A 288358-nucleotide genomic window follows, 5' to 3' on the forward strand; every position below is an offset into this window, starting at 1 on the left:
CAATGTTTTCTCGTGACATATTGTACTTCATGTTAGTGGTAAAATTTCATTCAAATAACTTGCGTTTATTTGTGAAAAAATGGAAATTTGGAGAAAATTTTTAAAATTTCGCAATTTTCCAACTTTGAATTTTTATGCCCTTAAATCACAGAGATACGGCACACAAAAAACTTAATAAGTAAAATTTCCCACATGTTTACTTTACATCAGCACAATTTTGGAACCAAATTTTCTTTTGTTAGGAAGTTATAAGGGTTAAAAGTTGACCAGCGCAGCGATTTCTCATTTTTGCAACACCATTTTATTTTTACGGACCACATCACATTTGAAGCCACTTTGAGGGGTCTATATTATAGAAAATACCCAAAAGTGACACCATTCTAAAAACTGCACCCCTTAAGGTGCTCAAAACCACATTCAAGAAGTTTATAAAGGTGTGTCACAGGAATTTTTTGAATATTTAAAAAAAAAATGAACATTTAACTTTTTTCACAAAAAAAATATTTCAGATTCAATTATTTTTATTTTACCAAGGGTAACAGGAGAAACTGAACTGCAAAAGTTATTGTGCAATTTGTCCTGAGTACGCTGATACCTGATATGTGGGGAGGAACCACTGTTTCGGCGCATGGCAGAGCTCAGAAGGGAAGGAGCGCCATATGACTTTTTCAATGCAAAATTGGCTGGAATTCAGATCGGACGCCATGTCACGTTTGGAGAGTCCCTGATGTACCTAAACAGTGGAAACCCCCCACAAGTTACCCCATTTTGGAAACTAGACCCCCCAAGGAACTTGTCTAGATATGTGGTGAGAACTTTGAACCCACAAGGGCTTCACAGAAGTTTATAACGTACAGCCGTACAATTAAAAAATCATATTTTTTCAACAAAAATGTTCTTTTCACCCCCAATTTTTATTTTTCCAAGGGTAACAGGACCCTAAAAGTTATTGTGCAATTTGTCCTGAGTACGCTGATACCCCATATGTGGGTGTAAATGACTATTTGGGTGCATTGCAGAGCTCAGAAGGGAAGCAGCGCCATTTGACTTTTTTGGCTGGAATTGAGATCGGACACCATGTCGCGATTGGAAAACCCCTGATGTACCAAAACAGTGGAAACCCCCCACAAATGACACCATTTTGGAAACTAGACCCCCCAGGAACTTATCTAGATGCGTGGTGAGAACTTTGAACCCCCAAGGGCTTCACAGAAGTTTATAACGTACAGCCGTACAATTAAAAAAATCATATTTTTTCCACAAAAATGATCTTTTCACCCCCAATTTTTATTTTTCCAAGGGTAACAGGACCCTAAAAGTTATTGTGCAATTTGTCCTGAGTACGCTGATACCCGATATGTGGGTGTAAACGACTATTTGGGCGCATGGCAGAGCTCGGAAGGGAAGCAGCGCCATTTGACGTTTTTGGCTGGAATTGAGATCGGACACCATGTCGCGTTTGGAAAGCCCCTGATGTACCAAAACAGTGAAAACCCCCAACAAATGACACCATTTTGGAAACTAGAACCCCAAGGAACGTATCTAGATGTGTGGTGAGCACTTTGAACCCCCCCCCGTGCTTCACAGAAGTTTATAACGCCCGGGCGTGAAAATAAAAAAATCGTATTTTTTCCACAAACATGATCTTTTAGTCACCAATTTTTTTATTTTCCCAAGGGTACCAGGAGAAATTGGACCCCAAAAGTTGTTGTCCAATTTGTCCTGAGTACGCTGATACCCCATATGTGGAAGAAAACTACTGTATGGGCACACGTCTGGGCTCGGAAGGGAAGTAGTGACATTTTGGAATGCAGACTTTGATGGAATGGTCTGCGGGTGTCATGTTGCTTTTGGAGAGCCCCTGATGTACCTAAACAGTGGAAAGCCCCCACAAGTGACCCCATTTTGAAAACTAGACCCCCTAAGGAACTTATCTAGATGTGTGGTGAGCACTTTCAACCCCGCAGTGCTTCACAGAAGTTTATAACGACCGGGTGTGAAAATAAAAAAATCGTATTTTTTCAACAGACATGATCTTTTAGTCCCCATTTTTTTATTTTCCCAAGGGTAACAGGAGAAATTGGACCCAAAAAATGGTTTTCCAATTTGTCCTGAGTACGCTGATACCCCATATGTGGGAGAAAACTACTGCACATGTCGGAGCTCGAAAGGGAAGTAGTGACGTTTTGGAATGCAGACTTTAATGGAGTGCTCTGCGGGTGTCATGTTGCATTTGGAGAGCCCCTAATGTACCTAAACAGTGGAGCCCCCCACAAGTGACCCCATATTGGAAGCTAGACCCCCCACGGACCTTATCTAGATGTGTGGTGAGCACTTTGAATCCCCAAGTGCTTCACAGAAGTTTATAACGCCCGGGCGTGAAAATAAAAAAATCATTTTTTTCCACAAAAATGATATTTTTGCCCTCAATTTTTTATTTTCCTAAGGGTAACAGGAGAAATTGGACCCCAAAAGTTGTTTTGCAATTTGTCCTGAGTAGGCTGATACCCCATATGTGGGGCTAAAACACTGCTTGGGCGCATGGCAGAGCTTGGAAGGGAAGGAGCGCCGTTTCACTTTTTCAACGCAGAATTGACGCCATGTTGCGTTTGGAGAGCACCTGATGTGCCCAAACAGTGGAAACCCCCCAATTATAACTCCAACCCTAACCCCAACACACCCCTAACCCTAATCTCAGCCCTAACCCTAGCTCTAACCCTAGCCCTAACCCTAACCCTAATGGGAAAATGGAAATAAATACATTTTCTTTTAATTTTATTATTTTTCCTAAACTAAGGGGGTGATAACGGGGGGGTTTGATTTACTATTTATAGCGTTTTTTTATTTTTGGCAGCTGTCATATGCTAAAAGACGCTTTTTATTGTAAAAATAGTTTTTGCATCACCACATATTGAGAGCTATAATTTTTCCATATTTTGACCCACCGAGTCATGTGAGGTCTTATTTTTTGCGGGACGAGTTGACATTTTTATTGGTGTCATTTTCGGGCGCGTGACATCTTTTGATCGCTTTTTATTCCGATTTTTGGGACGCAGAATGAACAAAAACCAGCGTTTCATGAATTTCTTTTGGGGGGTGCGCTTATACCGTTCCGCCTGCGGTAAAATTAATAAAGCGGTTTTATTCTTCGGGTAAGTACGGTTACAGTGATACCTCATTTAGGTCTTTTTTTATGCTTTGGCGCTTTTATGCAATGAAAACAATTTTATATAAAAAATAATTATTTTTGCATCGCTTTATTCTGTGAGCTATAACTTTTTTATTTTTTTGCTGATGATGCTGTATGGTGGCTCGTTTTTTGCAGGACAAGATGACGTTTTCAGCGGTACCATGGATATTTATATGCGTCTTTTTGATCGCACGTTATTGCACTTTTTGTTTGGCGGTATGATAATAAATCATTATTTTTTGCTTCGTTTTTTATTTTTATTTTTTAAGGGGTTCGCTAAAGGGGTTAACTAGTGGGACAGTTTTATAGGGCGGGTTGTTACGGATGTGGCGATACCAAATATGTGTACTTTTATTTATTTTTTTTTTTATTTCCAAAAAATGAATTTATTAGGGAATATTTTTCTTTTTTTTAATTTATTTAGCGATTTTTAAAAAATTATTTTTACACTTTTTTTTTCAACTTTATTACATTGTCCCAGGGGGGACATAGCTGTCCTGTTACAGATTGTTGATCTGTCACATCACAGATCACTGTGACAGATCAGCAACACAATTGTGAAGCTGAACGAAATTAACTGGTTATTTTAAAGTTTTGTGGAAATTCAAAAACTGAAAAGTTGGGCGTGCAATATTATTTGGTCCCTTTATCTTAATACTTTGTTGCGCCACCTTTTGCTGCGATTACAGCTGCAAGTCGCTTGGGGTATGTCTCTATCAGTTTTGCACATCAAGAGACTGAAATTCTTGCCCATTCTTCATTGGCAAACAGCTCGAGCTCAGTGAGGTTTGATGGAGATCGTTTGTGAACAGCAGTTTTCAGCTCTTTACACAGATTCTCGATTGGATTCAGGTCTGGACTTTGACTTGGCCATTCTAACACCTGGATACGTTTATTTGTGAACCATTCCATTGTAGATTTTGCTTTATGTTTGGGATCCTTGTCTTGTCAAGGGATAAACCCCACCCAGAGTCTGCATGCCATGTCGGAGTTTGGCTAGAATGGCCAGCTGCCATCAGTGTACCATGCGCATCCATGTCTGTTCTCTGCCAGTCCTGGTCCTCATTCATGGTGAAGGGAGACTGCAGCACTTCCCCCTGTGCTGTGCGCTCCTGCAGCACGGAGTGAGACGCTCTCCTTCTTCGGCTGCCACCTCACTCCCCTTCAGCCCCAGGGCAGTTGCATAGCTGGAGGGGGCGGCGGCCATGTTTGTGCTCCCCTTGCTAGCCAGCGTTCCCAGAAGAAAGTTCTGTATGCCTCTGTTGCTGGATGAGAGGCTCTTAGATCTGCATCTGCTGCAGGATGATCTCCCCTTCCTCCGACAGCTCATGCTCTGAGCAAAACGCCCCAGGGAAGTCACGATCGGCTGATCGTGACTCGGGAAAAGAGAGCTGAGGTGAAGTGTGTCCTCACTCCTCCATAGCCAGGCCACGCCCCCCCGGAAAACAGAATTTTGTTTCTATTTTCCCATAAATTTGTTTTAAATATGAATGAACAATTTAGCTAAAGAATTATCTAACTTATCAAGTTTTTTTTGCAAACAGCTGCCGAATATAACAGAAAACTAATAAAAGAAATAGCATTCACCCATTCTTTCCCCAACAGTTCATCACCGACCCTCCAGTGGTTTTACACCTTTGCATTATTTGTACTGTATTACTGGCTCCATGGCTTCCATAGTCAAGCAGTGATGACAGATGGCTGTTGCATCCGCTGATCAGCTGCAGCGGTCGCACTCCAGACACATGTACACAAAGACAGGGAGCACTGCCTGACGTTCAGTATTGGACCGTCATTGAAAAGAATAGGTGACCACAACTTTTTTTCTTTTGAAACCACCACCATAAATTTCTATAAGCCTGCTGCTGGATTATAAGGAGGTCCTTTTTGTGCCATGCACTTATTTATATGTTCAAATAAGTTATAAATCTGGCTTGCAGTACGCAAATTATCCAGGAGTAGTCCAGTCCCGGATCTTGTAAGGCTATGTGTCCACGTAGATTTAGGTCCTATGGATTTTTCCGCGCGGATTTTGAAAAATCCACAGGTAAAATCTCAGGTCAAAAGTCCTGCGGTTTACCTGTGGATTAGCCTGTGGTTTAGCCCTGCGGTTTCACACCTCTACAACGGAGAAGGTGTGAAACCGCTGCGGAATCCGCACAAAGAATTGACATGCTGCGGATTGAACCCGTGGGAAAATCCTCAGCATGTGCACAGCGTTTTTCAGATTACCATTGAAAACAATGGTACTGTACAACACAGCTAAATCTGCTGCGGACCCGCAGAGCCTGAAACGCTGCAGATCCGCAGCAGAATCCGCACTGTGTGCACATGGCCTCATTACACCTCAGGGGCGGGAGATAACATTCAATGCTAAGGCAATGTCACCATCAGGCTCAGCCATTCTCTTGTATGAAAGTGATGTTCTGCCTTCCTGGTCATGTACATTGATGCCGGGTGTTTTCTCCCTGGCTTCATCAGACACCGCTTGCCCAGGTAAGCATTAGTGACACCTATTCCACTTTGCAGCCACTTTAGAACAATGAGGGTAATATACTAATTATAAATAATAAAATAAAATTCAGCACCCCTCTAGAAATGTGGATGGCAAACCATCCGGTGAAAGAACCAAATACCAATGAGTATGGTGGAAGATGATACTGACAGAGTACCAAGTGGAAATAATATATACAACAACACGTGAAAAATAGATAAAAACACCTTTAATAATATAAATGGGTGTACACTTAGATAAACAATAATGGTAAAAAATAATAATAAAAAGGCATCCCAGATACATGCATAATAATGGATTATAATATCCTATAACATAGGGTAAAATGTATACCTATGAGGCACAGGCTCAAGAAGGAAAAAAGTATTAATGAAACCTTAATCAAGCCCCCAAAGTGAAATGTGTATACAGTACACCATATAATAATAAATAAAAAAAGTGTAAACACAGTGTACAAAAAATAATAAAAAATAATAATAATTACAACAACAATAATACCGACAATAAGTGAAATAGAAAATGTAATGGAAAAAATTGGTGCAGTGACCAAAGAGGAGACACCACAAAAGTGTCATACAATGTGAGAAGGGGAAAAAAATAATGGGAGCTGAAATTAAATAATACCTAAGGAGCCGTAGGATAATGCCTGGGGATGCCTGAGAACGCGCCGGGTGTTTTCTCCCTGGCTTCATCAGACACCGCTTGCCCAGGTAAGCATTAGTGACACCTATTCCACTTTGCAGCCAGCGGAATGTAAGCAGGATCAGTGGCACTAATTCCCCTCGGGGCACGAGCATTGTTTTGATGAAGCCGGGGGGCATACACTCAGCTTCATTGCACATGGCCAAGAAGGCAGAACATCGTGTTTCTATGCCACAGTTGCAGAGCCCTGATGATGACGTTGCCTCTGTAATGGATGGTATCACACCTCCAATGGGTATGATTACTTGTCTGGGAGAATCCACGCTCCGTTGGACTCATTTTGATGGCCAATTTGATAGCAAAACAAGATTTATAACTTGATTTTTTTAAAACATAGAAATAAGTGCATGCCACATAAAGGACCATCATATAATCCCGGAATGGTGGTGGTCTATGGGGGGATGAGGAGCTGACAGGTTCCCTTTAATTACATATGTAAATTTTATAAGCCGCTCAAATTTTTTTTCATTTTTCAATTATCATATGTCGACAACCACAAGTGATCTTTTGATCACTGATATAATATACTGCAATACTGTATTTCAGTGTTTTATACCTATCAAAGTGTAAACTCTATACTGTAAAGGTATAAAAACCCTTTTACAGCCTCATGTGGTTGAATAGACCCTCTTTTGACCTCAGTTGGGTGATTGGATCCTGATGGATATGTTTGAAGTCAATCACACTGAGCTTTATGTGAAACATAGGGCTCTAGCAGATGAACACTGCCTGTCACAGAATCCCATCAGGACCCCACAATCATGTTATGAGGGTGCTTTTTGTCTAATCACTTAGATGTCACAATCACTATTGAATTCATTACAGCAGATGACTGTAGTTGCTGAACATTGCCAAACATCTCTTTACCTGCCCCATCTTAAAGGTAATGTCAAAATGTCAGGTGTTTGCTGTATAATCTGAGTGCAGCATAATGTAGTGTCAGAGACTCAGATTCCAGCATTGTGTCACTTACTGGACTGCATGATGTCATTTTGATAAAATCACTGTTTTCTCTGCTGCAGGTCTCCCAGTTCTCTGAATGCTGAACTATGAATAATCACGCTCCCACCACTGATCAGTAGCTTTCTGATCAAGTACAGTGTACATTCAGGGTTCAGGTACATGGCGGACTACCTGTCATCACGTTTACAAGTCCTCCTATCATAATCTCCTGCTGTTAAACCAGTGATTTTATAAAACCTACACTAAGTAGCCCAGTAAGTGACATATCACTGGAATCAGGGTCTCTCCCTACATTATGCTGCTTTCAGATTAACGTCCGAGGGTGGTTTGCATGTTAATGACCTGGCCAATTTTTACAATTCTGACCACTGTCCTTTTATGAGGGGAAATAACTCTGGAACGCTTCAATGGATCCCGTTGATTCTGAGAATGTTTTCTCGTTACATATTATACTTCATCATAGTGGTAACATTTCTTTGATATGACTTGCGTTTATTTGTGAAAAAAGAAAAATTTGGTGAAAATTTTGAAAATTTCAAAATTTCCAACATTGAATTTTTATACCTTTAACCCTTTATCGACACCTGCCGTACTAGTACTGCTCTGCGGGAGGTGCAATTGTGCCCGAAGCAGTGTTAGCACGGCACCGCGGTCACTGCGGCCTCACGCTGAGCGCCGCAGCGATCAGGTGTGTGTGTCAGCTGTATGTGACAGCTGACACTCCGCAGCAATGCCCATGATCGATACTATCACTGATCGTGAGCATTTAACCCCTCTGATGCCACTGTCAGTAGTGACAGTTTCATAGAGAAGCATCGTGCAGGGAGGGCTTCCTGTGCGATCCCACCAGAACAACACGATACGATCGCATTGTTCTCATGGTCTCTGTGGAGACCACCGGCACCAAGATGGCTGCAGGGTCCTTCCGGGTCCTGGAGGGAAGGTGGCTTGTGAGTGCCGCTCAGAGCAGGCACCGGCATGACTCCTTCCATGCCTGTCAGATCCTGATCTGATACTCTGCTGTGCAGTGTCAGATCAGTGATCTGATGTAATATAGTAATGTCCCATACTGGGACAATGTAATAAAGTTAAAAAAATATATTATAATATGTAAAAACATTTTTTTTTAAAAAACCCCAAATAAATAAAATACCGTATTTTTCGGACTATAAGACACACGAGACCATAATACGCACCCCAAATTTTCAGAAGGAAAATGGGGGAAAAAATGCGTCAAAAGGGGGGGTCCGTCTTACAGTCCTAAATTCAGCTTACCCGGGGGGATCGACAGCGCTTGTGGCAGCAAGAGTCGGGAGATTCTTCCGGTGGTCCAACGCTGCAGGGTGATGATCTTGCTCCCAGCCTGGTGCAGCAAGTTCGACGGTGCTCGGTGGTGTTGGGGGCTCTGGCAACATTTTGTGAAAGCTCGGAACCCCGCACTTCTATTGACTCGATGCTGTGGCCTCCGGGAAAATGGCCACCGGAGGCGGCGCATGCACAGATTGAGATCTCTGCAACGAGATCTCGTCCCAAGATTTCGGAAGATGAGATCTCAGAGCCGAGATCTTAATCTGTGCATGCACCGCCTCCGGTGGCATCCACCTTTTTATGATTGTACAAAAGTGCCGTCGGCCACAGTTTTGTGCACTTTTGAAAAGGACACCGCTGAACAGAGGCCAGACGGAGTCCAGAGTAACTCTGCTGCCTCATTATAGTGAATGGATCCATTGGGGGTTTCATCTGAATCATGTCACGCAGAGATTTAGATGGAAACCCCAAAGTAAGTGGATATCTGTGATACCAAACATTATGTAGAATGTTCCCAATAAAAGCTTCCACTCAATCCACAAAAAAAGCAAGTCCCCACTCAGCTCTGTCATCTGTTAACGGAAATATAGGGGGCTTCCATGTTACTGGTAGCACAAAGACGCTGGAAAAGCGAAATGGCTTCTCACTCTCCAATAGAAATTTAGCAAATTCTTTGCTCCCAAATCCAAATGCCCCCTTCCTTCTGAGCCCCAGTGTGCCTAAACAACATATAGCACCCAGATGTTTGTCATTTCTGTAGTGATGAGAGCCCACCTAATTTACATTTGCGTGTCTCCAGAAGCACGGGCTGGGCATAATTTACTGGTCCCTACAACATACTGGTCACTGCAATGGCAGTTTGTAATTTTCACTCTGCAACATCCACTGCTGTCTGTTTCTGGAAAGCACCCATGGAGTCAAAATCATCGCTACACCTGTAGATAAATTCCCAAAGCGTTATAATTTTCAAAATGGGGTCACTTGAGGGGGAATTCTGCTTTTCTAGCACTTAGGGGCTCTTTAAATGGAATCCGCAAACTATTCTAGGAAAATGTGGCTCCAGGGAGGCAAATAGCGCTCTGTCCCTCCCGAGTCATTCCATATGGCAAAGTAGTACAGTACTGCCACGTATGGGGTATTGCCACATTCAGCAGAAATTGTGGGATAAATAAAAGATTTGCTTGTGAAAAATTTGATATTTTTATTTCCACGGCTCGACGCTATAAACTTCTGTGAAGCACCTGTGGGTTCAAGGTGCTCAATGCACATCTAGATAAGTTCCATAAGGGGTCTAGTTTCCAAAATAGTGTTACTTGTTGGGGTTTTCCACTGTTTAGGCACATTAGGGGCTCTCCAAACATTAGCGTCCACTAATTATTCCAGCATATTTTACATTCAAAAAGTCAAATGGCGCTCTTTCTCTTCCCAACCCTGCCGTGTGCCCAAACAGTGACAAAAAATTATGTCTCCAAAATTGTGCTGATGTAAAGCAGACATATGGTAAATGTTATTTATTAACTATTTTGTGCGATATAACTCTCTGATTTAAGGACATAAAAATTAAAAGTTTGAAAATTGCAACATTTTCAAAATTTTTGCCAAATTTCCATTTTTTTTCACAAATAAATGCAAGTTATATCGAAGAAATTTTTACCACTATTATGAAGTACAATATGTCATGAGAAAACATTCTCAGAATTACCAGGATCCGTTGAAGTGTTCCAGAGTTATGATTGTAAAAATTGGCCTGGTCAGGAAGGTGAAAACAGGTTTAGTCTCAAAGGGGTTCAATCACAAAGATATGTCACACAAAATACTTAATAAGTAACATTTCCCACATGTTTACTTTACATCAGCACAATTTTGGAACCACATTTTTTTGTTAGGAAGTTATAAGTTGACCATCAATTTCTCATTTTTACAACACCCTTTTATTTTAGGGACCACATCACATTTGAAGTCACTTTTAGGGGTCTATATGATAGAAAATACCCAACAGTGACACCATTCTTAAAACTGCACCCCTCAAAGTGCTCAAAACCACATTCAAGAAGTTTATTAACTCTTTAGGTGCTTCACAGGAATTTTTGGAATGTTAAAAAAAGAATATTTAACTTTTTTTCACAAAATATTTACTTCAGATCCAATTTTTTTTATTTTACCAAGTGTAACAGGAGAAATTGGACCCCAAAAGTTGATCCGCAACTTGTCCTGAGTACACTGATAGTCCATATCTGCAGGTAAACCAGTTTTGGCGCATGGCAGAGCTCGTAAAGGAAGGAGCGCCGTTTAACTTTTTCTATGCAAAATTGGCCGGAATTGAGATTGGATGCCATATCGCATTTGAAGAGCCCCTGATGTGCCTAAATAGTGGGAACCTCTACAAGTGACACCATTTTGAAAACTAGACCTGCCAAGGAACTTATCTAGATGTGCGGTGAGCACTTTGAACCCCAAAGTGCTTCACAAAAGTTTATAACGTAGCGCTGTGAAAAAAAAATCATATTTTTTCCACAAAAATGATCTTTTCGACCCCAATTTTTTTATTTTACCAGTGTTAACTGGAGAAATTGGACCCCAAAAGTTGTTGTGTAACTTGTCCTGAGTACGCTGATACCCCTATGAGTTAACCACTGTTTGGCCGCATGGCAGAGCTTGGAAGGGATAGAGCAGTTAGACTTTTTCAACGCAAAATTGGCTGGAGTTGAGATTGGAAGCCATGTCGCGTTTGGAGAGCCCCTGATGTGCCTAAACAGTGGAAACCCCCCACAAGTGACCCCATTTTGGAAATTAGACCCCCAAGGAACTTATCTAGATGTGTCGTGAGCACTTTGAATCTCCATGTGCTTCACAGAAGGTTATAATGTAGAGCCGTAAAAATAAAAAAATCATATTTTTTCTACAAAAGGGAAAAAAGTAAAAAGTACACAAGGGTTTACCCGCATGTGCACAATGCAATGAAGGAAGTAAATACTTACTTGCATTGTGTTCTGGGCACATCCACAGCAATCATTGGAGCCTTCCGTTCGGCACATATTTAAACATTTGAGGCAGGACTCTCCATCCCCACCCCTTTGATAAAGCAGGTACGTGAAATGCACATCAGCAGCCGCAAGGAGTGTTACAGCGGTCCAGACCTACCATGGATAAGCAGATGTGACTTTTTATGGCAGCTTGTACTGCTGGTGTGCATGGTGCATCTTATAAATAGTTGAATCCCTTACCGCTTGGTGCTTCCTCTATACAGAGGGGAAAAAAAGTATTTAGTCAGCCACCAATTGTGCAAGTTCTCCCACTTAAAAAGATGAGAGATGCCTGTAATTCACATCATAGGTAGACCACAACTACGAGTGTCAAAATGAGAAAACAAATCCAGAAAATCACCTTGTCTGATTTGGCAACATTTCTTTTGCAAATTATGGTGGAAAATAAGTATTTGGTCACCTAAAAACATGCAAGATTTCTGGCTTTCACACACCAGTAACTTCTTCTTTAAGAGGCTCCTCTGTCCTCCACTCATTACCTGTAGTAATGGCATGTGTTTGAACTTGTTTTCAGCATAAAAGACACATGTCCACAACCTCAAACAGTCACACTCCAAACCCCACTATGGTGAAGACCAAAGAGCTGTCGAAGGACACCAGAAACAAAATTGTAGCCCGGCACCAGGCTGGGAAGACTGAATCTGCAATAGGCAAGCAGCTTGGTGTGATGAAATAAACTGTGGGCACAATAATAAGAAAATGGAAGACATACAAGACTACTGATAATCTCCCTCGATCTGGGGCTCCACGTAAGATCTCACCCTGTGGGGTCAAAATGATCACAATAACGGTGAGCAAAAGTCTCAGAACCACACAGGGGGACCTAGTGAATGACCTGCATAGAGCTGGGACCACCATAACAGAGCCTACCATCAGTAGCACACTACACCACCAGGGACTCAGATCCTGCAGTGCCACACGTGTCCCCCTGCTTAAGCCAATACATGTCCAGGCCCATCTAAAGAGTTAGAGAGCATTTGGATTATCCTGGTATTGGGAGAATGTCATATGGTCTGAAAAAAACAAAGTAGAACTGTTTGGTAGAAGCAAAACTCATCGTGTTTGGAGGAGACAGAATGCTGAGTTACATCCAAAGAAACACCATACCTACTGTGAAGCATGGGGGTGGCAACATCATGCTTTGGGGCTGTTTCTCTGCAAAGGGACCAGGACGACTGATCCGTGTACATGAAAGAATGAATGGGGCCATGTATCGTGAGATTTTGAGTGCAAACCTCCTTCCATCAGCAAGGGCGAAACGTGGATGGGTCTTTGAGCATAATGATCCCAAGCACACTGCCAGGGCAATGAAGGAGTGGCTTCGTAAGAAGCATTTGAAGGTCCTGGAGTGGCCTAACCAGATTCCAGATCTCAACCCCATAGAAAACCTTAGGCGGGATTTGAAAGTCCATGCTGCCCAGCGACAGGCCCAAAACATCACTGCTCTAGAGGAGATGTTCATTGAGGAATGGGCCAACATACCACCAACAGTGTGTTGCAACCTTGTGAAAACTTACAGAAAATGTTTGACCTCTGTCATTGCCAACAAAGGATATATAACAAAATATTGAGATGAACTTTTGTTAATGACCAAATACTTATTTTCCACCATAATTTAAAAAATAAATGTTGCCAAATCAGACAAGGTGATTTTCTTGATTTGTTTTCTCATTTTAACTTATATATACCTATATACCTCTCATCATACCTATGATGTCAATTTCAGACCTCTCTCATCTTTTTAAGTGGGAGAACTTGCACAATTGGTGGCTGACTAAATACTTTTTCCCTCACTGTACGTCTTAATGAACTTCTTGTCTTTGCTTCCCCCATGTCTTATTGGACATCTACCCTTTCCTTGCCTACTTCCATGTCTCCTCCACAGTTAATTGATTTTTGTCATTTTTTTTAGTATGTTTTTAATGTAATACTCTAATAAAATTCATCTCGTTTATATACTTTTCTGTGTTTTTTTGTCTTGCTCAGTTTCTCCCTCAATATTGTAATGTTTTTGGGAGTGCTCCATTATTGTGATTACACCCTTTCACATGTGGGGAGAGGTGTACTTTAACATACTCTCAGCTCTAGTACAGAAATCGTGCCTTTTGATTATTACTCAAGTCTGACGCCACGTACGAAGCAAAGTCCTTTCAGAATGACCATATTGCAAGTCACCAGCTCAAACTCTGTGTTGACAGTGAATCAGAAATAAAGAGTAGACTTCAGTCCTGAAGCTTGAACAATTGTGAATGCAGTTATGGTCTATAAATCAGACTGGTACTTAGGACCAGCATAAGATAAGTAACGATCTGTATTTACAAGTTCTTGATTTTTGTTATGTAGGCGTATTCGGATTTGCAAAGTGTAAAATCATTCATCAAATGCTTGAAGTTATTAAATAAATGAACTGTTGTCAATTAAAGAGCATGTTACCCCACATTTGTACTTTAGCTGCTATTTTTTCAAAGCGCACAATCTGTAACACTAAGAACGTGAGCAGTTTAAAGAAATATACTTTATTATATTATAAAAGGTGCAAAACTGTTTTTTAAGCATAACATTTCAGAACGTAATATAATATGGTTTATATACTTTTCTATGACTGTTTTTTGCTTGTTTCACATCTTAATTTGAATTTACAACAATAGTGACAAATCCACTTTTACAGCGCAACAAAGTACATCCATTTGTGATAATATAACAAAAAAAGTCTTAAAGTTATAATGCTGAACGTCCTAGCAGTGAAAAATAGATGGCTAAACTAATGCACAGAGCACTTATATAATTTTAAATACTGTACTCATTTTATCGTCAGACATACATTGAAAAGGGAAATACAACTCATATTTCCGTTATAATAAAAGCGCCAGCAATTCCCATTCAGAAAATTTCCAAAATCAAAGTGCTATCAAATAAATAAATATAATGGAAATTGCTAGAATACTGAAAGTTATTTGGTTTGCAAATGTTCATCTCTGGAAAGAGTACAATATATGCCAATTGCTAAACTGAAACAATCATGCCAGGCATTTCTGTGAAAAGTCCTTTATTCTTTTATTAAGAATTTAGAATACAGTAGGCATGCCTTCTGCTTTGGATTTTTTTCTGTCCTCTTCAAAAACGGAACCTGTCACTTAGGAGTGACTAAAGTCACCAGATGCGCTGCCGAGCCGGCTGTCAATCAGAGAGCTGAGGCGTGCTTACAGTTGGCGCTCACACCTTAGCTGCTCCGCAGAGCTTTCGGTAAGGTGGCCGAGCAGCATTATAATGCTGTTTACCTGCAGATAAATATCATTTTACAAGTTGACAGATTCTCTTTAATGTTACTTGAGGTTGGTGTCAACTAGTGTTTTCTGAAAAGTCACTGCAATATGCTGGTGAGACTAATTTCTTCAGATTTCTACCTGATGTGGAATGACGGAAAACACAGATCATGCTGGTTTACGTCTTCAAGTCAAAATGCACCAATACTGATGATGAGCTGCAATAGTTGTTCACCAGACTTTCTCTTCAAATATGCAGACTGGATTTTTATTTGGGGTGGGTGGAACATAAAATGATGGGAAAATTCATTTCAAAGCCTGTTTCTTAAGAATTATGCAAGTGTCTTTTGCATCAATATAGCATCTTTGGCATATCTAGAACTCCAACCAATTACCTTATTGTGTTGAGACATCAAAAATAGCCACAGTGCAAAGGCAAATGGCTTAAATCTAGCACCATCTGAATGCCGAGCTTTGTTGATTAAAAGAAATGAGATTGTTGGCCTCAATTTTCAACAACTAAATTTATGAATGCACACATACATATACACTGTAAAGATTTTTAGGCATTTAAGCACATTTCAGGTTCTGACCTTCTAGTATGACTTTATGAATTGAGAATGTAATATTAAAAATAGTTATATCTTGAATGTGGCTTGAGACACTCAAAAAAAGTGTTGTTCTTCTGAAGCTCATGACCAAAAGTAGAGAGATAAATGACATACCTATTGGCTCAATTCAGGTCAACTAATCTCGAGAATACAAAGGTGCAGTCAGACTTACCAAAAGTGCAAAAAAGTTTTAAATCATAAGGCAAGAAAATGAAAAGAAGATCTAAAAAAAGGTATAGTTTGTTAAAATTTTGATTGTAGGGTTGGTTTCAGATTATTGGATAGTTCATAACTGGTACAACATAAATCAGCAGTGATAAAGACAAATAACTCAATAGGATGTTCATGTCATCGAGGATGGTCTTTCCATTCATCCATCAAGGTCCATAATCACATACAGCCAGTTAGTGACATATACAATATTAATAACACAAAGTTATATTATTAAAGGGATTTTTCAGTTTAATTACTCCAAAATCCTAATTATAATAAAATTGATCTAGACTCGCCTCATGTAGCAGCATCATTCCAGTGTTGTCAATGCCACTGGTTCCCCGAGATTGACCTGACTTATAGTTAACGTGTGCACATACCTTAACTCTCCAGGAACAGCAGCAACAACATCACTGGAACAGTGCTGCTGCGGTAGGCGAGTATGAATAGTTTTTTTCATTTGAATTTGGGTCTTGAAGTAACTGAGCTGCAGCTGATCAGTAGTGGACAACCCTTTTAATCCAGAGTTATGAGACCAAAATATGAAGTCTAGTATACAATCTTATCATTTATAGTGATAGCCACTTTTTGACCCACAAACTTATCCTCTCTGATGAGTATTGACTTCACATTTGTATTAAGGAACAAAAATAATCTTGAGTTTAAAAAGAACCTATCACGTGAAAAAACGCTATTAACCTACAGATATGAGGTTAATTTGTAGGTTAATAGTGTTCTGAACCTGCGCGGTGCCCACACTTAGAGCCCCGCTACCGAGAGGAAATTAACGTTATTCCCCTTGGCATCGTTCAGGTTTCAGCCATGGGGTGGCATGGCTTCAGTAACCCCTTTGTGTATAGAGAATGGTGGCTGTAACCACACCCTGGAAACTGACTGAAGCCAGGCCTAATATTCTGAGCTGCTGCCAGTCAGTACTCGGGGCATTGTTATAGCCGCCGCTCTCTATGCACAGAACAGTGACTAAATCCGTGCCAGCGCTGCCCCTATGACTTTAAATCGCTTCTGGGTGGAAAGTTAATTTCCTCCTGGCGAAGGGCACTGTGCAGGTTCAGAAAGCTATTAACCTGCTATTATCCCCATATCACGTGACAGGTTCCCTTTAAGGCTCCATTTACACTTTTGTTTCACAACATGGTTCTGATGTTCTTGGCAGTACTGTAGACTCAAGAACACCGGAACCTATTGGACCCCATTATAAGTCAATCTGATCTATTAGAATTCAATGGCAATCCATTTGAAAAAAGATCCATCATACCACTCAAGGCTTGGTCAAAAATCAAAGCATCATATTAGTGTGATTCCTTTATTATTTTTGACATAGAATGTATTTGGTCTACTACAGATATGAGACTTAGTACAGGGACTGACATAGGCTATTTCTATTTTTTATTTTCCCAGTAGTTAAGACTAGAGATGAGCGAACATTGTCGGCTCCCTCCTTATTCGGCAAGCTATAGTGCTTTCCGAAGAAGCTGCATCGGAAACCCCGTTACCTGGAGCTCTCCCGATAATCAGCTGTTCGGCGCCACTGCTGTATATGTTGCGGCTGAGGGCAGTCACAACACATGGATGGAGAGCCTGTTTGTTGTGACTGTCACACAACCGCGACACATGCAGCAGCGGCACCGAACAGCTGATCATCACGAGCGCTCCAGGTATCCGGATTCCCGATGCAGCTTCTTTGGTAAGCGCTATAGCTTGCCGAATAAGGAAGGAGCTGACGTTGTTCGCACATCTCTTCAGTAGACTTTTTCCTGTACATTTTTTGTGTGTTGATTCTAAAACATTTTAAAATCTGCAGGTCTGGGTAAAAATCTAAATGATCCGCAAAATCACTTAACTATCCAACCAATTATATAGGAAAGGAACTGGCGAGTGATACAAAATCAAAGTAGTTTGACTACACCTTTTGATAGAGGTTCTTAAAAAGTCGTGCCTGTTTACTTAAATATTCTAAGGCTGGACACAGCAACATAACACATGTGCATTTCATAACCAGTAGAGAATACTCTGGTACAAGGACAACCCATGCAGTTCTACTCTTCTCAGCAGTAATAATAAAAGCCTTGTAATAAATAGAATATCATGCATTCAAGGCTCTTCAAAGTATAGGGATGTAGAAATTATTAATGAAGTGTTAAGCCATTAATATTATCATATATTTTTTCAAAGGGAGGGATAAATTCAGTTCATGCCCATGTTTTATTTTTTGTATTTGGGACACAATTTTCTACTTCCATTGGCTAAAATGGGAAATTTGGCAAGTCCCATCATATGGCACAATAAAGCTTTCCCCGCAGAACTTTTTCATGCAAAAATAAGATCTTATTTTTCTTCTTAAATGTAAAGTTTAAGATTCTAAACAAATGTCATTAACAACTCCCGCAGTCATCAGTAAGTAAAAATCCTGCCCTCACGTCTGTACATATTTTCTAATATCTATACAGATTTCAATATCCGTACTGTTATTGCGCGCTGAGCACCATAACATCGCTGACCCCCAAAAATAGAAAGACACAGTAAATACAAGTGCATTTAGGAAAAATAGTTCTACTACAGAACAGCATCTGTAGGTAAGAAAATCAGAGAATTAAAAAAAATACTAGGAAAATTTCTATTTTTCACATTCTTGGAAAAAAAAGAAAAAAAACTTTTTTTTTTTTTTTTTTTGCTACGTACATATATATTTTAACTGAGCGTCATCTCACCATTATTTATTTGGTGAGCAGATAAAACCAATACGAATATAATGGTGAATAGCACGATGACATTTTTTAGTCCAAACTTTTTTTTTTATATATTAAAGAAATTGTTATAATAAATAGTTTTTTTTTTCACTTTATCTACAGCGGTACAAACAATAAAAGTGCTGAATATTTAAATTCAGAATATTCAGTAGTCTCAGTGTAAACAGAATCTATTCCTTATCTATTTTTAATTTATTGTTTCTTTAAATGCTATATATATAGTTTTTTTTTAAATTATTTTTAATACTAATATAAGTAAAATATTTGCATAGGGAGCATTTAATAGCCCTTTATATCCATTTCTCCTGATTTCTGTACAAAGACAAAAATGTAAAGTATTTATGGTACACATTGTCATGCAAACGAAAATGTAACGCTTCAAGTAAAAATTATCAAACCTGTATGATTTAAGAAAAAAAAAAAAAAATTAAAAAATAAAATAAGAAATAGAGGTAGTAACATGTAGTAAACAATAACGTTTTAAACAATGGAAGGCCCAATCTGCCACTTAGAATTCATGCAATTAATATTTTCTTTTTTTTTCCACCACCGTTTAAAGTAGAAATTGAAACATGGATAATTGTATTATATCCTTGTTTTACTTAATATACTATATTTTACTATATTTAAAAAAGTAAATGACAGTAGTCAAGTGTGTATATGTGTGCATACCTATACGTACAGATACACACACACGCGCACATATACATACAAAGACAGGATTAATAGAAGGTTAAAAAAACTAGTGTCAAAACCAAAATTTAGCTAGTACAAGCAAAAACACTGGTTTGCTGCCCTTTAAATAGGAAAAAAGAATAAAATAAAAATTTGGTTTTCTTGCTGACTTCTACAGCTTCCCTTATTTTCAAGGAGAGGTACAATAAGCGAAGAAGCTGAGAGCTTCACTTTTACGTTTCTGTAACTGTCGAAAAGGTACAGCGACTCCTCTGAGAAACTCTAACCAAGCATTCAAAGCATTTTTGCACACAGTAATATTAATTTAAAAGACAATTCTTTCCATTAAAATGTTTCAAATGCTACATATAGGTAAACATTTTATTTTATTCAAAATATTAAAGTATCAAGCTCTTTTGTTATTTAACGTTTTTTCTCTTTTTTTTTTGCTGAAATACATTGTTAGACAACACCGTTAAAACTGGATACCCAGTTTCATTAAATCATTTTATGTAAATGACGTCTGAAATGTACATAAATACGCTATTTTTTTCCCATATTTTTTTTTTTCATAACAACGATAAAACAATGTCAGCTCAAAGATTTGGTCATCCAGACATATCCTTTATGCGGTTTGTGCTTCTTTGACGTTTGCAAACTCTGTAACAAAACTAAAAAAAAAAAAAGCCACATTTGGCAGTGAATATCTGTGACTAATCCGTCGTCTATCTCCTTTACTTCGTCAAGAGCGTTATATGCGCGCTCAGATATTGGCTTTCCAATATCGCTTATCTTAGACCACTGAAAAAATATCATTTAACATCATCTTAGACTCATCTGTCAAGTATGAACATGAAAACCAAGCCAAGGTCTACTTCCGGAGCTCCACAAAAATAGTGCTAAATACATGTTTAATGTAATTGCCTATATATTGCAACGTGTCTGTGTGGGTTAAGGAGAAGGTCTATTTCTACACATGCAGAATGAGATAAAACAATTTGGATTTTCATAGTCCATGAAATAGATCATTATGTCCTATGCTCAAGTGAACTGTGTAGAAAACAAACGTGGCAATTCCAGTGTTGTTTTTTGTCATCTCAAAATCAAGCATGAAAGACCTTGGAGAAATGGAGACAGAAAGCAGTTTTCTGGTTATTCTTCACAGTAGCCTGAGTAGTGCACAACTGGAGTTCTCCAGGAACTCAGTGTATGATGTTAATAAACTACAGATTTATTCTTTTGAGACAAAACCCCCGTATAGTATGTCTAAGTTTTCAGCTAAGAGTCATTGGTGGAATCTTCTGTACTCTCAAGAACAGTCTTAAATACTTGTGAGTTCAAGAACCGTGGAAATGAGTCTCTGTGCATCAGTGTATAAATCTGAAGTTGGGCATCTTCGTACATGTGAGGTGTCGGGTCTAACAAATTCCTGTTGATCACTTCCCGGACTCTGGAGTCAAGACTCACCTGTGGATACAGACAAGTTATGGGAACTGGGTTTTCTATTGCAATGAAATATATTGTGCAGAAAAATATACATCAGACTGTTAAAAAGTACACAATAAAACATACGGAAGCGCTCTTTTTTGCTAATACAATGTATAGGGCCCAACCCCTTCATGACCGGAGGTATTTTTGGTTTTGCGTTTTCATTTTTTGCTACCCTTCTTCCCAGAGCCATAACTTTTTAATTTTTCCGTCAATATGGCCATGTGAGGATTTGTTTTTTGTGGGACGAGTTGTACTTTTGAACAACACCATTGGTTTTAACATATTGTGTTGTGATCAGATCACCTGCATGTAGCAGGACTGCTGAATTGCTATGAGCTGAGCACCGACCACCGGGTGGCACTCATAGCAATCCGGCAGTGACAACCATAGAGGTCTCCAGGAGGAATTACGGTGCGATTGATAATGACTTTTGGGTTTTCATTGGCTGTAAGCCATAATCATCAACATTAACAGAAATAAACTCTTGAAATAGATCACTCTGTTTGTAATGACACTACATATTTGACATTCACTTTTTGTATTGAAGAACTAAAATAAATTCACTTTTTGATGATATTCTAATTTAGTGAGAATCAATGATCATAGGTTGGTCATCATGGAGACTAAATAATAATCTTAAAACAAAAAAAAAAACTTTTTACAAATATTAAAAAAAATAAAAGACTGACTCACTCCCACATCTTAATATAAAGAAGTAAAAAAAAAGCACATTCATTATCACTGCATTTGCAAAAGTCTGATGTATAAAAAGCAAATCATTTCACAGAGGATCGAGTTTGAGTAAGAGTCCCTGAAATTCACAGGCCCGTTAGTTCAAACGCTCAGATTTAATTTGTGGAGATCGCAAAAAAAAAATGTCTGCCACCATTTCACCCATAATGGCAGGTGCAGCTGTTTGCGCTTATCAATAATGCCCTGCAGCAATCACATCACATCATCCAGGGGGCCTATCATGGCCAGGAAAGAAGATGGGGGCCAGCCAAGGAGCTTAATTTTATAACTGTACAGTGTAGGGATAGGATGTCAGAGCGCACAGCCCTGGGATAGCAAAAGGCCTAATCTGGTTGTGGTGTACTACTGCAGTGCTGAAGCAGACTGAAAATGGAAGTGATAGTTAGAGTGAATAAGAAACCAAAGATTCAAATGATATATAGAAAGGTACTGTATCTGTATGGTCAATCAGTGTGACTGTGAATTGATTGATCTGAGATATTAAGGTGCTGTTATTGCTGTATAACAGCCTTTTTTAACTCTTCACATACTGCAAGCAAGGAGGGCAGTATTCAAGTCCTCAGTGCTATTTTACTTCTGAAAGAAAATCTTGAATCTAAGGCTTGTGTGTCACAGAAAGTGTGCTTACTGCACACTTATTCAAAGCAAATCAATTTTGGGGGGAAATTTATTAAAGGTGGCAAACTTGTATTTCAAAAGATCTGCTCAACTCAAGTTATGAAATTATTTAACTAATCAAGTAAATGTTACAGATGATTGAATGTTCTGAAGCTTGACATCACCAGATTTGACAGTTTTTGTTCATTTCAGTACTGCAAAGCTTCTAATTCCAAGAAGAGGTTTGTATAACTCTATGAGGTTTCCTAGGACTGCAGGTAGTTACTAGTAGTTAGTTAGTAGGCAGTTAGCTGCATTAAATTTTTCTGGACTGTTGGAAATTTTCTTTTATCTTTTAGAAAAAAAAAACAAGGAAAACAATAATAAACCCTTTCTTTCACAGATTAGCCTTGGTTTCTGTATTTTTCTTCAGTAGGAAAATTTGGACCAAGGGGACTTAAACATTATTTGTAGTGCATCAAGAATAGAAAAAAATATGGTGTTATTAACTGCAGTATATCACAGATCAATCAATTCACAGTCACACAGACTCTGCAGGTTCTGCGCCTCTCTATCATCTCAATCAATATAGGATTCACAGATTAAGACTACCACTTACATTTTCTATGTTCTCCAGGGCTGCAGTAGTACATCACACTGTCATTTAAGTCTTTCTTTCCCTATCTCTAATGATGAGTGTTGCGTTCTGTTTTCCTATCCATAGACTGTAAAATCCTAAACTGATTACTACATTCCCTGCATCATCTTTTTTAGTGGCTGTGATATTCCTTCCTGATTGGCCACGCTAGGCAATGTAATGTGTCAAAAAAGCATTAAGGGGAAGCCATTATTGCCATGCATGGTATCATTTGGGCTGCCTGATGCAATCTTCAGCAATGTGTAAAATGGCATTGGGCATTTTTTTTTTTAGAATGAGCAAAAAATTAATTGAAAATTGTTCAAATTTGACTGGGCCTGCGAATTTCATAAAATTTGACTTGAAGTCAATTCACTGTGAATTGATTTTATAATCCCTACTAAAAGTCATAAGAACATCAAAAAGCCAGAGTTGTAGTTTTTTGGCCACTGCACATCCTAAACACAAAAAATGCAAAATTATACAGTTCGACATGGAAAACACGAGCTTTGATATACCTCTACTGATAAAAAAAATTAAAAAGTTATGGGTCTCAGAAAATGGTGACACACAACAAATATTTGTCTTGCAAAGTTCAACACTTTTTAAAGCCACTAATATGATAAAAATACTTATGTAAGTTTAGTATCTCCATAATCGTATTGACCCGAAGAATCACATTTCCAGGTCATTGTGTTTTTATTTGAATTTTATTACAGGAGACGTTGGCTTAGATGTTAGATGAGCATAACTGTGTTTGCTATTTTTAAATAAAAATGGAAAAGTGTGTTTTGCTTGGATTTCAAATAAATGACTTTATTCTGGCTGTGTCTTTATTTACAATACAACTATAGGATTAGTAATGTAAAGGTGTCTTCTAGACACCTCTCCATTACTAACCCGTGGGCTTGATGTCACCAGACAATACAAAGGTGATGTCAACTCCACAAATATTACCCCACTTGCCACCGCCACAGGGCAAGTGGGAGAAGGGCAAAGTGCCAGAATTGGTGCACTTAATAAATGTGCCTTTTCTGGGCGGTTGTGGACTGCTATTTTTAGACTGGGGGGTCAATAGCCATGGCCCCTTACCAGTCTGAGAATACCAGCCCCCAGCTGTCTGCTTTAGCAAGGCTAGATGTCAAAAATAGGGGGGACCTCATGCCATTTTTTTAAACTATTTATTTAAATAATTAAAAAAAACAGCTTGGGGACCCCGCTATTCTCGATAACCAGCCTTGCTGAAGCTGACAGCTGAGGGTTGCAGCAATCAGCTGTGAGTTTTGCCTGGCTGGTTATCAAAAATACAAGGGAACCCACGCCGTTTTATTTATAGCTCAGGCAGTGGCAGGTGAATACTCCCATCAGCCTCCGCCTGCTCTCACTGTTATTAGTGGCAGCAGGTGTAGGCTGAAGGAAGTAGTAGTCCCTTCAGCCGCCACCTGCTCTCGCTGTTATCAGTTGAATATAACTCAACATTCTGATCACTGGCAGAGCAGGGGAGAATAATGGGAGCTGTCTTCAGAACCCGGCACTGGGGAACAGTGCTAACAGTACAGCTTCTTGCCAGGCACCAATACGTGTGGTACTGATGCAGCACACAGTTGCCACACGTGTGCCGCAAGTATTTCATACACAGACACTGATATCTCCGGTACCACAAATATCAGGACGTGTGAAACTGGCCATATGTGTAAGGTAATAAAATGATGCTACAAGAACTGTCACCAAAATTATGGACCTTTAGGGATACGGCAATAGTTTTTTAATTCTTAGATTTTTTTTATTTAAATGATGAAAATAGAGTTTTTAAGGTTTTTATATTTTTTTAAAATTTTGCCTCATTTGGGGCTTTGAACCTGCAATAACTTGATGATTTGTACACTAGACTGCAATAGTCCTGCATTACAAAGTGCTGTAATTTTCCCATTCTTCAATAAAGTCCTGCCTCAGTAAGCATCTTGACTCTCTAACATGACAGCTTCCTTCTTCCTCTCCTTATGGGGCATCCCAGATTCCTCTGAGCAGGACAGCAACAGAGGCCATCTCACTCCAATGACGTAGCCTAAAGCGGCACACCGCAACTTAATCGTGTGCATTTTGCCAACTTATAAGTCAAAGGCTATTCATAATGGGGTGCGCTTACCTTCAGCTCACGTCCTTTATCACTTAACCCGAGTGGAAAGAACCTGGACCTTAAAGCACCACTTCAGTGTTCTTTTTCTTATTTCAGGGCTGGTGTGATGCCGCTAATATACGGTAAGTTCCCTGCCTCCAGTATTATACTTACCAATCGCCGTCTTCAGCTTTCTTGCGCCATTGTGGTCCCGCGATGACATTTTGTGACAACTTGTGACTGACAAGAAGTCAGAAGTAACTATCATAAGCTCTCAATGTAAGTTTATGTGAGCCAAAACAAGGCCAGAACAAGGCTCTCACAATGAGTATTGCCCTTGATTCCCTCAGCAAACACTGGAGCGATGCGGCAGGTCACAACCTCCAGAAGACTGACTGAAGAAGTGGTGATAGAAGATGGTGGCTGGTAAGTATAATAATGGGGGAAGGGAACTTAAATAAGTTGCGTCACTTCAGTGTTGCAATAAAAAGAAATGCTGGAGTGGTGGTTTAGTGACCTGGGCCGCATCTACAGTGCGTAGTTACACTGCATGAAAACAACATAACCCTCTACAACTCATTTTAGCGAGGGTGGCATCCCTTGACTGTTCTTATCAGCCTGCACCAAAGGCCAAATTTTCCTTCAAACACACAACAAACAGGTTAAAAAACCTCATTGTGTTAAATGAACATAAACAGCACTAACCGCTCAACATTATACTATAAAACTGCAATTGTGTAAACATGTAACAGTGGAGCGGCTTCCAAAGGACAAGTCTAAAGGGCTAGTCTTTTGTAAAATTGTTAACACTCACAGTCCAATTTTCAGCCCTCTAGCAGTGTTCTTTTCTCTCTCACCCATGACAGCACCACGGAGAGAGGGGGTCCGCCCATCAAGGACAGGAACCTACAGATAAAAAGGCGGTACAGAGGTGTACCAATATGGCGCTGCCCCGGAAATGGAGGAGACGACTTCCGGGTCCCTGAGGTCGGCGCATGCGCACTGCGTGCTCCCCGGGGCACAGAGCGGTGCAGGCTGGGAGAGGAAGTGACGTCACGGCCGGGAAAATTTAAAAGAGAACGCTGCAATTACTCCTTGCTGGAAGCGTCCTGTAAGTATGGAGGACAGCGACCAGCACGAGGAGCAGCCAATGCAGCAGCATAAGCAGCAGCAGCATAAGCAGCACAGGCAACACCACCATCGCCGACAAAAAGAAAAGGACGGCGAGGACCGGTCCGGTAGCCACTCCATGCAGCGGAGCAAGTCGTCTGCGAGGAGCAAGTCACCTTCCGTGGATCAGCCCGTGAGGGATCCGAATCCACCTCCCGAACAGGTACCTGCATCCGCACACAACGGGGTAAGTGATCTACGTGAATGTCCCCCATTTTAAATAGACTTCTTTCCCTTAGGGAAAGAAGAAAGAAAAAACAAAGAACCGGGAATGCCCCACCTGTAGCATCCAAGAGTACCCAAGCAAGGTGGATAAGGGATGCGATTGCCCTGGCGTATTCATCCAGTGGGAATACCATCCCGGAGGGTCTAAAAGCTCACTCTACAAGAGCAATGGCGACCTCATGGGCAGAAAGATCAGAAGTATCAATAGAGCAGATCTGTAAGGCTACTTTCACACATCAGGTTTTCGGCGTCAGGCGCGATCCGGCGTCGTGCCGGAATGCCGGATCCGGCAAATGTTTTGTAAAACCTGATGTGCCGGATCCGGTTTTCTGCTGGATCCGTCTTGTTCTTGACGTTTTTCGACGGATTACACCGGATCCGGTTTTTAAAATTGAGCCTTGTGGCCTTCCGAACGGGATTGGCTACTGGAAAACTATATATAGCATGTTCCTACAGCCCTTCTTTGACAGGTTGTAGAGAAGAAAGTGCAGGTTGGAGAGAAGAGCAAGTTACTGGCGAAGATGGATGTTGTCATTGGAAATATTACCACTAGAAGTTCTGTGACGGTTTCAGTAATGAGGGACAATTTTGCACTATACTTTATGTCACCTCAAGGCAGAGTACACTGGCAGGATGACAGAGTGTGAAAGATTTGTGCCCTAACCAAACTTGTGTACCTTCTGGACCAACAGTATATACCTTTGCCAACCAAAGTTGGCTATCTTGTCATGGTCTTACTATTTTTAGCTTTAGGCCACAGTGTGTACCTGGTTGTGTTTTATGCAAAGTATTTCACCTTTTAACAAAAGTTGTGTACATTGTTAGGAAATCACCAACAATAAACACAACTTTTTAGGTGAAATACTTTGCTTCAAACACAACCAGGAACACAACTGTGGCAAAAAGCTAAAATTTACCCACAGTTATATACCTGGTTTTGAAGACCTTTTTACCTTTGAAATACCCTGTATTTAACCTTTTTTTTAAACATAGTTCGCCGCAGAAAGAAATGACAGACAACCATTGTGAAACGATAATTTAACTTTTATTTAAAATTTTTTTTTTTTTTTGTAAAATGTTTTTAAAGTGCAAAAAACTTTTTTAATAAAGGTTTTAAACCCAATGGGCATTTTTATTAAAAAACACACATTACAAATCTGTGTAGTGTGGGGTGGAAATACTGCTGGAGGGGCTGCGGGACACTTCGACACTGGGTGTGTGGAGAGAGGACTGGGATCGTGGTGGGGAAGGAACAGTTAGAGGTGAAGGTGTGGAAAAAGCTACAGAATGGGTGGACATGTGGGAGGCAGAAGAGGTGGTGGGCGGTGGAGTGGAGGGTTGGGCAGGGACTGTAGGAGCAGATGATGTTGATGGAAAGTTGTATGGGGAAGGAGTTTGGTACGGGGAAGGAGTTTGGTACGGGGAAGGAGTTTGGTACGGGGCAGGTTGCTGGAAGTGGGGAGATGTCTGGTACTGGGGAGGTTGCTGGTACTGGTGAGGTTGCTGGTATGTAATAGGAGGGGGAGGATGGAAAGTGGCTGGAGGGGGTGCAGATGTAATAGGAGGGGGAGGATGGAAAGTGGCTGGAGGGGGTGCAGATGTAATAGGAGGGGGAGGATGGAAAGTGGCTGGAGGGGGTGCAGGTGGAGGAACTACAGTGGTGGGAGGTGGAGGTTGGGAGGTAACCTGCTGTAGAGCACCGTGGCACGAATGCATTACATGCATCTGCTGGGTAGGAGATAGTGTTGCCATGCGCTCCACAACAGACCTGAAAAAGGTGTGGTTTGGCGAAGATCTTGCTTCTGAATGCATGGTTTGCAGAAGTGTCTTCACCTCCAGAATGCTGGAGTTGATCTGCTGAAAGCCTGCGGAGATTTGCTCTGACAAGACTTTTAGACAGTTCTGGAAAGATGCATTCAGATGCAAGAACTCTTGCGCATAACTCTTTTCCTGACCCCTCTGCCGCTGCCGCCCAGTACCCGCAGGTGTACTAGAGGTGGCAGGGGCAGAAGGGTGGGGTAAAGGGAAAGCGATCTCCTCACCAGCAGCTTCATGTAATGTAGGCGGCCACGATGCTCCTGTGCTGGTGGATGGGACAGATGGGTCGAATGTGTGGGAAGGCTGGGAAGGTGCAGATGTACCGGGGCGGTCGAAGTGTCCCTCGGTGCCGGTCTCCTCAGGGATCGCCTCAGAAGGATCCAATCGTGCAGGCTCCCGAGTGCTGCTCACCGTGCTGTGGAATAAAGAGAAAAAAAAACAATTAAAATACTGACATGGTATGGCCCTGGCTGAAAAAAAAAAGTTACATCTAACATTTTTTTTCACATGTGGTGTGTAATATTTACCTTCTAGTGACCATTGTTTCCCGGAGGAACGACAGGGCTTGTGCGTACTTGTACTTGCTCCTGCGTCCTCCAGATCCACTCGGGGCCCGCATCTCTTTATTGAACTCCTTCTTGAAACGATCCCTCACAGACCGCCACCGATTCACAATTCTGTTCCCTGAAACGAGAAAGGAGTGGTTAGTATACAACATCAGTGTTTCACAAACTCCAGTCCTCATGGTCCCCAGGGGTCATGTTTTCAGGATTTCCATAGTAAATAGAAATCCTGAACACATGATCCGTGGGGACCACGAGGACTGGAGTTCGGGAAACACTGGTTTACATCAAGCAACCGGTACTGTATATACTTACGCTCTTTAATCTGGGCCCGAACATCGAGGTCCTCCCAGCGGCCCACAAGGAGCGAACAGATTTCCTCCCAGAGTCGTCGGGTAACGATAAGGTCAGCGTGGCTGCGGTCAGCCATATTCCAGAGCGGCTCCCTTTCTCTGACGAGATCGATGAGGTGGTCCACATCGAGTCCTCCATCCTCACCATCAGAGTCGGGAGCACGCTGTGAAGGCTGTTAAAGAAAAAGACAAAAATAACATAATTAGCCTCCACAAAAGAAATGAAATAAAAAGTGCAAAAAAACAAAGCAAAAATATTTATACTTACACGCTGGTGACCGCCGCGTTGCTGTCGCCGACGACCCTGGGAGGCACTGCGAGGACCTCTTGGCCGAGCACCAGATTGGGAAGACTAGAGAAGAAAACCAAAAATGTTATGTCTTTGGATGTAGGCATTTGTTTGCTGTGTGTGGTCTGCAGAACATTGTTTTCTATGTGTTGTGTGTAGTGTGATGTTGTGTTTCTGCGTTTGATGCAAAAAACTTACCAATTGTGAGCCCACTCCAGGTGTCTGTCCACCCCTTCCTTCTTCTTCTGGGAGCTCCTCTTCATCTTGTGATTCCTGTTTTGAAATAAAAGGCAATGAATAGACATATATTACAGAGATGATGGATTTTGGAAATAAAAACTTACCGTCAAACGCTGACGATGCGAGGGAGGGCTCCCAGAAGAAGATGTGCTGTCCTGTTGATGGCCAGACTCCATGGCTGTGGGTATTGCTGCTGCTGTTGCTGCTGCCAGTGATGCCATTTCTGCTGCTGCTGCGGCTGCTGCATCTCTTGGGCGGCTGTTGAATAAAGAGAAACAAAGGGCCAATGAATATCTTGATATTCCATGGCCCTAGTTTGGAGGAATGGGGGATTTGATAATTACCGCCTCTCATCTGCTGCTGGACTCCCCTCCTCAGCATGTTCCATTTGCTGCTCCATTTGGGGTGGTGGTGGTGCTGATGGTGCTGCAGTGGTCTCCTGCCTTCTCCTGCTGCGCTTGGTTGCTTTCTTGGGTGGCATGTTGGGTGTGGCTGTGGGTCCCACTGTCTTGCTTTTATATATGTCTTGTGGGCAGAGCTACTGAGCATGCTCAGACCAAAAAAACCGGATCCGGTGGCCGGATCAGGCGCATTGCGGCGCTCATAGGCTTTCATTGTGTGAAAAAGCCGGATGCGCCGGATCCGGCGGGTCCGGCTTTTTCGCCGGAGACAAAAAACGTTACAGTAGCCGTTTTTTCCAGACGCCGGATCGCGACACATTGCCGGATCTGGCGAAAACCGGATGAAACTCATGGCCATCCGGCGCGATCCGGCGCAAATGCAAGTCAATGGGGGGGAAACCGGATCCGGCATTGCATTTCGCCGGATCCGGTTTCTGTCAAAAGCGCCGGATCACGCCTGACGGCGAAAACCTGATGTGTGAAAGAGGCCTAAGGCGGCCACCTGGTCAACACCTTCTACCTTTTTCAGGCACTATCGTTTAGATCTAGCCTCTACGTCTGACCTGACCTTCAGGAGAAGGGTCCTTGAGGCGGTGGTCCCTACCTAAGCTACCAATCTCTGAAATTCTCTCCATGGTGCTGTCATGGGTGAGAGAGAATAGCTTAGTTACTCACCGATAACGGTGTTTCTCGGAACCCATGACAGCACCTGCTTATTCCCCCCCTTTTCATGTGTGCGGTGAGCACGAGTTAATGTGTGTAAAGTGTTTTTGTTAAGACACGGGGCTTCTCCATAATATGCAATATTATAATGTTATGTATATACTTTTGTTGTTAACTAACCGGGAGACCCTCTGATGCTCTGTAACCAACCGGGGGCGGATGAGAGGTGCCGCATTTTTATCTGTAGGTTCCTGTCCTTGATGGGCGGACCCCCTCTCTCCGTGGTGCTGTCATGGGTTCTGAGAAATACCGTTATCAGTGAGAAACTAAGCTATTTCTCTGCAGTGAAGGTAGGTGCTCTTTGGTTAATACAGACTACTGTCCCTTTGTGACAGGCTACTTCTGTATGACAGGGGTCATTTAATAATGGGCGCTTTCTCTTACTACAAAGTAAAATGCTTATTAGTTAATGCATGCTCCTGTCATACAAATATTATTATTATTATTATTATTATTATTATAGTGCCATTTATTCCATGGCGCTTTTCATGTGAGGAGGGGTGTACATAATAAAAAACAAGTACAATAATTTTAAACAACACAGGTCACGACTGGTACAGGAGGAGAGAGGACCCTGCTGCGAGGGCTCACAATCTACAAGGGCTGGGTGAGGATACAATAGCTGAGGGCAGAGCTGGTCGTGCAGCGATTTGGTGGATCAATGGTTACTGCAGGTTGCATGCTTGTCGGAAGAGGTAGGTTTTCAGGTTCCATTTGAAGGTTTCCATGGTAGATGAGAATCTGATATGTTGTGGTAGAGAGTTCCAGAGTAGGGGGGATGCGGGGGAGAAATCTTGTATGCGATTGTGGGAATAGGAGATAAGAGGGGAGTCGAGAAGGAGATCTTCTGAGGATCAGAGGTTGCGTGCAGGTAAGTACCAGGAGACGAGGTCACAGATGTATGGACGGCACAGATTGTGGATGGATTTGTATGTCCTGGTTAGGGTTTTGAACTAGAGTCTTTGGGTAACGGAGAGCCAGTGCAGGGATTGACAGAGGGAGGAGGCAGGGGAATAGCGAGGGGACAGGTGGATTAGTCGGGCAGCGGAGTTTAGAATAGATTGGAGGGGTGCGAGAGTGTTAAAGGAGAGGCCACAGAGCAGAAGCTTGCAGTAGTCAAGGTGGGAGATGATGAGGGCATGGATTAGGGTTTTTGCAGATTCTTCATTGAGGAATGTACGGATCTGGGAAATATTTTTAAGGTGAAGTCGGCAGGATGTGTGGAGGGCTTGGATATGTGGTTTGAAGGAGATATCAGAGTCAAGGATTACCCCAAGGCAGCAAGCTTCTGGGACTGGGGAGAGTGAGCAGCCATTTACTTTAATAGATAGGTCCATTGGGGTGGTCGAATGAGATGGGGGAAAAATGATGAATTCTGTTTTGTCTATATAAAGTTTTAGAAATCTAGAGGTGAAGAAGGATGAAATAGCAGACAGAGATTGTGGGATTCTGGTTAGTAGGGTGTTGATATCTGTTCCAGAGATGTAGATCTGTGTATCGTTGGCAAAGAGATGATACTGAAACTCGTGGGACTCCATGAGCTGTCCCAGGCTAAAGGTGTAAACGAAGAAGAGCAGGGGCCCTAGGACTGATTCTTGCAGAACTCCGACGGATAGGGGGCGAGGTGAGGAGGTGGTGTGCGAGTGGGAGATACTGAATATCTGGTCTGTTATGTATGATGAGATCCAAAATAGGGCCAAGTCTGTGATGCCAAGAGATGAGAAGATCTGTAGTAAGAGGGAATGATCCACTGTGTCAAAGGCAGAGGACAGGTCCAGGAGGAAGAGGACAGAGTAGTGTCGCTTGGCTTTGGCTGTTAGTAGGTAATTGGTGACTTTAGTTAGTGCAGTTTCAGTGGAGTGATGAGGCCGGAAGCCAGATTGTAAGCGGTCAAAGAGGAAACAGGAAGAGGAGTGGGAGGACAGTTCAAGATGGATGTGTTCTTCCAGTAGTTTTGAGGCATAGGGGAGAAGTGATATGGAGCGATAGCTAGATACAGAGGATGAGTCAATAGAGGGATTTTTGAGGATGGGTGTGATTGAGACATGTTTGAAGCATGAGGGGAAACACCAGTTGTTAGTGACAGGTTGAAGAGATGGGTTAGGGTTGGGATGAAGACTGTGGTGAGGTTTGGGATGAAGTGGGATAGAATCAGGTCGAGTGCACAGGTGGTGAGATGTGATCTTGAGTGTAGAGTGGAGAGTTGATCTTCTGTGATGGTGGAGAAGTTGGCTTTGGAGGTGGAGGGCTGAGCAGTTAGGAAGAGAGGTTGTGGGGGTTGTAGGCTTTATCTGATGTTATCAATCTTTTGCTTGAAGAATGAGGCAAAGTCTTCATCTGAGACGAGTGGAGAGGGAGGAGGTGCTGGGGGACAAAGAAAGAATTGAAAGTGTTGAATAGCTGTTTAGGGTTGTGAGATAGGGAGGATATGAGACGAGAAGTAGGTTTGTTTTGCTGCAGTGAATGTGGCCTTGAAAGTAGTGAGGGACTGTTTGAATGCGATGAATTGCTCGTCTCCGCTCTGCAACCCTGGAAGCCCATCTTAGTTCTTTGGGTAGGCTGGTGTGCCAGCGCTGTGTTGAATTTGCGAGCTTTGGTATGTGTGAGAAGGGCAACCGATTCCAGAGCTGCAGCGATTGTGGTGTTATATAAAGTGGCAGCTGTGTCCGCATTGTGTAAAGAACTTATGTCTATAAGAGGAAGGAGGGATTAAAAAAGTGAGTGTGACTCAAGGTATTTAAGATTTCTGTGAGGGTGTGCGAGTTTTTGGTGTGGAGATTGTGGAACTGGAGAGGAGAGGGAAGAAAATGTAAGTGTCATGATCCAGTGTTGGATCTGGCGGTATTAAAAGCACAAAGTGAACTTTTTTTACTTTGGTTGAGTTCAAAGGTGTTTTGACTGTCCCCGGTGGTGGTTAGCGGTATCGCACCATAGGTTTAGGTTAATGTTCACTTAATTAGGGATCAGGTGTGACTCCCTATAAAGGTGTGCTTAGGGGGTTCACTCACCGCTGGTGATATTTCTTTCTGAGTTGTTGGAGAGCCTGGTGGAAGGATGGAGCGGGATAGGAGTCCTGCGCAGTCAGCCAGAGAGGATGAGTGCCAGCTAATGGTGTCTGCAGGAAGGACTGGCATGGTTTGGTGGAGTCGCAGTTTGTGGTGTTGGCGGGAAGTGCGGGCATGGCTTGGAGGAGTGGCGACTTGGAAGAGAGTTGCACTCAGCATGCTCTACTTGGTTGCTGAGAACTGGACTCGAGCATGCTTGGATTCTTGGCAGAGGCTGGACTCATCTTGGGACTCTGTGTACTGGACTGCTGCAAGTGGTGATGGACTCTGCTCCCAGGCTGCACGATGGTGATGGATCCAGTTATGTGATGGATCAGGGTGGAGGAGAAGATGCACACAGGTGGTGGGCTCTGTTGCTAGGAGCGCACGCAACAGAGCAAAGATAAGTGGTGTTTCCCCTGTATTGTCTCTTTCCTCATGTGTGTTATTAGTGCAGTGGTGGGATTAGGTTCCGCACCGACCTATTCCTTAGTGAGGGTTTAGGGTCAGGGCGAGCTAGGGCGTTGAGGTACGCGTGCGGCGCCCGGTGCGAAACCGGCATAGGGAACGTTAGGAGTGCAGGGACACTGGCTCAGGGGAGCTCAGGAGGTCTCCAATTCCCTTTTCCCTATTGCAGGGCCCACCATTGTTAAAGTTACCCAGGTTCCCCCCTTTATTATTTAAATGCGCCTTTCTGGAGGCGGTGTTTCCAGATATTTTATGTATAACGTGTAATTCCCAAATTCGCCAGGTGGAGGCGGCGTATCCACCTGCACGCATTATTATTGAAATGCGCCCCACTGGAGGCGGTGTATCCAGGGTCACGTGTGTTATGGGTTCGCCTTGCGGAAACATCTGCGTCCTGACACACGTGATCATGACATTATCACAGGCCATACAGTTTTTTTTTTTCTGGTGAGCTTTGGCCATGTGGAGACCACTGAGTAATTGCTGCCGGGCCTCACTGATTTGAGTGGGGAGCGGCAAGGTGTTTAGAGCCGCTGCTGCAGCAGTTATCACGGTCTGGGGCCTCTGCTCAGATAACCAGAGGGAAAAAAAAAAATGGCGGCTGCGGTCTGGCAAAAGCCCCTAGAGTCGCTGCTGGGGAGCGGGACTTGCTCTCGCACGGGGAGGTACCCAGGCAGGTGGGAGGAATGGTGCCCCACGGAGCTGCCTGGTATTCCCCGAGGTGAAGGGGTACATCCCTGTGGTGAGCAGACTAGGTGTGTAGTCGCTGCTGGGGAGCGGGACTTGCTCTTACAGGGGACGCACCCAGGCAGGTGGGAGGAATGGTGCCCCACGGAGCTGCCTGGTATTCCCCGAGGTGAAGGGGTACGTCCCTGTAGTGAGCAGATTGGTGTATAGTCCGCGGGGCTCATGCCAAATCTTCAAAGCCGCCCCCTCCTGGTCGTGTGGAGGCGACCAGCGAGTATATATATTTTCCTCCATATTCCTGCGGCTATGGTACTAAAACCCCCTAGAGTCGCTGCTGGGGAGCGGGACTGGTTCATGCATGCGGGCGTACCCAGGCAGGTGGGAGGAATGGTGCCCCACGGAGCTGCTTGGTATTCCCCGAGGTGAAGGGGTACGCCCCTGTGGTGAACTGACTGGTGTGATAGTCCGCGGGGTTTACGCCATATCTTCTATGCCATCGAAGCCGCCCTCCTGGTCGTGTGGAGGCGACCAGCGAGAGTATATTTCCTCCATTTCCCGGTCCCCTTCTCCTCCAGGTGTGCTGCGGGGGAGTAGGGACAAATCTCTACCCTCGCCATTAACCAACCCTAAGAGGCGCAGTCCTCATGGTGAAAGGGTTGGAGGGTGGTGTCCCTTGGTGAATAGTGGGGGTGTGAGTGTGGTGACACAGGGGGACGCCTCTCTTGAGTCCAGAGTGAGTTCACCAAAAAATGACAAATGAATGTGTGCAATAAACGTTCAGGTCCGGACCTGTGTGTGAACGAGCATGTATGGGTGCCACCAAAAAACATCTTGTGGAAATGTGTTATGGAGTCTGATCAGCTCTGAGCAAACCTACACATACATTAACTCGTTCCCCAGGTCGGCGCTGTGGAGATGAGTGGTGCCTCCAAAAGGAACATATATTGCCAATATCAGCGGTGTTTGTCATAAACCTGAAGTGTCAGGGAATGGTGGGGTGAACTCAGGGTCTGGGTGTCCCCGCTGTAGGTGTTTCCCTAATGAGGGGTGGTCTTGAGGGTCCAGAGGCCCCTCATTAAGGAGGGGGTACTGTCATGATCCAGTGTTGGATCTGGCGGTATTAAAAGCACAAAGTGAACTTTTTTTACTTTGGTTGAGTTCAAAGGTGTTTTGACTGTCCCCGGTGGTGGTTAGCGGTATCGCACCATAGGTTTAGGTTAATGTTCACTTAATTAGGGATCAGGTGTGACTCCCTATAAAGGTGTGCTTAGGGGGTTCACTCACCGCTGGTGATATTTCTTTCTGAGTTGTTGGAGAGCCTGGTGGAAGGATGGAGCGGGATAGGAGTCCTGCGCAGTCAGCCAGAGAGGATGAGTGCCAGCTAATGGTGTCTGCAGGAAGGACTGGCATGGTTTGGTGGAGTCGCAGTTTGTGGTGTTGGCGGGAAGTGCGGGCATGGCTTGGAGGAGTGGCGACTTGGAAGAGAGTTGCACTCAGCATGCTCTACTTGGTTGCTGAGAACTGGACTCGAGCATGCTTGGATTCTTGGCAGAGGCTGGACTCATCTTGGGACTCTGTGTACTGGACTGCTGCAAGTGGTGATGGACTCTGCTCCCAGGCTGCACGATGGTGACGGATCCAGTTATGTGATGGATCAGGGTGGAGGAGAAGATGCACACAGGTGGTGGGCTCTGTTGCTAGGAGCGCACGCAACAGAGCAAAGATAAGTGGTGTTTCCCCTGTATTGTCTCTTTCCTCATGTGTCTTATTAGTGCAGTGGTGGGATTAGTTTCCACACCGACCTATTCCCTAGTGAGGGTTTAGGTTCAGGGCGAGCTAGGGCGTTGAGGTACGCGTGCGGCGCCCGGTGAGAAACCGGCATAGGGAATGTCAGGAGTGTAGGGACACTGGCTCAGGGGAGTGCAGGAGGTCTCCTTTTCCCCATTCCCTATCGCAGGGCCCACCATTGTTAATGTGTCCCAGGTTCCCCCCTTTATTATTTAAATGCGCCTTACTGGAGGCGGTGTTTCCAGAAATATATTTATAACGTGTAATACCTAAATTCGCCAGGTGGAGGCGGCGTATCCACCTGCACGTATTATTTAAATGCGCCCCACTGGAGGCGGTGTATCCAGGGTCACGTGTGTCACATGGGTTCGCCTTGCGGAAACATCTGCGTCCTGACACACGTGACCATGACAGTAAGTAGGTTGTGGTCAGAAACAGGGAGAGTTGAGTTAGAGAGGTTAGATAGGGAGCAGAGGAGGGTGAAGATGAGGTCCAGTGTGTGGCCATCTTAGTGAGTGGCTGCAGAAGTCCATCGAGTGAGGCTGAAGGAGGAAGTGAGAGATAAAAGATATGACTTCCTGTAAAGGGGGAACGTTTCGTCTGAAGCAGAAGGTTCCACAAATCCCACACACATCACAGTGCAATGGTTTTTTATTTTGCCCTGCTATGTAAGTGCAAGCACCATCAGCAAGTGTTATGCAGGCTTTTTTATAGTATGACTGAAGCCATTAAATAACTGCAAGCTGATCGGAAGTCAATTACTAGTCTGTTTACAAAGATCGATGAACATCATGTGGAGAAGCCTAAAGACACGACTTCAGAGAATACTGTGTGCACAGAATGATTTTTTTGCCACGTTGACACATTCAGTATTTTGTCAGTATCTCTAAGGTAAACCAGGAGTGGGTGATAAATACAAAAGTGGTGACGTGTTTCTATTATACGTTTCCTCTGATTGTTCCACTCCTGTTTTTGGTTTACAAATACTGAGGTAAAAAACTCACCAAATACTCAACTTGTGAACTTGGCCTACATAAGATTGATTTGCACTCATACAATATCATAGTTATCGACAGCACATCAGCTATTTCCATATTGCAACATGCTGCCAAAAACGATGATTTTTGATCCAGCTTAAAATCATCGCTTCAGATGAACAAGCGAGAAGGTAGCAGATGTGTTGGTGGGGATGATGGTTCTGTGGGGACGAGGTTTCAGTGATTTGTGAAGTAGAACAGAGTGTGTAAGATCAATGTATTGCTATAGGGAGCAGAGAGAGAGGGATATGACATTTTGTTAACAGGGAATGATTGCGCCATGAGGGTGAGCTGTGGTTCTTCTGAAGAAGAGTGACGTTAATTACTCTGCAGGGAAGATGGGGCTTTAAGGGGGAGATTTAGGGAGAAGAGGGAATGGTAAGGTGTAGGGGTGCAAATGGGGAGATCAGTAAGAAGGAGATGTCGTTGCAGGGATGGAGGGGACAGATAGTGCTGTGAGAGGGAAATGTAGTGATGGATAGGAGGATGTGGGTGTCGAAGATGTAGGAAGAGTAAATGAATATTTGGAAAACAAAAAGCGCAACAGGGTCTTATCCGGTATAAAGGGAAAAAATAAAACACAGATTGTGCTCACCTTGTAGGGTTGTGACAGTCACAACTCCTTTTGCTTGATTGTGGAAGGAGAAGTGGAAAAATGGATATAATGGTGCAGTGCCAATGTTCCACAAGTCTACGAGAAGAGAATGAAGTATATCTTAATGCGTTTTTATTTGGCAGCGCATTTCAAAGCATGCATAACTTCTTCAACAGACCAAACCGCAATAATTAAGATTATTGTGGTTTGTCCTGATGAAGTTTTGCATGCTTTGAATTGCATTAACAAATAAAAAACGCATTTAAATATACGTATATACTCGTGTATAAGCCGAGATTTTAAGCCCATTTTTTTGGGTTGAAAGTCCTCCTCTCGGCTTATACGCGAGCCATATACCGGGGGTGGGTGGGTGAGGAGAAGCGGGGGTGTCAGAGATCATACTCACCTCTCCTGGCACTTCTCTGCAGCCCCTGCTTCTTCCATTCAGCGGTCACGTGGTACCGCTCATTAAACTCATGAATATGCGCATATTTATGAGTTTAATGAGCGGTACCACGTGACCAACTGAATGCAGGAAGCAGACGGCAGAGGAGAAGCAGGGGCTGCAGAGAAGTGCCAGGAGAGGTGAGTATGACGGGGGCAGAGTTATATTCACCTGTCCCCGTTCCAAGTTGTGCCCCGCTGTGTCTCCGGGTCCTCCTGCCGTGACGGCAGAGGGCGCGATGACGTAGTCAGTGTGTGCCCTCTGCTGTCACTGCAGAGAGCCAGGAGACAGAGTGGTGGATGGCAATGGAACAGGGACAGGTGAATATCTCCGGTGCCGGGGGCTCAGGACACCAGCACCTGCCCCCAGTGACGGAGAGGTGAGTATGTCATTTTTTTATTGCAGCAGCAGCGGCAGCAGCAAATAAGGGGTATATATGGAGCATCTTATGGGGCAGTATTAACCCTTGTGCAGCAGCATATGAGGGGTATTTATGGGGAAGCATTAACCCTTGTGCAGCAGCATATGAGGGGTATTTATGGGGCAGCATTAACCCTTGTGCAACAGCATATGGGGGGTATTTATGGGGCAGCATTAACCCTTGTGCAGCAGCATATGGGGGGTATTTATGGGGCAGCATTAACCCTTGTGCAGCAGCATATGGGGGTATTTATGGAGCATCTTATGGGGCAGCATTAACACTTGTCCAGCAGCATATTATGGGGGGTATTTATGGAGCATCTTATGGGGCAGCATTAACCCTTGTGCAGCAGCATATGGGGGGTATTTGTGGAGCATCTTATGGAGCAGCATTAACCCTTGTGCAGCAGCATATTATGGGGGTATTTATGGAGCATCTTATGGGGCAGCATTAACCCTTGTGTAGCAGCATATGGGGGGTATTTATGGAGCATCTTCTTGGGCCAGCATTAACCCTTGTGCAGCAGCATATGGGGGTTTTATCTATGGAGCATCTTCTTGGACCACATTTTAACCCTAGGCTTATATGCGGGTCAATTAGTTTTCCCAGTTTTTTGTGGCAAAATTAGGGGGGGGTCGGCTTATACACGGGTCGGCTTATACATGAGTATATACGGTACTTCATTGTCTTCTCATAGCCTGGTGGAACATTGACAGAGTGGCATTACATCCATTTTTCCACTGGTCTACAAAAATGTGGGAAGAAAACATATCCCTGAGGATAAGAGGGCAATGGGAACAATGGTGGAGTTTGTAATTTAACAATGATCATAAATGCCTTGCTGTGGATAACATAGAGAGCACTTGGAGAATGGCAAATGTGGTTATTTGTAGATGAGAATGAATGGACCCAGGTGCCTAATGAACATAATTCTGGCTGTCTGCTACTGGCTCTGAAGACTAGTGAGTGTCATGCTTCCAGTTGGCACATGTGGTTCATGGACCCACTGGGCCAAGGGGCTGGTCTTGCCTGGGATAGCTAAGCATCTACCTGGTGATCATTGGAACTCCTGAAGGTGGAGTCAGGCTTGAGCTGCAGGTAGACGCCAGGTACCACCCTCAAGTAGTCAATGGTACTGCAGCTACAAATCCCAAGGGTTGGATTCGCTGTATGGGGAGATACGACTGGAGTCACTGGTGAGCAGGATTCGGAGACTGACAGGGAGTCCAGATAACTTGGATCTCAGGGATAGGTTCTCACAATTTATCGAGAATCAGTTCAGGTTCCGCCGACGTGGTTTCAGGATTCGGATTCAAGCACTACTGGAGTGGTTTCGGGTTCAGGTACCGCTGAAGCGGTTTTGCGTACAGGTACTGCTGGAGCAGCTTCAGATTCAGGTACAGCTGGAGCGGTTTCAGGTTCAGGTACACACTATAGTAGACTAATGGGACGACTTTTGATTTATGAAATAGAAATTAAAACTATGTTCTCTTTCTTTGGCTATTATTTTTTTTTTACATAAAGGTAATCTAGACAAGCTGGTCGAACAATAATTTTGACACAAAGTATACATATCTATAAGTATTTTTGTATAACACTTAAAATTTTCCATGGTTCATCAAAGGAAAGAACACAACTAACAAGAAGGACCTACCTCTTTTGGTGAAAGTATGGAGATATAATCTTCATATATATTTCTAGCCTTTTCCTCAACTAATTTCTTGTTTTGTTCATTCTTTAGGTCTTCACATGCAAGCCAGAAAAGTAGATTTTCTTCACTGTATTCTGTGCGTAAAAATTCTCGGAAGAGATTTCTTCCCGCAGGACTCTTCATCATCTTGTCAAAATTGTGAGACCAAGTTAGAATTTCCTCCATGGTTGGAATTTGGCTGAAAATTAGGATGTCTTATTAATATACTCTTATATGTATTCGGAACCAATTACAGTGATTATACAGAGTGAATAGTTTTTTGACAAATTAAACCTTAAAAAGATAGTACAAGTACTAGTGGATGAACCAGGCTTGGACTAACACCATTTTATTATTTTTAATTTATCAATAGTACTGTAGACATGAAATAAGCAACTTCACAATATATCTTATCCCAGAAATCTTCTTTTTCTCCTGGATTGAACCTTCATCCTCAATTCAGGAGTAAAATCTGTGTCAGGAGAAGACAGAGGTTACCATTACTGAGACAGGAGATGACAGTTGGTGATTTTAAAATTCTATGGAAGGCAGTAGAGGAGCGAGGAGCTAGAAGCAGACAAAGACATTGTGCTGCAAGTTCTCCTGAAACGTCACTTACAGTTCTCTATTGAACTTTATAAGCACCAACTCTCATCTTCTATCTCAGCAATGGGGCAATCTGTGTTCACGGAGGACTGATTTTACTCAGAAATTGAGAATATTGGGAACTGATCAAGTTCAAGAGCAGAAAGAAGCACATTTCTGTGATAAAATATTTATTGAAAAAAAACGTAAATCAACAATTTTAACTACACTTTAAATGGAGATACAGCATCTGTTATTAAGAGACCACTTTCAAATGTTCAGTTTCTCTGATGTTTCTCTTTATAGGTATGTTTTTGAGTAAAATGTAAATTGTTCTTTTAGTCTATAAACTTCTGACAACATGTCTCCGATTTTCCAAGCAATAAATTTTGTATTTTTTTTCTGACAAAGAAAAATGGTCAAAATTAAAAAAAACAGTGCTTTCAGACCTCAAATAATGCAAAGAAAACAAGTTCATAATAATTTAGAAACAACAATACTAATGTTTTAACTCAGGAAGAGTTCTGAAATCAATATTTTGTGGAATAACCATGATTTTTAATCACAGCTTTCATGCGTCTTGGCATGCTTGCCACCAGTCTTTCACACTGCTTCTGGCGCAAAAATTTAAGCAGTTCTTCTTTGTTTGATGGCTTGTGACTATCCATCTTCCTCTTGATTACATTCCAGAGGTTTTCAATGGGGTTCAGGTCTGGAAAATGGGCTACCCATGACAGGGTTTTGATGTGGTGGTCTCTTAATTTTTTCCAGAGTTGTATAGAGTTATTACAGAGTGATCTATTTCAAGTGTTGATTTTTGTTAATGTTGATGATTATGGCTTACAGCCAATGACAACCCAAAAGTCATTATCTCAGTAAATTAGAATTCCTTATAACACCAGCTTGAAAAAATGATTTTAAAATCCGAAATTTTGGCCTACTGAAATGTATGTTCAGTAAATGCACACAATACTTGGTCGGGGCTCCTTTTCCATCAATTACTGCATCAATGTGGCGTGGCATGGTGGCGATCAGCCTGTGGCACTGCTGAGGTGTTATGGAAGCCCAGGTTGCTTTGATAGCAGCCTTCAGCTCGTCTGCATTGTTGGGTCTGGTGTCTCTCATCTTCCTCTTGACAATACCCCATAGATTCTCTATGGGGTTAAGGTCACACAAGTTTGCTGGCCAATCAAACACAGTGATACTGTTGTTTTAAACCAAGAACTGGTACTTTTGGCAGTATGGACAGGTGCCAAGTCCTGCTGGAGAATTACATTTCCAACTCCAAAAAGATTGTCGGCAGAGGGAAGCATGAAGTGCTCTAAAATTTCTTAGTAGACGGCTGTGCTGGCTTTGGTTTTGATAAAACACAGTGGACCTACACTAGCAGATGACATGGCTCCTGAAACCATCATTGCTTGTGGATACTTTACAGTATACCTTGGAAATCAAGGTTCCAGAGTTTAGAGAAAGAGTTGAGAGACTGACAGTCCAAGCTGCTTGATGTCTAGTGTGAAGTCTCCACAGTCAGTGATGGTTTGGGGAGCTAAGTCATGGAAATTTCATTCTACAGCAGGACTTGGCACCTGTCCACCCTGCCAAAAGTACCAATACCTCATTTAAAAACAGCAGTATCACTGTGTTTGATTGGATAGCAAACTCACCAGACCTTAACCCCATAAAGAATCTATGGGATAATGTCAATAGGAAGATGAGAGACACCAGACCCAACAATGCAGACCAGCTGAAGGCTGCTATCAAAGCAACCTGGGCTTCCATAATACCTCAGCAGTGCCACAGGCTGATTGCCTACATGCCACGCTGCACTGATGCAGTAATTGATGTTAAAGGAGCCCCGACCAAGTATTGAGAGCATTTACTGAATATACACTTCAGTAGGCCAACATTTCGGATTTTGAAATCATTTTTTCAAGCTGGTGTTATAAAGTATTCTAATTTACTGAGATAATGAGTTTTGAGTTTTCACTGGCTGTAAGCCATAATCATCATCATTAACAGAAATAAACACTTGAAATACATCACTCTGTTTGTAATGACTCTATATAATATGAGTTTCACTTTTTGTATTGAAGAACTGAAATACATTTTGATTATATTCTAATTTTGTGAGAAGCACCTGTATATAGAAAAATCTCTAGTGATTCCACATATAGTTACCATAAATTAAGATCTAACAGCATCAAAAAAGAAAAGTACAGCCCAAAGTCTACAAAAGATGTAATATATCACTGTGCTAAGTCAAAAAGCATAGCAGAAAAAAGTAATACCACAGTGTATGCAAGGTACAACAGATATGAAATGTAAACATTTTAAGCAGGGATATTCATCCACCAGACACCGACTCACGTTTCACAGTTGCTTCGTTAGGGGTCCTGTTGCTTTTTATTTTTGTCTTTTTACAGGAGACATTATATGAGTATTTTTGTTGTTTATTATTTTCTATTTTTTACTTGGAACCAGAGCTTCAGTGGAATGGGTGTAAGGTGAGTATAACTTTGTTTATTTTCAAATACATTTGTAAAACAATCTGCATTTTTATTTAAAATAAAGGACTTTATTCTGGGCTGGTTTTTCACTGACCATATGACTGCTGGGCTTGACGTTACCTGAAAAAACAAAGGTGACATCAACTGTACGACTATGAAACCCACTTGCCACCGCCAAAGGGCAAGTTGGAAGTGTCGGGCAGAGCATTAGAATTTGCACATCTAATATATGCGCCTTTTCTGGGGCTGCTATTTTTAGGCTGGGGAGGGCCATATCCATGGCCCTTTACCAGCCTGAGAATACCAGACCCCAGCTGTCTGCTTTAGCTTGCCTGGCTGTCAAAAATGGGGGGCACACACGCTGTTTTTTTTAAATTATTTATTTAAATAAAAAAAAAACGTGGGGACCCCTCTATTCTTGATTACCAGCCATGAGAAAGCTGACAGCTTAGGGTTTCAGCCCGCAACTGTCAGTTTTGCCATGCTGGCTTTCAAAAAAAGAGGGGAACTAGAGCCATTTTTTTAATATTAATTTCTAGTGCAGTCTGATGAATACTACGATCCGCCGCATTTGCTCTCGCTGTTGTTAGTGACAGCAGGCATAGGTTGATGGGATTAGTAATCTCTAATCAGCTGAAAGACTCTGTGACTGGTGGTAAACATTTTACCGCCAGTCACAGCTGCTATCTCTCGCTGCCATCTGACAACGTGGAGCCATAGCTCTCTTACCGGCAGTAATGATCTTACCGCCAATCACAGGCAGTGTTTGCCGCACTGTCATGCAGATACTAAGAATGGGGTCAGGGCTCGGGTACTGTTCTGGTACCCAAACCGAACTTTTTTTAGCTGTCTGGCTGGACCCAAACATCCAGGGGTATGCCTATCACTACACATCAGTATTTCATAGTGCCAGACCCGAACTTAATTCCAAAGTTCAGTTCAGGAACCAGAACTATAGCCGAACTTGAAACAGAGCCCGGACCCCATTGACAAGAATGGGGACCTTAACTCTCTCTCTCTCACTCCTTCTCTCTCCCCCTGAACTCCGAACATTGAATCATATTTCTGGGAGAAGTCCGTGTTCAGCGTTTTGCAGCAGACACTAATTGTCAGGTACGAACTCCGAACTTTTAAATTCGAGTTTGTTCATCTCTAACGTCATCACTGTTTGTATGCCATAACCATGACTGGAACTTAGAGAGAAAACCTATAATTGCAAGATTGACAGCTGTTCTGTGCAGGGCCGCCATCAGGGCATGACAGGCCTTACATGTGTATGGGGCCCGGTGATTATGGGGCCCGACCATGCTGGCAGCCCGATCCGCGCTGGGGCCCCCCTACATTTTATTCAGGCTTCTGCAGCTTTATTTTAAATTCAGACTCAGCGCCTGCCGGGCCCCCCGAGCCCCTCGGGCAGGCCCCCCCCCGCACCATGGTCCAGCCAGCGCCGAAATCCCCCCCCTACACAATGGTCCAGCCAGAACTCCGCCCTCACCTGACGTCACACACTGCTCTGCTCCTCCACTTCCTCATTCAGTCAGTGTGCCACGTGGGACTGGGAGAGGGAGGGAGCCTCGTCGCTGGAGCACAGCCAGATAACAAGGTAAGAAGAATTTTTTTTTTTTTTTTGAGAGCGGCTATCCAGGGGGCCCAGGGCAGAATGCTGGGGGCAGAATGCTGGATGCTGGGGGCAGAATGCTGGACGCTGGGGGCAGAATGCTGGATACTGGGGGAAGAATGCTGGATGCTGGGGGCAGAATGCTGGATGCTGGGGGCAGAATGCTGGATGCTGGGGGCAGAATGCTGGACGCTGGGGGCAGAATGCTGGACGCTGGGGGCAGAATGCTGGGGGCAGAATGCTGGGGGCAGAATGCTGGACATGGGGCAGAATGCTGGGGGCAGAATGGACACGGGGCAGAAAGCTGGACGCTGGGGCAGAATGCTGGACATGGGGCATAATACTGGACACTGGGGGCAGAATGGACATGGGGCAGAATGCTGGACGCTGGGGGCAGAATTCTGGACATGGGGCATAATGCTGGATGCTGGGGGCAGAATGGACATGGGGCACAATGCTGGACGCTGGGGGCAGAATGCTGGATATGAGGGCAGACTGTGAGACGGGGCAGAATGCTGGACATGAGGCAGAAGAATGCTGGACGCTGGGGCAGAATTCTGGACATGGGGCAGAATGCTCGAAGCTGGGGCAGAATGCTGGAGACTGAGGCAGAATGCTGGACGCTGGGGGCAGAATGCTGGACATGGGGGCAGGCTGTGAGCTGGGGCAGAATGCTGGATGCTGCGGGCAGAATGCTGGATGCTGGGGGTAGAATACAAGACACTGGTGCAGAATGCTGGACATGGGGGCAGAATGTGACAGTGAGACACAGGAGGGGGCAGAATGTGACAGTGAGACACAGGAGGGGGCAGAATGTGACAGTGAGACACAGGAGGGGGCAGAATGTGAAACACCGGGCATGATTGGAGACAGATGGGGCAGGGTCATGGGGCAGGATGGATACGATTTAGACAGATTGGTCAGGAGGGGAGAACATATGAGGCAGAATGGATACTGATGAGGGTGGGATGGGAGAACATATGGCTGAAGCCAGGAATGAGACACACGGGGGTTAGGATGGGGGATATTATTACCATAGGGGCTAATTAAGGGATATTATTACTGCAGTGATGTATTTATTTTATTTTCTTGAGGATACTGTTGTAAATGGGGGGGCAGTCCTGTTACTGTGTAAAAATGATACTATATCGCCTTTTTTTCTTCATGTGGTGTAATGTAGAAGTTGGGAAAAAATAAGTAATGTGTTCTGCAAGTGGAGCTCTAGATAACTGTGTTATTTCCTGCAGAGACAAGTCCTGGCTGGAAGACGTGATGGCGATCTGTGCTGGATGAAAGATGAAAACCAAAGATGAAGGACTTCACCTAGAGACATCACTGGTGAGTTAGTGTGTTACCTATACACTGACACTATATACAGAGGTCCTGTGTATAATGTCACTGGTGATCACCGTTACCTGTACATTATATACAGAGCTCCTGTGCATAATGTCATTGATCACTATATTACCTGTACACAGACACTGCATACTAAGTACAGATCTTGTGTGTATAATGTCTCTTATGGTCATAGTATTGTTTTTTTTATTAATGTCAGTATTGTAGTATTCAGTCTCCATGTGGTGGTAATATGTGGTCTGGGCGTGGTGCAGTGGTATTTGTCCTTTGTATATTCTATTATTTGGTCACTTTGTGGTGGTAATTTGCGGTCTGTTCATGGTGCGGTGGTATTTGTTCCTTGTATGTGATATTATTCGGTCACTATGGTAGTAATATGTGGTCTGGTCATGGTATGGCGGTATTTGTTCCTTGTATGTCTTATTATAGGTCACTATGTGGTGGTAATATGTGGTCTGGACATGGTGTAGTGGTATTTGTTCCTTGTATGTGGTGGTAAGTTGTGGTCTGGACATGGTGCGGTGGTATTTGTTCCTTGTATGTGATATTATTGGTCATTTTAAAAAATTGAAAAATAAATAAAAATATACCTAAATTGTATTGCATATTTTAACAAATATTTAATAGGGTACAGTAGAGTAGGGCCTGGCCAAAAGTGTCTACCCTGTTATGGTGGCGGCTTAAAACAATCTTTTGGCCAAAGCAAAAGCTGCTGGCTATATGTGTGACCTGGTGATGGGAACTGTTAATGTGTGATAGGTGAGAAGTGGAGTTTTTCCAAGAGAGAGCGGTGGGACTGTGGACAGTTCGAGGGGTGGAGGCGGGGCTGGATGGAGCCTGGGCGGAGTCTAAAGGGGGCCCCGAAAATGTTGCCAGTATGGGGCCCCGAAATTCCTAGTGGCAGCCCTGGTTCTGTGTTTTCGAGACAATCCTGGTTTTAGCATACAAATACTGATGAGATATTGATCAAGAATACTGATGTATGAATGAGTCCGTACTTAGTAAATGCTACTGTTACTAGTGTGAAAGATGATATAATTTCCAGAATTGTAGCAAGAATGTATATTCTCATGTATTCGTATCCGTGCATGCAGTCAGTTGGTATACTTTGCTCTCTGCTTCAGAAGAATGTTTTCCCACTGATCATATACTTTCAGTGGGCCAATATCTTGATGTCTGGCTTTGTAAACATATATTTGATTCCCAAGAAACAGTTTAAAATAGCTGTTTTCAAACAGTCTGATCTCTGATTTTTGGCTGCTTTTGCATATGAGGTTAAACTGTAATTTGGTTATAGGCCAAAATAAAGATGTGCTCTACCTTCCCAGAGCAAAAGGATTTCCCAGCCTCAGATGCTGTGGGAAATCTGTGGAATTCAGATGCATAACGTGCGCCTCCGTGCATTCCACAGCAATATCCCAGAATGCACAATATTTTACTCCAAAGTGCTAGTTTTCACATGAGAACAGGTAAGATTGTTACTGGGGAAGATGAAAAAAATTTAGAAGCTGTAATTAGCAAAATACTAATCATCAGTGTACAAAGATGAATTGCAATTATAAACAGTAATAAATATAAATTTGAGACTTCCTTAACACATAGGTATCATTTAATCGCTCCATGAAAGAAGTACAAGCAAAAATTGCTTAGTAAATAGGGAATTACCGTAACAACCAATACACAACAGTTTCATTGTTATGTTCTCCAGAAAAATGGTGCACTCCCTTAATGACTGCCGATAGGCATTAAAACGGCAGCCACTAACGGGCTTTATTCCCTCATCGTCATTTTAAAACAGTGATTGGGAATAAGGGTATAGTGCCCCCCAGAATCCGAAAATCTCCAGTCTCTTTGCTACCGGGAGGGGGGGGGGGGTAGCTGAGACCCTTGAGAACATGATCAGATTTTCCGGTCCCCGATCACCTGATGGAAGTTATTCAAAGAATAACGGCGATCAAGTAAAAAAAAAAAAGTGTGCTGGCTATGAAAATGATTTCTTTCTTTTCTGGCATGATAAACATGTCAGATGAGAGAGAAATGATGCTCCGAGCTTATCGATACCTCCGCCATCCCCCAAGCCCTTCTGTTCTGTCCCTCTGCCTCCTCTTCCTGAAAAAAAATCTGCTGGCTGGCACTCAGTAAGAGCGGGGATTTTTCCTATTGGTTCCTTTTGATCACTGTGATATGACAGTGATGAAAAGCCAATAGTTAGTAAATCATCCCCCATGTTTAATTTATAAATTTTTTTTCATTCTTTGCCATTAGGTTTGGGGATAGGTTTGGCTAACGGTTAGGGTTGGGCCAAGGGTTAGGGTTGGGCTAAGAGATAGGGTTGGGCTAAGCGTTATGGTTGGGTTTAAAGTTGAGTTTTTTAAAAAGTTAAAAATAAATGATGACGATATGACGACTAGTGTCGAGCACAAGTGCTTGCTACTAGAGATGAGCGAATTTGTTCGGATTTTGTCCCTGAATCTGTTTTTGACACATTCGGGCCATATTCGAACACTATCCGTGCAGAATGTATGATCGGTTCCGAACATATTTGGTAATTTTTACTCCCATTGACTCTAATGACGTTTGTATACAGTTAGGTCCATATATATTTGCACAGAGACAACATTTTTCTAATTTTGGTTCTAGACATTACCACAATGAATTTTAAACAAAACAATTCAGATGCAGTTGAAGTTCAGACTTTCAGCTTTCATTTGAGGGTATCCACATTAAAATTGGATGAAGGGTTTAGGAGTTTCAGCTCCTTAACATGTGCCACCCTGTATTTAAAGGGACCAAAAGTAATTGGACAGATTAAATAATTGTAAATAAAATGTTCATTTCTAGTACTTGGTTGAAAACCCTTTGTTGGCAATGACTGCCTGAAGTCTTGAACTCATGGACATCACCAGACGCTGTGTTTCCTCCTTTTTGATGCTCTGCCAGGCCTTCACTGCGGTGGTTTTCAGTTGCTGTTTGTTTGTGGGCCTTTCTGTCTGAAGTTTAGTCTTTAACAAGTGAAATGCATGCTCAATTGGGTTAAGATCAGGTGACTGACTTGGCCATTCAAGAATTTTCCACTTCTTTGCTTTAATAAACTCCTGGGTTGCTTTGGCTTTATGATTTGGGTCATTGTCCATCTGTAGTATGAAACGATGACAAATCAGTTTGGCTGCATTTGGCTGGATCTGAGCACACAGTATGGCTCTGAATACCTCAGAATTCATTCGGCTGCTTCTGTCCTATGTCACATCATCAATAAACACTAGAGACCCAGTGCACCTGGCAGCCATGCATGCCCAAGCCATCACACTGCCTCCGCCGTGTTTTACAGATGATGTGGTATGCTTTGGATCATGAGCTGTACCACGCCTTCGCCATACTTTTCTCTTTCCATCATTCTGGTAGAGGTTGATCTTGGTTTCATCTGTCCAAAGAATGTTCTTCCAGAACTGTGCTGGCTTTTTTAGATGTTTTTTAGCAAAGTCCAGTCTAGCCTTTTGATTCTTGATGCTTATGAGTGGCTTGCACCCTGCAGTGAACCCTCTGTATTTACTTTCATGCAGTCTTCTCTTTATGGTAGATTTGGATATTGATATGCCTACCTCCTGGAGAGTGTTGTTCACTTGGTTGGCTGTTGTGAGCTCATTTTCGGGTTTGCCTCTGGCTTCTGGTGAGGGTTATGGAGCTGGCTGTGCTGACAGAGGAGTAGTGAGTTCTCTATCTGGACTTCCTCTGTTGGTGAAGGGAGGTAATGAAGCTGAACTAAATGACAGAGACCGGCCACCTGAGGAAGAGGACTGCGATTGGACATCAGGAGTTTCTGATTGGATTTAAGGCAGCCGACTCCCTAGTTTCTTGCTGGTGATTTTTCCTGACTGTGGCTCCTGGTTTCCAGTTTGGTTCCTGCCTTCCTAAAGCTAAGTTTTCTCTGCTATTGTACATATTAGTTTTTGTCTGGTTTCCTTAGCTTTTGTGTTCAGCCAACCCTGGCTGGGACTGGGCTGAATCCCCATTTTTGTCTCTGATCAGTTGATCTCTTTTGCTCTGTCTTCAGAATATACCTGAGTGCTGATATAGTGATTTGAAGTCTAGCGACTTCAGAGCCTTTTTCTATCAGACGTGTTGGATATTCTTTTTGGCAGGGATTTTTGCGTGATTGCAGACAGCAGCTTTTCTTTCCTGTCCTTTCTAGTTAGCGAGGGCCCCATCGTTTGCTCAGCCTATCTTTCTACCTGTGTCTGTGTTTTCATCTTGTTTCACCGACAATACATGTTGGGGGCTGTCTATTTCTTTGGGGTCTGCTCTGGGGCAGTTTAGATTTTCCCTTTCTTTCTTTAGGCTTATTTAGTTCTCCGGCCGTGACGAGGCGTCTAGGACCACCGTAGGCAAGCTTCACGGCTGCTGCTAGTTGTTGTGGATAGGATCAGGGGTCTGCAAACCGCTAGTTACCAACCTCTCCGGTTTTCTGGGCTTAGCTTGCTTTTTGTTTTTTCCTCCTCGGTGACTCATTCATAACAGTTGGCTGTTGTGAAGGGGTTTCTCTTCACCATGAAGGTTATTCTGCGATCATCCACCACTGTTGTCTTCCGTGGGCGCCCAGGTCTTTTTGCATTGATGAGTTCACCAGTGCTTTCTGTCTTTCTCAGGATGTACCAAACTGTAGATTTTGCCACGCCTAATGTTGTAGCAATTTCTCGGATGTGTTTTTTCTGTTTTTGCAGCTTAAGGATGGCTTGTTTCACCTGCATGGAGAGCTCCTTTGACCGCATGTTTCCTTCACAGCAAAACCTTCCAAATACAAGCACCATACCTCAAATCAACTCCAGGCTTTTTATCTGCTTAATTGAGAATGACATAACGAAGAGATTGCACACACCTGTCCATGAAATAGCCTTGGAGTCAATTGTCCAATTACTTTTGGTCCCTTTAAAAACAGGGTGGCACATGTTAAGGAGCTGAAACTCCTAAACCCTTGGTCCAATTTTAATGTGGATACCCTCAAATGATAGCTGAAAGTCTGAACTTAAACTGCATCTGAATTATTTTGTTTAAAATTCATTGTGGTAATGTCTAGACCCAAAATTAGAAAAATGTCTCTGTCCAAATATATATGGACCTAACTGTATGTTCGATGAATATTGCAAAAACGATATGAGAGTCCGATCATATTCGGAACCAAATCTGAACAAATTTGCTTATTTCTACTTGCTATCGAGTTTGTGTGGGGTGCTCAGGTATGCTCCGAGTATCGCCTGCCATACAGAGCAATCTCCACATGTTTTTTGGCTAATAGCTACAAAACATGCGGGGTGGGAACTTGAACATGTCACTCGAGCACCCGCTATACTCGGTGCATACCTGAGCACCCGATGCAAACTCGAGTAGTGAGCACTTACGCTCAACACTACTGACGAGATATTCCATTTGACAATCTCATGTTATAAAATTCTGTGTAGTACCTGTGGGTTCAAAATCCTCACTATACTCCTGGATAAAATCTTTGAGGGGTGTAGTCACCTGTGGGGGGGGGGGGGGTTCCACTGTTTAGGCACATCAGGAACTTTCCAAAAGCGACATAGCATCCGCTCTCAATTCCAGCCATTTTTGCGTTCAAAAAGTCAACTGGTGCTGCTTCCCTTGCGAGCCCTGCCATGTGCCCAAATAGTAGTATTCCTCCACATATGGGGTATTAGCATACTCAGAAGAAGTTGCACAACAAATTTGGGGTTTCAGTTTTCCTGTTACCTTTGTGAAAGTAAAAAACTTGGGGCTAAAGTAACAATACAGTGAAAAAAAGTAAAATGTTCTTTTTTTCCATCCACATTCCAAAAATTCTTGTAAAGCACCTGAAGGGTTAATAAACTTCTTCAATGTTCTTTTCAAGACTTGGAGGTCTACAGTTTTTATAACAGTGTCACTTTAGGGTTTTTTCTGTCATATAGGCACTTCAAATGTGACGTGGTACTTAAAAGAAATGGGTTTGTAAATTTTGTTGGAAAAATAAAAAATTGCTGATCAACTTTAAACCTCCTAACAAAAAATTGTGTTTCAAAAATGATGCAGATGTAAGGTAGACATGTATGAAATGTTATGTATTAATTATTTTGTGTGGTATAACTACTGCGCAGTGACTCGCCAAAAACTGTGCAGAAGAAGGATGAAGACACTGCCCACAGAAGGGTGGATAAGGTTCGGATAATAGCGCAAGTGCAGGGCACAGGCACAGGACTATGGCACCGCAGCTGCACGTCACAGGGCAATGTGACATGCATGAGGGGGGTGGTATGATAATGAAGAATGGAGGCAGATATTTCTTCCCATAGCCTGGAAGAAATCACTAACATAAAAGATTAAAACTAATTTTCTCAAAAATTAGACCGCAGCTATGAGGCATAAAGCTAAGACTATTTTAACCATTACCTTTCATGCATGCACATAGTAATAGCTTAAAAGCGCCCCAGGCGGTGACAGACTCCCTTTAAGTCTTCAGTGGGTATGGAAAGTATTTAGAACCCTTTAAAATTTTCACTCGTTGTTTTATTGCAGCCATTTGGTAAATTCAAAAAAGTTCATTTTTTTCTTATTAATATACACTTTGCACCCCATCTTGACTGAAAAAAACAGAAATGTAGAAATTTTTGCAAATTTATTAAAAAAGAAAAACTGAAATATCACATGGTCATAAGTATTCAGACCCTTTGCTCAGTATTGAGTAGAAGCACTGTTTTTCAGCTAGTACAGCCATGAGTCTTCTTGGGAATGATGCAACAAGTTTTTCACACCTGGATTTGGGGATCCTCCGCCATTCGTCCCTGCACATCCTCTCCAGTTCTGTCAGGTTGGATGGTGAACGTTGGTGGACAGCCATTTTCAGGTCTCTCCAGAGATGCTCAAATGGGTTTAGGTCAGGGCTCTGGCTGGGCCAGTCAAGAATGGTCACAGAGTTGTACTGAAGCTACTCCTTTGTTATTTTAGCTGTGTGCTTATGGTCATTGTCTTGTTGGAAGGTGAACCTTCGGCCAAGTCTGAGGTCCAGAGCACTCTGGAAGAGGTTTTCATCCAGGATATCTCTGTACTTGGCCTCACTCATGTTTCCTTCAATTGAAACCAGTAGTCCTGTCCCTGCAGCTGAAAATCACCCCCATAGCATGATGCTGCCACTGCCATGTTTCACTGCTGGGATTGTATTGGGCAGGTGATAAGCAGTGCCTGGATTTCTCCACACATTCCGCTTAGAATTATCACCAAAAAGTTCTATTTTCGTCTCATCAGACCAGAGAATCTTATTTCTCATATTCTGGGAGTCCTTCATGTGTTTTTTTTTTTTTTTTTAGCAAACTCTGTGTGCTTTCATATGTCTGGCACTGAGGAGAGGCTTCTGTTGGGCCACTCTGGCATAAAGGCCCGACTGTTGGAGGGCTGCAGTGATAGTTGACTTTGTGGAACTTCCTCCCATCTCCCTACTGCATCTGTGGAGCTCAGCCATAGTGATCTTGGGGTTCTGCTTTACCTCTCTCACCAAGGCTCTTCTCCCACGATTGCTCAGTTTGGTTGGACGGCCAGGTCTAGGAAGACTTCTGGTGGTCGAAAACTTCTCCACTTAATGATTATGGAGGCCACTGTGCTCTTAGGAATCTTGAGTACTGCAGAAATTGAATTGTAACGTTGATAAAGGAAAGATATATATCTTAGTACAGTGTTAGCCAGTAGATAGAAAAATATTTGGAATTGAGAGTCCTCAGTGGTTGATACCTTTTAATGGCTAACTGAAAATATGGTAACAAATTGCAAGCTTTCAAAACTACTCAGGTCTATAGACTAATACAAAATCTGAAGAATCACATATTTATACACAACACAGCACAGAACTGTCATTATGGGACAGAGATAAACAGTTGTGTCGATAAATATTGGAACACTTCGTACATAAGGAGTGAAAGTTTTATTGTCCTCTGATTGGGGTCTGGTTCTGTGTTGTGATGCCCCCACAAGGTCTGAAGAGCAAATTCCTTAATTGATGTAAAAAGACATAAATCCATGCGACACATTCATTCCTGCATTGAGTGTGTCAAAGACAAAGACTCTCCTGTCTCTCTGAGATTTGAAGGTACCTTTCAATACAAGTAAATTCATGTCCATGGTGCTGTGATCAGGGATACAAAAATGTTTGGCCACAGCTAGATCCATTCTTTTTTTCTCTTATTGTGTGGCGATGAGAATTCATCATTGTTCTCAGTTTTTGCCCGGTCTCCCCTACAGACCCCCAGTTGGACACTTAGCACAAATAATTAAGTACACCACATTAGATGTGAAGCAGCTGCAAGTACCTGGGATCTTGTAGTCCTGATGTGAATTGGGGATCTTTATCTTGTCCGTGGTCATTATAAATGTGTAGGGTTGGTGGGCCGGACTGGGGGGTGGTCCCTCTCTTTACCACACAGAGACGAGATGGAGGCAGGTTCTGGGTGCAACAGGTCCAAGTTTATTTCACTCGCCGTCCGCCTGACGGCCTCAGAAGTACACCGCACTTCACTTCACCTCACGGCCCTCCGTTTCTAGGGCCCGTTATGCACACCGCACTTTCACACCAGGGACGTACATGCACTTACCGTCCCTTCTTCACTGCTTGACGCTCCTGACAGGTCCGTCACTGTGGCCGCCTAAGGCCCGTAAACCAACAGCAATTTTACTGGTCAGGCGTTGTGTCAAATACGGTGTCCTACACCCGTTGTCACGTCTCTTCTGCGGTTCTTCCTGTCAGGACCACCCCCCTGACGTTCTCTCTCCTTAGTCACCCGGTACGGTTTTCCTCACAGCGCACAAACTGTCGTAGTCCTCCTCTCACTGGAGCTTCCCCTGGGGACTGGAACTTTCTGTAACCCTCCTTCAAATTTATATCTTTCCCGGTTCCCTGTAACTCCGCCCCCCCATGACCGACGGTTTCCTAAGCGCTAAGCTGATGTCAAGTCCTTTGCTCACACTCCTCCCTGCCCTCTAATGGTCAACCCAAGGTACTGCATGTCCACTACACTTTCCTAGCTGTTTCCCCACTGTAGTAACTGACACCTATCTAAACTGTGCAAACCTTTCCTTCTCTATACTGACAGGTCCGTCCGTCCGTCAGGTCACCTTCCCTACACTCTCCCTTAATTTGTCTATTGTCGTCCTCGACAATCGTAATCCCTGCCTTCGTCGTTCTGAAGCTTCACCTACACTCTGTTGTCGGACCAGTTGTTGGGCCAAACCCACTACCCGCGGGGGGCCGAACCATACTGGGAGCACCATGCTCTGAGTAGCCTACTGCTACTCACCAGCGCGCACGCCACATGACGTCTTTCAAACTGGGCTAGGTACACCCATATTCTCTCTATCGCGTGTACCTTCCCCTACTCTCCCCTTCTGTTACCTTCCACTTTCTGGTACGCCATGATCGAGGCCTCACACCTCCCAGATCATTGCCGGCGTCCATCTTTCTCCTTCAGGGGTGTCCGTGGTGTCGGGGACCTGACCTAGGACGGCTGTCTTTTTCACATCTTCCACCTCTTGTACTTTTCTTTCAATTACATGTCATGGTCGGCGTCTCGGTCTCCCAGACCCTCTTCACACATAGACCCCTCTTCGGATCTCACACTTCCCGTTGGTCCCTCAGACCTTCCCTTAGGCTACTTTCACACATCAGTTTTTTGCCGTCAGGCAGGATCCGGCTATTTTTAGAAAAAACGGATCCGGCATAAATTTTGGAGAACTGTAGAAACGGATCCGTTTTTTTGCTGGATCCGTCTAGCAGGTTATATCTGTTTCCTGGGCCTGGCCAATTGGATCTGAGCATGCGCAGACTTAAAAAAACGGATCCGGTGGCTGGATCCGTCTTTTTCTGGATCCGGCGCATTCCGGCGCCCATAGACTTTCATTGTAGCAAAAAGCTGGAAGCGCCGGATCCGGCGCTTCCGGCTTTTTCGCCGGAGACAAAAAACGTTACAGTAGCCGTTTTTTCCAGACGTCAGAATGAGACAAGTAGCCGGATCCGGCAAAAAACGGATGAAACGCAATGCCATCCGGCGCGATCCGGCGCTAATGCAAGTCAATGGGGAAAAACTGGATCCGGCATTGCATTTTGCCGGATCCGGTTTTACAAAAAAAAGCCGGATCGCGCCTGACGGCAAAAAACTGATGTGTGAAAGAGGCCTTACCCGGACCTGTTGCATTTTACTTTTGCATATTATACATCAAACAACTTTATAATAGCACAAGTACCCCATTTTTTATATATTTTTTTTCATTTTCTTTTGCTTTTAAAACCAACATATAACAGTAAAACATCACATGTTCTACTCCCCCCCCCCCCTTCCTTGGACAAGGACACTCCCTCTTCTTGACATCCCCACTTTGCCAGGCTGAATACAACAAAAAAAAAAAAAGAAACTTCCATATTAAACCCCTTTTTTTTTTTTTCGGACGCAACCAGTCCTTGTGCTTGACAAAACATTTCAACGAAATTTCGAAAGTCCAAACCACTTCCTAGTGGCCGGCAGCAAGGGGTCCCACAGCCGTGGAGCTCCCGGGATGTAAGGAGTGTCCGCAACAGTCCTCTTTACAGGGGTTCGCATTCTTCGGACTCCGTCAGTACTGCCACCGCATAATATCCGCGGGGGACAGTATTCTTTATAATATGATACTACGTCCCCCTCCTTCAGAGCCCGGCCGTGCCGTATGGAGGCCACATTAACATAAACCTTTTGACCAATCTGATCTCGGATGAAACCGTAACCTTTTGTAAAGTTAGTGTAAACCAGCCGTCCATTTGATCTCTTAGCCGCCATACCTGCCTCTCCCTTTTCATGAAGCGGTTTCCATATCGCTTGCTCCCGTGCCTTCTTCCCCTTAATAACCTCCGCAACCCAAACGGAGGGTACAGCGCAGGCTCTAGAGTCCGATGGGTGGGGCTCCGCCGAAGAAGAGGGCAGGCAGAGGCAGCCGATGGTTTCTGCGGCCCAGCAGCCGCTGGAGCCGAATGGCGGATGGGAACAGCCGTGTTCTCGGTAGGCTGTGTCACAGGGTCGGCCAAATAGGATGCAGTCGGTTCCAGTACTGGCATAACCATGGCCGCCGAGTAGGCCGCACTCGACATTTTAGCCGGGGCCGGAGTAGTGACCGATTTGACAAATGAGGTCGCTGGTGGCAGGGGAAGCGCAACAGCGCCCTCTAGGATCAGGCTCCGCTCCGGTGGCACCGTGCATGGCGGGTTGGGTGGTTCAGGACTTGGAATGGAGGCCCCGCTCAGTTCATCATAGAGGGAAGGGCCTCCTGTGACCGGCCTCTTGGGTACACAGGCTGCCGCGTTCTGCAGCCAAATGGTGGGGGCCGCTTGCGGAGCCACTGGCGGGGACGGAGGATCTCTCACCTTCCCCGATGCCGCGGCCTCCGTTACGTCATCACGCGGCTCCTTCCACAGTTTCTGCTCTTCACCCTGCCGTCCGACAGGGCTAGCCTCCAGGCTTAGGGGCTCCGTGGGCAGATTCTCGGCCGGTATTCTGGGTGGCCGCTCCCGCTGATTCCGCACAGGCTCCACTTCCCAGCTCACCATCCTGCTGCCTGCTCGTGGCTCAGAAGATGTCACTTTCAGGTGGAGCTCGATATCCCGCCGCCATTGCCACTCAAGGCGGCCGATGCCTCGACACCCGCAGCGTCTCATACCGTCCGGTGGGCAGCACTCGAATGGCGCCAGACAGCCGCAGCCAAACTTTTGCTCTGTGCCACTCCCTCTGCTGGGTGGGGCATTGGCAGGCATTTCCACCCACTTGTCAGGGTCCAGTATGGGGGCGCATCGGCCTCCCGGGACACAGCGCTGGTCCCCGGGGTACGTAGGAGGGGGCCCCAGTCCATTGGGAACAACAGCAAACACCTGGATCTCTCCTCTGCACTGAAGCATCACCGCCATCTTGCGCCATTCCTGGTACCTCCCCGGATCTTCTGCTGGTGACGCAGATACGCCACAGCACTCCCAAATTGTAATCCACAGGTGGGTAATTTGTAATCCACAGGTATTTGTAATCCAAGCAGCGTTGTCCAAGTCTTTCTCCATCCTTTAGGGCAGGCCTGCCACAGAAGATGACGTATTAGCGGCGTGGATCCTGCCGACTACGCCAAGTGTAGGGTCGGTGGGCCAGACTGGGGGGTGGTCCCTTTCTTTACCACACAGAGACAAAACAGAGACGAGATGGAGGCAGGTCCTCGGTGCAACAGGTCCAAGTTTATTTCACTCGCCGTCCACCTGACGGCCTCAGAAGTACACCGCACTTCACTTCACCTCACGGTCCTCCGTTTCTAGGGCCCATTATGCACACTGCACTTTCACACCAGGGACATACATGCACGTACTGTCCCTTCTTCACTGCTTGACGCTCCTGACAGGTCCGTCACTGTGGCCGCCTTAGTCCCGTAAACCAACAGCAATTTTACTGGTCAGACATCGTGTCAAATACGGTGTCCTACACCCGGTATCTCGTCTCTTCTGCAGTTCTTCCTGTCAGGACCACCCCCCTGATGTTTTCTCTCCTCAGTCCCCCTGGTACAGTTTTCCTCACAGCGCACAAACTGTCGTAGTTCTCCGGTCACTGGAGCTCCCCCTGGGGACTGGAACTTTCTGGAACCCTCCTTCAAATTTATATCTTTCCCAGTTCCCTGTAACTCCGCCCCCCCCATGACCAACGGTTTCCTAAGTCCTAAGCTGATGTGAAGTCCACTACACTTTCTTAGCTGTTTCCCCACTGTAGTAACTGACACCTATCTAAACTGTGCAAACCTTTCCTTCTCCATACTGACAGGTCCGTCCATCCGTCAGGTCACCTTCCCTACAAATGGACAGGTTTTACATTTTTTCTGGTTGCAAGGAAAGGTTCCTGCAGCTGTTGGAGAGGACAGGGAGGTTATGATAATGATGCTTATTAGATTTGGGGGCTGCCAAAAACACAGTAGTGGGGGGTTTGGAAAAATCTTTTCAGTTAGCCATTAAAAGGTATCGACCGCTGAGGACTCTCAAGTCGAAATATTTTTGTAACCTTGGCCAGATGTGTGCCTTGCCACAATTCTGTTTCTGAGCTCCTTGGCCAGTTCCTTTGACCTCATGATTCTCATTTGTCTGACATGCACTGTGAGCTATGAGGTCTTATATAGACAGGTGTGTGCCTTTACAAATCAAGTCCTATCGGTTTAATTAAACACAGCTGAACTCCAATGAAGGGGTAGAACCATCTCAAGGAGGATCACAAGGAAATGGACAGCATGTGACTTAAATATGAGTGTCTGAGCAAAGGGTCTGAATACTTATGACCATATGATATTTCAGTTTTTCTTTTTCAGTCAAGATGGAGTGCAGAGTGTACATTAATGAGAAAAAATGAACTTTTTTGAATTTACCAAATGGCTGCAATGAAACAAAGAGTGAAAAATTTAAAGGGGTCTCAATACTTTCCGTACTCACTGTACACTGTACTATGGAGTAGTTGAGCAATGTTACCTGATGCGCTGTGCTACTCAATCCTTTATTTGAGCAATCAGTAAGGGTTTAAGAACCCAGACCCCCATCGCTCATCAGCGTGTGGAAGAGTGTGGAAGATATATACAAATAAAATGAACTAAAATGTTATGTATACTTTAAGCTCTTTTATTTATTTATTTTTGTTTATGAGTAGAAGACCTGATAGGTTCTCATTAAACACTGTAAAACCCCTCCTGAATCATAGGTTGCTTGTTGCATCAAGCTGGAGAAAGAACACAGAAATGACACAGAATCATGTGATGGCGAAGTTGTGAATGTTTAATAATTATCTGAATTTGGAATACCCTATCAATGTGAAGGATTCTTGGCCACCGATCCTTTAAGTTTATCTATTGCAAACACCTCATCTATGGACATTTGATCCCAACATTTGAGGAGATCTCTATAGTTGGACCAATATCTATCAGACATTTATGGCATTTACTGTAGATATAAAAGTCTGATATGCGAATATCCATTTAAAAGCTGCTATTCATGGAGATTTGTATTTTGTGAATAAACTCCAAACCATGCCAACTAACAACACAGAGCAAGGAACTACTACTGTATTGTGGGGAATCAGAGAGATCAGCATTCAGCAGTAATCTGTGGAGAAAGCAGTAACAAGTGTTCGATTTTCCTGAAACTCAACCACATGGGAATGGATATGCATACACAGTGTCAATAGGAATTATTGGGCTGTCTTATTTAATGCAAGGATGTTGCAGACCTACAGAGTGAAAAGCATTTCTTGTGGCAACTTTCCAGTCTGCCTTCCACATGAGGTCTTGAGAGCCATTGCTCTGTGATTTTCTTTTAAGAAAATGTACAAATAAATTGAAAACCATATGTCAATACAGTGTTTCTCTAAGTTTCTAAGGCTAAGTTCACAAAAACTGCTGAACTTATCGGGTCAGTCATATCTGAAAATTGTGGCTATAACTGGCTCCATGCATAGTTCTCTGGAGATATCTGGAGATGGACTTGGAACTTTAAGTTATATTGCTCAACAACTTTGGCTCTCAAGTCATCAGACAGTTCTCTTCTCTTTCTGTGCTCCACTGTTAGTGTGGAACACACAGAGAGACAATGCAAATATTGAGTCAACTTCTCCCTTTTTTATTTGGTTTCAGGTATAATTTTCATATTGCTCACACCTGTTACTTGCCACAGGTGAGTTTGAACGAGCATCTCATGCGTGAAACAAAGTTGTTTACATACAATTTTAGAAAGGTGTATCCACCTAATGGTCACTGTATTTACAGCACCCAACACACATGAGCATGAAACCAAAAGATAAAGATTATCAAATTTTATTAGTTAACATTTAAAACATTAACATGATTATATGAAACAAGTGCGGAAACAACAAGAAGACAGATCGACTCCATGAGAACTCAATCCTACTGCATGGCATGTGACCTGATGGGGCTGGGTGACAGGACTCTGGGCTCGTCTCTATACACTGCAAGGATCCAGGTAATGTGACCAGGGTGGCTCACTATGAGTGACAATTATTAGTTTGGTACATCTTCCCTCTATTTTAACCACGCACGGTATAATCAGGGTTGGTAACCCAGTTGTGATAGTAGGAGTGCTTATGGAGGGTTTAGAACATTGGTGCTTACTTGTTGGGCAATTCCCAGGTGGTAGCATTGGGTTAGCAAGTTTACACAGCAATGCACACCGATTGTCTGCTTTATATATAGGGGCATGATTTTTGTGATGTTAGATGTACATCAGGTCACATGCCATGTAGTAGGATTGAGTTCTCATGGAGTCGATCTGTCATCTTGTTGTTTCTGCACTTATTTCATATAATCATGTAAATGTTTTACCGTATGTACTCGTGTATAAGTTGAGATTTTCTGCCCATTTTTTGGGGCTGAAAGTCCCCCTCTCGGCTTATACACGAGTCATATACCGGGGGGAATCGGCGGGGGAGGGGGAGCTGGGGTGTCAGATCATACTCACCCTTCTCTGCAGCTCCCCTGCTTGTTCCATGTTTGTCGGCGCTGCTCTCTTCCTGCTTCAGCTGTCAAATGGCACCCGCTCATTAAATATGCGCATATTTAATGAGCGGGTACCACGTGACCGCGGAACCAGGAAGAGAGCAGCGCCGACATACATGGAAAAGCAGAGGAGCTGCAGAGACAAGCGCCAGGACCCGGTGAGTATGAAGGGGGGGTTGGGAGGCATATTCACCTGTCCCTGCGCTCTGCTGTCTTGCATCCTCTGCAGTGACATTCAGGTCAGAGAGCGCTATCGCTCTCTGCCTGCACAGTCACTGCAGAGCGCAACGCTGATGAGCAGGGGGCAGCGACAGAGGTGAGTATGCAGTTTTTTTGTTTTTTTTTGTAAGGGAGTCAGGGGCAGCAGCTGCATAACAGGGGCCACTCACTGTGCAGCATAACAGGGGCCACTCACTGTGCAGCATAACAGGGGCCACACACTGTGCAGCATAACAGGGGCCACACACTGTGCAGCATAACTGGGGCCACTCACTGTGCAGCATAACTGGGGCCACTCACTGTGCAGCATAACAGGGGCCACTCACTGTGCAGCATAACAGGGGCCACTCACTGTGCAGCATAACAGGGGCCACTCACTGTGCAGCATAACAGGGGCCACTCACTGTGCAGCATAACAGGGGCCACTCACTGTGCAGCATAACAGGGGCCACTCACTGTGCAGCATAACTGGGGCCACTCACTGTGCAGCATAACTGGGGCCACTCACTGTGCAGCATAACTGGGGCCACATACTGTGTAGATAACTGAGGCCACTCACTGTGCACCCTCGGCTTATACACGAGTCAATAAGTTTCCCAGTTTTTTGTGGCAAAATTAGGGGGGTCGGCTTATACTCAGGTAGGCTTATACTCGAGTATATACGGTAAATGTTAACTAATAAAATTTGATAATCTTTATCTTTTGGTTTCATGCTCATGTGTGTTGGGTGCTGTAAATGCAGTGACCATTAGGTGGATACATGTTTGTAAATTGTGAGCTTACTTTTGGAGATAATTGGCAGTTATAGGTGTACTTAATTTTAGAAAGGTGTCAACAATTTCGTCTGGCCCATTTTTGGGGTTTTGTGTTATGAATGGGCCACAGAGGAGGATGGCAGGAACAGGCTAAGCCACCAGAAAACCAGAGAGGTTGGTAACTAAGCGGATTGCAGACCCCTGATCCTATCAACACAACTAGCAGTAGCTGTTGAGCGTTCCTACCAAATAAGCCTAAAGCCAGAAAGGTGAAATCGAAACTGCCCCAGAGTAGATCCCCAAAGGAATAGACAGCCCCCAAACATATATTATCGATGAGACAAAATGAGACACAAACACAGGCAGAAAACAGACTGAACAAATGGTGGGGCCCAAGCTGTCTAGACAGGACAGGACAGAAAAGATACTGACTGCAATCACGCACAAAACCCTAAAAAAATCCAACACTTCTGATATACAAAAAACCTGAGGCCACACGACCTCACCCCCGCTAGATCAGCACTCTGGTATAAACTGGAAGAAAAGCAAAAGATACTAACATAACAGGGGACTGAACAAACTGACACAAGCTGTAACATATGGAGCAGGGCCCAGCGCTGCCCCCAGAAGGGAGTACGCTGAACCCTAGCAACAACGCAGAAAGCAAAAAAAAATGGCACAACCAGATCAGATGCAAAGGATTAGCGAAAGAATCACTTAACTGAACCATGCAGATCAGGCAGGAGATAAAAGAACTCCAAATGCACAAGGATGAAATCACCAGCAACTACCAAGAGCAGCCAGCTCAATTATATGCTCCCAGCCAGTAATCCCAGGTTCCCAATTATCGTCGACAGGTGGGGAACTTCCATCAACCTGGCCAGCTCCTCTACTCTCAGTAACCACCAGAGGGAGCTTTGGCTCAGAAATCCGAGCAAGGGAATTTACAACAGTTTTGGGTGACATTATGTTCAATTTGCCCTTTCGCTCTGGTTTTTGAGTTGTTCCAATACACACAAAGGAAATAAACATGTGTATAACAAAACATCTGTAATCGCAATAATTTTCTAAGACAAATACTGCATTTTCTGGAACAATTTCAAGGGTGCCAACACTTTCAACCATGACTGTATAATACGATTCACTACAAAACTTGTATTATTGGTCAATACAGCAGTATTTTTCAAGAACTGTATGCCCAACTGTATTTTTTAACCTGTGTCAACCTTTGTTGTCAGCATGGTCCATGTAGCAGCCACAGGCAACATCCAATATTTAGAGAAATTCTTTAGAAATCCTGTCCCTGTGGGCAATGGATGAAGCATACAAGAGATGCAAGACACTTCCTACATAATTATTAGGCAAATAGCTTTACTATGACATATATATCGCAATAAAAAATTTTTTCCATGAAGTTACTATGCTTTTATCGGCTTGTCATTACCAATACATGTCAAATGAGTAAGGAAGAATTTTGTCACTAGACTCCTGTAACCAAAAGCATGTGATGACTTCAGCAGAGAACATTGCTGAATGTTCGAGCTGAGAACACATTTTAAAGTCTTTCATCTCTCTGTACATGCCTAGAGGTTATCCTAAAAAAAGAACGAGTAAGGGAAAATTCCCCATAAGACTTGAATTATTAGAATTGTTGATACACTGTCGAATTAGCATTGAAATGTATACTCACCATTCTTCTACAGCTTGTATATTCTCCATCTTTGTCGTATGGGGCGTTCTTCCTGAATTTTCACCTCTATCTTCATTCCTAACAGTGAGGCTGCAATGTAGTACAACACTTTATTTTGTCTAGAGAAAGTTAAGCAATTTAAACAAAATCATTAAATGAACATTTGTCAGTATGTACCCAAAGGATATTATCTCAAGTACTATTTAAATAAATTAAAATAAAGTTAAAGAGATTCTATAATATTGTATACTGATTTCTGCTTTCTTCTAGAATTAGCGCCACTGTTGATCATGTGCTTTGTATTCTGCATTACCTTGAAAGGTCTGGCCTATAATATCACACACAGCCCAAGGACAAGAACGGTTTCGTACAACTTGTTCAAAAATTCTCCCATCACCCTGTAATCCTGCATAGCGAGGTCCCACATTTCAGAGGAACATCTGAGGTTTCTCTGGCCTTATTATTCTGGATGATTGCTCTTTCATAGATTTTTTTGCAGTATGGACCACAGAAAGACCATGTCATGATCCAGGTTGAATCATGACAGATAAAATGCACTAGTAACCTTTTTTTTTCCTTAAGCCGTGATGCTTAAAGATAGTTTTGCCCCCGGTGGCCATTAGGGTCATTGCACTGTGGTGGTTTCAGTTCTAGTTTTGCCCCCGGTGGCCATTAGGGTCATTGCACTCTGGTTACTTTAGTTTAGTGCACGTGATTATAAAGCAGATGTGATTGCTCTGGCTCTGCTATAAAAGAGTGTCAGGTGTTGCAATCACTGTTGGTGATATTGCTCATTTCCAACCACGTCTGGTGGAGGAAGGATCTACTGAGAGGAGTTCCTTGCAGCTCAGGCAGAGCTCTGGTGTAGTAGCTTCAGGTGGAAGCTAAATTCTGGTGGTGGACTCTGTTGCTGGGAGCAAGAGCAACAGAGCAAAGCTAAGTGGTGCAACCCCTGTTTGTATTTTTCCCTGGTGTGTTTCAGTGCATTGGTGGGATTAGTTTCTGCACCGTCCATTTCACTAGAAAGGGCTAGGCGCAGGGCGAGCTAGGGTTTTAAGGTTCCTGATCGGCGCCCGATGCGGAACCGGCCTAGGGATCGTTAGGAGTGTAGAGACACTGACTCAGGGGAGTGCAGGAGGTCTCCACGTCCCCGTTCCCTATCGCAGGGCCCTGCATTGTATCAGTTTCCCTGTTGTTTCCCTTTATTATTTAAATTCGCCATGCTGGAGGCGGTGTATCCAGTTATACGTGTAATTCTGAAATTTGCCTGCTGAAGGCAGTGTATCCGGCTGCATGTTATATTATTTAAATTCGCCCTGCTGGAGGCGGTGTATCCAGGGTCACGTGTGCCATAGAAATTCGCCCTGCTGGAGGCGGTGTGTCCAGTCACATGTTGACCATCACAGACCATAAACAGATCCACAGAGAGACAAGAATCCCAAAAGTAGCCTCCTGAGCTACAAACGGAGGAAGAATTACAACATGACACCTTGGGTGGTCACATACAATCCCCAAATGAGTATCCTAAGAAAATTGGTGCTGATCTTCAAAAAATATTCAACAGAGACTACAGACTGAAAGACATATTCCCAGATCTACCATTTCTCTGCCACAAACAGCCCCCTAATCTCCTTGTTCTCTCATCACCAACAGAGTTGGGCACATTTTACAATTAACACAATCTGCATATTCGACACAATTCAGAGCTATAAGATCATTGATTTTTTCACATGTACATCCTCCATTGTGATGTATATACATGATGCAATATACAAGGTGCACTAGAGAAACCTATATTGGGTAAACTAAACAAAAACTACAAACAAGGATGAATCTACACCGACACACTATAGGGATTGAGCCACTCCGGTGGGAAACCATTTCTCTGGACCTTGATATAGTATGAAAGATATAAAAGTCTTAAAATCTGGGAATTCAAGCTAACTAAAATGTTGATGCTGATACGACTTTGAGAATAGGACTCATTCTAACACCTGGATTTATGATACACTACATAGACACATTTCACATATCCATCAGACTAACTCCAGATCACTAAGTCATCAGTCCCTCCACCTCTCTATTTGTTACAAAACTTTAGGTGAGTTTTTCCCCCCTGGTGGCCGCTGGTGTTACTGCATTGTGATTAATTATCTATGCAGGCGGAAACTACTCCCACCTTCCTACATAAGCTCACCAGGTGCACCAACTAACTGTTGGTGATATTGTTTCTCTTTGGAGACCAACCAAGCTGGAGTTCAGGAGCTGACAGAGTTCTGTGGATCTTCAGTTGTCTGCTGTTTTCAAATGGCTAACTCTGCTATCGTGGAGCATTGCCGCAGAGTGAGCTAAGTCATGTCTTTCAGTTTATTTAACCCTGAAGTGTCTGTATTACCCTTTCCCTGGTTTTTGGTGCAGTTTACTTTATTCCCTGTCTCACCCCCTGGGGAGGGGGTTGGGTGTTTAGCTCAGGGCTGAACAGGAGATAGGGACAGGTCGGAGACTTGGACCTCACTACCTTTAAGTGTACCACCAAGTTAAGAAAAGTCAGGGCACCCCCTTAGTCTTAGGCGCAGATCAGGGGCCCTGGTTCCACGTCTCCTGTTTCCCCGCAACTGCCCCGTGACACATACCACATGTTGGCTACATATCGATCAGAATCTCATTGTACATCATATGTTGACACCTGTTTTGACCGGCAAATGACTCCACGATGAAAGATTTTTGCACAACTTCAATGTGTGGGAGACTTGAAATGTGGAAAGCCAAGGCACAGTGAAAAATGTGGCATCTAAAAAAGCGAACCTGTCATGTACAGAAACACTTTTAACCTGCAGATACAGGGTTAATCTGCAGGCTAAAAGCATTCTGAAGATGCCCAAGGCCTGTACTTAAAACCCTGCTGCCAGGAGAAAATTAACATGAATAAATACTATAACTGTCCATGAAAAACAAGAACGTGCTGGGTTCTGCCAAAAGGGGATTCACTCAGAGCAGCCCACTATTCTGACATAGCGTCCTTATGTGCCATTAGGGAATGTTGTGGGGGGAGAAATCCTCTTAGCACTAGTAAAATATCTGGGGCTGTGTAAGTCATTATGGGTTTGTGGATAATAGGGGTGTTTCAATTCATGGAGTTACTAATGGTTTTCCAATATATTCTTATATATTCTTCTAAACCAATCCTATATTTCATAGTATAGAAGAATGTGTTACTGGGGATGGTACTTGTCTTTGCAGATGCCAAGTGTTTGCTATCAATGCTATTGTCAGTACATATGATAGTGGGTATCAGGCTTGATGTGTCAGTATCCATCAACCTAAGGCTCAGAGGGAGGAAGAAGAGAAAAGACAATACATAAGCGATGGGCACACCTAATACTGATAAAAATGTATATGTTTAATAAACACATCTGAAAACATTTAAAAAAAAACACTCATGATTCCAAATAATGACATCCTAGGTAAAAAATGGAGACCCCATGTTAAGAGATTTGCTCAAAATAAACCCCCAGAGGTAGGATAAATTCTGAAGCAAGGCAGAGAGTATGGCAAGACATCATACAGGCACCTGCATAGTTTGGGATAAGATCATGAAAAAGCGCTGTCACAGATGTAAGATGTCAGTAGGAGATGCCCAAGGCCCGCAGTAAGAGCCTCGCTGCTGGGAGGAAATGAACATGGATAAATAACTGTCCATGTAAAACAAGAACGTGCCAGATTCTGCTGTAAAGGTATCCAGTCTTAGGCCTCTTTCACATGTCCGTTTATTTTTGGTACTGGAAAAAACGGTAACGGAGATATCTGTGTTCAGGTGTGTACTACGTGTGGCACACGTGTGACAACCATGTGCCGCATAAGTACCACACGGACGGTCGCCGGGGAAGAAGCGCTACAGTAAGCGCTGTTTCCCATCGGCAGGCGCTGAAGCCAGCTGTCATCATTCTCCCCTGCTCTGCCGGCGAGCAGAGGAGAATGATCAGCGTTATATTAAAGTCTGAACAACAGCAGGTGGGGGCTGTGGAATACCCCGATCATCAGCACCTATTGTCATTGTTATTAACGGCAGCAGGTGTCGGATGATGGGGGTAAGAGTCCCAACAGCCCACCTGCTGTCATTCTAACATTAATATAACGCTTATCATTCTCTGCTCGCCGGCAGAGCAGGGGAGAATGATGACAGCTGGCTTCAGCACTTGCCGCAAGGAATAGCTTTACTGTAGTGCTTCTTCCCCGGGGCCAGTGCTTGTCACACTGAGGACATCAATGTGTGTTCTCCGTGCGCAGGACGTTTTGCCGTCCGTGCTGACGGTAAAAAACAGACATGTCAGCGTATTTTGCCCATGGACACACGGCCCATGGAAACACACTGACATGTGCACAGACCCAAATGAATGGGTCTGCGTGTGTACGTGTCTCCGATGTTAGGCGTCAGGTTCCTGCAGTGGCACAGCAGGAATCCAGAGCTTCACATTCTGCCGTCTCCCATTCCCCATCGACTGCAGAGGAGCTTGCTCAGCAGCCCCGTCGCTCACAACTCTCTGCCCAGACCTGCTCTGTGGGTCTGGTTGTTGCTGCCACCTTTGGGCCAGCAATAGCAATGCAGGCTGTTCAGCAGCAAACCACTCCAGAGGCTAAGTCCTTCTGTCGCTCCACTGAGCATGCTCACGAGACGATCTCCCATTGGAGATCGGGAGTCACATGCCCAGGTCCTTCTCCAGATCTGATTGGTCCATCTCAGGGATCTGGAAGCTTCCGGAAGGTCCCGGCTATAAAAGGTTCGCGTGGCCGCTCGGCCATGCGCTAGTATAGACTCTAGTTGCTACCTGTGTGAATGATGACGGATGCATGAACCTGCAAATGACTCATTAACGTTCCCCTCCCTCTGATATTACGTGTGTGGATAGGGACTTAGTCATAGAGTCAGCACCAGCCAGTGGCACGCTACAGGCCACAGAGCATATCTCCACAGAACTAGCATCCGACAGTGCGCCCCCTACTGGGAATTGTCGTATAGCGGCTGTGTCAGTCGCCACGCTGCAGTCAGCAGCACTAGTCGGCATTCGCGGTAGCAACAACGCAGGCACGGTAGGTCTAGAAGGACACTGACCCTGTGTCTTGGGCCCCAGTCCTGTGACCATATACCGTGCATGCATTCCACTGACACCTGTGAGTCCAACAGGCTCGGTATTTAAGTTTATTGCTTTGGCGCCTCTGTGAATCAACAGAGTACGCCCAGCGCACACCGGGTGACATTCAACCCGCGTGCAATATACCACTCTATTGCGTGTCCGCCATTACCTAGCAGTGTAACACCTTCTGCACGGTGGACACCGGGTGGCGAACGCACTTTCTATTATTTATTATTTAGTGCGTTCCGCCGTCCCTAACATCCGGTACATGTGAAAACTCTCACCACACATACCAGAGACACGGACATGTGAAAGAGGCCTTACAGAGAAGCTCACCGTTCTGGCACAGTGTCCTTATGTGCCATTAAGGAATTTTGTGGGAAGAGAAAGCACTAGTCAAATATCTGGGGTTGTGTATGTCATTATAGGTTTGTGGATAAACAGGGTGTTTCAATTTATACAATACTTTATCCGCATGCATAAGAGACAAATATAGCCTGACAAAAATGCAGCAAAACGCGAAGCAAAAACGCAGCAAACACTCAGCAAAACCTTGCTTTTTTGACGTTGCTTCTTTACTGCCAAGAGAGGAAGTTTTGCTTGCAGAAAAAAAAGGCATCAAAAACGGAACATGTGAACATAGCCTTAGGAAGTTAAAGCAGGCTTTTTTTTTTGGGCCACTAAACTTTATCAATATGCACAAGAGAAAACAAAAACGCAGCAAAACCTACTTTTCATAAGAAGCTTTTTTACTGCCAAGAGAGATTTTGCCTGTAAAAAAAAATGCAGCAAAAACTCAAAGTGTGAACATAGCCTTATATATACTTCTGAACCAAACCTATATTTCAAAGTATTCAAGAGTGTTATTGGGGATGGTACTTGTCTTTGTAACTTCCAACTGTTTGCTATCAATGCCATTGTCAGTTTGTAGAGGGTATGATATATTATGGTAATACCCTTGCCTTTCTATTTCGCCCTGGTATCGTATATTATCAGTGTATGTATATTTGTTAACATATGAAGGTTCTGCTACACGATTTAGTGTATTACCACTCCTATATAATGGTACTGCTACACTGTTACGTGTATTACCGTGTCTTGCTAAATGTATATATGGATAATGTTATACCGTTGTAATGCTGCTATGTACAGTGTATAGGGTAAGTGCAGTTATTGGATTGGCCACTAGATGGGGGCATTATAGTGTACAGAGCTTCCAGCTAGTGAATAATATAGGAAATGGTTAAACAATAGGAGGGGCTACTGTGTGGTAAGCTAGGAACATTCCCTTAGATAGTCAGAAGGCCCTGGGTGCCCGAATAGTTCACATGGGCTCTAGGCCCAGGACACCACAGCAGTCACGTAACGTTAAAGAAGAGAAGCTTAGCCATTTGGAGTCTATAGGACAGAAGTATGGTGTCAAGCAGCAGGATTGCAGCAGTTCATAGCTGGAGAAAGGAAGCAGTCCGGGAAAGTACAGGGCGCAGATTGTTCAACATGTGGCAGATAGTTGCATGGAGCGATGGTCTCAAGACCGGGGTGAAACAGGCCAGAGAATCCCCAAGCACAGGAAGCCTGAACAGGGAGTACGCTGTGGTACTGCCTAAGGCGCTATTACCCTGTAATGTACTGGAGGACATGGAACTGAGTACAGGGAAAGAACAGAATGAGAACTGCATAGAACTTGCTGTTAATGTTGTAACTGACAAGAATGTACTGCCAAGTTATTCAAGTAAACTTTCACTTGTTGCATTTGAACCGGACTGTGTCTCAATTCTTGTGAAACCAATTGCAGAAAGCTTCAGCACCACAGTGGTATCCCTGATGGCGCAGTTAGAGAAGACACAGGTACGCTAGTGAGAGAATGCCGTTTTCATGTAAGAGGAGGGCAGAACAGATGCACCAAAGTGCTCAGCTATGACTACAGTCCTGGACATCCCTTACATGTACATATGATAGTCAGTAGGTATTAGGCTCAGGGTCAGCATCCATCATCTCACTGGGAGACTTTACGTCGCTGCGAGCTTGTGTGCCAGGTCTTCTCAGTGTGTACCTGGATATTATCTTATTATCTGATCTCACATCTGCTTGTGACTTGGCATTAATTCTGTTTGAAGTGATAATAGCTACAGCTGTAACTCCATGCCCTTCACTTTTACTACAAGTATACATGGCAGGCAGCCATGGCTACTATGAGTAAGACTATTATGCCGCACATTATTACATTGTACATTAGTAGAGCAGAGTTTTATTTCACTGCAAAAAATGCAAATTATTGTAATATTAGTAGGATGTTAGGAATGTAAACTCACATATCTAAGTTTGCATTGGCATAAAGTAAAAGGGTTCATCTTCTCTTCTTTCTTCAGTAGCACACTGTCTGCCAGACAGTTGCTGGAGATTTAGGGGAGGAGTGTTGCTGCTTGAGTGAAAATTCGGACCAGCAGCATTGTCGCATCACTGACCTGAACTGTGCACCGCTAATGCTGCTACAGTATACGATGCCTCGCAGTATCAGTTTGCTGCTAATGCAGCTACAGTGTCACGGTCACGCGTGGCTGGACACAGCGCCTCCAGCAGGGCAGATTTAGATGACACACATGACCCTGGATACACCGCCTCCAGTTGGGCAAATTTAAATGATAAAACATGCAGCTGGATACGCCGCCTCCAACAAGCGAATTTCGGATACACGTATGTCTGGAAACCCCGCCTCCAGTAAGGCGAATTTAAACAATAAAAAGGGAAAACCTGGTTAGCAATAACAATGGTGGCCCTGCAATAGGGAACGGGGAAGTGGAGACCTCCTGCACTCCCCTGAGTCACTGCCTCTACACTCCTAACGTTCTCTAGGCCGGTTCCGCACCAGGTGCTGCTCAGGATACCTTTAAACCCTAGCTCGCCATCCACCTACCCCTTTCTAGTGTAATGGCCGGTGCGGAAACTAATCCCACCACTGCACTAAAACACACATAAGGAAAAGAGACAAAACAGGGAAACACCACTTAGTTTTGCTCTGTTGCTTATGCTCCCAGCAACAGAACCCACCACCTGCGTGCATCTTTTCCTCCAACCGGGTCCAACACCATAGTGCAGCCTTGGAGCAAACAGAGTCCACCACCTGCGTGCAGCTGTCCAGAAATAGTGTCCAGCATATGAGTACAGCTTTCCAGCAAAAGAGTCCAGCATCTTGAGTCTAGCTTTCCAGCAACCGAGTCCAGCATCATGAGTGCAGCTCTACACCATAGCTGCCACTCCACCAAGTCATGCCAGCCCTCCTCGCAGACACCATAGCTGCCTGTTGTGAGTTCATTTTCCCCTTCACCATTGAGGTCTGATGAACTCCCTCTTCTGGTGAAGGAAGGTAGTGAGGCTGATTACCAAGCACCTGGGCAGGATGATGATGACTGGGTGACGGGAATTACTGACTGGATATAAGGCAGCCGACACCCTTCTGCCTTGCTGGTGATCTTTCTGAGGGATTCTAGGAGACCAGTCTGATTCCTGCTCCTCAAAAGCTACGTTTTCTGCTCTACTTTTTGCATTTGTGTTTTGGTTTTGTTTTGCATTGTTTTCCTTGATTTCTGCCATTCCCTGCTGGGGTGAGCTGAATTCCTTTTGCTCTGTCTTCAGAAAATACCTGAGTACTGATATAGTCTTTTTGAAGCCTAGCGTCTTCAGGGCTTTTTTCCCTATCAGCTGTTGGCTCTTGTTTTGATAGGGTTTTGGTGGATTACAGACAACAGATTTCTATCGTGTCCTATCTAGTTAGCTTGGGCCCCATCATTTGCTCAGCCTATCTTTCTATCTGTGTGAGTGTTTTTTCATCTTGCTTCACCGTCATTATATGTTGGGGGATGCCTATTGCTTTGGGGTCTGCTCTGGGGCAGTTTAGATTTCCCTTTCTGTCTTTAGGCTATGTAGTTCTCTGGCTGTGATCGAGGGGTCTAGGGCACCGTAGGAACCCCCCACGGCTACTGCTAGTTGTTGTTGATAGGTTCAGGGGTCTGCAATCCGATAGCTGCCAACTTCTCTGGTTTTCTGGACTTAGCTAGTATTTCTGTTTTTGCCTCCTATGGTGACTCATTCATAACAGCTGCCACTCCAGGACTCTCAATGAGCTGCCCGGGACTCTCCTTCAGCTCCATCCTTCACCCAGGCTTGCTTGTAACTGAGGACTATCACCAACACTGACTACCACACCTGACCCTCTTTTATAGAGCAATCACACCTGTTTTAAAATTACGTGCACAAAACTAAAGTAACCAAGTGCAATGACGCTCACCACCACCGGGGGGCAAATTTAGAACAAAAGACACCACAGTGCAATAATCCTAATGGCCACCGGGGGGAAACTAGAACTGAAACAAAACTTTGGCACACAGCCAAAGGAAAAAAAGGTTACTTGTGCTTTATCTCTGTCATATCCTACCTGGATCATGACATACAGTATACACTGATTTACACTTGTTCATTCTCTATAGTAATTTATCGTGCAAAAGAAACAGTAAAACTTTCGGGTCTAGGTCTCCAAATTATGGTACCAGTGCCCCATGGGGCACATGTCATGTTCTCAGACATACTAGCACTCTCCGTGTTATATACAGTGGGTACAGAAAGTATTCAGACCTCGTTCAATTTTTCACTCTTCGTTTCATTGCAGCCATTTGGTAAATTCAAAAAAGTTCATTTTTGTTCTCATTAATGTACACTCTGCACCCCATCTTGACTGAAAAGACAGGTATTTTTGGGAATGATGCAAAACATTTTTCACATCTGGATTCAGGGATCCTCTGCCATTCTTCCTTGCAGACCCTCTCCAGTTCCATCAGGTTGGATGGTGAACATTGGTGGACAGCCATTTTCAGGTCTCTCCAGATATGCTCAATTGGGTTTAGGTCAGGGCTCTGGCTGGGCCAGTCAGGCATGGTCATAGAGTTGTTTTGAAGCCACTCCTTTGTTATTTTAGCTGTGTGCTTAAGGTCATTGTCTTGTTGGAAGGTGATCTTGGAGTTTCTCTTTACCTCTCTTACCAAGCCTCTTCTCCCACAATTGCTCAATTTGGGTGGACGGCCAGGTCTAGGAAGACTTCTGGTGTTCGCAAACTTCTTCCATTTAAGGATTATGGAGGTCACTGTGCTCTAAGTACTGCAGAAATTCTTTTGTAACCTTGGCCAGATCTGTGCCTTGCTACAACTCAGTCTCTGAGCTCCTTGGCCAATTTCTTTGACCTCATGATTCTCATTTGGTCTGACATGCACTGTGAGCTGTGAGGTGTGTGCCTTTACAAGTCAAATCAGTTTAATTAAACACAGGTGGACTCCAATGAAGTAATAGAACCATCTCAAGAAGAATCACAAGGAAATGGACAGCATGTGACTTAAATATAAGTGTCTGAGCAAAGGGTCTGAATACTTATTACCATGTGAAATTTTGATATTTCTGTTTTTCTTTTTTAATAAATTTGCAAAAATTTCTACATTTCCGTTTTTTTCAGTCAAGATGGGGTGCAGAGTGTACGTTAATGAGAAAAAAAAAATAACGTTTTTGAATTTATATATATATATACACACTCCACACGTGGTTAAAATTATTGGCACCCCTCGTTTAATGACAGAAAAACCCACAATGGTCATAGAACTAACTTGAATCTGACAAAAATAATGATAAATCAAAAATCTATGAAAATGAACAAATAAAAGTCAGACATTGGTTTTCAACCATGCTTCCACAGAATTAAAAAAAAAAATAAAACTCATGAAATAGGCCTGGACAGAAATGAAGGTAACCTTACCTTATTATTTTGTTGTACAATCTTTAGAGGCAATCACTGTGATCAAACGATCAGGGCTCATAGAAGGCCACTTCAGAATAGTCCAATGTTTTCCTTTTAGCCATTCTTGGGTGTTTTTAACTGAATGTTTGGGTCATTATCCTGTTGCAAGACTCATGACCTGCGACTGAGACCAAGCTTTCTGCCACTGGTCAGCATATTTCTCTCTAGAATCCCTTGATAGTCTTGAGATTTCATTGTACCCTGCACAGATTCTAGACACCCTGTGCCAGATGCAGCAAAAAAGCCTCAGAACATAACATAGCCTCCTCCATGTTTCACAGTAGGGACAGTGTTCTTTTCTTGATATGCTTCATTTTTCTGTCTGTGAACACAGAGATGATATGCCTTGTCAAAAAGTTCCATTTTTGTCTCATCTGTCCATAGGACATTCTCCCAGAAGGTTTGTGGCTTGTCAATATGTAGTTTGGCAAATTCCAGTCTGGCTTTTTTATGATTTTTTTTCAAAAATGGTGTCCTCCTTGGTCGTCTCCCATGAAGTCCACTTTGACTCATACAACGACGTATGGTGCGATCTGACACTCATGTTCCTTGAGCTTGAAGTTCACCTTTAATTTGTTTAAAAGTTTTTCTGGGCTCTTTTGTTGCCATTCGTATTATCTGTCTCTTTGATTTGTCATTTTCCTCCTGTGGCCACGACCAGGGAGGTTGGTTACAGTCCCATGGAGCTAAAATTTCTAAATAATATGTGCAACTGTAGTCACAGGAACATCAAGCTGCTTGGAGATGGTCTTATAACTTTTACCTTTAACGTGTGTCTATAATTTTCTTTCTTTTTTTGTTACATTAGTTTCAGGGGTACCATCATTTCCGTCCAGGTCTATTTCATGAGTTTTATTTTTTTAAAAATCTGTGGAAGCATGGTTGAATAGCAATGTCTGACTTTCATTTGTTCATTTTCATAGATTTTTTATTTATTATTACTTTTGTCAGATTCAAGTTATTTCTGTCACCATTTTAGGATTTTCTGTCATTAAACAAGGCGTACCAACAATTTTGACCACGTGTGTATATGCGTAAAAAAAAAAAACTACTTCCTTCTCACCCCCCCAATAGGCATGGTTTTCATTGTCCTTTCTCATTCTCAGGTCCTCTGGTACTGGGAGTTTGAGGGTTCTGCACAGGATCTTTGTTCACAGCATTGCGCTTTTCTGGACAGAGAGAGCTCAGATGTTGCTCCTGGGATCTTTTGTAGCCATTCTTCCAACTTAGGGGTCACTGCTCCAAGTGCTCCTATCACCACAGGAATCACTGTTGCCTTCACCTTCCACATCTTCTCCAGTTCTCCTTTGAGGCCCTGGTATTTCTCCAGCTTCTCATATTCCTTCTTTCTGATGTTGCTATAACTTGGCACTGCCACACCTATTATCATTGCTGTCTTCTGATCCTTGTCTATTATGACAATGTCTGGTTGGTTAGCCAACACCTGCTTATCCATCTGGATCTTGAAGTCCCACAGGATTTTAGCCCCTTCATTCTCCACCACTATTTCTGGGGTCTCCCACCTGGACTTAGGGAGACTTAGCCCATATGTTGTGCAGATGTTCCTGTAAACAATTCCCGCTACTTGGTTGTGACGTTCAGTATACGCTGCAACTGCTTGCATTTTGCATCCTGACACTATGTGTTGGACGGTTTCTGAGGTTTCTTTGCATAGTTTGCACCTTGGGTCTTGTCTTGTGTGGTAGATTCCTGCTTCTATGGATCTGGTACTTAGTGCTTGATCTTGTGCTGCTATGATTAGTGCCTCGGTGCTGTCTCAGAGTCCAGCTTTCTCCAACCATTGGTAGAATTTCTCCATGTCAGCCACCTCCATTATCTGTCGATGGTACATCCCATGCAGCGACTTGTCTTGCCATGGTGCTTCATGTTCCTGTTCTTCCTTCCAGATCTGTTGTTGTTGGTGCTTTTTCTCAGCATCTCATCTTTTGGTGCCATTTTCCTGATGTATTCCTGGATACTTCTTGATTCATCCCTGATGGTGGCATGGATGCTTATTAAGCCTCGCCCACCCTCCTTTCTGTTGGTATAAAATCTTTGGGTGCTAAACTTAAGGTGGAGACCTCCATGCATTGTGAGGAGCTTTCGTGTCTTAACAACTGCAGCTTCCATCTCTTATTTTAGCAAGCACACTATGCCAGCAGGGTATCTGATAACTGGCATGGCATATGTATTGATGGTGCAGATTTTATTCTTCCCATTGAGCTGGCTCTTCAGGACCTGTATTACCCTTTGATGGTATTTGGATGGTGCTGCTTTCCTTGCCTCCTCATCATGGTTACCATATCTTTGTGGGATGCCGAGGTACTTGTAGCATGTCTGTATATCTGCTATGTGCCCTGCTGGTAATTCCACTCCATCAGTCTTGACTACCTAGCCTCTCTTTATTACCAACCGGCCACACTTCTCCAGTCCAATGGACATCCCAATGTCTTCACTGTAGATCCTTGTCAGGTGGATCAGTGAATCGATGTCTCATTCGTTTTTCACATTGAGCTTGATGTCATCCATGTAGAGGAGGTGGCTGATGGTGTTTCCACTCTTGAACTTGTATCCATAGCCATACTCTGTAATTATCTTACTGAGGGAGTTCAAGCCTATGCAGAACAGCAATGAGGAGAGTGCATCACCTTGGTATGTGCCGCATTTGATGGTCACTTGTGCTAGTTGTCTTAAGTTGACTTCCAATGTTGTTCTCCATAGCCCCATTGAGTTTCTGAGGAAGGTGTTATGAATGGGTCACCGAGGAGGAAAAAACAACACAAGCCAAGTCTCAGAAAACGAGAGAGGTTGGTAACTATGCAGATTGCAGATCCCTGATCTTACCACACAACTAGCAGAAGTCGTGAAGCGTACTTATGATGATCCTAGACGCCTCGTCACAACCGGAGAGCTACATAAGCCTAAAGCAGGAAAAGAGGAAAACTAACTGCCCCAGAGCAGACCCCAAAGGAAAGACAGCCCCCCACATGTATTGACGGTGAAACAAGATGAAAACACAAACAAAGGCAGAAAAATAGGCTGAGCAAACGATGGGGCCCGACTAACTAGAAAGGACAGGAAAGGAAAGACACTGTCTGCAATTTGCCAAAAACCCTAACAAAATAATGTCCAACACTACTGATAGCAAAATTAACCCTGAAGTCACTAGACTTCTCCCACTATATCAGCACTCTGAAATATTCTGAGACAGAGCAAAAAGAGGCCAATCTAATAAGGGACCAAAAGGCAAATACAGATAAATAGGAGTGGAAATTCAGGACAACTCCAGCAGGGGCTGGCTGACCACAAAAAACTGAATTAACCAACAAGAGCAAGTGTGAACAATAGCAAAAACAAACTTAACTTGAGAAGACTGGAACAGAGCTGAAGTCCAAGACCTGAGAAGCAAACTAAATCACCAGCACCAGGATAGGGCGTCGGCTGTCTTATATCCAGTCTGATACTCCAGAGATCCAATCGTTATCCTCCTCATCAGGTGACACATCACTACCAATTAAACCAACCTCACTAACTCCTGTCACCACCAGAGGGAGAACGAAAGGAGAACTCTCAACTGGTGGAGCAGAAAATGAGTTCACAACAGGAAGGTTCTTAATTTCCTGTTGACATTGTAGAGAGCCAAGCATTCACACATCCATGTAAGTGGCATTAGGCTTTCCGGTAGTCAAGTCAGGCTGTGCTGAGATTGGTCTGTCTGGAACTTGAGTCTTGAGCGACTGCTCTATCTACTAGGAGCTGGTGCTTAGAGCCCCTGTTGTCGGTCCCAATGCCTTTCTGGGCTGGATTCATATACTGGCTCATGTTATGAGTTCATTTTCCCCTTCACCATTGAGGTCTGATGAACTCCCTCTTCTGGTGAAGGAAGGTAGTGAGGCTGATTACCAAGCACCTGAGCTGGGAGAGGATGACTGGGCGACGGGGATCTCTGACTGGATATAAGGCAGCCGACGCCCTTCTGCCTCGCTGGTGATTTCTCTGTGGAATTCTAGGAGACCAGTCTGATTCCTGCTCCTCAAAAGCTAAGTTTCTGCTTTGCCTTTTTGCATTTGTGTTTTGGTTTTAGTTTGCCTTGCTTTTCTGGATTCTGCCATTCCCTGCTGGGGTGAGCTGAATTCCTTTTTTGTCGGTTTGCTCTGTCTTCAGAAAATACCTGAGTACTGACATAGTCTTTTTGAAGCCTAGCGTCTTCAGGGCCTTTTTCCCTGTCAGTCTGTTGGCTCTTATTTTGATAGGGTTTTTCGCGGATTGCAGACAGCAGCTTTCCTATCCTGTCCTATCTAGTTAGCTTGGGCCCCATCATTTGCTCAGTCTATCTTTCTATCTGTGTTAGTGTTTTTTCATCTTGCTTCACCGTCATTATATGTTGGGGGATGCCTATTGCTTTGGGCTCTGCTCTGGGGCAGTTTAGATTTCCCTTTCTGTCTTTAGGCTAGGCAGTTCTCCGGCTGTGATCGAGGGGTCTAGGGCATCGTAGGAACCCCCCACGGCTACTGCTAGTTGTTGTTGATAGGTTCAGGGGTCTGCAATCCGATAGCTGCCAACTTCTCTGGTTTTCTAGACTTAGCTAGCATTTCTGTTTTTGCCTCCTACGGTGACTCATTCATAACAGAATCACCAGCCATACCGCAGATCCTAGGGTACTCAATAGCAGGAAAGAATTGTAAAAAAAAAAAAAAAGTGTGTATATTTTTTCCTCTATATCTCTGAGGCCGTAGGGGGAATTTTTTTCGTCTCTCAATGGAGATAAAGCAATTGTCTGATCGTGTGGAGCAGCTCGCTGCGGAAGTGCGGGGAATTTCCACCTACCTTGCTCATTGACATGCTGCTGAACCAAAGATCCCTACTCCTGATGTGTTTTTTGGGGATCGGTCTAAATTTTTGAATTTCAAAAATAATTGTAAATTATTTTTTGCCTTGAAGCCTAACTCGTTAGGGAGCTCCGCGCAGCAGGTTAAAATTGTCATCTCTTTGTGCGTGGCGATCCCCAGGATTGGGTGTTTTCTTTGAAACCTGATGATCCTAGTCTAACTAATGTGAACGCATTTTTTCAAGCCTTGGGGTTGTTGTATGATGAACCTAATGCTATTGATCAGGCTGAAAAGACCCTGTTGGCATTGAGCCAGGGTCGAGAGTCTGCAGAATTGTACTGTCAAAAATTCCGAAAGTGGGCGGTCCTAACTACCTGGAATGATAATGCCTTGGCAGCTCTCTTTCGGAAGGGTTTGTCAGAAGCCGCAAAATATACTATGGTGGGATTTCCTGTTCCCTCTGGTCTGGACGATTCTATGTCATTAGCCATTCAGGTTGATTGGCGTTTACGTGAACGCAGGACTGCACGAGAGGTGTTGCCACCTGTTGAACAAGTGTCTGAACCTATGCAATGTGATAGAGTTTTGTCCAGGGAGCAACGTCAGGAGTTCAGAAAGCGTAATAAGCTGTGTTTTTTTTTGTGGAGATGCCTCGCATATTATTTCTGTCTGTCCTAAACGAGAGAAACGTTTTGCACACACGTTTTCTGTGGGTGGTGTTCAACCTAAGTTTCTTCTGGTAATTACTCTGATCTGCTCCCTGTCCACATTTTCCGCCAAGGCTTTTGTGGATTCGGGAGCAGCCCTGAACCTAATGGACTTGGATTTTGCTAAACGTTGTGGATTTCCTATGACACCTCTGCGGACGCCTATACCTTTGAGAGGGATTGATGCTACTCCTTTGGCGAAAAATAAACCTCAGTTTTGGACCCAGGTGGTAATGCGGGTCGCCCCAAACCATCAAGATAATTGCAGATTTTTGGTGTTGCATAATTTGCATGATACCATTGTTCTGGGGTTTCCCTGGTTGCAAATTCATAATCCAGTTTTGGACTGGAAATCTGTGTCTGTGGTGAGTTGGGGTTGTCGGTGTGCCCTTAGTGAGGCTCCGTTTTTTTCCACCTCTCCTCAGTCGCATGATGCTCCTGACTATTTGGCGGACTTTTATGATGTATTTAGTGAGAATGAGTCTGCGCCTTTGCCTCCTCATAGGAGTTATGACTGTGCAATTGAACTGAGCCCGGGGTGTAAATTTCCCAAGGGTCGGCTCTTCAATTTATCTGTACCCGAGCCCGAGGCTATGCGATCCTATATTAAGGAGGCGTTGGAGAAGGGTCATATTAGACCATCCTCTTCACCATTAGGTGCTGGTTTATTTTTCGTGGCCAAAAAGGATGGTTCATTAAGGCCTTGTATTGATTATCGTGCCCTCAACAAAATTACTATTAAATATCAGTATCCGTTACCCCTGATTTCGGATCTATTCTCCAGAGTTAAAGGTGCTTGCTGGTTTACCAAGCTTGACCTCAGCGGGGCGTATAATCTTATCCGCATTAAGCATGGGGATGAATGGAAGACGGCGTTTAATACTCCAGAGGGACATTTTGAGTACCTGGTGATGCCTTTTGGGATCACTAATGCCCCTTCTGTCTTCCAGTGCTTCATGAACGACATTTTCCAAGACTTTGTGGATAAATTTTTGATTATCTATCTGGATGATATTTTGATCTTCTCAAAGGATTGGGATTCTCATGTGGAACATGTTCGGACGGTGTTCCGGATCTTGAGGGAGAATTCCCTGTATGTCAAAGGATCGAAATGCCTTTTTGGAGTACAGAGGATTTCATTTTTGGGATTTATTTTGTCTCCGTCAACAATTGAAATGGATCCGGCCAAGGTACAGGCCATTTATGATTGGGTTCAGCCCACTTCTTTGAAGGCCCTCCAGAAGTTTTTGGGTTTTGCTAATTTTTATCGGAAATTTATAGCAAAATTTTCTAGTATTGCCAAGCCATTGACTGATCTGACTAAGAAGGGTGCTGATGTGTTGAATTGGTCTCCGGAGGCTGTTTCTTCCTTTCAGGAGCTGAAGCGAAGATTCACTTCTGCCCCGGTTTTGCGGCAACCTGATGTCTCACTCCCGTTCCAGGTAGAGGTGGACGCTTCTGAGATTGGTGCAGGAGCTGTTTTGTCCCAAAAGGATCCTGTAACATCTAAAATGAATCCCTGTGCTTTCTTTTCCCGAAATTTCTCCCCATCTGAACGTAACTATGATGTGGGGAATCGGGAACTGTTGGCCATGAAATGGGCATTTGAGGAGTGGAGACATTGGTTGGAGGGAGCTAAACATCAAGTCGTGGTCCTCACTGACCACAAGAATTTGATTTACCTGGAGTCGGCCAAACGCTTAAACCCTAGACAGGCTAGATGGGCCTTGTTTTTTACACATTTTGATTTTGTGGTCTCTTTTCTTCCTGGTACTAAGAATGTCAAGGCTGACGCTCTTTCTAGGAGCTTCTTTGCTGATTCTCCTGTGGTGACCAAGCCTGCTACCATCTTAGGCGAAGGGGTAGTTCTTTCTGCCATCTCGCCCGATTTGAGACGTGCTCTGGAAGAGTTCCAGGAGGACAAACCTGAGCGTTGTCCCAGTGGAAAGTTGTATGTTCCTGACCAGTGGAAGAAGAGAGTGATGTCTGAAGTTCATTGCTCTGCATTGGCTGGTCATCCAGGTATTTTTGGTACTAGAGATCTGGTGAGTCGGTCTTTTTGGTGGCCCGCCTTGTCTCGTGATGTCAGGAATTTTGTGCAGTCCTGTGGAACTTGCTTCCGGTCTAAACCTTGTCGCTCTAGTGGGTTGTTGATGCCTTTGCCGGTCCCCAGGAGGCCATGGACCCATATTTCAATGGATTTCATCTCTGATATGCCTGTCTCTCAGAGAATGACTGTTATTTGGGTGATATGTGATAGGTTCTCTAAGATAGTTCATCTTGTACCACTCCCTAAGTTGCCATCTTCTTCTGAGTTGGTGCCCCTGTTTTTGCAACAGGTGGTTCGCTTGCACGGGATTCCTGAGAACATTGTATCTGACAGAGGAGTTCAGTTTGTGTCTAGATTTTGAAGGATGTTCTGTTCCAAGCTGGGAATTCAGTTGTCCTCTGCGTTTCACCCTCAGACCAATGGGCAGACGGAGAGAACAAACCAGAGCTTGGAGTCGTATTTGATATGTTTTATTTCCGCTGATCAGGATGATTGGGTTTCATTTTTGCCCTTGGCCGAATTTGCTTTAAATAATAGAGCTAGTTCTGCCACTTTGATGTCACCTCTTTTTTGTAACTTTGGGTTTCATCCTCGATTTTCTTCAGGGCAGGTGGAGCCTTCTTCCTGCCCAGGTGTTGACACTGTGGTGGAGAGAATGCACCAGATCTGGGACCAAGTGGTGGATAAGTTATCTCTCTCCCAGGAAAAAGCCCAGCGGTTTTCCAACCGACATAGGACCGTTGGTCCCCAGTTTAAGGTGGGTGATATGGTTTGGTTATCATCAAAAAATATCACTATGAAGGTAGCTTCTCCTAAGTTTAAGCCTAGATTTATTGGGCCTTACAAGATTTTGGAGATCATTAATCCGGTCTCTTTTCGGTTGGCTCTTGCTGTCACATTTAAAATCCATAATGTGTTTCATAAGTCCTTGTTGAAGAGGTTTGTTGAACAAGTAGTTCCTGGGGTGGCACCTCTGGACCCTGTATTGGTTGAAGGTAACATGGAATATGAGGTAGAGAAGATACTGGATTCCCGTCTGGCTAGACGGAGACTCCAGTATTTGGTTAAGTGGAAGGGTTATGGTCAGGAGGATAATTCCTGGGTCTCTGCCTCTGATATTCATCCCAAAAGATTGGTGCGTGCCTTTCATCGGGCTCACCCTGATCGCCCTGGTGGCGTGGATGAGGGTTCGGTGACCCCTCCTCAAGGGGGAGGTACTGTTATGAGTTCATTTTCCCCTTCACCATTGAGGTCTGATGAACTCCCTCTTCTGGTGAAGGAAGGTAGTGAGGCTGATTACCAAGCACCTGAGCTGGGAGAGGATGACTGGGCGACGGGGATCTCTGACTGGATATAAGGCAGCCATCGCCCTTCTGCCTCGCTGGTGATTTCTCTGTGGAATTCTAGGAGACCAGTCTGATTCCTGCTCCTCAAAAGCTAGGTTTTCTGCTTTGCCTTTTTGCATTTGTGCTTTGGTTTTAGTTTGCCTTGCTTTTCTGGATTCTGCCATTCCCTGCTGGGGTGAGCTGAATTCCTTTTTTGTCGGTTTGCTCTGTCTTCAGAAAATACCTGAGAAATGACATAGTCTTTTTGAAGCCTAGCGTCTTCAGGGCCTTTTTCCCTGTCAGTCTGTTGGCTCTTATTTTGATAGGGTTTTTCGCGGATTGCAGACAGCAGCTTTCCTATCCTGTCCTATCTAGTTAGCTTGGGCCCCATCATTTGCTCAGTCTATCTTTCTATCTGTGTTGGTGTTTTTTCATCTTGCTTCACCGTCATTATATGTTGGGGGCTGCCTATTGCTTTGGGGTCTGCTCTGGGGCAGTTTAGATTTCTCTTTCTGTCTTTAGGCTAGGCAGTTCTCCGGCTGTGATCGAGGGGTCTAGGGCATCGTAGGAACCCCCCACGGCTACTGCTAGTTGTTGTTGATAGGCTCAGGGGTCTGCAATCCGATAGCTGCCAACTTCTCTGGTTTTCTAGACTTAGCTAGCATTTCTGTTTTTGCCTCCTACGGTGACTCATTCATAACAGGTTCATATGGCTCTGTAGCTTGGTGGCTATGTTGCCTGACAGAAGTTTCCATGTTGTTGTAAGGCAGGTGTGAAGAAACCAGATTATATCTTAATTACCCAGACAACTGTGTTTTTGCAGGCCAAGGGGAGTTGATTTTTCTATCTGTATATTGGCTTGTGGATTTAAGTGTTTATGTCTGGTGGGTCAAAAAGACAGTCTTGCAAGCTGATATACTATTTAACATACTGTGTAAGTCTGAAATAAAGACTGTACATAGTGTGTGTTTATCTTTGTCTATTGATGTGAACTGATATGCTAATTGTGCATTGTATTCTGAAACTAGTTTGTTGACTTGTAAAGTAAAGAGGCAACAGGATGTGAGGGTGTACTGAAGGACACTGGGTAATTCTAAAAATAGCTTACCTGCCTGGGGTATAAAAAGATCCTGAGAAGGAGAGACCAGATCTCGTCTCATCTCATCACACAGAGAGCTACCAGTCTGCACAACACTCAACGGACAAGAGAGAGGACTGCAGCCAATTCATCATGGCACCATCACGAGGGACACGGATCTATGATTCTAAGGGAAATAACCTAGGAGTGATCGGCTCCGGTTGGAAGGACACAGATCTGATCAAGTGACTATCTCTGAACCTTGGATGTGTTTGGAGAAAGCCAGGTGTTGGGGTCCTGTTATGAATGGGTCACCCAGGAGGAGGGCAAGTACAAGCTAATAATAATAATAATGATAATAATAATAATCTTTATTTATATAGTGCCAACATATTCCGCAGCGCTTTACAGTTGAACAGTTTCAAACACAACAGTCATAAGTGATAACGTTAACAATACAATAATTAAAGCGAAATAAGACGACCCTGCTCGTGGGAGCTTACAATCTACAATGAGCTAAGCCACAGAAAACCAGAGAGGTTGGTAACTAAGCGGATTGCAGACCCCTGATCCTATCCACACAACTAGCAGTAGCTATGGAGCGTGCCTACGATGATCCCAGACGCCTCGGCACAGCCAGAGAGCTAACTAAGCCTAAAGCAAGAAAGGGGAAATCTAAACTGCCCCAGAGCAGACCCCAAAGGAATAGATAGCCCCCAAACACATAATGTCATTGAGACAAGATGAAAACACAAACGCAGGTAGGAAAATAGACTGAGCAAACGATGGAGCCCACACTGACTAGACAGGACAGGAAAGGAAAGACACTGTCTGCAATCACGCAAGAAACCCTGCAAAAAGCTCCAACACGTCTGATGCAAAAAATACTGAAGTCGCACGACTTCGCCCACTATATCAGCACTCTGGTATATTCTGAAAGCAGAGCAAAAAGAGGCCAATCTAATAAGGGACAAAAACAAACTGGCACAAGCAGTAACATATGGATGGTGATTCAGCACAGCCCCAGCCGGAGCTGGCTGACCCTCACAAAACTGAAATAGACAAAACCAGATCAAATGTAAACAGAAGAGCAAAGGAACACTTAGCTGAACATGCAGGGACTGAGCTGGAAACTAAGACCTTAGGAGGCAGGAAGAAAATCACCAGCAGGGATAGAGGGAGTTGGCTGTCTTAAATCCCAGTCTGAAACCCCAGATCTCCAATCGTCGTCCTCATTAACAGGTGGCAAGCCTCGGTTAATCAGATCAGCTCCATTACCTCCAGTAACCACCAGAGGGAGCTCAGAAAGATAACTCGCAACCCCTCTGTCAATTTGACCAACTCCACTACCTTCAGTAGTAACCAGAGGTAGGCCAGAAAGCGAATTCACAACAGTACCCCCCCTTGAGGAGGGGTCACCGAACCCTCATCCACGCCACCAGGCCGATCAGGATGGGCCCGGTGAAAAGCACAAACCAATCTATCGGCATGAATGTCAGAAGCAGAAACCCAAGAATTATCCTCCTGGCCATAACCCTTCCATTTGACCAAGTACTGGAGTCTCCGTCTAGCCAAACGAGAATCCAATATTTTCTCTACCTCATATTCCACATTGCCTTTAACCAATACAGGGTCAGGAGGCGCCACCATAGGAACTACTGGCTCCACAAACCTCTTCAACAGAGATTTATGAAGCACTTTATGGATCTTAAACGTAACTGGAAGAGCCAAGAAACAGGACTAAGGATCTCCAAAATCTTATAAGGTCCAATGAATCTTGGCTTGAACCTTGGAGACGCAACCTTCATATGAATATTTTTTGAAGACAACCAAACCATATCACCCACTTTAAACTGGGGACCAATGGTCCTATGCCGGTTGGAAAACCGTTGGGCTTTTTCCTGAGAGAAGGACAACTTATCCACCACTTGGTCCCAAATCTGCTGCCTTCTCTCTACCACAGTGTCCACACTTGGGCAGGTCGAAGATTCCACCTGCCCTGAAGAAAATCGTGGACGAAACCCAAAGTTACAGAAAAAGGTCGACATCAAAGTGACAGAACTAGCTCTTTTGTTAAGCGCGAATTTAGCCAAGGGCAAAAATGAAACCCAGTCATCCTGATCAGCAGATATAAAACATCTCAAATAGGACTCCAAAGTCTGGTTTGTTCTGTCAGTCTGCCCATTGGTCTGAGGATGAAATGCAGAGGAGAAAGACAACTGAATTCCCAGTTTGGAACAAAAAGCTCTCCAAAATCTGGACTCCTCTGTCCGACACAATGTTCTGAGGAATCCCGTGCAACCGAACCACCTGTTGTAAAAACAAGGGCACCAACTCAGAAGAAGATGGGAACTTTGGGAGTGGTACAAGATGGATTATCTATCAAAAAAATCTATCACAAATCACCCAGATAACAGTCATTCTCTGAGAGACAGGAAGATCGGAAATAAAATCCATTGAGATATGGGTCCATGGCCTCCTGGGCACTGACAGGGGCATCAACAACCCACTAGAACGAGGACAGGGTTTGGACCGAGAACAAATCCCACAGGACTGCACAAAATTCCTGATATCACGAGATAAGGCAGGCCACCAAAAAGACCGACTCACCAAATCTCTGGTACCAAAAATACCTGGATGACCAGCCAACGCGGAGCAATGAATTTCAGACATTACTCTCTTCCTTCACTGGTCAGGGACATACAATTTTCCCATAGGGCAACGTTCAGGTTTGTCCTCCTGAAATTCCTCCAGGGCATGTCTCAAATCGGGTGAGATGGCGGAAAGAACCACACCCTCATTTAGAATGGTAGTTCCCTCGGTCACAATAAGAGAATCCGCAAAGAAACTCCTAGAAAGGGCGTCCGCATTAACATTCTTAGTGCCCGAAAAGAGACTACAAAATTAAAACGCGTGAAAAACAAGGCCCACCTAGCCTGTCTAGGATTCAAGCGTTTGGCTGATTCAAGATAAATCAAATTCTTGTGGTCGGTGAGGACCACAACTTGATGTCTAGCTCCCTCCAACCAATGTCTCCACTCTTCAAATGCCCATTTCATGGCCAACAATTCCCGATTCCCATCATAGTTACATTCAGATGGGGAGACTTTTTGAGAAAAGAAGGCACAGGGATTCATTTTAGAAGTCACCGGATCTTTTTGGGACAAAACGGCTCCTGCACCAATCTCAGAAGCATCTACCGCCACCTGAAATGGGAGTCAGACATCAGGTTGCCATAGAACTGGAGCAGAAGTGAATCTCTGCTTAAGCTCCTGAAATGCCAAGACTGCCTCTGGAGACAAATTCACCACATCAGCGCCCTTTTTGGTCAGATCAGTCAGTGGTTTGACAATACCAGAAAAATTACTTCTACATTTACAGTATAAATTAGCAAACCCAAAAACTTCTGGAGAGCCTTCAAATAAGTGGGCTGAACCCAATCATAAATGGCCTGTACCTTGGCCGGGTCCATTTCATTAGCCGACGGGGACAAAATGAATCCCAAAGATGAAATCCTCTGTACACCAAAGAGGCACTTCGATCCCTTAACATACAGGGAATTTTTCCTCAAAATCCCACACAGTCCGGACATGTTCCACATGAGAATCCCAATCACTGGAAAAGATCAAAATATCATCCAGATAAATGATCAAAAACTTACCCACAAAGTCCCGGAAAATATCGTTCATAAAAGATTGGAAGACAGAAGGGGCATTAGTGAGCCCAAAAGGCATCACCAGGTACTCAAAATGTCCCTCCGGAGTATTAAACGCCATCTTCCATTCATCCCCATGCTTGATGCGAATAAGATTATACACCCCCCTGAGGTCAAGCTTGGTAAACCAACGGGAACTTTTAACTCTGGAAAATAAATCAGAAATCAGGAGTAACAGGTACTGATATTTAACCGTGATTTTGTTAAGGAAACGATAGTCAATACAAGACCTTAATGAACCATCTTTCTTGGCCACAAAAAAAACCCCAGCACCTAAAGGTGAAGAGAATGGGTCACCGAGGAGGAGAGCAAGCCCAAGCTAAGCCACTGAAAACCAGAGCGGTTGGTAACTAAGCAGATTGCAGACCCCTGATCCTATCCACACAACTAGCAGTAGCCGTGGAGCGTGCCTACGATGATCCTAGACGCCTCGGCACAGCTGGAGAGCTAACTAAGCCTAAAGCAAGAAAGGGGAAATCTAAACTGCCCCAGAGCAGACCCCAAAGGATAGATAGCCCCCAAACATATTGTCGGTGAGACAAGATGAAAACAGAAACGCAGGTAGGAAAATAGACTGAGCAAACGATGGGGCCCACACTGACAGGAAAGGAAAGACACTGTCTGCAATCACGCAAAAAAACCTGCAAAAAGGTCCAACACGTCTGATGCAAAAAATACTGAAGTCGCATGACTTCGCCCACAATATCAGCACTCTGGTATATTCTGAAAGCAGAGCAAAAAGAGGCCAATCTAATAAGGGACAAAAACAAACTGGCACAAGCAGTAACATATGGATGGTGATTCAGCACAGCCCCAGCCGGAGCTGGCTGACCCTCACAAAACTGAAATAGACAAAACCAGATCAAATGTAAACAGAAAATCAAATGAACACTTAGCTGAACATGCAGGGACTGAGCTGGAAACTAAGACCTCAGGAGGCAGGAAGAAAATCACCAGCAGGGATAGAGGGAGTCGGCTGTCTTAAATCCCAGTCTGAAACCCCAGATCTCCAATCGTCGTCCTCATTATTAGGTGGCAAGCCTCTGTTAATCAGATCAGCTCCATTACCTCCAGTAACCACCAGAGGGAGCTCAGAAAGAGAACTCGCAACCCCTGTCAATTTGACCAGCTCCACTACCTTCAGTAGTAACCAGAGGTAGGCCAGAAAGTGAATTCACAATAGGACCCCCTGGTCGCCTGGTTCCATGGAGATGGTCGGATAAGCCAGGTGGTGACTCTCGTGTCAACTGGCTTTGGACCTTGTATGGACAGTATGGACTGTCACCTCCCTACGCTTGTTGTTATCTCTTCTCTGTGTGTATATCACAGGTGGAATAGCGACCCTGGGAGCTCTGACGTTGTGTCAACTGGCTTTGGACCTTGTTCGGACTCTATGGACTGTTCTCGGTCATCTCCCTACGCTTGTCAATATCTCTTCTCTGTGTGTATATCACAGGTGGAATATCGACCCTGGGAGCTCTGACGTAACATCTACCGTTATCCATGTGAGTCAGCGCAAGGGTTAGGCCCTGTACTGTGCACCATGTTGGGGGTAATTGCTGAGATTGTTCTGTTTGCTATTGGGTGTTGAGGTTCAATAAAGCATTGCCACACTGTTTTACCTTAACCCTGCGTTGTCTGTGTAGTATGTTGCCCACAGGGAGATAGAGCGGGCGTTCAGTGGTATGATCCCTGATCCATGCAGTCTTTCTAAAGGCAGCCAGGCCAGCGGACGAGAGCACCTACTGAACCCGTTTCTCCACAGCAGGTTATTGGGCGGTAGTTGGATGGAACTGTTCCTTTGTGAGGATCCTTCATGATCAGCACTGTTCTACCTTGTGTTACCCAAGCTGGGTGGTAGCCTTCTTCTAGCAGTTGGTTCATCTGCTTTGCCATGCGTTCATGTAATGCTGTTAATTTCTTTAGACAGTAGGTGTGGATCGAGTCTGGGCCAGATGCTGTCCAGCTCTTCATGTTCTTGACCTGCTGTTGGATGTCCGCTTCTGTAATGATGATTGGCTCTTGCTCTAGGTGGTTGCTGTGTTTCATTCTCAGATCTTGCAGCCACATTGGGTTTTGGGTGTTGTGTGGTTTTTCCTTCTCCCATATGTTCCTCTAGTATTGTTCAGTCTCTGCTGTTGGTGGAGTTGCTGCCTTTGTGCTGTTACTCTGTAGTTGAGAGTACACCTTGGATGGTTCTTTGGACAACAGGGCATTTATCGTCTTGGCCTCAGCTTCTCTAGTGTATCTCCCTAGTAGTGCAGCGAGTGCTGTGAGCCTTTGTTTAGTAGTCTCTAGGGCTTCAGTTGGGGTCAAGCCTTTGTACTTGTCCAGCTTGGTCTTATTCTTGATCTTTACACCTTTCTGTATTTCTGTTACTTGGCTGACTTCCCTTCGTGTCGCCTTGATTTTTGTCTCCAGTCTTCTTTTCCAAGGGGGGCATATACTTCTGTTGTTCTTGCTGGTTGTATAGCCAAGCATTTCCATGATGGCTGAGGCAGTAGCATAGATCAGTTTATTAGTTTGAGTTATGATGGTGGTAGGTATTAATGCAAGTACTCTCTTGGCATCTTCTAGCATACTGTCTGGTGGTGTTTCTTTGCTGGGCCTTGGCAGTCGATCTCTGGTAATGATGGTATGTTAGTTTATATAAGATCTTCTGTTTCAGATCAGCTGCAGTACTCTCTAGTTGCAGGGTTGGATCAGGATCTTCAGAGGGTTGCACAAGTTGTTCTTCCAGGTCTTCATATTGGGTGGATCTGCATGTGTGCAGTTGATCCATCTCAAGTTGCAATAATAACTTTCTCTTTATGATATTGAAACGTTGGGTGACTAGTTGTTTCTCAGTCAGTGGACATGCAGGTCTTGTGTCCATCCAGTTTCCTCATATGATTCAGATATCCTCTCTCATTTGGTCTGCTGTTATAGTAGCATTTCATCAGATCCAGGTTCTCTTGCCTTGTCCATTAATGGTTTGCTCCAGTAGCCCATTTATCATCAGATTGTCTTGGTTTCTCGACATCTAACGCTGACATTGTTAATCCAGGCGACGTCTGAGCCGGCATGACTCTTTTTGTTCGTGACACTCTCATGTTTATTGAGGTAGGCACTATAGTGTTAGTAGTCTTGCCCAAGGACTACTACTGGTATATTATTTCCAACAGAGCCAGGATATGAACCCCCTGTTAGGGCTAGCGGACCACACCCAGTAATAAAGAATAAGAACAAGGTGCATTAGCAGCCCGGGGTCCACCGTGCAGAGTTGTTACCTGCTGCTCGGTAATGGAGGAGGCTATACGGCAAATAATAAATGAACACACGCGGGTTAGCGTCACCCGGTGTGTACAGGAGCGAGTTCTGTTGCTTCACAGAACCGCGGTGCCGAAGCCTGTTAAGCTCACAGGGCTCGGCCGGATGAGCGCTAGAATACAGACACAGGACTCTGCCCCAAGGACACGGGGTTAGAGTCCTTCTAGTCCACTAGCGCTCGGCGCCGCTGCAGTGGTGCCAGCAAGAGAGAAACAGCCACCCTGACTGGATAAGGAAAGCGCTAGACCTGCGCATGGCGCCACGTTGGCGGATGCAGCTACTTAGGTGCCTTGTGCTGGATGGCACAATACGGCGCTGAGAGAGGTGCTGTGACTTGGAAGCCCTGTGGCGCTAGGCTTAGCCACTACAATGCGCTGACTGAGACTAAGATAACCCTACAACATGAGTATCAAAGGGAGGGGTTTCATAATGAGTCAATCACCAGTTTCATGCATCCATCATCACACACACAAGTTATAATAACTGTCTACAGTATATTAGCGCATGGCCATGCAGCCATGCAAGTCTTTTATAGCAGCGTCCTTCCGGGACCTTCCCCGTGGTCCAATCGGAGCGGCACTAGGACCTGAGCATGTGACTCCTGAGCTCCAATCGGAGGTTGAACCACTGGTATGCTCAGTAGTCCGAAGAAGGACTTAGTCCCAGGAGCTGTTCGCAGCTGACTAGTGCAGATTGCTGGAGCTGAACCAGAGATGGCAGCAGCAACCAGACCTACATCACTAGTCTGGGCAAGATGCCGGGATCATCATCTTTGCTGAGCAGGCTCCTCTGCGGTCGGGACTGAATGGGAGACTGCAGGAGGCAAGGCTCGGTATTCCTCCTGTGCAAGGGCAGGAACCCGACGCCTAACATTACCCCCCCTCCTAGGGCCCCCTCCCCCCTGAGCCTCGCTACGCTCAAAGGCTGCAATGAGCAGCGGAGCATGGATGTTCTCCACAGGCTCCCAGGTCTTATCCTCTGGGCCATGACCCTTCCAGTCCACCAGATAATACTTTTTGCCACGTACCACCCTGCACCCCACAATGGCATTCACCTCATACTCGTCCGAGGACAAGTCCGATATCCCGGCAGATGACTCGGAGAACAGGGACAAGTGAATGGCTTTAGGAGGGAGAAGTGAAAGGTGTCGGTGATACCCAGGTGTGGAGGAAGGGCCAGCCGATAGACCACAGGGTTGACCTGTTCGAAGACCTTGAAGGAAGCGAACTTAGTGGACTCGACCCGAAGCCTGATGTTACGGGCGGAGAGCCACACTAAGTCGCCAGGGGAGAAGGTTGGAGCAGGACGCTGATGTGCGTCCGCGGAGACCCTTATTTTCTCCTTGGAGGCCCGGATGGCATCCTAGGTGCGGTCCCAAATGTCATGTGTCTAAACCGCCCAGACTGCCATCCTAGAGTCGGTGGATGACACGGGCATGGGCACAGGAACGCGCGGATGCTGGCCATAGTTAAGAAGGAATGGGGTCTGACCGGTGGAGTCAGCCACAGCGTTGTTCAAGGCGAACTCTACCCATGGCAGCAAGGATGCCCAGTCATCCTGCCTGGCCAAGACAAAATGTTGTAGGTATGTGATCAGGGTCTGGTTGGCTCTCTCTACCAACCCGTTTGTCTCGGGATGATGGGCCGAGGAGAGATTCAGCTCAATGCTGAGCAAGCGACAGAACTCTCTCCAGAACCGAGATGCAAACTGGGGACCCGGGTCACTGACAATCTTGTCCGGCATGCCGTGTAAGTGAAAAACGTGCTTGATGAACAACGCTGCCAGGCCCCGTGCAGAAGGTAGCCGGGAGAGAGGCACCAGGTGAACCATTTTAGAGCAATGGTCGGTGTTGAACCAAAAAAACGTGCTGCCACTGGACTTGGGTAGACCCACCACGAAGTCCATGCCAACCATCTCCCAGGGCCTGTCTGCCACCGTCAGAGGGTAAAGTAGCCCAGTGGGCCGTTGCCGGGAAAACCTATTCTTGGCGCATGAGACACACGCCCGAATGCAGTCTCCGACGTCACGGGCCACACGCGGCTACCAGTACGTCCTCGCCAGGAGTTCAGATGTCCATTTTGTCCCAAAGTGTCCACCCACCCTGGATGCGTGAGCCCAAGAGAGGACCTCCGGTCGCAAACGGGCGGGGACAAATGTCTTGCCCGGAGGAACCGACTCAAGGGCGACCGGAGCCACAGTCCTCAGACTCTCAGAAGGGACAATTAGCCGAAGCTCTGCTTCCTCCTCTGACACCACGGAGCGAGAGAGAGCATTGGCCCAGATGTTCTTCTCACCGAAAGGAAATGAAGGGTGAAATGGAATCGGGAGAAGAAGAGGGACCATCTGACCTGGCGAGAATTTAGCCGCTGGGCTGTCTGAAGATACACCAAGCAGCCACGTGATGAAAGAGGAACAGCATCCACTCCAGGTGAAGAAATAAATATCTTTATTCTGCCAGTGGTAGATACACTAAGTTCTTGTGGTCGGTGAACACCTGGAAAGGGTCCTGAGCCCCTTCCAGGAGGTGTCTCCACTCCGAGAAGGCCAATTTCATTGCTAGCAACTCACTGTCCTCGATGGAATAGTTCCTCTCCGCCAGTGAGAAGGTCTTGGAAAAGAAAAAGCAAGGGTGCTTCCGACCCTGAGCGTCCTTCTGAAAGAGGACCGCCCTGGCACCGACGGAGGAGGCATCCACCTCCAGGATGAATGGCTTATCTACATCGGGGCAGTGTAGAATGGGAGCGCTAGCAAAGTGGGACTTGATGGAGGAAAATGTCTTGGAGACCTGCACCGACCACAACTTGGGATTCGCTCCCTTCTTGGTGAGGGCAACCAAGGGAGCTATCAAGGTGGAGAAGTGAGGAATGAACTGGCGATAATAATTAACGAACCCCAGAAAGCGCTGCACCGGTTTAAAGGAGTGGGGTTCCAGTCCATAACCACCTGCAGTTTGGCAGGATCCATAGCCAAACCCCGGGCAGAAATAATATAGCCTAGGAAAGGCAAGGACTAATGCTAAAACAGGCACTTCTGCAACTTGGCGTAGAGGGAATTTGCCTGCAAGCGGTCGAAGACCTTGCAAACTTCTCTCCGGTGGGAGTCAATATCTGGAGAGTAGATGAGAATATCATCCAGATAGACAACCACCGAGGTGGAGAGCATATCTCGAACGATATCATTCACAAAGTGGTGGAAGACGGCAGGGGCATTACAGAGCCCAAAGAGCATGACTAAATACTCGTAATTGCCATCCCTGGTGTTAAAAGCCGTCTTCCATTCGTCCCCTTCACGTATGCGTATCAGGTTATAGGCCCCCCGCAGATCTAGTTTGGAAAAAACCCTCGCTCCTCGTAATCTATAACATAGTTCCGATATCAGGGGCAGAGGATACTTATTCTTAACGATGATGGCGTTAAGACCCCTATAATCAATGCAGGAACATAATTCTCCATTCTTCTTTTGGACAAAGAAGAATCCCGCCCCCGCTCGTGACACCGGATTCCTAATGAATCCTCTTGCCAGATTCTCCCTGATATATTGAGATATGGCCTCTGTCTCCGGGAGAGATAGGGGATAGACTCGACCCCGGGGAGGCTCAGCACCGGGCAAGAGGACAATAGGACAGTCATAGGGGCAGTGCGGCGGAAGACTCTCTTGGAGAAGACATCTGCATACTGTTGATAGCGCTTGGGGAGCGAGGAAAGATCTGCGGGAACCTCTGTGGAAGCGACCTCTACGCAGTCCCTCCGGCATCTATCCTCACAGGACTTACTCCGAGGATTTTCCCCGAGAACCACTCTATATGAGGAGAGTGGAAATGCAACCAGGGGACCCCTAAGAGGACCTGATCGATGCCCTCGGGCATAATAAGGAGAGATAGCATCTTCTGATGGGAAGGAGATAGTGAGAGATTCAGCGGAGCAGTCCGGTGGGTAATCGGTGCGGCTAGTGTCGCACCATTCACCGCACTGATAGTGACTGGTTGAGGTAGCAGAACCAAAGGGATTAGTGCCGTTGGGCAAAGGCTGATGACATAATATTACCCTCCACCCCGGAGTCCACGCAAACCTCCACTACCAGAGTGGAAGAACCAAACTCGTGTCCCCTTGAAGGATAACTTGGAGGAGAATGTCACTGTGTCTAGTAGGTCCCCTCCGACAACCACAAGAAGCGAGCGTTTCCCGACCGCTGTGGGCACCTGTTGGCTAGATGACTTGACTGCCAAGAGTGGAAACAGACCACAGATGCTCGCACGGATCGGGACTTGGAACCCGTGCGAGACACCTCCATGGCCTCTGAGGACTCGGACGCCTGTTCGGGAGGTTCCAGAGGTTTAGCGAAAGTTGGTGCCAACCTAAACCTCTGACTGGATTGGGACCGCTCCAACGTTCGCTCCACCAAACAAAGGTTAAATCGGGTGGTGACAGCAATGAGCTCCTCCAGAGTAGCGGGAACCTCCCTTCTGGCCAGGACGTCTTTAACATGATCGGCCAGACCTCTCCAGAATATTGGTATAAGAACCTTATCTGGCCACTCCAGCTCTGAGATCAGAGTCCGGAAGCTGATGGCATATTGGCTGACCAAGGATGAGTCCTGCATTAATGCCAGCAGCTGGAGTGCGGTGTCATGTGTGACCCGTGGTCCAAAAAGACTTGCTTCAGAGTGACCAAGAACTGTGAGGCACTCTGTAGCATTGGATCACCGTGCTCCAACAGCGGGGTGGCCCATTCCAGAGCCCTGCCCGACAGGACGGAGATGATAAATCCCACCTTAGCCCGCTCAGAGGGGAATCGTGAAGCCAGCAGCTCTAGCTGGATAGCACTCTGGCTCACGAAACCCCTGCAGGAGGCACTTTCGCCCGAGAACTTCACGGGCAGCAGGAGGCGGGACAACGTCGGGGCAGGGATGGCAGAGGAGACTCGGGAGACAGCCTCTGTGGCTGCCTGAACAGCGATCGAGGTAACATCCGCGGCTGAGGTTGAATGCTCAAGAGCTGCCAAACTGCCCTCCAGCTGCTGGATGTACCTATGCAATCGCTGGTCGTTCGCCATTATTAGAGCCAGACCCAGGCGCTAATATACTGTTAGGGCTAGCGGAACGCACCAAGTAATAAAGAATAGGAACAAGGCGCGTTTGCAGCCTGGGGTTCACCATGCAGAGTTGTTACCTGCTGCTCGGTAATGAAAATAAAATAATAAATGAACACACGCGGGTTAGCGTCACCCGGTGTGTACAGGAACGAGTTCTGTTGCTTCACAGAACTGCGGTGACACAAAATGTAAATTCCGAAGCCTGTAAGACTATGTGCCCACGTTGCTTTTTTGATGCAGAATATTACTGAGCAGAAACGCACACCCTCTTGCTGGGAAAATGCATGCGTTTTATGACGCGCTTTTGTAAGCGTTTTTTACGCTTTTGTTAAGCGTTTTAGCATGCGTTTTCCTATGCGTTTTTGCAATACAACTCTATGTATGCGGAAATGCATGCGCTAGGAGCTGCAAGAGAACTCCTAGCAGGGTAACTGCGAGACAAAGTTACCAAGGGGCATAGATAGGGAGGATAATCAGGACGTAGCCAATGAGTCATACACAGAGATAGCTGCAAGGTACAAGAGGGGCGAGCAGAGAGTAGTCAGATCACAGGCAATGATTTATACAGAGAGGATAGCACAGTACAGAATCAACAGGCAAACTCACAATGGGAAACAGAACCGGGTCAGAACTGTTATGATGAGTCACCGAAGGAGGAAAAAACAAAATACTAGCTAAGTCCAGAAAAACCAGAGAGGTTGGCAGCTATCGGATTGCAGAACCCTGAACCTATCCACAACATCTAGCAGTAGCCGTGGGAAGTTCCTACGGTGCCCTAAACCCCTCGATCATAGCCGGAGAACTACATAGCCTAAAGACAGTTCCCGATTCCCCACATCATAGTTACGTTCGGATGGGGAGAACTTTCGGGAAAAGAAAGCACAAGGATTCATTTTAGATGTCACAGGATCTTTTTGGGACAACACCGCTCCTGCACCAATCTCAGAAGTGTCCACCTCCACCTGAAACGGGAGTGAGACATCGGGTTGCCGCAAAACCGGAGCAGAAGTGAATCTTCGCTTCAGCTCCTGAAAGGAAGAAACAGCCTCCGGAGACCAATTCAGCACATCTGCACCCTTCCTAGTCAAATCCGTTAATGGCTTGGCAATACCAGAAAAATTAGCTATAAATTTCCGATAAAAATTAGCAAAACCCAAAAACTTCTGGAGGGCCTTCAAAGAAGTGGGCTGAACGCAATCATAAATGGCCTGTACCTTGGCCGGGTCCATTTCAATAGTTGACGGAGACAAAATAAATCCCAAAAATGAAATCCTCTGTACCCCAAAAAGGCATTTCAATCCCTTGACATACAGGGAATTCTCCCTCAAAATCCGGAACACAGTCCGAACATGTTCGACATGAGAGTCCCAATTCTTGGAGAAGATCAAAATATCATCCAGATAGATAATCAAAAATGTATCCACAAAGTCTCGGAATATATCGTTCATGAAGCACTGGAAGACAGAAGGGGCATTAGTGAGCCCAAAAGGCATCACCAGGTACTCAAAATGTCCCTCCGGAGTATTAAACGCCGTCTTCCATTCATCCCCATGCTTAATGCGAATAAGATTATACGCCCCCCTGAGGTCAAGCTTGGTAAACCAGCAAGCACCTTTAACTCTGGAGAATAGATCAGAAATCAGGGGTAACGGATACTGATATTTATCAGTAATTTTGTTGAGGGCACGATAGTCAATACAAGGCCTTAATGAACCATCCTTTTTAGCCACGAAAAAAAACCCAGCACCTAAGGGTGAAGAGGATGGTCTAATATGACCCTTCTCCAATGACTCCTTAATATAGGATCGCATAGCCTCGTGCTCGGGTACAGATAAATTGAAAAGTCGACCCTTGGGGAATTTACACCCCGGGTTCAGCTCAATTGCACAGTCATAACTCCTATGAGGAGGCAAAGACGCAGACTCATTCTCACTAAATACATCATAAAAGTCCGCCAAATAGTCAGGAACATCATGCGACTGGGGAGAGGTGGAGAAAACAGGAGCATCACTAAGGGCACACCGACAACCCCAACTCACCACAGACAAAGATTTCCAATCCAGAACTGGATTATGGATTTGCAACCAGGGAAACCCCAGAACAATGGTATCATGCAAATTATGCAACACCAAAAATCTGCAATTTTCTTGATGGTCTGGGGTGACCCGCATTACCACCTGGGTCCAAAACTGAGGTTTATTCTTCGCCAAAGGAGTAGCATCAATACCCCTCAAAGGGATAGGCGTCCGCAGAGGTGTCATAGGAAATCCACAACGTTTAGCAAAATCCAAGTCCATCAGGTTCAGAGCTGCTCCCGAATCCACAAAAGCTTTGGCAGAAAATGTGGACAGGGAGCAGATCAGAGTAATTGCCAGAAGAAACTTAGGTTGAACACCACCCACAGAAAACGTGTGTGCACAACGTTTCTCTCATTTAGGGCAGACAGAAATAAAATGCGAGGCATCTCCACAAAAAAAACACAGCTTATTACGCCTTCTGAACTCCTGACATTGCGCCCTAGACAAAACTCTATCACATTGCATAGGTTCAGACATTTGTTCAACAGGTGGCAACATCTCTCGTGTAGTTTTGCGTTCACGTAAACGCCGATCCACCTGAATGGCTAATGACATAGAATCATCAAGACCAGAGGGAACAGGAAATCCCACCATAGTATCTTTTACAGTTTCTGACAAACCCTTCCGAAAGAGGGCTGCCAAGGCACCATCATTCCAGGTAGTAAGGACCGCCCACTTTCGGAATTTTTGACAGTACAACTCTGCCGAATCCCGACCCTGGCTTAATGCCAACAGGGTCTTTTCAGCCTGATCAATAGCATTAGGTTCATCATACAACAACCCCAAGGCTTGAAAAAATGCGTTCACATTATTCAGAATAGGATCATCAGGTTTCAAAGAAAACACCCAATCCTGGGGATCGCCGCGCAGCAAAGAGATGACAATCTTAACCTGCTGCGCAGAGTTCCCCGACGAGTTAGGCTTCAAGACAAAAAATAATCTACAATTATTCTTGAAATTCAAGAATTTAGACCGATCCCCAAAAAACACATCAGGAGTAGGAATCAGCAGCATGTGAATGAGCAAGACAGGCGGAAATTCCCCGCACTTCAGCAGCGAGCTGCTCCACACGATCAGACAATTGCTTCATCTCCATTGAGAGAAAAATTCCCCCTACGGCCTCAGAGATATAGAGGAAAAAATCTGCACAAAGAAAAAATTCTGACACACTTTTTTTTTTTTTACAATTCTATCCTGCTATTGAGTACCCTAGGATCAGCTGTATGGCTGGTGATTCTGTTATGATGAGTCACCGTAGGAGGAAAAAACAAAATACTAGCTAAGTCCAGAAAAACCAGAGAGGTTGGCAGCTATCGGATTGCAGACCCCTGAACCTATCCACAACAACTAGCAGTAGCCGTGGGGGGTTCCCACGGTGCACTAGACCCCTCGTTCACAGCCGGAGAACTACATAGCCTAAAGACAGAAAGGGGAAAAACTAAACTGCCCCAGAGCAGACCCCAAAGCAATAGGCAGCCCCCAACATATAATGACGGTGAAGCAAGATGAAAACACTAACACAGATAGAAAGATAGGTTGAGCAAATGATGGGGCCCAAGCTAACTAAATAGGACAGGATAGGAAAGCTGCTGTCTGCCATCCGCAAAAACCCTATCCAAAATGAGCCAACCGACTGATAGGAAAAAAAGGCCCTGAAGTTGCTAGGCTTCAAAAGACTATATCAGCACTCAGGTATATTCTGAAGACAGAGCAAAAGATCAACAGATCAGAGACAAAAATGGAATTCAGCTCACCCCCGGCCGGGGATGGCAGAACTCCCAAAAAACAAGGCAAAACAAAAACAAAACTGAAGAGTACAAAGCAGAGCAGAAAAACTTAACTTTGAGACGCAGGAATCAGACTGGTCTCCAAGAATCCAGCAGGATCACCAGCAAGGCAGAAGGGCGTCGGCTGCCTTATATCCAGTCCTCAATTCCAGCCACCCAGTCATCATCTAGCTGCCCAGGTGTTTGGTAATCAGCCTCACTACCTTCCTTCACTAGAGGAGGGAGTTCATCAGACCTCAATGGTGAAGGAAAAAATGAACTCACAACACAGAACCATATAAACAAGCTATAACAACGAACAGGCACAGGCACACAGAGGTCAGCACACTCGGCCAAAGGCAAAATTATAACTGGCAGGGATTGGAGCTTCCCAGGGGTTTAAGAAGCTCTCCCAGATTCAGAAAGAGGCCACAATCATTAACCCCAGGTGTGCAGGTCAAAACCTGCACTGAGCTCCAGACACTAACCCCTGACGTGCAGCTCAAAAACCTGCACTGGGATCATGACAGTACCCCCCTCTCAACGGGGGGCCTCTGAACCCCCAGGCTTCCCCGGGTATTTGGCATGGAAAGCCCGAACGAGGCAATCTGCATGTACAGAGAGAGCAGGGACACATGTGCGCTCCTCTGGTCCATATCCCTTCCAGTGGACCAGGTACTGCAAAGAGTGGCTCACCCGCCGAGAGTCCACAATATGTCCGACCTCATACTCCAATTGACCCTCCACCAGCACTGGAGGAACAACAGGCTCGGAGTCCTCTTTGACAGACCCTACGGATTTCAACAGAGATTTATGGAACACATTGGATATTTTTAAGGAGGCGGGGAGACGCAACCTATATGCCACTGGGTTGACTATCTCCATAATCTCGTATGGACTAGAGTTGAGCGACTTTTGTTTTTTTAGGGTCGAGTTTCGTTTCGTGAAACCCGACTTTTCCAAAAGTCGGGTCGAGCAAGATCGGCCGATTATAGGGAAAAGTCGGGGTCGTCCCGAAACACGAAACCCAATGTAAGTCAATGGGGAATAAAAGTCGACAGTGAGAGGAGGACAGGAAACACACCTACAGTGCTCATTTGAATGCCAAAAGCATCAATTCTTCTTACTTAAGTTTGTCAACCTTAATTAACTTCATAATACAAGTTACGCACTGAAAAATGGGGGTTATTTGGCTAAAGTTGTGGGGGGGTAGGGCTGGCTCCAGGTTTTCATGTGCCCTGGGCGAAAGAGCGCCCCTTTAACTCATACCACAACTCATCATGCTCCGATACGGCAGAGAAATAGCGGTATAGTACAATGAAAAATACTTCACTTTTTACATCTCATGACGAGGCCCATCTATTTCTCCATACAGAATCATTGGTCCCATATAATGTTTGAAACAGTATATGATGAGCTCCACATAATGCTACAGTATATGTTGGTCCCCATGGATGAAGCTCCACTGTCTTATGGGCCCAAATAATGCTCCAATCATAATGGGCCCCATTTCTAATGCTCTAGTGTATAATGGGCCCTGTAAATGCTGCTCCAGTGTCTGATGTCCACCTTTGGAATGTTCCAGTGTATGGTGGGCCCCATCTATCATTCTCCAGAGTATAGTGCTCCCCAAAAATTTCTGTCCCAACATTGAAAACAATCAAATAAGTCTCCTCGCTAGGGAATCCCTGTACTAGTCTGGACTCCTCGTCGTCCCCATCTTCCATCTCACTGCACAGTATTTCAACCTTGCAAGTGCTGTGATCCTGAGCAAGCAGGGGGGGCCCACTCGTTGGCGACGGCACTGGCACAGGGCCCCTGATAGTACGGTGGTGTGTCTGATGGCGGGTGGGCCGAACCTGCACTTTCATCTGCAGCTTCCTCTTTGTCACCGTGTAAGATGGAACTGTATATGGGAAGGGTAACCTGAGTTTCATCAGGGTCAGATTCAGGCCGTGTAGCGTGCGAGGGGAATGTAGTGGTCTGGGTCAATGTACCAGCAGATTCATCGAGCAGTGGCTGGGCATCAGTGCACTTGTGTCGCCCCCAGGAGTATGGTCGCCACAGTGGCATTACCTTCCTCCTAGGGAGTATGATGTCATGCTTGGGAGCAACGAAGGATCTCTCTAGCAGGTTAACTGATTGGGCGGCGTTATTCCCACGAGTCATGATGCTCCAAACAGCGTTCATGAAGGCAAAGTGTTTGTTTTACGTGGGCAGTATGGTTGCAAAGCTGAACCTTAAAGGAATGTCCAGAAGGGCACCACCAGGAGTGGAGCCTACGGTTAAATTCGACTCCACCTGGGAAACCTCAACCATGCCAGCTACAGAACAGATACACACATTGCAAGCTTAATTCCGTTAACGAACGAGACTCCGTCATGCCCCGCGGTCCGAGTCCGTCTTACTAGAGGGACACGTGAGGCTCTGGCACATGAGATTGGCCAATAACTGGTGTGTCATGCCCTTACATGTCCGTGGCTGCATGTGCGCTACACTGAAAAGGCCAGCGTTTGTCGCTTACAGGTGCAGATAACCCGCTGAACAACGTTAGTGATGGGGATCACTGATTACAATTATTACCCGCGAATGATGATTTCCCAGTAAGTGCAGGTCAACCGCAGTTCCGGAATTAGGCCTAACCGTCATTCCTGAAAAAATGAAAAACTTACGTGTGCAAACCACAGGTGCTGTAGCTTGCTTAACAGCTCGCCAGCCGTTCTCACGCCCAGTATGGATTACACGTGATTGCACAAAGGTGAGAAAGGGTACCGTATCCCCGGATAACATGTATGGATAGCGTACACATTCAAAATATATGTCTATACATCAGGAGGCAGGCTCAGACGGTGTTAGGCCCAGTATGGCTTGCACGTGATTGCACAAAGTTGAGAAAGGGTACCGTATCCCCGGATAACATGTATGGATAGCGTACACATTCAAAATATATGTCTATACATCAGGAGGCAGGCTCAGACAGTATTAGGCCAAGTATGGATTGCACGTGATTGCACAAAGGTGAGAAAGGGTACCGTATCCCAGGATAACATGTATGGATAGCGTACACATTCAAAATATATGTCTATACATCAGGAGGCAGGCTCAGACGGTGTTAGGCCCAGTATGGCTTGCACGTGATTGCACAAAGGTGAGAAAGGGTACCGTATCCCCGGATAACATGTATGGATAGCGTACACATTCAAAATATATGTCTATACATCAGGAGGCAGGCTCAGACGGTGTTAGGCCCAGTATGGATTGCACAAAGGTGAGAAAGGGTACCGTATCCCAGGATAACATGTATGGATAGTGTACACATTCAAAATATATGTCTATACATCAGGAGGCAGGCTCTGACGGTGTTAGGCCCAGTATGGCTTGCACGTGATTGCACAAAGGTGAGAAAGGGTACCGTATCCCCGGATAACATGTATGGATAGCGTACACATTCAAAAGATATGTCTATACATCAGGAGGCAGGCTCAGACGGTGTAAGGCCCAGTATGGCTTGCAAGTGATTGCACAAAGGTGAGAAAGGGTACTGTATCCCCGGATAACATGTATGGATAGCGTACACATTCAAAATATATGTCTATACATCAGGAGGCAGGCTCAGACGGTGTTAGGCCCAGTATGGATTGCACGTGATGGCACAAAGGTGTGAAAGGGTACCGTATCCTAGGATAACATGTATGGATAGCGTACACATTCAAAATATATGTCTATACATCAGGAGGCAGGCTCAGACGGTGTCAGGCACAGTATGGATTTGACGGCCCAGACTACCTAGAGGAGGAGCAGGGAGAGGTAAAGATTGCAAATGCTGGGGCCCTGCCCAAGCAAGGGGGGCCCACTCGTGGGCGTCGGTACTGGCACTGGGCCCCTCATAGTACGGCGGTGTGTTTGACGGCGGGTGTGCACCACCACCGTCAGAGACAATTGATTGCACTATGAGGGACCCTGTGCAGTGCCCGCGCCCAAGAGTCGGCCTACCCACCTGTCCAGGGCAACGGCACTCGCACAGTGTCGTGCGCTAGGTGGTGACCCCGGCCTTGGGGGGGGGAGGCAGCACAGTTAGGGAGTTTTAGAAAGTGGCATATGTTGATGTTGGACATTCAGCTGATGCAAAAGGCGAAATAGGTCAAGTCCCAGGAAGAGGTGGACCAAAGCAAGCCATTTTTCTGTCACCCTATGTGTCATCAGGGGAAGGTGGGACAAAATCCTTGGAAACCCATGCATGGTTCATTTTAATGAAGGTCAGATCATCCACATTTTGGGTTGACAGACGGGTCCTTTTTTCTGTCAGGATTGATCCAGCTGCACTGAAGACTCTTTCCGATAGCACACTTGCAGCTGGGCAAGCGAGCTCCTGTAAGGCATATTGTGCCAATTCAGGCCAGGTGTCCAGTTTAGCGGCCCAATAGTCAAAGGGGAATGACCTGTGTGGGAGAACATCGATATGGGAGGAAAAGTAGTTTGTAACCATAGTTGACAACTGCTGTCTCCTGTCACTTTCCATCGATGCAGTATTACCAGTTGTGTGAGCAGTACTTGAAAAATCAGTCCACAACATTGTCATGAAACCCCTGTCTCCAACGCCACTTCTGCTGTGTGCACCATGAACACCTCTGCCAAGCTGCCCCCGGCCCGTACGGCTCGTGTGAGAACCATCACAGCTGCTGTGTGCTGGGAATGCCTCAAGCAACCGATTTACCAGAGTTGCTTGTTTATTAGCCAATATTAGGTCAAGGTTCTCCTGTGGCATGATGTTTTGTAATTTGCCTTTATAGCGTGGATCCAGGATGCTGGCCAACCAGTAGTCGTCATCGTTCATCATTTTGGCAATGCGGGGGTCCCTTTTTAGGATCTGCAAGGCATAATCTGACATGTGGGCCAATGTTCCCGGTGTCAATGATGCACTGCGAGTGCTGGGTGGAGGAGCACTTTCTGGCAAATCCACATCCCTCCAGTCACGCACAAACCCTGTACCAGACCTTGCCACGCCAACATTTTCACTTGCCCCACGAGATGCATCCTCCTCCCCTAAGTAATCATCCCCATCATCATCCTCCTCCTCCTCTTCTTCCTCCACCTCGTCCAGGAGAGGTCCCTGAGCAGACAATGGCTGAATGTTATCAAGGATTCCCTCCTCCTCTTCCTCCTCATCAACATTGGCTGCAGACGCCTGCTCCTTAAGGTGCGTCAAAGTTTGCATGAGCAGACGCATAAGTGGGATGCTCATGCTTAGGATGGCGTCGTCTGCGCTTACCAGCCGTGTGCATTCCTCAAAACACTGAAGGACTTTACAGAGGTCTTTCAGCTTCGACCACTGCACACCTGTCAACTCCATGTCTGCTCTCAAAGTGCCTGGCCGTGTATCCTCCCACAAATGCATTATGGCCTGCCTCTGCTCGCACAGCCGCTCCACCATGTGCAGGGTGGAGTTCCACCTTGTTGCAATGTCGATAATGAGGCGGTGGTTGGGAAGGTGGAGCAATCGCTGCAGCTTCTGCATACGAACGGAGTGTACAGGCGACCGGCGGATGTGCGCACACAGTCTTCACACCTTCTGGAGCAGGGCTGTTAACTCCGGATAATTTTTGAGGAAGCACTGCACCACCAGGTTCAAGGTGTGAGCCAAGCAAGGTATGTGGCTGAGTTTTGAAAGGGCTATGGCTGCCACAAAATTACGGCCGTTATCACTAACTACCTTGCCTGCCTCAAGATGTACACTGCCCAGCCATGACTCAGTTTGTCGCTTCAAGTACTCGGCCAGCACCTCGGCGGTGTGTCTGTCGCCCAAACACATCATCTGCAACACAGCCTGCTGACGCTTTCTACTAGCTGCTCGATAGGGGGACACCTCGTGTGCAACAGTGGCAGCTGCAGATGGAGTGCTCGTATGACTGCGCTCTGTGGACGAGCTTTCGCTTCTGGAGGAGGAGGAGGAGGAGGGTCGAACACCTACAGCCAACTGTTTCCTATACCGTGGGCTAGGCAGCACTGTCCCACCACCGCTGTCCCCTGTGGACCCTGCATCCACCACCTTAACCCAGTGCGCAGTGATGAACACGTAACGGCCCTGGCCATGCCGACTGGACCATGCATCAGTTGTGAGGTGCACCTTTCCACTCACTGACTGCTTGAGTGCATGGACAATGCGGTCTTTTACATGATGGTGGAGGGCTGGGATGGCTTTGCGAGAGAAGAAGTGGCGACTGGGTAGGTCATAGCGTGGTACTGCATAGGCCATGAGTTCGCGGAAAGCTGCGCTTTCCACCAACCGATAGGGCATCATCTCAAACGAGATTAGTTTGGCAATGTGGGCGTTCAAACCCAGTGTACGCGGATGAGAGACTGAGTACTTTCTTGACCTACTCATAGTGTCTGGGAGGGTGAGCTCGACTTGAGAGCTGCATATGGTGGAAGTAGCGGTGGACAGGGCGGACTGAGAGAGGGTTGATGATGGTGATGGAGTTGGTGTTCTTTCTGATGGCCTAGATTCAGTATTTCGTTGATATAACAGTGGGATTCCCTGAATGCTGTGGCCTTGCAACGACACCTCAACATTTGCTGCTGTGCTAACCGGTGGGCTTACAGTGGGGGAAACAATGTAGCGTTGTTGACTACCTTCTTTGTGATCAGAGAAAATAAAAAGCAAAAAACACAAATATCCTGAACTAAAAGTAAAAAATATACTGCAAACAATGCATAAAGGTAATAATAATAAGGGTATTTAGTAAACATAATTTTGATCAAAATAATGAACAAGCCATCCCGCCACGTCACGGCAACCCTTGTGGGACAGTCCCTACTCTAGTATTTAAAACCTTTTCACTTGCCAAGTGGCGTGAATGTGAATAAGGGTCGAGCGGCTGAACCACTTGTAACAGCTTAGGCCAGACTGGATGGCTTTCCCAGCTCAGAAAGAGGGCGGTCACACCCATATATGCACTGAATGCACAATGAAATGAATAAAAAACAAATCTGAACTGAGAAAAGTAAGTTAATGTGTATGCACAATGTAAGTGCATATTAACACATGACCATTAACCAGAGAAAACAAAAAGCAAAAAACACAAATATCCTGAACTAAAAGTAAAAAATATAGTGAAAAGGTTTTAAATACTAGAGTAGGGACTGTCCCACAAGGGTTGCCGTGACGTGGCGGGATGGCTTGTTCATTATTTTGATCAAAATTATGTTTACTAAATACCCTTATTATTATTACCTTTATGCATTGTTTGCAGTATATTTTTTACTTTTAGTTCAGGATATTTGTGTTTTTTGCTTTTTGTTTTCTCTGGTTAATGGTCATGTGTTAATATGCACTTACATTGTGCATACACATTAACTTACTTTTCTCAGTTCAGATTTGTTTTTTATTCATTTCATTGTGCATTCAGTGCATATATGGGTGTGACCGCCCTCTTTCTGAGCTGGGAAAGCCATCCAGTCTGGCCTAAGCTGTTACAAGTGGTTCAGCCGCTCGACCCTTATTCACATTCACGCCACTTGGCAAGTGAAAAGGTTTTAAATACTAGAGTAGGGACTGTCCCACAAGGGTTGCCGTGACGTGGCGGGATGGCTTGTTCATTATTTTGATCAAAATTATGTTTACTAAATACCCTTATTATTATTACCTTTATGCATTGTTTGCAGTATATTTTTTACTTTTAGTTCAGGATATTTGTGTTTTTTGCTTTTTGTTTTCTCTGGTTAATGGTCATGTGTTAATATGCACTTACATTGTGCATACACATTAACTTACTTTTCTCAGTTCAGATTTGTTTTTTATTCATTTTTTTCTTCTTTGTGATCAGTTGCACATGTGGCACTTGAGGTTTGGTGTTGTGTCCACGCTTGCAAGTGCATGCTGGTTAAATGTCTAAGCATGCAACTGGTATTCAAATTTTTCAGATTTTTCCCTCGGCTAAAGGTCTTTGCGCACTTCTTACAGATAACCTTGGCCTGATCATGAGGATTTTGTTCAAAAAAGTGCCACACTGCACTCTTCCTACTTTGGCAGACATTTTGCGGCCTAGCACGCTGTGATCTTTTGACCCTCTGGACAAGCTGTCCAGCAACTCTTTTGATTTTTGGAACCTGTCTTTGGAGTGCTCCGGGCCTGCCAGATAACAGCTGTTGCGATGTCGATGTCTGCTGTGGATGCTCCTCCTCATCTGAGCTATTGGAAGCAGCACCCTCTTCCCCCAATGGATGCCAATCTGGGTCAACAACTGGGTGATCCATCACCTCCTCTTCAATGTCATGTGCACCTTCCTCTGTGTCACCGTGTATGGTGGTATAGTGTGCGGGAAGGGGCACCTGAGTCTCATCAGGGTCAGAATCTGGCTCTGTACACTGCGAGGACAATGTAGTGCTCTGAGTGAATGTACCAGCAGAATCATCTATCAGCGGCTGTGCATCAGTGCACTCCATGTCAGATTCATCTTGGCCTGGGTAATTCACCATTTCACTTGATAATCCAGGCATGGTATGTGAAAACAGCTCCATGGAGTAATCAGTAGTATGGCCTACGTCATCCTTCAATCTTGGTTGGGGTGAAGGACACAAGGAAAGGTGTGGTTCATGAACATGAGCCTCCAATGATGACTCAGTGCTTTTATTTTTTACAACTTCAGAAGAGGAGGCGATAGAGCTGGAGGCTGAGTCAGCAATGTAAGACAAAACTTTTTCCTGAAGCTCTGGCTTTAAAAGCGGTTTGCCAACTCCTAGAAAACTAAGCCTTCCAGGCCTTGTGGAGCCAGACGATGACGCAGGCTCAACACCTCCTGCATTCGGTCCTATTTTGCTTTTGCCACTACCATCAGATCCACCACCAACACCATCATTACCAGCTGCCAACCCCCGCCCAATTCCACGGCCTCTTCCACCAGCCTTCCTCATTTTTGGTAGAAATGTAGACAAAATCCAACAAACTATATAGTAATGTAAAACAAGGTACAAGGTGTCTATAGGACAGGGGAGATTTTGAATTTCTGCAGACACTTGTGGACACTGGACACTTTTGGATTGTGTGAGGCCCACTGAATATCACAGCGCTATGTCACTGGCTCGATGTTGCAGGTGTGAAAAATGTCACTAGAGGATAAGGGAGATTTTGAATTTCTGCACACACTAGTGGACACTGGACACTTTTGGATTGTGTGAGGCCCACTGAATATCAGAGCGCTATGTCACAGGCTCGATGGCACAGGTGTGAAAAAAGTGACTACAGGATCACAGAGATTTTGAATTTCTGCACACACTAGTGGATACTGGACACTTTTGGATTGTGTGAGGCCCACTGAATATCAGAGCGCTATGTCACAAGCTCGATGGCACAGGTGTGAAAAAAGTGACTACAGGATAAGGGAGATTTTGAATTTCTGCACACACTAGTGGACACTGGACACTTTTGGATTGTGTGAGGCCCACTGAATATCAGAGCGCTATGTCACAGGCAGAAATTGGCTAGTGTATCACAAACTACAAGGTGTATGTAGAATTGGGCAGAATAGGAATCTCCCTAGAGTGTAGGTCTGTAAGAACGGAACAAGTCCTCCACTTATCCTTCCACAGTGACACACAGATAGCTTCACTGTGGCTGTGATAACAGCCGTTACACGGTACTGTGTGAGGAGCGTACACCGCTGTATGGTGTGAAAAAATGCACGCTCAGTACCTCAGCAGGACAAAAAAAAAATTGGGATTGCTTTTAAAAAAGCAGTTTTCAGGGCAGTGGGTAAACAGCAATGCAGCTGTCAGGAAGCCTTAGAAGGCAGCCTAACAACCAACACCGCTGATCCACCACAATATAGCCTCCCCTTGCACTGCACACACAGTGACTGGTGTGTTATACAGGCAAAATCGCTAGCAGCAGAAGCAGTTTTTTTTCTTCTTCCCTGCCTAACGCTCTCCCTACAGAATCAACAACCTCTCCCTATGCTAAGATCGGCAGAAGTAAGATGGCGGTCGGCGTGCACGCCCTTTTATAACCCCTGTGACGCCCACCAAAGCAAGCCAATCACTTGCATGCCCTTCTGAAAGATGGTGGTAACCCCTGCCTATGTCATCACGTTGCCCACAGTGTCCGTGGATCCTGATTGGCTGAAAAAGAGCGCAAAACAAACTTTTGAAACGCGACTTTGGCGCGTAAGTCGACGACCTCGTGGCCGACCTCATCCTAGGGTCGGGTTTCGTTTCATGAAACCCGACTTTGCCAAAAGTCGGCGACTTTTGAAATTTTCCTACCCGTTTCGCTCAACTCTAGTATGGACCAGTGAACTTTGGTCCCAACTTAGCTGATGGTACCTTTAAGTTGATGTTACGTGTAGAAAGCCAAACCTTCTCTCCCACCTGAAACATTTCTCCCGAGGCTCTCTTTTTGTCAGCAAAATATTTGTACCTCTCCTGGGCCTGAGAGATATTACGCTGGACTTCAGCCCAGAGGTTTTTTAACCATTGAACGGACCCCTCTACCCCTGGATAACCGGAATCCACCCATGAAAACTCCCCAAAATGCGGATTAAACCCATAGTTAATCAGGAATGGGGACATGATGTTGGACTGACTCACCCGGTTGTTAAAAGCGAATTCCACCAACGGTAACGCATCACACCAGTCCTCCTGTCTGGCGGAGGTCAGACACCTGAGAATTTGTTCCAGGGATTGATTGGTGCATTCTGTCTGATCATTACTCTCCGGGTGATATGCCGACGAGAAGGAGAGTGAGATGCCCAATTTCATACAGAACGCCCTCCAAAATTTGGCCACAAACTGCACACCTCTGTCAGACACAACATTCAGGGGTACCCCATGCAATCGGACCACATGCTGCACAAACAACCTTGATAATGTTTCTGCTGAGGGTAATTCTGCCAAGGGAATGAAATGGGCCTGTTTAGAAAACCTATCCACCACCACCCAGATCACGATATTGCCCCTCTAAGGTGGAAGGCCGGTAATAAAATCCATGGAAAGATGAGTCCATGGCCTATCAGGAACCGGTAAAGGTATGAGTTCCCCAGCCGGCCAGTTATGCGAGCTTTTGGAACGGGCACACACGCCACAAGCAGAAACAAATTCCTTGACATCGGACCACCAAAAACCCCTGGCTACTGCCTCTCTAGTGGCTGTGATACCTGGATGAGCACTCAGCCTAGACTCATGAAACTCCTGCAGAAGTCTAGGCTGCAATGAATCTGGAACAAACAGTTTATCCCCTTGCCTGGTTGCTGGAGCTAGGGCCTGAGCCCTTAGAATTTCTTGCTCCAACTCAGTTGAGACCCCCCCACTACCACCCCTGGGGGAAGAATGGAGGACGGCGGCTCAGGGGGAGACACTGGGTCAAAACTTCTGGACAGGGCATCCGCTTTAACATTTTCGGACCCCAGTCTAAAAGTAATGGAGAACTGAAATCGTGAAAAAAAAAGTGACCAACGGGCTTGTCTAGGAGTAAGCCTCTTAGCAGATTCAAGGTATGCCAAACTTTTGTGATCCGTGATAACAGTGATAGGGTGAGCCGCCCCTTCCAAAAAGTGCCTCCATTCCTCAAACGCCAGCTTGACCGCAAGAAGTTCCCTATTGCCTACATCATAGTTTTTCTCAGCTGAGGAGAACTTCTTGGAGAAGAAGGCATAGGGTTTGAGATTGGTAAGGGTGGCCGGACCCTGGGACAGCACAGCCCCCACTTTAGAAGCATCCACCTCCACAATGAATGGTTTGCACGGGTCTTGTTGTACCAACACCGGGGCAGAAATGAAACCTTTCTTAATCGCTGAGAAGGACTCCTTAGTGAGAACAGACCAATTTTTTATATCAGCGCCCTTCTGGGTAAGATCCGTGAGTGGTTTAACCACTTGTGAGAAACCTTTAATGAATCTTCGATAATAGTTCGCAAATCCTAAGAAGCGCTGGAGCCCCTTGAGATCTCGAGGCTGAACCCAGTCAGCGATCGCCAGCACCTTCTTAGGATCCATACGAAACCCCTCACAGGACACAGTCAACCCCAAAAAAGACAGTTCCTGTACAAAAAACGAACATTTTTCCAATTTAGCGAACAATCGGTTCTCCCTGAGTCTCTGGAGAACTGTCTGTAGATGATGCAAGTGAGATTGGCTGTCTGGGGAATACACCAAAATGTCATCCAAATAAATAATAACAAAACGGCCTATCAGGTCAGAAAACACAACATTGATAAAATTCTGGAAAATAGCGGGTGCATTAGTTAACCCAAACAGCATTACCAGGTTCTCAAAGAGTCCTTCTGATGTGAGGAATGCAGTTTTCCACTCATCCGCTTCCCGAACTCTTATCAGATTGTAGGCCCCCCGCAGATCTAACTTGGAGAACCATTGGGCCCCAGCTAACTGGTTACATAAGTCTGGGATGAGGGGAAGTGGGTAAGTGTTCCTAACCGTTATCTTGTTCAGTTCCCGAAAGTCGAGGCATGGCCGCAAACCACCATCTTTCTTCTTCAAAAAGAAGAATCCTGCTGCCACAGGTGACACAGAAGGCCTGATATGCTCTTTGCGGAGACTCTCAGCTATGTACTCCTTCATGGCTTGGCATTCAGGCCCAGACAAATTGAACAATCGAGCCTTAGGTAACTTGGCTCCGGGTACTAAATCAATGGCACAATCGTAGGGTCTACAGTGGGGAAAAAAAGTATTTAGTCAGTCAGCAATAGTGCAAGTTCCACCACTTAAAAAGATGAGAGGCGTCTGTAATTTACATCATAGGTAGACCTCAACTATGGGAGACAAACTGAGAAAAAAAAATCCAGAAAATCACATTGTCTGTTTTTTTTTTCATTTTATTTGCATATTATGGTGGAAAATAAGTATTTGGTCAGAAACAAAATTTCATCTCAATACTTTGTGATATATCCTTTGTTGGCAATGACAGAGGTCAAACGTTTTCTGTAAGTCTTCACAAGGTTGCCACACACTGTTGTTGGTATGTTGGCCCATTCCTCCATGCAGATCTCCTCTAGAGCAGTGATGTTTTTGGCTTTTCGCTTGGCAACACGGACTTTCAACTCCCTCCAAAGGTTTTCTATAGGGTTGAGATCTGGAGACTGGCTAGGCCACTCCAGGACCTTGAAATGCTTCTTACGAAGCCACTCCTTCGTTGCCCTGGCGGTGTGCTTTGGATCATTGTCATGTTGAAAGACCCAGCCACATTTCATCTTCAATGCCCTTGCTGATGGAAGGAGGTTTGCACTCAAAATCTCACGATACATGGCCCCATTCATTCTTTCATGTACCCGGATCAGTCGTCCTGGCCCCTTTGCAGAGAAACAGCCCCAAAGCATGATGTTTCCACCACCATGCTTTACAGTAGGTATGGTGTTTGATGGATGCAACTCAGTATTCTTTTTCCTCCAAACACGACAAGTTGTGTTTCTACCAAACAGTTCCAGTTTGGTTTCATCAGACCATAGGACATTCTCCCAAAACTCCTCTGGATCATCCAAATGCTCTCTAGCAAACTTCAGACGGGCCCGGACATGTACAGGCTTAAGCAGTGGGACACGTCTGGCACTGCAGGATCTGAGTCCATGGTGGCGTAGTGTGTTACTTATGGTAGGCCTTGTTACATTGGTCCCAGCTCTCTGCAGTTCATTCACTAGGTCCCCCCGCGTGGTTCTGGATTTTTGCTCACCGTTCTTGTGATCATTCTGACCCCATGGGGTGGGATTTTGCGTGGAGCACCAGATCGAGGGAGATTATCAGTGGTCTTGTATGTCTTCCATTTTCTAATTATTGCTCCCACAGTTGATTTCTTCACTCCAAGCTGGTTGGCTATTGCAGATTCAGTCTTCCCAGCCTGGTGCAGGGCTACAATTTTGTTTCTGGTGTCCTTTGACAGCTCTTTGGTCTTCACCATAGTGGAGTTTGGAGTCAGACTGTTTGAGGGTGTGCACAGGTGTCTTTTTATACTGATAACAAGTTTAAACAGGTGCCATTACTACAGGTAATGAGTGGAGGAAAGAGGAGACTCTTAAAGAAGAAGTTACAGGTCTGTGAGAGCCAGAAATCTTGATTGCTTGTTTCTGACCAAATACTTATTTTCCACCATAATATGCAAATAAAATGAAAAAAAAACAGACAATGTGATTTTCTGGATTTTTTTTTCTTAGTTTGTCTCCCATAGTTGAGGTCTACCTATGATGTAAATTACAGACGCCTCTCATCTTTTTAAGTGGTGGAACTTGCACTATTGCTGACTGACTAAATACTTTTTTTCCCCACTGTATGTGGTGGCAGTGCCTCAGCCTCACTTTTGGAAAAAACGTCTTCGAAATCCTTCAGGTACTCCGGAATACCTTCCAGACCGACAGATGACACAGATACGGATTTCACAGCGTTAAGAAGATGTCCCAGGTTACCACATTTATCCTTACATCCCCATTGAGTGATCTCCCCTGTAACCCAATCAATGGTAGGATTATGGCATTGAAGCCAAGGCATCCCCAGTACCAGTCCTGCAGGCAAGTTATCTAGCACAAGACAACTTAGTTTTTCCACTTGAGTGGAACCCACTTTTAGAGAAAAAAGTTCAGACCTGCAACAGATACCGTCCTGGGTAAGAGGAGACGAGTCAATTGCCACAAGTTTAACAGGATCCTGAAGCCTGACTGTCCCTATCTTATTAAGAGTCATAACTTTGGTATCAATCAGGTTCACAGCAGAACCACAGTCAACAAAAGCAGTAGTCTGAACCGGACCATTACCAAGTTCCAGTTCCACCTGCAGCACCATTTTTGCACGTGAGGAAAATTGTACCTGAAGGTCTGGGTAGCCTCCTCGACTACTACCCAGACCTAGTCATTTCCCGCCATCTTGGAGGATGACGGACAGGAGGGGCAGTCCTTCTTCCAGTGTCCAGATTCTCCACAATAGAAACACAACTGCTTCTCCCGGCCGGCGGCGTCTTCTCTCCTTTTCCTCACAGGTGACAGCGCTCACCTCCATAGCCACAGGAAGAGTCCGGGTCTCATCTCCACTGCAGAGTAATGGTGTTTCCTGTTGCATAACGCCTCTAGCCTGCAGTCTGCGATCCATGCTAACCGCTTGGGTCATGGCATCCTCCAGGGAGTCAGGCGGATGATGGAGTGCCAAAGCATCCTTCAGATGTTCACACAGGCCTCTACGGAACAGCCCCCGAAGGGCGGCATCACTCCAGGAAATCTCGGCTGCCCAACGTCTGAATTCAGTACAGAACCATTCGGCCGAGTGCTCCCCCTGACAGACACTCATCACCTTGTCCTCAGCCAAACGCACTCTATCAGGCTCATCATAAATAAGCCCTAAGGCTTCAAAAAATGCATCCACAGACATTCTCTTAGGGGCAGAAGAGGAAAGCGAAAATGCCCAGGCTTGTGGGGACCCCCTAAGCAGGGACATAACCACCCTCTGTTTCTCATCCCCAGAGGAGCGGGGTCTCAAAGAGAAAAAGAGCTTACAGCCCTCCTTAAATGCTCTGAAATCATCTTTGTTACCAGAAAACGTATCTCGCAATTTAACCGGGTATTCGGGTGGGACTAAAATGACATCTCTATTCCCCACCTGCTGGAAGCCTGCGGAAAGTACCCCCTGAACTGAGTCCTCAACCCGCCGTTGGGACTGGGCCAGAGCTTGGTGTTCCAAACTAAGCTTCTGCAGTGACTGAGTCAAGCATTTCACCTGCTCAGATAAAGCACACATTGGGTCCATGCTGCCGAAGTGAGGAGAGAAAAAAAAATAACAGGCCAGTTATAATGTCAGAAACACCGCACTGAACTTGCTCACTGAGCCAGTGCGCGTGTCCTGAATAAAGCGAACTGTGCTCAAAGATACCTGTGGAGCTGGCAGCAGCCGAGTAGATGCGTACTTCAGAGCCGCAGGACCTGATGCACGTGACTGCTAGGGGCGTGGCCTAAACTCCAGAGAGCTAGGAGCTGCAAGAGAACTCCTAGCAGGGTAACTGCGAGAGAAAGTTACCAAGGGACATAGACAGGGAGGATAGTCAGGACGTAGCCAATGAGTCATACACAGAGATAGCTGCAAGGTACAAGAGAGGCGAGCAGAGAGTAGTCAGATCACAGGCAATGAGTCATACACAGAGAGGATAGCACAGTACAGAATCAACAGGCAAACTCACAACGGGAAACAGAACCGGGTCAGAACCATATAAACAAGCTATAACAACGAACAGGCACAGGCACACAGAGGTCAGCACACTCGGCCAAAGGCAAAAGTATAACTGGCAGGGATTGGAGCTTCCCAGGGGTTTAAGAAGCTCTCCCAGAACCAGAAAGAGGCCACAATCATTAACCCCAGGTGTGCAGGTCAAAACCTGCAATGAGCTCCAGACATTAACCCCTGACGTGCAGCTCAAAAACCTGCACTGGGATTATGACAACCCCCAGTCTCACATGTCAGTGGTTGTGCACTTTTTAACAGCCACCTAAGGTAGTAGTATAGTTTTAGAAGCCTAATATATAATTTATATATACTGTATAGAAAGACTTTAGGGTCTAGGTCCTCAAATTGTGGTACCCATATGCCATGGGGTACATGTCATGTTTCTCAGAGCTACTTGCACACTCCATTTTGTATGGAGTGTGCAAGTACCTCCAGTGAGTTCCGTTTTTCTGCGCCTAAGACTTACCTCTTTGCAGAAGCTGAACAGATTAGTTTGACAGGACCGATCCCTCATAAAACCATGCTGATGCTGGGTTATCAGGTTATTTTAATTGAGAAACTCCAGGATAGCATCTCTTAGAAAATCTTCAAAGATTTTTCCAACAATAGAGGTAAAACTTACAGGTATATAGTTTGTGTGCTCAGTTTTTGATGCCTTTTAGAATATTGGCACTGCATTTGCTATGTGCCAGCTATGTGGCACAGACCCTGTTATTATGGAATCCTCGCATATTAAAGAAAATTGTCTGACCATCACTGTACTTCCTGCAGTAATGGAATGTGAATCCCATCCAGACCGGGTGATGTATTTTAGTGTTTCAAGATGTCATTGAACTTCTTATTGGATAAGACAAAAGACATTAAATGGAGAATTTACGTTATCTACAATTATGTCATCTGTTGTTAGATTTTCCTGTGTAAACCCTTTTATAAAATGCATTAACCAACAACTATCTTACATCAGAAAACTCTGAAACAAAAAACGTAAAGAGATGAACTAGAACATAAGTTGGTATGCATGCAGCGTATAGGCGAATATTGACACTGGTCACTAAACAGACAAAACCCAAGATAACAACGTAATAAGCAAATACTGTGCATTAAAAAAATAAATAGGAATAGTGCATGAAAATAATATAGGGTGCTTAGTTAACATAATTTTGATTAAAAAAACTGTAATTTTGATAAAAAAAATGTAAAAGCCCTCCTACCATGCTACGATGACCTTATTCGGGACGATCCTAACCTTTAGTATTAAAACCTTACCATTTGTCAAGTGACGTACATGTGGAAAAGGGCTGAGAAGGACCGAGACCCGGCTAATAGACACACAGGCGTGGGGAACTGCATTAGCCAGGTCTCAGTCCTTCTCAGACCATATCCACATGTACGTCACTGGACAAAATGTATGGAAACAACTTTCAGTTGCAAAAACTTTAGCAACAAATCTGTCACAAGTATACGTGTTAGGGAAAGGCCATACAACGCTGTTTTCAGTGTTGTATGAAAAAGCACATAAAAAATGCCAAAAAGAATCAACATAATGCACAAAAATATCAACGACTTGCTGTGGACATGTTCTATCTTTTCTAACTTCTTTTAACCACTTCAGGCTTCTAAAGACCTTAAAGGGGTTTTCCCATTAACAACGTTAATTTTAAGTAATAGATCTTGGAATAAAAATAATTTCCACAATTAGATGTGTTAAAAAATGTTCCTGTGCTGAGATAATCTTATAGATGTGTCCCTGCTATGTACTGTGTAATGGCTGTGTCTGAGCGTACAGGGATGTGGTCTGATCATACCACAGCTCATGGGCAGGGGAGGACACAAAAGAGACGATACAGATATTACAGCTGCTGATTTCTGTGAGGTAAAACTTTTCCCTGCCTGTTTTTAAACAATGTTTTACCTCACAGAAACCATCAAAATGATCTCAATACAAAAATATTTTTTTACTCACATTTATTAGGTAGCTTATGTCAAATTTTGGTATGGCTGAAATAATTCATGTGATGTCGTGAACCAATTTTAGAGAACTACTTGCCAATTTTCTCATCACTTGCCAAATTTCACAAATATAAGATAGGAGGAAACAGCATAATTTTAGCTTGAATCTATGCCTACTTATCTCATTCCAGGCCATCTTTACTACCAGACATAAGCAGGCCTTGCAGATAGTGGCACTATCTATCTACAGTATTTCACAAAAGTGAGTACACCCCTGACATTTTGGTAAATATTTTATTATATCTTTTCAAGGGACATCACTAAAGATCTGACACTTTAATACAATGTAAAGAAGTCAGTGTACAGCTTGTATAACAGTGTAAATTTGGTGTGCCTTCTAAATAATTCAACACGCAGCCATTAATATCTAAACCTCTGGCAACAAAAGTGAGTACACGCCTAAGTGAAAATGATCAAATTGTGACCAACTTGCCAATCTCCCTCTCCAGCGCAGGGTCTCTGACATCCACAAGCTCCATGATGTCATCATGGAGGAGTGAAAGAGGATTCCAGTGGCAACCTGTGAAGCTCTTGTGAACTTCATGCCCAAGAGAGTTAAGTTATGTTCAAACATTGCGTTTGTGCTGCATTTTTTTGCTTCATTCAAGTGAATGCGTCTGTGTAGTGAGCTTCCACAGACCATGTGTCCGAAGGGCAAAATACACTGACTTGTCTGGTTTTAACAACAGCCTGGGCAGCAAAACACCCCCACACATGTGCACACTGATGATATAAGGATAACGTAAGTTCACCGCAGTTCAGCTCAGTGAGTTAACTGAGCTGAATTGTGGTTAACTCTGTGACTTTTTCTTAAGGTGCTGAGGTCACCGCAATTCTGCCTGGCTGGGAACGCAGCGTCAGTGACCACGTAAGCTCGATGACGTCATCGCTGCTCACTGACGCTGCACTCACAGCAGCTCATTCTTCATGGGTTCTCAGCCTGGCCAATTGCATCTTGGCACTGTGTGCACGTTGAAAACGATTTATCACAAGACTTGGATTATGGTGTGGGACAGAATGACCGACAGGTGAGGGATATTGTTGCTTTTTATTTTTGTTTTATTACAGGAGACGATGACTTCAATGGAATGGACTTTAGGTGAGTATAACTGTATTTGTTATCTAATATATAAAGCTCAATGTGTGTATGTATGTATGTGTGTATGTGTGTGTGTGTGTATGTCCGGGATTGGCATCTGCACCGTCGCAGCTACAGTCACAAAATTTGGCACAGTCACACGTCTGGACCCCGAGAGCGTCATAGGCTATGTTGTGAGGCGAAATTTTAACCCCGCGCGTTCTAATTCACAAAAAATTTTTGCCCCTATCTACATAATGGGGAAAAAGTGTGTGCGTATCAAGCCCCGCCCCTCATTATGTCATAATGGTTTCCATGGCGACGCTGATTCATCATAGGTTGCAAGCCCTGCCGCTCATTATGATGTCATAATGGTTGACTATGGGATGGAGGATGTGTATGACGGGTATATGGGCACGGGACTATGGGATGGCGATATGTATGATGGGTATATGGGCACTCTACTATGGGATGGAGGATGTATGATGGGTATATGGGCACTCTACTATGGGATGGAGGATATGTATGATGGGTATATATGGGCATGGGACTATGGGATGGAGGATATGTATGATGGGTATATGGGCACGGGCCTATGGGATGGTGGATATGTATGATGATATATGGGTACGGAACTATGGGATGGAGGATATGTATTACGGGTATATGGGCACGGGACTGTAGGATGGAGGATAATTATAATTTGTTGTAACTAACCACAGTTACTATGCCCGGGCAGCGCCGGGCTCTTCAGCTAGTTTTTAAATAAAAAAGGAAAACTTTGTTTTGTTGTTATTTCAAATAAAGGACTTTATTCTGGCTGTGTGTTATTACCATACAACTATAGTACTAGTAATGTATAGGCGTTTTATAGACACCTCTCCATTACTAAGCTGTGGACTTGATGTCACCAGACAATACAAAGGTGATATCAACCCCACAGAGATGAACCTCACTTGCCACTGCCACAGGGCAAGTGGGAAGAGCTGGGCAAAATGCTAAATTTGGTGCATTTAATGGATGTGCCTTTTCTGGGCTGCTGAGGGCTGCTATTTTTAGACTGGGGGTGGGGAATATCAATGGCCCCTTACCAGGTTGAGAATAACAACCCCCAGCTGTCTGCTTTAACAAGGCTGGTTGTCAAAAATATAGGGGGACCACATGCCATTTTTTTAATTATTTATGTAAATAATTAAAAATATGGAGTGGAGACCCCTCCATTCTTGATAACTAGGTTTGCTAAAGCTGACAGCTGAGGTTTGCAGCCCGCAGCTGTCAGTTTTGCCTGGCTGGTTATCAAAAATGCAGGGGAACCCACGCCTGTTTATTTATTTATTCATTTAGAGCGCAGGCGGCGGTGAATGAATAAGCCAATCTCGCTAATATCTCAACTCTCAACATTCTCCCCTGCTAGCGCTGATTGCAGCGTGAGCAGAGGAGAATGATGTGAGCTGTCTTCAGCACCCTGCGCCGGGGAACAGGGTAAACAGTACCGCTGCTTCCCAGGCGTCGGTACGTGTGGTATTGATGCGGCACAAGGGCGGCGCACAGTTGCAACACATAATACACACTTGCACACACGAACACTGATGTCTCTGGTACTGTTTTTTCCGGTATCGGAAATATCAGTAAGTATGAAAGAGGCCTTCCACTGTTAGACCAGGGTCCCACTGGCGAATCACATCCGATGCAAGGGGCAGCTGCGGAGAAGAAAATAATTTCTCCATCTCCCCTGCTGCCGGCGTTGTCGGGAATCGCACTGCACCAAGTGCAGTGCAATGTTTCACATAGACTTAAATGGGTCCGTGTGATCTGAATTTGACATTCCAATCTCAGCATGCTGAGATTTTTTTCCTTTCTGATCAGAGCAGGAAAAGAAAATGCAATTGAGAACAAAAGCATAGGATTAAATTGGTACAAATGCAATCAGATTTTTACCGTATTTTTCGGACTATAAGACGCACAGGACCATAAGATGCACCCCAAATTTTCAGAACAAAAAGAGGGAAAAAAATTAATGCGTCAAATGAGGGTCTGTCTTACAGTCCGAATTATTCAGCTTACTTGGGGGGTAGGGTGTGATATGGAACGCTGGTAGAGTGGGGTCACAGGAGGTGGTCTGGCTCATCCCTGGCTGGTGCAGCAGGATCGGTGGTGGGGGGCTCTGCCATTTTGTGAAAGCCCCCACACATCCATCCTAGGCTGATGGGCGGCGATTTGGCAGATGATCGGTGGTGCGGGGGCTCCGCCGGCATTGGTGGAAATCCCGGAGCCCCCGCACATCCATCCCAGGCTGGTGCCGCACTTTTGCAGGTGATCGGCGGTGCAGTGGCTCCGCCGGCATTTTGTGAAAGGAGCCCCCGCACTTCCATTGTTGTAATGCTGATTTGAAAATGGCCGCGCATACTGAGATCTCAGGAGATGAGATGTCGTCCCGGGAGACTAGATCTCGTCTCCTGAGATCTCACTCTGCGCTTGCGCCGCCTCCGGCGGCCATTTTCCTGAAGCTCAATTCAGCATTACATTGCGGTCATTTTCCTGAAGCTCAATTCAGCATTCCATTGTTGTAATGCTGAATTGCGCTTCAGGAAAATGGCCGCTGGAGGCGGCGCAAGCGCAGAGTGAGATCTCAGGAGACGAGATCTCGTCTCCCGGGACGACATCTCGTCTCCTGAGATCTCACTATGAGCGGCCATTTTCAATTCAGCATTACAACAATTGAAGTGTGGGGGCTCCTTTCACAAAATGCCGGCGGAGCCCCTGCACCGCCGATCAACTGCAAAAGTCCCGCACCAGCCCGGGATGGATGTGCGGGGGCTCCGGGATTTTCACCAATGCCAGCAGAGCCCCCGCACCACCGATCAACTGCCAAATCGCCGCCCATCAGCCTCGGATGGTGTCTCCTGGTAAGTGCATCTGGACCATAAGACGCACCCCCATTTTTCCCCCAAATTTTTGGGGAAAAAAGTGCGTCTTATGGTCCGAAAAATACGGTAATTGTATTGCCTTCGTCTGATTTAATCGCAAGTGGGAGCAAGCCCTTATACAAACTGTACAATGACTACTTTACATTGTATCAAAGTGTCAGTTTTTCAGTGTTGTCCCGTGAGAAGATATACGGTAATAAAATATTTACAAAAATGTGAGGGCTTTATTCACTTTTGTGAGATACTGTAAGGCTATGTTCACACGTTGCGTTTTTTCAGCTTTTTTATGCGTTTTTCTGAATGCAAATTTTCAGGCGCTATTTACAGTACAAGCAAAGTGTATGAGATTTCAAAAATGTCATGAACACAGCTTGTTTTTTTTGTCCTCAGTATTTTGTGCAAAACCTTGCTTTTTGCAGAATGCAGCATGTCACTGGTGCATTTTTTCAGCGTTTTTCACCCATTAAAAGCAATAGGTGGTGCAAAAAAAGCTGTAAAAATGCTGATAAAACACAGGTATCACTTTTTCTGCATTTTTTTTTGTGCCAAAACATGATTAAGATGAATCTGATTTTTTATTTTTTTTGGCACAACAGTCGAATATACCCTGACAAAAACAATGCAAAAAAAAGCACCAAAAACACCGCAAAAAACACAACATAAACTAAGCAAAACCTTTTTGAGACAAGTTTCTTACTACCACGAAAGTAGGTTTTGCCTTAGGAAAAAACTGTATCAAAAAAGCAACGTGTAAACATAGCCTACGTCTAGAGACTATACTAGCAGCTGTACTTCTATGTTGGGTATTTACACCCTTGAAGTACATGTTGATTCATGGAAGAAAATGACTCAGGATTGTGCACCTGGCTGGGAGTAGTGGTTCTATAAGAGCTAACAGTCCTCGTATCTGAGCTTGTAATCACAAGTACACAACAACCCAATAAGTTTAAAAGGAACCAGTCACCAGTTTTTTCATGTCTGACCTAAGACTAGCACCTTAATCAGCGCCTGTGCTGCATTCCATGAAGGGGTATATTACTTATGCCCTTATGTTTTAGGCTCTGCCTGCAGTAAGGCAGAGCAAAATGCACAGACAGCGATGTCTCTGTGCAGGTGGAAGATTTTGCCCGACCATGTGCATGACGCATGAGGCATCATCCACATTAATCAAAGCAGGAGGACGGCGATGCTAAAGTGAAAGGAGGGATAGACGCCTCAGCAAGGACGCCTATAGGACCGGATGGATTTACATAAAGTGTGGGAGAATTTCTTAATGGTATTGGGAGGATATACTGGGGGCGTCATGGGATGCAGCACAGGCGCTGATTAAGGTGCTAGTCTTAAATTAGACATGAAAAAAAAATGGTGACAGGTTCCCTTTAAAGGGGTTGTCCAATGATATGGTATAGATGACCTACAACTCGATTCATTGTATCAGCTAAGGTATCAAATATAATGCAAGACGTACCATGAGCAGCTGCAACAACAGCACCAGCAGAAGCAGCAAGTATTCGGCCTTGGGTTCCCTCCAGGAGCTTGTGGTACCGAAGAAGCTTCTTCATTTTGTGACTGCTGCCTCTTTCTCATTTCAGCAATTCCTCTGAGGCTGAAAAACAAAAGAAGATAAAAGATAATAAACTGCAACTTCTCAAGTGGTCCCCTGGTTGTATATAAATGCATTTTATTAAATGAGTACACAATATGGAACCAAGATAAGTATGTACAAAACTGCGCAAACTTTTTAAGTAGTTGTGGAAAAATGTGGCATAGTTAGAATGACATCAAAAATAGAACTGTTAATAATCTATTTTTATTAATTAAAAAAACATAAAGTTATTAAAAAAGGGAAAACTCTAGATCAAATCAATATACTGTATGTTACCTTCAAAACAGCATCAGTTCTTCTAGATACACTTGCACAAAGTTTTGATGGAACTCGGCAGGGAGGTTGTTCAAAACATTTTTGAGGACTAACCACAGATCTGCTGTGGATAAAGGCTTGTGCTAATCCTTCTGTCCTTACATAAAATAACTCAGAAACGCGTTATGTTGAGATCAGAGCTCCTTGAGGCCATATCATCATCATCACTTCCAAGACTCCTTGTTCTTCTTTATGCTGAAAATAACTCCTAATCACATTGGCTTTATGTTTGGAATCATTGTACTGCTGAAAAATAAATTTTGAGCCAGACACCTCCCTTATGATATCAAACAATGGATGTGTCTACCTGTATTAATTAGCATTAAGAACATACAGTAGGGAAAAAAATTATTTAGTCAGCCACCAATTGTGCAAGTTCTCCCACTTAAAGCAATGAGGCCTGTAATTTACATCATAGGTAGACAACAACTATGAGAGTCAAAATAAGAAAACAAATACAGAAAATCACCTTGTCTGATTTGGCAAGATTTATTTTTCAAATTATCTTGAAAAATAAGTATTTTGTCACCTAAAAACATGCAAGATTTCAGGCACTCACAGATCATTCTTCTTTAAGAGGCTCCTCTGTCCTCTACTCATTACCTGTAGTAATGGCACTTGTTATCAGTATAAAAGACACCTGTCCACAACCTCAAACAGTCACAATCCAAACTCCACTATGGTGAAAACCAAAGAGCTGTCGACGGCACCAGAAACACAATTGTAGCCCTGCATCAGGCTGGGAGGACTGAATCTGCAACAGACAAGCAGCTTTGTGTGATGAAATCAACTGTGGGTGCAATAATAAGAAAATGGAAGACATACAAGACTACTGATAATCTCCCTCGATCTGGGGCTCCATGCAAAATCTCACCCCATGGGGTCAAAATGATCACAAGACCGGTGAGCAAAAATCCCAGAAACACACGGGGGGACTCAGTGAATGATCTGCATAGAGCTGGGACCACCGTAACACACTACAAGCAGTAACACAGCACGCTGCCAGGGATGCAGACCCTGCAGTGCCAGACGTGCGTGTCCCCCTGCTTAAGCCAGTACATAGCAAACAAAACGTTAATCAGATCTATATCAAATTGATAGATCCAAAAAACAGGAAGAGATCCAGTATGAATAAAAATCCAATTTTTATTGATCAATAGATTAAAAAAGTTTTAAAACAACAAACATGCCTAGCAGGGGGTGCCCTCGGAAGAAGCAAGGGCGAAACGCGCGTTGGGGTGAGGGAGGCAGCGCCACTTACATCTATCATCACTCTGGTTATCACAGGTATTTATTGAATGATTTAAGCTGTATCTGGTGGAATCTTATTATGCTTGAAACCCTCCAAGATTCAGAGCAATATAACTCAGGGAGACATGGAATAAATATTTTCAGGTGGCTGCATATTTGATTGAATTGCATTGCCATTATAATTATCTATATGCTTATGGGATAATTAATATATATGTTGGAGAAAGTATATTGTTGGTTCTTTCCGCACAGAATATAGAAGCGTGTTTAATATTGTACTCACTGTGTTACCATATTTATTGCTGTATGAGCGCCTCCTGCTGGGCATGTTTGTTGTTTTAAAACTTTTTTAATCTATTGATCAATAAAAATTGGATTTTTATTCATACTGGATCTCTTCCTGTTTTTTGGATCTAGCAATTTGATATAGATCTGATTAACGTTTTGTTTGATATTATGTAGAAGTGCCAGAATTTATTTAATTTTTGGACTAATTTTGGTATATTTAAGCCAGTACATGTCCGGGCCTCTCTGAAGTTTGCTAGAGAGGATTTGGATTATCCAGAAGAGTACTGGGAGAATGTCATATGGTCTGGTGAAACCAAAGTAGAACTGTTTGGTAGAAACAATACTTGTCGTGGTTGGAGGAGACAGAATGCTTCGTTGCATCCAAAGAACACCATACCTACTATGAAGCATGGGGGTGACAACATCATGCTTTGGGGCTGTTTCTCTGCAAAGGAACCAGGCGGATTGATCTGTGTCAGGATACAAATCCAGCTCACCAGATACGGCATTCCAACATCGGAGCACGAGACCGCTGTGTCAAAGCGCACAATCCAAGGCAATGAGAAAAAACTTTGTCCAGCTCCACGATGTAGTGAAAAATATTCTTTATTCACTCAATAGAAATGAGGTTTAAAAGCCAGCATGAGTTACAAGGCATGCGATCGATCTACGCGTTTCGAGTGGCTAGGCACTCTTAATCATGATACGCAGCTTTGTCCATGGGTAGATCTTATATACTCTATCCGGTCTACACACCGGTTAAATAATTAATTAAAACAAATATAAAACAAATAGAGAGAAAACTAACAATCACAATTACATATAACAATTTGATTCAATAAGATACAATATTATCGCCTTTAGTAGTATTTTATCTTTATTTTATTTCTTAATTTTTATTCATTATTCTCTTGTTATTATCCATGAAAAAATGAAGCAAACTTCTGAAATAGAAGAGAAACATAACAGATCTCAATGTTGCAACCATTCACAACAGTAAAATTCACATAGATACAATTTTTTTCAAAATGCATGCGGTTTTCAATTACATGTTACATTTTTATTTCTTTTTTGTGCAATGTTAATTTTAGCACAACAGAACATTTTTTAGTATACACATGTATACAAAGAAGGGGGAGGGAAAAAAAAAAAAAAAACTTTTTGAAAAAATTTTTTTTTCTGAAAAAAAAAAAATGTTTTATAAATTGAAAAGATTTTTTCAGGGATTATTTCAATTAGCGCACCAAATGTGCACACAGCCATAATACGTTCGTTTAAAGGGGAGATAAAAAACTCCAATTTGCACTGTTCTAAAGAATTTTTTTCAGTGTATATGATTTTTTTGGTTATATGCACAGGCAAAAAAACATTTAATTCTTTTATTCCCCATCATACACCAATCATAAAAATCCGTTCTGATGCATTTATTGAAAAGTCGTTATCATAAACTTTTTTTTTGTTATATTTAATTTTTAGTTTATATCTGAAAAAAAAAAAAAAAACTTCATGCACTGAAAAAAACCGTTCTAATGCATATATAGAAAGATTATTGTCATAGACTTTCCCAAATAAATGAAGTATTTCTTAAGTAACTGTACAAGATAAAACTATGTCGAATATTTTGGTTTTTATATTTTAAACATGCAGATTCGAAAAACGGCATGAAAATACAGTTCTGTGCACAAAAAATACCCCATGAAAAACCTAGCAAAAAAACTCTGCCATATTTCCACATATTTTAGTATATGTTTAATCAGAACATGAAGATTCATTATAAATGTGATAAGATAGATGTTTCAAAGAGGAAAGGGTTAATAAGTGCTAGCCTAATAAAAGAGCATGGTGTCTTTTCTTTTATTCAAGCCTCGTGGCATACTGGTGTTTAATTTAAACATCCACCACGCCTCCCTATTCCTAAGCACAGGTTCTAAGTCCCCACCTCTAATCCGATTGTGGACTTTCTCAATCCCATATACTTTTAATGAGTCCAGTTTTTTACTATGAGTCTCACGTTAGGTGACTTTGATGTTATTAATCTTTCATCACTGAATCTAACTGCTGATCAACGTGAGTTACTTTCATTTGGACTTTCTTTTGTTCCTAGTTGTAATTTTAATCTTTTCTCCACAATATGTGATGTTAATAGATTTATTAGGAATATTACCTTGAAATTGCATTTTGAAGATAACCCTGATATTATTGTGGAAAATGATGTGAATTTTGAAAATACTTATAGTAATTGTTCCTTTCCAGAACAAATGTCTATTATCAATTTGCAGGCTTTACAAAATGAAAGCGTGCCAAATGTTGATATTGCTGCTTCTTTAGCAAAAGGCATGAGTATTCCTAATCCAAACTATTATCCGGTTAAAGCAAGGAGACCTGTGATGGATAGGTTTCAAAGTGCTGTTGAAAATGACCTTAGATTATTATCTGAAAAAACGCATGGTGTGAATTGTGCCTGCAGTAATTTGAGGCCGTCCCTGAAAAAAGCATTGTTAGAACTGAAGGCAAATGAAAATATTATAATAAAGAATTCAGATTAGGGTGGATCGATTGTCCTTATGAATAGGGATGATTATGTGAACTGGGTTGAAAATATGCTTAATGACCCCATGATTTACAAATGTATTTTAGAGAATCCTTCTCATAATATCAAAGAGCGTATTTTTCAGATTATTGATGAAGGCTTTTGTATGGGTTTTATTACTATGAGAGAGAGGGATTATCTAAAGGTGTTAAATCCAGTTACACCAACGCTTTATGCGTTACCAAAAACCCATAAAAAAAGCTTTCCTCCCATGAGACCGATTTTGTCAGGGATAGGATCTGTAAGTGAGAAATTGGGGGAATGGTTAGATTTGCTTCTACAACCCTTGGTTCAGAGGGTCCCTGGTTTTATTAGAGACAGTACAGAAGTATTGAATTCAATGGATGGTTTAATTTGGGATTCCAAATTCTCATGGATAACTACTGATGTTGTTTCTCTCTACACATCGATTCCACACACAGTAGCAATTAACGCATTAAAATGTAATCTACAAAAATATAGTAATTTCTCGTGTGACTTCCAAGATTTCATCTTGGATGTCACTTTTTTGTTGATTTCCAACAATTATTTTATATTTAATGAGAATTACCATATACAAGTAAATGGCGTATCCATGGGAGCTAAATATTCCCCTTATCAAGCAAATCTCGTTATGAGTTGGTGGGAGGAAATGTATATCTACAATCTTGACAATCCTTACACTGATTGTATACAGTTTTACGGTAGATACATTGATGATATTGTCATCATTTGGAAATCAGATATAACAGTACAGAAATTTGGAAATTTGATGCGTATATCAATTGCAACTCTCTGAACCTAAAATTCCTAACACGACATGAAAAGACCACTATTGATTTTTTGGATTTAAATCTGACTGGCATACCTAATAAATCCGTTATTACTCGTACATATCGCAAGGAGACAGCTGGGAACACAATTCTCCATGCAAAAAGTCATCACCCCAGGCACACAATTAAGGGTATTCCTGTGGGTGAAATGACGCGTGCTAAGAGAAATTGTAGTTGTCCCTCTGATTATAAAAAATAAGTTTCTGACATTAGACAACATTTGGGCAGGAGAGGTTATGATCGATGGAGTCTGGATAGGGCTGAAAAGATTGTTTCAAAAAAATCTCGTTTTAAAGACTCGCATAAACTGTCCAAAAATTCTGCCAATCCCATAACAATGGTGTTACAATTTAGTAATCAGTTTTCCAATATTAAAAAAATAGTTGAGGATAGCTTGGCAATTTTAAAAGAAGATCCAGATATTGAAAAAATAATAAAAAAAAGGACTAAGGATAGTTTCCAGAGAAGCACCATCCTTAAAAAATAGTTTATCACCAAGTTTTCTTTGTACTCGGCAAGAACATACAGGCAATTGGTTGAAAACGAGAGGTTTTTTCAAATGTGCTGCCAGTCAGTGTAAGATGTGTACCTATACCAAAAGGTGTGATAAATTTGGAGATTTTGATGACAGTAATCTATTTGACATCAAAGATTTTATAAACTGCAACACCAAAAATGTAGTTTATATCATGGAATGTACTTCATGCCGACTAAAATATGTGGGTAGCACAAAACGCACGTTAAAAACTAGGATTAGAGAGCACATTCTCGATGTAGAGAACGCTAATATGAATAGAACCATATCGCAGCTCTCCCGACATTTTATTGAGACTCATAGTAAAAAACTGGACTCATTAAAAGTATATGGGATTGAGAAAGTCCACAATCGGATTAGAGGTGGGGACTTAGAACCTGTGCTTAGGAATAGGGAGGCGTGGTGGATGTTCAAATTAAACACTAGTATGCCACGAGGCTTGAATAAAAGAAAATACACCATGCTCTTTTATTAGACTAGCACTTATCAACCCTTTCCTCTTTGAAACATCTATCTTATCACATTTATAATGAATCTTCATGTTCTGATTAAACATATACTAAAATATGTGGAAATATGGCAGAGTTTTTTTACTAGGTTTTTCATGGGGTATTTTTTGTGCACAGAACTGTATTTTCATGCCATTTTTCGAATCTGCATGTTTAAAATAAAAAAACCAAAATATTCGACATAGTTTTATGTTGTACAGTTACTTAAGAAATACTTCATTTATTTGGGAAAGTCTATGACAATAATCTTTCTATATATGCATTAGAACGTTTTTTTTCAGTGCATAAAGTTTTTTTGTTTTTTTTCAGATATAAACTAAGAATTAAATATAACAAAAAAAAGTTTATGATAACAACTTTTCAATAAATGCATCAGAACGGATTTTTATGATTGGTGTATGATCGGGAATAAAAGAATTAAATGTTTTTTTGGCTGTGCATATAACCAAAAAAAATCATATACACTAAAAAAAAATTCTTTAGAACAGTGCAAATTGGAGTTTTTTATCTCCCCTTTAAACGAACGTATTATGGCTGTGTGCACATTTGGTGCGCTAATTGAAATAATCCCTGAAAAAATCTTTTCAATTTTATAAAAAATTTTTTTTTTTTCAGAAAATTTTTTTTTTTCAAAATTTTTTTTTGTTTTTTTTATCCCCCTTCTTTGTATACATGTGTATACTAAAAAATGTTCTGTTGTGCTAAAATTAACATTGCACAAAAAAGAAATAAAAATGTAACATGTAATTGAAAACCGCATGCATTTTGAAAAAAATTGTATCTATGTGAATTTTACTGTTGTGAATGGTTGCAACATTGAGATCTGTTATGTTTCTCTTCTATTTCAGAAGTTTGCTTCATTTTTTCATGGATAATAACAAGAGAATAATGAATAAAAATTAAGAAATAAAATAAAGATATAATACTACTAAAGGCGATAATATTGTATCTTAATGAATCAAATTGTTATATGTAATTGTGATTGTTAGTTTTCTCTCTATTTGTTTTATATTTGTTTTAATTAATTATTTAACCGGTGTGTAGACCGGATAGAGTATATAAGATCTACCCATGGACAAAGCTGCGTATCATGATTAAGAGTGCCTAGCCACTCGAAACGCGTAGATCGATCGCATGCCTTGTAACTCATGCTGGCTTTTAAACCTCATTTCTATTGAGTGAATAAAGAATATTTTTCACTACATTGTGGAGCTGGACAAAGTTTTTTCTCATTGCCTTGGATTGATCCGTGTACATGAAAGAATGAATGGGGCCATGTATCGTGAGATTTTGAGTGCTAACCTCCTTCCATCAGCTAGGGCATGGAAGATGAAACATGGATGGGTCTTTCAGCATGATAATGATCCCAAGCACACCGCCAAGGCAACAAAGTAGTGGCTTCGTAAGAAGCATATGAAGGTTCCTAGATTGGCCTAGCCAGTCTCCAGATCTCAAACCCATAGAAAACTTTTGGTGGGATTTGAAAGTCCATGTTGCCCAGCGACAGGCCCAAAACATCACTGCTCTAGAGGAGATCTGCATGGAAGAATGGGCCAACATACCACCAACTTTGTGTGCCAACCTTGTGAAGACTTACAAAAAATGTTTGACCTCTGTCATTTCCAACAATGGATATATAACAAAATATTGAGATGAACTTTTATTAATGACCAAATACTTATTTTCCACCATAATTTGCAAAATAAATCTTGCCAAATTAGAGAAGGTGATTTTCTCGATTTGTTTTCTCATTTTGACTCTCATAGTTGTAGTCTACCTATGATGTCAATTACAGGCCTCTCTCATCTTTTTAAGTGGGAGAATTTGCACAATTGGTGGCTGACTAAATACTTTTTTCCTCACTGTAATCAATCCCGACTAAATTCTCATCTCCATTTCCTGAAAAGCAGCCACAAACTTGTAAGGAACCTAAACCATCCATCACTGTTATCTACAGACTGCACCCCAGTCCTTCAGTAACAAGCTGCCTTCTCTTGCAGCGAAATATTTCACATTTTGAGTCATCTTTCCGGAGCACCTTCTGCCATTTTTTTATTTTGCAAACCAGTTCCTATATTCCAAAGTTCTTATGTTTAATACTAGATGGTGGCCCGATTCTAATGCATCGGGTATTCTAGAATATGCATGTAGTTTATTTATAAAGTTTTAATAATAATGCACCCCCCAATCCTGATATGCATGGTCCCCTCACCCCCAATCCTGATATGCATGGTCCTCTCACCCCCCAATCCTGATATGCATGGTCCTCTCACCCCCCAATCCTGGTATGCATGGCCCCCTTACCCTCCAATCCTGGAATGCATGGTCCTCTCACCCCCCAATCCTGGTATGCATGGCCCCCTCACCCCCCTTTCCTGGTATGCATGGTCCCCTCACCCCCCCTTTCCTGGTATGCATGGTCCCATCACCCCTCTTTTCTGGTATATATGGCCCCCTCACCTCCCTTTCCTGGTAAGCATGGTCACCCTCACCCCCCTATCCTGGTATGCATGGTTACCCTCACCCCTTTTCCTGGTATGCATGGTCACCCTCACCCCCCTTTCCTGGTATGCATGGTCACCCTCACCCCCCTTTCCTGGTATGCATGTCCCCCCCTTCCCCCCTTTCCTGGTATGCATGGTCCCCATCCCCCATTGCTAGTATGCATGGTCCCCCTCCCCCCATTGGTGGTATGCATGGTCCCCCCCCCCATTGCTGGTATGCATGGTCCCCCTCCCCCCCATTGCTGGTATGCATGGTCCCCCTCCCCCCCCATTGCTGGTATGCATGGTCCCCCTCCTCCCCACTGCTGGTATGCATGGTCCCCCTCACTCCCCCTTTGCTGGTGTGTATGGTCCCCCTCACCCCCTTTGCTGGTATGTATGGTCACCCTCACCCCCCTTTCCTGGTATGCATGGTGCCCCTCCCTCCCCCCCATTGCTGGTATGCATGGTCCCCCTCACCTCCCTTTCCTGGTATGCATGGTGCCCCTCCCTTCCCCCCCATGGCAGGTATGCATGGTCCCCCTCACCTCCCTTTCCTGGTATGCATGGTGCCCCTCCCTCCCCCCCCATTGCTGGTATGCATGGTCCCCCTCACCTCCCGTTCCTGGTATGCGTGGTCTATGTTAAAAAAAAAAAAAGTTACATACTCACCTTCCAACAGCCTCCGATCTTCTTTCCACGCACCCGGCCTCGCGGGCTCAGTAATGCATTGCGCGAAACACCGCTGATGATGTCGTGCCCTCACGAGAGTGACGCCATCTCCGGTCTAAGGCGCAAGGCATTACTGGGACCGCGAGGCCGGGCGCGTGGAAAGAAGATCGGAGGCCGTCGGAAGGTGAGAATAACATTTTCTTTATTTTAATTCTCCTTTTTACAGATCACGGCCTGCCGCCCCATTGAGCGCTGCGCCCGGCCATGACCAATCAGCGGCAGGCGCAGTTTACCGTTACAAACAGATGCGCCAATCAGTGACCCGCGATTTTGGTTACAGACAGACATGATAAGACAATTATATATATAGATTACTCCATAATTGAGTCATTTGCCCTTTTTTCATGTTGAAGGCATGGATTCTCCGAACAGTAGATGGGTGTATCTAGATTCTACTGGTAGCTGACACTTCTGAGCTGTTGGCACTGGTAGATGTCTTCTAATTTCGAAGGGAAGAAAACATGATGTGTCCTTCATCTGCTAAAGTAAGTTTCCTTGGCTGACCACATTATCTACTGTCGTCAACATTGCTTGTTTGTTGGTGTTCTAAATGCTGAGAAATACAATCAGATTCTTATCAATCATTCAATACCATACAGAGAGGTGTCTGATTGGCTCCAAATTTATTCTGCAGCAGAACAATGACTCCAAGCATAAAGTCAATGTCATTAAGAAGTATATATTTAACATAAAAAAGAACATGGAGTCCTGTAAGTGATAATACAGCCTCCATAGAGCTCCAATCTCAACATCATCGAGTCTGCGAGGGATAACATCAATAGATATGAGTCTGTGCACAAGCCTACATCCACCCAAGATCTGTGGTTAGTTCTCCAACATGACTGAAACAACCTTCATGCTGAGCTCCTTCAAAAACTGTGAAACACACAGAAATCAGCCAAGGTATCAGGAAGAGGATGGTGGACTTGCAGAAATGTAGTTCCATGGCACTTTACACGTGAAAATAGGTATACATAATAAAAACAAGCACAGTAATCTTAAACAATACAAGTCACTGACTACTACAGGAGGAGTGAGAACCCTGCCCATGAGGGTTCACAGTTTATAAGGGGTGGGTGAGGATACAATAGGTGAGGGTAGAGCTGGTCGTGCAGCAGTATGGTGGATTGAGGGTTAATGCAAGTTGTACGTTTGTCGGAAGAGGTAGGTCTTCAGGTTCCTTTTGAAGATTTTCACGGTAGGTGATAGACTGATGTGTTGAGGTAGAAAGTTCCAGAGTAGGGGGGATTCACAGCAGGAGAAATCTTGTACGCGATTGTGGGAAGAGGAGATAATAAGGGAGTAGAGAAGGAGTGAGGATCGGTGGTAGTGTAGGGATATGTAAAAAAAAACTATGTCCCTTTAAGTTTCCCATGCTCACAATGTGTATATACATATATATATAATGTTGCTACATGTTATCGTGATTCATACCGTACCGTGATATAACGTGTATATTTTATGTTGCTGTTTAATTTATGTATATAGTAGGGACAGTGTAATTAGTGTTATGGCCACTAGATGGGGGCATGGAGTTTGTTACATTTTAGATGGAGATATAGGGGTTAATAATAGGAGGGGTTAGCTGTATAGGAACAGAGGGGGATTTCTTTGTTAGAGTCAATTATGGGCAGAGGTGTTCGAACCCTGTGGACTGGATTAATTGACCGGGAGTGTAAAACCCTCATTGTGACTCGAGCTTCAGTGTTCAGGACTCAGAACTCTACACAGACTGCCAGCAATGTTAAAGCAAAGTGCCCAGCTTTCCAGTAAAGAAGGACAAGTATAGCAGCAAGGTCAGGGAGATAGAGTTCCCCAGAGAAGGAATTGAAAGAAGCAAAGGGCAACCAGACGGGCGAGTGTTCATCATGTGGCGCTCGCAGCCTGGGCGCATTCTCTAGGAGCCGGGGGCGAAACGGCAGAGGGAAGCACCAGTGATAGTGAGTACGGACAGGAGGGATACCGGTAATACTTACAAGTGGGTACGACCCGATCTCGAGCTGCATAAGGAAGAGAGTGAAGAAGGGAAAGCTGTTATGGAATGTAACAAAGTTTTTATTGTCTATCACGAATGTAATCTGGATGAGCTGTGAAGAGACATCACTAAATGTCTGCATTGTAAGTTAAACTTGGACTCTGTCTTTACTTGTATGCAAGTGACAGAAGATAGTCCTGGAAGGCAGAGGGAGGACTCTGCCAACACCGTGAGTACAGATCGTGATATGCGGAAAATGTTGTACCTATTTCCTGTGAAGGGAGGCCCAGGTACAACAATACCAGAGTGTTCAGCCATGACTATGGCCCGGTGCCTACCTTACAGTTGTGTGCAAGTAAGTACGAGGAGACTACGTCACAGATGGACGGAGGAGAGAGGTTGTGGATAGCTTTGTATGCCATGGTTAAGGTTTTGAACTGGAGTCTCTGGGCAATGAGGAGCCAGTGCAGGAATTGACAGGGAGGAGAGGCCGGGGAATAGCAGGATGACAGTTGGATTTGTCGGGCAGCAGAGTTGAGGATTGATTGGAGTGGTGCGAGAGTGCTAGAAGGGAGGCCAGAGAGCAGGAGGTTGCTGTAGTCGAGGCATGAGATGATGAGGGCATGCGCCATTGTTTTAACAGAATCTTGATTAAGGATGTAAGGATCCGGGAAATATTTTTGCTTTGGAGTCGGCAGAAAGTGGAGAGGGCTTGTATACATGATTTGAAGGAAAGATTAGAGTCCAGGGTTACCCTGAGGCAGCAAGCTTGCAAGACTGGGGAAAGTGAGCAGCTATTTACTTTAATGGATATGTCTGTTGAGGGGTTGAGTGAGATGGGGGAAAGCTGATGAATTCTGTTTTGTCCATGTAAAGTTTTAGAAATCGACCAGAGAAGGATGAAATAGCAGACAGAAATTGTGGGATTCTCGTTTGTAAGGAGGTGATATCGGATCCAGAGAGGTATATCTGTGTGTAATCAGCATAGAGATGATAGAGTTTTCCATCAAACTTCAACGCACCCAAAAGCATTACAAATTTTGTCTGGTGACCAACTCATGCAGTCTTTATCTATCCCCCATTCCCTCAAGATGGCTGGACCATCTTTGTAAATAAGGAACTGTACTTTGTGTCTCCCCCACCTCATTGTAGATTGTAAACTCTTACGAGCGGGGTTGTCATTATTTTTCCTTTAATTTTTGTATTATCTTTAGCTATGTTACTTATGACTATTGTATATGAACCTCTGAACCTTAAAGCGCTGCGGAATATGTTGGCGCTATATAAATAAAGATTATTATTATTATTATAATACTGAAAGCCGTGGGACTCTATGAGCTGTCTCAGGTGTAAATGGAAAACATAGGGGGTGAAATGAGGAATTGGTGTGTGAGTGGGAGATGCTGAATGTCCGGTCTGTTAGGTATGATGAGATCCAAGATAGGTACAAGTCTTGAGAGAACGACAAAAGAAAATCTGTAGTAAGAGGGAATGTATCGACTGTGTCACAAGCAGATGACAGCTCCAGGAGGAGGAGACAGCGTAGTATTGCTTGGATTTGGCGGTTAGTAGATCATTTGAGAACTTAGTCATTGCAGTTTAAGAGGAATGATGCAGTCGGAAGCCAAATTGTAAGCAGTCAAAGAGGGAGCAGGAGGACAGATAAAGATGGACAGGTTGTTCCAGTAGTTTTGAGGCATAAGAGAGAAGTGCTATGGGGCAATAGCTAGACACAGAGGATGAGCTAAGGGAGGGCTTTTTGAGGATTGGTGTGATTGAGGCATGATAGAAGCATGAGAGAAAATCACAGTTAATGCGGCATCTATTGTCGTCTATTTCTAACACATCCATCAAAGATTAGATGACAACAGGCGCCATATTAACGGATCCATTGCCCATTGATGCCAATGTTAAAATAACGGATCCAGCAGTGATCAGTTAGTGAAAATCAGACTAAGAAGTTGTGTAAGAACAACTTTTTTCCTAACAGATTTTTGCTGGACCCGTTCTAATGGATCATTACTGGACAAGTGAACATAGCCTTAGTCTTACTGTAGACACAACTTTTATGGTGCTGGTTGTTAGCTGCATCCTCCCAGGGCCACAAATGAATAGATCATGGCTCCATGCTGTTTCATTTGGTCAAGCCCCCTCTTTTTTTTAAAGAGAATCTGTCACCAGGTTTTTGCCACCTAATTTGAGAGCTCAGTCAGTGATATATCACTGACTGAGCTGCTTGCTGTAGTTATATGGGGCATATTTATCTATGGAGCATCTTATAGGGCCACCATTATCCTATGTGCAGCATTATATGGGGCATATTTTGTATGGATCATCTTATGGGGCCATCATGAACAGTATGGAGCATTATATGGGGCTTCTGATTCAATATGGATATTCAAAAACATTTAACCTACTGATGTCTCAATTAATTTTACTTTTATTGGTATCTATTTTTATTTTTTAAATTTAACAGTAGCTCCGCATTTCCCACCCTAGGCTTATACTCGCGTCAATAAGTTTTCCCAGTTTTTTGTGGCAAAATTAGGGGCCTCGGCTTATACTCGGTGGGCTTATACTCGAGTATATACGGGTAATTGCCATACACACGCATATGATTGTTTTAAAAAGTCATGCTCAACAAAACAGCCTAAAGGGGTGTCAATTTAGTTTCACAAAAACAGAAATGTTATGATATTATGTGCTTACATTGCAGAACAAAAATCAGATTTAGTTTCTTATAGCAGCAAGCAAATAAATATTTAACAAGGCAAATGACCAGAATCGCACGTAATCTAGATTTTATTTTGACAATTCAGTCTATTTCTCACACAGTATGCACCCGGAGATTAATTATATGTACACAACAAACATTATGGTCGTCACAAAACTTTGATTCAATGTGTTAGATTGTCTACAAAAAAAAAATTAGAGATTGGAAGGGAAGAAATATGCCTCGCAGACTTGATTCATTGCTTCCAAATTTCATCTGCTAATTACATCATTTATTCCAGCAGCAAAACGCTGGTTGGCATCAAAAGAAACATTTGTGGAGCTTTTTTCTGTGTTTTTTTTTTTATAAATAATGATTTAAGGCTTAATTATAATGATATATGGTGAGGAAGAAATGTAATACACATATTTTTGGTAAATTCAATGTTTTGTGGATAGATACATTGCTTATTTTCTGTCTGCATAGTGAATGACAATCATATGCATTCATCATTAGATGTCTGCCTTTCAGTAACTACAGCAAGGCTTTTTAATTACCTGGAAGGCATAGATTAATAAGCAGTAAATTACAAAAATTACTAAAATAACCATTTAAGTAGCCAGACATATAACATAAAAGTAAGGATCCTTTTATATGCGCCATCATCCTCTCAGTAAAGCCAGCTTCAGTAAGGGGTACTTCACACTAAGCGAGATCGGTGATGCCTCACCGATTTTGTGATGCATCAGCGATCTCGCCAGCGACCTCGCTGTGTGTGGCACGCATCAGCGACCGGTCCCCCCGCCGGGTATCGCTGATTGTGCAGGAATGTCCTGGGCCATTTTTTGATCGTTGGTCTCCCGCTGGCCAGCATGCATCGCATGTGGCAGCGGGAGACCAACGATCAGCGAGCTCCCAGCGCTGTAAGCAGACGCTGGGAGCTGGTATCCAGGGTAAATAGCAGGTAACTAAGCGCGCACGTTACCCGCTGTGTACCCTGGATACCAGCGTCCTCGCTGGTCCTGATCACTGGTGAGTCTGCCAGTTTGAGAGCTCACCAGCTTTCATGTAGCGACGCACCAGCGATCCTGACCAGGTCGTATCATTGTCGGGATCGCTGGTGCGTCGTTTAGTGTAGGGAAGAAATATGCCTCGCAGACTTGATTCATTGCTTCCAAATTTCATCTGCTAATTGCATCATTTATTCCCTAAGTTTTCAACTGGACGAGGTCAGGTCACATGCTCCTCTATCGACTGCCAATTTGATAATAATAGAGCGTGTGCAGTATGTGGGGTACTTTACAATAACCAGTAGACGGCATTTGACAAAGAAGGTGCCACAAATTTGTATTATATTCACATTTGTTAAAATAGATAAAGTGGACTACCCATTTAATTATGGGTAATTATGTCCACAAACATTTGCTAAAATAAAGATAAAGCTAACATCTTGACTTCATGTCACAGGGCCTAGTGAACAGGATGCCAGGCAAGGAGGAGTGTAAACCAAATTGCTCATCTTTAGGGCTCGATCACACTGGCGTATATTCTCTCATGCGAGAGAATGGAGATGATACTAATGACACTTGGGTCAATCTCTGTCAGTCTGATCTGAGTGTCACCTTAGTGTGATCCAATTCTCTCACATGAACAGGTGCGGAGAAGATGGAGTACTTAATTTCCCCATCTTCTACATTGTCCACGGATGTTGGACTGCATTTTGATGACATTCAAGTGCAGTCTGATGTTTTACACGCCCCCATAGACTTGTATAGGTGCACATAATCCAAATATCGAAGCCACTCGCAGCATGCTGCGTTTGCTCACTCATGAGAAAATAATCACGGATCTGACTTCTGCCCCACAGTATAACATTGGGCAGCGTGCTTGTAGGGTTCAGACAGGTTCTCAGGATGCAGTGACGAGAAACGAGACTGAGTGATTGGTAAAATAAATATTTATAAATTGGTGCCGCTGGGGCTGTGCTGAACAAATCAAATGGGCAACAACAAACTGTCCTCGCAGGGACTCAATAACATTTACAACACTTTTCCTTATACTAAATGCGACTAATCCGGCTAGTCCGGGTGTTGTAGGCCATGTACGGCCGAACTAAGGATCCTTATTTCCTATGGACAACTTATCCTTCCAGGCGTCGTTCAGGATCGCAGATGCGGCTGCTCAGAGGTCGCTGATGCGGCTGCCTTGACGCCCAGATGTTCCGGGATGATTTGGGTTCGACGGGCCCTGGAGGATCTGTGCTGGTGGGGAACGACAGGCCCTGAAGAATCCGTGCTGGCGGGGCACAACAGGCCCTGAAGAATCTGTGCAGGCGGGGCACAACAGGCCCTGAAGAATCGGTGCTGGTGGGGCACAACAGGCCCTGAAGAAATGGTGCCGGTGGTGCGCAACAGGCCCTGAAGAAATGATGCTGGTGGGGCGCAACAGGCCCTGAAGAAATGATGCCGGTGGGGCGCAACAGGCCCTGAAGAAATTATGCCGGTGGAGCGCAACAGGCCCTGAAGAAATGGTGCCGGTGGGGCGCGGTGATGACGCAGTCTCTAAATCTACTGTTCACCAGTCTCTGCCCAGAGTCCCTCAGCAAACCAGACGGGGGCCTCTACTGCCGCCTGTAGCGAGGTGGCACCCCCTGGGGCCGGTGATGACAGGGCCGCAGCTGTGGAAGAAGGCAGGGGGCAGTGTCCTGACCGCTGTAAAGGAATGGTCTATAGTCACAGTGGTCAGTGGAGGTCGTGGACTTGTCACAGCAGGATGGGAAACAGTGGGGGCGGCTGTATGCGACCATATGAGGGGAGCGGCCGCCGGTGCAAGGCTCTCACGTGTCACTAGTCGGTAAGTCCGCGGCTTTCCTTTCACAGGGCCCTGTCGGTCTCTCCACAACACACCGTCTGCTCCCTCGGTCCTCTCTGTCTCACCCGACTTCTTGTCTGTTGTCTGGCTCTCTGTCAACTGCCACTTCAGCGCGCCCCCTGCTCCTGTTAAGCTTGCCCCGCCCCCTGTTTCCCTGACAATTTCAGTCAAGTCTTTTCTTTTACTGTCCTCCCAGCATCGTTCCCTCAGGAACCCTGATGGCGGTCCCCTGGGCACCTGCTCCTTCACTGTCTGGGAGTCCTCCTCCCCACATGCTGCCCTTAATCTAAACATACATGTGTAGAAAGATAGGACTATGTATATATAAAAATACTTCCCAGTACCATCCTTAGATTGCACATTTGATGAGAATACATAAACCTCCCTTTTTTTGCACAGATTCAATAAATGGATATGTGGGAACATTTATTGATTTTGAACTGGCGCCATCTTTTTCCCCAACAGGGAATACTACGTTGCAAAAAACGTTGCACTTACTGCCTACGTTCATTAAATGCTATACAAAATTCAAATAAAAGTTAAATGCGCTATTGAATCTCTTTATGCCCAAAGCAAAATGAGTAAATATAGTTAAAATATAATATAAAAACCTTCTTGAAGACATTAACACCAAAAATGCACCAACAAGCCATCTCTGAGTTTTTGCATCATCACAGGACGGATGATGCCCCCCTCCTCATCCAATGGGAAGATGTAAAATGCGTAATTAATTAGGGGTGTCCTAAACAAAGAATGCACTAGACTCAAGATAGCAAAAACCCATGTGATACAAAATCTTTTGAATCAAATACATTCCCTTGCACAATTCCATAAAAAATCCATCTGCTGTTTTGCCATTCAGCTTGTCCTATTGCAAGATTGTGAACACCACTGCAGGGTTTTTTTTATACTTTCCTTTGTTAAATAAGATTTGTTTCAGGTGAGCACCTAATCAGAAGCACGTTAGGTATAATGAAGTATACTTTGGTTGGAATTCAACTAACACTGGAATGGAATGGATACAGTCAGACATGTAGACATGGTCTCTTAATTTTTGCCAGAGCTGTATAGTCGACTGAGTAATTTTAAGGTAAATCAGAGATTTTGAACATCAATATCCCACAGGAGGAGGCACAATTGTTAAAGGGGTCCTTTCCTTTCCGTTGGTGTTATAGTTCTATGAAATATCTTTGGGTCCAATTGCCCTCAGACTTGTCCCAGCTCTTTCATCTGAATCATGAGCCTTTGCTCAGTCATGTCAAAACTGAGCTCAAGGCTTACGACAAAACACGATTATCTTGGTTCGGTAGAATTAACGTATTAAAGATGGACATTCTTTGAAAACTGCTTCATGTATTTCAAGTGGTTCCAACTGCACTACCCTGTTCATTTTTTAAGCAACTAAGTACCATCTGTAACAATTTTATTTGGAGATCAAAAAGATCAACTTTAGCCATTAAATTTTTGGCTAGATTTAAATGTCAAGGGGGGGCCGGCCTCATAAATTTTTAACTCTATCATGCTGTGGCTGTGCTGGGGCGGATGGTGAACTGGTTTCAAGGTGCGAGTCAGAAGCGTTGGGTCAAACTATTGTCATTTCTATCATGTCTAGACTTAACTTCTCTACTCTGGATTTCTAAACACCTTTGTTCTTCAAAGGGACCACTTCCCCCATTAACAGTTGATCATCTCAGAGTTTTGGACCAATTGGTAAGGAAACTTAAGATTTCTAAAATTCCAGGACCTATGACACCAATCATGACAAACCAGAATTTCCCACTGGAGTTGGAGTGAGTAAATTCCTAGTCTTCAACTATAAATCTAGAATCCATCAGGTCCTTGCAAATTTCACTAATGTACCATCACTAAACGAGCTTAAAGCTCTCTACCCCTATCAAACCATACCTTGGTTTTCATACCTCCAGTTCTGTTCATTCATTGATTCCCTTCAGCCGTTCTCGGTGCTCAAATCTGACACTTCTCAGTTTGATTCATTGCTGATTGGAGAAGTTGCACCCAAGCATACGATCTCCCAAATATATTATATTTTGTCATCTCAGACTAATACAAAGCTCCTATGGTTCAAGAAAAAATGGGAGAGAGAGAGATTGGAATGATCTTCTCGGAGGAGCAATGAAACAAAACTTTCTTTTGCAAACATAGACTTCCATTAGCTTGCAAAGCTCAAGAAAAAAAAATTACAAAATCATGACTAGATGGTACCGTTGCCCAGCAGATCTTCATAAGATATTTCCCTCTGTCTCCAATAAATGCTGGAGATGTGAAAATGCTGAAGGCACTATGCTTCATATCAGGGGGGGGATGCCCTCAAATGAGTGGCCTCTAGAGCAAAGTCTTTGATGTTCACAAACACATTACAGGGGAATCATCATCTAGAACTCCCCAGATCGGACATCTTTCTATGATACCAGGGTCTTTTAAAACTATCAAGAGGATTGCTGAGACACTTTTTATCCGCCACTAGAACAGTCATTTCCAGACACTGGCATTCCAGAACCATCCCATCTATGCAAGAATGGTCTTTTTTTGTGTAGCATGGAAAGACTCTCTGCTCATAATAAAATTAGCTCAGACAGCTTTTTCCGTACTTGGCAAGGATGGATTTTATCCCGAGATTCCCCGGAGTACTCCTCAATCCTTCTGTCGTGATGAAGACACCATATATTGTAGTTGTACATACCTGAATCTGGGTGGATTCATATGCCTTGCTCATCTCTTCCTCTCCCCTTAGGATCTCTTCTTGACTTTTCTATTTTGTTAGAATTTTCTACTAAAAGTTCTTTTCCTTCCTTTGTCAGCTTGACAAAGCCCAACTTGATTGCAAGAAGTTAATGAACAAGTTCTTAATGCGTCATACTTTTCTTAAAAAAGGGGTATTGTGCTTTGACATTAACATATTATCTTGATAATTTTTAAACTTTTGACATTATCACTATGGTCTGTACCACTATAATGAAAACTACCTCTTTAGTTGTATTTAGAAATGTTGTAACTATATGCTTTTCTCAATTAATAAATAAACTAGTTTATGAAAAAATATAATATAAATAATTTTCCTCTATGATAGATGCATAGAATCCTGAATATAAAAAATCTCCCATTACTACCTGTGCACAGATGTGAGACGGGTCGCTGCTAGATCTGTTAGAACGTAGGGGTGATTCACTGAATGAGCATTAGCTGAGTGGGGAATATGCTGTCAGACCTTGATCCGGGGTTCTTTCGGCAGGCTGCACTATTTTGAGACACTTGTTAAGGGTCTCCGCGTGAGAAAAAACAGTAGTCCATTATCCTTACGGGTTTCCCTGAGGAAGGAGGACGCTATCTCTGAAATACGTAGCACAGCGGATTACAGAGTCCCTTTAAATTTGGAATGAGGCTGGTCACACAATTACGCACTGTCTCAAGGCAGCCGTGAAGAATATTGACAGTCAGTATATTACACACTGTCAACATTCAGCAGCCTTATTCACACATCTAATACATTGTCTAGATTACCACTTTAAGGTCCATGTACAGTGGCCAATTATCACACTTTGTTTCTGAATGATCAGAAACTTTTTGTCCGGTGTGAATGATGAAATCTTCTATTTGTCAATTAATTTATTGATTAAAAAAAATATCAGTAAATGTGCATGCAACATTTTACAACAGGCGTTAGTGACTAGCAAATGGCTCTTGCATGAGTTATAGTGAGGCAACAATGATGCTACACATCCAGAGGGAATTGTCATGGTGGAAAAGCCTGTTTAGTTGTACAAATTTTCACACCACTGGTAATTCATTGTTGGTTTGAGGTCATGCCGCATAAAGGGACCATTACTTACTTACTTTATCTTTTGCTTTATTGATTTTTTTTTTAACAGACGCTGGTTGACATTGTAGCTATCTACAACATACACCATAGCTTAATTTTAATGGCAATCTTCCTAAGTGATTCAGATGTATTTAGAAGCAATAGTTATTGATCAGCTTCTGACATACCATTTACCTGCTATTAATGAGTGGATCTCACTGAGTGAACAGCTGATAACACTAGACTACAGCTTCATGTACAACATAAGAGGTACGGGTGGCAACCTGGATCCATGGGCTTCTTGGTAACGACTATTCATTTTTGTATCTGATGGCAGATCATATGCTTGCTATTGCCTAATGTGAAATGCTCCTGACTGGGCATTATTACCATACATGATGTCCTAATATACTGGCATCAGACACATTTTATTATTCATCTGCCCATAACAGGTAGTAGAGATGAGAAAAACAATGTTACCAAGTTCAGACCGACCAGCATCCTCGGGCAAATCCTGGACATCTAGACCCATGGGACAAGATGACTTCACATGAGGTCTAGTCACTAGGCCTCATGCATCTTCAAGATGTTTGTCACTCAACCACATCATGGTGTTGCAGAGTCAAGAAAGGGACAGAGGTGCCCAGGAGGTGTTCGGCAAGTATACTGCTTGCATCCGAGGATCCATCAGTGTTCGGAGTTTTGCATTATAAATGTTTTTGCTTGTCTCTCCCAACTAGCCCTGTGTGCTCTTACACTGGAATTTTATTATGCATGAGATCGCCATTCTACCCTCCTCTGATCACTGCAGGAGTTTATATGGAAGGGATCTCTCTTATTTTTGTTTCAGGTTCAAATTCCTATTCCTTAGGTACGCTACTATGTGCTTAATTAACCCCTTCCCCACCTTTGATGCCACGTAGGCGTCATTAAAGTCGGTGCCAATCTGACCCATGATGCCTATGTGGCGTCATGAACTGACACCCCCCCTGTGGGTCGGGTGACCGGGGTTACTGAAAGGTCACATGACCCGTAGATACAGGACCCTTTGTGCTTCACCCCGGGGGGGACGGTTAGTCCCCCCCCGTGGCTACGATTGCTCTGATTGGCTGTTTCACTTTTAACAGCTAATCAGAGCGATTTGTAATATTTCGCCAATTTGGGGAAATATTACAATCCAGCCATGGCCGATGCTGCAATACCATCGGCCATGGCTGGAGACCTCGATCCAACCCCCCCATGACTGACGGGGCAATTGGCCCCCGCCACCGACTGACGGCGGCGATCTGCCGCCGCCGTCAGCATCTGCTCCCCTGATCCTTCCCTCTGCTCCCCCCACTTTCCAATCCCCCCTCACCCCCCCGGTACCTCCTATTTCCATCTGTCGGTCCCGGTGTCCCTCCCGAATCCTTCATGGGCGCCGCCATCTTGCCGGCCGACAGATTCCATTCATTCATTTTGATCACTGTGATGAACTCTCACAGTGATCAAAATAAAAAAAAGTAAATAACCCCCTCTTATCACCTCCATAGGTAGGGACAAATAATAAAATCAAGAAAATATTTTTATTTTTCCATTAGGATTAGGGTTAGAATTAGGGTTAGGGTTAGAATTAGGGTTCGGGTTGGAATAAGGGTTAGGGTTGGAATTAGGGTTGGGATTAGGGTTAGAGTTGGAATTAGGGTTAGGGTTGAAATTAGGGTTAAAATTAGGGTTAGGGGTGAGTTGGGGTTGGAATTAGGGTTAGACTTGTGGTTAGGGTTAGAGTTAGGGGTGTGTTGGGGTTAGGATTGTTGTTAGGTTTATGGTTAGGGTTGGGATTAGAGTTATGGGTGTGTTGGAGTAAGGGTTAGAGTTAGAATTGAGGGGTTTCCACTATTTAGGCACATCAGGGGGTCTCCAAACGCGACATAGCACCACCATTGATTCCAGCCATTTTGCATTCAAAAAGTCAAACAGTGTTCCCTCCAATCCGAGCCCCAACGTGTGCCCAAACAGTGGTTTACCCCCACATATGGGATATCAGCATACTCAGGAAAAATTGCACAACAACTTTGGGGGTCTAATTTCTCCTGTTACCCTTAGGAAAATAAAAAATTGGGGGTTAAAAAAAATATTTTTCTGGAAAAAAAATGATTTTTTATTTTCACGGCTCTGCAGTATAAGCATCTGTGAAGCACTTGGGGATTCAAAGTGCTCACCACACATCTAGATGAGTTCCTTGCGGGGTCTAGTTTCCAAAATGGGGTCACTTGTGGAGGGTATCTACTGTTTAGGCACATCAGGGGCTCTGAAAATGTAACATGACGCCCACAGGCCATTCCATCAAGTCGGCATTTCAAAACGTCACTACTTCCCTTCCGAGCCCCGACGTGTGCCCAAACAGTGGTTTCCCCCCACATATGGGGTACCAGCATGTGGTACCAGCGTACTCAAGACAAACTGGACAACTTTTGGGGTCCAATTTCTCCTGTTGTCCTTGTGAAAATAAAAAATTGCGGGCTATAAATCATTTTTTGAGGAAAAAAATGATTTTTTACTTTCACGGCTCTGCGCTATAAACTTCTATGAAGCACTTGGGGGTTCAAAGTGCTCACCACACATCTAGATAAGTTCCTTGGGGGGGTCTAGCTTCTAAAATGGGGTCAATTGTGGGGAGTTTCTACTGTTCAGGCACATCAAGGGTTCTGCAAACGTAACATGACGCCCGCAGACCATTCCATCAAAGTTGGCATTTCAAACCGTCACTACTTGCCTTTTGAGCCCCGACGTTTGCCCAAACAGTGGTTCCCCCCCACATATGGGGTACCAGCGTACTCAGGACAAACTGTGCAACAACTTTTGCGGTCCAATTTCTCCTGTTAACCTTGTGAAAATAAAAACTTGAGGGCCAAAAAATCATTTTTTGAGGAAAAAAAAAGATTTTTTATTTTCACGGCTCTGCGTTTTTAAACTTCTGTGAAGCACTTGGGGGTTCAAAGTGCTCACTACACATCTAGATAAGCTCCTTGGGGGGTCTAGTTTCCAAAATAGGGTCATTTGTGGGGGGTTTCGACTGTTTAGGCACATCAGGGGCTCTGAAAATGTAACATGACGCCCACAGACCATTCCATCAAGTCGGCATTTCAAAACGTCACTACTTCCCTTCCGAGCCCCGACGTGTGCCCAAACAGTGGTTTCCCCCCACATATGGGGTACCAGCGTACTCAAAACAAACTGGACAACTTTTGGGGTCCAATTTCTCCTGTTGTCCTTGTGAAAATAAAAAATTGCGGGCTATAAATCATTTTTTGAGGAAAAAAATGATTTTTTACTTTCACGGCTCTGCGCTATAAACTTCTATGAAGCACTTGGGGGTTCAAAGTGCTCACCACACATCTAGATAAGTTCCTTGGGGGGGTCTAGCTTCTAAAATGGGGTCAATTGTGGGGAGTTTCTACTGTTCAGGCACATCAAGGGTTCTGCAAACGTAACATGACGCCCGCAGACCATTCCATCAAAGTTGGCATTTCAAACCGTCACTACTTGCCTTTTGAGCCCCGACGTTTGCCCAAACAGTGGTTCCCCCCCACATATGGGATACCAGCGTACTCAGGACCAACTGTGCAACAACTTTTGGGGTCCAATTTCTCCTGTTAACCTTGTGAAAATAAAAACTTGAGGGCCAAAAAATCATTTTTTGAGGAAAAAAAAAGATTTTTTATTTTCACGGCTCTGCGTTTTTAAACTTCTGTGAAGCACTTGGGGGTTCAAAGTGCTCACTACACATCTAGATAAGCTCCTTGGGGGGTCTAGTTTCCAAAATAGGGTCATTTGTGGGGGGTTTCGACTGTTTAGGCACATCAGGGGCTCTGCAAACGCAACATGACGCCCGCAGAACATTCCATCAAAGTCTGCCTTCCAAAATAGCGATCCTTCCCTTCTGAGCTCTCCCATGCACCCAAACAGTGGTTCTCCCCCATATATGGGTATCGGTGTACTCAGGACAAATTACACAACAACTTTTGTGGTCCAATTTCTCCTGTTAGCATTGTGAAAATAAAAAATAGCGGGCTAAAAAAATCATTTTTGAGGAAAAAAATTGATTTTTTTATTTTCACTGCTCTGCGTTATAAACTTCTGTGAAGCACTTGGGGGTTCAAAGGGCTCACCACACATCTATATATGTTCCTTAAGGGGTCTAGTTTCCAAAACGGTGTCACTTGTGGGGGGTTTTCACTGTTTAGGCACACAGGGGCTCTCCAAACGCGACATGGTGCCCACTAACGATTGGAGCTAATTTTCCATTCAAAAAAGTCAAATGCTTCTCCTTCCTTTCTGGGCCCTGCCGTGCGCCCAAACAGTGGTTTATGACCACATATGAGGTATCAGTGCACTCAGGAGAAATTTACCAACAAATTTTAGGATCCATTTTATCCTGTTGCCCCATGTGAAAATGAAAAAACTGAGGCTAAAATAAAATTTTTGTGAAAAAAAAGTACTTTTTTTTACGGATCAATTTGTGAAGCACCTGGGGGTTCAAAGTGCTCACTATGCATCTAGATATGTTCCGTGGGGGGTCTAGTTTCGAAAATGGGGTCACTTGTGGGGGTGCTGCAATGTTTAGGCATACAGAGGCTCTCCAAACAGGACACGGCAACTGCTAAATATTCCTGCATATTTTCCATTCAAAAAGTCAAATGGCGCTCCTCTGAGCCCTGCCGTGCGCCCAAACAGTGGTTTATGACCACATATGAGGTATCGTGTACTCAGGAGAAATTTCGCATCAAATTTTAGGATCCATTTTATCCTGTTGCCCATGTGAAAATGAAAAAATTGATGCTAAAAGAAAATTTTTGTTGGAAAAATTAAAATGTTCATTTTTTCCTTCCACGTTGCTTTTGTTCCTGTGAAGCACCCGAAGGGTTAATAATCATCGGATCGGACTCAGACCAATGTTATTTTATGGAGCTGCTCACATGTTCAATTTTTTTCCTAAGAAATATTGCAGCATTTACAAGTTTCATCCAATTATCGGATTGCACTTAACCATGCAAATCAATGAATACATTCAAATCATCAGACTGTATGTCATGATCCAGGCCGGATCTGACAGTTTAAATGCACAAATTGAACTTTTTTTCCTTTGGCTTGGTGCCAAAGTGGGTTGATTGCCCCCCGGTGGCCATTAGAATTATTACACGTGGTGTCGTTCATTCTAAGTTGTCCCGGTGGTGGTGAGCGGTAGTGCACTTTAGTTTCTTTGGTTTAATGTGCACTTAATTACAAATCAGGTGTTAGGCTCTATAAAAGGGAGCCAGGTGGGTTCAATCACGGTTGGTGATATATTGTGTTCGTCATTTGGGAAGCAAGCCTGGGTGAGGAAGGAGCTGAACATGAGTCCTGCGCAGCCCAGCCAGAGGGGACGAGTGGCAGCTATGTGGTCTGCAAGAAGGGCTGGCATGGCGTGGTGGAGTCAGTTTATGGTGTCAGCAGGAAGTGCTTGCATGGCTTGGTGGAGTGACGACTATGGAGAGAGTTGCACTCAGCATGCGGGACTTGGTTGCTGAGAGTTGGACTCAAGCATGCTTGACTTTTTGGGCAGGAGCTGAACTCATCTTTGGGACTCTTTTACTGGACTTCTGCAATTGGGGTGAACTCAGGATCTGGGTGTCCCCGCTGTAGGTGTTTCCCTAATGAGGAGTGGTTTTGAGGGTCCAGAGGCCCCTCATTAAGGGGGGGTACTGTCATGATCCAGGCTGGATCTGACAGTTTAAATGCACAAATTGAACTTTTTTCCTTTGGCTTGGTGCCAAAGTGGGTTGATTGCCCCCCCGGTGGCCATTAGAATTATTACACGTGGTGTCGTTCATTCTAAGTTGTCCCGGTGGTGGTGAGCGGTAGTGCACTTTAGTTTCTTTGGTTTAATGTGCACTTAATTACAAATCAGGTGTTAGGCTCTATAAAAGGGAGCCAGGTGGGTTCAATCACGGTTGGCGATATATTGTGTTCGTCATTTGGGAAGCAAGCCTGGGTGAGGAAGGAGCTGAACATGAGTCCTGCGCAGCCCAGCCAGAGAGGACGAGTGGCAGCAATGTGGTCTGCAAGAAGGGCTGGCATGGCATGGTGGAGTCACAGTTTATGGTGTCGGCAGGAAGTGCTTGCATGGCTTGGTGGAGTGACGACTATGGAGAGAGTTGCACTCAGCATGCGGGACTTGGTTGCTGAGAGCTGGACTCAAGCATGCTTGACTTTTTGGGCAGGAGCTGAACTCATCTTTGGGACTCTGTTACTGGACTTCTGCAATTGGTGGTGGACTCTGCTCCAAGGCTGCACTATGGTGAAGGATCCAGTTATGGTGATGGATCCGGGTGGAGAAGATGCACACAGGTGGTGGGCTCTGTTGCTAGGAGCATACGCAAAGAGCAAAGCTAAGTGGTGTTTCCCCTGTATTGTCATTTTCCGTCATGTGTGTTTAGTGCAGTGGTGAGATTAGTTCCCGCACCGACCAATTCCCTAGTGAGGGTTTAGGTTCAGGGCGAGCTAGGGTTTTTAGGTTCCTGTGCGTCGCCCGGTGCGGAACCGGCATAGGGAATGTTAGGAGTGCAGGGACACTGCCTCAGGGGAGTACAGGAGGTCTCCACTTCCCTATTCCCTATTGCAGGGCCCACCATTGTTAATGTTACCCAGGTTCCCCTTTATTATTTAAATTCGCCTTACTGGAGGCGGGGTTTACAGACTACTTTATATATACGTGTAATACCTAAATTCGCCAGTTGGAGGCGGTGTATCCAGCTGCACGTCTTATTATTATTTAAATTCGCCCTACTGGAGGCGGTGTATCCAGGGTCACGTGTGTCATGGGTTCGCCTTGCGGTACTCGCTGCGTCCAGAGACACGTGACCGTGACACTGTACTTGAATAACATCTGAGTGCAATCCGATTTCCATGCACTGACACTGACACAGTATGCTCCAATTCTCTCATCCTAGAGAATCACTTGACAATATGCTGACACTCTGATCAGTTTCATTAGCAAAATCTGCCCGATTCTATCAGCGGATGAGAGAATCTACGGTCATGTACCCCTAGCCTAAGGCTGGGGACAGACAAGTGTTTGAAAAATTGCCCAATTTTCAACCAGAAAACTCAGATATTTTCATTCTTGTTGTCATCCACGTGCTATACATGTGCCCGTATTTTAAGTCAGTATGACATCCGCATTTATACATCAACATTTTAAAATGTACATGATCAAATACAGCTTTGTAGGTTAATAAAGGCAATGCTTCTGTAAAAATCGGATACAATACAGAAGTTCTATATGGGATCCTATTTTTTGAGCACAAATACATTTGAATGGGTGAAACTTATCCAAGACTCAAAAGAGTAGTAACTGCAGTAAAAAAAATCCTAATGAAAATCTGCTGTTAAGCATTTGAAGATGTAATGGAACATACAAACATAAGAGGAAAAGATTTGAGATTCTTGTGTAAATCCCAGTTCTCTAAGCCCTTGATTAGCATTAAGGCAAATACCCATCAGACCTATTGATATAGATTTTGCAGACTATAAAAATTTTATTGTCAACTGTCTTGAATTCACTATGCCAAAAATTATACTGATTTCTGCTATCGGCACTACAGAACTGCTCAGGTAGTTAAACAATACGGGAGTGTAAAAATGGGACATTCACATAAACAACCAATCTGTAGAGTTACCATGCAATGAAAAGGAGATATCCCTCTAAACGGTTCCATATTTTCCTTTTATATGGCTGTATTTTTACTACCGATGTATCTAGGTGAGGGCATATCCTGATCTATTCAGCCATATGAAGGGCCTATATTAATTTACACTGCACACTTAAAACGTGCTTCCCTCCTCCCTGATCTATCTTCCAATTATCTATCTCAGCTCTTACATCTTGACGGTACAATGACTCGTGTTGCTTTGTAGCACAGAATGTTGGATTTTAACAAGAACAGTAGCGTGAAGGCGTCTAATGTTCTCTCCAAATTCATAAAAGGTTTCTCGAGGATCTAAAGTTTCCTTCAGCAATCATAAAGAGAATTTCCTTCACTTTCTATTAAAATAAATACGAGTGAATAGGATTGTGAATGTTTCTGGAATTAGACATCAGCGTTTTCTACGTGGACCCTGCTAATCTGATGTCTGGGCCCACATTTCTTCCGTCTCATGTCAGTTACAGGGAAGGGGGAGTGATAACAGTGCGCTCATAATATAATCTAAAAAAATGTTCAAAATGAGCAAAACATTAAAAAAACCTACAAAAATTTGGCATCGCTGTAATTATACTGACCCGAAGAAAAAAGTTTCAACAGGTTAGGTGCAGGTTAACTCTCTGCTTGTGCAAACAGAAAAGTGGCTGCTTGTCCCAATGGTGCACACCACTTTGCTGCTGAATTTTAGGAGACACGAAAAATGTTTCAAATGCTTCTCATTTGTTTTTTCTCATATTCATGATTCACACAGAAGTAAATGAGATATAATAAGGGGTAGCAATGTTTCAATTATTATACCCTTCATCAGGCATTAGCCTGTAGCTCAGGGGAACCTACTTGGTTGTATGAAGTATGGGATCAAGGGTTGTCTTACCCAAAAGCAAACCCAGTGGTCTCCAGAATCCTGTGTGTAGAAATACACCACAGACTAAGATGCTGTAGTGCTAAGATGTTAATGGCCATCAGGAATCCATATTGGTAGCCTGTCTTTAAGGAACCTTTAAGATATTAGTCAGTAACAGTTCAGCTTGTATTAGCCTTGTATTTTCTGTAATTTTACGCCTGGACCGCATAGCTCCTTTATCAATCTTTAGTGGGAAAGCGTATGTTTATAGTATCATCCAATTACTGCATAGTTTCGTTATCCATGTTTAGTGAGAAATATCGTGCTTAGGCTATGTGCCCACGTAGCGTTTTATTCCGGACACTAAAAACCGGACTCCTTCCCAGAAATCGCGCGTTTTTTTCCGCGCGATTTCACCGCAATTATGTTCGCGATTTTGCCGCGATTTTCACGTGCGATATTCAAGCACTTTCCAAGCGATTTGAAGCATCGCTTGGAAAGTGATTGACAGGTTGGTCACACTCTTCAAACATAGTGTTTGACAAGTGTGACCAGGTTTTTACTATTGAGGCTGCCTATGCGGCCTCAATAGTAAAAGATAGAATGTTAAAATGCTAAAAAAATTCGGGGTATATTTACCTTCCGGCGTCCCGCGCTGCATTCCCGGCCTCAGCGTTCCCAGTAATGCCTTGCGAGACCTGTGATGACGTTGGTCTTGCGTTACTATAGCGATCTCGCGAGACCGCTAGAGTCACGTGAGACTACGTCATCACAGGACCGTGCCGCAAGGCATTACTGGAAACGCTTAGGCCGGGAATGCATCGCGGGACGCCGGAAGGTAAATATACCCCGATTTTTTATTTTTTATTCTTTTTTTTACAGGGGTATGGTACCCAGCGCCTGAAGGACAGTCTCCTCTCCTCCACACCGTGGGTACCAACCGCACATGAGACGCTTAACTTTCCGCATGGTGGGCATAGCCACATGCGGGAAGTAAGCGATTCTCATGCATTCCTATGGGTGCGGAATCGCGGCAATTCTTTGCGATTCCGCACAAAAGAATGACCATGCTGCGATTTTTTCCGCGATGCGATTCCGCCGCGGAAAAAAGCGCAGCATTAGTACAGCATGTGCGGAATGGCATAGGAATGCATGGGGGGCGTTCTGTACACGATTTTTAAACGTTTTTGCAGCGTTTTCGTGCCGAAAATCACGGCAAAAACGCTTAAAAATCGCCACGTGGGCACACAACCTTATAGTATGGTAAAACATTTGGTACCTGGAGAGCCTTTGGCATATTTTATTCAGTATATGTATTTGTCCAATGTTTATTGACGTCTGAAGAGTTGGCCACTCCGCCAGAGGGATAATATAACGGACAAATAGAACTTGTTATTGCTTGTGCAATACTTGGTTACGCAAGCATTCGTTTGTAAACAAGATATAAGTTGGGGAAGACTTCAGCAAAGACAGAAGCCCTGTTAACCTATGGACTAAAAAAGGGATGCCAGTGACACCACAGTGTGGATCCCAGGTTGAGTCATCAGAATAGCTGTTGGAGTGGGGTGGCTGGAATAGTTAGGTTGGCAGCTTAGGACTAGGAAGGAAGACAAGGGACAAAATCATTAGTCATAAGAACTGTCAATTAATAGGCCAGAACCAGGATGGAAAATAAGGGGCAAAATCAGAAGTCAGACGAATCATCAGTAAATTAACAAAATGAGAATATAGCAAGCTGACAACAGACATAAACCAGATCTAGTATAAATTATAACTGGCACTGGGAGACTTTGGACTCAAGAGTTTAAATAGAGGGGCTAACAGAAAGCAGAAATTCTGACTAGCAAAAATTAACTAGATGTGTATTTCCTGAAGGAAGTACAGATAGTGGTTTGAAATGGTGCCTGGGCTGCCCCTTTTAGAGAGACTTGCCTGCTGCCCCTGCAAGACTTTCAACTCAGGATCCGTTTTAAATGTGGGTGCCTCTCAGAGGCCACTTTGGCCTCAGGGTCTGATTTGGTGGGTGGGGCCCCTCAGGATCCAATTCGGTGGCCTGGGCTCCTCAGGATTTGAATTAGTGGCCGGGATTCCTCAGGGTCCAATTTAGTGGGTGGGGCCCCTCAGGGTCTGATTTTGTGGGTGTGGCCCCTCAGGGTCCGATTTTGTGGGTGAGGCCCCTAAGGGTCCGATTTTGTGGGTGGGTCCCCTCAGGGTTCGATTTTATGGGTGGGGCCCCTCAGGGTCCGATTTTTTGGGTGGGGCCCCTCATGGTCCGATTTTGTGGGTGGGGCCCCTCAGGGTACGATTTTGTGGCCGGGGCCCCTCAGGGTCCGATTTCGTGGCCGGGGCCCCTCAGGGTCCGATTTTATGGCCGGGGCCCCCCAGGGTCTGATTTTGTGGGTGGGGCCCCTCAGGGTCCGATATTGTGGCCGGGGCCCCTCAGGGTCCGATATTGTGGCCGGGGCCCCTCAGGGTCCGATTTTGTGGCTGGGGCCCCTCAGGGTCTGATTTTATGGCCGGGGCCCCTCAGGGTCTGATTTTGTGGGTGGGGCCCCTCAGGGTCCGATATTGTGGCCGGGGCCCCTCAGGGTCCAATTTTGTGACCGGGGCCCCTCAGGGTCCGATTTTGTGGCTGGGGCCCCTCAGGGTCCGATTTTGTTGGTTGGGCCCCTCAGGGTCCGATTTTGAGGGTGGGGCCCCTCAGGGTCCGATTTTGTTGGTTGGGCCCCTCAGGGTCCGATTTTGAGGGTGGGGCCCCTCAGGGTCCGATTTTGTGGGTGGGGCCCCTCAGAGTCCGATTTGGTGGGCGGCGCCCCGCAGGGTCCGATTTGGTGGGCGGGGCCCCTCAGGGTCCGATTTTGAGGGCGGGGCCCCTCAGGGTCCGATTTGGTGGGCGGGGCCCCTCAGGGTCCGATTTGGTGGGCGGGGCCACTCTGGGTCCGATTTGGAGGCCAGGGTGTCTCAGCCTCCGATTTGGAGGCCAGGGTGTCTCAGCCTCCGATTTGGAGGCCGGGGTGGCTCAGCCTCCTATTTGGAGGCTGGGGTGGCTCAGCCTCCTATTTGGAGGCCGGGTGGCTCAGCCTCCTATTTGGAGGCCGGGGTGGTTCAGCCTCCTATTTGGAGGCCGGGGTGGCTCAGCCTCCTATTTGGAGGCCGGGGTGGCTCAGCCTCCTATTTGGAGGCCGGGGTGGCTCAGCCTCTAATTTGGAGGCCGGGGTGGCTCAGCCTCCAATTTGGAGGCCGGGGTGGCTCAGCCTCCAATTTGGAGGCCAGGGTGGCTCAGCCTCCAATTTGGAGGCCGGGGTGGCTCAGCCTCCGATTTGGAGGCCGGGAAGGCTCAGCCTCTGATTTGGAGGCCGGGGTCGATCAGCCTCCGATTTGGAGGCCGGTGTGGCTCAGCCTCTGATTTGGAGGCCGGGGTGGCTCAGCCTCCGATTTGGAGGCCGGGGTGGCTCAGCCTCCGATTTGGAGGCCGGGGTGGCTCAGCCTCCGATTTGGAGGCCGGGGTGTCTCATCGTCCAAAATGGAGCCGGGGTGGCTCAGCCTCCTATCTGGAGGCTGGAGTGGCTCAGCCTCCTATTTGGAGCCTGGGGTCACTCAGCTTTCGATTTGGCGTGTCGGCCCTTTAAGACTCATTTCGGTGCGCCGGCCCTTTAACAATCACTTTGGCGCATTGGCCCTTTAAGAGCTAGTTTGGCTCACTGGGCTTCTTCTAAATCCACTTTGGCGGACATTCTCTCTCAGGGGCATGTGTCATGTGATGAAGCTAGATTTGCATTTGTGCTGTGGGTTTCGCTTTAAGAGCTGATATTATGTGGCAGAAGCTCTCTCCTGGGGGCGTCATGTGGTGTTCGTAGGCGTTGGCATAGTAACTGGTTCTGCCTGCGCATATCAATGAGCTCAACTGCCATTTCAATCGCCTCAGGGCACGTTTTGCCATTTCCCATTGCAAAGCATTGGAGACAGTGCATTCCAATGACGGGAAAAAAAATTTTCAAACATAAATTGCGCAAAAACTACAAATGCGATCGAGACAAAAAATACTTAGCACACCTCTCATGGACGCTGGCTTTGAAACGACACCTTAACGACGTCTGTGCGTGTAAGGAGAAGGAGAAGAAGAAGGAGGAGAAGGAGGAGAAGGAGAAGAAGGAGGAGGAGAAGGAGGAGGAGAAGAAGAAGAAGAAGGAGGAGGAGGAGACGTCTGTGCGTGGAAGGAGAAGAAGAAGGAGGAGAAGGAGAAGAAGGAGGAGGAGAAGGAGGAGGAGAAGGAGGAGGAGAAGAAGGAGGAGAAGAAGGAGGAGAAGAAGGAGAATAATAATCATCCAGGTTGGGAAGTACAAGTTCCAGGAGTAAAAAAAAATAGCGACCATGTAGTCATCCTGCGTCAGCCCGCGACACAAAAGGGAGCAAAGGGAACAGATATTGGCATAGATGTCATAATTTGATTGCAAACAATATTCTGAGGTAAAATAACTGGATATAAAGTTAGACTTATTAAAGTGTGAAATAGCAATTAGTGGGGTGGTTAAAATGTATTTGTGTACATGTATTCCCTTAAAACACTTTATTGATAATTAAAATTAAAAACACCTGTTCCCGTGAAAAAACATGGATCAAAAGTCCACACAAATATATACAAAAAAATCACAAAAAGCCCTATATAAGGACTACAATAACCTAACTGCAAACCTTCCTAACCGTGGAGGTTGGCACCCTAAAAGGAACGATTGTTTGGCGCCCCCACTCAACGTCGTCTATCCCTATCTCCCCTATCTCACCCTAGATAAAAAGGTTTGAGACCGCCCTTATGCCTTTTTCATCATGGTATCGGGGGCATCGTAGGGTACATCCAGCATCTGTGTTACTGGGCCTCCTGATGAACCGTTACACCGGGGAAACGCGTCCCGTTACACCGGGGAATCGCGTTGAGGCGATTTTCTATGATAAGTAACTACCATGTGGTGTATAACATTTTTTCATCAATTGGAGTCTATGTGTTCAAAATAAGGTTATCTTCTATCAGCACCGTTTTTTGGTGCATTTGTTTATTGCTGCATGTGGTTATGCTGGCCATCCATTGTGGTTATGTACATTCAGTACTCTTTTTTGATTATATCCCTTTGAATTCATGTAAAGTGGTCTTTTATTAGTTAGCATACACTGTTCAGTTTTTTTAGGCTTGACAGCCTATGCTGCCTCTTATCTTGGGAATTATCTGCCTATTATAAGGTTTAATCTGCAAGAATCTTTCCTTCATTTCCATTCCTTCATCCCCTTCTCTATTGAAAATTGTTTTCCCACCTTTTTATCTAGGGTGAGATAGGGATAGACGATGTTGAGTGGGGCGCCAAACAATCATTCCTTTTAGGGTGCCAACCTCCACGGTTAGGAAGGTTTGCAGTAAGGTTATTGCAGTCCTTATATAGGGCTTTTTGTGATTTTTTGTATATATTTGTGTGGACTTTTGATCCATGTTTTTTCATGGGAACAGGTGTTTTTAATTTTAATTATCAATAAAGTGTTTTAAGGGAATACATGTACACAAATTAATAATATATTCCTTTGGTGATTTAATGAGTGTGTTGTGGTTAAAATGTAACTTTTATTTTAACATTTAAAATATTGGCCCAAGAGAATTAATGTAAAACAAGAAAACAAACCCTTGCTGATGCAGTAAACCAACGAGACAACTATTGACAGTAGCACCTATGCATTTAAGGGCCTGTCACGATAAGCGATATCGCTAGCAATATCGCTATAACGTCACTGGTTTTTGTGACGTTATAGCGATATTGCTAGCGATATCGCTATGTCTGATACTTACCTCCGACCGGCTCCCCTGCTGGTTATCGCTGATCGCGCGAGAACGTCCTGGACCGTTTCTCGTCGACAGCTTCCTGCTGGGCTTCCTGCTGTGACGACGAGCGACGAGCGTGGACGCGGGCGGGAGGACGTCAGGATCGCCTCATCTGACAGGTAAGTAGCGACCCCCGACCCCTGCGATGTCGCTGGTGAGATCTGCCTGTGTGGCAGCTCAATAGCGACCACTTAGCGATGTACCAGCGATCCTGACCGCGTCATATCGCTAGTCGGGATCGCTGGTGCATCGCTAAGTGTGACAGTACCTCTAGATACAAGGTGGGAGACAAGTCCACTATCCATCTCCAAACCCACTGATCCCACATCAGCAACTGAGCTATTAAGGAAACTCTACCTTTTGCATGTGTCACGCTGATCATTTCAGTATACCTGGAAATGAAAACCTATGTACAAGATTCAGCGTCCATTATGCTTTACTGTTACATAATAGCACACAAAATGTTTTTAAACAGAGTCTTAAATAACTTATTTTTGAGGCAAGAATTCCTCTAAATAACCATGTGATAAGAACACAACCCTAAATAAAATGGTTTAGGGAAAAGAAATTCCGTTGCGAAAAAATTCTTTAAAATCATTCAATTTTAATCCATATTTTTAAAAAAAGATAATAATAAAAATCTAAGCAGAAAGAACAACAAAGTGACACGTTACTATTGATGGCATAATGAGTATATCCTATTTAGGGTTCACATCACAATCAAAACAAGTATATACTGTATAACAGAGTAACAAAAAAACTCTAAGCCTTGCACTTCTCACTTCAGGATTCACATACCAGTAAATCAACAACTTTCAATTGTAAAGTGCATGTGCACGTATTATAAAGCTTTAGACATGGTCATTGTGCTGCTGAAGCAAAGGGGTATCTATCTAAATGGTGCAGTGGAGAAAGAAGGTCTCCCTTAAATAAGTAGGTATACTTACAAAGTGCCAAAGTGCTTGTGAGATGAATAGTAACTAGTGATAAGTGAGTATACTCGTTGCTCGGGTTTTCCCGAGCATGCTCGGTTGTCCTCCAAGTATTTTGGCGTGCTCGGAAATTTAGTTTGTGTCGAATCAGCTGCATAATTTGTGGCTGCTGGACAGGCTGAATACATGTGGAGATTCCCTAACAAACAGGCATTCCTCACAGTTATTCAGCCTGTCCAGCAGCCGCAAATCATACAGCTGCATCGACACAAACTAAATCTCCGAGCACGCCAAAATACTCGGAGGACAACCAAGCATGCTCGGGAAAACCTGAGCAATGAGTATATCCATTCATCACTAATAGTTTTCCCGAGCATGCTCAGGTGACCTCCGAGTATTTTGGAGTGCTCGGAGATTTAGTTTCTGTCGACGCAGCTGCATGATTTGTGGCTGCTGAACAGCCTGAATACATCTGAGGAATGCCTGTTTGTTAGGGAATCTCCACATGTATTCAGGCTGTCCAGAAGCCGCAAAACATGCAGCTGAGGTGACGAAAACTAAATCTTCGAGCAAGCCAAAACACTTGGAGGATACCCGATCAACAAGTATACTCGCTCATCATTAATAGTAACATGTCACCATCCCAGACGATGCCATTTCGCCAGATACTTTTTCCGTAGGGGCCCTTGTATGGTTAGTACCTAGTAGCACCCACTTTTGAAAGTATCACAGGTTGTAAACGCTTTTTGTAGCCAGCCAAGAGTCTTTCAATTCTTGTTTGATGGATTGTAATTGATTTTTCCTTGGCAAATGCTCCCAGTTCTGTGAAGTTCATGTGTTGTCTTGCATGCACTGCTATTTTGAGGTCTAGCTACAGATTTTCAATGATGTTCAGATCAGGGCACTGTGAAACCTTCAGCTTGCACCTTTTGAGGTAGTCTATTGCAGATTCTGATGTGTGTTTAGGATCATTATCGATTTGTAGATGCAATCATCTTTTCAACTTCAGTCACATTTACAGATGATGTTATATTTGCATCAAAAATTTGTTGAAATTTCATTGAATCCATTCTTCCCTCTACCCATGAAATGAATCTTGTGCCACTGGCTGCAACACAACCCCAAAGTATGATTGATCCACATGGGTCGCCCCTCACACCCAGGGCAGTGGGGTACTCGGTACCGGGCCTGCGTCAGGGGGAATGTGTGTCACAGCAGCGGTGACCCGGTCCGTGGCCCTGGGCGCCCAATATCAATGGCGGTGATGTTAGTGGTGTAATAGTTTATTTGGATAGTTCGTGACGCCACCCATGGTGTTTGGCAAGTGAGATGTTGAGCCAACACTGCGTGCAGATCCACTGGGACTGATGGTGTGGTACAGCAAAGATGGCGTAGCTCCCCACAAGTGGAGCTGTAGTCCCAGGGCAGTGTAGGTACCATGGACGAGGAGAGGCGCAGAATGGTATAGATGTTGTTACCCAGATGTAGCGATGCTGGAATAACTGGAGGACACCAGAGTATGCAGTTCCAAAGCTTTACGCACTGTTTGCAGTTCACACAACTGCCTGCCTCCGCACTGTGTTCTTCAGGTCAGGGCCCAAGCCAACCTCCAGGCAGGATAGGATTCTCCCCTCCACACTCCGCCAATATGTACCTTACTGAACGACTCCTCCAATGCGCCTGTAGGTGCGAAGCACTCCAGTACTTAGTTACCCTGGAATGCCTCTCTCTAGGTGTTCCTAGTCTCTACTTGTATGACAGACAGCTGTAGCCTGCTTCGGGGACTCCTCTCTGCGTCCCAGCTCACTATCCAGTTGCTGTTGTGTCCCAAGTCTATGATGGGAGTAAGGCATTATTGGCTCACTACTCCTCCGGTGTCTGTTGCCGGACATAAAGATCCAATCAACCTCGGGGACCGGGCCCCGGCCTTTGCGCTCTGGACTGGAAGGGTTCTCTCTCTTTCTCAACCTGCTTCCCATCATCCTTCTATTCTCCTTCGTTCCAATCTGTTCTATCTCTCTTATGGAATCTGTAGTCTCCAGTCTACGTCTCCTTCTTTCTGTTCCTTTTCCGTGCCAGATGGCTCAGGTCACTGAGGCAGCTGCAGCACTCCTTCCTCCATCCCTCTTCCAGGGATCCTCACTCCTGTCTGAGTGACTTACTTTCTCTCTGACCCTCCGTCAGACTGCTCTTCCTTCTCTGGGACTCACCCCAGACTGACCTGAAATCCTACACCTTCCCTCTCTTTTATAGCTAACTCCACCCGCCTCCCCAGCACCTCTCGTGTTACGAAGCCAGGGACCTCAAAAGGCACCCTATGACCTTTCCAGCATAAAGCATGGATGGGTCCCTACTGAACTATCCTGTGTGTGGGGTGCAGGTGTTGGAATGTGAAAGGAAGTTCCCACCTTAGCTGGATGGTGGGGTACCACACCTTAGGAGAAGGTGCAGTACACCTGTGGCGACTGGAGCCTCAGGGGCGCCACACACACCCATACTTTATTGTTGGCGAGATGTTCTTTTCCTGAAAATCTGTGCCCTTTTTTCTCCACACATACCTTTGATCATTGTGTCCAAAGAGTTCTTTTTTAACCTCATTGGTTCACCGAACTTGTTTTCAAAATGCATCAGGCTTGTTTAGATGTTCTTTTGCATATTTCTGATGCTGAATTTTATGATGAGAACATAGGAGAGGTTTTCTTCTGTGGACTGTTCAATGAAGGCAATATTTGTACAGGTGTCTTAACAGTAGAAAAAGTATGTAGCGGCTAGGTGCATTCGCAGTCGGGGTTCCACTGTACAGAGATGTTAACTGCTGCTAGACAACAATGAACGGAACATGACAGAAGGTAACCGGGCACCGGCGGGAAATCACTGATCCGGTGTGTGCAAGAGCGAACTCTGTTACTTCACAGAGTTCGCCCTAGCCGGAGTATAAAGCGTGCCCTGTTATGAGTCACAGGGCGCAACAAAGTATAGCTTACTGCCCTGACCGGGTACAACGTCTACCCTGGCGGACGCCACTAACCAAAGTAAGCTTAGCGCTGGAAAGCGCACCTAACTGCACATGGCGCCGCTCTGATAGACGCTGCATTACCAGCGGTATTGTGGAGCCACATGGTGACTGATGCCCTCAGGCGCTAATGGACTAAAGAAGCTGAGTGTACTGCGGCGCTAGGCAGTGCCAGTACTCGGTGCTGACTCTACTCTGGAACCCTGACTCAAGCACAACCGAGGGAGGGACTATATAATGAGTCATTCCCCAGTTTCAGACATCCTTCATCATGCACACCACTATAGCAATAAGAGTAAATCTCTATATTAGCGCATGGCCGGGTGGCCATGCAAACCTTTTGTAGTTGAAGCCTTCCGGGACCTTCCTGATGGTCTAATCAGAGCAGCAACAGGACCTGAACATGTGACCTCCTACCTCCAATGAGAGGTCGTCCCAAGAGCATGCTCAGTAGGGGAAAAGCAGGACTTAGTCCCAGGAGCGTCTGCTTGCTGCTGACTCAAGCATGATACAATAGCAGAGCCAGGAGGAGCAACCAGACGCCTAGCATTAGGAGAGGAATGGGAGACCACAGAAAGCAAGGATCGGGCTTCCTCCTGTGCAGCGGCAGAAACCCAATGCCTGAAATTTAGCTTGGTCTTTCAGACCTTATCTTGACCTCCACTGTTCCTATTAACTAACATTTTTAATTACATTTCTGAGAAAATGGCAACTTGAAAACATTTTGCTATCTTCTTATATCCTTCTCCTGATTTGTGAGCCTCCTCCATTTTCATTTTCAGAGTACTAGGCAGCTGCTTAGAAGAACTAATTGCTGCAGTTTTTGGCACAAGGTTAGAGGAGGCTGGGTTTTTATAAAGTTGGGAAATTTGCATCATCTGGTTTTTCCTAACCATAATAGTGAACAAGCCATAACCCTAACAGGCCAATTAAGGTCAGAAAAGTTGGTCAAAGTTATCTGAGCACACATATCACCAAGGTTGCCCAAACTTTTGCATTGGCTCATTTTCCTTTTCGTGATTTTAAAAATGTAAAACATAAAAATACATATTTTTTTGCCTAAAATACAAATTAAATGTGTCATCTTTAATTTTAGGCCTTTTAGAGATCATTTTATCTTCAAGTTGCTAAACTTTTCACAATAACAGTAATTTTGACCAGTGTTGCCCAAACATTTACATGCCATTGTACTTCCTTCAGCCTGGACAAGTGATGGGCACAGTTAGTGAGACATCGATTCCATGATACTGAGAAGTGTAATTTTGGGAACTGCCTACATGGTTGGATTTGGGTGAGAACATTCCATTTTTATTACATACAGTTGTGGCCAAAAGTATTGACACCCCTGCAATTTTGTTAGATAATACTCAGTTTCTTCCTGAAAATGATTGCAAACACAAATTCTTTGTTATTATTATCTTCATTTAATTTGTCTTAAATGAAAAAACACAAACAGAATTGTCCTAAAGCCAAATTGGATATAATTCCACACCATACATAAAAAAGAGGGTGGACAAAAGTATTGGCACTGTTCGAAAAATCATGTGATGCTTCTCTAATTTGTGTAATTCACAGCACCTGTAACTTACCTGTGGCACCTAACAGGTGTTGGCAATAACTAAATCACACTTGCAGCCAGTTGACATGGATTAAAGTTGACTCAACCTCTGTCCTGTGTCCTTGTGTATACCACATTGAGCATGGAGAAAAGAAAGAAGACCAAAGAACTGTCTGAGGACTTGAGAAACCAAATTGTGAGGAAGCATGAGCAATCTCAAGGCTACAAGTCCATCTCCAAAGACCTGAATGTTCCTGTGTCTACCGTGCGCAGTGTCATCAAGAAGTTTAAAGCCCATGGTACTGTGGCTAACCTCCCTAGATGTGGACGTAAAAGAAAAATTGACAAGAGATTTGAACGCAAGATTGTGTGGATGTTGGATAAAGAACCTTGACTAACATTGAAACAAGTTCAAGCTGCCCTGCAGTCTGAGGGTACAACAGTGTCAACCCGTACTATCCGTCGGCATCTGAATGAAAAGGGACAGTATGGTAGGAGACCCAGGAAGACCCCACTTCTTACCCCGAGACATAAAAAAGCCAGGCTGGAGTTTGCCAAAACATACCTGAAAAAGCCTAAAATGTTTTGGAAGAATGTTCTCTGGTCAGATGAGACAAAAGTAGAGCTTTTTGGGCAAAGGCATCAACATAGAGTTTACAGGAGAAAAAAAGAGGCATTCAAAGAAAAAAAACACGATCCCTACAGTCAAACATGGCGGAGGTTCCCTGATGTTTTGGGGTTGCTTTGCTGCCTCTGGCACTGGACTGCTTGAACGTGTGCATGGCATTATGAAGTCTGAAGACTACCAACAAATTTTTCAGCATAATGTAGGGCCCAGTGTGAGAAAGCTGGGTCTCCCTCAGAGGTCATGGGTCTTCCAGCAGGACAATGACCCAAAACACACTTCAAAATGCACTAGAAAATGGTTTGAGAGAAAGCACTGGAGACTTCTAAGGTGGCCAGCAATGAGTCCAGACCTGAATCCCATAGAACACCTGTGGAGAGATCTAAAAATGGCAGTTTGGAGAAGGCACCCTTGTAATATCAGGGACCTGGAGCAGTTTGCCAAAGAAAAATGGTCTAAAATTGCAGCAGAGCATTGTAAGAAACTCATTGATGGTTACTGGAAGCGGTTGGTCGCAGTTATTTTGGCTAAATGTTGTGCAACCAAGTATTAGGCTGAGGGTGCCAATACTTTTGTCTGGCACATTTTTGGAGTTTTGTGTGAAATGATCAATGTTTTGCTTTTTGCTTCATTCGCTTTTGTGTTTTTTCATTTAAGACAAATTAAATGAAGATAATAATACCAAAGAATTTGTGTTTGCAATCATTTTCAGGAATAAACTGAGTTTTATCTGACAAAATTGCAGGGGTGTCAATACTTTTGGCCACAACTGTAACTAGCTAAAGAGCCCGACTCTGCCCGGGCATAGTAACTAACTACAAATTATAATGATTCTATCTATATATAAAGTTGAGTGTAGAGCCCAACCCATTTCGCATAGTCACATTCACTATAATATCCCACATCATCCCGTCAGCCAGAGCTACCGGACTACTACCCATAATATCCCACATCATCCCGTCAGCCAGAGCCACTGTGTGACGGTCAACGTGTGACTGAACACACCACCTCCAGCAGGGCGAATTTCTCTGACACACGGGACCCTGGATACACCGCCTCCAGTAGGGCGAATGTAAATAATATAACGTGCAGCCGGATACACCGCCTCCAGCCGGCGAATTTCAGAATTACATGCGTATCTGGATACACCACCTCCAGCAGGGCGAATTTAAATAATAAAGGGAAACACCAGGGAAACCGATAAAATGGAGGCCCCTGCGAAAGGGAACGGGGACGGGGACGTGGAGACCTCCTGCACTCCCCTGAGTCAGTGTCTCTACATTCCTAACAATACAAAAAGGGTGGGGGAACAAGAGGTGCAATAGTGCCCTATCACTAGTGACACTACGATGTGAGTGGTGTAATGCAGTTCCACTCACCTATTCCGGTTGTGTGACCCACAACTGGCTTGAAGACATAACACAGTATCAGCTGCTGCAGGACCTCCACCGACCACTCCAAAGTGGAAAAACTGCCAGAGAATATGGGAAGCAAGATGTGCCACAGTCCGCGCTGCTGAATCCACAAAATCACCTGGGATCCCAGCACATCTTGCTTCCCATACATTCCTAACAGTCCCTATGCAGGTTCCACACCTGGCGACGAGCAGGATACCTTAAAACCCTAGCTCGCCCTGCACCTAGCCCTTTCTAGTGAAATGGACGGTGCAGAAACTAATCCCACCACTGCACTGAAACATACAAAAGGAAAGATACAAACAGGGATAACACCACTTAGCTTTGCTCTGTTGCTATTGCTCCCAGCAACAGAGTCCACCACCAGAATGCAGCTTTCCTCTTGAATAGCTGCTGCTTCACCAAGCTTTGTCAGAGCTGCAAGGAACACCTCTCTGTAGTTCCTTCCTTCACCAGTCTTGGTTGGAAATGAGCAATATCACCAACCATCATTGCAACCACCTGACACTCTTTTATAGGTAAGAGCCAGCAATCACACCTGCTTCATAATCACATGCACTAAACTAAAGTAACCAGAGTGCAATAACCCTAACGGCCACTGGGGGCAAAACTAGAACTGAAACCACCACGGTGCAATGACCCTAATGGCCACCAGGGGCAAAACTATCTTTAAGCACACAGCTTAAGGAAAAAAAAAAGGTTACTAGTGCAAATTCTGTCATAATCCAACCAGGATCATGACACACTGGACTACTACCCCTAATATCCCACATCATCCCATCAGCCTGAGCCACCGGACAACTACCACTAATATCCCACATCATCCCGTCAGCCAAAGCTACCTGACTACTACCCATAATATCCCACGTCAGCCAGAGCAACTGGACTACTACTCCTAATATCCCACATCATCCCATCAGCCAGAGCTACCGGACAACTACCACTAATATCCCACATCATCCCGTCAGCCTGGAGTCAGAACCAGAGAGCTGAGTGGAATGGTCCTGACTTCCAAACTGGGGATCCCATTAAGAGAGGCCTGGTGTCAGAACCAGAGCGCTGAGTGGATTTGCCCTAACTTCCATATCAATGATCCCTTTAATAGAAGCCTGGGGTGAGAATCAGGGCACTGAGGGATTTACCCTAACTTCCATTCTGGAGATCCCTTTAAGAGAGGCCTGGGGTCAGTACCAAAGCGTAGAGTGGATTTTCCCTCACTTCCGTACCGAGGATCCCTTCAAGAGGGGACTTGGGTCAGAACCAGAGCGCTGAGTGGATTTGCCCTAACTTCCAAACCGGGGATCCCTTTAAGAGAGCCTGGGATCAGAACCAGAGTGCTGAGTGGATTTGCCTTGACTTGCATACCAATGATCCCTTTAATAGAACCCTGGGGTCAGAATCAGAGCGCCGAGGGATTTGCCCTAACTTCCATACAGGAGATCCCTTTAAGAGAGCCTGTGGTCAGTACCAGAGCATTTGAAGGTAATTGCCCTGACTTCCATACCGGGGATCCCTTTAAGAGAGGCCTGGGGTCAGAATTAAAGCGCTGGATGGATTTGCCCTGACTTCCATACTGGAGATCCCTTTAAGAAGGGCCTGGGGTCAGTACCAAAGCGCAGAATGGATTTGCCCTAAATTCCATACCAATGATCCCTTTAAGAGACCCTGGGGTCAGAACCATAGAGCTGAGTGGAACTGTGCTAACTTCCATACCGGGGATCCCTTTATGAGAGGCCTGGGGTCAGTACCAAAGCCCTGGATGGATTTGCTCTGACTTCCATACCAATGATCCCTTTAAGAGGGAAGATGTGCCTACAGGATGGAGGATGTGTGATGGGTATATGGGCACGGGAGGAGGGATTCATTTCTGTCATGTGCTCTCTGCTCCTTTCAGGGGGGCAGACTGTGTCTGGGAGCTTATGTTCCCAGGGATGCTATATTTCTCCCACTATCAGTGTCTGCTGAGGTGTTGTCAAGTGGGAAAACTGTTGGTCAAAGCATCCAATCACAGCTCATCTTCTTTTAACCACCTCTGGTGAAATGAGAGATGCTTAGTGATTGTTTCCAAGGAAAACTGTTGCTCATAGCAACCAATCACAGCTCAGCTTCTTTTGAACAGCTCTGGTGAAATGAAAAATGCTTCGTGATTGGTTGGTGATGCACACACACATTCATTTTTACATATAGAGACTATGTTTATTTGTTACCCTGTTTGATGGATATCCCATTCTGTCACATTTGTATAGTACTGAGGTCCAAGGGCACTACTAATCTGAAAGGTTATCCTCATTTGCTATTGTGGGATCAGTGGGCTTGGAGATGGATAGAGGACTCTGATGTCATCCCACCTTGCATCTATATGATAGGTGCTACTGTCAATAGTTGTCTCCTCGAGTTAACTGCACAAGAAAGGTTGCACTTTCTTGTTTCATACAAATTTTCTTTAGGGCCAATACAAACAATATTCTGTGATGTAAACAGATACAACAAATGATGGATAGTTCTTAATATTTGCAGTGTGATTAGAGATGCAGCAGCCGCAACTGACGCACTATGCTAGTAGACATGCCATGACACTCTTCTATTGCCACGTCACAATACAGTCGTCATGTTGGCAACTGCTTCGCCGGTAAAAGGAGTCTGATCAGCTCAGTGCACGGGGAGATGGTCATTGGGCTGGGATATTTGGGGCAAGAATTGGAATCGGTCTTTTATAGCCTGTAAAACAAGATTATAGGCTCATATGTATTTTTAATTCTGAAACTCATAATAAAAATTACTTTAATATCTTCTTTGCTTATCTCTTATATGTCGTATGAAGCTGAGACTGAATAAATATTTTCAACTTTCATTTTTTGTTAACTTTCTCTCCACGTACTCCACAGGGCATTGAGTATTTGACACATGATCTGTTCTCAAAGATGTCACCTATTATTAAGGAGTGTCCCATTCGGTCACATTTGCTGCTCCACTTCTCTACACCTGCACAGAAAAGCAATACCTGATATCTGTACATTCAGTAAGCTGAGACGACACTAGATGGCAATGTTATCCAAGCTCTAATCCAAGCTCCAGGATTGTCACCGCTGCACTTCGGATGCTTGAAAAAATGTGTTTCTGCTTTTATTATGTGAAAATGAGTATTAGCTGTCATCGGTTATATCTGCATGGAGATTTCTAACTGTTTGAGGACAATGCAATATGTTGTACGTGCTGAACTGCAGTTAACAATTACAGTTCTGGCAACTCCTGTAACACCTTGCCTTTAGTTTCCCATCACTCTTGTTTGGAAGATGGTAAGTCATATAACTACATTGTATAACTCGTATTTATGGCCAATGGTTGCAACTACAAAGTTGTTAAAGAGGTTATTTCATGAGAGCATATGGACATACAGTCAGGTCCAGAAATATTTTCACAGTGACACAAGTTTTGTCATTTTAACTGTTTAACAAAACAGAATCAAGATACAGTTATATAATCAATATGGGTTTAAAGTTAATGCTCTCAGCTTTAATTTGAGGGTGCTCACACCCGAATCGGACTAAGGGTTTAGGAATTACAGATCTTTAATATGTACCGTGAAGAAAATAAGTTTTTGATAAGCTGTCGATTTTGCAAGTTTTCCCACCTACAAAGAATGGAGAGGTTTGGAATTTTTATTGTAGGTACACTTCAACTGTGAGAGACAGGACCTAAAACTAAAAAAAAACAGAAAATCAAAATGCATTATTTCCTCATAATTAATTTGCATTTTATTGCATGAAATAAGTATTTAATATAATAGAAAATTAGAATTTAGTATTTGATACAGAAACCTTTGTTTGCAATTACAGAGGTCAGACGTTTCCTGTAGTTCTTGACCAAGTTTGCACACACTGCCGCAGGGATTTTGTCCCACTCCTCCATACAGATCTCCAGATATTTCAGGTTTCAGGACTGTCGCTGGGCAACATTGAGTTTAAGGTACCTCCAAAGATTTTCTATTGGGTTCAGGTTTGGAGTCTGGCTAGGCCACTCCAGGTACTTGAAATGCTTCTTACGGAGCAACTCCTTAGTTGCCCTCGTTGTGTATTTTGGGTGATTGTCTTGCTGGAAGACCAAGCCATGACATATCCTCAATGCTCTTACTGAGGGAAGAAGGTTGTTGGCAAAAATCTTGCAATACATAACCCCATCCATTCTCCCTTCAATACAGTGCTGTTCTGTCCCCTTTGCAAAAAAGCACCCCCAAAGTATGTTTCCACCACTATGCTTCACAGTTGGGATGGTTTTCTTAGGGTTGTACTTATCATTCTTCTTCCTACAAACACGATGAGTGGAGTTGATGCCAAAAAGTTCTATTATTGAGTCTTTTGACCACATGACCTTCTCCCATGCCTCCTCTGGATCATCCAGATGATCACTGGCAAACTTCAAATGGGCCTGGACATATACTGGCATGAGCAGGGGGACCTTGCATGCCCCGCAGGATTTTCATCCATGAAGGTGTAGTGTGTAACTAAAAATGTTTGAAAATGTGGTCCCAGCTCTCTTCAGGTCATTGACCAGGCACTCATGTGTAGTTCTGGGCTGATTCCTGACCTTTCTCAGAATCATCCTTACCCCAGGAGGTGAGATCTTACATGGAACCCCAGACCGAGGAAGATTTACAGTCATCTTGTGTTTCTTCCATTCTCTAATAATTGCGCCAACTGTTGTTGCCTTCTTGCCGAGCTACTTGCCCATTGTATGTGATTTTTTGATTTTTTATTTTTAGATTCTGCCTCCCACAGTTGAAGAGTACCTACACTTAAAATTACAGACCTTCCCATTCTTTGAAGGTGGGGAAAATTTGCAAAATCGGCAGTGTATCAAATACTTATTTTTTCACAAAGTATCAGCCTCTTTTTAAGGGATTAAAAGTAATTAGTCAATAATCTCAGAAGCTCCTTAACTGGCTGCATGGGTTATTCCCTTCATAATCCATCATCAGTTAAAAAGGTAAACGTTTGGAAGCTGAAATCCAGGTGTGGCATTTGCATTTAGAAGCTGTGGCTGTGAAACCACAACATGTTGTGTAAAAAGTTCTTAACTGGAAGTGAAACAGACCATCATTAGACTAAAAAAAAGAAGAAATACATCAGAGAGACCAGAAATTTTAGGAGTTGCAAAATCAACAGTTTGGTAAATTCTGCCATGGTAAAGAAAAACCCTTCCACAACATCCATCGAAATGAAGAACATTCTCCACGAAAATGTTTAAGTATCTAAGTCTACCGTAAAGAGAAGACTTCATGAGAACAAATACAGAGGGTTGACCAAAATATGCAAACCATTAATCAGTCTTAAAAATAGAAAGTTTGACGAAAAACATCAAAAGATGCCAGCTTAGTTCTAGAAATGCATTCTTTGGACAAATGAAACTAAGTACAACTTGCACCAGAATGATAGGAATCAGAAAGTATGGAGAAGGCTTGGAATGGCTCATGATCCAAAGCAAACCACACCCTCTATAAAACATGGTGGAGGCAGTGTGATGGCATGGGAATGCATGGCTATTAATGGCACTGGGTCACTAGTGTTTATTGATGTGGCTGAAGACAGAAGCAGCAGGACAAATTTGAAAGTGTATAAGCTAAACTTTTTACTCAGATTCAACCAACTGTAGCAAGATTTATTGGATGGTACTGTACTTCACAGTAAAGATGGACAATCACCCAAAACATACTGCAAAAGCAACCAATGAGTTTTTTCGGCAAAGAAATGGAATATTCTGCAATGGCTGAGTCAATTGCCAGATCTCAACCCCATCAAACAGAATTTCACATGATTAAAACAAAACTTGAGGCATAAAGACACACAAACAAGCAACAACTGAAGTCCGCTAGCATAAAGGCCTGGCAAAGCATCACAAAGGATGAAACTCAGCATTTGGTGATGTCCATGGCTTCCAGACTTCAAGCAGTCATTGCCTGCAAAGAATTCTCTACAAAATATTAAAAATGAATATTTTATTTATGGTAAATTTAATTTGTCCAATTACTTCTGAGTCCCTGAAATGAGGAGGGTTTATAAAAACAATGGTTGCAATTCCTAAACGTTTCACGGAATATTTTTGTTCAATTAATTAAACCTGAAAGTTTACACTTTAATTGCATCTCGGTTGTTTCATTTTAATTAAAAAATAGCAGCATGCAGAGCCTAAATCACCAAGATTCAGTCACTGTCCAAATATTTCTGGACCCAACTGTAGCTGTGCTAATGCAGAGAAATGATGTAACCACAAGCACTTGCTTACAGGGAACGCTAATTTGTAATCATAGATACTTTAGTATTGTAACGTATTGTACATTAGGGATTTACCGTATTTTTCGGATTATAAGACGCACTTTTGTTCCCCCAAATTTATGGGGAAAGTGGGGGGTACGTCTTATAATGTGAATCTGTGTGCTGCTGTGCTATAGAGTGGGGGGGCAGCTCTGGTGTGGTGTCAGGGGGATGGGGTGGGCTGGCTGCGGGCTGCAGAGACAGCGGGTGGTCAGTGCTCCCGCTCATTAGGCTCATGTAATATTCACTGCTGAAGTCGCGCCGAGTTGGTAGACATGGGAGCAGCGCATATTACATGTGCCTGCACTCCCCCCATCACTATAGTCACCTTCTGATGATGTGTGCACTGCGAGTCACGTGACCGCAAGTCCTATTGGTCACATCATGGAAGGTCCTGTAGCTACAATGAGCTGCCTGAATGAGCAGCTGCTGCGCTCGCCCTCGCAGGAGGAGGATGTCAGCAGACACAGGAAAGCCACAGGAGGAGCTGGGAACAGGAGCATTCATCAGAAGGTGAGTTAACTGTTTGTTATTTTATCATGTGCTTGCCAGCAGGGGGGAAATATAGGGACTGGAGCCATGTGTGACAGCAGGGGGGAATATAGGGACAGGAGGGACAATGTGTGCCAGCAGGGGGGAATATATGAACTGGGGGTCATGTGTGCCAGCAAGGGGGGGATATATGGATGGGGGGACAATGTGTGCCAGCAGGGGGGAACATAGGGACGCGGGGGCCGTGTGCACACCAGCAGGGAGGCATATATAGAGAGGGGGCCATGTGCGTGCCAGCAGGGGGGCATATAGAGAGAGGGGGGCCATGTGAGTGCCAACAGGGGCGCATATAGTGACCGGGGGGGCCATATCCAGGATGGAATGGGGGCTATGTGCCAGCACAAGGGGGCAATGTGTCAGGATGAGGGTTATATAGATACCAGGATGAGGGACATTTACGGTATATGATTTGAAAGACGGACACTGGCATTATAAGACACACCTCCATTTAACATAAAAAAACATTTTTTCTTTTTTTCTTCACCAAATTTGGGGGTGCGTCTTATAATCAGGTGCGTCTTATAGAGCAAAAAATATGTACTATAAAACGCTTTATAGGAATAAAAATAAGACAGGCATTGTGGCTTTCAGTAGGCCCCTATCTATCAAGACAACTTAGCGATCTGTCAAACCATTGACATGTGGAGTCCTCACTCCCCCCCACTGGTGTACAGACAGAAAAGGGCCCCTGTGCAGGAACAATATAGGGGCCCTTTCCAATCCAACAGACCATCATAATGAACCATTTACCTGATTTTAGCACTTGAAATGGGCCCCATCCTACTGGGCCCCTCTGTGGCATCAAAGGTTGCACCAATGATATGTCTGCCCCTGACTCACACTCAGCCTGGTGCCACTGACAGTATATGCACATCCAGATCTGTCCTCCTGTGTTAAGCTACTCACAAAAGTCACCAACTGGAGACCTTCTCTTCATAATTGGATGCTTTTCCTACTGCACCAAATTTGCAGACCATTGCGAGCCACACATCCTGAGCCAGCAAAACCGCATGTGACTTTCAAGCCACAGGTTGAGGAACCCAGAAGTAATGAACTTATCGAGTCTGTAAAGTACTACATTTCTAGCAAAACAAAAATATCATAATGATGTCAGATGATATTGATGTGGAATCTGATGAATGAGAAGTTATATTTAACCAAAGTTACATTACCTTGAAAACAATCATTAAATTTGAAGAAAAAACAAGCATGCATTAGATTATCACAATGTGCTTAACTCATCACGCGGTGGAGGGGAAAAGTCTTTGCAGTTGTCTCTGCTGAAATGTAATGTCAGATAAAGATGACTTTGGCGTGCAAAATACACAATTTTTAAAAGACAAATCCACTGATTGAACAGAACAATGTAACTGAAAACTATCTTGCTGCAACGATGGCGTCACGATAAATTGGCTGATCCAAAGAGGAGCCAGTGATGTCGTCAGATATGAAGTAGTTCTCTGGAGTCCCATCACAATATAATTCTAAACAAATTATGTGAAATGCTGTGTTAGCTTTAAAGGGAACCTGAAATCTGGGATATACATGTTAAATTTACGGCATTGCCATAACGGAGCTGGCATACTGATTTAATACATAATTTCAATGAAGAAATCCACACCCTAGTTTTTATAAAATCATGATTAGAAGTTTTGGTCTTTGTGCATCGTGGCGGGACTATGGAGGGGGACTGTGGGTAGGGTCTACGGCTCCTGCTATTGCCTCTCTGCTATCTTCTTCCTTATTTAAAAGAGATATCTGGCACTTTAAAAAAAAATGTGCCAAAGCAAGGACAGGCAGAAAGTTGCTACTTACCTATCTGTTGTGCCAGGCTCGGTTCTCCGCCAGCATAGAGCGGTCAGAGGCTTCTGCTGATATCACGTCAACAGAGCAGCAGTGTGTCTTCCTGTTGACAGGGCAGGACTACTGGTGTCATGCTGATTGACAATTGGCTCTGTGCTGCCTAACTGGAGGGAAGCTGGCTGTCAGTCAGCATGACATCAGTAGTCCCGCCTTGTCAGCAGGAAGAGAAACTGCTGATCTGTTGATAGGGAGCAGCTGAATCTCTGGCAGGAGCGGTCAATGACCAGCACTGGGTACAACAGACAGGTAGTTGCCTGTTAACAACTACATGCCTTTTTTTTTTTTAAAGTCCAGGATATCCCATTTAAATTCTGTGCAGGCGCCATCCTACCATCCTAGCCACTGGCGGTGATTGTGCAGATTGATCTCTCAATGGGCTTCAATAATATGGTGCTGTAACTGCGCATGCACAGATTGATCTTCTGTCAGTCTTCGAAATATGGCAGCTCATGTGCAGATTGACATCTCAGTTCGCCAATAGGGTCCCACAGAGACTTTTCCGAGTCTTCCTAGACTTACATGTTTTCATATATTTCTTATAGTTCTTTTGATTTCAGCATTGTGTTTGCTCAGTTAGTTTGCCCTACTTCACGTTATTTTTATGGAAGACACTGGTGAATGAGCTGTCAATCACCTCCTTAGGCGCTGGGGAAAGTCATCCTAGACAAGCGCCTGACTAGTCTTGTCTCTGTCCACTCGCCCCCTGCCCTTATCTTCTAAAAGCTGGAGCATTTCAGAAAAATAAATACCTAGCTGCAATTGTGCAGCCACCCTCTGATTCATGCTGCTCAAGTTTTGGTAGGCATTAATCAGCAGACAGGATCCCTTTAATTTCAACAGGAGCAGTACAGAAGAGTAAATATGTCAGGGGAAAGTAGCTATGATGATATGTTAAGCGCTATACTAGTATAATAAACTGAGTTGTCATGTATTTAGCTATAGTGGCATTTATACATTTTTCACCTAAAATTAGAGATGACCAAATCTTTAAAAACTTGCCTGGTCAACTGTCATGATCCAGTGTTGGATCTGGCGGTATTAAATGCATTAAGTGAACTTTTTTTCCTTTGGTTCCAAAGTGTGTCGTGATTGCCCCCGGTGGCCATTACAGTTATCACGTGGTGTCGTTCATTCTAAGTTGCCCGGTGGTGGGGAATGGTATCGCACCTTAGGTTTAGGTTAATGTTCACTTAATTATGGATCAGGTGTGACACCCTATAAAGGTGTGCTCAGGGTGTTCAATCACTGCCTGTGATATTGTGAGTTTGTGTTTCACTCTGGTTTGGAGAGCCTGGAGGAAGGATGGAGCTGGTGAGGAGTCCTGCGCAGCTTAGCCAGGGGGGACGTGTTGCAGCTATGGTGTCTGGACGAAGGGCTGGCATGGCGTGGTGGGGTCGCAGTAATGGTGTCAGCGGGAAGTGTCTGCATGGGCTGGTGGAGTGGCGACTATGGAGAGTGGCACTCACCATGTGGGACTTGGTTGCTGAGCTGAACTCAAGCATGCTTGACTTCGTGGCAGAAGCTGAACACTTCCTTGGGACTCTGGTACTAAGCAGCTGCAACTGGTGGTGGACTCTGCTCCAAGGTTGCACTAAGGTGAAGGATCCTGTTGTGGTGATGGATCCAGGTGGAGGAGAAGATGCACTCAGGTGGAGGGCTCTGTTGCTGGGAGCACACGCAACAGAGCAAAGCTAAGTGGTGTTTCCCCTGTATTGTCTCTTTCCTCATGTGTGTTATTAGTGCAGTGGTGGGATTAGTCTCCGCACCGACCCATTCCCTAGTGAGGGTTTAGGGTCAGGGTGAGCAAGGGCGTTAAGGTACGCGTGCGGCGACAGGTTCGGAGCCTGTATAGGGAATGTCAGGATTGCAGGGACACTGGCTCAGGGGAGCTTAGGAGGTCTCCACGTCCCCCATTCCCTATCGCAGGTCCCACCATTGTTAAAGTTTCCCAGGTTCCCCCTTTATTATTTAAATTAGCCGTACTGGAGGCGGGGTTTCCAGATTTTATGTATATAACGTGTAATACCCAAATTCGCCAGGTGGAGGCGGCGTATCCGCCTGCACGTACTATTATTTAAATGCGCCCCACTGGAGGCGGTGTATCCAGGGTCACGTGTGTTATGGGTTCGCCTTGCGGAAACATCTGCGTCCTGACACACGTGACCATGACATTATCACAGGCCCTACAGTTTTTTTTCTGGTGAGCTTTGACCATGTGGAGACCGCTGAGTATTGCTGCCGGGCCTCACTGAGGTGAGTGGGGAGCGGCAAGGTGTTTAGAGCCGCTGCAGCAGCAGTTATCACGGTCTGGGGCCTCTGCTCAGGTAACCAGGAAATTAAAATGGCGGCTTTGGCAAATTGCGGGTCTGGCAAAAGCCCCTAGAGTCACTGCTGGGGAACGGGACTTGCTCTCGCACGGGGAGGTACCCAGGCAGGTGGGAGGAATGGTGCCCCATGGAGCTGCCTGGTATTCCCCGAGGTGAAGGGGTACATCCCTGTGGTGAGCAGACTAGGTGTGTAGTCGCTGCTGGGGAGCGGGACTTGCTCTTACAGGGGACGCACCCAGGCAGGTGGGAGGAATGGTGCCCCACGGAGCTGCCTGGTATTCCCCGAGGTGAAGGGGTACGTCCCTGTAGTGAGCAGATTGGTGAATAGTCCGCGGGGCTCATGCCAAATCTTTGATGCCGCCCCTCCTGGTCGTGTGGAGGCGACCAGCGAGTATATATATTTTCCTCCATATTCCTGCGGCTATGGTACTAAAACCCCCTAGAGTCGCTGCTGGGGAGCAGGACTGGTTCATGCAGGCGGGCGCACCCAGGCAGGTGGGAGGAATGGTGCCCCACGGAGCTGCCTGGTATTCCCCGAGGTGAAGGGGTACGCCCCTGTGGTGAACTGACTGGTGTGAGAGTCCGCGGGGTTTTACGCCAAATCTTCATACCATCGAAGAAGCCGCCCTCCTGGTCGTGTGGAGGCGACCAGCGAGTGTATATTTCCTCCATTTCCCCGTCCCCTTCTCCTCCTGGTGTGTGCAGCAGGTGTGCTGCGGGGGAGTAGGGACAAATCTCTACCCTCGCCATTAACCAACCCTAGGAGGCGCAGTCCTCATGGTGAAAGGGTTGGAGGGTGGTGTCCCTTGGTGAATAGTGGGGGTGTGAGTGTGGTGACACAGGGGGACGCCTCTGTTGTAAAGTCCAGAGTGAGTTCACCAAGTTATGACAAATGTATGTGTGCAATAAACGTTCAGGTCCGGACCTGTGTGTGAATGAGCATGTATGGGTGCCACCAAAAAACATCTTGTGGAAATGTGTTGTGGAGTCTGATCAGCTCTGAGCAAACCTACACAAACATTAACTCGTTCCCCAGGTCGGCGCTGTGGAGATGAGTGGTGCCTCCAAAAGGAACATATATTGCCAATATCAGCTGTGTTTGTCATAAACCTGAAGTGTCAGGTAGTGGTAGGGTGAACTCAGGGTCTGGGCGTCCCCGCTGTGGGTGTTTCCCTAATGAGGGGTGGTCTTGAGGGTCCAGAGGCCCCTCATTAAGGAGGGGGTACTGTCATGATCCAGTGTTGGATCTGGCGGTATTAAATGCATTAAGTGAACTTTTTTTCCTTTGGTTCCAAAGTGTGTCGTGATTGCCCCCGGTGGCCATTAGCGTTATCACGTGGTGTCGTTCATTCTAAGTTGCCTGGTGGTGGGGAATGGTATCGCACCTTAGGTTTAGGTTAATGTTCACTTAATTATGGATCAGGTGTGACACCCTATAAAGGTGTGCTCAGGGTGTTCAATCACTGCCTGTGATATTGTGAGTTTGTGTTTCACTCTGGTTTGGAGAGCCTGGAGGAAGGATGGAGCTGGTGAGGAGTCCTGCGCAGCTTAGCCAGGGGGGACGTGTTGCAGCTATGGTGTCTGGACGAAGGGCTGGCATGGCGTGGTGGGGTCGCAGTAATGGTGTCAGCGGGAAGTGTCTGCATGGGCTGGTGAAGTGGCGACTATGGAGAGTGGCACTCACCATGTGGGACTTGGTTGCTGAGCTGGACTCAAGCATGCTTGACTTCGTGGCAGAAGCTGAACACTTCCTTGGGACTCTGGTACTAAGCAGCTGCAACTGGTGGTGGACTCTGCTCCAAGGCTGCACTAAGGTGAAGGATCCTGTTGTGGTGATGGATCCAGGTGGAGGAGAAGATGCACTCAGGTGGAGGGCTCTGTTGCTGGGAGCGCACGCAACAGAGCAAAGCTAAGTGGTGTTTCCCCTGTATTGTCTTTCCTCATGTGTGTTATTAGTGCAGTGGTGGGATTAGTCTCCGCACCGACCCATTCCCTAGTGAGGGTTTAGGGTCAGGGTGAGCAAGGGCGTTAAGGTACGCGTGCGGCGACAGGTTCGGAGCCTGTATAGGGAATGTCAGGATTGCAGGGACACTGGCTCAGGGGAGCTTAGGAGGTCTCCACGTCCCCCATTCCCTATCGCAGGTCCCACCATTGTTAAAGTTTCCCAGGTTCCCCCTTTATTATTTAAATTCGCCGTACTGGAGGCGGGGTTTCCAGATTTTATGTATATAACGTGTAATACCCAAATTCGCCAGGTGGAGGCGGCATATCCACCTGCACGTACTATTATTTAAATGCGCCCCACTGGAGGCGGTGTATCCAGGGTCATGTGTGTTATGGGTTCGCCTTGCGGAAACATCTGCGTCCTGACACACGTGACCATGACATCAACATTATGTCATTGGGCAGCATGGTGGCTCAGTGGTTAGCACTGCAGCCTTGCAGCACTGGAATCCTGGGCTCAACTCCCACCAAGGACAACACCGGCAAGGCGTTTGTGTGTTCTCCCCGTGTTTGCATGGGTTTCCTCCGGGTACTCCGGTTTATTCCCATATTCCAAAGACATACTGATAGGGAATTTAGATTGTGAGCCCCATCAGGGACAGCGATGAAAGTTTGTGGAAAAAAACTGTTAAGCGCAACGGAATATGTTGGCGCTATATAAATAAAGAGATAATTATTATTATTACTGTGTGAATCTTCTACTACAGTCATGGCCAAAAGTTTTGAGAATGACACAAATATTAATTTTTACAAAGTCTACTGCTTCATTTTTTCGAATGGCAATTTGCATATACTCCAGAATGTTATAAAGAGTGATCAGCTTAACAGCAATTACTTGCAAAGTCAATATTTGCCTAGAAAATGAACTTTATCCCCCAAAACACATTTCAACATCATTGCAGCCCTGCCTTAAAAGGACCAGCTAACATCGTTTCAGTGATTGCTCCATTAACACAGGTGTGGGTGTTGATGAGGACAGGGCTGGAGATCAATCTGTCATGATTAAGTAAGAATGACACCACTGGACACTTTAAAAGGAGGCTGGTGCTTGGCATCATTGTTTCTCTTCTGTTAACCATGGTTATCTCTAAAAAAACACGTGCAGTCATCATTGCACTGCACAAAAAAGGTTTAACAGGGAAGAGTATCGCAGCTAGAAAGATTGCACCTCAGTCAACAATCTATCGCATCATCAAGAACTTCAAGGAGAGAGGTTCCCTTGTTGCCAAAAAGGCTCAGGGCACCCAAGAAAGACCAGCAAGCGCCAGGACTGTCTCTTAAAAGTGTTTCAGCTGCGGGATCGGGCTACCAGCAGTGCAGAGCTTGCTCAGGAATGGCAGCAGGCAGGTGTGAGTGCATCTGCACGCACTGTGAGGCGGAGACTCTTGGAGCAAGGCCTGGTCTCAAGGAGTGCAACAAAGAAGCCACTTCTCTCCAGGAAAAACATCATGGACAGACTGATATTCTGCAAGAGGTACAAGGAGTGGACTGCTGAGGACTGGGGTAAAGTCATTTTCTCTGATGAATCCCCTTTTCGATTGTTTGGGACATCTGGAAAACGGCTTATTCAGAGAAGACCAGGTGAGCGCTACCACCAGTCTTGTCTCATGCCAATTGTCAAGCATCCTGAAACCATTCATGTGTGGGGTTGCTTCTCAGCCAAGGGAAAGGGCTCTCTCTAAGTCTTGCCTAAAAACACAGCCATGAATAAAGAATGGTACCAGAATGTCCTCCAAGAGCAACTTCTCCCAACCATCCAAGAGCAGTTTGGCGATCAACAATGCCTTTTTCAACATGATGGAGCACCTTGCCATAAAGCAAAGGTGATAACTAAATGGCTCAGGGAACAAAACATAGAGATTTTGGGACCATGGCCTGGAAACTCCCCAGATCTTAATCCCATTGAGAACTTGTGGTCAATCATCAAGAGACGGGTGGACAAACAAAAACCTTCAAATTCAGACAAAATAAAAGCATTGATTTTGCAAGAATGGACTGCTATCAGTCAGGATTTGATCCAGAAGTTGATTGAGAGCATGCCAGGGAGAATTGCTGAGGTCCTGAAGAAGAAGGGTCAACACTGCAAATATTGACTTGCTGCATTAACTCATTCTAACTGTCAATATAACCTTTTGCTACTCATAATATGATTGCAATTATATTTCTGTATGTGATAAAAACATCTGACAAACACACATAAAAACCAGAGGCCAGCAGATCATGTGAAAATATTTGTGTCATTCTCAAAACTTTTGGCCATGACTGTAGATTTGTTATTCAGAGTATCATGTCTACAGTAATTAAATGGGTCTTTTGTACATCCCAGGGTGAAATTGTCAAAGTCATTTAGAAGACATTTAAAAAGGGAAAAAAATGACATCCCTACAGCAATGTTCTTTATGGTTAACACTGAGGACCAGATCTGAATACAATATACATTGTACAGAAATAGAGAATATTACATTTACTTTTAAAGCTGTAATTTCATGTAATTTGATCACACACACACCTTTATAGTCTACTTTAACCTTTAAGCAAAATCCTACTGTTAACCAATACCTCTACCAGCACAATCACATAACTGCACACCTACTGATTCCTAACAAATGCCATATCCAAAATCTATGAAGGAAGAGCATCCACACAGCAACAACGCTACATCTAAAGTATCCTTCTGTTACTTTTAGTTTTCACCAGGGCTGTGGAGTCGGAGTCGGAGTCGTGGAGTCGGTGCTCATTTTGGTGGAGTCGGAGTTGGAGTCAGTATAAAATGGACCGACTCCGAAAATATATAATAAATTGGGTACAGTAATTCAATGCAGAATGTGCTGAATATTTTTTCATAGGAATTTGGGAAAGTTATGAAATGTCCTATAAATGGCTGTTCTATTCCTGATCTAAGGATACATTCTCACACAGCGTTTTTCCTGCGTTTTTTGAGGATACGTTTTTCAGCTGCAAAAGCCGATCAGCTTTTTAAAAAACTGCATCACCTGAAAGGTTTTTGAGCTCATAGATAATGTTTTCAATAGCAAAAGCAGAAAAGAAATCTGCTCTATCTATCCATTTATCCATATCTGTCTATCCATATCATATCTGTACCAAAAAGAATGAAAACCGGGTAGTACACAGACTAACACTCCTTTTTTTTTTAGCACCAGTTAGGTACACCTCATAGCTGCCCAAAAGGATGCCCAGGACAGGCATTGCTCGTCTTCAGTAACACATCAACATCAATTGATAGTTGGAATAAATAGACTGCATTCATCACCACCACATCTTCTTAAGGTGCAGGCTTTATTTTCAAGTGTAGGGGTGTGCAGTATGAGGTTCTGCAGTAGCTGAGGTGTGCAGTATGAGGTTCTGCGGGACAGTATGAGGTTCTGCCCCCCCCAGGTTTGATCCCGGCTACGCCCATGGTGTAAATGTAGCCTGAGGATCTAGACTTTGTCTTAGCTGAGATAAGTCATAGTGTTATATTTTATATATATATATATATATATATATATATATACACATACACACACATATATATATATATATATATATATATATATATATATATTATATATATATACACAGTACAGACCAAAAGTTTGGACACACCTCATTCAAAGAGTTTTCTTTATTTTCATTACTATGAAAATTGTAGATTCGCTCTGAAGTCATCAAAACTATGAATTAACACATGTGGAATTATATAATTAACAAAAAAGTGTGAAACAACTGAAAATACTGTATGTCTTATATTCTAGGTTCTTCAAAGTAGCCACCTTCTGCTTGATTACTGCTTTGCACACTCATGGCATTCTCTTGAGCTTCAAGAGGTAGTCACCGGAAATGGTTTTCACTTCACAGGTGTGCCCTGTCAGGTTTAATAAGAGGGATTTCTTGCCTTATAAATGGGGTTGGGACCATCAGTTGTGTTGTGCAGAAGTCTGGTGGATACACAGCTGATAGTCCTACTGAATAGACTGTTAGAATTTGTATTATGGCAAGACAAAAGCAGCTAAGAAAAGAAAAACGAGTGGCCATCATTACTTTAAGAAATGAAGGTCAGTCAGTCTGAAAAATTAGGAAAACTTTGAAAGTGTCCCCAAGTGCAGTGGCATAAACCATCAAGCGCTACAAAGAAACTGGCTCACATGAGGACCGCCCCAGGAAAGGACCAAGAGTCACCTCTGCTGTGGAGGATAAGTTCATCCGAGTCACCAGCCTCAGAAATCACAGGTTAACAGCAGCTCAGATTAGAGACCAGGTCAATGCACAGAGTTCTAGCAGCAGACACATCTCTACAACAACTGTTAAGAGGAGACTTTGTGCAGCAGGCCTTCATGGTAAAATAGTTGCTAGGAAACTACTGCTAAGGACAGGCAACAAGCAGAAGAGACTTGTTTGGGCTAAAGAACACAAGGAATGGACTTTAGACCAGTGGAAATCTGTGCTTTGGTCTGATGAGTCCAAATTTGAGATCTTTAGTTCCAACCACCGTGTGCGACGCAGAAAAGGTGAACGGATGGACTCTACATGCCTGGTTCCCACCGTGAAGCATGGAGGTGTGATGGTGTGGGGGTGCTTTGCTGGTGACACTGTTAGGGATTTATTAAAAATTGAAGGCATACTGCACCACCATGGCTACCGCAGCATCTTGCAGCGGCATGCTATTCCACCCGGTTTGCGTTTAGCTGGACCATCATTTATTTTTCCACAGGACAATGACCTCAAACACACCTCCAGGCTGTGTAAGGGCTATTTGACCAAGAAGGAGAGTGATGGGGTGCTACGCCAGATGACCTGGCCTCCACAGTCACCAGACCTGAACCCTATCTAGATGGTTTGGGGTGAGCTGGACCGCAGAGTGAAGGCAAAAGGGCCAACAAGTGCTAAGCATCTCTGGGAGCTCCTTCAAGACTGTTGGAAGACCATTTCCGGTGATTACCTCTTGAAGCTCATCAAGAGAATGCCAAGAGTGTGCAAGGCAGTAATCAAAGCAAAAGGTGGCTTCTTTGAAGAACCTAGAATATAAGACATTTTCAGTTGTTTCACACTTTTTTGTTAATTATATAATTACACATGTGCTAATTCATAGTTTTGATGCCTTAAGAATGAATCTACAATTTTCATAGTCATGAAATAAAAGAAAACTCTTTGAATGAGAAGGTGTGTCCAAACTTTTGGTCTGTACTGTATACATGTAATCGATATTACATATTTACAATTTATTAGTTTTTTGTGTTCTAAAGTTGTATTCCAATAAATATATATTCTGTTCTATATAAATATCTTGATTATTGGATCATAAAAATGATTAAATGTCTGATGTTCACATTGTACTACAATACATTTTTCACTTAAATATAAGCAATATGTTTGGGAGTCGGAGTTGGAGTTGGAGTCGGAGTCGGTGTAAGGGAAATTAAGGAGTCGGAGTCGCAGGTTTGGATTACCGACTCCACAGCCCTGGTTTTCACAGCTAGACTTCTGTCTCAGTAGGTATATACACCCTCACTTTCTGTACTACTTTCTATTAGTAGCCCAACATCACAGCACAGCAAATAAAACATAGATACATACAGTTTATTGTTTTCCAAATCAAGAATTTTCTATTTAAAGAAGGAATTTACAATGGGATTGTGTAATATTAGCCATTTATTAAAGGGGTTTTCAGGATATACTTTATTCATACCATTGACTTACTGTAGGATGAAATAATAAACTCAGGTGTTACTTACCCTCTGCATGTCAAGCACTGCCAATCACTGCCCAGATCTTTGGTGACAGACTGCAGCGGTGTCACATGAGTGCTGCAGCCTATCAATGAACTCATTGGCTTGCGCCATCTACATTAATAAAGCCACTAAGCTGAGTGATTGACTGCAGTGGTCACATGCGCTATAGCGGTAACACCATTGATTCAGTCTGGGGACGTAGCAGCTCTGGACCTGGGTAATGTGAGTAACATAGAAGTTTATTACTTTGTCCTAGTGATAAATGAAGGAGATGAAAAACCCCTTTTAACTTTGTGCATAGCTATGGTCCAAAAAATTTCTTTCAATAATAATTTAGCTAGGGTACTTCTTCAAAAATTTTTCCAAGAATGTTTTATACATAGCTTGACACAATTCGGTGCCATCCTACCAGCCACAATAACGGTCAATCTGGCAAGAGTACCAGACTGAACATTTTCAAAGTGCACTTACCCACCCTGCCAATCAGTCCAATCGTAAAAATAACTAATCATATGCATAATAGTTGTAAGTCAAATTTATGTAAGAGGTGGCCAAGATGATTCTCTATAAAATGAAGGTAGCCTTACGTTTGAAACTGTAGTGGATGGTGAGATATGGAGCCTAAAAGTCAAACGTCCAAAACACTGTCACCAGTTGTCTCATTCAGTATCTGTGTGTGGAGGTGTGCAGACCTCCAGTGTTGTTTGCCTTTACTAAGGACTAAAAAGCTGGACACTAACCCGAGTGGGCGAATCAACACAACTGTAAGGACTTTTTACTTTATGTTTTTTCACTTTGTGCTGGAAAAGACTTCTTGATTTGTTGACCCGTGCATATTATGGAGTTGTAATAAACCAGCCCAGACGTTTTACAGAAAGCTGTGCCTACCTCAAGTCGTATCCAAGTGAGTAAAGAAGAAAATCTTATATATACTGTATATATATATATACACACTGCTCAAAAAAATAAAGAGAACACTAAATAATACATTGTATTGTTTAGTGTTCCCTTTATTTTTTTGAGCAGTATGTGTGTATATATATATATATATATATATATATATATATACTGTATATATATATACTGTATATATAGCCCATTCTCCAGACCTGAACCCCATTGAAAACCTCTGGAATGTAATCAAGAGGATGATGGATAGTCACAAGCCATCAAACAAAGAAGAGCTGCTTAAATCTTTGCCCCAGGAGCAGTGTGAAAGACTGGTGGCAAGCATGCCAAGACGCATGAAAGCTGTTTTTAAAAATCATAGTTATTCCACAAAATATTGATTTCTGAACTCTTCCTGAGTTAAACCATTAGTATTGTTGTTTCTAAATGATTATGAACTTGTTTTCTTTGCATTATTTGAGGTCTGAAAGCACTGTTTTTTTTTAAATTTTGACCATTTTTCTTTGTCAGAAAAAAAATACAAAATTTAGTGCTTGGACTTCCGGAGGTCTGTTGTCAGAAGTTTATAGACTAAGAGAACAATTGACATTTTACTCAAAAGTATACCTATAAAGAGAAAAATCAGACAAACTGAACATTTGAAAGTGGTCTCTTAATTTTTGCCAGAGCTGTATATACCACAAAAGTACTACATGTACTTTCAATTATTCTGTAATCCACTTCAAAGCTTAGCCCTCCAGCTGATCTCAAGAACCATAGCCGCAGAGGAGATAGTTTGTTCAGATCTCATCCGCGCTATCCAATATGTACATTTATGCCTATGGACATAGCCATCTCTTTGAATGAGGGTATGTGTTTTTTACCCAGCAGCTATGGTCCCAGAGGTCAGGGCTGCTGGTTATAAAGGAAACGGACAGTTTTTTGCATGTCAATAAGCAAAGTAAGTTTATGATGTAAATACACAGCTAAGTCCAAAATAATTTGGACAGGGACAGAATTTTTATGATTATCTTCAGTACACCAGTACAATGGATTTAACACAAAGCCATCAAGATGTTACTGATATTAAGATTTGTTTTAGCTTAATTCAAGGGTTTTTGCTTTAACCCCTTAACGACCAAGGGTAGTTCAGATTTTGAATTTCCGTTTTTGCGCACCCCTTCTTCCCAGAGCCATAACTTTTGTATTTTTCTGTCAAAATGGTAATGTGTGGGCTTGTTTTTTGCAGAACGAGTTGTACTTTTGAACGACACCTTTGGTTTTAACATATTGAGTACTGGGAAACAAGAAAACAGTTCCAAGTGTGGTGAAACTGCAAAACAATTGCAATTCCAGTTTTTTTTTTACCACATTCACTAAATGCTAAAACTGACCTGCCATTATGATTCTCCAGGTCATTATGAGTTCATAGACAACAAACATGTGTCAATTCTTTTTTATTTAAGTGGTGAAAAAAAATCCATATTTCTTTAAAAAAAATGTGGTGCCACATTCCAAGACCTGTAGCGTCTCTACTTTTTGTGATCTGGGGCTGGGTGAAGGCTTATTTTTTGCGCGCCGAGCTGACATTTTTATTGATACTATTTTGGTGTAGATACGATCTTTTGTTCGCCCGTTATTGCATTTTATTTTAATGTAGCGGCGACCAAAAGAACGTAATTCTGTCGCTTTGATTTTTTTCTTGTTACGCCGTTTAGCTATCAGGTTAATTCTTTTTTATATTGATAGATCAGGCGATTCTGAATGCGGCGATACCAAATATGGGTATATTTGATTTCTTTTATTGTTTCAGTTTGAATGGGCTGAAAGTGGGGTGATTTGAACTTTTATATATATTTGTTTTTTTAAAAACTTTTTTTACTTTTTGCATGCTTCAATAGTTTCTATGGGAGACTAGAAGCTGCAATAATTTGATCGCCTCTGCTACACACAGATGATGATCAGATCACCTGTGTGTAGCAGAAATGGTCACTTGCTATGAGTGCCGACCACGGGGTGGCGCTCAAAGCAATCTGACAATGACAGCCATAGAGGTTAGCTGCAGACCTCTGGTTATCATGCCGACCCATCAGTGACCCACGATCATATCATGGGGTCACCAGTGGGCAGGATTAGCGATGCGTTTCCTGTAAGCGCGAGTTAAATGCCACTGTCAGAGACTGACAGCGGCATTTAACTAGTTAACAGGTGGATCGCGATTTTACCTGCGGCTGTTGCGGGCACATGTCAGCTGCACAGATCAGCTGTCATGTGCCTGAATAGGTGTGGGCTCAGCGCCGGAGTCTGCACCAAACATGGGGAGTCCAGCATGGGTGTACTATTACACCAAATGTTGGAAAGGGGTTAATCTTTATTTTCCGTTTTGAGTTAATGATCTTTGGTTAAATCCATGATTTCCTCCATAGACTGCACATTTCCTGTGCCTAGGGAAGCAAAACAGCCTCGGAGTATAATAAAGCCATCTCAATGCTTCACTGTAGGCAGGGTGTTCTTTTCAGCATATGCTTCATTCTTTCTCCCTCAGACATACTGCTTATGCATAGGCCAATAGGTTTTAGCGCTGATCATTGTTCCACAGGACAGAATCACAAAACTTCTTCTGTGACTTATTTAAATGGTTTTGAGCATTTTTGAGCTGAGATCTCGTCTGCTTTTGGGGTAGTAGAGATGTACAGGTGCTTCTCACAAAATTAGAATATCATCAAAAAGTTAATTTATTTCAGTTCTTCAATACAAAAAATGAAACTCAAATATTATAGAGTCATTACAAACAGAGTAATGTGTTTGAAGTGTTTATTTCTGTTAATGTTGATGATTATGGCTTACAGCCAATGAAAACCCAAAAGTCATTATCTCAGTAAATTAGAATACTTTATAACACCAGCTTGAAAAATAATTTTAAAATCCGAAATGTTGGCCTACTGAAATGTGTGTTCAGTAAATGCACTCAATACTTGGTCGGGGCTCCCTCTGCATCAATTACTGTATCAATGCGGTGTGGCATGGAGGCGATCAGTCTGTGGCACCGCTGAGGTGTTCTGGAAGCCCAAGTTGCTTTGATAGCAGTCTTCAGTTTTTTGCACAAAAGAGGTGTCATATAAGGACAGGGACCCAACAATGAAGGAGGCCTTGACGTTGGCTGTTGGGTTCACAAATATTGGCCTATATGTTAAGTACCTTCCTTTTTACTGTAATTTTTCACAACAGTATTGTAGTTTCATTTTGCCGATTATCCATATGTTCATAATGTAACGTTTTCCTATTTTTTATTGAATGCAGTTCCAATGTTCTACATTGATCATTCTTAGTAATTCAGCGTGCAACCAAATCTTTTTCTATAGTTTTAATTTTTTTTTGGCACCTGTTCTCCCTAGTTTGGATGTGCTAGTCATTTTCTTTTATTTGTGGAACCACTGTGCCGCGGTCTGAGGAGAGGCTGGATGGGCATCACTAAGTGAACACCTGGTTCTTCACTAGTGCCCCTGATGGTGTGGTTAGATTTGAACCCAGGTGGACACCATGTGCTACTTCATGATGTACCCTCGGAGCCGCGGCAGCTAACTCCAAAGGGGGAAGTAGGACCATCCAGAAACTGGTTAGCAGGATGTATGCAGCAGGTAGACAGATCAGGCACGAGTGGGACTGGTACAGAAACACAGAATGGCCACAGGTGCAGGTATGCAGGAGCGGGATTCAGATGGATCAGAAACAGGACTAGGCACAGGTAGGATGGATACAGGTATAGGTGCAGTGGAGTGGACAGGATCATGTACTGAGAACACTGGAACAGGGACCTTACAACTAAGTAGCATGATATAGACTGATAACTAAAGTTGCTAAGGCAGTTCCCAATAGGGGATAGGGGAGGGTTCCATAACTATCAGATGTCTCCCAACAATTGGTTGAGGATATCTTTATCAGTGCGGTTGCACATTGGCCACTTAGGAGGCCAAGAGGACATGAACATGGTGCCTTAGCACACTCCCTGGAGACCTGCGTGCCGTGCACAGATGCTGGGAGGAAAAAGACGCCGAGGGAGCACGGATGGGTAAGTAAACATGTCGTTGTCCCTGAATGGGGAAGGAAGAATATGAATGCAGGGACGCCGGAGCTGTTTTAACAAAGGGGGACTGAATGTATATTTTTGATATGGGGCCTCTCACCCTCTATGGACATTACTGATTAGACCATGTTACTGTAGAGAAGACATTAGATTTTCAATTAAATAATATAATTATTGAATGGATATAAACAAGGTGCCATAAAAGATTTGGCTAAGTTTGATGGACCTGTCTCTTTTTTTCAACTAACTTACTAGGTATTGGTTTTAGGAAAATGGATACAAAATACAGCTTTTATTTCAATGAATTTCTGAAAATATTTAAAGATTTGTTTTAGATATTTTTTACTTAACCCTTTACTACCTCATCTGGAGAAATCAAGGAACCGGGCCACCAGACATCCTCCTTTTGGTAACCTTATTAGTAGGGAAATTTTTTTACAGGTGTGTATATCTCTCTTTCTATGGCTTGATAAAGGCCTTGTATGGTCAAAACGTTGTGATTTTTCTGTAATAATAAAGTTACCAATAGGAGTACGTCTGGTGCTCTCATTCCAGGATTTCTTGGAATTGCTACAGCCTTGTGGAGGGTTGCAAAAAGTGTGCACGGACAACAGAGTGGTGCATGGGACTCATCTATTACAAGTATAAGTGGGTTTTACCTCATTTGGGCGTAAAAGTTAATCCTGATGTTGTGTCATGTGTACAGGCACAGGAATTGGGCTCAGGCCATTTGCATCTGCAATACAGTAAAACTGCTGCATTCCTGTTGCATGTCCTGGGACTGCAGCTAGCTCCATTCCTATATCAATAATAAGCAACAGTGGCATGAGAAGAGTTTGACAGAGGAGGAGCGCTCCCACTGTCAGCCCACGGTAATCATGGAGCCTTGGGCTTCTCCTTGCACCGTTCTAAGTGATTTAGTCAGCACCTGGGTCCTGCTCTGAGAGTTGTGCCTATCAGAACAATCTCCTGTGGCAGCTTATCTCTAGAGTTAGTGAGACACAGTTGATCAACTGACTCTTTCACTGCTATCATCTGTACTCCAAATGAGAATGCTCTGATATCAATGTAGCTGAGGCAGGCAAATAGACTGAGGATAAGACGTAGTTTGGAAGCCAATTTCAATACTTTTTTACAGGAATAAAGAGGAATCCTATAATAAAGTGGTTGGAAAGGTACATAGCTTTCCATGCTGGGCAAAATTAATAAAACAGAAATTAAAGTTTAGTTGTTCTTTAAGCCTGAAAACTCCAAAATTAAGTAAACCATTAAAAATACTCTAAGATGGATAAATTGGCTAAGATCGATAGCATTTCCAATAGCAGTTACTTATGGAACAATTTCAAGATAGTATGTGAAACCCCAGAGTCCGGTTGTCACAGTGACATTACCTCCCTCTAATGGGTAAAGTCATTCTTGGAGGCAGAAAGGGGCCCCCCATGCCATGTAATAGATTTAATCACAATTTCCAGCTGCAGGTCAGAAAAGCGAGATGCCTTATAAATTCTGGCCAGCAGAGAGGGTTGGTGAGTCAGCTAGAAGTCAGCTGAGGGAGTTGTCAAGGGAACGAAACAGCTGTGAGAAATGATGACAGTAAAACGTGAGGACGTGAGGTAAAAGGATCTTTCTGGAAGATCCTGTCAGATGAAGACAGGGAGCTGATCTGTGAATAGGGAAAGGACAAGAGCAGAGACTCTAGGGAAGCTAAAATATTGCATATAGCAGACCCCTGAGTGAAGCGCTAATAAAGAGAAAAGGGACATCAGAGTCCTAGGCTGACAGGAACTGTACGCCGATAGCCAAATCTGAAAGTACAGGGGATTGTAAATTCCTGTGCACATTAATCACCTGAGGGCACAGCAGCGGAAAAGGAGCCCGGGGCCGACAGTGAAGAGAACGGTACCCGTGGAATAGGCTCACGCTGACAGCCGTACAGATTAGTGAAACCATCACAAATAGAGGGTCGCAGCATAGTTATAAACAGCGGAGACCCACACACAAAGCACAGAAAGGAAGGCCCTAAATCCCCACCTGGCAAGGTGGATCCCCTGAATGCCTCCAGGTGAGCCGGACTCATTCCATCACCTGTATGTGGTACTCCAGACTGCAACCTATTACCAGTAAAAGGTAAAGAAACTACACCTCTCTGTGCTCTCTGTGTCTTTCTCTCATTTATCTGCACCCCAGCGTTTACAGCCCTTTTTACTATTTATTTAACATCTTTGCCCTGGGACTACAGCCATACCTGTGGAGGGCTACAACATCATAGCTGCGCCCAACATCCATCCCAGAGGAACAACACCACAGCGCTGGTCACCTCTGACCAGAATACCACAGGTGGCGTCACGTATTTAACCATCTATAAACTTTATTTTTATTTTTACCATATAAAAACCACACAACTTTCCCCTATTTTATTACTGGACGCCTCTGGGCCACGGACCGGGTCGCCGGCGCCGTGACACCGTCTCTCATGGAAGTCGACGGGCCAGGTACCGAGTACCCCCAGGCCCCGTGGAGCGCTCCAAGTACACTTGAAGAATTTTTCTGTGTTAAAAGGGTTGGTCAGTGACAACAAACTACCACCTATCCAAAGTACAAGAGATAACTTGCTGATCGGTAGGTGTCAAATCGCTGAGACATGAACTGTGCAAATTGTCTCTTCAGAGAGGAAGAGGACTAGAACTCTAGTGCCACCTATTGGAAGTAGCAATCCGAAAAGTCAATGTCGACCCTTTAACGAGTCTTATCACATGACTTAGGATAAAAAGCCAAACCAGAATCTTAATTTTCAGACAGACACTGTGTTTCAGGGTACTGCCCCTCGTCAGTGCAAAGTGTGAGATCTGGTCTGGCTGTGTGAGAGGTGTCTGACTGATATCCAAGTAGTATTGTTTCTCTTTGCGGAGATTGACATGCTAAGCATGCCGAGATGAGGAGACTTAAAGCCGCAATGCTCCTCTGGCAAATATGAAAATTGTCTCTTCAGAGAGGAAGAGGACTAGAACTCTAGTGCCACCTATTGGAAGTAGAAATCCTAAAAGTCAATGTCTACCCTTTTACAAGCCTTATCCCCAACTAGAAACTTTAATACTGGATACAAAATGGAACAGCAGTTCGGTCACCATTCATTCTCTATGAGGCTTCCAGAAAAAGCTCGGCAGCTTCCTAGGAAACGAATAGAAAGCAAGTCGAGCTTGCATACTGCTGCTCCACTGTAAAAGTTGCCCGTTTTGCCGATCAATGTGGGTCCAAGCTGTAGGACCTCCATCAATCAACAAGTTATCACTGGAGAAGCCCTTTAAGTTTAATGTTATATTGACTGAAAAAAACATAACTACACAGTACTGTAATTCTGACATGCACACGAATGCTATAGATTGCTCTACTTGCTCTACATGTAGCCGTCATAAACATGTATATTCACTTACAACTACATCACTGCTACAGTTGGTTTATACCTCATTAATATAGTGGCTCCTTTACTTAGCAAGGGTAAGATCTGTCAGCATGTACAATGTGAAAATAAAGAAGTTTTCACTATCTTTTCTGTTATCATTTGATCTGTTTCTTGAAATTTTACTAGATAGAAGTAATTATATTATTTAACACTTGCAAACCAACTTCTATTGGCAGTGTGTGAATTTTGTGTCATTGGTTATGGTTTTTAGCAGCCTACAAAGCAGAAACTTTTTCAGTCAATCCACTTGGGTCCTTTTATTCCTGATTCTGGACATGTGTCACATACTGGGCTACTTGCTGTAATTTTGATAACATCACTGTTTTAAAAGCAGGAGATTATCATTAGAGGATCTGCTACCAGGTAGTCCTCCATATTCGAGAGCTTTGTGTAAATCAACCCCCACCACTTATCGACAGCTTTCTATGTGCACTGTGCATAGGGTAAAAAGCTGCCAATGAGTGGTATGGGAGTGATATAGAGCTCAACATTCAGAGAACTGGTAGCTCTGCCGCAGATAAAACAGTGATTTTATCAAAATGACAGTAAGTAGCCCAGTAAGTGATCTATCGCTGGAATCAAGAATAGTAGAATAAAACTACTAGAACAAAGCAGCAGCACAAAGCTACTTTTGCATTACTTGTCTTCTTTTCGTAGATCACTTGGCCAACTATGCCAACTATGTGATCTGTGAAGAAAAAAAATCAAAATTATGGTAATTAATATGGTCATTCAAAGGCATAGTTACCAATGATCTACTATGACACTGAAGTACCATAGAACATAGCAACAGTGTAGATCTGTCAGGTGGGATCCACAATGTTTAGAAGCATTAACTGGTATCTGACTAAAGGGGTTCTCCAAAAATATAATAAAATGACTCTGGTCACATATTCAAACCCCATCCTAGTCATGTGTCAGAATGGGCTGCAGTCTAAATAAACAATTCTCTAAAGACCTGTGTCTCAACTGTCAGAAGACTCATATAGTAAGCACACATGCCAGAGTTGCCAGAGAAGTGTGTGACCGGAGAATAAATATTTTCCTTGGCTTAATGAGTTTGGAGAACTGAATAAGGAGATAAAAATCATTTATGCTCAGTCTGCAAGAAGATTTATTTATTTTCCTGGCACAGCCTTTCTCTTCTGCTCAAAGAGATATGTGTGTCGGTAGAGACACAGGTTTCGGTTCAGTTTTTCTTCAGACTCCATTTCATGCTGACACGTCACAAGGATGGGCTGCTGTTTGAATTATGTGACTGGCCATTTTGTTACATTCTTAGAGAACAACATCAACTTTAGAGATTTTTCATATCTTAGTGAAGTTGACATTGAAATTGGAATCCACCTTCTGTTGTCCGCCATAATTTTTGCTTGTAGGTCATAAAGAAGCTGATGATTTGGAACAACTAAAGTTACCATGTTTTCAGGCAACTAATATTCTAGAACACTATTCAACAGGTTTTCTAATTGTTTAAGCTAGTTGCTCAACAAAGTCACAAGAATATCTGCTTACTATTAACTGTTTAGCAGTTACAATGACTTAAATTGAAGAAATTGTCTAATTCATTTTTATTTTAACAAATGTGTTTAGGAAGTTATTTTGTGCGACTTAGGCTAGTTTCACACTTGCTTTTTTTTGCAGCGCGTTTTTCCCGCAAAAAAACGCATTGAAAAAACGCATACAAAAGCATACAACTGCTGCGTTTTTTTCAAGCATTTTTATGAGCATGCATGAAAAAAACGCAGCGTTTTTATGCGTTTGTATGCGTTTTTAGTGCGTTTTTACCGCGTTTGCGTTTTTTTCCAACATTAGGTGGCCCCTCACACTAACCCAAACCATGACTTTACTAACCCTAACCCTGACCCTAACCCTAACCCTAACCCTGACCCTAACCCTAACCCTGACCCTAACCCTTAACCAAATCATACTTAACCCTAACCCAAACCCTAAACCCTAACTAACCCTAACCCTAACCCTAACCCTGACCCTAACCCTAACCCTAACCCTGACCCTAACCCTAACCCTGACCCTAACCCTAACCCTGACCCTAACCCTTAACAAAACCATACTTAACCCTAACCCTGACCCTAACCCTAACCCTGACCCTAACCCTAACCCTGACCCTAACCCTTAACCAAACCATACATAACCCTAATCCTGACCCTAACCCTGACCCTAACCCTTAACAAAACCATACTTAACCCTTACCCTGACCCTAACCCTAACCCTGACCCTAACCCTGACCCTAACCCTGACCCTAACCCTTAACCAAACCATACTTAACCCTAATCCTGACCCTAACCCTGACCCTAACCCTTAACAAAACCATACTTAACCCTTACCCTGACCCTGACCCTAACCCTGACCCTAACCCTAACCCAGACCCTAACCCTAACCCTGACCCTAACCATTAACCAAACCATACTTAACCCTAACCCTGACCCTAACCCTGACCCTAACCCTTAACCAAACCATACTTAACCCTAACCCTGACCCAAACCCCAACCCTAACCCTGACCCTGACCCTAACCCTAACCCTAAACCCCCTTAACTAACCCTAACTCTAACCCAAACCCCTAAATTCCATGGTTAAAAAAAAAAAACGCATATGCAAAAAAACGCATACATGAGCATGCCAGTGCGCACATATGCGCATCCATAGGCTATAATGGCCATTTTTAGCGCAAAACGTGCGCATATGTGCGCATGCGCTTTTTTGCAGGGCCAAAAAATGCAACATGCTGCGTCTGGAAAATACAAACGCACACCCCAAAAAAACGCAGCGCATGAAAATCGCATACATGCGCTTACAAGCGCGCAGGTATGCGCACCCATGTTAAATATAGGGGAAAAAACGCATGCGCACATATGCGTTTTTTTCCAGCGCTAAAAAACGCAAATGTGAAACCAGCCTTAGTAATATATAACTAATACAGGTCCTCCTCCTGCATTTGTTAGGACAGCCTACCTCACCAACCATACAGAGCTCCTGATCTCGAAACTGTGGTTAATACAGGAGCAGGTGACCGGACCTGGCCCTCAGCCTCTTCCATTTGAAGAACAGCTTTCCCATGACCCGCTTTTTGTATAATTGGAGCATGCTAATGGACAGGTGTGGTCAAATGCTCCTCCATCATCCGCCATTTTGTGAACAAGAGTGCCTTGCAGTGTGTGGGAAAGGCTGCACTAACAAGTGGGCGGTGCTCCACAAAAGAAAAGAACCTGTAATACTTATATATCAGTAAGCATCAAAAAATAATGTCCACAATACATTTGTTAATGTAAGGACATAGCGACCAACCCCTTTAGGTTTAGACTGCAGGTTGTGAGCTGTTAAATGCAGATATTCAGAAAATCACAAGGGGTGCACAAACTTTTTCTCAGCAACATGTAAATTATGAAAAGCTTAAAGAAATCAAATAGAATTCGATCAGTTTAGAGACTAGAGTAAAACAACTGTATAGCAGGTATATCTCATGGACTGTGTTACGATCTCAATTCTCGGACGGACAGTGGCTCCCCTGAGTAACTGCATCATATATATGTATGCCGCTATTACTTCAGGTCAGGAGGCCCACAATTAAGTCCAGAATTACTGCTGTGACAAGGACAGAAATGGCCGAAGTGAGGCGGAGGCCATCATGACGGGGGGTTGGAGGGTTTATTGGAGGGAAGGGTTAATGGGGAGGGGGAGCTAGGGGGTATTTAAGCTAGGGGCTGGAGGGTTCCCGCCCTCTGTTCCTGCTTTCACAGCTCCAGAACAGTCCCACCCTCCCTTTTTTCTTTTTGGGGCAGTGGGGTGCGATTCCAGTTTTGGGTCATGGCGGTTTTGGGGGAGGGGGTAGTCCTTGAAGTCGGTGGAAATTGGTTTTGGAGACTCGGTGTGTAGGGTCTCCTTCGTTTAAAGGTATGCTGGTCATGATCTGGTGAAAGGTGGATGCGGAGTTTTCCGTCGGAAGAGGGCGGATCTCCAAGTAGTTTGTGGACAATATCTATTGGTGTGCTGGTGCTCCCGAGCCTGTGGGGTAACGGCTGGGAGCAAATGGTCGGAGTTTGTTCACAATATTTTGGACTATTTCACCATGATCTTGTGGCTTCAAGGACTTCTCCTTCCAGGGTTAAAGTAATTGTACTTTTGTTACTTATGATACAGTGTTTATTGTTTGTTTTGTTGTTATAATAAAAGGCTGCTGTGGCCATAAACATTCCAAAAGAAATACCGGTGTCTGTGTATTAGTTGGCGCCGGGGTGGTGGTGGGGGGGTTTTTATGGTCACGTTGGGGTATCGGGGGAAAGTCAAGACGCTTGATCTCTCCACGAGGTAAACACTTGACAATACCAACGTCATGAAAAATATGGCTGCTCACAATTAGGAGAGGAGAGTGATTGGCGAAACAGCAGTCAGAGGAATGGGGACAGAATGAATTTGGGCAGTCTGCACTGTAGTACTAGATGCAGCCACATTAGTAATATGGTTTTGAGACTTTTTGATGAAAAACCACATTATAATAAAGAGGTACACATACAGCACATGTAAATCTTGGTTACTTTAATTCTAGACAGTTTTTTGCTCACATACATTAGTTGAGCAGACTGGAAAAGGAACCTGAAAAGAACAGTTTTGGGTTACTTTTTATATTAATTTTGAAAATAGACATTTTAGGGCTTTTGGGATTTATTACATTACACTAGTACTCATAATTATGGTTACAATAAATAAAATATTTTAGTCATTAAAGAGTACCTAGCACCAATCGGGCACTGCCATTTTTTATTTAGGAAAAAAGTTGGCTTCCTCAAAAGTGGTCAAAATAGCAAAGCCTAGTCGAGGGCATGCAGACTAATAGGAATTTACTCCAAGGCGTCTTTCATAAAATACTGCTATATAGCGCTCCGGTTGCATCCTGTATTTAAAAGAAAAAATGTTTAACACCTATAAAGATTTACACCTGACTGGTGAACCATGTACAATGGTTTCAATTTTTCTGTGGCGTTTTCAAGAATGTTTCAGCCCCATGTTAAAGACTACAATAAAATAGTGTAATGCCTACATACAGATAGTACGCTGTAGGTATGGAGTTTTTCCTAGACGTTTCTTTATAGGCTTCGCTAGAGGTCTTCAAAAAGCTTAAAAAAAAAAGTTTAACAAAAGTCAAAAAATAAATCCATCTCCTAAGGCCTGTTTCACACTTCAGTTTTTCACAATCAGTCAAGATCCGCCGATTTGCCAAAAAAACTGATCCGCCATTTTTATTTCCGGTCCCTTTTTTTCCCCATTGACTTTTATTATCGGCGGATTTTGACTGATGATTGTCCGTTGCGTCCGTATTTGTGCGGATCCGCCAAAATTGTGGCGTCCGCTGAGATCACCGAACGGACCATGCAACTTTTTTTGCTGTCGGGATCCGCATTTTCCCCTTTTAACCCTGAATCAAGTGTCGCTGCTGGATGAAAATTCCTCTCTCTCTCTCTTTACCTGCCTCCTCCATTTCTGCCTGATCTCCTCCCTCATGGCATCGCGCGTTCTCCTCCCTCATGGCATCGCGCGATCTCCTCCCTCATGGCATCGCGCGATCTCCTCCCTCATCACATCGCGCGATCGCTACTCACCCGCATCCCGCGAGATGATCGCTCACTGCAGATGCCCGCTCTCTTCCGGATACTACTACATCCGCCGGTATTAATTTTTGATTTTTTTTTTCTTTTTCCCCAGGCGCGGTTCCTTTAAATTTTTACCATCGGTGGATCCGTACATCCACCGATCCACTGTCCCCCATTTCTGTCAGTCCGCCTGCGGATCGTTTTCTGCTATTTTGGCGGATTTAGACTGACAGGAAAAACTGAAGTGTGAAACAGGCCTAAGATGCACAGCATTTTAGAATGTTGTAGAAAAGTCTATGAAAGAACCCTCAGACCATATGGCACCCATTCAGCATTGCATTTGTGCCTGTTTTTGTTCTAGTTTTGTGTGTTTTGTGCCTTTTTTGTTTGCACCAATTTTCTTATTCTATTTGCTCATTTTTTATGTCTATTTTACATCTGTTAGCCTTTTTTTTGTTTTCTACATTATGGGCGGAGTTTGTCAATTTCTGATGTTTTCATCTGATTCATTAATTGCAATTTTTTAAAAATGAACACAATTTGGTGGAATTTCACTCCAGACCCCCTGGAGTATTTTTAAGTACGCCCCATATTTTCTGCAATTATGGCAACTTTTGGTGCCAAATTACATCTTTTAGCACTAAAAGTCACAAAAGCAGTTCAAGTTAGGAAGAAAGACCATTTTTACTTGCGTCAAATTGACATTTTATGTCATGCGTGCTTCATTTTAATGAATCTGGTGCCAAAAACTGCAATTATTACAACAAGGCAGAAAAGGAACTTGGCTTAAAAAAAAAATGAAAATGGTCAATTGGAGCCTACAGGTATAAGGTCAGGACTAGGTGAAGATTTTCCGCTGTAGATTCAGCTGTAAATTTGTGGGAAAGTCTCCATTTGGTATAGCATACTACACATTACTAAACCACTGTAAACAATAGTATCCAATAAAGAAATGTATATCTTAAATATATAGTTTTTGAAAAATGTCATAAAAACACATACTGCAAGTTACACTAAATGGCATCTGCTGGAAAAATATATCCAATGTTATCATCCCAGCTCATATGTTACTTTGGAGCTAAAATGTGAAATCCTTAGGGTATGTGCACACCTTCGGGATTTGCCTGTGGAATTTTCTGCGCAGATTCTGCATCTCTTCACTGAAAACGCAGTTAAAAATCAGCGTGTTTTTAATGTGTTTTTTAAGCGGATTTTATGCGTTTTTCATGCCGATTTAACAAAAAAAAGAATTGTGATGTAATTTCCTTGTTGAACCTTTTCTTTTACATACTCCATTGAAGAATGTCTACACACACAGATAGATAATACCAAGCCCGATGTTTAGTAATTAACATAATAAAATGGTACATAAAGAGTTAAATAAGGATATATATATATATATACACCCACATAAACAAAATCTGCGTTAGGCCGGGGTCACACTTGCGAGAAACTCGCATGAGTCTCGCACCTCAGTACCTGGCACTCCCACCGGCACTTGGACCAGAGCGTTCAGCTGCATAGAAATACATGCCGGCGTCAGCGTAGGGTATTGAGTTGCGAGACTCGTGTGAGTTTCTCGCAAGTGTGATCCCGGCCTTAAAAGCAAAATCTGTTTGATTTTAAAAAAAATGGAAAAAAAATGGAGTGGGCTCTCGCGCGACTTTTTGCGCCAGAGAGGGAAATCCAGCGACTCGGGCCGATGATTATAGCATGGGAAGGGGTTAATACCCATGGATCTTCCCAGGCTATGAATATCAGCACACAGCTGTATATTTAGCCTTTACTGGCTATTAAAATAGGGTGACCCCCCCAAAAAAAAATGACCTGGGATCCCCCTATAATGTCAGAAAATGCTTTGCAGACAGATGCAGGTTGATATTAATAGCCTAGGAAAGGGCCATGGATATTGGCCCCCCTCCTGGCTACACACACCAGCTCACAGCTGCCCCAGAAATGGCACATCTCTAAAATGAGCCAATTCCGGCACTTAGCCTCTCTCTTCCCACTGCCGTGTAGCAGTGGAATATGGGGTAATAGTTGAGGGTTGATGTCACCTTTGTATTGTAAGGTGACATCAAGCCCAGCTTAATAATGCATCCATTACTAATCGTATAGTTGTGAAAGGGTTAAATAGGTTAAATAAACACACAGCCAGAATAAAGTCTTTTAATGAGATAAAACACTAAACACAATTTTCCCATATTTATTGTACTGCTAATCCATGGAAAGCCCTTGATCACCTGCAAAAAAATAAAATAATAAACAAACACAAATACTCCCTGTTCTGATGTAATCCATTTAATAACAAATGTCCCATGATGATCTCCCCTATAGAGCTGCGTCTCCCCTATAGAGCTGTTACATCGCTCTACAGGCCTCCCGCGATGCACTGACAGGAGGTAATGGCTCCTGCAGTGCATCACTGAAGAGGTTACCGGAGTTCAGGCTCTCACTTTAGGGCAACGTAGTGTGAGAATTTTCTCACGCCAGCATTGCCGGTGACAGCATGTGTGACACCCCAGAGTCCGGTTGTCACAGTGACATTGCCTCCCTCTAAGAGGTGAAGTCATGCTTGGAGGCAGAAAAGGGACCCCCATGCCAGGTAATAGATTAAATCACAATTTCCTGCTGCAGGTCAGAAAAGGGAGATGCCTTATAAATTCTGGCCAACAGAGGGGGTTGGTGAGTCAGCTAGAAGTCAGCTGAGGGGGTTGTCATGGAAACAAAGCAGCTGTGAGCTGTGAGGAGAAATGACTGTTTAAACGTGAGGATGTGAGGTAAAAAAGACCTTTCTGGAAGATCCTGTCAGATGAAGACAGGGAGCTGATCTGAGAGGAGCTCGATAGGCAGAGCTGATCTGTGAAGAGTGAAAGGACAAGAGCAGAGACTGAGAGACTCTAGGAAAGCTAAAATACTGCATATAGCAGACCCCTGAGTGAAGCGCTAATAAAGAGAAAAGGGACATCAGAGTCCTAGGCTGACAGGAGCTGTACGCCGATAGCCGAATCTGAAAGTACAGGGGATTGTAAATTCCTGTGCACATTGAACACCTGAGGGCACGTCAGCGGATAAGGAGCCCGGGGCTGATGGTGAAAAGGACGGTACCCGTGGAATAGGCTAATGCTGACAGCTAGAGTTGAGCGACTTTTGTTTTTTTATGGTCGAGTTTCGTTTCGTGAAACCCGACTTTTCCAAAAGTCGGGTCGAGCAAGATCGGCCGATTATAGGGAAAAGTCGGGGTCGTCCCGAAACACGAAACCCAATGTAAGTCAATGGGGAATAAAAGTCGGCAGTGAGAGGAGGACAGGAAACACACCTACAGTGCTCATTTGAATGCCAAAAGCATCAATTCTTCTTACTTAAGCTGGTCAACCTTAATTAACTTCATAATACAAGTTACGCACTGAAAAATGGGGGTTATTTGGCTAAAGTTGTGGGGGGGTAGGGCTGGATCCAGGTTTTCATGTGCCCTGGGCGAAAGAGCGCCCCTTTAACACATAATACCACAACTCATCATGCTCCGATACGGCAGAGAAATAGCGGTATAGTACAATGAAAAATACTTCACTTTTTACATCTCATGACGAGGCCCATCTATTTCTCCATACAGAATCATTGGTCCCATATAATGTTTGAAACAGTATATGATGAGCTCCACATAATGCTACCGTATATGTTGGTCCCCATGGATGAAGCTCCACTGTCTTATGGGCCCAAATAATGCTCCAAACATAATGGGCCCCATTTCTAATGCTCTAGTGTATAATGGGCCCTGTAAATGCTGCTCCAGTGTCTGATGTCCACCTTTGGAATGTTCCAGTGTATGGTGGGCCCCATCTATCATTTTCCAGAGTATAGTGCTCCCCAAAAATTGCTGTCCCAACATTGAAAACAATCAAATAAGTCTCCTCGCTAGGGAATCCCTGTACTAGTCTGGACTCCTCGTCGTCCCCATCTTCCATCTCACTGCACAGTATTTCAACCTTGCAAGTGATGTGATCCTGAGCAAGCAGGGGGGGCCCACTCGTTGGCGACGGCACTGGCACAGGGCCCCTGATAGTACGGTGGTGTGTCTGATGGCGGGTGGGCCAAACCTGCACTTTCATCTGCAGCTTCCTCTTTGTCACCGTGTAAGATGGAACTGTATATGGGAAGGGTAACCTGAGTTTCATCAGGGTCAGATTCAGGCCGGGTAGCGTGCGAGGGGAATGTAGTGGTCTGGGTCAATGTACCAGCAGATTCATCGAGCAGTGGCTGGGCATCAGTGCACTTGTGTCGCCCCCAGGAGTACGGTCGCCACAGTGGCATTACCTTCCTCCTAGGGAGTGTGATGTCATGCTTGGGAGCAACGAAGGATCTCTCTAGCAGGTTAACTGATTGGGCGGCGTTATTCCCACGAGTCATGACCCTCCAAACAGCGTTCATGAAGGCAAAGTGTTTGTTTTACGTGGGCAGTATGGTTGCAAAGCTGAACCTTAAAGGAATGTCCAGAAGGGCACCACCAGGAGTGGAGCCTACGGCGTAATTTGACTCAACACGGGCAACCTCAACCATGACAGCTACAGAACAGATGCACACATTGCAAGCTTAATTCCGTTAACGAACGAGACTCCGTCATGCCCCGCGGTCCGAGTCCGGCTTACTAGAGGGACACGTGAGGCTCTGGCACATGAGATTGGCCAATAACTGGTGTGTCATGCCCTTACATGTCCGTGGCTGCATGTGCGCTACACTGAAAAGGCCAGCGTTTGTCGCTTACAGGTGCAGATAACCCGCTGAACAACGTTAGTGATGGGGATCACTGATTACAATTATTACTCGCGAACGATGATTTCCCAGTAAGTGCAGGTCAACCGCAGTTCCGGAATTAGGCCTAACCGTCATTCCTGAAAAAAATGAAAAACTTACGTGTGCAAACCACAGGTGCTGTAGCTTGCTTAACAGCTCGCCAGCCGTTCTCACGCCCAGTATGGGTTACACGTGATTGCACAAAGGTGAGAAAGGGTACCGTATCCCCGGATAACATGTATGGATAGCGTACACATTCAAAAGATATGTCTATACAACAGGAGGCAGGCTCAGACGGTGTTAGGCCCAGTATGGCTTGCACGTGATTGCACAAAGGTGAGAAAGGGTACCGTATCCCCGGATAACATGTATGGATAGCGTACACATTCAAAAGATATGTCTATACATCAGGAGGCAGGCTCAGACGGTGTAAGGCCCAGTATGGCTTGCAAGTGATTGCACAAAGGTGAGAAAGGGTACCGTATCCCCGGATAACATGTATGGATAGCGTACACATTCAAAAGATATGTCTATACATCAGGAAGCAGGCTCAGACGGTGTTAGGCCCAGTATGGCTTGCACGTGATTGCACAAAGGTGAGAAAGGGTACCGTATCCCCAGATAACATGTATGGATAGCGTACACATTCAAAAGATATGTCTATACATCAGGAGGCAGGCTCAGACGGTGTAAGGCCCAGTATGGCTTGCAAGTGATTGCACAAAGGTGAGAAAGGGTACCGTATCCCCGGATAACATGTATGGATAGCGTACACATTCAAAAGATATGTCTATACATCAGGAGGCAGGCTCAGACAGTGTAAGGCCCAGTATGGCTTGCAAGTGATTGCACAAAGGTGAGAAAGGGTACCGTATCCCCGGATAACATGTATGGATAGCGTACACATTCAAAAGATATGTCTATACATCAGGAGGCAGGTTCAGACGGTGTAAGGCCCAGTATGGCTTGCAAGTGATTGCACAAAGGTGAGAAAGGGTACCGTATCCCCAGATAACATGTATGGATAGCGTACACATTCAAAAGATATGTCTATACATCAGGAGGCAGGCTCAGACGGTGTTAGGCCCAGTATGGCTTGCACGTGATTGCACAAAGGTGAGAAAGGGTACCGTATCCCCGGATAACATGTATGGATAGCGTACACATTCAAAAGATATGTCTATACATCAGGAGGCAGGCTCAGACGGTGTCAGGCACAGTATGGATTTGACGGCCCAGACTACACAGCGGAGGAGCAGGGAGAGGTAAAGATTGCAAATGCTGGGGCCCTGCCCAAGCAAGGGGGGCCCACTCGTGGGCGTCAGTACTGGCACTGGGCCCCTCATAGTACGGCGGTGTGTCTGACGGTGGGTGTGCACCACCACCGTCAGACACTTGATTGCACTATGAGGGACCCTGTGCCAGTGCCCGCGCCCAAGAGTCGGCCTACCCACCTGTCCAGGGCAACGGCACTCGCACAGTGTCGTGCTCTAGGTGGTGACCCCGGCCATGGGGGGGGAGGCAGCAAAGTTAGGGAGTTTTAGAAAGTGGCATATGTTGATGTTGGACATTCAGCTGATGCAAAAGGCGAAATAGGTCAAGTCCCAGGAAGAGGTGGACCAAAGCAAGCCATTTTTCTGTCACCCTATGTGTCATCAGGGGAAGGTGGGACAAAATCCTTGGAAACCCATGCATGGTTCATTTTAATGAAGGTTAGATCATCCACATTTTGGGTTGACAGACGGGTCCTTTTTTCTGTCAGGATTGATCCAGCTGCACTGAAGACTCTTTCCGATAGCACACTTGCAGCTGGGCAAGCGAGCTCCTGTAAGGCATATTGTGCCAATTCAGGCCAGGTGTCCAGTTTAGCAGCCCAATAGTCAAAGGGGAATGACCTATGTGGGAGAACATCGATATGGGAGGAAAAGTAGTTTGTAACCATAGTTGACAACTGCTGTCTCCTGTCACTTTCCATCGATGCTGTATTACCAGTTGTGTGAGCGGTACTTGAAAAATCAGTCCACAACATTGTCATGAAACCCCTGTCTCCAACGCCACTTCTGCTGTGTGCACCATGAACACCTCTGCCAAGCTGCCCCCGGCCCGTACGGCTCGTGTGAGGACCATCACCGCTGCTGTGTGCTGGGAATGCCTCAAGCAACCGATTTACTAGAGTTGCTTGTTTATTAGCCAATATTAGGTCAAGGTTCTCCTGTGGCATGATATTTTGTAATTTGCCTTTATAGCGTGGATCCAGGATGCTGGCCAACCAGTAGTCGTCATCGTTCATCATTTTGGCAATGCGGGGGTCCCTTTTTAGGATCCGCAAGGCATAATCTGACATGTGGGCCAATATTCCCGGTGTCAATGATGCACTGCGAGTGCTGGTTGGAGGAGCACTTTCTGGCAAATCCACATCCCTCCAGTCATGCACAAACCCTGTACCAGACCTTGCCACGCCAACATTTTCACTTGCCCCACGAGATGCATCCTCCTCCCCTAAGTAATCATCCCCATCATCATCCTCCTCCTCCTCTTCTTCCAACTCGTCCAGGAGAGGTCCCTGAGCAGACAATGGCTGAATGTCATCAAGGATTCCCTCCACCTCTTCCTCCTCGTCAACATTGGCTGCAGACGCCTGCTCCTTAAGGTGCGTCAAAGTTTGCATGAGCAGACGCATAAGTGGGATGCTCAAGCTTAGGATGGCGTCGTCTGCGCTTACCAGCCGTGTGCATTCCTCAAAACACTGAAGGACTTCACAAAGGTCTTTCAGCTTCGACCACTGCACACCTGTCAACTCCATGTCTGCTCTCAAAGTGCCTGGCCGTGTATCCTCCCACAAATGCATTATGGCCTGCCTCTGCTCGCACAGCCGCTCCACCATGTGCAGGGTGGAGTTCCACCTTGTTGCAATGTCGATAATGAGGCGGTGGTTGGGAAGGTGGAGCAATCGCTGCAGCTTCTGCATACGAACGGAGTGTACAGGCGACCGGCGGATGTGCGCGCACAGTCTTCGCATCTTATGGAGCAGGGCTGTTAACTCCGGATAATATTTGAGGAAGCACTGCACCACCAGGTTCAAGGTGTGAGCCAAGCAAGGTATGTGGCTGAGTTTTGAAAGGGCTATGGCTGCCACAAAATTACGGCCGTTATCACTAACTACCTTGCCTGCCTCAAGATGTACACTGCCCAGCCATGACTCAGTTTGTCGCTTCAAGTACTCGGCCAGCACCTCGGCGGTGTGTCTGTCGCCCAAACACATCATCTGCAACACAGCCTGCTGACGCTTTCCACTAGCTGCTCGATAGGGGGACACCTCGTGTGCAACAGTGGCAGCTGCAGATGGAGTGCTCGTACGACTGCGCTCTGTGGACGAGCTTTCGCTTCTGGAGGAGGAGGAGGAGGAGGGTGGAACGCCTACAGCCAACTGTTTCCTATACCGTGGGCTAGGCAGCACTGTCCCACCACCGCTGTCCCCTGTGGACCCTGCATCCACCACCTTAACCCAGTGCGCAGTGATGGACACGTAACGGCCCTGGCCATGCCGACTGGACCATGCATCAGTTGTGAGGTGCACCTTTCCACTCACTGACTGCTTGAGTGCATGGACAATGCGGTCTTTCACATGATGGTGGAGGGCTGGGATGGCTTTGCGAGAGAAGAAGTGGCGACTGGGTAGGTCATAGCATGGTACTGCATAGGCCATGAGTTCGCGGAAAGCTGCGCTTTCCACCAACCGATAGGGCATCATCTCAAACGAGATTAGTTTGGCAATGTGGGCGTTCAAACCCAGTGTACGCGGATGAGAGACTGAGTACTTTCTTTACCTACTCATAGTGTCTGGGAAGGTGAGCTGGACTTGAGAGCTGCATATGGTGGAAGTAGAGGTGGACAGGGCGGACTGAGAGAGGGTTGATGATGGTGATGGAGTTGGTGTTCTTTCTGATGGCCTAGATTCAGTATTTCGTTGATATAACAGTGGGATTCCCTGACTGCTGTGGCCTTGCAACGACACCTCAACATTTGCTGCTGTGCTAACCGGTGGGCTTACAGTGGGGGAAACAATGTAGCGTTGCTGACTACCTTCTTTGTGATCAGTTGCACATGTGGCACTTGAGGTTTGGTGTTGTGTCCACGCTTGCAAGTGCATGCTGATTAAATGTCTAAGCATGCAACTGGTATTCAAATTTTTCAGATTTTTCCCTCGGCTAAAGGTCTTTGCGCACTTCTTACAGATAACCTTGGCCTGATCATGAGGATTTTGTTCAAAAAAGTGCCACACTGCACTCTTCCTACTTTGGCAGACATTTTGCGGCCTAGCACGCTGTGATCTTTTGACCCTCTGGACAAGGTGTCCAGCAACTCTTTTGATTTTTGGAACCTGTCTTTGGAGTGCTCCGGGCCTGCCAGATAACAGCTGTTGCGATGTTGATGTCTGCTGTGGATGCTCCTCATCTGAGCTATTGGAAGCAGCACCCTCTTCCCCCAATGGATGCCAATCTGGGTCAACAACTGGGTCATCCATCACCTCCTCTTCAATGTCATGTGCACCTTCCTCTGTGTCACCGTGTATGGTGGTATAGTGTGCGGGAAGGTGCACCTGATTCTCATCAGGGTCAGAATCTGGCTCTGTACACTGCGAGGACAATGTAGTGATCTGAGTGAATGTACCAGCAGAATCATCTATCAGCGGCTGTGCATCAGTGCACTCCATGTCAGATTCATCTTGGCCTGGGTAATTCACCATTTCACTTGATAATCCAGGCATGGTATGTGAAAACAGCTCCATGGAGTAATCAGTAGTATGGCCTGCGTCATCCTTCAATCTTGGTTGTGGTGAAGGACACAAGGAAAGGTGTGGTTCATGAACATGAGCCTCCAATGACGACTCAGTGCTTTTACTTTTTACAACTGAAGAAGAGGAGGCGATAGAGCTGGAGGCTGAGTCAGCAATGTAAGACAAAACTTTTTCCTGATGCTCTGGCGTTAAAAGCGGTTTGCCAACTCCTAGAAAACTAAGCCTTCGAAGCCTTATGGAGCCAGACGATGACGCAAGCTCAACACCTCCTGCATTCGGTCCTATTTTGCTTTTGCCACTACCATCAGATCCACCACCAACACCTTCATTACCAGCTGCCAACCCCCGCCCAATTCCACGGCCTCTTCCACCAGCCTTCCTCATTTTTGGTAGAAATGTAGACAAAATCCTACAAACTATATAGTAATGTAAAACAAGGTACAAGGTGTCTATAGGACAGGGGAGATTTAGATTTTCTGCAGACACTTGTGGACACTGGACACTTGGATTGTGTGAGGCCCACTGAATTTCACAGCGCTATGTCACAGGCTCGATGGCACAGGTGTGAAAAAAGTGACTACAGGATAAGGGAGATTTTGAATTTCTGGGAGATTTTGAATTTCTGCAGACACTTGTGGACACTGGACACTTGGATTGTGTGAGGCCCACTGAATATCACAGCGCTATGTCACAGGCTCGATGGCACAGGTGTGAAAAAAGTGACTACAGGATAAGGGAGATTTTGAATTTCTGGGAGATTTTGAATTTCTGCAGACCCTTGTGGACACTGGACACTTGGATTGTGTGAGGCCCACTGAATATCACAGCGCTATGTCACAGGCTCGATGGCACAGGTGTGAAAAAAGTGACAACAGGATAAGGGAGATTTTGAATTTCTGGGAGATTTTGAATTTCTGCAGACACTTGTGGACACTGGACACTTGGATTGTGTGAGGCCCACTGAATATCACAGCGCTATGTCACAGGCTCGATGGCACAGGTGTGAAAAAAGTGTCTACAGGATAAGGGAGATTTTGAATTTCTGGGAGATTTTGAATTTCTGCAGACACTTGTGGACACTGGACACTTGGATTGTGTGAGGCCCACTGAATTTCACAGCGCTATGTCACAGGCTCGATGGCACAGGTGTGAAAAAAGTGACTACAGGATAAGGGAGATTTAGATTTTCTGCAGACACTTGTGGACACTGGACACTTGGATTGTGTGAGGCCCACTGAATATCACAGCGCTATGTCACAGGCTCGATGGCACAGGTGTGAAAAAAGTGACTACAGGATAAGGGAGATTTAGATTTTCTGCAGACACTTGTGGACACTGGACACTTGGATTGTGTGAGGCCCACTGAATATCACAGCGCTATGTCACAGGCTCGATGCAGCAGGTGTGAAAAAAGTGACTACAGGATAAGGGAGATTTTGAATTTCTGCAGACACTTGTGGACACTGGACACTTGGATTGTGTGAGGCCCACTGAATATCACAGTGCTATATCACAGGCTCGATGGCACAGGTGTGGAAAAAGTGACTACAGGATAAGGGAGATTTTGAATTTCTGCAGACACTTGTGGACACTGGACACTTGGATTGTGTGAGGCCCACTGAATATCACAGCGCTATGTCACAGGCTCGATGGCACAGGTGTGAAAAAAGTGACTACAGGATAAGGGAGATTTTGAATTTCTGCAGACACTTGTGGACACTGGACACTTGGATTGTGTGAGGCCCACTGAATATCACAGCGCTATGTCACAGGCTCGATGGCACAGGTGTGAAAAAAGTGACTACAGGATAAGGGAGATTTAGATTTTCTGGAGACACTTGTGGACACTGGACACTTGGATTGTGTGAGGCCCACTGAATATCACAGCGCTATGTCACAGGCTCGATGCAGCAGGTGTGAAAAAAGTGACTACAGGATAAGGGAGATTTTGAATTTCTGCAGACACTTGTGGACACTGGACACTTGGATTGTGTGAGGCCCACTGAATATCACAGTGCTATGTCACAGGCTCGATGGCACAGGTGTGAAAAAAGTGACTACAGGATAAGGGAGATTTAGATTTTCTGCAGACACTTGTGGACACTGGACACTTGGATTGTGTGAGGCCCACTGAATATCACAGTGCTATGTCACAGGCTCGATGGCACAGGTGTGAAAAAAGTGACTACAGGATAAGGGAGATTTTGAATTTCTGCAGACACTTGTGGACACTGGACACTTGGATTGTGTGAGGCCCACTGAATATCACAGTGCTATGTCACAGGCTCGATGCAGCAGGTGTGAAAAAAGTGACTACAGGATAAGGGAGATTTTGAATTTCTGCAGACACTGGACACTTTTGGATTGTGTGAGGCCCAATGAATATCAGAGCGCTATGTCACAGGCTCGATGGCACAGGTGTGAAAAAAGTGAATTGTAGAATTGGGCAGAATAGGAATCTCCCTAGAGTGTAGGTCTGTAAGAACGGAACAAGTCCTCCACTTATCCTTCCACAGTGACACACAGATAGCTTCACTGTGGCTGTGATAACAGCCGTTACACGGTACTGTGTGAGGAGCGTAAACCGCTGTATGGTGTGAATAAATGCACGCTCAGTACCTTAGCAGGACAAAAAAAAAATTGGGATTGCTTTTAAAAAAGCAGTTTGCAGAGCAGTGGGGAAACAGCAATGCAGCTGTCAGGAAGCCTTAGAAGGCAGCCTAACAACCAACACCGCTGATCCACCACAATATAGCCTCCCCTTGCACTGCACACACAGTGACTGGTGTGTTGCACAGGCAAAATCGCTAGCAGCAGAAGCAGTTTTTTTCTCTTCTTCCCTGCTTAACACTCTCCCTACAGAATCAGCAACCTCTCCCTATGCTAAGATCGGCAGAAGTAAGATGGCGGTCGGCGTGCACGCCCTTTTATAACCCCTGTGACGCCCACCAAAGCAAGCCAATCACTTGCATGCCCTTCTGAAAGATGGTGGCGACCCCTGCCTATGTCATCACGTTGCCCACAGTGTCCGTGGATCCTGATTGGCTGAAAAAGAGCGCTAAACAAACTTTTGAAACGCGACTTTGGCGCGTAAGTCGCCGACCTCGTGGCCGACCTCATCCTAGGGTCGGGTTTCGTTTCATGAAACCCGACTTTGCCAAAAGTCGGCGACTTTTGAAATTGTTCGACCCGTTTCGCTCAACTCTACTGACAGCCATACAGGTTAGTGAAACCATCACGAATGGAGGGTCGCAGCATAGTTATAAACAGCGGAGACCCACATACAAAGCACAGAAAGGAAGGTCCTAAATCCCCACCTGGCAAGGTGAATCCCCTGAATGCCTCCAGGCGAGCCGGACTCATTCCATCACCTGCATGTGGTACTCCGGACTGCAACCTATTACCAGTAAAAGGTAAAGAAACTGCACCGCTCTGTGTCTTTCTCTCATTTCTCTGCACCCCAACGTTTACAGCCCTTTTTACTATTTATTTAACATCTTTGCCCTGGGACTACAGCCCTACCTGTGGAGGGCTACAACATCATAGCTGCACCCAACATCCATCCCAGAGAAACAACACCGCAGCGCTGGTCACCTCTGACCAGATTACCACAGGTGGCGTCACGTATTTCACCATCTAATACTTTATTTTCATTTTTACCACATAAATACCACACAACTTTCCCGTATTTTTATTACTGGACGCCTCTGGGCCACGGACCGGGCCGCCGCCGCCGTGACACCGTCCCCCATGGAAGTCGATGGGCCCGGTACCGAGTACCCCCAGGCCTCGCGTTGCGCTCCAACTGGCGTCACGAACAGAATTTAGCGAGCCTAGCAAAGTTGGGTACAAAGAAGACTGGCAAAGCTGGGTACTGTGCGCCATAGACTTTATTAAATTGTGTGCTAAAGACTTTACTGAGCTTTCAAATAACTGCCATAACTGCGTCATACAGTGCGTGCGAGCAAAGAGGGACGTGCAATTGTGGACAGAGCCAGAAATAAAGCACGACGCGAAGCCCCTGCCCGTGCTCTGACGTTAGTGAGCAAGTGAAAAACAGGAAGAAAATGCTCAACGCGGGTGAAGATTCAGCGGCGGTCGCAGCTGCAGCCCCCATAATGCCGCTATCAATGCCATATATACAAGGAGCGGCCTGGTTACCTCAGTACTCAGGGTAGTCGCACACCCTGAGCGATTTTAAAGAAAAACTATGTAGTTTGTTCAAAGTATACCCACTGTCAGAAAGCCAAAAAGTCAATATCCTCATTGGCCAGTTAACTGGTGCGGCTCAAAGGGAAGTAAAGTCCTGGCCGGACACTGATAAAAGAATTGTCAAACAAATCTTAGCCAGACTGAAAGACACTTTTGATACCCGTATTGCAACAGAGATAAAATTGAGATTTTTTTGGGTGCAAACAGAGAGTGCAGGACAGTATACGGGACTATGCCCTTAATCTTCAGGAGGCACTACAGGCTGTAAAGCAGGTTGATCCTGAGAGCGTGCAAGATGAAGATAGATTATTAACAGAGCAGTTCATAGAGGGACTCCAGTCTAACAACCAAAGGACACAGCTGCGCATAATGGCCCTACAAAATCCTGAATTGGACTTTGCACACTTTAAGGATAGAGCCATCAGAGTGCTGCGTGAACCGAACCCTAGCAGCACAGAGCCCTCTCAGCATCCTGCAGTTACATACCAGCAGGACGCAGCATGCTTTCCAAAGACCCCTATTGAGACTGACAAGCTGTCCCAAGATGATGATTCTGCTGCAGACTTATGTCTCCAAGTCAAGGAACTAACCAAAAGTGTGGTTACACTCACAAAAACTGTGCAGTCCCTACAAGTGATTCCAAAGAAGAAGATCCAGCTGGCCTCCAGTCTAGAAGACGTCCTGTGGCGACAGCAGAAGAGGATCCCACCGACAAGAGGGAGAGACAGTGATTGTTACGACGAGGATGGACAGCCCATCTGTCACGGCTGCAACAAGGCAGGACACCTAGCAAGATACTGTCATTTAAACAAGCAACCCCTGGGGCAAAGGGCCAACCCTCAGGAGTAAGACGACCAAGCCCACCAAATTGGCAAGACAAGTACGTAGGAGGACGACCAGTCTTGCCTGTTGTGATTGACGGTTATCCGATGAACGCTTTACTGGACACTGACCCCCACTGAAGTCGACGGGCCCGGTACTGAGTATCCCCAGGCCCTGCGGGGCGCTCCACATGAACTCAGGTGACCTCTCTGCCGGCGGCGGAGGGATGCACTGCGGAGGATTACCACCTGTCATTGCATGCTGGAGGCCCTTGTAGAACAGTGACATCTCCCGATGTTATTAAATTAAATGGACTACGGCGGAAAGGTAAGTATAAGTTGTTTTATTATTTTATTTTTGTTACAGGAGAATGAGGGCGTCAGGGACTAGGTAATTGGAGAGTATGTATTGTACGCTGTATGTTTTTTTTTTACTATTGAACATATTGTCACATCGCCATCGGATACAGGGACTGCTGTTCCTGCTTCGGCCACTAGGAGGCACCAGACTGGCACGTCGCCGTCAGACCCGAGCTCTGCTATTCCGGTCTCAGCCTCTGGGAGGTGCCGGACTGTCATGTCACGGTCAAACTCGGGGATGGCTGTTCCTGCCTCGACCACTGGGAGGTGCTGTGGTCCGCCCATGGGTACTGCTAACAGGCAGTCTTGCTATCTTTGATTCTGACCTTGGCCAGGATTTCTGACTCTTGTCCTGCCTGACGATTTTGTACCTCTGCCTCCCTCCCGGTTTATGACTCTGACCTTGGCCTGGATTTGACTCTGCTCCTGCCTGACGATTTTGTACCTCTGCCTCCCTCGCAGTTTATGACTCTGACCTTGGCCTGGATTTGACTCTGCTACTGTCTGCCGTTTTTGTACCTCTGCCTCCCTCGCAGTTTATGACTTTAACCTTGGCCTGGATTTGACTCTGCTACTGTCTGCCGTTTTTGTACCTCTGCCTCCCTCGCAGTTTATGACTCTAACCTTGGCCTGGATTTGACTCTGCTACTGTCTGCCGTTTTTGTAACTCTGCTGCCCGCCTTGTTTAGACTTGGATTCCTGACTACGCTTTTGGTCCCATTTTTTAACCCCTTTCTGGCGACCGTCCTGCTCTGGTCCGCTGCTCTTATTCAGACAGCTACTTCCTGGGCTCTGCTGTAAATCCAGATCCCTGTATAGGGGTAAAGGGTATCGGGGTTGCTCGGGGTGCTGTCTTACTGCAGCCCATACTCGCAGACGGCCGTCACACATATGCATCGTCTGATGGGACTACTGACCCATCATAGGCAATACTGTCACTGTCATATGTGACAGCATTCATAGTTGGATGGGAGTAGTAGTCCAATCAGACGATGCCTGGCTACACAGACCCGCACACACCAGCACACACAGAGACACACACTGACACGGACACCCGCACACATACAAACAAACCCGCACACACACATACACGCTGACCTCCGCAGACAGACACGCATATAGTCTCCACACACTCTTCCTCCTACCGATCTGCAGAGTTCCTCGCAGGCAACTCCACAGTAAAACCGCAGATCGTTTTACACATGGAAGTCAATGGGTGCAGAAATGCTGCAGATCCGCAAAAAGAATTGACATGCTGCGGAAAATAAAATCCGTGCATATTTTTCCGCAGCATGTGCTCAGCAATTCTGTAATTCCCATTGACTAACATTGCTTGTGCACTACACTTCGGATTTGATACAATTTCGCGCGTCCAAAAACACTGTGGAAACGCATCAAAACCCACAATGTGTGCACATAGCCTAACATGTGAATCCTTCCATGCGGACCAGTAGAAGTTTGGTCTCTCTCTCTCTCTTCTTCCAACAGAAGTCTGTTTTCGGATTCTCTCTGCCTCTTCCAAGAGAAGTCCTTTTTCGGAGTTTATCACCGGACACTAGGTGTCCAGTACAAATCCTGAACTTTACTTTTGGGTTCGTTCATCTCTAGCTATAAGGTAAGTTGCATGGTCTTTAAAGTTTTGTCTCTGTAGCATACACAGTAACAGATATGAATAAAGAAAATCTTAAAGGGATTGTCTGGAATGTACGTACTAGTGACTCATTTGTCTGGCACCAGCACCCACAACAAACAACTAAAATCTGCTCCAGCAGAGGCCGCATGCAAGCAATGACAGGAACAGAACACCGCAGCTCCATACAGAGCTTTGTGGACGCGGCAAAGGAATATGTCTGTCCAGACACGGACCACTGTGGGTGAAGCTACAGAATCAGGAGAGAGCATTTGGGCTATGCTGCTTCCGTAGCTTCTAAAGAAATGAATAGGGCATTGTAGCACGTCCAGCTACGCTGTATTTTTTGCTTGTTTGTGTTGTGCTACGCAGTTTTTGTAACTTCTTTTAATTTCTATTGGAGTGAAAAAAATAGTGCTGCTCAGCTGCTCTTGGCTGTTTGGGTAAGACCACCACCACTGATCGGAGCTCAGACTGAGTTATAGCCATCTTAGAAATAAAAGGCTAAGACAGGAATAACCCTTTAATAAAACCATTAAAAAAGTTAACATGTTTTACATTTCCTCACAATATTAAACATGTCAAAAAATAATTTTTGTAAGAAACTAGGACTACAAATTTTCTAAACAAATTTTTTTGATAGTTCAATAAGTAACGCTGATGACTATTTCTATAGTTTGGAGACCGGGTTAAGATGCCTGTATGAAAAACAGAACCAGTCGTGATTGGCTCCATGTGTGGCCCTGTGTTTGGCCGTATCAGATGGGTGCAGGAGCTTCGATCTTTCCTCTGCATGGACTAGTCTTGTGCATAAAACAGGGCAGACTAAGGTATGCTGTATTTTTTCCATATGGACAATTTTTTCTTGTGATGTGTACTGACACATAAACTATTATCAGTGTGCAGTCTGTTGCACACACGGACAGCAGGTACTTACCGACAGTGGACGTATGCATATACCATTTAGTAGTGGTGATTGCATTAAGATGCCTGCTCAATCTTGCAGGAGGGTACATGGAGTAGTCGTTCCGAGGGTGCCGGCATTCCCCCCCAGCAACTACAATTGCTGTGATTAGCTGTTCACTTCTGAATAGCCAATCATAGTGTTTTCAGTGTTTCTGGCAATGAAATTGCCTAAAACACTGACGTCCAGCCTACGACCGGTACTGTAAAAGCACTGATCATAGGCTGGGGCCTAGAAACTATGGCACCACCAGGGCCAGCTCTGATTGCTGGGATCAACGATGAAGTCGATCGCACCAATCAGAGTGCACAGATGCGATCTGATCCAACAGTGACCGACCTGTACTTCCTCATTCTAGCTGCGGATGTGTACAGGGTGGTCACTGTGTCGTTCTATGCGCTGTGCTGGGCATTATGATGCCACAGACTTTTTTAAGCCTGTGCCATCACTGCTGGTGTTACTGCTGCTGCTGAAGAAGAACGAAGATGTTCCTGTTCCTTACCTGATCCGTTCCGGATCCTTGATCTTTACTTATCCACCCTAATTCCACTTTCCCCCCTTTTTCCCTCTCACTCCCCTACACACCTTTTTACAGCTGAACGCTGATTGCTCGATTTTTGGCAGGTTTTATTCTTTTTTGTGCATCCAGCAGCTGCCGAGTGCTGATCAGTGATGCAAATCACTGATCAATGTCCAAGCTCGCTGTTTTCTACTACTTTTTCTGGACCAGTCCATTTTCCCCCCTTTGCACCACCTAAATATGTGCAGCCTACAGCCACTGATGAGATGAGATGCAGATCACTGATTAGTGTCCGTGACCGCTTTTAGCAAGGACTTTTTCTATCCTATTTTTTAATCTCCTTTTTGCACCACATCCGTGCGTGCATCCTACAGTCATCGAGCGTGGATTACTGACACAAATCAGTGGTCAGATTTTGGTTGTTTTTTTTCTTGTTTTTGGGTTAAAAAAGGATAAACAGAAATAATTTAGATTAGTTAATAGGACTAGATTATGGACAGTAAAAATATACTGTGGCAATCAGCATCTACTACAGTTTTTTCCTGAATTGAATCAGAGTTAGTGTCAGATAGTAAAGAGGTAAAAAAAAAAAAAAATTAGATTAGTTAATAGGACTAGATTACGGACTGTAGAAATATACAATAGTAATCTGTGCTTACAACAGTATTTTTTACAGAACTGAGTTAGGGTTAGTGTCAGTGCAGAAGAAAAGAATCACATCCGTGCGTGCGTCCTACAGCCATTGAGCACTGATCGTTGACGGACATCAGTGACCGGCCTCCGATTTTTTTTTGCAGAGAAAAAAAATGAATAACAAAAGGCAGTAAAAATATACTGTTGTAATTGGCAACTACTACAGTATTTTTTGCTGAATTGAGTCAGGTTTAGTGTCAATCGCGGGCGCTCAGCAATTATTATTTAACTGACGTCCATTTAGTAAGTTTGTTTTTTATTTTATAAAATTTATATATTTTTCTTTCTATATTCTTCTTTTTTCTCTCTTTTAAAAAAAAGAAGTTTACACCAAGCACTCACACACACACACCTGAATAAAATTTGGCAAACACACAAACACCACAAACGTGAAAAAATTGTCATCCCGCTCGTCCCAAATATGGTATTCAGCAGAGGAGGCATACGCTCTCCTTGCCTCTGACATTGATAGTGAGGAAGAGGATCCCACCTGCCTTTATTTTTCCTCCTCTTTCTCAAGTAATACTGAACCAACACGGAGATGCCCCCCGTACAGAAACTGAACCATTGCCCACCATTACTGACCCCGTTTGGACCCCCCGAAGATTATGAGCCACTCATTCCTGATTTCGTGGCTCAATCTGGAATCAAATTTGACACCACTGGCATTACAGAAATAGACTTTTTCAAAGTCTTTTCCTCTAAGGATTTTATAAACCTCATGGTGGCCCAAACAAATTTGTATGTCCACCAATTTATGGCACAAAACCGCCCTTCATAATTTTCTAACTGGACCCCTATAGATGCAGTAGAAATTAAGACATTTTGGGGCCTGGTCCTTCTCATGGGGTTAATAATGAAGCCAGAATTTCGGCAAAATTGGAGTGTTGATGTTTTATACAACACTCAAGTGCTCCGCGTGGCTATGACCCGTAAACAATTTGAGGAAATATAAACATGTTTACATTACAATGATAATGCACAATGTTCTAGCCGAAACGACCCCAACTTTGACAGTCCTCTCAAAGTTCAGCCAGTCATTGAGCACTTCAGCAGCAAGTTTGCTGGGGTGTAGGTTCCCAAAATTTCAAGGGGAGGATCAAATTCTGGCAATATCTGCCCAGTAAGAGGGCCAAGTATGGAATGAAACTCTACAAGTTGTGCAAAAGTACCTCAGGGTACACCCACAGGTTTAGAGTTTATGAAGAGATGAACACCCAGACCGAACCCACTGAATGTACCACTGTCCTGGAAGTCAGTGGGAAAATTGTGTGGGATTTGGTGCACCCACTGCTGGATCAAGATTATCACCTTTACATAGATACATTTTATACCAGCATTCCACTCTTCAAGCCCCTTCCTGCGTGAACTACCGCAGCCTGTGGTACTGTCTGCAAAAATCAGAAAAGCTTCCAAAAGAAGCTAATTGGGCAGCTATTCAGAAAGTGTGAGGGCAGGAGCCAATGTAGCAACAATATGCTGGTAGTCAAATATAAGGAGAAGAGGGATGTCCTTTTCTTGACCACCATACATGGTGATGGCAGCCACCCCCACGGTACGAGGTACCTCTACACAGGTCAACAAAACAGACTGTGTACTGGGGTACAACAAGAAAATGGGGAAGTTGATCTCTCTGATCAACTCATCCAGACGTACAGTGCCAAGGAGTGGTATGTGGCGCCCCTGAGGCTCGGTCGCCACAGAGGTACTGCACCTTCCTCTCTCTTTAAAGGTGTAGTGCCCCACCATGCAGGTAAGGTGGGAACTCCTTTCCACACTCCAACACTCGCACCCCACACAACAGGGTAGTTCTGCACAACCACATTGCGGCTCAGTGCTTAGAGAGTAGCAGAGCACCTTTGGTGGTTCCCTGCTTGGAACACTGGATGTGCTGGGAGGTGGGTGGAGTTAAAATACATAAAAGAGTGGGAAAGTGTAGGATGACAGGTTAGTCTGACAGAAGGTCAGTCGGGTAGGAAGTCACTCAGACAGGAGTGAGGATCCCTGGAAGAAGGGATGGAGGAAGGAGTGATCTGAGCCAGCTGGCATGGGAAAGGAAAAGAAGGAGAAAGACGTAGAACTGAAATCTAAGCTTCCATAAGAGAGAGAAAGACAAGTACGGAAACGAAGGAGTAGAGAGAACAGAGAGGACGTGGGTTGGAAGAGGAACCCTGCCTATAGGTTCTCAGCACAAGGCCGGGGCCCGGTCCCCGAGGTTGTATGGACACTTATGGTTCTGCAGCAGACACCGGTGGAGTAGTTGGCTGTAAATGCATTACTCCCATCTAAGACTTGGGGCACAACAGCAATCGGATAGAGAGCCGGGACTCAGGAGAAGGGAGTCCCTGAAGCAGGCTACAGCTGTCTGCCGTACAAGTAGAGTTCTTGGGAACATCTGTTAAGAGGAACTCCAGAGTACCACGGTACTGGAGATCTTCACACTTAAAGGCGCAAGAGAGGAGATGTTCAGGAAAGGTACATGTTGGCGGAGTGTTGGAGGGGAGCTTTCCATCTTGCATGGAGGTTGGCTGAGCCTCTGACCCGGAGGACATGGCCCGGAGGCAGGCACCATTGTGTACCACAGACTGTGAGTAAAGCTTTGGAACTACAAGCCCCGGTGCCCTCTATTCATTCTTGCGCCAACCCGCTCAGCACTGCTACATCTGGGTACCATCCTTTACACTGCCTGCGTCTCTCCTCCACCATTACAACTACACGGCCCTGGGGCTACTTCTTCACCTGTGGTGAACTACACCATTTATGCTGCAACACATCACCAGCCCCAGAGGATCCGCCTGCAGCGTCGGCCTAACATCTCACTTGCCGAACACCACAGGTGGCGTCATGAACTATTCTATTCCACATTAACTAAATTCCCCCATTGATTTGGGCGCCCAGGGCCACGGACCGGGTCACCGCTGCTGTGACACATTCCCCTGACACCGGCCTGGTACCGAGTACCCCACAGCCCTGGGAGGGCGACCCAGGTACAACAAGCTGGCCGTGCACATCGTATAGATGGCAATGTATAATGCTTTCGTGCTATCACGATGGGCAGGCCAGACTGGTACCTTCAGTTCCAGGAGGTAGCGATCAAGGCCTTATTCTTTGGAAGTTAGGAAGGAGCGGACCCCATTACTTCCAGAACTGAAGGTGCTCGTATCGTACCAGGCCAACATTTCACCGGGGAAATCCCTGAAACTGCAAAGAAACTAAGGTCGCAAAAGAGGTGCTGAATGTGTTACAAAAGGGGGATACGCAAGGACACCATTATCAATGCGACACCTGCCCTGACAAACCTGGCCTGTGTATAAAAGAATGCATGAAACTGTACCACAAATCCATGGACTACTAAATTCATATCTGACTTACACAACTCATGTATGCCAACGTGACATACACTACACAACTCACATATGCCAACCTGATAGACTCAACACAACTTACGTATGCCACTACATTATAAAATGTATATACCAAGTAATACTAGATCAGTTCCAAAATGGGGTCACTTGTGGGGGGACATCAGGGGCGCTCCAAACACGACATGATGCCGGCAGACCAATTCATCAAAGTCTGCATGGAAAAACGTCACTCCTTGCCTTGTGAGCCCTGCGCCCAAACAGCAGTTTTCCTATACATATGGGCTATCAGCATACTCAGGAGAAATTGCACAACAGATGCTGGGGTCCACTTTCTCCTGTTACCCTTGTAAAAATAAAACATTTGGGGCTAAAAGATCATTTTTGTGGAAAAAAATTAGATTTTTTTATTTTCACGGCTCTACTGTACGTTATAAACTTCTGTGAAGCACTTCAAAGCATCAAAGTTTGAAAATTGCAATATTTCCAAAAAAGACATTTTACCACTATCATGAAGTACAATATGTAACAAAAAAAATCAGTGAGATACATTGAAGCGTTCCAGAGTTATTACCTCACTGGTCAGAATTGAAAAATTAGGCCTGGTCATGAAAGTAAAAACAAGCTTGGGGGGCAAAAGAGTTAAAAGTGACTTAACTGTTCTTCTGGAGGCTTTTACTTAGAAGCCATTCAGTTTATTCATCTCCTATTTAGCTGGAAACCAATACATCACAAAAAAAACTGAGAAGACGTCCAAAACATAGATGCTTCAGGACAAAAGACCTGGCCTGAAGCATCTTCCTCTGGAAAAACTTGTGGAGTTGGCATACTGCTAAAATAAATCATGTAGACATACCCTACGTTCTTAAAAACTTAGTTTGGAAAAATAAGTTGTTTTTTTTTAGCCTGTTGGAAGAGTTTGGTACTCTGAGCTTGCATTTAACTGGATAATGCAAGTAGATCAAAGAAGTGAAGCAAACAGTTGCAAGTTGAGTTTGAAGTCTCATCATTGGGTAACTAGTTCGAGAGCAGTCTGTAGGTGCAGTGCCAAAGAAAATACATGATCAACTATTAGCTGGGGTCTGAATGGGGAGTAGCGCCAACCAAAACTGCAGAGCGTCTACACAAATTCAGACTACACAATGGAGGTCACAGATATCTAGGGTTATAAGTCAATCCAGGTAAAACACAAAAATAAGGACATAAAGAACAGCAGAAAGTCAGCAAGATAAATGAGGTCCATCACTGCCTGTTTTTAGAAAATTATGATACTAAGACAAAACCAGTTGCTAAACCCTGTTAGAGTAAAGGATTAAGTCCCCGCTCTGTAGTCCTTTACTAGCTACTGTAAAAAGCATGCTTTTTGCTCCGAAAGATCTTGTATGCTCATTAGACAGTTTATTGCTTTCCACAGGTAATGGGTTACGCTAACTTGTCTAGTAGTTGCCTGGTCAAAACAACCTTTTATTGGTTCCAAAGAAGCTGATTCTCGGTTATTCCATTAATTACAGCTAAATGCTGAGGGGCCCGACATCTTGAAATCCTGGACTCCTTGCATATCATCGGGGGATTCTTCAAACAAAAGGTGATTGTCTATAAACAATACTTTTAAATGGAATGTACCAGTTCCCAAACTATTTATCTGCACATGTAGCTATTTCACAGGCAAGACCTATACATTATAAGTCCACTCCTCCATTAGTGAGAAATCAGCATTTGAATTGATATGTAAATTATATGTAAATCTATTTTCTGATCTGAAGCCCCCGTCACTTCAGCTCTATTCCCTGCTCAGTACCGCTGCCTCATGCTTAACTGATGGCTCCTCTGCCTGAAGTCACACAGAATAGAGGTTGTTAGTCAAGCAGGAAGAGGCACCACTGGTTGGGGACAGAGCTGGAGTGACAGAGGCTTCAGATCTACAAATAGTTCTTCAGCCTCATTTGCATATGAATTCAAATTCTGATTTCTGAGTAATGGAGGAACAGACTGGTCATGTAAAGGTATTGCTGGACTTGTCTTTGAAAGAGCTATATGCGCATATAAATAATTTGGAGGGTGAAATCCTGCTGACAGGTTCCCTTTAACTCCTGGACACACCAAGCAAGGTCATAGATATTTTTATGAGACTGTGCAGTTGATTTTTAGCCTTAGGCCAGGGTCACACTTGCGTGTGCGATGCAAGAAACTCGCGCGAGTCTTTTGCATCAATACCCGGCACTGCCGCCGACACTCGGGACCGGAGTGTGCGGCTGCATGTATTTCTATGCAGCATCACACTACGGTCCGAGTGCTGATGCGAGAGACTCGAGCGAGTTTCTCGCATCGCATACGCAAGTGTGACCCCGACCTTTAACCAATGAAATGAAGGACAGAAAAAGTTCCACATGACACGCAGATTATGGAGGGAATATTGAATAGGCCAAGATATAAGGATGGCAGCGGCAGAGGAGTTCAGCTGAAGTTATAGGAAAGTAAAGGGAAAACACACACTCTGTACCCACACAAAAAAAAACTTTAAGAAAAAGGTGACAGTTAAGAAAAAGGTGACAGCATTTAGAATTGGAAACAAAAAACCAAGTGTCACGGTCCATTTTTGGAGCCGTGGCAGAATGTGGATTCTTATAGAAACCTTTTTCCTTTTTCCCCCAGAGGCCGCTGGGGTTTACTACAGCTGTAGTTGTTTTGATGCTGGTTTTGCCTCCGGTGGCCGCTTGGGTTACTACACGTTTGAATTAACCAACAGGTGATGACTACTCCTCCCTCCTTCCTATAAAAGGTCGTCATGTGCAGTAAATCACTGTTGGTAATATTGTTCATTTGTTATTCAACCATGGTGAAGACTGGACCTACATGGTGGAGAGGGGGTTCAGCTTATCTAGAGCAGTGGAGTTGCTGCTGGATGCTGATCGGATCCTTACTCTGTTGCTTGGAGCATTTGTCCCAACTGCCCCGTGACATTATTACCAACCCACCCATTTTTTCCTGGTGAGCCATGGCCCTAATGCAGTAATGCAGACCTGTCTCCAATTGCTGCAGACCCTCACTGAGGAGCGTGGCGTGCTGCGTGGTGTGGTGGAGCAGCAGCTGCAGCAGTGGGAGGGGTACGGGGCCTCAGCTCAGATGCAGGCTCAACCAGAGCCCAAGTTATCTCTCCCAGACAGGTTTTCTGGAGGGAGAGAGAATTTTTTTTTTTTTTTTCAGGAGGCCTGCAAGCTACACTTCAGGCTCTGCCCTCTTTCATTAGAGACTGAGGTACAGCAGGTGGGATTCATTATAGCCCTCCTTGAAGGTGATCTCCTATCCTGGGCGTTCTCCCTGCCGGCCGATTCACCATCTCTACGGTTGGTGGCCGAGTTTTTTGCAGCTTTGGCGAATATGCCCCCCGGGGTCCTTGATGAGGAGGAGGACTCACGGGTGCAGGTGGATGAGCCCAGGCAAGTGTGAGGAGTTGGTTCCCCAGCGGTGTTGCCTGCAGATCGTCGTGATGTGGGGGCAAGTTTTAGCTGTGGGCAGACTGGTCATATTTTCAGGGTCTGCCCAGCGTGCGCCAAATCTTCTGTACCATCTAAGGAGCCGCGCCCCCCCTGGTCGTGTGGAGGGAGGCGACCAGGGAGTGTATATTTCCTCCATTTTGCCCTCTCAGTGTACTATGTCAACAGAGGTGGTGATTGGCGGGGTACCTGAGGGCATACCGGTATTTGTGGACAGTGGAGCGGGAGTCAATCTGGTGGACGCTCACTTTGTCCAGACACATGGCCAGAAGTGTAGGACGCTGGCCAAACCTCTAAGCGTCTAGGCCATTGACTCTGTCCCACTGAGCCAGAGGAGGTTGACCCAAGTCGTAGAAAATATACATCTGCGCATAGGGACTCAGCATGAAGAGTCCCTGTCATGCTACGTCTTGGGGGAAATGCCATCACCTTTCGTTTTAGGCCTCCCTTGGTTAGAAAAACACAACCCGGTCATAGATTGGCGGTCTAGGGATGTAGCCAGCTGGGATCAGTCGTGTGAGGGCTGCTGCCCAGGGGCTACTGTCTCTGCCGTCTTTCTACAACCATCCCCTTCTTCTCCAGTGGGGGACAGCAGAGGTGCTGCCAGGGAGTAGGGGCAAGACTCTACCCTCACCACATGCTAACCCTGGGTGTCGGAGTCCTCGTAGGAGGAGGGTTCGGAGGAGAGTGGTGACTCCTTCTGAGCATTGTGGCGGTGTGAGTATGATGACACAGGGGGACGCCTCTGTTGTCAGTCCTTTTAAGAGTTCACCATTTTGTGGCAAACACATGAATGGTAATAAACGTTCAGGTCCAGACCTGTGTGTGAACGAGTATGTATGGGTGGCCACCAAAAACATCCAGTGGAAGTGTGTTACTGGGGTCTGGAGTTCTCGGGTGATCGGGCCGTATCGGGTGTCGGCCATCCTCGGCCCGGAGACTTACCAGCTGAAATTACCCCCCAATTATGCCCATACACAACTCGTTCCCCAGGTCGGCGCTCTGGAGATTTGTGGTGCCTCCGGAGCATACATTGCCATTTCCATCTGCCCACGTTTGCCATAATCCTGCGAGTCAGGTGGTCGCTGAGGTGAACTCCGGTGGACCTAGGCGTCCACACTGTAGGTGTTTTTCGGGTGAGGTGCAGTGTTGAGGGTCCAGAGGCCCCTCATTGAAGGAGGGGTACTGTCACGGTCCATTTTTGGAGCCGTGGCAGAATGTGGATTCTTTTTCCTTTTTCCCCCGGAGGCTGCTGGGGTTTACTACAACTGTAGTTGTTTTGATGCTGGTTTTGCCCACAGTGGCCTCTGGGGTTACTACACATTTGAGTTAACCAACAGGTGATGACTACTCCCCCCTCCTTCCTATAAAAGGTCGTCATGTGCAGTAAATCACTGTTGGTAATATTGTTCATTTGTTATCCAACCATGGTGAAGACTGGAAATACCTGGTGGAGAGGGGGTTCAGCTTATCTGGAGCAGTGGAGTTGCTGCTGGATGCTGATCGGATCCTTACTCTGTTGCTTGGAGCATTTGCAGCAGAGCAAAGCTGTTTTGGGTTTTAGTTGCTTTAACCCCGTGGTGTCTGTTTTATTTTCCTTTGTGAGTTATTGGATGCAGTTCACTTTTTTCCCTGTCTCACTTCCTGGGGAGAGGGTTGGTGGTTTAGCTCAGGGCTAAACAGGAGATAGGGACAGGTCGGGGACTTGGGCCTCACTACCTTCAAGTGTACCCCCAAGTTAAGGAGAGTCAGGGCACCCCTTTAGCCTGAGGGGCAGTTCAGGGGCCCAGGTTCCACGTCTCCTGCTTTGTCCCAACTGGCCAGTGACACCAAGTATATACGGTAACTTGAGAACAGATACCAGGTCAGGCACAAGTCTCAGGGTGGTGAGTTAGTAACTCGTGATTGAAATGTCATAAGGGTCCACCAGTATTATAAATGACCTGTTACATGAGCGTGGGAGCATTTCAGCCGTGTGAATGCCGACCAGTCTCTTACTCTAATAACAGAAACTAGGAAAGTCATGGGAAATTTGTTTTATCTTACAAGGGTTGCTGAAAATGTTGAAAATGATGCCTTCATCTGTTGGACAGAGTCAGACCATTTTCATATAACATGTATAATTTTTGCATTTGAACAAAGCAAATTACGAGGTCCTCAAAGGGGTTGGCCACTTTATTTAAACAAATGTGTTGATACCATGATTTTTATTACTTACTATTAAGAAATATTGCAATTTCTCCTACTTTGTTCATGTAGCAATCATCAGACTGCACTGTTCTCCTGTTATCACAACAGTCGTTAATCGAGGGCACGTGACCAGACCTGTTCTCCTGCCTCCTTCAATTGAAAAACCCTTCAAATACAAAAGCTGTTTTTCAACTGGAAGCGACTGAAGGACAGGTCTGGACTTATATGCTCCATCATCCAATGTGACATTGAGATCCGGAGTGCAGTAGAGTCTGAGGAAGGTTGTCAACAAGTGGACAATGTATAACACGGAGGAGAACCTGTAATACTTGCGGTATATATTAGCAAGTACCATAAAATTAGATTTCCCGCATATTTGTTGAAATAAAGAAAAACTACCTGGCAAATAAACTTTATTTTCAGGTTGAGTATCACCCAGAAAATCAGCATTCAGATTTTGTGTTGACAGTCATAACACCTGCAGTCTTTTACCATACTAGCGAATTCAATTTTTGAAGTCGTACCAGGTTGAACTTTGTATTACCATGAAACAATGAGCTTATGCACCATTGTCATGTCTGTCTACCCAAAGATTTAATGCCTCATTCAGTCATCAGAGATTTTTCTGGTACGCAATAAAGGACCACTTGTCTTTTCAAGAACATTTGGTCAGTTTCTCAGTTTTTACCATTTTTACCATCAGGGTTTCTTTGGTGAATTTCACATATGGAAAAATAAATTACAAAGTTTCTCCTATTCACTGGAATCATAATCACCTACAGTAACTGGATTACCGGTATACAATGATGCCATGCGTGTGCTGTCCGTGATTTTAACAGACCCATAGAATTAAATGGGTAGTTTTGCTGTAAGACTGTCACGGCCACGCGTGGCTGGACACAGCGCCTCCAGCAGGGCGGATTTAGATGACACGCGTAACCCTGGATACACCGCCTCCAGTTGGGCGAATTTAAATAATAAAACGTGCAGCTGGATACGCTGCCTCCAACAGGCGAATTTCAGAAATACACGTATGTCTGGAAACCCCGCCTCCAGTAAGGCGAATTTAAAAAATAAAAGGGAAAACCTGGGTAACAATAACAATGGTGGCCCTGCGATAGGGAACGGGGAAGTGGAAACCTCCTGCACTCCCCTGAGTCAGTGTCTCTACACTCCTAACGTTCCCTAGGCCGGTTCCGCAGCGGGCGACGATCAGGAACCTAAAAACCCTGACTCGCCCTGCACCTAAACCCTCACTAGTGAAGTGGACGGTGCGGAAACTAATCCCACCACTGCACTAAAACACACATAAGGAAAAGAGACAAAACAGGGAAACACCACTTAGCTTTGCTTTGTTGCTTACGCTCCCAGCAACAGAGCCCACCACCTGCGTGCATCTTTTCCTCCAACCGGATCCAACACCATAGTGCAGTCTTGGAGCAAACAGAGTCCACCACCTGCGTGCAGCTGCCCAGAAACAGAGTCCAGCATATGAGTCCAGCTTTCCAGCAACTGAGTCCAGCATCATCAGTGCAGCTCTACACCATAGCTGCCACTCCAGCAAGCCATGCAAGAACTCCTTGCTGACACCATAGCTGCAACTCCACCAAGCCATGCAAGCCCTCCTCGCAGACACCATAGCTGCCACTCCAGGACTCTCACTGAGCTGCCCAGGACTCTCCTTCAGCTCCATCCTTCACCCAGGCTTGCTTGTAACTGAGGACTTTCACCAACCGTGATTACCACACCTGACACTCTTTTATAGAGCAATCACACCTGTTTTATAATTACGTGCACAAAACTAAAGTAACCAAAGTGTAATGACCCTAATGGCGACCGGGGGGAAACTAAGAAAGAGACACCACTGTGTAATAACCCTTAAAGGCCACCGGGGGGGCAAAACCAACCCTGAGCAAACAGCTCACAGAAAAAAAAAGGTTACTTGTGCTTTTTCTCTGTCATATCCAACCTGGATCATGACAGTACCCTCCCCTTAATGAGGGGCCTCTGGACCCTCAAGACCGCTCCTCATTAGGGAACCACCTACAGCGGGGATGCCAAGATCCAGAGTTCACCCCCACCACTACCTGACACTTCAGGTTAATGACAAACGCACCGCTGGTATTGGCAATATAAGGTCCGCAGGCACCACACCTCTCCAAGGCGTGGTCCTGGGGAACGAGTTATATATGTGTATGTTTGACATGAGCTGGTAAGACTCCATAACACACTTCCACTAGATGTTTTTTGGTGGGACCCATACACACTCGTTCACACACAGGTCAGTACCTGAACGTTTATTGCCACACATTCGTTTGTCATAATTCGGTGAACTCATTCTGGAACCGACAACAGAGGCATCCCCCTGTGTCACCACACTCACACCCCCGCTATTCTATTCACCAAGGGAACACCACCCTCCAACCCTTTACACCACGAGGTCTGCGCCTCCCAGGGTTGGCTAATGGCGAGGGTTGAGATTTTCCCCTACTCCCCCGCAGCACACCTTCTGCTCATACTGGAGAGGAAAGGGCCTGAGATATGGAGGAAAAATACACTCCCTGGTCGCCTTCCTCCACACAACAAGGAGGGGGCGGCTTCTTCGGTGGTATGGAAGATTTGGCGTGAGCCCCACAGACTATAACACCAGTCTGCTCACTACCGGGACGTACCCCTTCACCTCGGGGAACCCCAGACAGCACCATGGGGACACCAACTCCACCCACCTGTCTGGGTGCGTCCGCCTGTATGAGCAAGTCCCACTCCCCAGCAGCGACTCTAGGGGGCTTCATTGCCAGCCGCTATTTGATTTTCCGGTTGAGTCAGAGGGAAGGCCCCAGACCCTAATTACTGCTGCTGGAGCTGCTTACACACCCTGCAGCTCCTCACTCACCTCAGTGAGGCCCAGCAGCAAATGCTCACAGGTCTGAACATGGCCAAAGGCTCACCAGAGAAAATTTTGGGTTGGTGATAATGTCACGGTCACGTGTGGCTGGACACAGCGCCTCCAGCAGGGCGGATTTAGATGACACGCATGACCCTGGATACACCGCCTCCAGTTGGGCGAATTTAAATAATAAAATGTGCAGCTGGATACGCCGCCTCCAACAGGCGAATTTCGGAAATACACTTATGTCTGGAAACCCCGCCTCCAGTAAGGCGAATTTAAACAATAAAAGGGAAAACCTGGGTAACAATAACAATGGTGGCCCTGCAATAGGGAACGGGGAAGTGGAAACCTCCTGCACTCCCCTGAGTCTCTACACTCCTAACGTTCCCTAGGCCGGTTCCGCACTGGGCGACGATCAGGAACCTAAAAACCCTGACTCGCCCTGCACCTAAACCCTCACTAGTGGACGGTGGACGGTGCGGAAACTAATTCCACCACTGCACTAAAACACACATAAGGAAAAAAGACAAAACAGGGAAAGACCACTTAGCTTTGCTCTGTTGCTTACGCTCCCAGCAACAGAGCCCACCACCTGCGTGCATCTTTTCCTCCGACCGGATCCAACACCATAGTGCAGTCTTGGAGCAAACAGAGTCCACCACCTGTGTGCAGCTGTGCAGAAACAGAGTCCAGCATATGAGTCCAGCTTTCCAGCAACTGAGTCCAGCATAATCAGTGCAGCTCTACACCATAGCTGCCACTCCAGCAAGCCATGCAAGAACTCCTTGCTGACACCATAGCTGCAACTCCACCAAGCCATGCAAGCCCTCCTCGCAGACACCATAGCTGCCACTCCAGGACTCTCACTGAGCTGCCCGGGACTCTCCTTCAGCTCCATCCTTCACCCAGGCTTGCTTGTAACTGAGGACTTTCACCAACCGTGATTACCACACCTGACACTCTTTTATAGAGCAATCACACCTGCTTTATAACTACGTGCACAAAACTAATGTAACCAAAGTGCAATGACCCTAATGGCCACCAGGGGGGAAACTAGGAAAAAGACACCACTGTGTAATAACCCTTAAAGGCCACCGGGGGCAAAACCAACCCTGAGCAAACAGCTCACAGAAAAAAAAAAAGGTTACTTGTGCTTTTTCTCTGTCATATCCAACCTGGATCATGACAATGACTTGGGTGAGTGTTATAGTCATGAAAAACACAGAACACATACATGACTCCTAGACGGCTAACCAAGGCCTAAGTTAGTGTAGAAATTTGTAGTTGGACCTACATTTTTTCCATTCTAGGGCAGACCAGGGCAAACTATGGCCCGCAGGCCACATCCTGCCTATTGGCTGTTCCTATCTATCCCACGATTTGGGACAGCAAAAGGTCTAGAAGCAGTGGCCTGCCCGGCTACGTTTTGATTTCACCGGTATCTACATCCTCTGCGTGCAAATATGGTGAATGTAATGGTTGAAGAGGGAGCCATTGGCTTCATCTTCCATTATTCAGCCTGTACAACTGAGTGTCTTGGTGCAACAGGCACAATAATGTCATTAGATCACACCTGCTATAGGCCTCAGTGTGCAGAGCAAAGCCGGGACAGGGAGCCGGTGGAACATGGTTCAAGGTGAGTAGTGTTTCTAATTAACTTGTGGGACCATCAGTATGTATTTGGGGCCTGTGGTGTTATACTGTATGAGTTTCATCATAATGTGACGGGGGCTGGGAGGAATTATACCGTGGGAGACATCATTCTGTGTTGGGGCATACTATGTATGGGCCATCATAATATGTTGTGAAGCTGTGGAAGGAAACCATGGGGCCATGACACTGAGTAGGAAGATTGTGGGGGCCATCATACTGTGTGAGGGTGATGATACTGTGCAGACACATACTATGTGGGTCATCTTCTGTGTTTCAATTACAGATCAATAACACCACTTAAAGTAATATCATTCTAGTTCAAAAGTTCACATCTTTATTGCAAAAAATCACACAGTGAAAGAAAAAAACAACCAAGCCCCTAAAAATACCATAAAAACAATTAGGGTATTGTGGTCCAAAATGAATACAAATTGGGGTGCTGGGAACTGTGGTTAATTCAAACATCATAGCACTTGGTCTGTATTTTTGAAATATGGTTGTTGAATATACCGTAATTTTACTACTTTAATGGGGTCCTTGACACTATTTTTCGCAAACCATTGATATTCAACAAATATACCTTTTTGCTTTTCCATCTGCCTTGTTATTTATTCAATATGGCTATGTATTTACTTGCATTATGTATCAGTAATTATTGTAATCATTTATAATAACTATACAAGTCATTTGTATTAATTTTTGAACCACACTGCCCTAATTGTTTTTATGGGGTTTTTTTTAGGGGATTGGTTATACTGTTGTTTTTTTCTCTCACTGTGTGTTAACTTTTGAATTAGTATGATATTACTTTTTATTATTTGATATAGGGTACTTTAAGTGGTGGTATTGGTCTGTATTTGATCCTTTTTCATGGTTACCTCCACATGATATTATATGCCTTTGATGTATTATGGGTCTACAAATCCTTTGTTTCTGTATTCATCGTCCTGTGTTTGCAAAGAACGAAGAAAAAAGATTATGCTATACAAAAAGGGATCACCAGAATGAAATGTACAAAAGGTTTTTATTAATGCAGACTACTAACAACAATTAAAAAACAATTAAAAGTCAAGCACATGACTGTACACATAATGGGAGATGGGCAGGGCTGGACTGGCCCAACAGAGAACCGGAGAATCCTCCGGTGGGCCCTGGCTTCTCCTTCAGCAGAGTTCATAGTACAAACCTTGCAGTTGCTATGGGGCTCTTCAGTGGGGGGAGGGGGGAAGGTGGGTCCTCAGAATCAAACGGAGTGTCTTAGTGCAACTGGCGCAATAATGTCATTAGATCACACCTTCTATAGGCCTCAGTGTGTCGGTGGACCCAATGTTCTTCAGTCTGACACTGGAGATGGGCCTTGTCAAATTGTATGGTATACTAACCTATTACACCATATTTAATTAAATTTGAGACCCAGGTTCTGGCATGGTAAAGCAAAACAGGATAAGCAATCAGACCAAACTAGATCACCAAGCACAGAAAGGCATAAATTTCAATTTTGGCACTGCCCTGTGACTGATAACCAAAAAGCCTCTGCAGAATCTCACCAGCACATATAGCACAAAAAGGGCATCAATATATAGGTAAGTCAGGAACAAGAGTAATGAAATTTGCTGCCCAAAATCAAGAAAACAATATAAGCATAAGGTGCATAATGTATGATAGAGACTCTGTAGTAGATAAAGTAGATACCTACGCATAAAAAAGCAGAGATGCCAGTGGGGATGGGTACTAGAACAAGCATGGTGGCCTGGGTAAGGTAAGGTCAGGAACAAAGACAGGGCACAACGCCGCTGTGCCGAAAAAAGGTGCAGATGCCGGAGGGTGAGTGAAAGACCGGGGGGGGCAGGGACCTTATATTACTAGCACCACTTCAGCACTGAAAAAAAAAACGTTGGAGCTGTGCTTCTAATCTAAGGTCCTTGACCCTACTCCTATACTCACCTGCCGGCATCTTCACCGTTTACCACCACCACTCCAGTCGGTCTCCGGCAGTTTGCGACCTGCCAGATCCCTCCAGTGCTTGCTGGAGTGAGTCGGAGGTCACTCTTCAATGCTAGTCTGCCAGAAGTTGTGGTCACAAGATGAAATGCAGGATCGGAGCGGTGCCGAAAAAAGGTGCAGATGCCGGAGGGTGAGTGAAAGACCGGGGGGGCAGGGACCTTATATTACTAGCACCACTTCAGCACTGAAAAAAAAACGATGGAGCTGTGCTTCTAATCTAAGGTCCTTGACCCTACTCCTATACTCACCTGCCGGCATCTTCACCGTTTACCACCACCACTCCAGTTGGTCTCCGGCAGTTTGCGACCTGCCAGATCCCTCCAGTGTTTGCTGGAGTGAGTCGGAGGTCACTCTTCAATGCTAGTCTGTCAGAAGTTGTGGTCACAGGAATGCAGGATCGGAGCGGTGCCGAAAAAAGGTGCAGATGCCGGAGGGTGAGTGGAAGACCGGGGGGGGGGCAGGGACCTTATATTACTAGCACCACTCCAGCGCTGCAAAAAAAAAAAAAAACAGCAGGAGTGGTGCTTTAACAGAACAGAAAAACACAACTGTTTGAACCTGGCCATATATAATAGTAATTTTATTTCTATAGTGCCGACAAATTCCGCAGCATTTACATAATGATGCTTGCTAGGAAAAAAAAAATCAAACAAAACTATTAGTGTGAGCAGAGTTCATTCTAAGGCTATGTGCACACGTTGCGGATTTGTTGCGGATCCACAGCGGTTTTTCTGCGTGGAATTGCACCAAATCTGCAAATGACTGCTCAAGCAATAGGAATCCAATATTGGTGTACACATGCTGCGGAAAATTCCGTCCTGATTCGCAGCGTTTTATTTTCCGCAGCATGTCAATACTTTTTGCAGATCTGCAGCGTTTTTCCCCCATTGACTTCCATTGAGGCACTCAAATCCAGGAATAAATCCGCAGGTGTAAAAGTTATTGTGGATTTCATGCGGATTTGGCAGAAAAACGGCAGCGGATTTATAAAATGCAAATATATCAGAAGGAGGAAGAGTGTGTGGGCAGAGAATCAAAAATACAGTAGAGCCAATCTTGATTGAAACAATGGAGGGAGGACTTGAAAAGGCAATTTTTTTTTTTTTTTTTACAGTAGCACGTCTTTATTGAGCTAACAAATCCGCAGGCAAAGCCACATCCAAATTCGTATGTCAATCCGCATCAAAACCGCATGAAATCTGCACAAAAAACGCACGGAATTTCCACTGTATTTTCTGCCAAGTGATGTAGAATCCGCGCAGAAATTTCCCCAGGCAAAACCGCAACCTGCGCACGTAGCCTAAAGGTTAGAGTCCAGAGTCCTGTCCCTACAAACAGATTGAAAAACTGATTGGACTGATATTATTTATCTTTTCTACCCCGTCTGAGAGCAGCATGATTCCAGCGATGTATCACTTACTGAGCTGATTGCTGCATTTTTTGCAAAATCTCTGTTTTATTTGCTGTAGGTCTAGCAGTCCTCTGAATGCTGAACTCTGCATATCCCCATCCACACCACTGATTGGCAGCTTTCTGTGTTCACTGTGCATAGGCAGAAAGCTGATAATCAGTGGTAGTGGTGGGGATATAACAGAGCTCATGAATATGGAGGACTACATGGCAGCAAGTTTACTAGTCCTAAAGAGATTTTATTGAAACTACAGCCAGCAGCCCAGCAAGTGATACATCGCTAGAATTGACCTTTGTATGTATTATGCTGCTCTCAGATTAGGAGGCCAAAATCTGGTGACAGATTCTGTTGAAGTGTAGATCACTTGGAGAAAAAAATAATAATCAGTAAAAACAATCCATCACGATCCATCATTAGAAACGAATTGGTAATCAACTAGACCAATGATGAACAAAATAGGACTAGTTGCAATAGTTTTGATTAACATTAAAGAAAAAACAAACATATGTTGTATTGCCAGAACTGTAAAAGTCCACCCTATCTAAATATCAAATAAATGAATGTATGCAGTAAAAAAAATGCCAGAATTTAGTTTTTTGGGGGTCAACACACCTCCCCCAAAAATAAAATAAAAAACGATTACGATTGTTTGGTGTCTACTGTATATAAAACTGTCAGCTCGACATGCAAGAAAAAAAGCTCTCACATAGTTGTATTGGCAGAAAGATAAAAGCGTTACAGGTCTCAAAAAAACTTTTACAAACTTCTGAATTTTTGTTTTGCCAATAATAATAATAATAATGGCAGAATTTCATTTTTTTCACCATTTCATCACACTTGGAATTATTTTTTCTTTTTTTGGGGATTCAGTACAACGTATGGTGAAATGGATGGTGTCATTCAAAACTATAACTCACTCTGAAAAAAAACAAGCTGTCATACCAGAAAAATAAAGTTGTGGCTCTTACGAAAAGGGGAGGGAAGAATACAAACGTAACAACAAAAATTGTTGGAGGAAGAAAAGAGTTAAATCTGTCACCAGGTTTTTCATGCCCTAGCTGAGAGCAGAATGATGTAGGGGCACAGACCCAGATTCCAGCAATATGTCACTTACTTTACTTGGTGCTGTAGTTTTGATCTGCTCCAGATCTTTAAAGGGATCCTGTCACCTGGTTTTTGATGCTCCATTAATAGTGTGACGTAGGCGCAGATACCATAATTCCAAAGATGTGTCACTTGCTAGTCTGCATGCTGTCATTTTGAAACAGTCGCTTTTCTTTGATTCAGATCTACCAGTTCTCTGAATGCTGAACTCTGTGTAACCACACTTCCATCACTGATTGGTCACTTTATGTGTACACTGTGCATAAGCAGAAAGCTGCCAATCAGTGGTGGGGATGGGGTTGTATAGAGATCATGACTACTGAGGACTAAAGGCAGCAGGTTTACTAGTCCTCTCGTGATAATCTGATGATAAAACAGTGATTTTATCAAAACTATAGGAAGCAGCCCAGTAAGTGACACATCGCTGGAATCAGGGTCTCTGTCACTTCACTATGTAGCAAAAATCTGATGATAGAACACCTTTAGGGTATGTGCACACGTCGCGTATTGCTGTGCGGAATGCTTTGAGCAGGGGGTTGGACCAGATGGCCCAGGAGGTCCCTTCCAACTCTACGATTCTATGATTCTATGATTCTCTGCGCGGAATCCACGTTTTTTATGCGGATTTCTAGCGGATTTTGTGCGTATTTGGCATGCGTTTTTCACCTGCGGGTTCCTATAATGGAATGGGTGTGTAAACGCTGCGGAATCCGCACAAAGAATAGACATGACTGCGGAAAAAAACCCGCTGGGTTTCCGCACTAATTTTTCCGCAGTATGTGCACAGCAAATTTTTTCCCCATAGAATAACATTGTACTGCAAATCACTCGCGGATCTGCAGCAAATCCGCAACGTGTGCACATACCTTTAAATATATTTTTGGGGCCTTGAGGTACGTTGGGGTCCAATTTCCATTACAATCATTGTGTATAGAAAAGTGAACTGATGTGCCATGTCATAGGATAATATGGTAAATCCTATAGTTCTTGGCATTGATTTGCGAAATCCTCCAACGTAACCTAACAGCGGGCAACTGCAGATGGTCAAAAATCCAATCTATCCCCAGTGATCAGTATTATGGCTTCAATATATTATGTCATACTTCTACTCCCATCTGACCCCACGGATACACGGACTCTGTATACAGTACGGCTGATGCATTTCCTCCCGATCTTAACAACCAATCTATGTACAATCATCAGCTTTACCCAGAGGGGAAAAAATGCTATTTATTCACTAGCAATCATCTATAATGCAGCCCTGATAAAACACCACGCCGGCAATGAATGTATGAACTATGGAGTAACGGAGGCAGACCTGGACTTCATTCCTTTAGGAGGATGCAGAACAAATCGCTGAGAATTCACCGTCTCTCGATATTTACATGGGGACGCTCGATGTGCAATGATCACCCACGGATGTCTAGTGGATCCGGGGGGCGTTCCTCTGGTTTAATTGCAATGCATTACAGAAGACATAAATACTATGTATCCCTCCTCCCTCCGCTCACTAGGACACACTCGGAAAGCGACAATGACCTTAATTCACCGTGAGAGCGGGGCATAGCCAGAATATTGGGCGCCCCACAGTATGGGATGAAGGGGACCCCAATATACGTACAGTTATAGGTATTATTATTATATTACACTATCATTTTCAGGTTCCCCCTCCTCCAGGTCTCACGTTTTGATCATGTTTCCTGATGAGGGGGATTCTGAGCCCCCGCTCTCCCCTCCCTGCTGCTGGGGTGATGATGCTGGAGATCAGCTACTGCACCTGCAGACACATCCAGGGGTCCCAGGGAAGCCCCCACTGCACCTGCAGACACATGCCCAATCCAGGGGTCCCAGGGAAGCCCCCACTGCACCTGCAGACACATGCCCAATCCAGGGGTCCCAGGGAAGCCCCCACTGCACCTGCAGACACATGCCCAATCCAGGGGTCCCAGGGAAGCCCCCACTGCACCTGCAGACACATGCCCAATCCAGGGGTCCCAGGGAAGCCCCCACTGCACCTGCAGACACATGCCCAATCCAGGGGTCCCAAGGAAGCCCCCACTGCACCTGCAGACACATGCCCAATCCAGGGGTCCCAGGGAAGCCCCCACTGCACGTGCAGACACATGCCCAATCCAGGGGTCCCAAGGAAGCCCCCACTGCACCTGCAGACACATGCCCAATCCAGGGGTCCCAGGGAAGCCCCCACTGCACCTGCAGACACATGCCCAATCCAGGGGTCCCAGGGAAGCCCCCACTGCACCTGCAGACACATGCCCAATCCAGGGGTCCCAGGGAAGCCCCGACTGCACAGCAGTGCTGGGGGGCTTCTAACACTGCAGTGAGGAGGACCTGCTGCCTCCTCACACTCCAGTCACCTGCCATTCGTGGCTCTCTGAGATTCCTATAATGAAGTGATGGCAGAGGTGGCCGGCGATGATGTGGGGGCTCTTACCGCTGCCTGTGATGGGGGCTGCTGCTGCTGCTGCTGCTGACAAGCTGTCCAGGAGGGGCTCTGCTGCTCTCTAGCCGAGGTGTAGCGCTGCCATCCGCCCAACTTCAGCACCCAGCCGGCAGAAAGAGAGAGAAGCAGAGAAGATAGGGGAGTGAGAGAGTGTGAGAGAGAAGCCCAGGGAGGGGAGAGAGGACCAGGGACGGTGTGCGCCTGCGCGGCCGAGCAGCACAACAGCCTCTGCTAGAAGGTTACTACCATTTCTACACATCCTCTCCCATTCACAGCGCTCTGCAGTGCGGGGTCTCCCGAGCCCCCCAGTGTCAGGCAGCCTAATGTGGGAGGGCTCTGTACGATCGTCTGTTCATCCAGAGGAGAAGCCGGGAGCAGAGTTTAGGCTGAGAGGGAGCAACAGGAAAATGGATGGGAACGACTAACCCTTTCACTGCCAGGAGCTGGTCTCTACATGTCTCCATTTCATGTGTGATGATGGTAATTGTGTTCTTCATCACCGACAGAGTCACAGATAGAACGATAGAATGGTGGATTGTTTAGTGTTCCCTTTATTTTATTGAGCAGTATATAGACATACAGCTCCGGCAAAAATTAAGAGACCACTGCACAGCTGTATAACAATCAGCTTCTGTACATGTCTGACAGCCATTCCATTCCAGTGTCAGCTGAATTCCAACCAGAGTACACCTCATTCTATGTAATATGCTTGTGATTAGGTGATCACCTGAACCAAATCTTATTTAACCAAGGAAAGTATAAATAACCCTGCTGTGGTGTTCACAATCCTCTTGCAATAGGACAAGCTGGATGGCAAAACAAGTGCGAGTAATATCCCAAAAGTAATAGGAATGAAAAATAACTGTTAACCATGCCAAAGGAGTAGAAAAGAAAAGTCTTGAGTGAGGAAAAGAAGGGCTCAATTCTGGCTTTACTAGCAGATGGATACAGTGAGATTCATGTTGCCTCCATCCTTAAAATTTCCAAGACGGCAGTCCATTACAACAAGGTCAAGGACCAGACATTGGGGACAACAAAGCTACAGACCAGCAGAGTGCGAAAACGACTCTCCACTGACCGGGATGACCGTCATCTTATTCGAATGTCACTCAGCAACTGCAGGATGGCATCAAGTGACCTACAAAAGGAATGGCAAATGGAAGCTGGGGTCAAGTGCACGGCAAGAACAGTTTGTAACAGGCTCCTAGAGGCAGAGCTCTAAAGCTAGAAAAAAAGCCTATCAATGAGAAGCAAAGGAGAGCCAGGCTGAAGTTTGACAAAGACCATAAGGATTGGACCATAGAAGACTGGAGTAAGGTAATCTTCTCTAAGGGTATGTGCACACTTTGCGGTTTCTGCTGCGTTTCCGGCTCTGCAGAAACCACTTATGAATTAAGCCACATACAAGGTAATACTGCAAAAACAGTTGATTCCTTCTGCTCAGGCAATGTTCCCCAACTCTGAGGACTGTTTTTTTCCAGCAGGACAATGCGCCATGCCACACAGCTAGGTCAATGTGTGGATGGATGAAGGACCACCACGTCAAATCCCTGTCATGGCCAGCCCAATCTCCAGACCTGAACCCCACTGAAAACCTCTGGAATGTAAACAAGAGGAAGATGGATAGTCACAAGCCATCAATCAAAGAAGAACTGCTTACATTTTTGTACCAAGAGGTTTTTTTGTTTACAGCGAGAGACACACACACACTATAAGCGCATGCGCGCGCGCGCGCACACACACACGAGAGAGACACACACACTATATAAGCGCGCGCACACACACACACACACTGCTCAAAAAATAAAGGGAACACCATAACATAGGATACTATGTTATAGTGTTCCCTTTATTTTTTTGAGCAGTGTATATATATATATATATATATATATATATATATATACAGCTCTGGCAAAAATTAAGAGACCAATTTCAAATGTTCATTTTGTCTGATTTTTATAGGTATATTTTTGAGTAAAATGTAAATTGTCTATAAGGTTCTGACAACATGTCTCCGAATTTCCAAGCAATAAATTTTGTATTTTTTTCTGAAAAGGAGAAATGGTCAAGAATTTATTAAAAAACAGTGCTTTCAGACCTCAAATAATGCAAAGAAAACAAGTTCATAATAATTTAGAAACAACAATACTAATGTTTTAACTCAGGAAGAGTTCAGAAATCAATATTTTGTGGAATAACCATGATTTTTAAAAACAGCTTTTATGTCTCTTGGCATGCTTTCCACCAGTCTTTCACACTGCTTCTGGTGTAAAAATGTAAGCAGTTCTTCTTTGATGGCTTGTGACTATCCATCATCCTCTTGATTACATTCCAGAGGTTTTCAATGGGATTCAGGTCTGGAGATTGGGCTGCCCATGACATGGTTTTGATGTGTTCATCTCTTAATTTTTGCCACAGCTGTATACATACCCACAGAGACATATATATACATTACAGACCAAAAGTTTGGACACACCTTCTCATTCAGAGAGTTTTCTTTGTTTTCATGACTATGAAAATTGTAGATTCACTCTGAAGGCATCAGAACTATGAATTAACATGTGGAATTATATAATTAACAAAACAGTGTGAAACAACTGAAAATATGTCTTATATTCTAGGTTCTTCAGAGTAGCCAACTTTTGCTTTGATTACTGCTTTGCACACTCTTGGCATTCTCTTGATGAGCTTCAAGAGGTAGTCACCGGAAATGATCTTCCAACAGTCTTGAAGGAGTTCCCAGAGATGCTTAGCACTTGTTGGCCCTTTTACCTTCACTCTGCGGTCCAGCTCACCCCCAAACCATCTCGATTGGGTTTAGGTCTGGTGACTGTAGAGGCCAGGTCATCTGGCGTAGCACCCCATCACTCTCCTTGGTCAAATAGCCCTTAGGCTAGTTTCACACTAGCGATTTTTAGTGCTGCGTTTCGTGCGCAATAGAAAAGCATGCAAAAAACGCATCATGCATTTTGCATGCGTTTGCTTTTTTTAGGCACATGCATTTTAACCAGTTTCTAGCCATGTTAACTCTTAAAACGAGTGCGATTTTAAACACAGGCGTGCGCATGTCCATGCGCATGCCTGCGTTCCCATAGACTGTAATGGGATTTTTTGGCGCATTCCGTACGCATGCGTTTTTTTGACACAGGTTGGACGGACCAAAAATGCAACAGGTTGTGTCCGGCGCGCCTAGGCGCACGCTACAAAAACATGCAAACGCTAGACCATGCGCCCTCATGTTAAACATAGGGGCTCATGTCGCATGCGCATGGGCGCGCACGATGCGCTGCGCTAAAAAACGCTAATGTGAAACCAGCCTTACACAGCCTGAAGGTGTGAAAACCATTTTCGGTGACTACCTCTTGAAGCTCATCAAGAGAATGCCAAGAGTGTGCAAAGCAGTAATCAAAGCAAAAGGTGGCTACTTTGAAGAACCTAGAATATAAGACATATTTTCAGTTGTTTCACACTTTTTTGTTAATTATATAATTCCACATGTGTTAATTCATAGTTTTGATGCCTTCAGAGTGAATCTACTGAGAAGGTGTGTCCAAACTTTTGGTTTGTACTATATACTGTATAAACTACCGTTCAAAAGTTTGGGATCACCCAGACAATTTTGTGTTTTCCATGAAAACTCATACTTTTATTAACTAAATGAGTTGCTAAATGAATTTAAAATCTAGTCCAGACATTGACAAGGTTCGAAAAAAAGATTTTTATTTGAAATAATAATTTTCTCCTTCAAGCTTTGCTTTCGTCAAAGAATGCTCCCTTTGCAGCAATTCCAGCATTGCAGACCTTTGGCATTCTAGCAGTTAATTTGCTGAGGTAATCTGGAGAAATTTCACCCCATGCTTCCAGAAGCCCCTCCCACAAGTTGGTTTGGCTTGATGGGCACTTGTTGCATACCATACCGTCAAGCTGCTCCCACAACAGCTCAATGGGGTTGAGATCTGGTGACTATGCTTGCCACTCCATTACAGATAGAATACCAGCTGCCTGCTTCTTCCCTAAATAGTCCTTGCATAATTTGGAGGTGTGCTTTGGGTCATTGTCCTGTTGTAGGATGAAATTGGCTCCAATCAAGCGCTGTCCACAGGGTATGGCATGGCATTGCAAAATGGAGTGCTAGCCTTCCTTATTCAAAATCCCTTTTACTTTGTACAAATCTACTTTACCAGCACCAAAGCAACCCCAGACCATCACATTACCTCCAACATGCTTGACAGATGGTGTCAGGCATTCTTCCAGCATCTTTTCAGTTGTTCTGGATTTCACAAATGTTCTTCTGTGTGATCCAAACACCTCAAACTTGGATTCGTCTGTCCATAGCACTTTTTTTCCAATCTTCCTCTGTCTAATGTCTGTGTTCTTTTGCCCATATTAATATTTTCCTTTTATTAGCCAGTCTCAGATATGGCTTTGTCTTTGCCACTCTACCCTGAAGGCCAGCATCCCGGAGTCGCCTCTTCACTGTAGACGTTGACACTGGTGTTTTGCGTGTACTATTTAATGAAGCTGCCAGTTGAGGACCTGTGAGGCGTTGATTTCTCAAACTGCAGACTCAAGTGTACTTGTCTTGTTGCTCAGTTGTGCAGCGGGGCCTCCCACTTCTCTTTCTACTCTGGTTAGAGCCTGTTTGTGCTCTCCTCTGAAGGGAGTAGTACACACCGTTGTAGGAAATCTTCAGTTTCCTGGCAATTTCTCGTATGGAATAGCCTTCATTTTTAAGAACAAGAACAGACTGTCGAGTTTCACATGAAAGTTCTTTTTTTCTGGCCATTTTGAGAGTTTAAAGGAACCAACAAATGTAATGCTCCAGATTCTCAACTAGCTCAAAAGAAGGTCAGATTTATAGCTTCTCTAATCAGCCAAACTGTTTTCAGCTGTGCTAACATATTTGCACAAGGGTTTTCAAGGGTATTCTAAGCATCCATTAGACTTCCTTCACAGCAAACACTAAGTACCATAAGAAAACTGGAGTGATGGTTGTTGGAAATGGGCCTCTATACACCTATGAATATATTGCATTACAAACCAGACATTTACAGCTAGAATAGTCATTTACCACATTAACAATGTATAGAATGTATTTCTGAATCATTTAATGTCAGCTTCATTGGAAAAAACTGCTTTTCTTTCAAAAATAAGGAAATTTTTAAGTGACCCTAAACTTTTCAATGGTAGTGTATGTATATATATGGCTCAAAAGAATAAAGGGAACAATAAACAATACATTGTATTGTTTAGTGTTCCCTTTATTTTTTGAGCAGTATATGTATATATATATATATATATATATATACACACACACACATACACACACACATATATACACACACACACATATATATACACACACACACACACACACATATATATATACATACACACACACACACATATATATATATATATATATATATATATATATATATGCACACACACATAGATATATTCGTGGTACAGTATGTCATTTTTCTTCTCGTTTATTTTTTCATCTTTTATATGTCTGCAGTATTTTTCTTCTTTTAAATGAAGACTAAATGTGACCTTTTTACCAATAGAGGGTGCTTTTGCTGAGATTTGGGTCTTACTAAACCCAGGGACCTTTTCCTGGAAACTGCACTTGATGACTCCATTTACGTCATACTGTTTGTTAATACGGGCAAGTCCATTACAGCACAGAATAAATTACTATTTCCTGGTTAATAAAACAGTATAAAATTGAGTTTTTGTTTTATTTAAATACAGTAAGTTAAATACATTGTGGATATTATTTCAGACTTCAGCTAATATTCGCTCAGCGATAACTCACTAGCTATATGGAGATAACTGAAGCCAGCATTGTGATATCATGAAGGATTGTGGCAGAATTCACCACTGCCATAGTGATGTAGCTGTGCTACCTTGTACATGTCCTCTTTAGGCACCATTAGGAGTAAATATATTCAAGGACCATGGTCAGGGATGGTCTTAAGGTACTGTCACACTAAGCGATATCGCTAGCAATATCGCTATAACTAGTGACGTTATAGCGATATTGCTAGCGATATCGCTGTGTCTGATACTTACCTACGACCCACTCCCCCGCTGGTTATCGCTGATCGCGCGAGAACGTCCAGGACTGTTTCTCGTCGTCAGCTTCCTGCGGCGCTTCCTGTGGAGAGACGAGCGACGAGCGTGGAGCCGGGCGGAAGGACGTCAGGATCGCCTAGTGTGACACGCAAGTAGCGACCCCCGTCCCCAGCGATGTCGCTGGTGAGATCTGCCTGTGTGGCAGCTCACTAGCGACCGCTTAGCGATGTACCAGCGATCCTGACCGCGTCATATCGCTGGTCGGGATCGCTGGTACATCGCTAAGTGTGACAGTACCTTTAGACTCACACACATGTAACAACCATACACATTCAGAACCTGTACAACACCCATACCCAGGGGTGGAATAAGTGTAGCCAGGACCCCAGGCAGTTTAGAAGGCATAACCCCAACCTCCACCAGCATCCGATGCAAAACAGCAGAGACAATTTTTTCCCTTGTGTATAGCGCTATACATAACATAGCGCTATCTATATATATAAAATTGAATCTATGTGTGTATCACCAACCAATCACAAAGCATCTTTCATTTCACCAGAGCTGTTTAAAAGAAGATGAGCTGTGATTGGTTGCTATGAGCAACAGTTTTCCTTGCAACCAATCACTAAGCATCTTTCATTTCACCAGAGCTGTTTAAATGGAATCTGTCACCTATTTTTTCGCATATAAGTTGTGGCTACCGCCATCAAGGGCTTATCTACAGTATTCTGCAATGCTGTAGATAAGCCCCCGATGTAACCTGAAAGATAAGAAAACCGAGTTATATTATACTCACCCAGGGGCGGTCTGGTCCAGGTCCAATGGGTGTCGCGGTCCGGGTCTGGCGCCTCCCATCTTCTAACGATGATGTCCTCTTCTTTGCTTCCCATCTTGGCTCCGGCGCAGGCAGAGCAGAGTCCTGCAGTGCGCAGGTGCCGGGAAAGGTCAGAGAGGTCCGGCACCTGCGCAGTGCAGTACTCTGCTCTGCGACTGCCCTCACCAGGGCAGAGCAGTACGCCTGTGCAGGAGCCATGACAGGAAGCTAAGAAGAGGACATAATCGCTAGAAGATGGAAAGCGCCAGACCTGGACCGCGATACCCACCGGATCGGACCGCTCCTGGATGAGTATAATATAACTCTTTTTTCTTATCTTTCATGTTACATCGGGGGCTTATCTACAGCATTACAGAATGCTGTAGATAAGCCCCTGATCGTGGTGGCCACATCTTATATGTGAAAAAATAGGTGACAGATTCCTATGAGCAACAGTTTTCCCACTCCACAACACCTCAGCAGACACTGACCGGGTGGGAGAAATCTAGCATCCCCGGAAAACATAAGCTCCCAGCCATTGTATGCCCCCCAGAAAGAAGCAGAGAGCACAAGACAAAAATGAATCACTCCCTCCCGTGCCCATATACCCATCACACATCCTCCATCCCATAGGCACATCTTCCCTCTTAAAGGGATCTCCGGTATGGACGTTAGGGCAAATCCATCCAGTGCTTTGGTTTTGACTCCAAGCCTCTCTTAAAGGGATCCCTGGTATGGAAGTTAGGACCGTAGCACTAAGCGCTGTGGTTCTGACCCCAGGGCCTCTTAAAGGGATCCCCGGTATGGAAGTGAGGGCAAATCCACTCTGCGCTTTGGTACTGACCTCAGGCCTCTCTTAAAGGGATTTCGAGTATGGAAGTTAAGATAAATCCCTCAGCGCTCTAATTCTCATCCCAGGCTTCTATTAAAGGGATCATTGGTATGGAAGTCAGGACAAATCCACTCAGAGCTCTGGTTCTGACGCCAGGCCTCTCTTAAAGGGATCCCCGGTATGGAAGTTAGGACCGTTCCACTAAGCGCTCTGGTTCTGACCCCAGGCTGATGGGCTGATGTGGGATATTGGGGGTAGTAGTCTGGTGGCTCTGGCTGATGGGATGATGTGGGATATTAGGGGTAGTAGTCCGATGGCTCTGGCTGATGGGACGATGTGGGATATTAGTGGTAGTTGTCCGGTGGCTCTGGCTGACGGGATGATGTGGGATATTAGGGGTAGTAGTCTGGTGGCTTTGACGGAATGATGTGGGATATTAGGGGTAGTAGTCCGGTGGCTCTGATGGGATGATGTGGGATATTAGGGGTAGTAGTCCGGTGGCTCTGGCTGACGGGATGATGTGGAATATCAGGGGTAGCAGTCTTATAGCTCTGGCTGACGGGATGATGTTGGATATTAGGGGTAGTAATCCAGTGGCTCTGGCTGACGGGATGATGTGGGATAACCGGATTACTTACCGGTAATACTCTTTTGTAGAGTCCACGACAGTACCCACTGAGAGAGGGGATCCGCCCCAGGAACAGGAAACCTACAGAGAGATAAATGGGGCGGTCCCCCTCGCTCCCTCAGTTTGTATTACCGAGAACAACGGAGGAACCGCCATACATGTTTTAGTCATTTTGCTTGGGCGATTCATATATCTTACCCCTATGCAGTTTTAAGCTTACTAAGTTTAATCACATATCCAACTTAAATTATAATCTCCACCACCAAGGAGACCCATGTGTGAAAAAATTCTTACGGGAGGGAAGTGAGCGGGTGCTGTCGTGGACTCTACAAAAGAGTATTACCGGTAAGTAATCCGGTTTTTCCTCTTCGCCACGACAGCACCCACTGAGAGATTTTCAGAGATAATCACTAGGGCGGGCACACCGTGTTAAGGACTGATCTACCAAAAGTTAGATCCTCGGTAGAGGACAAATCTAGTCTATAGTGACTATAAAAGGTAGATGGAGAAGACCAGGTTGCAGCCTTACATATTTGTTCAATTGGGACGTTCGCCCTCTCGGCCCAGGAGGTTGATATGGCTCTAGTAGAGTGCGCCTTAATCCCCAGTGGAGGGTCTTCTCCTTTTGTCAGATACGCCATTGTGATCGCATCTCTAATCCATCTGGATATCGTGCCTGATGTAACTGCAGACCCCTTCCTGCTGCCCTGGAATGAGACAAACAGAGACCTACTCTGCCTCCAGGGACTGGTCCTATCAAGGTAGGCTAGCAGAGCTCTTTTCACATCTAAGGTGTGATATTTCTCCTCGTCCTGTGTTGACGGGTTCTCATAGAATGAAGGTAGGCATATCTCTTGAGACCTATGAAATTTAGTTGCCCGTATGGGCAGGTAGGACGGGTCCGTCTTTAAAATGAGACTGTCTCGTGTTGTTAACAGGAACCGTGGGTCTACTGACAGAGCATGAAGATCACTCACTATCCTGGCCGATACTAAGGCCACCAGCATAGCCGTTTTCAATGAGAGGCACTTTACTGATGCTGAGCTTATGGGCTCAAATGGTGCCTGAGTGAAGGCATCCAAAACCAGAGTAAGGTTCCACGCTGGAAGTCGAGGCACATGCACCGGTTCTGCTCGTTGACAGGCCGAGATAAACCGAGTCACCCATCTATTTGCTGCCACGTTATAGTTAAACAGGGCTCCTAGGGCTGACACGTGGACCTTAAGAGTGCTTACTGAGAGTCTAAGTTCTCGGCCTCTTTGTAGAAACTCTAGAATGGCCGTAATGGGTACTTCACCAGCTAGTTTTGTTGGGTGAAAGGCCAGGAACTTCCTCCACACCTTAGCATAAATTTTTGTCGTGGACTCCTTCCTGCTTTGTAGCAGGGTATTGATTAGGTTCCTTGAGAAACCCTTCTGCCTCAGTAGCTCCCTTTCAAATTCCAGGCCGCTAGGTGCAGGGCTTTGGCCTGTGGATGGTAGCAGGGTCCCTGCGAGAGAAGATTCTGGTGCAGCGGCAGGATCCACGGGTCGGTTACCGACATGGCTCTCAGCCATGAAAACCACGGTCTTTTTGGCCAAAACGGGGCTATCAAGATGACCCTCGCCCTCTCCTGTCTTATTTTCCTGACTACTGTTGGTAGTAGCACCATCGGAGGAAAGGCATAGGCTAGTTGGAATGCCCAGGGTGCTTGGAGGGCATCTAGAATATCTGGGTTGTCCGACCTGTAGAGAGAAGCAAACCTTTTTACGTGCCTGTTGGCTCTGGTTGCGAAAAGGTCTATCTCCGGTCTGCCCCATTCTGACGCTATCATTTCGAAGACGTCTCTGCTGAGGACCCACTCTCCCTGGTATAGGGCCTGGCGACTGAGATAGTCTGCTCGGGAGTTGTCCACTCCTCTTATATGGAGCGCTGACAAGGAGAGAAGATGGACCTCAGCCATCTCCAGAATCTTTCCTGCGATAGACATCAGTGGCATTGACCGCGTGCCTCCTTGCCGGTTTATATAGGCCACTGCGGTGGTATTGTCTGTCTGGATCCTTACGTGGGTGCCTCTTAACTGCGGGAGGAAGCGAGATATCGCATAAAAAATTGCTGTTAGCTCCTTTACATTAGAGGAGGCCTCTATTTCATTCTCCCGCCACCAGCCTTGTACCATGTGCTCCTCTAGGTGGGCTCCCCAACCTAAGGGGCTGGCATCTGTGGTGAGTATCTTGGAGGGAGTCACCCACCACTGTACTCCCTTCGATAGATTGGAAGGAATTAACCACCATTTTAGGGATTCAACCACCTCGGGCGATAGGGATATCTTCCCTTCCAGCCGCCCCTGCAGTCTATCTATCTCCTGCAGAATAGCCCACTGTAGTTCTCTAGAGTGGAACTGAGCCCATTGCACCGCTGGAATGCATGATATTAGTGACCCCAGCAAGGACATGCCCTGTCTCAATGATATTACGGGTCTTCCTGTAGCATTCTGTACTTTGTCGATTATGGCCATTACTTTGGCGTTTGGCAGAAAGCACTCCTCAGTTACGGAGTCTACTTGCAGGCCCAAAAACCTTTCACAGGTCACAGGCTCTAGTCTGGATTTCTCCCAGTTAATTAGCCAACCCAGTGTTTGTAGGGATGAGATAATTCTAGCTATTCTTGCTTCACACTGTGAAACAGAATTCCCCACTATGAGTAGGTCGTCTAAATAAGGGACAACTAGGGTGTCATTCAGCCTTACATATGACATTACTTCCAGTATTAATTTGGTAAATACCCGAGGAGCCATGGATAGCCCGAATGGCATTGCTGCAAACTGGAAATGCTGAATCCGACCTCTGAACCAGACTGCTACCCGCAGGAACCTTTGGTGCCCTTGATATATGGGGAGATGGTAGTAGGCGTCCTTTAGGTCCAAGACCGCCATATAACACCTGGGAAACAAAAGCTTTATTGCAGACTTAATCGACTCCATTTTAAACGACCTCAGTCTTAGGAAGGTATTAAGTTTTTTTAAATTTATTATAGTCCTGTAAGAGCAATCTGGTTTTGGGACTAAGAATAGAGGAGAATAAAAGCCCATCCCTGTTTCGTCGTCTGGGACCTCCACTAGAACCTGTTTAGATAGCAGTACCGCAATCTCCATCTCCAGTGCTTCCTGCTGAGAACGGGACTTCATAGAAGTCAATAAGAAGGAGTTCGGTGGATACCGAACAAATTCTAATTTTAGGCCTGATGATACAATACTTAGGGCCCACGGGTTTGATGTCACCTTCATCCATTGGCGGCTGAATCTTAATAGCCTGCCACCTACCGGTATAACGGTTTTATCGGGATCTGTCTCCTCTGAAGGGACGTTTCCCGAATAGGTTGCCTCTTTGCTTGGGGTCCTTATTTCCCCAGCGATCCTGGGGTCTAAAGTCTTTCTTTTTTCCGAACGGCGGCTTCCTGTAGGCCCTCCTGTTGAACGGAACATACGGGTTAGGGAACCCCTTTTTCCTCTCCCCCGCTTTTGTCAAAATTTCATCCAGTTCTGTACCAAACAGGTACTTACCCTGGCAGGGTATAGCACACAATCTAGTTTTTGTTTGTGTGTCTCCTTTCCACCCCTTCAACCATAAGGCCCGCCTGCCTGCATTGGTCAGTCCCGCGGCTCTAGCCGACAACCGGAGAGAATCCGCAGAGGAGTCGGAGAGGAAGGCCGCTGCTCCCTTAATGAGGGGCATAGAGGAAAGAAGCCTACTCCTGGCTACTCCACTTTTAATATTGTCCTCCAAGTCGTTCAGCCACACCAACATAGATCTTGCCGTACATGTGGCTGCTATTGCGGGCTTAAAGGCTGCCGTACAAGCTTCCCAAGATCTTTTGAGGAATGTATCGGTCTTACGATCCGAAGAATCAGCCAAAGTTCCCGAATCCTCCACCGGCAAGGAGGATCTACGGGAGGTAGAGGCCACTGCCGCATCCACCTTGGGGGCTCTCGACCAAGCCGTTAACTCCTCATCGTCAAAGGGATACTTACGCTTTGACGTTAAGGGGAGGAAGGTCCTCTGACCTTGTTTCTCCCATTCCCTCTTAACTAGGTCTTTAACAGCTGGGACCACTGGGAATGCTCGGACCTTTTTACGGGAGATACCCGCAAACATTATGTCCTGAGGGGTTTTAGGGTCCTTACTCTCCGGCAACCCCATGGTATTTCGGACAGACTTCACAAGATTACTGACACTGTCCGTGGGGAAACACGTCTGATCCTCGTCCTCTGAGGAAAGGTATTCCTGGGACTTATCGGAATCTAGTTCTCCGGTATCTGACGGTGACCTGGACGCCAGCGAGACTCCTCCTTTAGGTGATTAAATATATATAAACTTGGCACACACCAAAGGTTTCTGATGCAGAAAGGTGATTTTTAATTATACAACAGTACATACATACACAGACGTTTCGGTCTAGGACCTTCATCAATGTACGATATATTGTACTGTGAGATTCTTAGTGACTGGGCTTTGTGAGATAGACCAATCCTGTGAGGAGGCACATGAAGCCGTCCCACTGCGTGGTGATTTGTGGAGTGTGGACGCTGTATCCACCGCGAATCCCACTTGGGATTCGCGGTGGATACTGCGTCCACACTCCACAAATCACCACGCAGTGGGACGGCTTCATGTGCCTCCTCACAGGATTGGTCTATCTCACAAAGCCCAGTCACTAAGAATCTCACAGTACAATATATCGTACATTGATGAAGGTCCTAGACCGAAACGTCTGTGTATGTATGTACTGTTGTATAATTAAAAATCACCTTTCTGCATCAGAAACCTTTGGTGTGTGCCAAGTTTATATATATTTAGTTCACGGATTGGGATCCTACTTGGGCACCACCTACAATTCTCAGGGTTGTGCCAACGTTTTTGTTCTTACATTCCTCCTTTAGGTGAACATATTTCTCTCATGGAGGAGTGACCCCCTAGACTATTGGAACCGCCTAAGGCCCGTAGTTCCTCTCTTATCATTGCCCGGATATCCTCCTTCTTCCGTGAGGATTCCTCCTGCAAGGCCTCCTCAAGACATGATTGGCATAATCTCTTTGGGTGGCCATCCGGGAGGGGCTGCGAACATAAGGCACACTCACTATGTTTCGCCTTCTCTGTTCTTTTAGCCTAAAAGGGGTATGGACCAGAAGGAGAAGGCTATCAATTATCTAACCTGACCAAAAAACACTCACCCGTGAATTTCGTCAGCAACTACCGGCTGCGGTGTCCGGGACCCAGGCTGAGGCGAGGCATGGGACGACGACTTCTTTTCCTTACGTTTCTTCTCTAACGGCTCATCTTGTCTGGAAGGCCCAATGGATTCCTTCCTAGAGCTGCCACTTCTTCTGGTGCTATTGGATCTCCTCGTAGCACTGCTCTCTCTACTGCCAAGTGGGGATACCACTAGCTGACCTAATGGGAGCGAAGCTGAGTCATCTAAGGACGACATGACTGCGCACTAGCGCTGTGTCTGTGGCTTCCTTTTAAAGCCTTTGCTATAGCTGCTCCTCTTTTTTTTTTTTTTTTTTTTTTGTCCACCATTTTTTTTTTTTTTTCAGCCCCTACTGCGCATGCGCGGGCGTTGTCCCGCGGTCTCTGCCTTCAGCCTGAACCCGGAAGTCCTCCTCCACTTCCAGGTTGCCTCTCCTGGAGCGCTGGGTCACCGCAAATAGTGATGCGGCCAGCGACACCGCGCGTCTGCGCCCCCCTCCACGCACGGGGTCCTTCTCCTGCCAGGTATGACTCCCAGCAGCGCCGCTCAGCACACACCGCACAAGCCCTTCTGCCACACTGGGAGGGGGGGGGGCGCCGGTCTCCGTACGCCCGATGGCGTTTGTAATGCGTCCACCCCCTCGGGGGGGGGGGAAGTATAGCCATAACCCCAGTGAGCTTTGGCACCACTTTCGCCTCCAGCCTCACCTGCATTACACCAGCTCTGGGGGGGGAAATACACCTCTCCGCCCGACGCTGCCTCCGGTCCTGGGGCCCCTGCTGCTCATATTATGCAGGCAGGCGGCTACCAGACCAGGTATCCTCTTCTGCGGGTTCCTTCCTAGGAACAGGAAACCAAACTGAGGGAGCGAGGGGGACCGCCCCATTTATCTCTCTGTAGGTTTCCTGTTCCTGGGGCGGATCCCCTCTCTCAGTGGGTGCTGTCGTGGCGAAGAGGAAAATAAGGGCTAGTAGTCCGGTGGCTCTGATGAGATGATGTGGGATATTAGGGGTAGTAGTCCAGTGGCTCTGGCTGACGGGACGATGTGGGATATTAGCGGTAGTAGTCCGGTGGCTCTGGCTGACGGGACGATGTGGGATATCTGGGGTAGCAGTCTGGTAGCTCTGGCTAACGGGATGATGTGGGATATTAGGGGTAGTAGTCCAGTGGCTCTGGCTGACGGGATGATGTGGGATATTAGGGGTAGTAGTCCAGTGGCTCTGGCTGACGGGATGATGTGGGATATTAGGGGTAGTAGTCCGATGGCTCTGGCTGATGGGATGATGTGGGATATTAGTGGTAGTAGTCCGGTGGCTCTGGCTAGTGAATGAGGCTATGCGGAGTGGGCAGGGCTATACACTCAGCTTTACATATATACTATATATATATATATATATATATATATATATATATATATGAAAAAAAAATTTTATGGCACAGCCAGCTCACCGCTTTGAAGAAAATCAGGAATAAGTCCAGCCTGTGGTAGCAGTTCGCACGGAAAACAGATTGGGATAAATCCTTGCATGTAAAATAAATAGTATGGTTTCTCCAGCGATCAGTCCAATGGTGGGGTAAAATATAACTTTTTCCATTAAAAAGGTTCCATTTTTCTTCAGTAACAATTCTGCATATAGTCAATCCCTTTTGGACGACATGTTTCGACACCAAATGTGTCTTCCTCCAGGTCCAAGTGAGGAATGAATCAAAACCGCATATATAGTATGAAGCCAGGGAAAAACACCAGTGAATTTCTGGTTGTTACCCTTTATAGAAACTAGCTGGTGTGTATAGGATATTCCAAGTGGATTTAGTTCAGCCAAATTAACCCTATAACCAGCAGTAACCCTTTGCGATGTAGTTCCATCCCCAAGGACTTCACCAACATGAAAAAAAACAAATAATTAAAATCAATGTTAAAAACAAATAAAATCAAGCGATACCTTTAAGATACAGATATTTGTATGAAATATTCAGATATTCCACAGCACAAGAATAGTTAATAATGGAATTATTTGATACTGGATCAATTACTGTTACTGTGAAACCACTGTTATAGTATCACCATTTATGTTTAATATTGCGTTATCAAGTCCATGCGGCTATTCAAACCGCACGGTACTAGAGTTTCCAGTAAAAGAATCCACTTACTTTCCCTTGCCAGGATTTTTTCATGTAAATTGCCCCCCCCTAGTGGGTTTGGACACGTTCTCTATTCCTTTGAAGGACAAAGAGTTTAGATCTCCATTATGTTTGTTATCAAAATGCCGTGAAATTGCAGAGTAACCTGCCAGCGGTAAGTTAACCGCATCGGACAAGTGTTTACAGATACGTCTTTTCAGAGGGTTCATAGTACAACCTACATATTGGAGTTGACAAATATTATTATTATTATTATATTGTCATGTCCACACTAAATGAACCGGGATTCATGTAGCTTAACAGGCAGCTAAACCGATATACTGGGGTCCAATAAGGGAGACTGTAGTTGAATCTGTGCTTTATTGAATGTAGGGTATATAGATGTGGTGAAACTACAACAAAACATATAAATATAATTAGTACTGGGTTCATAGGAATATGTGATATGCAGAACATACATTATCTGCACTAATAGCTAACCAGGGGGGCGCTAACTAAGCAGGGTAGTATGAGAATTAGATATAGGAAGCATTACCACCTACCAGCGATGCTGATGCAAGGGGAGTAGAGAAATGAAATGTTCACAAAATGCAGGCTTGATAGAAAATGGAGAACTGGAGGGAAAAATGGGGGCTGGACGTAACCATGATGCTTTGCAACTTATTTTTTTGATAGCGGGGGTCTATTTTACCAATACCGGTCAAAAGTATATAGCAAATTGGCTTGGATATTTATTGCAGAGGATAATAAAACTTAACTTTTAATCACAAGTTTAAAACCTGTATAGTGAAAAATATGGTGCCATACATAAAATAATAGTGCTAGTGCAAAAGTGCCAATAAAAACAAGTTGTATGAGACGCCTTATTTTATCCAAATATAGAAGGAATATTTCTCTTTTTTGTGTCTATATGTGACCAGGTATTATTATTCCAGATGCATTAACCATATAACATCTCAACATATAAACCGACACTTTTTAGTTCTTACAGTATCCAATTTAGGAAACTATAACATTTCTTGTTTCCATTTCAAACCTTATAGAACAGTTATAGAGACAAGGCGAATCAATAAGGAGAAAATTAACTCTCCACCTCCAATATATCTATATTATAGCCGCATATTTTAGATCAAAATGAATCATAAAATACACTCATGGAGTACAGTATATTATATTGCCCTTTATTCCACAATATTACTACCTAATAAACCCTCTCATGGTGCAATATTATGACATTATACTCATCTCATGTGTATTAGTCCTATACACCGATGCCTGTATATGCGCTCTTGTATGGAAGGCCCCCACTCTTAGCATATCCTATTGTCTGCATTCATCTGGGCGGCCTTTTTCATACACCATTCTCCCAACGCGTTTCATCTATTCAGGACTCATCAGGGGAGTTTATGGAGTTCAATCAGACACATAGCGTGCAGGTATCACCTCTCTTTACTTTATAATAACTGAGCACCACATGGTAACCTAACAGTTTCCGGACGCCGAGTACCGTACTTCCGGTCCCTCCATATGCAATGGGCCATCGCCGTCTGCATGCCCCACTTCCTGGGCTCGGCTTAGGGCCATATGCGTCACATCCGGTCTCGGAGATACAGCGTCATCCCAGCATCGCTCACATGACCCATAGTGTCCATGACAACCTGACGCTGCACCTCCTCACCCGGTCGCATTTCTGCCATATGTCTTACGTATAGTATTAGTGTAGCTTATCTCCACAATACTAAAAACGGCTGCATCCAGGTTTTAAACAATTTGTCTTATTCAGACTTGTTTGTTGCTGAATACCCTAATAATGGACACATTGCTTGGATTCCATAACCAACTTTTTCGTTCACATTTACAATAGGAAAAGGACAAAAGGAACGTGTCTACAGAAAAAACACCCAGAAAAAATATTATATGAGAATCCTACAATTGGGGTCGTATAATCATCTGGTATGATGTACAGTATAGGTATTATAATCATCTAATATGTTGTTGCATGCTGATTAGGGACACCACGGATCTTCTTGCTTATGGAAAAATAGAAAAATAGAGAGGGTGCTCACTAGGTCTCTCCCTAATGATCCCTCACTAACTACTCCCTACCTCACGCGGAGGTTGGCACCCTAAAATCCTGCGCAAGTGGCGCCCCCACTCAACGGCGGCTCTCCCTATTAAAAAACACCCTGTTATTCCCTCCCTACAAGAAGGAAGAAAAGGAGAGTGTATCGTTTAGTCCATTAGGGTACACTGTTTGTAGGGTAAAAATCCAATATGTTTCTCTTTGGAGGATATATTTATCCCAATCACCTCCTCTCTGATTTCTGGATACCTTTTCGATACCTATAAAGCTGACCATCTTTAGATCTCCCTTATGACTCTGGTTAATATGATTGGCTACTGGAGTATCACGTTTATTGATGGTATCCCTATGATGCTCTCCTACCCTTACTCTGAGTTCTCTCTTTGTCTTGCCGACATATTCTAAACCGCATCTGCACGTCATCTTATAAATTACCCCTACAGATCTGCAGTTAATGAATTGCTGGATGGGGTATATTTTTCTTGTGATATTACTACAGAATTCATTATTTTTTTCAATCGACATACAGTATTTGCAGCAACCACATTTAAAGCATCCTTTTGGTTGGGTGCCCAACCATGTGGCGCTGTCAACACTTTTTGGGGCAAAATGGCTACGGACCAACCTATCTTTCAACGAACGGCCCTTCTTATATGTAATCTGTGGGTGATTAGGAATAATTCTTGTGAGGTCCTGATCCATACACAGAATCGGCCAGTGTCGATTTATTATTTCTTTTATATCTTTGGCTCCATTACAGTATTTTGTGATGAATCTTGTAGTACCTTCATCCTTAGTTTTCTGCGAAGGGATAAGTAGATCTTTTCTATCCCTAGCCAGAGATGTCCTATATGCATTCCTTAAAATCCCATCCGGGTACCCCCGTTCTAGGAAACGTGATCTCAAATCATCAGCTTGCAACTTATAGGTATCTCGATCTGAGCAATTCCTTCTCATTCGAAGGTACTGTCCTTTAGGGATGCCTTTTTTCAAGGGAACTGGGTGGTTAGATTCTCATCTTAAAAGTGAATTAGAAGATGTAGGTTTTCTATATGTTTTTGTTAGAAGGCGACCATTCTCACCCCGTTCAATAAGGACATCCAAAAAGGGTAATCTGCAAGCATTGATCTCACAAGTAAAACTAAGGCCCAAATCGTTCTTATTAAGGCCTTTAAGTTAAGGCCTTAATAAGAAAGATTTGGGCCTTAGTTTTACTTGTGAGGTCAATGCTTGCAGATTACCCTTTTTGGATGTCCTTATTGAACGGGGTGAGAATGGTCGCCTTCTAACAAAAACATATAGAAAACCTACATCTTCTAATTCACTTTTAAGATGGGAATCTAACCACCCAGTTCCCTTGAAAAAAGGCATCCCTAAAGGACAGTACCTTCGAATGAGAAGGAATTGCTCAGATCGAGATACCTATAAGTTGCAAGCTGATGATTTGAGACCACGTTTCCTAGAACGGGGGTACCCGGATGGGATTTTAAGGAATGCATATAGGACATCTCTGGCTAGGGATAGAAAAGATCTACTTATCCCTTCGCAGAAAACTAAGGATGAAGGTACTACAAGATTCATCACAAAATACTGTAATGGAGCCAAAGATATAAAAGAAATAATAAATCGACACTGGCCGATTCTGTGTATGGATCAGGACCTCACAAGAATTATTCCTAATCACCCACAGATTACATATAAGAAGGGCCGTTCGTTGAAAGATAGGTTGGTCCGTAGCCATTTTGCCCCAAAAAGTGTTGACAGCGCCACATGGTTGGGCACCCAACCAAAAGGATGCTTTAAATGTGGTTGCTGCAAATACTGTATGTCGATTGAAAAAAATAATGAATTCTGTAGTAATATCACAAGAAAAATATACCCCATCCAGCAATTCATTAACTGCAGATCTGTAGGGGTAATTTATAAGATGACGTGCAGATGCGGTTTAGAATATGTCGGCAAGACAAAGAGAGAACTCAGAGTAAGGGTAGGAGAGCATCATAGGGATACCATCAATAAACGTGATACTCCAGTAGCCAATCATATTAACCAGAGTCATAAGGGAGATCTAAAGATGGTCAGCTTTATAGGTATCGAAAAGGTATCCAGAAATCAGAGAGGAGGTGATTGGGATAAATATATCCTCCAAAGAGAAACATATTGGATTTTTACCCTACAAACAGTGTACCCTAATGGACTAAACGATACACTCTCCTTTTCTTCCTTCTTGTAGGGAGGGAATAACAGGGTGTTTTTTAATAGGGAGAGCCGCCGTTGAGTGGGGGCGCCACTTGCGCAGGATTTTAGGGTGCCAACCTCCGCGTGAGGTAGGGAGTAGTTAGTGAGGGATCATTAGGGAGAGACCTAGTGAGCACCCTTTCTATTTTTCTATTTTTCCATAAGCAAGAAGATCCGTGGTGTCCCTAATCAGCATGCAACAACATATTAGATGATTATAATACCTATACTGTACATCATACCAGATGATTATACGACCCCAATTGTAGGATTCTCATATAATATTTTTTCTGGGTGTTTTTTCTGTAGACATGTTCCTTTTGTCCTTTTCCTATTGTAAATGTGAACGAAAAAGTTGGTTATGGAATCCAAGCAATGTGTCCATTATTAGGGTATTCAGCAACAAACAAGTCTGAATAAGATAAATTGTTTAAAACCTGGATGCAGCCGTTTTTAGTATTGTGGAGATAAGCTACACTAATACTATACGTAAGACATATGGCAGAAATGCGACCGGGTGAGGAGGTGCAGCGTCAGGTTGTCATGGACACTATGGGTCATGTGAGCGATGCTGGGATGACGCTGTATCTCCGAGACCGGATGTGACGCATATGGCCCTAAGCCGAGCCCAGGAAGTGGGGCATGCAGACGGCGATGGCCCATTGCATATGGAGGGACCGGAAGTACGGTACTCGGCGTCCGGAAACTGTTAGGTTACCATGTGGTGCTCAGTTATTATAAAGTAAAGAGAGGTGATACCTGCGCGCTATGTGTCTGATTGAACTCCATAAACTCCCCTGATGAGTCCTGAATAGATGAAACGCGTTGGGAGAACGGTGTATGAAAAAGGCCGCCCAGATGAATGCAGACAATAGGATATGCTAAGAGTGGGGGCCTTCCATACAAGAGCGCATATACAGGCATCGGTGTATAGGACTAATACACATGAGATGAGTATAATGTCATAATATTGCACCATGAGAGGGTTTATTAGGTAGTAATATTGTGGAATAAAGGGCAATATAATATACTGTACTCCATGAGTGTATTTTATGATTCATTTTGATCTAAAATATGCGGCTATAATATAGATATATTGGAGGTGGAGAGTTAATTTTCTCCTTATTGATTCGCCTTGTCTCTATAACTGTTCTATAAGGTTTGAAATGGAAACAAGAAATGTTATAGTTTCCTAAATTGGATACTGTAAGAACTAAAAAGTGTCGGTTTATATGTTGAGATGTTATATGGTTAATGCATCTGGAATAATAATACCTGGTCACATATAGACACAAAAAAGAGAAATATTCCTTCTATATTTGGATAAAATAAGGCGTCTCATACAACTTGTTTTTATTGGCACTTTTGCACTGGCACTATTATTTTATGTATGGCACCATATTTTTCACTATACAGGTTTTAAACTTGTGATTAAAAGTTAAGTTTTATTATCCTCTGCAATAAATATCCAAGCCAATTTGCTATATGCTTTGCAACTTACCAGGGTGCTTTGCAAAAACAATGAAAACATTAAATCTATGGCTGAAACTGAATACTATGGATACTCACAGCAAATCTTTATATATATTATCAAAATAGACAGTTAAAGGTTGTGAATTATGTCGGAGACAGAACATATATATATATATATATATATACACTCACTGGCCACTTTATTAGGTACACCATGCTAGTAAGGGGTTGGACCCCCTTTTGCCTTCAGAACTGCCTCAATTCTTCGTGGCAGAGATTCAACAAGGTGCTGGAAGCATTCCTCAGAGATTTTGGACCATATTGACATGATGGCATCACACAGTTGGCGCAGATTTGTCGGCTGCACATCCCTGATGCGAATCTCCCGTTCCACCACATCCCAAAGATGCTCTATTGGATTGAGATCTGGTGACTGAGGAGGCCATTTGAGTACAGTGAACTCATTGTCATGTTCAAGAAACCAATCTGAGATGATTCGAGCTTTATGACATGGCGCATTATCCTGCTGAAAGTAGCCATCAGATGTTGGGTACATTGTGGTCATAAAGGGATGGACATGGTCAGCAACAATACTCAGGTAGGCTGTGGCGTTGCAACGATGCTCAATTGGTACCAAGGGGCCCAAAGAGTGCCAAGAAAAAATTCCCCACACCATGACACCACCACCACCAGCCTGAACCGTTGATACAAGGCAGGATGGATCCATGCTTTCATGTTGTTTACGCCAAATTCTGACCCTACCATCCGAATGTCGCAGCAGAAATCGAGACTCATCAGACCAGGCAACGTTTTTCCAATCTTCTACTGTCCAATTTCGATGAGCTTGTGCAAATTTTAGCCTCAGTTTCCTGTTCTTAGCTGAGAGGAGTGGTACCCAGTGTGGTCTTCTGCTGCTGTAGCCCATCTGCCTCAAAGTTCGACGCACTGTGCGTTCAGAGATGCTCTTCTGCCTACCTTGGTTGTAACGGGTGGCAATTTGAGTCACTGTTGCCTTTCTATCAGCTCGAACCAGTATGCCCATTCTCCTCTGACCTCTGGCATCAACAAGGCATTTCCGGCCACAGAACTGCCGCTCACTGGATTTTTTTTCTTTTTCGGACCATTCTCTGTAAACCCTAGAGATGGTTGTGCGTGAAAATCCCAGTAGATCAGCAGTTTCTGAAATACTCAGACCAGCCCTTCTGGCACCAACAATCATGCCACGTTCAAAGGCACTCAAATCACCTTTCTTCCCCATACTGATGCTCGGTTTGAACTGCAGGAGATTGTCTTGACCATGTCTACATGCCTAAATGCACTGAGTTGCCGCCATGTGATTGGCTGATTAGAAATTAAGTCTTAACACACAGTTGGACAGGTGTACCTAATAAAGTGGCCAGTGAGTGTATATAGTCCAAAAAAATGAAGGCAGCACTCCAACAGCAAAAACAAGTGTGATTTATTGGCCCATGTGCGACGTTTTTGACACATCTTGGAACGAAATGTTGCACATGGGCCAATAAATCACACTTATTTTTGCTATTAGAGTGCTGCCTTCATTCTTTCGGACTATAGCATGAGGTTTGGTACATACCTGGAAGGATTTTTTGCACCCTTTGTTTACTTTTGGTGCTGCTTTTTGTTTTATAGAATTTGTTATAACTAACCGTAGTTAGATACTATGCCTGGGCAGCACCGGGGTCTTCAACTAGTACATAATAAAAGAGGAAACTATGTAACTAAGGATGGTGTTACACAGAATTAGTGAGTAAGTACAATATATGCTAAGGGACGGTGTATTGCATAATAAGTACGTACACTATATACTAAGTGACTGTGTTAGACATAATAAGCGATAAGGTCTTTATCCACCTCCCCCTGTTCCCAAGGCCATTATAAGTCCCCCTTTCTCCCATCCCAATCCCCCACACCCCTCATTGTCTTCCTCCCCCCGCATCCCATTATTGTCCTCTTTCCCACCCCATCATTGCCCTCTCCATCACCCCATCATTGCCTTCTCCCCATCACTCCGATCATTGCCTCCTCCCCATCACTCCCATCATTGCCTTCTCCATCACCCCATCATTTCCTTCTCCCCATCACTCTCATCATTACCTTCTTCCTATCACTGCCTTCTCCCCATCACTCCCATCATTGCCTTCTCCATCACCCCATCATTGCCTTCTCCATGACCCCATCATTGCCTTCTCCCCATCACTGCCTTCTCCCCATCACTCCCATCATTGCCTTCTCCATAACTCCCATCATTGCCTTTTCCATCACCCCATCATTTCCTTCTCCCCATCACTGCCATCATTGCCTTCGCCATAACTCCCATCATTGCCTTTTCCATCACTGCCATCATTGCCTTCTCCCCATCACTCCCATCATTGCTTTCTCCATCACCCCATCATTTCATTCTCCCCATCACTCTCATCATTGCCTTCTCCCTATCACTGCCTTCTCTGTTATGAAGGAGTCAAAAACAGAAATACTAGCTAGGTCCAGAAAACCAAAGAAGTTGGCAGCTATCGGATTGCAGACCCCTGAACCTATCAACAACAACTAGCAGTAGCCGTGGGGGGTTCCTACGGTGCCCTAGACCCCTCGATCACAGCCGGAGAACTACATAGCCTAAAGACAGAAAGGGAAATCTAAACTGCCCCAGAGCAGACCCCAAAGCAATAGGCAGCCCCCAACATATAATGACGGTGAAGCAAGATGAAAAAACACTCACACAGTTAGAAAGATAGGCTGAGCAAATGATGGGGCCCAAGCTAACTAGATAGGACAGGATAGAAAAGCTGCGGTCTGTAATCCGCCAAAACCCTATCAAAACAAGAGCCAACAGCTGATAGGGAAAAAAGCCCTGAAGACGCTAGGCTTCAAAAGACTATATCAGAACTCAGGTATTTTCTGAAGACAGAGCAAACAGGAATTCAGCTCACCCCAGCAGGGAATGGCAGAAATCAAGGAAAACAATGCAAAACAAAACCAAAACAGAAATGCAAAAAGTAGAGCAGAAAACTTAGATTTTGAGTTGCAGGAATCAGACTGGTCTCCTAGAATCCCTCAGAGAGATCACCAGCAAGGCAGAAGGGCGTCGGCTGCCTTATATCCAGTCAGTAATTCCCATCACCCAGTCATCATCATCCTGCCCAGGTGCTTGGTAATCAGCCTCACTACCTTCCTTCACCAGAAGAGGGAGTTCATCAGACCTCAATGGTGAAGGGGAAAATGAACTCACAACACTTCTCCCCATCACTCCCATCATTGCCTTCTCCATAACGCCAATCATTGCCTTCTCCATCACGCCAGCATTGCCTTCTCCATCACCCCATCCTTGCCTTCTCCCTATCACTGCCTTCTCCCCATCACTCCCATCATTGCCATCCCCATCACCCCATCATTGCCTTCTCCCCATCATTCCCATCATTGCCTTCTCCCCATCACTCCCATCACTGCCTTCTCCATCACTCCTATCATTGCCTTCTCCCCATCACTCCCATCATTGCCTTCTCCCCATCACTGCCATCATTGCCTTCTCCCCATCACTCTCATCATTGCCTTCTCCATCACCCCATTATTGCCTTCTCCCCATCACTCTCATCACTGCCTTCTCCATCACCCCATCATTGCCTTCTCCATCACCCCATCCTTGCCTTCTCCCTATCTCTGCCTTCTCCCATCACTCCCATCATTGCCTTCTCCCCATCATTCCCATCATTGCCTTCTCCCCATCACTCCCATCACTGCCTTCTCCATCACTACCATCATTGCCTTCTCCCCATCACTCCCATCATTGCCTTCTCCCCATCACTGCCATCATTGCCTTCTCCCCATCACTCTCATCATTGCCTTCTCCATCATCCCATCATTGCCTTCTCCCCATCACTCTCATCATTGCCTTCTCCATCACCCCATCATTACCTTCTCCCCATCACTCCCATCATTGCCTTCTGCATAACTGCCATCACTGCCTTCTCCATCACCCCATCATTGCCTTCTCCATCACCCCATCATTGCCTTTTCCCTATCACTGCCTTCTCTCCCCATCACTCCCATTATTGCCTTCTCCATAACTCCCATCATTGCCTTCTCCATCACCCCATCATTGCCTTCTCCCCATCACTTCCATCATTGCCTTCTCCCCATCACTCCCATCACTGCCTTCTCCATCACTCCCATCACTACGTTCTCCATCACTCCCATCATTGCCTTCTCCCCATCACTCCCATCATTGCTTTCTCCATCACCCAATCATTGCCTTCTTCCTATCACTGCCTACTCCCCATGACTCCCATCATTGCCTTCTCCATAACTCTCATCATTGCCTTCTCCATCACCCCATCATGGCCTTCTCCTCATCACTCCCATCATTGCCTTCTTCCCATCACTCCCATCATTGCCTTCTTCCCATCATCCCATCATTGCCTTCACCCTATCACCCCCATCATTGCCTTCTCCCCATCACTCCCATCATTGCCTTCTCCATCACCCCATCATTACCTCCTCCCCATCACTGCCTTCTCCCCATCACTCCCATCATTGCCTTCTCCCCATCACTCCCATCATTGCCTTCTCCCCATCACTCTCATCATTGCCTTTCTCCATCACTCCCATCATTGCCTTCTCCCCATCACTCCCATCATTGCCTTCTCCCCATCACTCTCATCATTGCCTTTCTCCATCACTCCCATTATTGCCTTCTCCATCACCCAATCATTGCCTTCTCCCTATCACTGCCTTCTCCCCTCACTCCCATCATTGCCTTCTCCATAACTCCCATCATTGCCTTCTCCATCACCCCATCATTGCCTTCTCCCCATCACTCCCATCACTGCCTTCTCCATCACTCCCATCACTGCCTTCTCCCCATTACTCCCATCATTGCCTTCTCCCCATCACTCCCATCATTGCCTTCTCCCCATCACGCCCATCATTGCCTTCTGCCCATCACCTCCATCATTTCCGTCTCCATCACCCCATCATTGCCTTCTTTCCATCACCCCCATCATTGCCTTCTCCCCATCACTCCCATCATTGCCTTCTCCATCACTCCCATCATTGCCTTCTCCATCACCCCATCATTGCCTTCTCCATCACCCCATCATTGCCTTCTCCCCATCACTCCCATCATTGCCTTCTCCCCTCACTCCCATCATTGCCTTCTCCCCATCATCCCCATCATTGCCTTCTCATCACCCCATCATTTCCTTCTCCCCATCATTGCATTCTACCCATCACCCACATCAATGCCTTTTCCCCATCACCCCATCATTGCCTTCTCCATCACCCCATCATTGTCTTCTCCCCATCACCCCATCATTGCTTTCTCCCCATCACTCCCATTATTGCATTCTCCCCATCACTGCCTTCTCCCCATCACCCCATCATTGCCTTCTCCATCACTCCCATCATTGCCTTCTCCCTCACCCCATCGTTGCCTTCTCCATCACCCCATCATTGCCTTCTCCCTATCACTGCCTTCTCCCCATCACTCCCATCATTGCCTTCTCCCCTCACTCCCATCATTGCCTTCTCCCCATCATCCCCATCATCACCTTCTCATCACCCCATCATTTCCTTCTCCCCATCATTGTTTTCTCCCCATCACCCACATCAATGCCTTTTCCCATCACCCCATCATTGCCTTCTCCATCACCCCATCATTGTCTTCTCCCCATCACCCCATCATTGCTTTCTCCCCATCACTCCCATTATTGCATTCTCCCCATCACTGCCTTCTCCCCATCACCCCATCATTGCCTTCTCCATCACTCCCATCATTGCCTTCTCCCTCACCCCATCGTTGCCTTCTCCATCACCCCATCATTGCCTTCTCCCTATCACTGCCTTCTCCCCATGACTCCCATCATTGCCTTCTCCATAACTCTCATCATTGCCTTCTCCATCACCCCATCATTGCCTTCTCCCCATCACTCCCATCATTGCCTTCTCCCTCACCCCATCGTTGCCTTCTCCATCACCCCATCATTGCCTTCTCCCTATCACTGCCTTCTCCCCTTGACTCCCATCATTGCCTTCTCCATAACTCTCATCATTGCCTTCTCCATCACCCCATCATTGTCTTCTCCCCATCACTCCCATCATTGTCTTCTCCCCATCACTCCCATCATTGTCTTCTCCCCATCACTCCCATCATTGCCATCTCCCCATCACCTCCATTATTTCTGTCTCATCACCCCATCATTGCCTTCTCCCCATCACCCACATCATTGCCTTCTCCCCATCACTCCCATCATTGCCTTCTCCATCACTCCATCATTACCTACTCCCCATCACTGCCTTCTCCCCATCACTCCCATCATTGCCTTCCCCATCACTCCCATCATTGCCTTCTCCATCACCCCATCATTGCCTTCTCCCCATCACTCCCATCATTGCCTTCTCCATCACCCTTATCATTGCATTCTCCCCAATACCCCTATCATTGCATTCTCCCCATCACCCACATCATTTCCTCCTCCCCATCACCCCTAGCATTGCCTTCTCCATCACCCCACCATTGCCTTCTCCCCATCACTCCTATCATTGCCTTCTCCCCTTCACCCCATCATTGCCTTCTCCCCATCACCTCCATCATTGCCTTCTCCCCCTCACCCCATCATTGCCTTCTCCACATCACCCCCATCATTGCCTTCTCCACATCACCCCCATCATTCCCCTCTCCTCCACCTACACACACACAGACACACACACAGCACCATTGACCTCTCTGAATATTCCCCTGCAGCGCTACGCATGCAAACACACACACACACCACCACTCATCTCTACACACACACACACATACAAAACACACACAAGCATGCATACATACATACATACATACAAAACACACATAGCACCTCTCACCTGTCCGCAGCCGCAGCATCACCGGTGCCCGCTCTTCCTCGCTCTGGCACAGTGGCTAGACGGCTGCTGAATGATGATGTAATCCAGGGGCACTGCTCTCTGTGTCAGAAACAGGAATCGCAGCGGGCAGGAAGCAGGATGGATCCTTGCAGCTCCACTCCTGCTATTTTCTCTTGCAGGCAGCGGAACTGCTGGGATCGCTCCCTGCCTGCCACACATGAGGGCAATCTGGCTAAGGGTCCCCAGGAACCTCGGGCCTGGAGAAACCGGCCAGATTGCCTTCATTAATAGCCGCCCTGCAGGGGCCCCCTGGAGCCTCTGGGCCCCGGTGCTGCCACCCTGGTGGTCCGGCAGTATGTCCTCCCATTACTCTGCACATGTTGCAGCGACTCTGGCAGCAGCAACAAGCCCTGACACAGTATGCCATGTTGTATAGCTTTGGCTAAAGCAGTACAGATGTGGCACATATGTTTATGGACTGGGCACAGATTAAGGACCTCTGTGCCCTTCTGCACAGTTTCAAAATGGCTGCTACGATGATTAGCGCTGACAATGCCGTCATCAGCATAACTATTCCTGTCATCTATATGATGAAGCAGACTTTGAATATCCTGTGGGAGGAGGTGGTAGTCGCAGATGAAGAAGAGGAAGCAGAGGAGGATGAGGAAGGGATAACATTGTCTCAAAGTTCCAGACTGTCGTCGCGCAGGTGGGTGCCAAAGCAGGGTGGATTACTGCGATCGAGGAGGCTGGTGATAACAGACAAACTGTTAGTGTAGGTCTGAGTAACAATTGGAGGAGGAAGAGGTGATGGGTGAGCAAATGTCAGGAGATGAAGAGGATAATCATCCCGTCTCTGTTGTTCGTGGTTGACGGGAGGAGACGTAGGAAACAGCCACAAACACAGCATGGATTTGGAAGTAATGGAAGAGCCCAACATATGAGTGCCTTATTGCTGCACTATCTGCAACATGATACGATATGTTATGATTCAAAATAGTGCTGACTACTGGGTTGCCACTCTGTTAGATCCACCTTATAAGGCAAAGTTTTGCCAGATGTTTCCTGCCCTGGAAAGGAACCCACAAATGCTGAAGATCGAAACACTATTTTACACAACCTTAAGACTTAAGAAAGGTTTTCCCCAAGACAGCAGTGAGGCACACAGTGTGCATTGCGACTCTAGATTTACAAACTCCGGCACGTCAATTTGTCAACGCCAAAACGTTAGCCGCAGCAGTAATGTAAGTGGCAGGAGAAATTTCTGTGAGTCCTTTTGACACATTTTTTAGACCAGCTCATGCACCAGCACAACAGAGTCCAAGTGACACGTGTTTGGACCCTTTCACACTTTGGGCTTCAAAAATGGATGAGTAGCCTGAGTTTGCCTCTGACCCCTTGTAGGTTTTATCATGCCCGGCAGCCAGCATTCTTGCAAAATGTGCCTTCAGTGCTGCTGGAGGAGTCCTGATGGATAAGCACAGCCAGATGTCCCCCCCTGAAATTGTAGATCACCTAACTTTCATCAAGATGAACAAGTCATAGATCTCCCAGGACTTTTGCTACTAATTTTGGAAATGTGTACACTCCTAGTTGGGTGTCCATCTGCTGGGTTGACTGTCATGGAAAAGATGTCACTTCCAAATATACTATTTCTACTGTGGTGAAATTGATGCCACTTTGTTGGTGTTTTCCAATAATTTTTGGAAATGTGTACACTCCAGGTTGGGTCGCCATCTGCTAGGTTTCCTGTAGTGGAAGAGATGTCAGACGTCATTATACTATTTCTACTGTGGTGAAAATGATGCCACTTTGGTGGTGTCTGCCACTAATTTTTTGAAATGTGGAGAGTCTTGATTGGGTTTCTCAATCTGCTGGCTGGCCTCTAGTGGAAGAGATGTCGTTCCCCATTATACTATTTCTACTCTGGTGAAATTGATGTCACTTTGGTGGAGTCTGCCACTAATTATTTTAAGTTTGAAGACTCCTAGTTGGGTCTCTTCATGTGTGTTGCCTGTTGCAGTAGGCCTCTGAGACAGGCAGGTCTCCACTTCCTTTGAGTCAACTACCCATGTTACTATCCTTACTTTTTCTGACAGTAGTAGTCTACAAAACTGAAATGGATAATTATGTAAAGTTTACCGTTCACTGGTGCCCTCCGCTAAAGATAAAAAAGGGGAGAAGATTACCAAAGCTGAAATAGTGGAATTTTCACAATGTTTACCGGTCTAATAAATAGAAGAGGCCTAATAAGCACACGAAGAGGGAGCCCACACAGTAGTCACAAGCATGTGCATGAGATTACATGATGATGTACAATGCTAGCTAATGTGCTAAATAGTGATGAGCAAGCAATAAAATGCTCGGGTGCTCGTTGCTTGGGTCGAGCAAATTGGAATGCTCGGTTGCTTGACTCGAGCAACGAACCCAATGTAAGTCTATGGGAAAACCGAGTATTTTTACCGCGACCCCCCACCCCTGGGGGTCCTTTTAGAGACTGAAAAGGTCTGAAAATGATTGAAACAGTGCTCAAATGACATGGGAACATCATGGAGAAGACCCCTGGAAGCATTTCTGACTCCCAGGTCACAGCTGTGAACAATGTTGTCCGAGTCTTACTCCATTTTTACAGGCGAACAATAAAACATACAAAAATGAAACCAAAATGGATTTTCCTGGAAATATGTTAAGGAACATCCTTTCTAGGGTAATGACTTTTACATAAGGCAAAATAAGTAACACAAAACAAAAATGCTCCTCCACCACTTGGGCTATGTTCACAAGTAGTGTTTTTGATGTGTTTTTCAACAAAACAAATGCATTCACTGAGAAATGTCACTTTTAGGCCATGTGCACACGTAGCGGAACTCTCGCGGAAGTTTCCGTGAGAATTCCGAAATTCCATTCCGGGAAAATGACATTTTAAATTCCCGCGGAAAAACTAGCGATTTGCAAGCGTAATTAGCTTGCAGAATGTTAGCGTTCTCCAAGCGATCTATAGCATTGCTTGGAGAACTGATTGACAGGTTGATCACACTCGTCAAACAGTGTTTGACGAGCGTGACCAACTTTTTACTATTGAGGCTGCCTATGCGGCATCAATAGTAAAAGACATAATGTTAAAAATAATAAAAAAAATTAAAAATGGTGTTATATTCACCTTCCTGCGTCCCGCGCAGCCTTCCCGGGCCTCAGACGCTTTAGTTCCCAGTAATACCTTGTGAGACCTTTGATGACGTTGCGGTCTCACGATAATGTAGCAATCTCGCAAGGAATAGGGACCACTACATTATCGCGAGACCGCGACGTCATCAAAGGTCTTGCAAGGCATTACTGGGAATGGAAGCGTCGCTGAGGCCCAGGAAGGCTGTGCGGGATGCCGGAAGGTGAATATAACACCATTTTTTATTCTATTTTTACAGGGGTATGGTACCCAGAGCCCGGAGGACAGTCTCCTCTCCTCTGGATCGTGGGTACCATCCGCAAATGTTCTTACTTTTCACAAGGTGGGCACAGCCACATGCAGGAAGTAAGCAGAACAATGCATTCCTATGGGTGTGGGATTCCGCAAAATAATGAGCATGCTGAAAATCCGCAGCATTAGCACAGCATTGCGGAATCCCATAGTATTGCATGGGATGCTTTTTTTTGCGTTTTCTCGGCAAAATAGCGCGTTAAAAAATGCTGCGAAAACGCAAAAAAAGGCGACGTGTGAACGCAGCCTAACAGTTTACAAACTTATTTTATGTGGTGTGTGACACATCATCAGACACATCCTGTTTCATTTATGAAGGAGGGACTCTGAAAGTCAAAAAGTCTGTATTTATAGGGCCAGCAGTCGGCCCTCACTATTCTTAGAGAGCCATCAGCCGGCTATACTTTGTTGTTCCCTTTATTAAACATTGGGTCCCTTATACTGTTTTTGCGTATGCAGTGAGTCGCAGGGCGGCCCAAAATTTGCCCGCACCCTAACAACTCATTGAACAAAGGTCATGGATGACCTCATGCAACCAAAGTTCCAAGTATTCATTTGCTATTCCCATACTGTTTTCTTATGCATTGAAGTTTCACACCCCAATAAGTCTTTGAACCGAGGTACTGGATGATCACAGGAAAACCAAGTTCACATTATTCATTTGGTACTCCCATACTGTTTGCTTATGCATTGAATGCAAGGCCAGCCCTGCACCAAAGTTGCACCCCAATAAGCCTTTGAACCGAGGTACTGGATGGCCACATGCAACCAAAGTTCCCAGTATTCATTTGGTAATCCCATACTGTTTGCTTATGCATTGAATGCAAGGCCTGCCCTGCACCAAATTTACACGCATCCCAATAAGCCTTTGAACACACATACTGGATGGCCACAGGAAAGCCAAGTTCACATTATTCAGTTGATAATCCCATACTGTTTGCTTATGCATTGAATGCAAGGCCTGCCCTGCACCAAATTTACACGCATTCCAATAAGCCTTTGAACACACGTACTGGATGGCCACAGGAAAGCCAAGTTCACATTATTCATTTGATACTCCCATACTGTTTGCTTATGCATTGAATGCAAGGCCTGCCCTGCACCAAAGTTACAGACACCCCAATAAGCCTTTGAACACACGTACTGGATGACCACATGCAACTAAAGTTCCCAATATTCATTTGGTACTCCCATACTGTTTGCTGATGCATTGAATGCAAGGCCTGCCCTGCACCAAAGTTAAATGCACCCCAATATGCCTTTGAACCGAGGTACTGGATGGCCACATGCAACCAAAGTTCCCAGTATTCATTTGGTACTCCCATACTGTTTGCTTATAGCATTGAATGCAAGGCCTGCCCTGCACCAAATTTACACGCATCCCAATAAGCCTTTGAACACACGCACTGGATGGACACAGGAAAGCCAAGTTCACAATATTCATTTGATAATCCCATACTGTTTGCTTATGCATTGAATGCAAGGCCTCCCCTGCACCAAATTTACACGCATTCCAATAAGCCTTTGAACACACGTACTGGATGGCCACAGGAAAGCCAAGTTCACATTATTCATTTGGTACTCCCATACTGTTTGCTTATGCATTAAATGCAAGACCTGCCCTGCACCAAAGTTACAGACACCCCAATAAGCCTTTGAACACACGTACTGGATGGACCACATGCAACTAAAGTTCCCAATATTCATTTGTTACACCCATACTGTTTGCTGATGCATTGAATGCAAGGCCTGCCCTGCACCAAAGTTACATGCACCCCAATAAGCCTTTGAACTGAGGTACTGGATGGCCACAGGAAAACCAAGTTCATATTATTCATTTGGTACTCCCATGCTGTTTGCTTATGCATTGAATACAAGACCTGCCCTGCACCAAAGTTATTGCAAAAAAGGGGGGGGGACAAAAAGCGCAATAGGGTCTTATCCACATTACAAAGGATAGAGTATATCATGAAATTTGCTCACCTGGTTAGGATGAGATAGGAGCATGTAGGTAGCGGCTGCTGCAGATCCACAAGTCTTCAATGACCAGAAGAAATTCCCTTTGAATATATCATCTGCACCAAAGTTACACACACCCCAAAAAGCCTTTGAGCACACGTACTGGATGGCCACATGAAAACCAAGTTCACATTATTCATTTGGTACTCCCATGCTGTTTGCTTATGTATTGAAAACAAGGCCTGCCCTGCCTCAAAGTTACAGACACCCCAATAAGCCTTTGAACACACGTACTGGATGGCCACATAAAACCAAAGTTCCCATTGTTCTGATTTTTTTATGTCACTTAAAGTTTGCCCATGAAGTGAATACAAGGTCTGCCCAAAATTTGCACACACTCCAATCCCCCAAGGAAGAAATGTAGAGGATGGTCTGCAAAAAATGTTTTCCCAGTTTAAAGGAGCAGGTCTCGTATACTTGTAATGCCGAAAAACATTTTTCCCTGGGGGGTACACATCAATCTACTGTGTAAATATTTTTTTTACAGCCATCATAAACACCCTTGCAAAAAACTATAGTGGCTGTTGCATCACGGACCAGGCATAAGCTTCACCATGGCATATGACCAGGTTAAAACTAATTTTCATGACACCATGGTCATCAAGGATGAAAGAGGTTACTTAACAGCTGACTTGTATACAAAAGACACGGATCGTAACAGTCTGTTACATTTCAATAGCTTACATCCGGCACCTATGAAATGTTCTATCCCCAGATCACAGTTTCAGAGGAGTAATAGAATTGTATCAGATGATGCATTACGGACCCAGAAACTCAACAAAATGCATACTAAGGTCTGCGGCAGAGGCTATCATAACCATGTCCTGACCGAATCCCTCAATCCTCCCACTACGTTACACAAGGACACATGAGGGCATATTCCATTTGTCCACTCATTTCACCCTTTCTCGTATAGACTGCCTACAACTATTCACCAACATTGGCATCTATTACATGAGGGACATCCTGACATTGCAGAATTTAGGGAACCCTTTCTTCCTTGATTTAAGCTGGCATCAAATCTTAAGGACAAATTAGTAAGGGCGGATTTGGGTAAACCCACTGACTTTGAAACACAACAATTTTTACATAAATGTAGATCTGGCACATTCCCATGTTTACACTGCAATCAGTGCAGTAATGTCATCAAAGGCGATATAATCCATCATCCCCATTCGGGTAAAACCTTTAAATTTAAGGACTTCTCTACCTGTGACACATCTCATATAGTGTATCTAATAAAATGCCCATGTAGCTTATTATATATAGGAGAAACCACACAGCCTATAAAAGATCGTATATCCAAGCATAAGTCCACCATAAGATGTAAAATCTTACCTTTACCCATTCCTCATCACTTCATTACTAATGATCAAAAGGTATCACAACTGCGATTTCAGGTGATAGAACACGTACCATTGCCTAGACGTGGTGGCAATCATATCCGGGTATTAAACAAAGAGAAGCCTACTGGATACATATCTTGGGAACCTTGACCCCTAGGGGTCTCAATAGGGATTATGACCTTTTAGCATTTGTCTGATGACAACTTTACCTGTGACCTTTCATTAGCTAATTTAATATTAGCTCATTTAGTTTTAGCCCTGTTGCCTGTATAAATAACATTTCTATATTGCTTCTCATGCTTATAATGTTATTCTGCCTGTTTATTGTAACATGTTACTAATACGATTGTATCCTCTTTCAGAGCCGCTTGTATTGATTTTCCATGAAAGTATCCACATTCCTGGATCCCTATCCACGCTTCTTAGACCACCAGCCACCTGCATTCTTTAATGACACAGGATGGCGTTATGTTATTATAACAAACACTTCTCTTTCCTTCACTTTCTGCATCCTGGAAGGCAAATTAGCCTGTTGAAACGCACCTCAGATGGCCGCTGGAACGCACATGGAGCACACGGCCATTTGCCACATCACTTCCACACTGCACTGATTGGATGAACGGATCGCTTGCTCCCGCCCCTTCCTTTTTTCTAAACACTGCGTGCCACTTGCCTGCACAGCTGACAAGCGGTGGACACCGTGTCACTGAAAGGCAGACGCAAGTACCTATCTTCCTCTAGGTAAGCTCTCCTCTTCTCTCTCCCACCTTGGCATACACCCTTTGATAAACCCTAGTGCGTCACCATTTGACTTTGTCACTTTACAGGAGGTTCATATAAATCAGAGCATTCATTTCCCTTGTGGTCCATATGACAGCCCATTACTTAAAGCAGTAGGCCATCATTTACATAAACTTTGACTGTCAACCTCTAACTGGGTTATAAGGTTATATTTATGTTCTTTTTGTCTCACACCGCTTATAGGTTGTGTGACTGTTCACTATGATATAATTCATATAAGATAACAAGCTCTCACTGACAAAGGTATCATGCCAAAACGCGCTTTGGGGTGGGCGCCTTTCCAGGAGACAAGGAATACTCTGTATCTGTAAGTTACCTGTTATCACTTTGACCATACAATTTTTACTTATCCTATATGTTTTATACTGGTCAGTTACTATGCGATGTGGATATAATGATATCTAGTGGTGTCTCTCTGCAATAGCACTTTACTATTTGTGAAATACATTGTTTGCACGTTTTAACACATGCCTGTTTTTTTGCACTATTTACACTTTATTCTGTTTGCGCACAAATTTTTATTTATATTTTTTTGCTATACGCACTGCACAGATAAATGCAAACTTTTGTGCACAATATATATTATACAGGGCTGTGCAAATTAACTGGGACAAAGCATTTTTTTTAGTAAAATTGTAAGTTGGTAACCAGTCAGTGATTCAAACCAGTTTTATCTGCTTTGAACAGGTGTGAGTGCCTGTTCAAAACAATTAAAACTGGTTTGAATCACTGACTGGTAACCAGCTTATGATTTTGCTTAAAAAAATGCTTTGTCCCAATTAATTTGCACAGCACTGTATATATCAATTATACACATTTTTTTTGTCATCTTATGAATTTTGTTGCAGCATTATACACTGATATTTTCACATCTACTGTAGATATCCTGGATAAGTGTACCCCAGTTTTCTTGTAGCATGCAGATAAGCTTTAAAATTCTACTATATGTATTTAGGAATTTTGACCATATACTATCATTTTTAACTTGGTATATTTATATTAATAATAATAAAATTTACAATTTTCTATATTTGGACTTTTAGTCAGTTTCTTTTCTTGCTGCTTTTATGTTGGTTTTCCGATTGTCCATTTTTCCTTACTAATGTCCATTTTTCCGCTATAGTGCCAATTCAAGTGTGGTATTTTACTTTTGATAATTTTCACTTGGATTTTATATTTGGACTTCCTATTTCAACAAAACCACATTTTTTTGGCAGATTGGGCTGGAGTTACCCTCTTTTGTGATTTATTTCCCAATGCCTTCCATGTATCGCTCCTTAAACCCATGGTTCTCAATTGTTTCCATGCCACATACAGTCACTCTCCTCCATTCATTAACACTGGGGATGTCTTTGAGGTAAAAGATATACTGGCCTCAAAAAGGGTTAGAGGGAGAACCTTCTTTCTGATTGACCGGAGGGGTTTCGATCCTGAGGAGAGATCTTGGGAGCCCCGAAAGAACATTCATGCCCCCCCGTATTCTCGAGAGGTTCCACTCCAGACGTAAGAAGGAGGGGTGTAAGGGGGATACAGCTACCGCCATGTCCACCCGCACTCCAGTCTCCCGACAGGCTGCTGGGACCGGGGCGTGCCACGCTGTCACTGTGTTCCCGGCCTTGCAGCCTCCCCAGGTTCCTTGCTGTCCGCGCATGCGCATTTTTATGCCTCGGTCGCACGCTTGCCAGGTGCACTAGGATTCTGCCAGAGTCCTGACCTGGAAGTGATCTCGCTGGGCGCCCGGTGTCAGGTATATCAGATGGCTTCGGCCATTCCTTGGCGATTGATTATTATTTCCTGCACTTGCCTATGCTCTCCCAGGTCCTTGTACACTTCTAGTGCATGCTCTGCTCTGCTCTGTCCCTGTATGCTTCCAGTGCATGCTCTGCTCTGCTTTCTCCCAATAAGCTTTTCAGTGTGTGCTCTGCTCTGCTCTGTCCCTGTACTCCTGCCAGGGTGTGCTCTGCTCAACCCAGGATCTTACACCCTCTGTGAACTCTGCTGTCATGTCACCGCCAGACTCAGGGCCTGCTGTCCCGGCCTCGGCCAGTAGGAGGCGCCGGACTATCACATCGCCGTCAGACTCAGGGCCTGCTGTCCCGGCCTCGGCCAGTAGGAGGCGCCGGACTATCACATCGCCGTCAGACTCAGGGCCTGTTGTCCCGGCCTCGACCTCTAGGAGGCGCCGGACTGTCCTATCACCGTCTGACCCGTGGCCTGCAGTCCCGGCCTTGGTCTCTGGGAGGCGCTGTGCTTCAACCCCGAGTGGTGGCGGCGATACTCATGAGGCTCCTGCGCAGGCATCCGCTGGACGCAGGCTTCGCTCCTCGGTCAGTCATGAAGGGGCTGGTGCATCACCATCCAGCCTGGTCCTGGGGGCGGTCCGGATGACATCATCAGCCCACGGGCCTGTGAGGGAGGACCTGATCCCTCAAATACCTTGGGACTGCTCTTGCAGGCCGCCGGAGATATTCTTGGTTCCCCTGCGTGTTACTGTGTGTATTACTGTTGACTGACTGACTTTTGCATGGACTTCTGACCTTTCTTCTGCCTAACGATTCTGTACCTCTGCGACTCTCCTGGTTTATGACACTGACTTCGGCCTGGATTCTGACTCTGCTTCTGCCTAACGATTCTGTACCTCTGCGACTCTCCTGGTTTATGACACTGACTTCGGCCTGGATTCTGACTCTGCTTCTGCCTAATGATTCTGTACCTCTGCGACTCTCCTGGTTTATGACACTGACTTCGGCCTGGATTCTGACTCTGCATCTGCCTAACGATTCTGTACCTCTGCGACTCTCCTGGTTTATGACTCTGGCTTCGACCTGGTATCTGTCTTTGCTGCTGTCTACCGTTTTTATACCTGTTCTGCCTGACTGGTTTAGTCTCGTATATCATTGCCTTTGTGTCCTGTGTTGGAACACCTGTCTGGCGACCGTCCTGCTCTGGTCATTGCTCCTATTCAGACAGCACCTCCTGGGCTCTGTTATAAATCCAGATCCCTGTATAGGGGTAAAGGGTATCAGTGTTTCTCGGGGTGTTGTCTGGCTACAGCCCAGACCGCAGGCAGACGTCACATCTGCCTTGTCCAGGACCCTGTGTCTCTCTCTTCTGTAAACTCTGCATTGTCCTGGATCCCATGTCTATCCATGGCTGCTCAGCTTCATCTCATTCTCAGTGAGTACCCTGATTCTTCTCCTTGTCTGGAACTAGCTATTGCAGTATGCCTTCCTCCTGGGCCTGCCTATAACTGTCCCTGTATAGGGGGTCGGTTCCACCTGGCCAGCTCTCCCAGGGTGGGTCTGTACCGCGATCCAGTGGGTCCACTCTAGGTTTCATAATAGAGTCACCATTGGCGACATGAGTCTTCCAGGTGGACGCATGGGCCAATATTGTTGTTCCGCAGATGTCATCTCTTCTATACTTTCCCAGATTGGCCGTCCAGGGTTTTTAAACCCACATGCCCCCTGCCCTGACACACCTCCTGAAGAACCAGAGTGAAGCACGCATCGGGGCAGAGGGACTACATTTCATTCACTAGGTTTGTGCAATATAGGTATAGTTTAACTTACACTGGCATTTTGTCAACTGCCCTTGTTGAGCCATGACATAACCACGATTGGGGCTGACGGATATTTAATCCTGGTCGTACTAAATAGGCATTTGCACTGATCCTTTTAGGAGGCATGCTTATACGTATTGCAGCCATTTCACATAGTGTGTGTCACGGTCCTGTCAGCGCCGGCATGCAGCCACCCCTGAGCAGGGACTCACCCACACTGCAGGGGGCCCGGGGTCAGATACGGCCGGGAAGCTCAGGCAAACAGGACCTGGAGATGCTGAAGTTAGCAAGCAGTGAAGGACCTACGGTCATGTGACTGCAAGGGACGGAGCTTAGCATCCTGCTGCCAGAGATCGGCAGGACACAGCTACAGGAATGCTCAGGTCAGTCAAACGGGGTCATACACAGAGATAGCAGTACAGTACCAGGGATGAGACAGAACGGATAGTCGGGGCCAGGCAGCGGTCAAAGCCAAACAGACATAGAAGGTACCAAGCAGAATCCAACAAGCAGTATCCAGAGAACACACCGAGTCGAAACCAAAGTATCAGGAAAACAAGAACACAGCACAAATACACTCAGGGGTCAACACACTCTGCCAAGGGCGAAAGTATAACTGACGGGGATTGGAGCTTCCTGAGGCTATAAAAAGCTTTCCCAGAACCAAGAAGAGGCCACAATAATAAGCCCCAGGTGTGCAGGTAAGAGACTGCACTGAGATCATAACATTTAACCCCAGAAGTGCACGTCCACCAGCACTGGTTCCAGACATTAACCCCAAGCGTGCGGGTCCAACCCGCACTGGGATCATGACAGTACCCCCCTCTCAATGGGGGGCCTCTGGACACCCAGGCTTGCCTGGGTACCTAGCATGGAAAGCCCGAACCTGGCGATCCGCATGCATCAATCGGGCCAGCACCCAGGACCTGTCCTCCGGCCCCATACCCCTTCCAATGAACCAGGTACTGTACTGACTGCCGTAGCAACCAGGAATCTACGATGTGATCAATCTCATATTCCACATGTCCCTCAACCAAAACTGGAGGAGCAGCGGACTCGGACTCTCCCCGGACTGCTTCAAAAAGTTTCAGTAGAGATCTATGGAAGACGTTAGGGATCTTGAAAGAGGGTGGAAGGCACAGCCTATACCCCACTGGATTGATTTTTTCCACAATCTTGTATGGGCCAATGAATTTGGGGCCCAACTTGGCTGAAGGAATCTTCAACTTAATGTTTCATGTGGAGAGCCAAACTTTCTCTCCAACCTGAAACGTGGGACCAGGTGTTCGTTTCCTGTCCGCGAAAAACTTATACCTGCCTTGAGACCTAGATATATTCCGCTGGACTTCCGCCAACGTATTTTTTAATCGCTGAACAGAGCCCTCAGCCCCGGGACACCCCGAATCCAGACGAGAAAACTCACCAAAGTGAGGACTGAACCCATAGTTGATCAAGAAAGGAGACATACTCGTGGATTGACTCACCCGACTATTGAAAGCAAATTCAGCCAATGACAGTACATCACACCAGTCATTCTGTCTAGCAGAAGTCAGACATCTGAGGATCTGTTCTAGAGACTGATTAGTGCGTTCCATCTGACCATTGGGCAGCACGGTGGCTCAGTGGTTAGCCTTGCAGCGCTGGGGTCCTGGGTTCGAATCCCACCAAGGACAAAATCTGCAAGGAGTTTGTATGTTCTCCCCGTGTTTGCGTGGGTTTCCTCCCACACTCCAAAGACATACTGATAGGGAATTTAGATTGTGAGCCCCATCGGGGACAGTGATGAAAATGTGTGCAAAACTGTAAAGCGCTGCGGAATATGTTAGCGCTATACAAAAATAAAGATTATTATTATTATTGCTCTCAGGATGGTATGCAGACAAAAAGGACAGAGACATCCCTAATTTTTTGCAGAAAGCACGCCAAAACTTAGCCACAAACTGCACACCATGATCAGACACCACATTCAGGGGTATCCCATGCAACCGGACCACATGCTGCACAAACAATCTGGACAAAGTCTCAGCTGAAGGTAGTGTGGACAGGGGTACAAAATGAGCCTGCTTTGAAAATCTGTCCACCACTACCCATACCACCGTATTACCCCTGGATGAAGGAAGATTGGTAACAAAATCCATGGACAGGTGGGTCCATGGTCTTTCGGGAACTGCCAAGGGCATCAGCTCCCCCGCCGGCCGGCTATGAGAGCTTTTAGAACGAGCGCAGACCCCACAACCAGAAATAAATTTTTTTATGTCAGAACCAAGGGTAGGCCACCAAAAGATCCTAGCCACCACCAGACACGTGGCTGATATACCAGGGTGAGCACTCACCTTGGATTCATGGAACTCCTGCAAGAGTTTAAGGTGAACTTGCTCTGGGTCAAACAACTTGCCCCCTGGCTTGGCCGCAGGAGCCAGCGACTGGGCCCCCTCAATCTCCCGTTCCAAATCAGACGAGATCCCTGCTAACACAACCCCAGGGTGAATAATGGAGGACGGTGGCTCAGGGGAAGACACAGGATGAAAACTGCGAGATAAGGGGTCAGCCTTGACATTCCTTGACCCTGGACGAAATGTAATAGTAAACTGAAAATGGGAAAAAAAAGCGACCAACGGGCCTGTCTGGGCGTTAGTCTTTTAGCAGACTCAATTTATGACAAATATTTGTGATCGGTGATCACAGTAACCGGGTGACTGGCCCCCCTCCAAAAAGTGCCTCCATTCTTCAAACGCCAATTTGACCGCAAGAAGCTCTCTATTGCCTACATCGTAATTTCTTTCAGCAGCAGAGAACTTCCTGGAAAAGAAAGCACATGGCCTGAGGTTGGCAATGTCGGACGCTAGAGTAGAGATTCGGTGTGCACAGTGGCCTAAGGCTTGCCACTGACTGGCGCTGACTGCTGCACTAATTCCCTATCCACATGCGTAATATCAGAGGGAAGGGGTTTCAAATGAGTCAGTCACCAGAGTCATACATCCGTCACCATTCACACATTTAGTTTGAAAAGTCTATACAAGCGCATGGCCGAAGGGCCATGTGATCCTTTTATAGCCGTGCGCTGCTGGGACCTTCCAGATCACTGAGATGGACCAATCAGATCAGGGGAAGGACCTGAGCACGTGACTCCCGAGCTCCAATGGGAGATTGTCTCATGAGCATGCTCAGTGGAGCGGCAGCGGGACTTAGCCCCAGGAATGACTTGCTGCAAAGCAGTATGTGAGGCTCTGGCCTCCTGCAGTGTAGCTACAGATATCCAACGCCTAACAGAAACCTGCTGCTGAGAACGAGTAAGAGCTTGCTGCTCCAGAGATAAACCCTGAAACATCTGACTCAGATTTTTCATCTGTTCAGCCAAAGACTGTATGGGATCCATAATCCTCTGCACAAAAAAACCCCAAAAACTTAATTGTCAGTTATAATGTCACGGTTCTGTCAGCGCCGGCATGCAGCCACCTCTGAGCAGGGACTCACCCACACTGCAGGGGGGCCCGGGGTCAGATACGGCTGGGAAGCTCAGGCAAACAGGACCTGGAGACGCTGAAGTTAGCAAGCAGTGACGGACCTACGGTTATGTGACTACAAGGGGTGGGGCATAGCGTCCTGCTGCCAGAGATCGGCAGGACACAACTACAGGAATGCTCAGGTCAGACAAATGGGGGTCATACACAGAGATAGCAGTACAGTACCAGGGATGAGACAGAACGGATAGTCGGGGCCAGGCAGCGGTCAAAGCCAAACAGACATAGAAGGTACCAAGCAGAATCCAACAAGCAGTATCCAGAGAACACACCGAGTCGAAACCAAAGTATCAGGCAAACAAGAACACAGCACAAACACACTCAGGGGTCAACACACTCTGCCAAGGGCGAAAGTATAGCTGACGGGGATTGGAGTTTCCTGAGGCTATAAAAAGCTTTGCCAGAACCAAGGAGAGGCCACCATAATAAGCCCCAGGTGTGCAGGTAAGAGCCTGCACTGAGATCATAACATTTAACCCCAGAAGTGCACGTCCACCAGCACTGGTTCCAGACATTAACCCCAAGCGTGCGAGTCCAACCCGCACTGGGATCATGATAGTGTGCTGATTTTTGTCTGTTGGTTTATATTATAGCTTTGAAACTTTGCAATTGCACCACAAACACAGCAACTCCTTTCTGCTTTATCATTCATTTATGGGCATTTTTTGTAGTTTTTGGATTACATTACTTTCCATTAAATCATACTGTTCATGGCCTTTAGACATACCCCAAATATAAGGTTGTCTCTATACCCTCACCTTTTTACCTAATTTGTTTGCAGCCAATTAATGATTTGCAGAATGCAGTTGTATGTTTTGATTACCATGAGAAGATATGAACAGAGTCACTCTTTTTATCTAGCACCTTTCTTTATTACTGTTTTCTTAATAACATATTTTACTATTATCTATACAAGATTACTTTTTAATCTAGAACTTTATGTACTTCATTTTTTGCCTTGGTTACATCCTAATGGTAAATTTTGTGATAGTTATTGATTGTTTGAAGTACTGAAACCCAACCTTGGTAATGGGTAACTTTATTTGTGTACTATTTTGAGTTATAATTATATGATTTATAGTATGGCACTCTATTTGTTCTTACGGATTGAATACTTATGTACAAAAATTGATTAATGGTGCTGTGTAAAACCCCTGTTTATTCTTTATCATTAAGTGTGTATTTACTATCTCTGTTGGAGTTAGTCTTTCGTCTTTAGCTGTCAGGAACCCCGCACTGCACTTGCTCACTGAGCCAGTGCATGTGTCCTGAGTACAAAAACAGTGCTCAAAGATACCTGTGGAGCAGGGCAGCAGCGGTGACGATGCATGCTTCAGAGTATCAGGACCTGAAACACGTGACAGAGCTAGGAGCTGCAGGGAAACTCCTAGAAAGGTAACTACAGGACAGTGTTACCAAGGGGCATAGACAGAGACAGAAACCAGATGAAGCCGGGGTCAAAGCACAAGATAGCAATACAGTACCAAAGGGTTAGACAGAATGGATAGTCAGGACGTAGCAATAGATCAGAAAACCAGAACGGGCAATAGACGGTACAATAGGGACAAACTGTAACGGAGTAACGATAGCTGTTGTGAGTTCATTTTTCCCTTCACCATTGAGGTCTGATGAACTCCCTCCTCTGGTGAAGGAAGATAGTGAGGCTGATTACCAAACACCTGGGCAGCTAGATGATGACTGGGTGGCTGGAATTGAGGACTGGATATAAGGCAGCCGACGCCCTTCTGCCTTGCTGGTGATCCTGCTGGATTCTTGGAGACCAGTCTGATTCCTGCATCTCAAAGGTAAGTTTTTCTGCTCTGCATTGTACTCTTCAGTTTTGTTTTTGTTTTGCCTTGTTTTTTGGGAGTTCTGCCATCCCCGGCCGGGGGTGAGCTGAATTCCATTTTTGTCTCTGATCTGTTGATCTTTTGCTCTGTCTTCAGAATATACCTGAGTGCTGATATAGTCTTTTGAAGCCTAGCGACTTCAGGGCCTGTTTTTCCTATCAGTCGGTTGGCTCATTTTGGATAGGGTTTTTGCGGATGGCAGACAGCAGCTTTCCTATCCTGTCCTATTTAGTTAGCTTGGGCCCCATCATTTGCTCAACCTATCTATCTGTGTTAGTGTTTTCATCTTGCTTCACCATCATTATATGTTGGGGGCTGCCTATTGCTTTGGGGTCTGTTCTGGGGCAGTTTAGATTCCCCTTTCTGTCTTTAGGCTATTTAGTTCTCCGGCTGTGATCGAGGGGTCTAGGGCACCGTAGGAACCCCCCACGGCTACTGCTAGTTGTTGTGGATAGGTTCAGGGGTCCGCAATCCGATAGCTGCCAACCTATCTGGTCTTTCTGGACTTAGCTAGTATTTTGTTTTTTCCTCCTTCGGTGACTCATCATAATAGAATCACCAGCCATACCGCAGATCCTAGGGTACTCAATAGCAGGAGAGAATTGTAAAAAAAAAAAAAAAAAAAGGAAAAAAAAAAATTGTGTCAGAATTTTTTTTTTTTGTGTGCAGATTTTTTCCTCTATATCTCTGAGGCCGTAGGGGGAATTTTTCTCTCAATGGAGATGAAGCAATTGTCTGATCGTGTGGAGCAGCTCGCTGCTGAAGTGCTGGGAATTTCCGCCTATCTTGCTCATTCACATGCTGCTGAACCAAAGATTCCTACTCCTGATGTGTTTTTTGGGATCGGTCTAAATTCTTGAATTTCAAGAATAATTGTAAATTATTTTTTGCCTTGAAGCCTAACTCGTCGGGGAACTCCGCACAGCAGGTTAAGATTGTCATCTCTTTGCTGCGCGGCGATCCCCAGGATTGGGCGTTTTCTTTGAAACCTGATGATCCTATTCTGAATAATGTGAACGCATTTTTTCAAGCCTTGGGGTTGTTGTATGATGAACCTAATGCTATTGATCAGGCTGAAAAGACCCTGTTGGCATTAAGTCAGGGTCGGGATTCGGCAGAGTTGCACTGTCAAAAATTCCGAAAGTGGGCGATCCTTACTACCTGGAATGATGGTGCCTTGGCAGCCCTCTTTCGGAAGGGTTTGTCAGAAACTGTAAAAGATACTATGGTGGGATTTCCTGTTCCCTCTGGTCTTGACGATTCTATATCATTAGCCATTCAGGTGGATCGGCGTTTACGTGAACGCAAAACTACACGAGAGATGTTGCCACCTGTTGAACAAATGTCTGAACCTATGCAATGTGATAGAGTTTTGTCTAGGGCGCAATGTCAGGAGTTCAGAAGGCGTAATAAGCTGTGTTTTTTTTTGTGGAGATGCCTCGCATATTATTTCTGTCTGCCCTAAACAAGAGAAACGTTTTGCACACACGTTTTCTGTGGGTGGTGTTCAACCTAAGTTTCTTCTGGCAATTACTCTGATCTGCTCCCTGTCCACATTTTCCACCAAGGCTTTTGTGGATTCGGGAGCAGCTCTGAACCTGATTGACTTGGATTTTGCTAAACGTTGTGGATTTCCTATGACACCTCTGCGGACGCCTATCCCTTTGAGGGGTATTGATGCTACTCCTTTGGCGAAGAATAAACCTCAGTTTTGGACCCAGGTGGTAATGCGGGTTGCCCCAGACCATCAAGAAAATTTTTGGTGTTGCATAATTTGCATGATACCATTGTTCTGGGGTTTCCCTGGTTGCAAATCCATAATCCAGTTCTGGATTGGAAATCTTTGTCTGTGGTGAGTTGGGGTTGTCGGTGTGCCCTTAGTGATGCTCCTGTTTTCTCCACCTCTCCCCAGTCGCATGATGTTCCTGACTATTTGGCTGACTTTTATGATGTATTTAGTGAGAATGAGTCTGCGTCTTTGCCTCCTCATAGGAGTTATGACTGTGCAATTGAGCTGAACCCGGGGTGTAAATTCCCCAAGGGTCGGCTTTTCAATTTATCTGTACCCGAGCACGAGGCTATGCGATCCTATATTAAGGAGTCATTGGAGAAGGGTCATATTAGACCATCCTCTTCACCCTTAGGTGCTGGGTTTTTTTTCGTGGCTAAAAAGGATGGTTCATTAAGGCCTTGTATTGACTATCGTGCCCTCAACAAAATTACTGTTAAATATCAGTATCCGTTACCCCTGATTTCTGATCTATTCTCCAGAGTTAAAGGTGCTTGCTGGTTTACCAAGCTTGACCTCAGGGGGGCGTATAATTTTATTCGCATTAAGCATGGGGATGAATGGAGGACGGCATTTAATACTCCGGAGGGACATTTTGAGTATCTGGCGATGCCTTTTGGGCTCACTAATGCCCCTTCTGTCTTCCAGTGCTTCATGAACGATATATTCCGAGACTTTGTGGATAAATTTTTGATTATGTATCTGGATGATATTTTGATCTTCTCCAAGAATTGGGACTCTCATGT

At 44.7% G+C, this 288358-nt stretch overlaps 1 protein-coding gene across 3 annotated transcripts; it reads right to left on the reverse strand.

The window, feature by feature from the left end:
- Positions 1-17531: 17531 nt before the first annotated feature.
- RGS17 (regulator of G protein signaling 17) lies at positions 17532-241055 on the reverse strand. 3 transcript variants are annotated; one of them, XM_073557703.1, is made up of 5 exons: positions 240842-241055; positions 125674-125811; positions 65080-65157; positions 40768-41002; positions 17532-20719 (listed from the first exon to the last, which is right to left on the reverse strand). In XM_073557703.1, exons 2-5 carry the CDS (start codon positions 125790-125792, stop codon positions 20531-20533), a joined length of 621 nt encoding a protein of 206 aa, XP_073413804.1. In that variant the 5' UTR covers positions 125793-125811; positions 240842-241055; the 3' UTR covers positions 17532-20530. The 3 variants fall into 3 exon arrangements, with proteins under 3 accessions (XP_073413804.1, XP_073413803.1, XP_073413805.1); XM_073557702.1 differs by having other exon boundaries at positions 65080-65169; XM_073557704.1 differs by lacking the exon at positions 240842-241055 and having other exon boundaries at positions 65080-65198; positions 125674-125784.
- Positions 241056-288358: the final 47303 nt, after the last annotated feature.

The sequence above is a fragment of the Dendrobates tinctorius genome, unplaced genomic scaffold, assembly GCF_039654945.1.
Source record: "Dendrobates tinctorius isolate UK_male_01 unplaced genomic scaffold, ASM3965494v1 ptg000250l, whole genome shotgun sequence".
NCBI lineage: Eukaryota > Metazoa > Chordata > Amphibia > Anura > Dendrobatidae > Dendrobates > Dendrobates tinctorius.

What these genes read in the sequence shown, in the direction of transcription:
- RGS17 (XM_073557702.1), bottom strand. Translation starts at nt 125,792, where the DNA reads ATGAGAAAGAGGCAGCAGTCACAAAATGAAGAAGCTTCTTCGGTACCA. An exon ending in TGTTGTTGCAGCTGCTCATG is followed by an intron (nt 65,170 to 125,673) that starts GTACGTCTTGCA and finishes ACTACATTGCAG; the next exon opens with CCTCACTGTTAGGAATGAAG. An exon ending in CCATACTTTCACCAAAAGAG is followed by an intron (nt 20,720 to 40,767) that starts GTAGGTCCTTCT and finishes CTGTATCCACAG; the next exon opens with GTGAGTCTTGACTCCAGAGT.